The sequence below is a fragment of the Aptenodytes patagonicus genome, chromosome 1 (genome assembly GCF_965638725.1).
Source record: "Aptenodytes patagonicus chromosome 1, bAptPat1.pri.cur, whole genome shotgun sequence".
NCBI classification, from domain to species: Eukaryota; Metazoa; Chordata; class Aves; order Sphenisciformes; family Spheniscidae; genus Aptenodytes; species Aptenodytes patagonicus.
In genome coordinates, this window is record NC_134949.1 from 58191386 (window position 1) to 58462623 (window position 271238).

Sequence of the window (271238 nt, forward strand, 5' to 3'; positions counted from 1 at the left end):
TTCAAAATAGGACTCATCATGGAGAGGCTGAGACATCTCAGCTGTTCAGACTGAGTCTTGCTTTCCATTGTAAGCCCTGTTTTTCTTCCTGCTGTTTCACAATTCTGTCCCCCCTCTAAAAAAAAGTAAAAACAAACAAAAAAAAGAAGATATCACCCCTCACATCGTGCCTCTGTGGATGGTGGCTAGTAGATAATTTTTTCCACTGACATGAGATGAGGGGAGAGCAGCCCTGCAGCAAGGAACTGCCTATTGTCCTCGGACACGTGTTGCCCTCCTCGCTAGTGGTAAGAAAATAACCGAGGAGATGAGTTCAGCTGTTCGCAGGTTAGAAAGCTGTAGTGGTGGTGAAAGTGTTTTAATAAGAAGCCCTGCTACAGGCTCTTATGAAATCTCTGTTTTTGTTGTGGTTTGTCTGCGGGGCCATTGCCAGCTAACACAGTTGCAACCGGACCTTGTCAAGTCGTGATGCTCTAACAGGACATTTTTACGGTCCAGCCGCTTCATGTAGCCTCAAAATATCTTCCCACCATATACAATGGTGGTTTCAAACTCTTGTCCTGTGACATCTGGACACCGATAACCCCGCAGGCCTCCACACCCACCCCACAGGCCAGGTGAGGGGAAGATAGAGTCGTCCCCATTAGATTTAGGGGTTCATGGGATAAATGACAAGCTAATTTCACAAAAGCAAGAGAATCAAAGGAGCACCCGCCTGGCTCAAGGCACAGCAGTTTTAAGTGCACGCGCCCCTGTTGAACTCAACACCAATGAGACTGGCCCAGCCTTTAGGGAGTCTAAAGACGTCACTAAAGAAAAATCTGTCCCTGTCTTAAAAGCAGAAAGAGTAAGGAAAAGCAACTGAAGGCTGAGCAGCTTGAATATCATTTTGCTCTATTTCCAGGCAGGGTCATAGGTAGATGATTAGTCAAATTCCAAACATCCTCTTCCTTGCCGTCTGGAGGTTCAACAGGGATTAGCTTTTTGTTTCTGATGTCGAGCTTCTAAAAACTACCCAGCATCAACCACATGAAAATAAATAACTCTATTTCTATCCCAGCTCGCATGTAATGTAGCCGGATATTAAAAAAAAAAAAACCACCCCACACATAGCCCCCCCAAAACCAGGCCCTGCAGCAGCTCTTGTTGCTACTGAGCAAGAAATTTGCAGCAGTACCTGCTAGCTTACTGCTGAGTCCTTCTCCGCTCCGGCGGTGATATCTCTCCCTGCTGAGGAGTTTAATCAACCCTCCCACACACAGGCTGTTCTGTCCCGGCCAGGCAGCCACTACGGCGTGGGGGACCCCCTACATAGCTTGAACAAGGTGGCGTGAAGGTGGTGAAGCCATGACAGGTTATTCGAGGGCAGAGATCCTCAAAGGGCACCTGAGCCTCCATTTACCCCTTATGAACTTTAAACACATAATGGGGTCATGGACATTCGGGACCTAGCTGCCCTCAGCTCCCTCTACACAGATAGAAGGACTTCCAGAAGCTGGTTTAGCCATCCTAAATCCTCGGCTTTCCCCCCACTGACCGCCAAGGAGCCCAGGGCTATGGCATTCCTTTGGCCGGTGCCATCTGGAGTGAGGTGAGATGGACCCAGGCCCTTTTAAAACCTTTTTTTGGAGCCTCCTACAGATTTCAGAATGAGTTTCAGTGCCCAGGTAGACATTAGGGTAGTAGCTCCACCCTGCCAGGGGGTTGCAGCCAAATTGTCATCATGTGAAATGACTGGTACGCTGCTGGCGGGCCAGGATGGAGAATGAGGGGAATTCTAAGAGCGTCCTGAGGAATTTGGGGTGGGACAGGGCTAGCATGGCTGGAGCATCTAAGGTAAAAAGTCCTGTTAAGGTCTCTGGCAGTGGAAGCAGGCGAAGGTATGTATTGCATTTCCACTTCCTCCCACTTGAGCTCCAAAACTGGGACCAAGCCACTTCAGACTTGGTTTGAGGGACTCCCAGGACACTCCTTATCTCTGCACTCATGCACCTCAGGTGGCCCAGGCTTTGGAGCTGGCATGGTTCTGACGAACTCTCCACCTGTGGGGAAATCTGCCCCCTCTTCTTTTGGGTCGGGGTGAAGCGCAGTGATCCCTTGCGACCCAAGAGCATTTGACACACTGCCCTACCATAGGACCTTTCATTTTGTGTTTGAGCTACCTGTCTCTGTGATGGGAGGAGCAGAGGAGCTATGCTATTTTAAGAAAGCTATGGAGGACCCCCAGTCCTCCCTGTGTCCCTGTGCTTCCTGACTAACATCCACATCCGTGAGACCAAGGTCAGGGTCGGGGGTGTAGTTAGCCAAGCTGGGAGGTGTTGTCAGATGCCTACTACAGAGGAGCATTTGGTGGGCTGCCTGCTGCTCACTTCTGGTAGCTGCACCTCGTACCCGGATGCTTTGGATGGTGCATACGTGAGTGCTGGTGCGAGACCGTGTGTTTTAGAGAGGGTTGGCTGCATAAGACTCGCAGGCACCTAGATAGTCTAAGGGAGCATGTGTGATGCTGTGAGATGAGGCCACTGGTATGCCTGTGGGTGTATGTATGTGAGAAAGGAAGAGAGAGGGGGAGAGTGAAGGAGAACACATGGATGCCCAGGGACGTGTGAATGAGACAAAATTTGCACGTAGCTGTGCATGTGAGCAGCTCAAATAGAAGTGTGTGCGTAGCATAGAAAAAGCAGGGAAGATGCTTGGGATTCAGAGCGAACGCCTGCCGAGTGCCTGCGGTGCATGACGGTGCAGGAATGTATCGGTGGATACGAGCCTGCACAAAGATGGTGCAGAAACCCCTCCTGGTCGTGCCTGGAGTGTGCTTCGCGAGTGTGCAACTCTGCACTGGGAGATCGCTCGTACGTACATGAGAGGGCGTGCGTACGGGTGTTTTTTCAATAGGATATGACTCTTTCTTGAAGTCACCTGTTAGCAGCCTTCCCCTCCCCCTGCCTCCCCCCCCGCAAATATCTGCTTGCTTAATTTCCCTTCAGATGTTTATTACATCGTGGAGATAATCATGCAGCAAAATACCTCCCGATGCCACGAGCAACACCAGATTGTCTTGTAGCAATGTTTAAATTTCTCTGGCTTTTTTTTTTTCCTGCACACAAAGAGATGTAAGATATTAAAGCTGCCTCTCTCCCTGGACCTAGTGGTGTAGCAGGGCAGGGAAGAAGGCGAGTGGAGCTTGGAGAAATGAGCTCCAGACTGCAACAGCGAGAACCCGGGGCCAAAATAATAACAAACTACCGTGCCGGGAGCTCCTTCTCTTATCTCTTGCTGAGGAGGAAGGAATTTCTGTCCCCATTCCACACATGATATTAAAGCCACATTATACGGGTTATTACAGCATTAGTCATTTTTAATTAATTTATCATTTAAATTAACACACTTTTTATTTTGTCAGCAATGGACTGCTACTCCCTCACTAGATTTTTCGCCTTGATACCCAGCCAAGAGGAGGATGGCAAGTTATGCTCCACCCATCTCCTCTCCTTTATAAAAGGAGCAGCCCCGAGTGCCAGTTTAGTCTCTCTTGCAGCTCGCAGACTGAAATAAAGACCCATCGTCTTGCTCGCCTCCCCTTCAATTTTACCTTTTCTGTGTTTTTTTTTCTTTTTTCTTTCTTGTTGCAACAGAGAGCGGGAGGCAGTAGTGGCTCTGCTCTGAGGCTTGTCAAGGCTCAGCGCACGCACGCACGCACACACACGCAACCCAGAGCGAAAACATTTGCTCTCACCTGTCTCCAAACCCAAAGCAAACCTCACCTCCAAGCAAACCGCCAACACTTTGAACGAGAAGGCGCCCAAGCCAGAATCTAATGTAAGGGGAAGAAATTCAATGTGCAGTAGCAACTTTTTGCTAAAAAGCAAGCAGGCGTAAAGAAGAAAAGGAGTATTTTAAGAAAATGACACCTTAAGGAAGAAGACTGTGTTTTTGGATTTCATACCAAACTTTGGAAAAGTTTTTTTTTTAATTATTATTTTGTGCATCTTTTTCTAAGAACATTGAGTCGTTGTTATCTGTACGTAAAATCTTTTACATATATATATTTTAAAAAGGAAGAAAATCAAGAGGAAAATAGCATGTGGACCACCTAGCAGAAGGCAATACTGAAACATCCCTTGTGGCGAGGGGGACGCAGACCCTGGATGCGTATAATTTCGAGGGACTGCATTTTTTTTCCACTGGGCTTATGAGATAGCACAGAGGCAGGCGAGTCACCGAGAATTACTTTTGCCTCCCCTCACCACCACCACCATCACCACCACCTCCTCTTCCAAGGGCTCCTGCAACTCTCTCACCAGTAGCCCGGCTCGGAGGGGAAATGGGAACGCGCGGCGCCCTCGATGCCTGAGGCCGGGCGGCCGCGGGGCTCTCTGCGGGAAGCGCTTCCCTCCCGGGGCTCGCCGTCCATGTGCCCGCAGCCGGCGGGGCCTGAAGTCGGGATGAATTTCGGCGTGGTCTTCGCGTTCATCCTCTCCCTGCCCCTGGCCCGCCTGGAGGTGAGTTTCCGTCGCCGGCAGCGGGCGGTGCTGCCGAGCTGCGAGCCCCGGAGGCGGGGGGAGACCGCCGGCGGCGGCGGCGCCTCCCGCCCCGCAGGTGCGGCGGGGTGAAGCCCGGGGGTGGCTGGGGGGGGAGTGGAGCTGCACGGCGGGAGCGAGGAGCACGGGGCGGGCGGCGGCTTTCCTGCCCCTTTCTGAGGGAAGGGCTCCGCAGGGGCGCGGGCGCGCTAATGGCGGGCAGAGCCAGCCGCCCCCGGCCCTGAGGGGGAGCGACCGTTGCGGCCGGTTTCCCGCCTCGCGGCGGGGGCTGCCCCCCCTCAGGAGGGGTCGCCTCCCCTCAGGACGGGCCCCGCCGGGGAGGCTTCGCGTGGAAATAAACCACCCCCCCCCCCCGTTTATGTCCCAGGCTGGAGTCAGTGCCAGGCTGGAGGGGAAGGGGAGACCAGGCTGAAGCGGTCCCTGGTTGATGCAGGAGCAGGGGTGCTGCTGGGGAGCCCCAGGGAGCCCACAGCCTCCTGCCCTGGCCCAGCGGCTGTCACCCCGGGGCGCGGTGCCAGCCGGTGGTTCCGCCAAGCCTCTCACCCCCTCGGGTTATTTTGGCATTGTGGAGGCGTGTGTGAGGCAGGGACCGAGGCCTGGTTGCCACCTCCAGAATAATGCACAGCATGAAACCCAACCTGGCATCGCCAAGGGGCCGATGGAGAAAGGGGGGGGGGGGGGGGGCTTTGAAAGGGGCAAGGAAGGGGACAGCGTGGCTAGAGACACTGACACGGAGGTGGCACGGTTATTCAGTAAGGTGTGTGTCTAGCTGGGGCCGTGGGAAGAGGCAGGAGATGAATGTCTCTGCTGTGCTTGCATGGTCACACAAGCATCTTCTCCTGCAGCCTTCCTGCACGCTCTGCTCAGGAGCAAGCCAGGGTGGGGGCCAGGTGGTAGATTTGAACATAGAACATACACCAGCCCTCTGGTATCCCCACACGGAAATCAAAGCCTCTTTTACCGCTGAGCCATGATTGAGGAAGAGGAGCCCCTGGCCCCCAAATCCTTTGACCTCTGCGGCCATGTTTCATCATCTGATCACGTGCAGATTGAGGGGGTCAGAAAGCCCCTAACATTTACCCACAGCGCTCGGTTTCCAGTTCAGCTCTATCCAAAATGACTCTACCCATGAGTTGTGTCTGCAGCTTGGGGGTTGTCAGGGGCAGGAAATATCCTTCCACCAAAACTTTCCTCCCTTTGCATCATTTCTTTCTCTTCCTTCCTCCTTTTTAGGCAGCTCCTCTTGTGGGTGGCAGGGAAGGGGTTGCGTGCAAAGCATCGCATCACCTTCTTATGGGCCCATTTTGCCCTTGCCCGAGCCACAAAGGGAAGCAGTTAGAGCTGTGGGCTGCCCAGTGGTTATGGTTGTTTTGGGCAGAGGATGGTATTTCCTCTGTGGGTGGCTCAGATCTCTTTCTCCCATGCAACGTGAAACATCAGCTATGGTTGGTGCTGGGGAAGGATGAAGATGGAAGTGTCTGATCGCAGGGGGGTGTTATTCTGTGCTGTAATCACATTAAAAGACTGCACAGCTCTATGACACCCTAGTAGGGTTAGATCTTGGGAATTCTGGGTCTAGGTTTCTTGGGAGGAATCATGACATTCATCATTTTATGAGAATATGAGAAACCAAGAAGGTTTCTGCTTGGGTAGATGCTTCTGCCTGCAGCCAGTCCCCACATCTACTTTGAGGGCAGGTGTTGCACCTCTGCACCAGGCGCATACAACATGACTCCTACCAGGCTGCTGAACCATAGTCATTCTCTGAATGGGGCTTGCACCTCCTCCCCAGCCCTGCTGGAGAAAGTGCACGGGGAACAGTAGCTCCCTCTGATCAACAGAGGCCTGAGCCGGGACATGGAGCCTCCTAAGTCCCTCTCCCTCTTCTGTCACACCCATCTGGAGCTGGAGGGGCCCTGGAGCTCTTCCAGGAGGGAGTACGAGCCTCAGCGGGAAGGTATTTGCCAGTTGGGAAGCGAGGATGCTAAACCGATTTGCATTTGCCCCGCGGGCTGTAATAGTTGCCTTGCAACATTTACAGAGATGGGCTGAGCCTGGCGTGGTTGTGCTGGGGTGAAGCCCCACTGGCAGGGCTTTCTGGAATTCCTGAGGAATGGGGTGCGGCTGGGCGCTTGCTTATAACCTCGGCCCAGGTCCCCATTGCATCTTCCTGGTGCAAGGCTCTGGGGCTCTTCCCGAGTCTTCCTAGCATGAGGCTGTGACAAGGACAAAGCAGTGGAAGCCGAGGTGGATGACATGTCTGGGGTGAGCTTGTGGAAGAAGCCAGGCGAGTCGTCCCTGCCTCCCTCTCACCATCAGCTGATGCGCAGCAGCAGGAGAGAATGACAGTGGTTCCTGCGCTGTTTCCAGTGCTGCCGGTACACAACCGGCCCCGGGGGTGGAAATGCCTCCAGCCCTCGCAGGGGAGGTGTGGGGGGAGCGTGGAGGAGCAGGGTGGAGCAGTGGAGTCCCCCTTGAAATTGGAAAAGGGTGGGTAGGTCTGGCTGTATTTTAGGAACGTGGGCTAGATCAAACGTTAAGTTTGATTCTTTTAGGTTGTGCCTGCTGTGGGGAGAGGGAAACGTGGTCCTCCCGCAGGCGGATGTCAGGGTCCGCCTGTAGCCAGGAGTGGTGCTGGAAGGGTGGAAGTCTTGTGCCAGGGGAGCAAGAGCCTCTGGGGTTCAGCGGGCTGGTGGCAGGTGCTGCCGGTCTTGCTCTCTGCCAGGGAGTGTGGTGGAGTCTCCCCTCGGGGTCCTCACGTCAGCTTCAGAGGGAATTAAAAAATGTTGTTTGTTTGGGTTTTTTTGCCTGGCTGATCAGTCGAGACCCTGCTGCCAAGATGCCCTGCTGCAGTCAATGTGGAGGTTCTCGGGAAAGTCCTCCTCTCCTGGGCAGAGGAGCAGATAGCTGGGTGCTTCCCTGCCCTGGGCTGGTGCTGCTGCTACCCTTCTGTCCATGTATAGTCACATGTGGGTGTGTAGACACACCACCTCAAAGAAGAGGACTGGAGGAGTAGTCACCTTGGGAGTATCTTTGGCTGGTTTGTTTGAGCCCTGAGGGTCTGCCTTCCCTGCCAGTTGCACAATCTTTGCTCCCTCCTCCTCTGTATCTGCTGCGCTACCAAGAGAGACACACCTTCGGGCAAGACTCTGAAACCCTTGCCTGTGAATAGCCGGAGGGAGGACTGGAGCACAGCCCTGCATATTCCCTGCGCCATCTCGGCAGCAGCTGATCGCAAGGGGACCTTTCAGCATCCCTTGTGCTTAAAAGCATATGTTGGCAGAAAGCTCCAGAGGCAGGGGGTGGTGGGGTTAGGGAGGAGGCTGATTTTGGGAGAGCGCGTGTGTGGAGAGCGGGGATGGGAGAATGTCCTGTTTGCAGGGCATTGCTGCACGTGCATCGGTTTGCAGTGGCCAAACAGTGCTGCTGACGTCTGGGAGGAGGGAGGCAAAGCTGACGCGCCGAGAGGCCCCGGCGTCACAGCCGCAGCGCAGAGCGGCTGCGAGGCAGGCAGTGCCCCTGCCCAGGTGCTCTGCTGCCTTGTGTCAGGTGTGCTGTGAGCCACAGCACCAGCAGCCGGGAGAAGGGGAGGGGACGTCCCTGCCAGGGGACTGGCAGAGTGGGGGGTGCCCCTGCGGTTCAGGGGAGAGCCAGGCACTGGGGGCAGAGGGAGGGAGGGAAGAACAAACTTACTTTCTTCTAGGAATTCAGGGCCTCGCAGGAATACGAAGCCAGGCCTTGGGGCACTTGACAGCCAGCCAAGGAGTCCATTGAGACAAAAGTCTTTTTTGATCTGCCGCACAGTTAAAAAAGGAGATTGTTAACCTGTGTTAGACAAATAACTCCAGAGGAGCTGCTAAGCAGGAAAAGCACCAGCTGCTTGGGCTGGTCTGTTGGGGATCCCACCTCCTGCAATGCTCCTCCACCTTCTGACCCCGTGGGATCAGGTGGAGGTGGCCGATGGACCTCTGTTTCCCTGTGTCCCATCCCCACCAAGTGCCCCAAGCCTGGGTGTGTGCAGTGCCCCAATCTCAGAGCCTCCCAGGCGTAGGGCTGGGATGGGGGGCCAGAGGCATGGCTGTTCCCAATCACAGACCCCAAAGGGAGCAAGGACAAGCTGTGCAGTGCAGGTCTGCATAGCTGCTCTTCGGTGAGCCTCAGACACGGTTCTGCGGCGCTAGAGGAAAGTAAGGAGCTTCACAGGCTTGTGGTTGTCACTGGCAGAGCTGCCCCACAAACTCCGGGGAGGAGGACAGGATTATGAGCCATGTGGGCTGGTGATACGCCGTGGCCACGCTGATAGTATCTGCAACAAGAAAAAATTGGCACCTAAAACTGCTGCTGTGAGCAGGGAGTGGAGCTTATTCCTACAGGCAGTCCCCAGCAATCTGGCTCCTGAGGGCCTGCATTTGCAATCCCTGATTCATATCTGTTCCCCCTGCTCAGTTAGAAAGGTGACACCTCCCAGCTCGCCTCCAAAGTCACCGAGTCTCGTAACACCTGCCCACACTCTCCCCCAGCGAGTGCCGGAGTTTAAAATAAAGTTCCATTTCCTACGTATATTAAGTGTCAGGAAGGACCAGGGGCATCCGTGCACAGCAGCATTCATACACAAATGCATTTGGCTGACAGGTGCAAACATTAAAAAGCCTGCAATTTCACTGCCCAGTGCTGAGCTCTGGCTGCAAGTACTGGGAATTGCAAATGATCCCTTTTCCAGTAAACGTGTGTGGCGCAAAGCAGGGAAGTGCTGCAGAGCCTCTCCAGCACTGGGCTGTTGGTCCCACTCTTCCTCACACAGCAGGAGTTGTCAGAAGGCATCTTCATTTCGCAGCTATTCAGTGATCCCTGAATTATACAAGTCTCTCTCTCGCTGTGCATTCATCACTGATGCCGCTTCCCTCTCCCTTAGAGACTGAGGAAGTAATGCCTGGGGATGCAAAATCTGCTTTTCGCTGCAGGCGGACAGCCAGATCTGTGGTGAGATGTGACGGTGACAGGGACGGAGCGGGGCAGAGAGGCTCCATCTGACTCGAGCTCTCTGGTGGATCTGGCTGCGGAGGTTTAAGATGCTAGTTTTGTCTGCTCTGCAGCTATCCCAGGAGGTTTCTGCCCCGTGACTTGGGCTGCAGCAGCCTACAAGCCACTGCATCCTAATTTAAGTTATAGTATTAGAGGATGGGCTAGCAGGGCTGAGGAGGGAGCACTCCTGTTGCCCTGTTAGCAGAGGCGAAGGGAGGGTGGCCAAGGGGCAGGCACATGTGGAAGGGTGCCAGGCTCAAGCAGCCATGCAAAAGTGGCTTGCAGGTTTGGGCTAAAGCCCTCAAGGTTTAAAAGCCAACGTTTAACCACCCGCATGGCGTTTTTCCTCGACTCCAAGTGGAAGGGAAATGTTCTGCACTGAACGCAGGCAGGGAAGGAATAGCTGTACACTGGAAGGACCACACACATGCCACCAACTGCCCATAAAAACCCACACGAAAATCCCTGCGTTTCACAAGCACATGAGCCAAGTTCTCCTCTCAGTTACAGGGGCATGTGTAGGGCTGTGGCTCAGACGGCATCCAGCATCTGGCCGAAAGAGCAGCTTTTCCGCATGAGTAGCCCTGAATGAAGAGAGCTAGGAGCTAAGCAAACACTTTGGCTAGTACTTTCCTCTGTCCCTTTTTCTAGTCTTTCGGAAGTATGTTTTAATCAGTGCTTGCTTTCCCACACCGCTCCTTTGTAGTCTTGTTAAGTGCTGTCACTGAGGCCCATTCAAGCCTGGTGCCAGAGTAAAATTCCCAAGAGATTGATGGCATTGCACCTGCCCACACAAACCCTGAATTTGGCCCATCGTCTGATGTCTATAAACGTGCTTACTTAAGGTTTTTTGGCACTGGCATGCAATGACATCCAAACTCCCATGTGTTTCTTCATCCAAATCAGCTCCTCAGCCCACTGCCTCGAACAGCCTTTCATGTCCTCCCTGCAGCGTTTGTGGTTTCACCACGGGCTTATGCTGGAGCAGCCTCAGCTGCGAAGGTCAATCTTCCTCTCCAACCCCCACCTTTTTTTTTTTTTAAACAGTATGCAAATGTTGTATATTATTGGGCCGCTGTGGTTTGAAAACACACGCGCACGCACACGCACATACACACGATATCTGACAAAGCCCATGAGGGAGTTTCATAACAGAGGGAAATATTGGGAAGGTTTTATCTGATAGCGTAAGGGAAGTCTGTTAAAACGCCTTTACTGCAGGCGGCAGGAATGAGAGGCCACCTGGAGAAGTCATACAGCACCGGAGAAGGAAGGCTTGCTGGCTGCTTGCATAGCGTTCGGGGCTCTGCTGCGCAGCCCGGGCATTTTTTTGGCTTTTTCAGTCTCCTGACTGCTTTGTGAGAGGCAGCAAGAGGGGCTCTCTCGCTTTTGCTCAGGTTTTAAGCTCATGCCATCATGTCTTTGCGTGTCACTGGTTCTGTTGTGCCTCCTCCGTGCTCCTTCGACTCCCCCCACTCCTGCTCTGTGATGCAGTCTATTTGCAGATCACCTCTCTAACGCTTGTTTCTCCCCTTCTTTTCTTTTTGTCATCTGGCAGGGGGACCCCATACCCGAAGACATTTATGAGATTTTGGGTGGCAGCTCAGTGCGCTCCATCAGCGACCTCCAGCGTGCCCTGCGGATAGACTCCGTAGGTAAATCTCCTCTTCACCAAACACTCCTCTACTTTTTCTTAACTCTTTGTGGGGGAGGGAGGGGATATTCTGTTTTCCAGCAGGCACACTGTCAACAGACCTCGCTATAAATATAGGAACCGTTCAGGAGCCAGGACCTGGCTATTTACACACCTAGCCCCCCTGAAACCTGTGGGAGTTAGGCAACTAGATGCCTTTTTATATCTCCTAACTGCCTGGTCTATCGAGGGACACTGGCTTCCAAAAATGATAGGAGATGGGCAAGGTGAGTGCAAGGAACTGAGGTCAGCACTTTTCGCCCTGGGGGATGCACAGGCAGCAGGGCTTGATTTGGCCAAGGATCAGTTTAGGAGGTGGAGAAATGGGAGGTGGAAATAGGGTGATAAAGCAGGAAAGGGCTGAGTGGGTTCTCAGGTTTAGCATCCACAAAAGGCCACGGGCTCCCAGAGGCTCTTAGGATGAGAGTGGCAGAGCACGTCTGTGGGTGAGACACAGGACAGGGGCTAAGTCAGGGTAGCATTGCTTCACCTCCTGCCTGTAGACAAGAGCTCTGGGGGCTGCAGTGCCTCAGGGTCACTTGGCCAGGGCTGAGTGCAGCGAGCGGCAGGAGTGGCGAAGCGTGGAGGGGTCGGCACGTGTGGGAATTGGAGCACGCGCCACGGCGGCTGGGCTGGCCCAGGAATTTATTTATAAACGGTCTCTTCTGAGCAAATTCCTTTCTATTCTAACCCTGCTCCCGCCCGTCGTCCCCCGGCCCCCCCAGCTCGCCTTCTCTCTCGTGTTTTGTCTGTTTGGAGCTTTGTAATCCTTGCCGAGACACTATCTACGGGGGAACAGAATTTCCTGCTTTTGTTTCCTATGCCAGTCCAACCACTGGCGCAGTCTCAAAAGCATTCCCGCTGCCTTTCAAAACGGCCCTGGAGGGGCAGGGGGGGGAAAGCGAGGGGGAGGGCACCAGCTGCGTTCAGCTATTGTTTGCCTTAGAAAGAGGCGACGAGGCTCCCCACCACCGCCACGGCTGCTCCCTGCCCTCACCAGTTCCCTCCTCCTCATCCACGAGCCACACAATGGGGCAACTTCCAAAATTAGCTGTACTGGATTGTCCCAGGCTGGTCCCCCCACCCCAACCATCTTCAGGGCTGACCCAGGGTGTAGGACAACCTAGGGGAGGGAGGGACCCAGTTTTCAATAGATTTGTTTCAAGTCAACAGTTGTTGCTATTTTTTTTCCCCCTCTCTCTCATCAACTCAACCTCTGCACAAAAGGCAGCCCCCACCCTCATTTGATAAAATGCCAGACGGTGCAGGATGGAGGGGTGGGGAAGGAGCGGCTGAGAAGATGCGTGCAGTCTGTCATGTCCCGGTGTCTAAGGAACAGATACATCTCTATCGCAGTTACTAACTGCCCTCACGATCAAGAAATAAAATGGGCTTCTCTTGTTGGCTTGAAAAGCCCAGGGGTATGGGAGAAGGCTGCAGAGCTTTGGGTCACTGGTTTCACTTCAGGTCCCAGATGGGAAAGGCTGGTCAGGGAAACAGAAAATGGTGCTGTGAAGCTGTCTCTTTGTTGCACCCTGTGGCTCTCATCTGCTCCCAGGTAGTGACCAAGGGGCATCACCATTTGCTTGCCCTGTGTGGAATTAGTGTATTAGCAAATAAGTGTATTAGCAAAATAATCCCAAAGCAGCTGGGGCTATTCCCTGTGCTGCCATGTATGTGTCACAGCTGCTGCCCTCCACTGACTGCACAGGGAGCCAGGATTAGGCAGCTCCAGGACACAGATGAGCTGAGATACTGCTCTCCTGACCTTAGATGCTACTGTAGACCTTAACTGCAGCTGCCCGCAAAGCAGGCATGACCATCTAAGCCAGTCATCCAGACACCCTTTGTAGCCCCCCGGAAACCTACATGCCCTTCTAGAGCATGATCCACCAAATCTCATTTTGGGTGTCTGCCTCAGAGCGAGATGAATGGTGTCCTAGAATTGATCACGCCTCTCCAGCTGCTTTACAGGGTGTCTGTCTGTCCACCTCACGGGTAGATGTTGACTGCTCAGGCACCATTCCTGCCTTGTGAATACAGCCTCTGTGCACCCATCCCAAATCCTTCAGCAATTGCTTCAGAGCTGAGTGGAGAGCAAAGTCCCTGCTCCCCCTTATAAGAGGGCTGCACTAGGGCAGGACTGAGGAAGAGGGACGGGACATGATAGGTATGGGAAGTCTGCTCCACCGCACATCTGATAAACAGAGATCTTCCACTGGCCCCAAATTCCCTTTAAGAAAATTGCTCCCTTGATGCTGACGTCCATTCAGCTTCCTTCAGCTGCTAAAGCAGGTCAGAGAAGGAAAGAGCTGTGGCTGGGTGGGAGCTATCTCCGAGCGCGGCCATTGTCCGGAGCTCAGGAGGGGCTGCGTGTTGGAGTGCTCCATGGGGATTATGGGCATTTCTCTATTCAGCGCTTCCTATGGGAAAAAGCAGTGGGGTGGGAGGGAACTGCTCAGGGCTGGCCTGAATGCTATCTGCCTTCCTCTCCCATCGCTGACTGAACTACCTCCAGATCCTGCAGCTTACCTTAGAGTAGTATAGGGCAAAAGTGATTTTAACTTTATTTTTCTGTTCTTCGGTCTTAAAACTGACTCTAACCTAGAGTGGCTGCGGTGGGTTGGGAGAGAGAAAGCAGGCACCCCACCTCCCACCCATCATCCCCTTCGCCTGCCTCCTCACACCCTGACTCTCTCAGTCCCAAGCCATCCCAGCAAGGCACCACAGTGTTATATACCAAACTTTCTGCTGGTCCCATCTGGTCTTTGATCCTCCTTGCCGTATCCTGGTCTCAGCCAGCTGGTCTGGATCCCTCTGCTACTCCTCTCTGATACCAGAAAGCCCTGCTGTAGGCCTTGTCCTTCTTGAGCTGGAGTTTTCCTCTCCCAGACCTGGCTGGGACCCCTCTTTAACAATAGGCTTGTTGCTTTGAACTGCCTAGCCTGAGCAAAGAGCAAACCTAGAGTCTCCGTGCCCCAGCACAGCCATGACCTTGCTGGTGGATTTACACCTAGTGTGACGTACTGGGGCCATGGCTTATCCCACATCTCTGCACTTTGCTTGGTGAGCAGAGCACAAGTGCCTGCCGTCTTCTCCTGCCTCTACCTGGTGCTATTAGGTCATGTCTTTCCCTTTGCAGAGGAGGATAGCTCGAGCCTGGACCTGAATACAACTCAGACTGGTCAAAACCCCATGGCCCTGTCTCGAGAGCGACGAAGCCTAGGTGAGTCGGGGGTGTTGCACCTTGTGATTGTTGGGGCACTCACCTGAGCAGCTATGGGTGGGTGCAGATGCATGTCTGAGATACACGTGTGGGGGTAGAGCTTATAGTGCACATGGATGTGTAGACAGATGAGAAGGAGGGTCTGGGCCTCACGTAGGAGCTGGGTGTTACACCCCAGGACGGCAGGAGAGGGAGTCTGGAGCTCTGCAAGCTGCTCTGCTTTAAATCCCGCTGGTGCTGATTTGCTCTAAAGAAGTGTCATCTTCCGCCTAGGACTGCTGCTGCAGTGAGAAGCATCATTTTACTGGGGCCTCCTCCACAGGCACGACTCTGTCCAGGGAGGGAGCTGGAGGGGTGGGAGAAGGAGAAAGAACACGTGTGTGTGCGTGAGAACCGTGTGGGGTCTTTCTCTTCTGGTAGAGGTGGCTGCAGCAGGTTGGTAACAGCTGCAAAGCCCATTTCATCCCCCCTTCTTCTCTTGGCCCTCTGTAGATGCTCTGGCAGCAGCAGAGCCAGCTGTCCTCGCAGAGTGCAAGACGCGGGCGGTGGTCTTTGAAATCTCCCGCAATATGGTGGACAGCACCAATGCCAACTTTGTGGTGTGGCCGCCCTGCGTGGAGGTGCAGCGCTGCTCCGGGTGTTGCAACAACCGCAACGTGCAGTGTCGCCCCACGCAGATTCGCGTCCGGCACGTCCAGGTAAGGGAGACGCCTCCCACTGCTCCCTCCTCCCACAGCCCACCTCCATCCCTACTCTCCAAAACCAAACCAAACCTGAGACAGCAGGTCTCAGGTACAAGGCTCACACAGCTGACTGTTTCCTCGCACCCCCTCTGCAGTCACATCTTCTGCATTAGCCACGCAGCGCTGCAGCCCCTGGCGTGGGGTGACGTCCGTGCCAGCTGCTGGGAGGGCTGGTGCTGTCCAGCAGCTGGGGACTGTCACCATAGCAGAGCTACAGGGCACTGTCCCCAGCTGCAGCTCCACGCCGTGGCTATTTCTGGGGCTCGAGGTGGCCTTGTCTGCTGTGTTAGAGCAGAAGAAACAGAACAGTTTCATTGCGGGAACTGGTTTTGATGCAAAAAGAGGAGGGCTTGCAGTGTCAGTCTCCATCCCCCCTGCTGCTCCTGCAGCTTCTTCCCAAGACACAGTTTCTCCTCTTTCTCAGCCCCATGGTTACCTCCTGACCCGCTCCAGCAGCAAGCAGACACCTGACGGCTAACCTCTTGCTCTGATCCTGCCCTCCTCACAGCTAACAGTGATCTCCTCACAGCTTCCTCCCAGACAGCTTGTTTAAAAATAATACTCATCCCATACTAATCCTCCGCCTGAGCCATAAGAGACTCCCCCAGGCAGGCGGCAGAGGTTGGCTGGGAGAGGTTGTATTCACACAGCCCTTTTCATCAGGAAATTCCTTTCTCAGAAAAGCCAGCCGGAATGAGGGAAAAATGGGGGGGGAGCAGGAGTTGTTTTTGTGGAAAAAACAAGTGAGAGGTCAAAAGCCAGCCTGAAAAAGTGACCTGGAAATGGTTTCTTTGAGGACAGAGGTCTCTCTATTGTTTGGCTGGAAGTGTTTGTCTAGCAAGCAGCGTGTGGTCTGAAGCGTGTGGAGTGGGCTTTCAAGGAAAGATAAACAGCCTGGCTGCTTCAGCGCTGGCTGAGGGATGCTGCTGGGGGCAGTGGGTTTAGAGGAATTCAATCCCAGACACGCGGCAGAGCAAGTATTTATAGCTTGCGGAGCACTTCAGGGACCGCGGTCTTGTTAGATAAGCTGAGTGGGGTCAGGCCCAGCCGCTCCTGGAGTGGGAGGACCCCCTAGAAAGCTCGTGCCCTGTGGTGGGATGTGGAACAGTGAGTCTTCCCTCTGAGTCAGCACTGGTGGAGAGTCCGAGGGAATTTCCAGAGTACCGCCTTTCCCGTGAAACACAGAGCTGAGGGCTTCTGCCCTGAGAGTTATTAAAGAGCTTGAGACAAATTCAGACAGGCCTCAGCAGAGCTGGTGAAGCTGTGTTTGCTTGCATCGGGTCAGAGTTTTTCTCCTTTTGCCCTTCCTGTAGGATCCTGTGGGAATTAATTCTGGTGGCACCCAGGTCTCTGCCATCACAGCTGTCAGAAACAGGCTAGCGTGTTCTGCACGTCCCATGTCTCTGTCTGTGATCAACCAGTCATCCTGCTTAAGCAGCGGCAATAGTTAGAAACGGGGGAAACAACCAGTCACATACAAACTTGCCTGGTCTAGGTCTGCTCTGCTGGTGTGTGCAGAATTAGCTCCCATACGCACCACCCCCGAATTTGAACCGTGCTCTATAAACTGCCTTCTGACCCTTTAGGAAGAAAGCCAGTACTGAAGCATACCGACACTGATTATTTTTACAGAGTGGGAGCTACAGCTGTATTCATCTTTTGCTTGCCTCCCTCTTCCAAATAGGTGAACAAGATCGAATTTGTCCAGAGGAAGCCAAAATTCAAAAAAGTCGTTGTGCCTTTGGAGGACCATGTGCAGTGTCGGTGTGAAGCAGTGACCCGTCAGCCCCCCAGGAACAGCCGGCCAGGGCCACGTGAACAGAGACGTAAGGATCTTGTCATTAGTAGAGCAGAGGGAGGCGTGAGAAGAGAGACTGGGGAGAGGAAAGAGCCCTCCGCTGGTTTCAATCTGCTTAGCTCCAGTGAATCCCATGGGCCTTTGCTGGTTTATACCAGCCGAGGGACCTTTCCCAGGATGTCTGCCTGCCAGCAAGGGGCTGGAACTAAGGGAAGTGAAGGAGGGGAAGGTGAGAGGTGAGGGGAAGGGCATCGTGGGGAAAGGGAGATAGCAGAGACTGTGGAGAACAGAGGAAGAGGGACAGAAGAACAGAAGAAGGAGGCCTTGTGGCCCTCCTGTTGCAGACCTCTTTGTTGATAGTGTGTGGGGAAACATATTTCAACATGACCCAGCTGCCCCTCGCTGTACAGACACTCTCCCCTCTGTTTTGGCAGGCTTGTCATCGTCGTTCACCACAGCCGCTGTCTCACAGAGGCAGCGAGTACGCCGGCCACCGGCGCAGAAGAGGAAACATAAGAAGTACAAGCATGTCAACGATAAGAAAGTGCTGAAAGAAATCCTCATAGCATAGAAGTGCTGGCAGGGGAGAGAGCGAGCACAAGGCAGGTAACAGCAACCTGCTTTTCCAGTCGAGAGAAATGCTCTCCCAGGACACGCTTCTGCCCGAGCACCTCGGACACTTCCCACAGCACCCGCCGCTCATTCAGCGTGGGGCTACTGCAGGGCCTGGGTGTGATAAAACCGGGGTTGAAGGAGGGGGAAGGACTAGGCTGGGACCCAATGCGTGCATCCTATTTATGGCTTTATGGCTCTTTGCAGAGGTGGAAGGATAATGGTGCAACCATGCTCGCTCTCGGGCCCTGCCCTCCCCTTTCTCTGCCTCCCTTACAGGCAGAGAGTGAGCCCGACTTCTCTCTACACCTAAATCCCCTCGGGGTCCATGTAATTCATCTCTTCTGTGGAGCAACTCTTGTTCTCCTTTCTTTATTGATTCTCCATTGCAAGCAGAGAATTAATGTTGCTCTGGGGATCCCTTTTCCTTTTATTTCATTAGTTGAGTTGGCAGAAAGACTGAAGAGAGCAACACTTTTGGTTCATCTCTCTCCTAGCGGGAAGCCTGTGTGCATAAGAAAGGTCATACCAGGGGAAAGGAGAACAGGAATCTCTGGCAAGAGATCTGGACTTTGTCAGCCCAGGGTCTGATTCTTCTCTCTCTGACTTGTGTAAACAGGAGTAATTCCCTCATCATCAGAAGAATTTCACTGGTACAAGGGAAAGGAGATAAGCCCTGGTTCCTCATGAGGGAGGGAAAGGTGCAGAAAAGAAAGAGTAGCCAGGGCGCAGACCTGGGGGCCTGAATTTAGAGAGAGGCGGCACTGCCTAACAGGGAAAGCCCTGGCCTGTGACTCAGCAGTTCCAGCTGTGCCGCGGCCCCTTGAACGAGCCTGGGCCGCTCACTTCACATTCACTTCCCCTCGCCTCGGGAGAGGGGGACGAAGGGCTTCCATCACGTGGTGTTTCAGGAGATGGGGACGATGGGCGCCAGGCGGTGTCTTGGGATTGGTATTCCCACGCTTAGCACTATGAGGGCTCTGATTATCCCTGGATCCTCCTGGCCAGCCCGAGGTTCCCAGGGTAGAAATGATGCAAACCCATGCAAATCTCAGCTCTGGCTCAAGCTGTCCAGGGCAAAAAATAGAGAAGGCCAAAAGCCCTCCTGGGCTTCTGATCTGGCACTTCGACACAAACATTTCCAGAGGAGAAAATGGGAGAGGAGGGGAGTTGCAGGGGCAGAGGGTTACATATTCTAATGCTGTGTCTGTTTTTGTTTCACTTCCAGGTTTATTTAATATATTTGCTGTATTGCCCCCATGGGGTCCTTGGAGTGATAACTTTTCCTCTTTGTCCATCTGCCTCGACGTCTGATTCAGACGGCAATTGGTGCTTCCCTTTCCATCAGTGGACCTTCTCCCACCAAAGCCTCTCCCTTCTTTCATTTATTAGCATAATTTTAAAGTTTTACACACACAAAAAAAGGACAAACATGACCTATATATATATATATGAGAAAAGAACAAAGTACAAATAAAACCATGAACCCTGACAGCCACAACATGCGATGAGGACAGGACAATGCCTTCCCTGCTCCAGAGGATAGGATGGAAAATGTGAAAAGGAAAGTGGGTCCAATTTCTTCCGAGAGGAGGAGAAAAACAAATGGACAGAGGGCGGAAGGGGAATATTCTCCCTTCCCCTCATGTTTCTGGTGAGGCTGGGGGGCCTGGCTGAGATCAACACTTGCACTGGACCTACGTTTTGAAAACAGGCATATCTCAGATTGCGAGCAGCGACCGACGGTGGAAAATGCACTAAGGACTTTTATCGCCCTAACTGGACAGATATATATTTTTAATGTGCGTGTGTATATTTTATTTTAAAAAAGAAAAACCAAAACCACTAAGATATACAACATCTCGGGGAACAGAACAAAAAAAAACCCACAAACAAAACAAAGAAGCCAAATGCATTCCCCCCCTCCCTCTCCCCTCCTGCTCCTGGTGCTGACTGGAAGGTGTTTGGATCCTGGGGAAGGAGCAGACAGCGGCAGAATCGTCTCCACGCCCCCGGCCCCTGCCAAGGGGAGCCATCTTTGCACATGCTGGTGGAGAATTCAACTTTCCAGGCTTGGACTCAGATTATTTTTAAAATTTGCTCTGTATGTGTGCGCGTGTATATGTGTGTGTATATATATATATATATACGTGTGCGTGCGTGTGTGTGTGTATGTGTATTTATACATACATATATAAATATATATATATATATGTTCTTAAATGGATTTCATTCCCCGGTGGCAGGAAGCTCAGAGCCACGTGCATGCCTCGGCTTCGTTGGGCTGGCAGAAAAGCACGCTGTTACTGCAACGTGCCTGCGAGGTCTGGGACGGGACAGGCAGAGACATCACCTGATCTCTCTCTGTCTTGTTGCCCTTTTCTCTCACTCTCCACCAACTCCCCAGCACAACTTCCTTGCAGGAGGCGAAGTGGCACCGCAACAAGACCAGCAACAGCCAAACTTAGAAGCATGACTTAATCTCAGTGAGCTGTCCTTGCCTGCTCTGTGGTCCTGAAAGAATCATGTCATTCCCCCGAGGTTTTTAACCCCTTCACAGGTGTCCTGCACACCATATCTTCACTGCTCTCTCCCTGCCAATGTCCCCGCATCTCCCATCGTTTTCCTCACATTTTCCCCTCTCAAATTCCTCCTGGATTTTTGCCCGTTAGATGTTCCCAGCTCACCTAGCTTGGAAGTTGGTCCAAGATGTGGGCAGCTCTGTGTAGGTATAGAGAAGAAATGAGGATGGTCTTTGCAGTTGTCAGCAGCCGTCTGAGACAGAAACGAGCTCTTCTGAGTGAGGAGGACTCGGAGAACAACTGGAGGGTCAGTCGTAGAGTCCCTCCCGGGCCACTGCCTGCTCCGGAGGGGGGAGGAGGACTCTGTGGACAAGGGCTATTTCTGCACACCCAATACTCAGTCACCGTTAGCAGAAATGTTACGTATGATGGGAATTTCCAGTGCCACCTCGGAGTCCCCTTCTTGGATCGTGCCGTGCTGGGTGCTGCAGAGTTACGCATGAGGAAAACGCCTGCCCAGAGCTAGCGCGGTAGACCCCCCCCTCGTGCCTATCCTGCCTCCAGCCGCTTCTCCCCTTGCACACACATGCACCCCTGTTGCAGGGCAAAGCCCCGGAGGGAGCTGGGGGAAGGAGGCGAAGCTGCAAGCTGAGAGCTGTTACAAGTTGTGGAGGGACACAGCCCTCGCCTCCTGCAAGCCCAGAGCACTTCTCGTACCACTGCCAAGGTGGCACGTTGCTCCCTCCCTCCATCCCCAAGCCCTCAAGTCTTAAGACGTTTTGTTTTCCCGTTCCAAAATCTGTTTCCTTTGGTTTGTAAAGATGGTGAGGTTTTATTTTATTTTAATTTTGGGGGGCTTTTTTTTTTTAAATGTAAGATTAATTTATACTCAGTACTGTATTTAAAGTTGTAAAAAAAAAAAAAAGAAAAAAAGGAAACTAAACCTCTCAAACAACATTTTCTCTTTCTTTTGTGGGCTGAATGAAATGCAGAGGCCGAACCAGCTCACTGCGGGGCAGAGCGGGATTCCCAGGGCCTCCAGTTTCGTTTTCAGAACACTCGTTCTGAGATTGCAGAGACAAGCGACCAAAGCTGGGAAAGTCCTGGGAGCCCACGCACAGCCTTGCCCACGGCCGGCGGTGCTGCGCTCCTCCTTCCCGCCTGTCGCCCGGCACTCGGGCTGGTTTGAAATGACTCAGGCGCTGGGGATTTTGTCTCGAAGAGGTCCCCTTCTCCTTAGCTGCTCTGTTCGGACACCCGGCCAGAATTTCCCTGCGCTTTCATCCGATCTCCGGATTCCTCTGCTTTGAAGGGCTTGAGACAGTCGGCACTGTTTACACTCCCCGAAGCTGTACAAACAGTCGGCCCCTTCCCTCCTTAGTCACATCGTCTAGACAACGGCGGTCCTTCCCTCGGTCGGAAAGGCCGTTGCGTTTCCCTTTCCTCCCAGCAAGGGACGTATCGCACATCTGGCACTTGGGCGCAAGGCCACGGGGAGCAAAGGCAGCTGCTGCCCCGTGCCTCAATTTCGGGGTCCCCCTGGCACGCGCACAGCACCCCCAGTCCATGGCTCAGCTCTGAGGAGCGTAGACCCAAGTGGGGACTTGTGCTGCAACGGTGAACACGGGGAGCTCAGTGTCTGGGAGTGCTCCAGGCTGTCCTTGGAGGACAAGCCTGGCGCTCCCTCCCAGGTGTGTGCTTCCCTCCAGCGTGGTTCATTTTGGGATGAGGACACGTTTTCCCTGATCCTCCAAAGGGAGCTGCAGTAGGGGTGAGCTCTATCCGCCCCCAAGGATGGAAAGCACAGGCAAAATCACGGCAAGGATAATAATCACATCCCTGCTCTGATTTCCTTAGGATAATCTGGTGAGAAGAAAGATTTCTGGCGTGAGACTCCTTTGGACTTGAGGGCCTGTCAGCAGGGAATTTGGGGAGCAATGAGCGCAAAGAGGGGTACAAGGCACAGGAAGCACGGGTGCATCATCCTGGACCCGGGGTGGGAGGAAGGGCTTGGCATCCCAGGGGGCCGGCACACCACCTGGCCACGGCGGCCCCAGGGGAGGCGTGCAACCCCATCCACAAGCGTGCGCCTCTGCTTTTAACAGCTCAAAATGAATAGGTGCTGAAAGAAGCCGCGGGCCCGGGGCGCCTGGAGCTAACACCTCTGAGCATCTGGCGTCCGCTCGCGGCAGCTGCTCGGGCGCTCGCTTGAACGCCGTTTGCTCGCAGCACCTTGGCACGCATTCAGCACAGGTCAGTGTGGGGTGCAGGAAGGCGGGCGCTTCTCAAGGCTGGAGCAGGTGGTTTACATCCACCCCGCAAAGCCGAGCTCGGGAAATAAATCCCGAAATAAGCCCCGGGAGGGCTGCAGCACGCCGCCGGAAAGCATCTCCTCCGCGTGGGGGTGCCAGCTTGGCTCACCCGGTGCTACAGGTGATCTCGGAGGAGCTGAGGAGCCTTGGCAACTCTCCCTGGTTTAATTGCTCAACTGCTGCTTTACCTAAAGGCTCAGCCTCGGGATATGTCATTCAATGGGAGGTTCAGCTTTTGCTGGAGGAAACGCATCCAGCCTTTGAGGCGGCAGAAAGGCTTCGGCAATGGGTCCTCCTGTGAGAACACGGCTCCCGAAAGCGGCAGGCAGACGGGAGAGCAAACTCGTGGGCTATTCAGGTGCAAAAAGCAAGGCAAGTTTTAAAGCCAGGCTTCAGGTTTTTTACCATTGAGGGTTTGCAACGCTAAAGGTGTCACATAGCTAAATGAAATGAAAAATCAGTTTGCAAGAGTTTCCTCGCCGGGCCCAAGAAAACCCTTGACTGTTTGCTTATTTTATTGGCGCTCAGGAATGCAAACAGCTGAAGCTTGCCCCCACGCCTCATTGTGGCTCGAAGGAAGAGCCTTCTTCAGCCCAGCCATGTGGCATGAAGCCCACACAGGCATTCCCCTCCCTGCGCTGGGCTCACACCTCCCTGGCATAAGCCGTGCCCCCCACGATGGCCACCCTGTCCTGCTGCCTGACCTGCCCACGCTCCGGACACGGCTGGGAGAGGGCTCGGTGGGAGCCGTTGCCATCTCGCGGAATCCTGTGGTGGGACGGGGATGTGTCGGAGGGTGACCCCGTCTCACTGTCCATGCACTAATGCCTGGTGGGCCCTGGGGGTGGAGAAGCCGGCTGTGCCAAGGGAAAAGCAGTGTACAAAGAGGGAGGAGAATATGAAGAATTAAAAGCTATTTAGGAAAAAGAAACAACAAAAAACCCTCGCCTGAGCGCAGCTGTTCCCCACTCGCCTTCATGCAGCCTGTGACCAAACGGTGCTGGCCCCACCCGAGCTGTGATCTGTCTGTGACCAAATGAACTCATTGCAGTCTTGGGAATTTCCCATCTTAAAAGACATTGCGAGGAAGCCAGGCAGCCTCGGCTGTTTTCAGCTTTCATCACAGGGTTAAAGGAACAACAGAGCCCCCCCCCAAAATGAGCAGAAAGAGGGTGGGAAGCAGAAGAAACCCCAAACGCCAGGGCCTCCCTGCAAGTGGTGCAGGCACTGGGTTAATGCGAGACCCCCAGCCACAGCAGTGGGTCTGTGGGGCTCTCGGCAGAGGAGCCAGGAGGGCGAAGAGGTCAAAATATAAAATTATGGCAGGGCTCACCCACCCTTTTTCCTCCCCCAGCCAGGCAGATACCAAACGGGACTCTCTGGCACGATGGACTGCCTTGGGTTCACAGCAAAGGCCGTGGTGAAGCCGGGAGGAAAGCAGCCTCGAGGGAAACAACTCCCTTGTAATTACTAATTCAATAAAAGAAGCTGTTTGCAAGCAATTAAGCCGCAACCCAAACACGGCGGGGACCCGGGCAGCAGGGAGGTTTGTGGCTTGACAGTCAATGCGCATTTCGAAATGTTTGCTGTGATTTTTTTTTTTCTTTTTTTCCCTGCACGTGCTGCAAAAACAAAGGATGGATGGCACAGAGGTGCCGGGCAAGCAGCTCCACTGCAGTTCTTGCCCCGGCAGCTTTGGAAACTCCCAAGTTCCCAAATGCCCTGACCTTCAGCCCTGGCCGCCCCTGGCCGATGCAGTCAGTGAAAGCAAGCTCTGCTCCCCAAACCCAGGCCCTGCTCAGGTGTTTTCTGCATGAAGAGAAACTACTTTTCAGTACGAATCTTGGCACAGACCTGGGGAAGAGCAGAGGAGAAGGTGTTAGCTACTGCTGGTCCCCACAGCGCAGAGCTGGCTGCAAGCGATGACGTCAGAGACAAATCAAATGAGGTCAGAGCAGGAAAAGCGGTGATTAATGAACCAAGGTGTGCTCCGGGAGAGAAGCCCTTACTGAGACACACATGCCCAGTAGCAGCCCAGGGCACCCAGGAGACGGCTGGCCAGAGGGCTCTGGATGCCCCATAGGTGATCTTCTCCCCTGGTGACGTCGGATGTTGCCCCATGAGGGTGTGGCGCACGGACAGCCTCGTATACACACATGGGGTCATGTGAACCACACCATGCACCTGCACGAGTGCTTTGGCTGCCTAAATTAGGCAGGCAGCTGTAAGGAGGCACTCTGCAGTGCGCATGGCAGGTGGGATGCTCTCTCTCTCCTCCAGCGGGCAGGGGCCGGGGTCCCCCAGAGCAGGCAGGGCTGCACAGGGGGCAGCGGAGCTCAGCCAGGTGTATGCAGCTGAGTGCGGAGGAGGTCCTGGGGACGGCCGCCTCCGTGGAGGGGATTTCACCGCTCCCCAGGCCTCAGCTGAGGATGCCGGCAGGCTTCATGGACATCAGCGGGTTGGTGGGGCACTCAGGAGAGCTGACATTTGGGCATGCCGGGGCGTTAGCAGGAGGGCAGGGAGGTTTGCCGTGACCCGGCACACGCTGGCTTGATGTCTGCAAGGAAAAGCCGTGGGCAGTGCCTGTGTGAGGTGCCCGCATTGCCCCAAGCCCTGGGCTGGCTGCATGTGTCCAGGTAAAGCAGGACGGGGAACAGCCACCACCATCCCGCGCCGGTGTGGCCCCAGGAGGGCATCTCTCGGGGCAGGGGGGCCTGTGCAAGGGGGCCTGCACCTTTAAAGCCTGCAGAGGTGTTATTTAGGTGGAAAAAGTGTTTCACCGTGAGGATGGAAATTGTTTGTATTTCACTAATTGGCCGAGAAGAGAGAAAGAGAGAGACAGACAGAAAAGACCTTCCTTCCCTCTGACAGGTTCAGGAATTTTTTCCGCTAATCAAGAAGAAAAACAAAATGCTTGTGCTGGGAGGGGGAGGGGAGGAAAAGGGGGGTCTCCCTGGTGTCCCATAAACCCGGTGGCCGTGGACAAAACACCACAATCGCAGCATAGCCTTGCCCTGGAAAGTTTGAGGCAGCGCTGGCCGGCAGAGTGAAGGGGGAGCGCACTTCCCGCTTGTGGGGACCCCGCTTCGGAGCACCCCAGGCTGGGCAAGAGGCAGCTCCCTCCCAGAAGGATGCGCAAATCCAGATGAGGCTCTCGGTCCTGAAGGGCAGGACCAGCACCCGCTGCAGCGAGGCGGACAGCCAGTGGTGCAGGTTTGTCCCTGGGGTGGGATGGGGGATGCTCTACTCATCAGAGCATGCCACCGGCTTCGTCAGGTGGTTGTAAAAGGGCTGAAATGGGCACGTTTTGCATTTGGGTTTGGCAGGGACGAGGCTCTCCTGGCTCCACTGAGGCTGGTGTGAACAGCCCAGTAATCGAATAAAGCATTTTCCCAGTGCAGCCGCCTTCAAGTGTGTTAAATGAAACAGAAAGGAGCAGCTGCACAGGATTTGCATTTTTTTCCCCATGATATGTATTTTCCCTTTTCCATGGATAGTCCCACCGGGTACGCTGCGACCTATTGTTGTACTTATTTATTTACTCAGGTTTTGTAGATGGTTTCAAAGCTCGTGGCCAGGAAGGAGCAACCAGATGCTGCTACTGTGCGGGACAGAAAACCTGCCCCAGTTCCCACTTTGAACACAGATGCGGAGCCAGGTGCAACCCCCAAACCCAGAGCTGAACCCCATTCCCTTCCCTCCCTGCTCTAACCCAGCCATTAGAAACCGGGATATTTGATTGCAAGTTCATCCTGTGGGTTTTTTTCCAAGCAAGAGGTTAGCTGGTTGGAGTGGTTTAGGTTAAGGAGCTGCTTCTCCTTTTGGAGAGGGGGCCGGGTTGGGTGGATGGGTGTAAGAGAAACCCTGGGAGCTTGGAGGGTTCCCACTGCCACGAGAAGAGCAGGGGCTGATACACCACCGGTCCCTGAGGAAGGCCAGCCAGCAAGAGGGGATTTTTGCCAGCTGGAAAACATGAATATTTATGAACCTGGATTAAAAAAACGCTCTAAGGAATCTGGGTGCATGTGAATACCCATCCAGGAAGCGGAGGCCCTCGGGCAGCAAACGGCAGGAGCTGGCACTGTGCTGCGGTGCCCACCGCGGTGCTTCGCCTGCGCTGTGGGTACAGCCGGGGAGGGACGTCATCGCTGCTGGCAGCATCCCGGGCATTTGGGGCGCCCATGGCCACAAAGCCAAAGTGTCACAAGCTTCTAGGCAGCCACCTTACACCTCCCAGCCCGGGGTCCCTTTCCTGGGTCACAACAGTTGAGTGTGGCAGAGACAGCCATTTTAGTTAGATAAGGCTCAAACCCCAGGGTCTGGAGGAGACCTCAAACGGCTGGGTTTTTCAGAAGCAGGAACATGTATGTGTAGGTGACTCTACCTGTACAACCAGGACCAGAAGCACCCAGCCGGGTCTACAGCATCCAGGAAACCCGCTCCACTGCAAGCTTCCCACCTGTGTTAAATGGGCTGTTGGGTCCCCTGCAGACCAGGAGATGACAACGTCCCTTCCAGGCCTCCCACCGAGCCGTGGGTAAGGCAGGTGGGCCCTGAACCTCAAATGTGATGAGTCCTTATTGACTTGGAGTGGAGGGAAATAAGAGCCTGATGAGACCTGAATGCCTACGCTCAGCTGGAGCTGGCACCATCTGGGACTCACTGCGGGCTAAGGTGGGGGTGGAAGCGATCACTGCGGTTCTTGAATTTGGGAGAGCAACAAACTCTGCGGCTCCCCAGGGCTGGTAGGACCTGACTTCCTGGGGTATGTATCACTGGATGGGAGAGGTCACAGTGCTGTGTTTGGGCAGTATCAGAGGTGCTCTGCGTATGAGCATCTGCATCTCAGGTCTCCATCACTCGTTGGCAATGGTTGCCATCCACAGGTTTGAAAATGGACCTGAGAAGTTTGTGAGGAGTTGCAAGAACCAGCTACTGAGAGACAGAGTGAACTTGTAAAGGAGTAGGAGGGTGAAGCTAAGCCCAAGAAAGGCAGGAGTTGCTTTTTGGGAGCTTTTTCTTTCACTCCTTTCCACCCCTCACCCAAAGACCCCTCCTGCTTGCCAGGAAGCTTGGTTGGGGCAAGCATTTTGCCACCTGGCTTATGCACGCACCAGTCAAGGAAACAATTCTGCAATTGAAAGAGGAAATCTCGGTCCCAGCTATTTCCAACCTCTATTGTTTGTTACTCAACTCATGCATTACACAGACCAGTAAGCAAAGCAGCAAGATTGCAACACTATGCATGTGCTTTCAGACATTTAATTTTAGCACTGCAAGAAGGATTTGTGGTATCGAGAAAGCCCAGTTCTAAGGAAAGAGGAAACCTGTGATTCTGACACTTGATTTTGACCATAAAAGGAAGCAGATCATTTGGGTGACCTAACAGGTTTAGTCATTTAGGCTGTAATCCTCTGGGAGTCTAGCGAATCCCTGCTGGGGTTTTCCCATTCCCAAGGACCTGGGTTGCTTGGGAGCCCTGGACATTGCTGAAGTCCTTGAGCGACTGGAGCTTTGTGCCTCGGATTAAGCTCCTGATCTTTGGACCTTTGCTCTGGGCAGCACAGGACTCACCCATGCCCCTTCCCAAGCAATCTCGGGCCGGGACGGGCTTTGCCAGCGAGTGTCAGACCTCGACACCGTTCCTCCTACGGGCCCTGGGTCATTACACGTGTTTATAAGGCACTTGTCAACATGTTGTCCAAAATCTTCCCACCTTTTCCCAATACCAGGGCTCTCCTCAGCTGCACATGTAAAAGGCTGTTTGAAAAGAAGTTCAATTTAAGGAATTTAGGAATAAATGGAGCTCTGCATGGAGCTCCTGCACAGAACTGGGGGCTGAGTTCAAAGTGCAGAAACCCCCTTTGCCTTGTCCTGCACCAAGCACGCTTCTGCAGTGTGGCTTAGTCCCCTTCCAGTGGGGGGTAAAAAGGCCCTTTGCGCTGGGAAGAAAATTGGGACCAATGCATGGCAGCTCTCCTCTGCAGAGACAGGCCCTGAGACTGCGAGGACCTGCCTCCACACTGAGCAAAGGCAGCTTATCTGGTGCTGACTGCAGTCCTGCGGATACCCTGACCCTGTGTCATGGGGGATTCCCCCACCAGAATTACACCAAAGAAATACACAAATCTACCAAAATCGCAGTGGCTTGGCGGTAAGTCGCCCCGCAAACAGACAAGCACCAAACAAACCCCAAACCTCACTAGCTCCTCATCCCACTGCTGCCAGGGCAAAGGCACCAGGCGCTGGGATGAGGCTGAGAGCCCTGCTGCACACCCAGTCGCGAGCTGAACCCATGCCCAGCGTGCCCCAATTTTCTCCCCAAGGGCTGCATGGAGGGCTATCACCAGGAGTCCCTCAAGAGCCTCCCACAAGCCTGCCCAGGCCTCAGGGGCATGGCTGCTCTGGCCGCTTCCTAAAATGCAGAAGCACCCTTGGGTTTTTTTTGAAATCTTGCAGATATAACGTGATTTCGATTCCTCAAAAACGAGGTTCTGCATGTGACCAGAGGCACCGTCCTCTTTCCTCCCCATCCCTTCCCCTTCCACCAACACATGTGTGTGCAGATGGTGATGGGAGCCAGGGAGTCGCCTTCTCCTTCTTTTTAGCCGTCCATGGGGCTATGACATGTGCCTGTTTCATTGAGAAAGTTACCAAGCCCCGGCAGGTTGTGAAAGGGGAGAGTGGGAAGCTGGAGAAGGCAGATCAGGGGTGTGTTTTAAAGAAAGAAAGAAATCTTTCTTTTCCCAAGTACCTGGTTATGCAAGACCCCAAGGATCTTGATTTGACCGTGAGACAAAACCGTTGTGACATAGCACTGGCCGAGGGCCAGTGTTGACCTTGTTTGGTTTGTCATGTCAATGAAAAAGGGGGGGGGGGGGCAAAAAAAGAAAGAAAAGAGCTCTTCTTGCTGCAGCACTTGAAATAGCTGGGTTGGAGATCCTGGCTCACCTCTGCAAGGGTGGAGAGGCTGGGAGCGGGTCCAGGTAGCTGGCTGAGGGGCACCCTTGTGCTCTGTGCTTTGTTCGGGGGTGAAGCAGGGCTGTGGGTGCGTTCCTGCACCCCCTGAGAGCTGAAGCGGTGCCGACAGAAGGAGGATGTCCCTCAGGCTCCTCCATCACCGTGCTGGTTCCCGATGGCAGCTTGGGAGCAGGGGAAGCGCAGAGCATCCTTCACTTCTCTGGACCCAGTGAGAAGCTCAGTCTGGCTGATGGGTCGGGGATTATGGAAAAGGAAGGGCAGCAAAAATGTGCTTACTGAGAGCTAAATTCAACTGCGCAGAGCAGGGTAACTTCTACTCCTGTATATCCCTGTCCTCCCCATGCACAACACCCCAGTGGGGAAGAGAGCGGGGCTCTCTCATCCAGTGAAACCCCAGACTACGAGACCTGAGCACAAAGTCCTTGCAGTTTGTTTTTGCCGGTTGGCCAGGTTGGCCAAGGGCAGGACACGGGGACTCAGCAAGGCCCTGCAGCCTTTCATCCTGCAGCAGGTGCCCCCGACCCCCCAGCGTGGGTTCGTGACGGTGTGCCCTGCTGCAGGGCCGGAGCATGGGGGCCATGCCGGAAAAGGTGCTCCCAGGACACAGCCAGGAAGGTCAAACCAAGGGACAGGTGCCGGAAAAGGGGCCAAGACTACCAGGGAAAGAGACACCGAGGGGGCCAGGCTGCTTCCATCTAGGGACCTAGTGGCCATGGAGGGGTGGCCCGGGCTGACCCCTCACCCCAATGCCACGGCTGGGTGCGCCGGGGAGGCAGCGATGGAGGCAAAGGGTGGGTACGCAGGTGGCCGGGGTGGCCACCCGTGGGTGCCCTGTCCCCCCCGCTGGGCTGTTTTGCAGTCGCTGGCCAAGACAGGAATGCCAGGAATGCGAAATCCCGGCACGCTGCCCCGTCGTGTGTCCCCCCCCCGGCTGCCCCCCGCTTCTCCGTCCCGTCGCAAGAACAGGATATTCACCCGAGCAACGTACACTCACACATGTCTTGTTATCAGGAAAAAACACTCAGTCAGCGTCTGGAATGGGCTCTGATTAACTGTGTGGCCACCGGGGCTTCCTTGTAGGGCTGCGGGGAAAGTGCCCGCTCGCGACGGGGTACGGGCAGGCGGGCAGCAGCGGGTCAGAGTCGCCAGGGCTGCCGGCATGGAGGAGGGCTGGAAGCGAGTGTCGAGCACCAGCACAGCCCTGCCATCGCCCAGTGGTCCCTTGCCCCCTGCTCTCCCTCCTGGCAGAGCCGCAGGGCGATCCTCTGCGGAGGGGAGCGTCTGGCCCCGTGATGGGGGTTCACCCCCTCCTCGCTGTGGTGAAGCCAGGACCCTCGGGCCAAGCGGTGCCCCCAGCCCCGTCTCCCTGCGTCGGCCTCCCTGAGTCATGTCAACACATCCCTGCTTCCAGCACGGGCTCTGCAAAGACGTCCTGTCTCAGGTAAACAGGATCTCGCCGCGCTGCGTGACCTTGTTTACCTCCCCGAAAGAATTTGGCTGGAATTTTTTTTTATTATTTTTTTTCTTCCTAAGGGCTGGTGAGTCACCCCACAGAAATGCGCACTGCTTTTCCACACTGACTCACACTGCTGCCCGCACTCCCACCTCTCCCTCCTGGCCCCCTGGCTCCGGGACAGGCGAGAAGCCCCCGCTAACCCAATGATGCAACCCGCACTCCGGTGCCGGTGGCCGTGGCGGTGGCATCTCTGCCGCAGGAAGCGCGGCCGAGCACTCGGGCAGCCCCTGTGCCAAAACACAGGAAGAGTGCTGAGAAATTACCCCGTGCATTGTCAACTCCAAAAACACCAAAGAAAACAAAACAAAAAACAACAAAAAAAAATGGCCTCACTAGAACAATTGCCCAGAAGAAAAGAAAAGAGAAAAAAAAAAAAAGAGGCCAATGGACCTGGCCTGGTGCCAGGACCCTTGTTTTCCTTTCCCAACACAATGCACATTAAATAATACTTCCTTCTTGCAACAAGGCCCTCCTGGGCCGGTTTTGTTTTTCTCCCCCGCTGTGCAGGGGTCGGTCAGCGTGGATGGCTCCTATCACGGCAGCATCGGCACTTCGGGTCTGCCGCTCGTCCCTGTCGCCGTGGATCGCCCGTTCCCAGCACCGCGCAGGAGCGAGGGCCCTGCGGTTGGGCTGCCCGCCACCCCCCGGCTTTCCTGTGGGGAGCAGGGGGCTCTTCAGCACTTCTCCCGACCTCTCCCACCCCCCGGCATGATCCAGACTTAGCCGCTTCGCAGGATAGTATCTCTTCAAGGTAAGCTAGGTAGCCATCCCAAGCCACCCCTGCGTAGCCATACCCAAGCTATGAAGCCATCCATACAAGATAATCACACCAGTCATATCATATACGTCAATTTACTGCAAGATTAAATAAAACAGAATAACAAAACAATATACATCAGAGGTGGGATGAATGGTTTCATGACATTTCTGGCCAGGCTTCCAGGCTGGGATGAGGGGAACCCCTGTTACTTGCACCTTGGCTCTTCAGTTCCCGTTTGGCTTGCACTCAGATTTCTTCGGGATTTCTCTTCCCAATGACAGTGTCACTAACACCCAACCGACTGTATTTAAATCTCTGTGTTGCGGAGGAATCCAAGTAAAACTGTTTTTGTTTATTCTAACTTCTTTCCTGAGAAATTTAGCATCTGAGACACCACGCCTCTCATTTGTTGGCAGCATCAATCAACAGTCTTCAAGGGACTGATCAGATCTATATCTCTTTGTCTGAGGATTATTGGGGTTTCTGATTAAATAGCAGGTGCAAGAAAGAAAGGAGCTGCCCTTTTTAAATCAAAATGGGGTCTTTGTACACAAAATGGCATTACTTCAGCTGTATACATGTCTCCCCAGATTCCTACTTTCTTACATGAGAACCCAGGCTGCTGGGCAAGATGGACCCAGCAGTTCTTGAGTGCTCACAGACACGGCACATCTCTGTTACCGACAAGGCTCAGCGCTGAGTCACTAGCACGCACAGCTGGCCAGCCTTGTCCTGGCACCAGAAAAGAGGCCCAGACTCTGCAGTGGAGGAGCAGATGGCAGGTCTAAGTAGGCTTTTGATGTACATGTCCACTGACGCCCTCAGTTGAGCAAACTCATTTGTTTCAAGGATTGACTTTGTGCACTGACATTCCTAAGGCAACCCAGAAAAAACAGATACAAGGTCCCACCTACCTGCATTGTCTGGGCTCAAACTTCAGGTCCTGGCCCTGGGTGATGGATCTGTGTTCTGGGTAATAATGAATGCATTGCGAAGGTGGCATCTTCTTGGCACTGTTTTGGTCCGTTCTTCTCCAACCCAGAAGATAAACCTGTCCCCTGCTACAGGGTGTATGTGGTCAGTCACAACAGCACTCAGGGTAACCTCTTGGTCAGTGAAAGCTGGTTCCTGAGCAAACGTTAGCCATGACAAAGACGTTTTGGAGATGGATTAGTGGGAGGTCATTAGGAAGGAAACTGGGGCAGAGCTGGGATGCAGCACGCAGCCCCACAGAAGGCTGCGTGTTTGTACTTCCCCTGTGCTTGCTGTGCCCTCCATGTGCACCCAAACCCGTTCATGTGTGGTGGTAACTCTGGTCGCTCACGGGGACGGAAGGCTCACCTTCTTGGCCAATGGTGGGATTCACCTCACAGCAGACATCTAAACATTGGCTCTGAAATCTCACCCAGCTGTCTCAGCTCCCTCGATAGTCAACAGAGTGAGTCGGGCACGTCCCGAAATCAACTCAGTTCCCTGGCTTAATTTTTTTAAGGTTGGGATGAATCACGTTGTGGCAGTGCTCAACGCTCTCCTTTGTCTACAGAAGGAGACAAGGGCTGCTAGTGTTTGACTGCTTCATTTTCAGTCAGCTCAATTTAAGGTGCTTAATTTTTAGCTGGCAAACACCAAGCACAGTAGATCCCACCTCAGGAGAACAATGTGGCAGTGTATGACAAGCAGCAGCAAGTCCAGGAACACAGCTCCCGTCTTGATTTATCTAATGACTACAGTTAGTGCTAAAATTTGATCATGGGAACCACTGCCTCAGCAAAATCTAGCTTGCTCAATGTGCAGAGCATGCCTCGTCCTCCAACAGCGTTGTCAAATAACATGTCCCTTGGGGACCTTGAAACACATAGGAAAGAGGAGCTAGGGCTAGCAACTTGCTTCTGGGTGGGGGGTTTTCCCTGGATGTGGCACGGCACATGTTTTTATCAGCTGCCAAACCTTTGGCAATTCACCTGCTCCTAATAACACAAGTTAAAACCTGGAATGGCCAAACTCAAACATTTAGCCCAAATTACCGTGTATATGTGTCCTCATGCCTGGTGGGAGCAACCAGCTTGACCAATTTGCCTCTATGTCCAGGTCAGCCCCTGTGGACAGTTCTCGGTGATGGAGAGCAGTGCTGCCGGCGGATCTCACTCCCACCGGTGAGAACTTGGTGGAAACTTTTATCCAGCAAAATGTTTGTTGCTTGGCCTCCTCTGCTAAGGGAGCAGGTGCTGGAGGTTGTTTGGCTAGCTGATTAAACAAATCCCAGCGTTTCCTGCCAGACCAGGTGAAGTCAAGCCTTTTCAGCTGCCTCGTCCCTACGAGCTCATCGAGCAGCATTCAGCAGCTCAGTTACAGCTGAATATTCAGCTTCGAGGCACAGAGTGTCGTTCTGGCCGTAGCCCTAATCACAGCCACAAGTTCAGCTTTGAAATGTCCCTAGGAAACACTGCGCAACTAGGATAAAGAAAGGGGAATATTCACGACAGGATAGTCCAGGTTGTCTCAATACTGCTGTGAATGTGCTCTTCGAACCATTTTTAATGGTCTTCACAACTCAAACTTGGAGGCCTATGTAGATAAGTGGTGGGCTTGGCTGGTCATGGGACACCTCACACACGAGCCAGTTGAAAGTTGTATCAGTGTCATGCCAACTCACCAGACAGAGATATTTTCATGGTGATCGTCAAAATGATCACTTCCCATAGCAACCTGCCACAGGGAGTATGTGCTATTTTGACTGGGAAAGTCCATCCGTAACTCCATTTGCTCCCCCACTTGCACCCCATTTGTGGCTGCTCTGCTCACTACAATGGCGAAGTCCAGCAAGATCCCATTTTGGTTACAGAGGCACGCATCTGGGATGTGCGATGAAAACCTGCCAAGCTGATCTGCATCACAGAAAGTGGGAAGCAACAGTGGTGACATCAGCCATGGCTGAGGGATGAAAAGTCATGTGAACACTTTTAAAAGGAGATGTAAGACACTACCCCATTTATTTGGTGTCTCCCAGCTCTCTCCACTCAGGTATAAACCTCCTGCAGATGATGCCAACCCTACATTGAATGAAAGATTGCTAGTTCAACGATCCACCAATGTATGACCCATTGCTGCTCTCACCTTCTGTGAACAGAGGTGTTACTGGAGGTGTATTTTTAAGTTCCTCATGCAGTATGCGGGCTTACTTACTGTTTCCATTACTATTTCTTTTGTACATCCCCCTTTAACAAACTACCCACTCCCAAAACCACTGGCCGTGGCCATGTGGAGCTGCAGCAGGCTGTTTTGGGATGAGGCACATCCACAGTGACAGCTTTACGGTGACACCTATAAAGCTGATTGTCTATTTTTCCTCATTTTTAAATTATTTACAAGTTTGTCCTACAAAATAGTCCTATTGATTGGCAGCTTTCTTTGCGTGAACTTCTAGGTGTGATGATGACTAGTGACTCTGTAGAGTCCTACATCTTTTAGGGGGGTTCAGTTACCCATTTGACCAAATCGGACCAAGAGCCATCTTTCTGCCAGATTTTTGCAAGTAGACGGTGCTGTATCTGTCAATCATTCAGGCTGAATGAACAGATTTCCTCAGCAACAAATCTAACTACACTGCAATTTCAGACTCTTCCTAAGAAAACTTTCTGAAATGCAGCCTAAGGCTGTATAATTTCAGATGGGAAGCGTAACTGCCTACTGAGAAAAATGAGAACATAGGCTCCATTTTAAGCCCATTACAGAAAGGAATTACTTAGAGAGTCACGCGGACGCAAAGCTAATATCATCCTCTAGATAGTAACTGCTGCATCTAGTACTGCTCAGCAATGTGCAGAAATAGAAGTGGACAGAAATCTACCCAGACAAAAGCCAAGATTTTCTTTCTGATGTCATTCGGGCACCCAGACGTGGCTCCTGAGCTGCGAACATCCCGTTGGCCTGACCGTGTCCCAGCGCTCCCTCCTCACCCCCGTTCTCCCAGACACCTGCAGTTTTCTTTGAAGCGGGAACATGGTGAGCGTTTCCCAGACACATGTCAGGACGCAGAGGGAAAAGCAGAGACATGGATTCTATCTGTCAACTTGCGATGAAATACAGTGACACCCCCCCAGCCCCAAAAGAAAGCTTAATTTTTTCTAGTTAAAAAAAGTGTTTGGCTCTATCCCTAGACCAGCTGCTTCCTACACAAATAAGAGGCATGCACGGTGTACAGAAAAGAATATTTGACATTCCTAATCAATTAGATAAGAGGAAAAAACAGTCCATTTTCCTGTTCAAAATAAAATTATCGTGGTTACTTCAGATTTCGAGGGCATTTATCTTTCAGCTTCAGACAGAGGGGCACTGAGTAGGCTGCAGGTTACTGACCCGGGCTGGAGAATGACTAAGCTGCCAGCTGGGATGGAGGAGCCCAGGCCTGGCTCTAGCGGGGCGCCGGAACGGGAATAGCCATGGCAGTTGCCAGCCAAGTCAGGTGTGCCTTGGTAGAGCCGGGCTTTTGCAGGGACTGCACCAGGCCAGGAATAACTGGCAGCGCAGGGGGAGGGAGTTAAAACACCTCGAACCGAATTGTTCAAGGGAAGCACTCCTGGATCTTGCCCGTGTGCTCCCTGGCTTTGAAAACTTGTATAAACATTTACCCAAGGAAATACCAAGGAAATCAAGGTGAGGAAGAAGGTGGCTGGGAGGGCTGTAAGAGAACACAGGCACCTTCCCTACACCAGCTCAGCTCAGGACGTTTCAGTGGAAGAGGCACAACCTGAGACGTGTTGGGTATCTTCTACTCAAAAGTGCAGGAGGCTCCAGGCCCCGGGGCAGGTGCCGGGCATCGCTGCGGGCCCTGCAGCAGAGGCAGAAGGCACAGGAGCAGTGGCATGGTGCCCTCTCCTTGAAAAGCACGTGTCGCCAGCAGCCTTTGGGGTCTCTCCGCAGGCCGTTGGAGAAAGGACGAGATCTTTGAGATCTGCTGTCTCCTGGTTCAGGGGAAAGCGGCAGCCCCACAGCACTGCCCTTTGCGCTGCCTTGGTGCAGCCAAGGCAGGCGGGTGGACTGCAAGTCCTTTGCACGGGTTTTACCCCAAGCAGCTCCAGGCCCCCCCGTGCAGTTCCTGGAGACTTCAGGCCCGCACGGCTGTATCGGAAGTCTTGATTGCTGCTGCTTTGCTTTTGCAATACCACTTCTGTGTTCTTCCAGGATTTGTCAGGACAGCATGTTTCCCCAGGAAAAAAATACGCAAATAGGGCAATGAAGCGTCTGAGTCTACAAACCCCCGCTCAGACCCAGAGGAGCCCTCTGGAGACTGCGCTCGCCCATGAAATCCTGGGCCTGTAGTGCCACCTAATGAACAAGCGCCGTTCAGAGTCCGCATGCATGCTCTTGTGAGCAGGGAAATCAGGCAAAAGTGGTTGCGAAGGCTTCCTTAGGGACTTGATTCCTCTCTAATGCCTTTCATCCCTCTCCCAGTGCTTTAGAAATTACTTACTCGATCCTTGCAACCCAGCCGTTAGGCAGCAGATACTACTAATCCTGTTCTGTGGACAAGTCACAGAGCAGCTTTTTGCAAAACCCAAATACACAAGACAAGTCAACAGTAGTTGAGTAACAAATTAGATTAACTCCTTTCTCTGCATCACTTCTGGAAATACTGCTTCCAAGGGACAGGGCAGAGAGGTGACATGGTGCAGAGTGTTGCAACCTGCACCCTCCTCCTGGGACTCGCCCGCTTGTTCCCCATGCACCACCAGGACCCTCCTGAGTGACAAGCCGTGAACTCCCATTTTTTAGGAGGCAGAAGCTGGGCTCCGTTTGATTGGCGAGGACAGTCGTCAGGCATGAGGATCGCGAATGACTCTACAGGGCCTAGAGGACATTCTCTCAGGAAGAAACCAGCTGGTGCTCGGTTTTTACACAGGAAATCGTCAACGAGAAGGAGAATGAATGCTCCCCACAAAGCGCAAGCTTGGTGCCAGTGGCAACCACTGCCTTCTCAGACACAGAGAGCAAGACACTGAGGTACTGAGGTGCCTCCCAGGACTGCATTCAGGTTTCTGGCCTCTGCTGATATAAGGAGGCACCCCAAAGGGCAAACCATCACCCAGGATGAGGAGCTGCCTGGAGGCAGAAGGCAGAAAAACGTGTGAGAGCTCAATCCCTCCCTGGAGCTTAGGAATTAGGGCTGTGCATTACTACTCCTCCTCCATTTCCCTCCTCTGTCGTGATCTCAGATCAGGCACCCACCAGAGCAGAATTGTCTTGTAAAGGTGCTGCCACAGAGCACAGCATGCCTGTAAATGGTAGCTGTCTGGTCAGAGCCCTCTCCCAGAAAGTGGGAGGTCTGAGCTAAGTGTTCTCCTCAGCCTGGAGGGACTGTAACGCACTCTTTCCACCAGTCTAGTCCGCTCTACTCTGCCTGGCCTGGCATGGCAGGGCAAGGTTTAATATGGTATGTCTGTAATATGGATGAAGAGCACCTCCTAGCTTCTGCGTCCCAAGGGCATAACCAAGACATGTCCTGCCTTGAAGGTTGGTTGCCTGCTTCTGGCACCAAAGCAGGAGATCTGAACACAAATGTCCATCACCTCATGGCCTGCACAGATGCTGAACCCTCAGCTAAGCGTGAAAGGCTCTCTGGCCCCATACCTCGCTTTTAAGTCTTTCAAAATTTTCGGGGTGCTTCAGGCATGAAGAAAGTGAGCACTGCAACTCTGTCCCCTTCACAGTGGAAGGAACAGGGGACATGCACTGTCCACATGAAATGGTCCTCTGTGAAAAGAAACATTTTTAGGACTGGATGCTCTACAGGCAGGAGGTGCCGCGAGAGGATCATATATGAGAGTGGGAGTCTTTGGAAGTTTTAAGCAATGAACAGCTGAAGAAGTTTCTGTAGAGCATGCGGGAGCCAAGGCTTTTCAAAGACATATCATATGTCCACAGATGGGCAGGCTTTCACTAAAACAACAAAACTCAATTTCATTGAAACCACAAAAATATTAAAAAAAAAAAAACAAACCACAAAAGCACGTATTTTCCCTTGCCCACCCACACTTCATGTCTAGGCTTCAGAGCACTGAAAATCCTACTACAGCTTCCCGTAGAGGAATTTATCTGAATTGGGTACTTTGTGTACCAAACCAGCGTACTTCACTCTTGCTGTGACACAGAAGTACGCAGCAGTCAAAGTGGCCCAGAGAGAAGGAAGACCGTTCTCTAGCTAAGTGTTTGACTTGGAAAGCGGAGATGGGCATTTCAGCACCTTCACTAGGACCCATTTAGGTATTTTGCATGAGTCGGGCACTGGATAACATGTACACGCAGTCAGGGGTCAGGATCGGGACACAGAACTCCTCTTGCCCAGGAAAATAACCATGAAGATGAGCTGTGTCACAGCTGTTCCCTGGCCCAGTGAACTCTGAATTTGTCTTGCGCCAAGCGAGATGGCTTCAGTGGCTGAATGTGTGCTCCCCTTGCTCCTGAGATAGATAATAATCTGGTGTTTGGGGCAGTCTCCCAGAAGATGGGATTTCACAGCCCCGAAGACAGAAGAGGGACTGGACCTTGATCGCCAGCACTGCTGGGTGTGTGCTATAACTGTTGAGCTTATTGTTTAACAGGTGAGAAAACAAGTCCCCTTCCACCGACATTTTCAAAGAAAAATGGTAGCTGCTACTTTCTGCACTGATCTCATTCTGGGGAGACTGGGAAGAAACACCTACCTGGTGGTTCGCAGTCACACCTGGGTGTGAGCCAAGGCGCAGAGGAAAACTGAGCTGCCCACCAAGTTGAGGTGACACTAAGGGACAAGTGCCAGCTGTGCGGTGTTTAGAGGATCACAATCTGGGACTCAGTGTTTGCCATCTCATTTAGATAGTACTCCAGGTGCCTCAGATCTGCGCCCAAGGCATGGCCACAATGAAAGAGAAATGCTGGGTGCTCTGATCTAAAGAGGATGAAAGGCTGAAGTAGACAACTGTCATGTATGCCTTGTAAGGGGCGGAGAAAGCACATGCTGGGCAAAAAGGGTCTAAGGGGGGAGAAGTGAAATGACATTGAACCCACAGGAGGTATTTGTCTTCATGGCAGACCCCAACCAGAGCTCTCAGAGTGACCTAAGCTTGGGCCAGATGATCTTACTTCTACCCCCCTAGGACTAGCTCCTTTGGCCAAGGCAAGGGGCCTTCCACGTTTGTTTTCCTTGTGTGTGCTGTGGAACCCCCGGAGGCAGAGCACTACTTTGCGCTGGGGCTGTGCCTCGCTGGCCATCCATCTACTGTTGGGAAATCCCTGTGCTGGGAGCGGATCAGAGCCAGGTGAGGAACGCACAGCAAAAGTGTGGCTTTAAACACGTTCGCTGGCTGCTGTCACAAGGGCTCCGGGTAAACCAAGGAGCTGCCAACTGGCAGCAGGAGGCAGGTGCATTTTTTCCATTCTTTTAGTTTTAAGAAACTAACATTAAAAGTACTAACTGATATGGGCTTACCAACTGGGTAGTTTTTCTGGTGCCCTTGGGCTTAACTGCACTGATACCCCGTGTGTCCTGCCTGTGCTTGCCATGCTTCCAGCCAGCTCAGGGCTCTGAGTGGGCTGCTCTCCTGGGCCAGGGCAGCGCTGACCGTGCCTGTTTGCTGTCCTTTATTTCTGTGATGTGTTATGAGGCTGCCTGCTGAAACCATGATCTGCGTATAAAATGGACCTGGACTTTCAGAGCAGCATGATGAGTGCCACCTACTGATAATTAAACATACAGCACCGCAGAGAGACAGAGAGGCCGGTTCACCCATCGAGTCAGTGATACATCGCAAATGGCATCGGCAGTACGGCTCTTCACGGCTGCCAGCTCCCGTGACATTACAGAGTCGTGGCAGCACCGTGCTCGTAGGCTGCCAAGGCTTGCTTCTGCTGCAAGGTCGTTTCTTGAAGCTTCATCAAGCAGCATTTCTTCAGGGATGTGCTGGGTTGTTTTGAAGCTACGCTGATCTTTGCTGCAGTCTTCTGGAAAAAAAAAAAAATCTTTGGCAGGATTAGGCTTGGTAGAATATAAATGACCATTAATAAATTTTTAGTGTTAATGTAAGTGCTTGCATCAACTGAAAGCTGAATCACTTAATCAGACTAGTAGCAATTAAAATGGTAATTTTTCTGTACTAGATTCTGCTTGCAATTTTTACTCAAGTAAAACTCTTTGAAGTTAATTGGAATTTTGATTAAAGGCTCCTGGATCTGAGTCTCCGAATTTGTACTAAGGAAGGTTCAATATTTGCTTTGGTTTTCTGCACATTGAGTTCATTGCTATATATTAGCGTGACTGTACAATTAGTCGTAACAAGAACAACTCCAATAAAGATTACTGTAATCTAGTTCTTGATATACTTTAGAAAAGGTCTTTTACCACAGAATGGCTTTTAAAGTACTGCTAAAACAGGCTGTAAGATCTGAAAAAGTTGATCGCTTAAATTGTTTGTCTTAATTATTGCTAGTCCCTATAAATGGCTTAATAACATTCACTTAATGGCAGTTCAGAACTTGGGATGGCGTGGGAGGAAGGGAGACGTTCTTGCTCTTCTGTTTTTGGTTGTCAATGCAAAAAAATCCTACTCAAAGTACATTATAACCACTAGTAGAATGAAAAGTAACTGTGGTGTTAACAGCTTTAAAAAGTAACATTTTTGTCCAAAATGTTGCAAAAAAACCCCAAACCAACCCTCTGCAAAAAAACTGACCAGGCTATTGTAAGACACTTGGTAGCATTTCCTGAAAAGTAAAATGAGCCACAAGCAGCGTGTTCTGAAGGCACCCGAAGAACCAGGGGACCATTGTCGTTGTCGCAGTCCTGACTCACACGGGTTCCACTGCAGTCAGTACAACCGCACATGAGAATAAAGCCCTCGTGAAGGAAGGAGGACTTGCATGGAAAAATCCCCCAGCAAACAAGGAACACATATTTTTGTTATGTCATGGGATTTGCCTGGAACTTTGCTGCATGCTGATGTCATCTTGTGTACAGATTTCATCAGTCATCCTTCCAGGCAAAGGAGTGCTCTTTTGAAAGCTGTGAGATAACTGATACAAATATTGCTTAAACTTCACCTGGGTCAGTTGCTGGTGTGAGAAAAGGGAAAAGCAGAAAGAAAGAAGGGAATAATCATGCAGAAATTATACTGATGGTATCAAGCATGTGGGTTCTTGTTGTATACCTCTGTTTATAAGAAGAGTATTATTGCTTGCAATCAAAATGCAGGTTGATTCGTTTTGAGAACACCTTTAGTTTTCATTAACAAAGTTTCTTTAATTTTGAAAAAAAAAAAAAAACTTATTGACCTTAAAAAGACACATATTAAATAACAAGTTGTAAATATCCTATACTAAGAAGTGCAACAGTTTATCAATGATGGATTCATCTGCAAGTTTGTTGTGACTGTGGGATTTATTTATTTATTTTATTTTATCCTAAGGTGGTCGTTGGAGCACAGGTTCTTCCATTTTCCAGTTTGGCACCACAGTAATTGGATGCAAGTGCAAGGAAAGGGATTAAAAACAGGTCATTGTAATTCAGAGAAACATTCTGATCTTCTTTGTCTCTAGTTTTTCTGAAGTTCTTAATTTTTAGTAAATTTTATCTTAAATACTTTCCTCTATACCCTCTAAAACATAGAAGCATAATACGAGAAAGGAAGGATTAAAAAGATAAAGATGATGATGATGATGATGATTATTACTATTATTTTGCAATACAGTACCAAAACCTTGAATATTCAATGGCTATGATGTTACAGAGCCAAAACTGTGTTATAAACTGCTAGGTCTATTTAATGGTTAGCCCAAAGATCACAATTCCTGACAATGAACTTTGAATTCTTAAATGGCTGCAGCAAGAATAAGCACCCTGCCAGTTACTGCATCCACACATATGGATCGGGTATGTTGTGTGAAAATGAATGCTTTCAAACTAAATGACTAACATTAACTTGCTCTCGTTGTAGACTTCCTTTTGTATGATATTTGCCATTTGTACAGTAAGGTTCATCCCATCTCAAACTTTGCATATGAAGAGCATCCAGTAACATGCAGTCACAGCGGAGGAGCAATTGAGCACAGTTGTGGTAGGAAAGGTAGCTACACATGTAGAAGTAAGCCCCTGCTCCGATGAAAAAACGTCCCAGGAGACTTTAAAAAAATAATCTGTTGTTTAACGCAGTGGTCGGGAAGCAAAAGCACATTTCTGCGTACCAGATCGGTGCACAGAGGAGCCTGGACACCTCCGTGCTGAATGCCTGCTCACTACGTTCCTATTTTCTCCTGCCTCACCCAAGCAAACCTTGGCCACCTTGAAGAGGCGGCCTTAGGTCCTGCCTCTTTCAAGTTGTCAAATACCATGTGTGCTATGCCCATAAATCCCTCAGCGCTTCATGAGGAGGCACCTGAAGCGGGTGCCTGGTCAAACGAGCCACACCGGATTTCTTCTGCGCCGGTCCGCGCCGCCTGCCTCTCCCGCCTCGACGCTTTGTCACCTGGTGGTTTCCCACCCGCCGCCGATGACACGCGATCGCTGAGGGCCGTTCCTGTGGAAAACACTCTTAAATACTACCGCTTTGCGGCGGCTAGAGATCGTGCCGCCGGCGGGCGGAGGTTCCTCACGGCGCCCCCCCCGCAAGCGCCGGGGTGTTGGAAACCGACGGCCCTTTCCGTGAGGAAAGCGGTGATGCCAGCGGGAGCCTGGCTCCCGGAGAGGGGAGGGGAGGGGAGGCGGGGTGCCGACCGCGGGGTGAAGGCGGAGCGGCGGCGGGAAGCGGGGGCTGAGAGGCGGGGAGGCGGCAGCGGCCCCTCAGGCGGTTCCCGCCCGCGCCGCGCCTCTCCGCCCCGCCTCTCCCCCCCCCGCCCCTTGCGCGCGCGCCGGGGAAAACGTTGCGCAGGTTCTAAAGCGGGGCGGGGGGAGGGGAGGGGGCGCGGCCGCGCGCGAGGGGGCGTGTGAGGGGGAGCGGCGGGTAACGGCCGCCAGCGGGCAACGGCCGCCGCCGGGCCAGCCTCGTCACCGCCGCTACCGCGGGAGGCAGCCCCCCACACACACACCCCGCCCGCCCGCCGTCCGCCTTGCGACAGCCGGCTCCCCGGTCGTGGGGCCGCCGGTGGCCGGCGCCAGCGCGCCGCTGTCCCGCCCGCTGCATGGAGCTGTCGGCCATCGGGGAGCAGGTGTTCGCGGTGGAGAGCATCCGCAAGAAACGCGTGCGGAAGGTGGGCTGCGGCGGGGCGGGGCGGGCCCCGCCGGGCGGGGAGGGGGCGCACCGGGACACCCCCCGCCCCACCCGCCTCGCACAAGCGCGGCGGGCGGGGGGCGTGGTGGGTGCGCGCGTAGCCGCCCTGCCTTCTCCCACCCCCCCCCCGCGCGGAGTAACGTGTGGCCTCGCGCTGCCGGCGGGGCGGGGGCGGAACCGGCACCTGCCTCTGCCTGGGGCCTGCAGGGCCCGCCGGCGGGCGAGGGACGCGCGTGTTGGCGGGAGTTGCTCGTGCGGTGGGTGGGGTTCTGGGGCAGCCCGGGGGGGGGCGGTGTGTGCGTGGTGTGTGTCATTGCTGGGGGGGGGGGGGGGGCCGGTTTCTGCAAAATCAGTGCTGGTGACAACAAACCGGACACCCCGAATCAAGAGCGGGTTTGGAAAGGTTTGGCGGCCAGCTTAGTGACTCAGTTTCCCCAGCTGTGAAAACGCTCTCCATCCCCACAGGGTGTTACAAGGATTAACCCATAAGCACGCAGCGTGTAGAGATCCTCTGGTGGAAAGTTCCCTACAGGGCAGTGTTTTCAAACATTGGGAAGCTGATGAGCCCCCCATGAGGAAAATGAAACTGGTTCTCTGTCTCGAGCACCCGAGCGCTTTGCTCGCTGTTCTGTCGTGTAAAGGTGTCTGCAGCTGCAATAGTGGCACTTCGAGGGGTGGTCATCCTGCACGCATGAAGGCCTCTGCCATGCTTTGGGAAGTGCTTAACAAGCCTCTCAGTATATTAAAGATTTTAATAGTTGTGCACACTCCTCAGGAGCCCTTGAACATGGTTTCCAATCACTGCTTTTTTTTTTTCTTTTTTATTGCTTTTTTTGCTTTTTAAATCTTCTACTTAGAGTGAACAAATAAATGGATAACTCTGAACTTCAGTTGTGAGCTGCTGTTTGCTTGGGTCAAAAGGTTGAGTGACTGTGATAGATGGACCAGTGTTTGAGTAAAACGTGGAGCAACTGGCAGGGAACATGCCAAAGAGATGCTTTATGGGTTCTGAAATATTGCATTTCTTCTCTCTGCTTAAAAAAAAATTCCTCTGACACTTGCTCCTGGCATACATCTCCCTCTCACGTTTATGCGTGCTGACTTCTTGTAGGATTGCCTGTAAATGCAGGAATGGTTGCAGTTTTGCTCTCCGGTTGGCCTTTGGGGTTCTGCCTGCTAGGCTTCTGCAAAGGTATGATCCCAAGCTGACAGTAGTTCAAGCAGGCTTAAATACCCCTGCGTGCCCATTTTCTGGGGAAAAAGGTATAGCAAGTGTAGTTGAATGAGGAAGTGGCTTTGTTTTGAAAACAAAGTGATGGGAAATGAACTTTTCAGTTGCGGAGTTTAGTCATGTTGATTGGTTGCATCTCTTACTGTAGCCCTTATTTGATTGCGGAGGTCACCTGTTTTCTTCTTCCTTTTTCTGCCCTTAGGGTAAAGTAGAATACCTGGTGAAGTGGAAAGGATGGCCCCCAAAGTAAGTTTTACTTGTCTTTTTTTCTTTAATATTCGGTAATAGCTTATACTGTATCTCTGCAACTGAGCATCTCATTCTTAATGGGTAACCTTTTGTGCCTCATTCCAACAACAATAAACAAAAACAAAGAGCCACAAACCAAAACGAAATCTATTTCTGGACTGGCAGCTGAGGGATACAAACTGTGTGCCAATCTATTCTGACTGGTTTTTGCTACCACTGAAATATTCTGTTGAGATGCTTTCTAGATACAAATGTTTTCAAATTCATTACGAGTTCAACAGGGAACCCTGATTCTTCTGAACTTGGAATGGCTCCTGCTTTTCTGAGTCAGCACCAAGAGGACCCTACTTTATTTTTAGTGCTACATGCAGTCTTTTAAAATAGAAAACAAGTTGATGGTCTTGTCTTGTTGTCCTACTGCTTCCCTTCTGCAATTCACACACGGAAAGGGGCCATGTTTCAGATTTATTGATTGTAGCCAAATGCAGGTGATCTTTGTCCCTTGAAAATTACCGCCATGCCTTCATTTCCTTGTCCGAAACCTTCTGTTCTTTTGAGTACCTTTTCTGCTTTTGCTTTGGTTGCTATGTTGCAAAAAGGAAAAAAAAAAATCTTTTTGCAGCATTGCTGTGCACCGTTTACAGACACTTCTCTTATTAAAATGCAGCTGCCTCTGAAGAATTGATTGTTCTGTGCCTAAACAGTCTGTAAAATGCTTTGAGATTAAAAGGATTAGGTATCTGGAGAATATTACTATGTTAGCTAGCAGTCTAGTAGAACAGCCTCCAGGCCAACCCATATGGGGCCCTGTCTTTGCTTTTCTGTTTGTAACTGTGTGTGTGTATATACACAATGCGTGGGTACAACTACATTACACATGCAGTTGCACTGCACATTGCTAAGCAAAGGGGGCTGCTTTTATGGGTTCGTCCTTGCAGTTGCAAAGCGGGGCCCGCTAGGATGGTCCTGACAGATTGTACCTGGTGTCCAAGAAGTTGAAATATGTTCCTGTGTGCCTGATCCTCATGCCTAATCCGTGTGCTTATAGGGCATGTGTGAATATAAGCAGCTTCCCCTCTCTGGTGGCGGTGGGAAAGGGTGACTTTGTTCTTGACTCTAAGTTCTGCTGTCAAAGTGTAACCTTGTGCACTTGTTGAGCACCAGTTGCCATATAGTGTGGGTCAGTTCTTGGACTGCTTCAGCCTTCTAAGTAGCCAAGCCTAATTTAATCGTTGGTAGAGGTTGGAAAATGTATTTGTAGTCTGTGAGGCGCCATCCCCTTTTGGCCAGAATACTGATGTTTATCCCATTCTCCTTTCAACAAACGCATTGAGGTCCTTCTCTTGTAAAGTCACTTGCCAAGAAGGTGGGCTGAGGCATGGCGTAATGTTTCCTTGGACAGAGCAGCCCTTATTCTTACTGCTGCCTTTCCTTGCCCTGTGCCTTGGAACTCTGGGGGAGCCAAAAACTCTCTTTTGGGAATGTAAAGCACAGCCTTCTGCCCAGGGAGCAAAGGGATGTCAGGGTTCCCTTCTTTTGATGCTGTGACATGTCCAAACACCTTCCCTCTTCCCCCAAACTCCAGTGTATTCCATTTTCTCATCCCATGTTGTATTTCTCTTCATTCCTCTCCCCAACTTTGTCACATTGCTCTTTGTAATCTCTGTACCAGTTATCCCATCATTCCCCATTGGAGGCTTCATAGAAGGGAATAAGGATAGGTCAGTAGTTTGCTGCTTTCCCATGTAATTGATATTTCACTTTTTTTTTTCTTTTTAATAAGAAATTCTTATTAATGCCCTGCACCTCAGATTTCTGGATTGTACTGCTGGAGTCAGGGAATGGAGGAGTTACAATCTGATTCTAGCTACAAGCTTGTTTACAACTTGTGTTGGAGTTGAGAGGGGAGGGGGAAGAGGAGGAGTAGAAGGAGGGGGAAGGAAGATCATATGATCTATGTTTTCCAGAGTGCCTGCTCTCTGCAGTTCTGCTGCAGCCCGGGCTGTGTGTACCCGTATATATAGCTCTGTGCGCGTGTGTGTGTGCGCGCGCGCGTGGCAAACTGAACCATGTTTTTTTTTATATGCAGTGTTTTGCCACTGCAGCGAAGCCAGAAACTGAGCTGCAGAGAAAAAGGCAACACCCACCAGGTTTTTTTTAAAAGCAAATCCCCTTTCTTCTCTTGCCCATGAAAAGCGATCCGATGTCTTTTTTCCCCCCTTGTGTTATTATTTTTCTTAAATTTGTAGAATGAGTGCCAGAATCCCTGCAGCTGGGAGGAAACCTTCCTCTGTTCAAACAGCATCTTGGCTTTGACAGCTCACAGTCAGGTTGCTGCAGGAGGCTTGAGCAAAGCAGGGAGGGAGGGATCAGCTGGTTATGAAGACATGTCTGTTTTTAACTCTCTGATGTACAGTGCACCTTGGGATATCTAAATTTCATATTTTTGTTTCTCCCTTTTGTAAAAGAATTGTACTTTCATGTCTAGAACCATTCTTCAGGAATGTTCCTATATTTCAGTACCTTTCTTCTGTCTAATGGAGAGATGAAAGGGAAAACCATTCCCAAACCACCTCCCCTGTGTACATATATGCATGTATCACGTGCCCTCATGTGCAGTTTGTACTTCATCCAGAAATGTAAACATCCTAAAATGCTTTCCCCCTGTTTAAAAGCACTGATACAAATGCACCCTTGCCCACCTGCATGTGGCTCCTCTCTGGCCCTCCTCCCCAGGGGCTGGGAGGGACTCTGCCTCCAGGCCCCGGACCTCACATTCCAGGAAAATTAATGTTCTGAGTCATTTGGCGTTTCAGACTTGCTTTCTTGCCTTTGAGTTTGTATGGTAGAGGCATGCTACCCACCTTTTCTGGGCAAACATGACCCCTTAGAAGCAAACACGCCATGAGGACCACCTTGTGATCCTTTCACCTTCCACAATGGGAGTTTTTGGCTGCTTCTCCCTGGTATTAAGTGCAGCTGTGCCCCTTGGGAACTGTTTTTGGCATGGCCTGCTGGGTGGTTTCAGTCCTTTCCTGAGCATCTGACTCTTGTCACAGCTGTCTGGCAATTGAGGAGGGAGATGGGGCACTGAGTGACACTGTTCACAGGCTACTTTCAGAGCATCAAGCTTATTTTGAGTAGTTTTGGTAGCCCTGACCACAATGCAGATGGGTTCCTCCTGCGCTGATACAGAAATACTGATGACCTCTGCTAGATAGAAATAACCTGCAGGGGGAGTTGAGCAAGAGGAGGAATAGTTGGAAAGTCGCCATCAACTTGCCTCAGGGCCCAGGTCTAAACATGTTTAGTCGAATGGCATCAGTGGAGAAAAATTAAACTCTTCTTAAATGAATACTTTCAGCTCCAGTGATTAGAGGTAATTAATAATGCAGGTGAGAAAGCATACTTACTCTTTGAGCACTCTAAATTAAGAGAGACCTATTTTTCAGAAAGCTGTATCAAATCACGTCTCATTGTTCCATGGGGTTTGTTGGATTTGAGGGAGTGCTGCAGATGAGACCTGTTTAGGCATTGACTTAAAATCAGTTTGCAAGTGCCTGCGCAGGCTTTGCAAACAGCGTGGAGGGGGCCCTGGGGAGGAAAGCCTTCCCTGTTCTACAAAGAGCTGCTTGACACTTGGCCCTGCCTGTTTTGGGAAGGAGAGGTGGTGTCTGCGGGAAGTTGGGGAGGGAATGGCTGGGATTCCTCAGAGCTCTCGCAATGTTGTGGCAGGCCCCACTGACACTTGTGAAGACAGTATCCAGGGCTGGAGCACACTGGTAGCAGGCCTGCAGAGGGAATGTTTCATTAAAGTATTGTTTACTTTATATTCCTTACGTTTTTCTTCAGATACAGCACATGGGAGCCAGAGGATCATATCTTGGACCCTCGCCTGGTAGTGGCTTATGAAGAAAAGTAAGGGCGCATGTTCTTTCTCTCCCCAGACACCGGAAAAGGAAATAGTGTCTTTATTTCGTAGTGTGCATAAAGTGCCCCTGTTGTCCCTACTTCAATCAAAGATGAGATGTATAGCAACGAATCCGGCTTGATCTCTGTATCCTGGTGTTGGCTGAGGCGGACAAGGCAGGGTTAAAGCAGCTCTGATTGGCACTGTTCAGGAAATGAGGCCAAGAACAAGCAGCATTGAGCCAAAGAGCAGTCAGTCTCAGGTTTTAATCAGGTCCAGGGCTGGACTGGAGTGATGCGAGGTGGTAAGTTCCTCTAACCCATCCTTGATCAGCTGAATCAGAGAAATTCCCTTATTGCAAGGCTTTCACTCCTACAAGAAGCAATTCTGGGATGTTTTCCAAGTCCACACTGGTCACCATTGGGTTTTAATGAAAGAAATGAGGGAGCTGTGCTGCGAAAGGTAGAAGTCCCGACTAAGCTTCATGCTGTGGTATTTAGTATTCAGTTTGATTTGTGTTCCTCTTTCACAGGGAAGAGAGAGACCGTGCATCGGGGTACAGGAAAAGAGGCCCCAAACCAAAGCGCCTCCTACTGCAGGTAGCCTCTTGCTCTTCTGTGTATTTCTAACTCATTAGCTGCTGTGCTGCTCCTCTGCTCACAGGGAGGTGGAAACTGTCCGTTTGCTGTTGCATGGACAAAATTGGAGGTAACAAGCTATCACAACAACATGAAATCAGTGGGTAGGCAGATAGTTGTAACCTGTTAGCTGAAGAGCTGGCTAACTTGTCTTTAAAAAAGCAAAACAAAAAAACCAAACCAACAACAGTTCTTGCTCTTTGAACTAGGATTTTATAAACTTTGGGCTTGGGTGGTTGCAGGTTACCTGGTTTGCGTGCTCTTTTAATTTCATGTTGGGCTTGGACTTTCCATCATGTTAAAGGTAGCCGCTGGTTGGAAGTGGAGTTCCAGCACGCTTTGACTGTTGCCAAGCAAAGCAGCCAATCCTAGGAAGCACATATTAGGAAGAGCTTAGATGGCAGTTGAAGAGGTGAGACAAACAGTGTTGTAGAAGCAGCACAACTTATCCTAGCTCATCTAGATGTTCAGGGACTGAACAAAGAATAGTTTCCTGGCTCCCAGGTGGGACCCCTGACTGTATTATCAGATTTCTGCTCTGACCTGTGCTGCGTTGATGTCTTGGCAGCGGCTGTATGGCATGGACTTGAGGAGTGCCCACAAGGGAAAGGAGAAGCTCTGTTTCTCTCTTGCACGGAGGTTTGGAGGAGGAGACAGTAGCCTGCCAGGGGCCAAGCCAGGGCAGGCAGAGTTCTCAGAGAAGACTGGGGGAGCGGTCCTGCCATTCTCTCTCCGGAAGCAACGCAAAAACCAGAAGTACCTGCGACTGTCAAGGAAGAAGTTCCCCCGCATGGCGAGCCTGGAGAGCCGAAACTGCAGGCGTGAGTTCTTCCTGAATGATGCAGTGGGCCTGGAGGCCAGGCAGGGCCCTGAGGACTGGGAGGCCATGGAGCACACCAGCAAAGAAGGTAAGGCCAGACACCCCTTGGCTGTGAAGTTCTGGGGCATGTGAAGGATGCTCTGCATGCTTCCTCCTTGCTTGCCTCATCCTGGGATTGTGGTTTAGGTCAGGTCCTCAGAGCAGCTCTTGCTGGCTCACATTGTGGCCCTTTTGTCTGCAAGTTACTTTCTTGTTTGGATGAACAGCACGTCATAATCTGCTTTTTTGGTGCTGTTGCCTCTCTGTAGTCTCATATCAGTGACGCCCCTCCCAGTGTTAGAAAACATGTGGAAGATACTGCAAGTTACTCCCCTCTTCTAGTTTTCTCCCAGCAGAGCTGACATGCAGGTGTGACAGTGATGAACTCTGCCTCTGTCCACATACCTGCATGTGTTCAGCCTGCTGCTCTGCTACAAGGAGCTCGGCTGGCAGTGGACAAGCTTGGACACCAGCACTCCTCTCATAGTGCTGCTCTGAGGAGCGTACAGGAATGCCACTAGGAACCCACAGCACGTTCCTCTGCCCCCTCCTTTCCTTTCCTCCCCACACCCCACGTTCTCTCTGAAGTCTTGCTATAGAGCTATGTGAGAGGGGGATGAGAGACATGAAGTGAGGATGGTAACTCCTTCCTGATCCCACTGAGTACGCAGCATGAGTGTAGGCACGGGAGACGTCCAAGCACTTTTGGCATTTTGAGGAGGGATACCAGCATCTTGTGCAGGAGGGCTGTGGGATGTGCGTGTCGCTCTGAGTTACCAGGGAAACTCTATCCCTGCATTATTACAGCTTCTGAAGGCATAGCTTTCCTGAGGAGTGGAAAACCAGGGCTTGTGCTGCTTGTAGTAGCTAAGGGAATCCTGTCACTCCTTGCTAGGAGTGGCTGTTAGCCAGTCTGGATTAGGCGGGATTTGGGGGAAGAGGGCTGTGTTCTGAGAATCAACGCTATCCCCTCCTTTCTGAGAGGGACTCAAACAGTGCCCAAAATCCAGAGGGGCAGCAACGAGGCTAGCACAGAGGAACCCAGTGTTGCATCCTGGCAATGGGCAAATGTGTGGGGCTGTTCCCGCCTAGAAGTGCTGGGCTCTAAAGCACTTGGGGATTGGAAGAGTGAACAGCCCTACAGAAATGTTTTCGTTCTCCCCTTGACACACGGGCTGCATGGAATTCCAGTTATTGTTAGGGGGGATTTGACTTTTCCTGGGGTGAAAGTAGGCACCCCAGATATTTGAGACAGAAGCTGGGAAATACACTCTTAAGGGGCCCTTGTTCCTTGCCCAGGTTGAGACAACAAGGTATATAGTACAGGTATAGTGACAGGGAGGCGGTATGTTTTCCTTCCTCTCTCTCTGTATTTTTGTGGCTGTCTCTAGGGGCTGGGGAGAAGTGAGGCTTTGGGTGATGGAGGGACTGATAATTATCCTTACAGTGAGAAAGTACAGGGATGCTTGCGTTTCTTGTATGGAGCTATCAGAGAGCAAAGGAAGGATATGAGAAAGGGGAAGCAGCCTCTCCATGAAGCAGTATTGATGGATTTTTGAGAGAATAGCACCCAGGCTGTGTTGCAGGTGCAGTACAAGGAAGACCCTCCATTTTGGAACCCTTTGACTCCCATAGGAGTATCTGAAGAGCATGTATAAGAGTTTGTGATTTTTTGACTTTTCAGCAGGGTAGGACATTTACAAGCAGATGAGCTCACACCTGGGTGAGTGAGCTTTGCTGACACAGAGCCAAATTAGGGGCTGAGATGGGGTGAGAGGTATCAGGGAATTGTGGATGGTTAGATGAGCTGGGTGGTGTTACAGGGTCTTTTGACCTCTGTGTAGGCTGCTCCGATGCTGGTGTGCATCTGGACACCTTTGCTACTCTTTCCTTTTCCCATTATATCCTGCAGTGATCCTCCATTTTCCCTTAGCCTCTGAGGGGAGGGCTTGCCCGTGCTCTTTCTTGCCTTGTATGTGCAGACCCAGTACAGGCTGATTTCACCCACCATTTGTCAGAAAGGAGGCCCCTTTTCCATTCTTCCCTTCCCTCTCTTCTTCCTCCTTCCTTCTCCCTCACCCTCTCTCTCTAACATGCTCTTATCCGCCTCTCCTTCTGCAGCAGATGTGGATGGCAGTCTCCCTTGGATTCCCACTGTGCCCCCCAGCGAAGTGACAGTGACGGACATCACGGCAAACTCCATTACCGTCACTTTCAGAGAAGCACAAGTGGCTGAGGGCTTCTTCCGAGACCGGAGTGCGCAGTTCTGAATCTCCGTTTTCAGTGCTCCCCAAAACCAGTGCTTTTAGGGTGGGGCTAGGGAAGGCTTATTTTATCCCTTCAGAAAAAAAAATCAAAAATGTCTCCTCTTAAAATGTTTACAGAGACCTTTTTTTTTTTTTCTTCTCCTTTTTCCCCTTTCAGATACGCAAAAAAGAGCAGTGTGGGGGGTGTGTGTTTGTCATTGCTTTGTCCATCTGAAAAACTGACAGCCCTTTCCCTGGCAAAGACTCCCCTCCTAGATGTGAAAGCAGCAAGCTGAACAATTCGCCTTTTATCCTGTTAAGTGGCGGCAGCTGCATTTGTGGGGAGAGGGCATGTGGAGGTGGAAAGAGAGCTGGATCTCTAGCTTGCCGCCTTGTTCTGCAATTGATATCCCTTGGATAAAGATACTTCTCTGTGCATTGCTCTTCCCACCTTCCTCCTCCCTCTCTTCCTGCAGCAGTGAGAGGCGATGGATCCTACCTGTGTGGATAACTCCAGCCTGTTAAGACTTTCTCTCCAGTGCTGTTTTCCCCTGTGGCCTGCTGTCAGGACTTCAGAACCGTATTTGCCTGTCTGTGGTAAGTCCGTCTTTGCAGCACAGGTCCGTATAGACAGCAGAGGTTTCTCCCTTTGATTGTTGATCATGCGGAAAGACTGAAATGCATCTCTGAAATCTAGATTGGCGATGTAAATTCAATTTGCCTTCATTAAAAGCTCAGAAACCCAGCACAGTCAAGACATACCATTCTGTATATGCTAAACAGGATTTCCAGGCTTAGCTCTGCTGTGTGAGGAATGCGTTATGGAAAGTGGGGTGTTCTTACCCTTTGCCAAATTCAGTATTAATAACAAATGCTGCCCTGAATCTGCGGTAATAAGTTGGTTGAAAACTGACTCCTCTCCCCTGGGAGGAGGGGCTAATAGGACAACCGAAGCATTGCCTGGCACTGCAAAGTTATCCAAGATACTGGCAGAGGCCCAGGACACAGGAATTGGACAGAACTGAGCTAGAAATGGACCTTGATTAGCAGCAAATTCTGTTCTTGGATCCCATTGAGAGATCCAAGGTAAAAAACGTGGGGAAGGCATGTATTAGATTTGAAGAGGGGAAAAAAATTCTTAATTCTTAGCAATGAGAATTCTTGGATTGTACTGCCTGAGTAATACTCCTCTGTGACTCCAGTCTCCTCACAGTATCTGTGATCCTGTACTACTTTACTGATGGGAACTTCCCCTTGGAAGGCTTAAAAATCTTTGCCAAGGAAAGCGGTCTGCATTTCAATAGACCCTGCCTGATCTTGCACTTAAAAATGCCTTGTGCTGGACTGCCTGTGACACTTCGAGGTTTTTGAAGAATTGCTGCATTTTGAGTTGGTAGTTTAGCATAGCATCTGTTCTTGCACATGCATGTTCTCTTCCATTTTTTTAAAGGCAAATTTTATTTAAATAACTTAAATTTTTAACTATAGACCTTTTCCTATGGAAAGCAAGAAAAGTAAGCTAGAGTCTAAGGTGAGAACTGCAGGACAGAGTGCTGCAGGGTAACATTGGCTACTGTCATGATTACTGTCCTTAAATCCTTTGTTTCCTCTCCCCACCCCACCTGAAGCATCTCTTATCTGCTGTATTTATTCTAAATGAAGGTACGAGCCTTCTGAGCTTTGAGGTGAGGACACCTGTGGAAATCCTCAATGTGTTCCTTTGAAGGGCTTGGCTGCTGGCCTGCAGAATTTGGGAGCTCTGGGGCTTCTGGTCCTCCAAACATCTACTTTTCCCAAAGTGCTTGGACTGCCCCTATGGTTTTTATTAAAAGCAGGTTTTTACCTCAGATAGGATATGGCAGCTCAGTGTAGACTTAGGATTTCTTCTCCCATCTCAGAGCTGTTTGAGCAGGACTGTCTTCCACTGTGTCACAGCAGTTTCAGGACCACTGGGAAGATCTTGAATTTCTGGACTAACCTTTTGTCTCTCAAAGAAGTGACATGGGAGTTTTATTATGGAGAAATCTGAGAGAGTGAGAAGTGGAAGCTTGGTGGGGGGATTATGTGGTGGGAGGAAGAGTGAGTGGGAAAGAAGCTTGCAATAGCTAGCAAGGGCAGACTGATGAGGTAAGCATACAGGCTCAGGATGTTTGTTGAACGTAGGTGTCCAGAGCGAGGCTTCTGTATCTGGAGTTGCACCCTCTTTTGCAGGATGTGGGGTCAGACAGTGTTGTCATTGTCACACACCCACACACCCCCTCTTCCCGACACCTGCCAAATGTGCTGAATACCTGCATCTCTCTTTTGTTGTGACCAGTGGACACACCACATAGCTGAGTCCGCTCTTGAGGGTTGTACAAGGTCAGGTAGTTATGGTTGCAGAAGCTTGAACTCCAGCTCATCCTGCTAAATCTTTATGGCATTTATAGGATCTGGTTTCTTTATTCTAATGCAGCTACTACTGCCTTTGTCCTGTCTTCATCTCAGTATACAAATACACCAAAAAAGCTTCCTATTTACTAAGGTTCCTGGCTTTGGCTGACATCAGAAGCAATACCAATCCTGCGGCAGGAAAGAGCTTGTCCTAATAAACTGGATTTCCATCCTCTGCTTTTCTCTCCACTCACCAGCTGAGACTTCTCAATGTTTTGTTTTGGCATTTCTCTTTAAACATCCTTTCTTCCTCTTGCAGTGGAGTTTTCAAAGACCTGTGGTGGTCTTTCAAAGAGGATCCACCCACAGCTTCATATCTTAATCATTTTTTGGATCAGGCTAGCTTGTTCTGCTGGTGACTAATCATCTCGCTACACGAAGTGTTGAACAAAGTACCTGGCTACCGTGCTGCTTTGTGTACAGGTCAACGAGGAGTTAACCCTTATCGGGTTAAGATGCAACAAGTTGCATGTGCGTGGGTTTGGTTTGTGTGTGTGAGGAGGAGTTTGTGGTGGGAAACTAAGCAGTTACTGTGTTGGGGTGGACTTTTTTTTGACATTTGTGAATTCTTGCTTGTCTTGAAGATCTTTTTGAGAAGATTTTTCTCTTGATCTTTTTAAAAGGTGGCTCTGTTCCATATTGTCTGGTGACATATTGTTGTAAACTTCCTTGGTAGAACTGGCCTTCAGGGACTTTAAAATTAGCTTTATTCCACTTCTGCAGGTGTGGAGATGTATGGGGGTTTTACTTGTGATGGCAAGAGAGGTTGTCTGGGTTTACTTGTCTCTTCTCCCCAATACTGTCCATCTGCCAGTTCAACCCAAAATCTGAAAATTGAATTGGGACCTCTTGGGCTAACATATCATGAAAATCAGATGCTGTGCTCGGAGCTTCGTTAAGCATTCTGTTTGATTAGAAGAGCCAGAATAGCATCCAGCTGAAGCTGAGTTTAATAATTCTATTTGGAGCACAAGCCGAGAATAGAAATGGGCTAACTCTCCCATACCTCGTTTGGCTCCATGGCTGTAAACAAGAAAAACAAACTTCAGCCAGTGGAAATTACTGAACTGTATGCAAGAAACAAACTTCTCGAAGAAGAACTGTTCTAATAGTCATTCTTAGAACTGTTTCCATGTGAGAATTTACCAGCCATGTTTGGGGGACAGAAGTGTTTATTTCATAGATCTTCTCACAGTGAACTCGCTGTATGTATGACAGAACTGAGGGGCTTCATGAGATTGGAAAACCTTTATTGTTAACACTGTGTTTAAAAAAAAAAAAAAAAAAAAAGTAAAGGACTGCCTCTGTTCCTGGATTGTTATAAACTAGATGTTATTGCTCTGATATATAAGTGATGCCTTGGAACAGCAAGTTTTAACACATAAATAGTGGCATTAAGTAGCCTCGTAGCTCCTGCATGCTCCTTGTTGTCTTGCATTTGCTTGGGGGCCCTTCTGCTTGTGAAGTCAGGCCAAGGTGGGTTTTGTTTGTTTGTTTTTTTCCTTTTTCAAGCAAGGCCAGGATATTATTGTGAGAACACCCAAAAGCAGTTCCGTTTGCCAAAATAAGCCCAAATTTGTTAGCGAATTGACCCTTGCTTATGTCAGAGCCTCAGACAGAAAGAAGCTTATGGAGAAATGAATGGCTTTTTTTTGTTGTTAGTGTTGTGAAACTGTCCAGAATTGTTCTTCTGGTGTTTTGTGGCTGAATGTATAAAATTGTTTGTTCACCTCACAGGGGGCCCTTGGCCCCAGTACTGTTTCCTGCTGTACGCCAGCTAGTGCTGTTTGATGGTTTCACTGGAATAGAGAAGGGAGGCCTCGCACAGGTCAAAAAATAGGCAGGGTAGCTCATGCAAGACCCTCGGTGGTAGCCACAACAGAGGCCAGAGTGCGGAAGACAGCAGTGAGTGCTCTCAGCCACATCCATGTATTTGAGCAAAGCTAAATCTACCACCACCCCTCCACCCCCTCCTTTCCTCTCAAGCTTTAAGTTTGTGCTTTCTGAAGTAGAGAAAGTGCAAAAACCTCCTTTTCTAAAGCTAATTGGTATCCACCCGTCCTCTGTTCCTCCCTTGCTTACCTGCAGCCTAGGAAGAAGAGGGCAAGTGGGCCTTTCTAGGAAAACAGTAGGGGCAGCTGCTTGTCAGGGAAGGAAAGGAGGGAGTTGCCTCAGTGTTGCTCTTGCTAGGTGGTTAAGGACAGGCCTTTGGGTGAGCTGGCAGTTGAGAGAGAAGGCATGTTAGAAGTGCAAAGAACTTGTAGTGAAGCTGATCCCTTGCAGCAGTGGGTGGACGCCCCTCAGAGTTCTGAGCGGGCCCTGTGGAGAGGAGATGGTCAGTGCTGCATTTATGTATCTGTCTTTTACCATTTGGGAAAGCAAGGGAGATGTGTATGTTAACACCTTGCGTAGGGTAACTTCTACATGGGAATGTATAGCATTAGCACATACAGGTAAAGGGAACATGTCGCTTTTGCCCTGCTTGTCATAAAACAGTTTTCCCCAAGGGCATGGTAAACTTGTTTTGAGACAATAGCTTATGATCAAGAGACCATACTGTCCTCTGCCTGCTGAACTTACCATCCGTGCAGAGAAAGCATGAACCTTCTGGGTGTCGAACCACCTGGATTCCACCCAAGCAGCTGGTCAAGATGGGAAGGCCTACAAAACAGTCCCAGGACAACTGGAAGGGAAGAGAAGCAATCACTTAAAATTGAATTCAGACCCTTCAAATCCTTTCCTGTAACAAGCACTTCCTGGAGTGATGACCCCTTTTTCTCTTCCACCTCTCTTTCCCTTGCACCCTTAATTTCTTAAAGTGCAGTGGCTTAGCAGGGAGCAGGTGGGAGATGATCCCTAGTTAACTGGGAATTGTAGAGAGGAGCAGAGCTCAGCGGGAGCACGTAATGGCTGATGGGGGGAGATGGATTGCCACCAAGTTGGGATGGGGCAGAAGCTTTCCTGCTGAGGTTGCTTCCATCTGCTGTGGGCTGCTCTGTAAAGATGCTAGGGGTTCTTGCCTGAGAGTGCCAGTCGGACGTTGAAAGGGAGAGCTCGCAAGACTCTTCGGAACCTCTATCACAGCTTATCTGTTACTGGGGTAGCAGAGTTTTGACCGGGAGGGGGATTTTGGAGGAGGCAGAAAGCCTTTTTTATTATTATTATTTTTTAACCAGAAAATGTAGTGTCAGCACAAAGAAGCTTTTTTGCAAATCTGTCAAAATGTTAAGCAGCTTTTTTTTGCTTTTAAATCTGAAGTACGTTTTGAAGCACTTTGGAAATGCAAAGCACTAGGAGTGCTAAGTACTCCTTATCGTCTGTATAAAAGTGGCATTTGAAAAGCAAAAGATGTATCTGTTTCAGGCCGCTGGCTGCTCCTTATCATTTTTCCAGAGCTGCCACCCAGCCCTTTGCCTCCCTCCCATGGCTGAAGGGGGAGTGTGCTCCACCGCGCCAAGTAAAGGAGGGCTCCCTAAGGGAGGAGAGGAGACCTGCGAAGTCCCTCGCTCACCTTCAGGGTGCAGGTTGGCTTCCTCCCTCCCCGCCTCCTTTGTCTGAGGAAAGGGAAAAATGAAGTTGAGTTTCAGTTTGAGTGGTCCTAGTCTGGAACTATGATCACTTCTTCCAGCTCTGGAGACATCTTTATAGAGTTTCCTGTCTGAAAAATTGCACCTTATTAGCTTAGTTGAGTAACGGGGAGACATCTGTCCTACAGGGAGTGGGGAGAGGAAGGGAGGGTGAACCAGGAGCTGTCTTCAGTAGCTGCTGGATTTTTCCAGAGGCCGTTTCCTCACCTCATCTCCAACAGAACGGCAACAAAAGAACTAAAATCATTTAGATGAAGCTTTCGTTCTGCATATCTTAAGAACCTTTTGAGCAGGCTAAGATGAGAGAATCATTTTTCCTCACCTAGCAAGCTCTACAGCTGGGGGAACCCCAGTTCTCTCACTGGGTTTTCAGCACCAACCTTTTTCCTCAGCGTACGCACATCGTTTGGACTCTTTTGCAGACTGACTCGTCTAATTTGGTATGCTTCCCTTCTGTTGGGGGGGGAGATGGGGGATGGGGTCAGTTAGAAGGGAGGGTCCCCAATTATTTTTGTTCTCGTCTCTTCAGTTGTTGCTGTTGTTCCTGTCGGCACGCTAGAGTATCTGAGTCTTTGCACACAGAAAGCTTCCTTTTGCACAGAATGAGCTTCTAGCTTTTGTACAGACTAATTGAATGTATTTGGGGAGGGGGGGAAATAGGGAGTAAACCAATTCCAAACAAACCAATCGGAGTATAATGCCTTTTCTGAGCGAGTATGTGCTGTAAAAGGAGATTGTAATAGCAAAGGGAGGGAAGGCTCAAATATAATTTGACACAAAGTGTGGTTTTATTTTTGTACTGATATGGATAAGAGACTGTACAGCATCTATTTATTTAGATGATTTATGTGGTAAATGTTGCAAACAAAATTATTAAAATATTAAATATGAGAACTGACATTTACCTATTGGTCTGTTTGTGTGGTCATTTACCTCGCCTAGCTTTATTCTACAGCTGAATTATTTTCCGCCAGTCACTTCTGTTGGTATAAACATGCAGTGTGGCTGGAAAAAGAATGGAAAACATGTGTGTGCGTGCATAATAAAGATCAGTAAAGAAGGATCAATGAAGAATGGAGCCTGCAAAAGGCTGTTTCTGACATTACTCATTACTTTGATTCGAGGAGGTTAGGTTTTTATTAATTTTTAACCCACTGGGTAAGCTAGAGCTGTACAGAGGTGACCTGGGACGGTTGATCTTTGATGGATTAGAATTTGAAGAGGAGAATGCTGATGGCAGGGTGACTGCTGCTCTGGGTTTAGGGAGTTCTTGACGTCCTTGCACAATGCCGCAGTGCCAGGACAGCTCTGCCGGCACCATCTGTAGGAGAGTGCTGGTGTGCCCCATATCCCGCGTCTCTTGTGGGAACGGAGAAAATCTGAGGCGAGGCCTGGGCTGCCGAACACGCTCCGCACTGGTTGCCAGCGGGGAAGCCTGCTCTCCTCCAAGCCAAAGCCTCCAGTGGGTTGGCCTGCAGGGCTTCCAAGGAGTTCCCCGGGAGCACAGCAGCTCCTGGGTCGAGTTCGTCCCCTGATTCACTGCAGGTAACGCAGGGCTTCGCCGAGGAGCCCAAATCCTGGGACTGCTGATACTCCGTGGAGAGAATCCCACAGTATCATTTAGGCCACTTTGGTTTCTGACTTGCTCCCTCAAGGTGGGTGCCCCTCCATCCTCTGTGGAGGGGATCGAGGCACCTCAGGAAGTGAATGGGGCTGTGTGAGGTGTCTTTAGTAGATGTAATGTGGGGGTGAGCCCTGCATCCGAACGCAGCTATGACGTCAATCACAAAAGCACGCGGAGCAAAAGCGGAGGGGGGTGGGGTGTGTTTCCTGAGTCGGTCGTGGCTCAAGGCAGCATGGTTATGTCTTGCCTGTGTTACCAAAGCGCAATCAGCCTGCTTGCCCTGAGCCAGGCAGGCTGGATTTGAGTGATGGCATCGGAGCAGGACTCCAGCCAGCCGCTAACGTTCTGGCAGCAGCTAGTGAGTGAGGTGAAGTTGTAAGAAACTGCAGTGCAGAGGTACGGGAAAACCTACTCCGGAGATTGTTTCTTCCTACCCCTGCCAATGCTGCAGAGGCTGGCTGGCACTAGAAACTCATAATGGCTTGTCCTTTCGCATGCATGTGTTGGTTGGATTAAAGGTTAATCTGGATAGCGCTTTTTTTTTAATAATCTGTTGCTATGCTGCCCCTCTGATCCGTGCAGTGCAGCCGGCTTGCCTTGCGCAGCTCTCCTGATAGGATGCCTGAGAACAAGGGCGCTCAGCTGTGCCTCAGGACGTGCCCCCGGGCCCCTGCTACAGTAGGCAGCACCCGAGAGGGGAAACCCCCGAAAGGGGAAACCGCACGGTTTGAGCAGCTCGGCACTCTCTGTTGAGAAGCATGGAGTGAAACGCAGTGTGCATGGCAAGTGCTGCCAGGAAACTGGCAGTCACCTCCTCTCTGTTCAGCGCCACTCGCCTTCCCTGCTCTTGGTCCTTCTCTTCCCAGCGTTTTGCTCACCAAGCAACTGCTTTTGAAGCAAGGATGCTAGAAACCGGGGTGGCTGGGCCTGCTTTGGGAACTCATGGGCAGGCTCCAAGGATATCGTAGTACCCCAGTGGTGTAGGCACTGTGTGAACCCCCACGGGCCTTCTCCTCTCTCTCCGCTACATCAAAAAGTTAGCGGGCTGGAGGGGTGGTTGTTCTGGCCGTTGCTTGGGCCACACTGAGCCACCCATAACTGCTGCACGAGGAGGTACATGGTCAGCTCCGCGGGGTCTGTCTTTGCTCTCGTGTGTTTCAGAGTTGCAGCTGGGAAATCTCACCACATTTTGACATGGATACCACAGCGCCAAGGGTTTGCTTAAAAACCGATGGAGCGTTTGCTTGAGGGGCTGGGCTGTGTGCAGCTGCACCAGCTCCCGGTGTAGGCGAGGGAATGACCATTTCTTTACAGAAATCTGCCGCTCCTGACAGCAACCTCCCTGGAGCAAACAGCAGTGGAGTTGGCTGATCAACCCTTGGAGTTGTTCTAACGGAGATAAGCGCTGTTACTCCTGCCAGGTCACGGGTCCACAAAAAATGAGCCTGGAGGCAGCTACCAGCTTTGAGCAGGTGAGTTTCCCGTTATCTAGTGCCATTTGAAAGATAAACAAAAATGTTCTTGCACCTGCTGCTCTCCCTCTATGCTCGTACACCCGCTTGCCAGTGATTCTGGTGAGAAAAGTCTCGTTGCTCCCCCAAAGCTTGTTGCTTCCCTGCACTGGCTTCTTGGTGCTAGCAAGAAGTGCTACGGTGTAGCCTATGGCACCAGGGTTTTGAGGGCAGCGAGGTGCCAAAAAAATACTTTATTTCAGTGCCCGTAGTGAACAATAGCTGTTCCGGGAGAGCCATCTTCCCAGGTTGGTTGTGGGTTTGTTTTTTTTTTTTTTAAGTGTTTTACTGGAAATGTGAATGAAACAAAGGAAATACCCAACAATGCTCTGAACAGCTGGATATTCTGCTGCTATTTTGCTCTGTGAGAGTAAAAGTTAGATGAAAGAGCCTGGGGTTGGGCAATACCCGTACAACGGCTGCTCACAGCGATTTGAGCAGTCGCTGTGGCTGGAAAGGTGGTCCTGCTGACAGGTGGAAGGAGAAAATAACTGGAAAGAGCACATGGAGCGCTCTCAAATGCTGCTGCCCCTTCTGGTCTATGGATCGGGAGTGCCCTGTGCTGCTGCCCTGAGGTGAGGTGTGATGCTCGTGACCCATACGTCTGTTTGGGGACAAGACAGTCACAGCTGCTGCATGTGTGTTTGTGTAGCTGTGTAAGGACTTCTCCCCCATTTGATTTAGGAGTGCAGCTTTTTAGGGTGGATGATATTGATGGTTGGAAGTTCAACTATTTGACGCTCAGCCACAAGTGTAAAAGCAGTTGTTTAAACAAAGTGAACAGTAACAAATATGCCAATTTAAATGTGGATGGTGTTAATGAACACTTAATGTGCAAAGTTAAAAGCAGTTAAAAAAGTGAAAAGCAAAACGCAACGGGTGTGATCGACTTGTTCTTTTGAAGTCACCTTCAAGCGTATAAAGAATTGAGTTTAAAAAAAAGTGGTGTCTAGAGAAATGGGGCAGTCCAGAAGGACTTGTCCCATTCTAGGTGAGAGTCTTGAGTGATCTGTCTGGAGTTTTGTTCTCGGTTGGTCTGTGATGGTCAATACCTGAGAAAGGGCCTCTTACAGCCTATTCTCGAAGCAAGTGATATGACCTAAATGCAGAATTATCAGTGCTGAAGTACACTGTGATTCAGTCCCTGACCACAGAAACACCTTGTTCTCTGAATTGTTCGCATCTCCTGAACCAGGGTCCACGTGACTATCCGTTTGCCGTCTCGTCTCTGTCAGCATTCAGCAACCTCTCCATCCACCCCCCTTCGAATGAGGACAAGGCGGTGGGGAACGCGTCCTCTCTTTAATCACTTTTCCTCTGGTCAGAGAGCTTGTGGTGGCTGCAACATTTCAGCTGCTAAGGTGAAAAAGAGCGAAACGCTGTAACAGATCTTGCCTGAATTGCAGGCAGTGATGAAATGGCTAGTTCTCCTACCTGCCCACCTTGATTTTAGGAAATCCAACCCTGCTGGTACTGATAAATATAGCTACTTCCAGAATATCCTCCTTCTGGGTGGAACTTCTGAGCCAGAGGTGGAAAGGGGAGGTGAATGCAAATGGAGAAGGGGCCACGGGGGCTGTGAGTGCTCCCTGTCAGGCTGGCTGAAAAGCGAGTAGCTGGTGACGTCGTGGTGGGTTGAGAAAGCAGCAAAAAAACAAGTTGGCCGTTACTTATGGCCCTCATCACAGCTCCCCCTTCTTCCAGAGGATATCATTCCAAAATGCACCCCCTCCTCACCCTAAAAACAGAGCTAAAGCAGAAGGCTGTGCTGTTCTGCTGTGGGCCAGGTGGTATCTCCAGGTAATGGAGGACCGTGAGCTCCACATGAAGACAGCTGCAGGGCCGTGAGCTTCCATTTTGAATCAGTGAATGATTTGTGACTGAGGTTTTTTCTTTCTATCTTTTTAGCACCTGCAAGAGAGTGTAAAGCACACTGCAAATTAAATAGGATTTTGCAGTAACGCTCTGGGCAGGGAATTCCTCTAAGTGACTTAACATTTTTCTATTTTTTTTTAAAGGTTTATGTAGCATGCTTGGCCCATTTACCTTGCAGTACCTTATATTGGCTCAAAAATGAGGGCACATAAAAGCGCGAGCCAAAAGGAAAAAAGAAAAAGGATTTAAGCGCCTTTATTGTTAGTTTTTTGCCTTGGTAGGTACTTTAAGACTGCCTGCTTCCCCACTTAACCCCCGGTGCCACCCCGCTGGCTAGAGGTGGGTGACGGTGCGGGGTGACGGCGCATCTGCGTGTGCAGAAGGAGGAGAAGAGGCTGCGCGGCCCCCGCTGCCGCCATTGTTTTAAGTAAAAGGAGGACCCGTTCCGGCGGGAAGGGGGCTGAGGCGGCGGAGGCGCAGCAGCACCGCTGCCGTGCCGAGGGTCTGCCCCGGGCGGACTTCCCTTCCCGCTCCCCCGGGAACCGCCCGTCACTGGCCCCTGGCCTCGAACGCCATCCCCCGGGGCAGGGGGCGCGGGTCCCCCCCCCTCACACGGGGCGACGGCAGAGCCCCCGCCCTCACACCACCCGCCGCGCGGCCCCTTTAACGGCCAGCGCCTGCGCGCGCCCCCCTTCCCTTAGCAACCGCCCCCCCCCCCACCACGGGGGGAAGGAGGGTCACGGCACGAGGAGGGCGGGGCGGGGGGCAGGGGGCGGGGCGGCGCGGGCGGGCGGGCGGGATTATTATGGGCTGTGGGCGCCGCCGCCGAGGAGCAAGATGGAGCTGTCTGCAGTGGGGGAGCGCGTCTTCGCCGCCGAGTCCATCATCAAGCGGCGCATCCGAAAGGTGAGGGGCCGCCCGGAGCGGGGGTGGGAGGGCGGCCGCGGGACTCCCCCGCTCCCTGCCGCCAGGCCCCGGCCGCGCCGCTCGCCGGCCCGCCGGGCCCCCGCCTCACACCCCCCCCCTTCCTCTCCCCCGTGTGTTGCAGGGGCGCATCGAGTACCTGGTGAAATGGAAAGGCTGGGCCATCAAGTGAGTGCATCCCGCCGGGGGGGCCCGCCGCCCGCCCCCGCCGCCCTGCGGGGGCCGCCCCCGGGGCTGCGGGGGTGGGGGGGACGGGACGGGATGGGGCGGGGGGGTGTCTCTGTGTACGGCTGTGGGGGTGTTTGGGCGCTAACCCCTTCGCTTGCCCCCCCCCGGCTGCTCGCGCCCCCGGCAGGTACAGCACCTGGGAACCCGAGGAGAACATCCTGGACTCCCGCCTCATCGCCGCCTTCGAGCAGAAGTGAGTGCTCATCCCCCACCCTGGGCTGGGGGGGCTGCAGCAGGTTTGGCTTTGGGTGGACGAGCGGGAAAGGGCGTCCGGGCTCCCTTCTTTTTTTCCTCTTTTTTTTTTTTTTTTTTTTTTTTAAAAAACTTGTATGCTTCTGTTTCTCCCTTTGGGAAAAGTTTTAACTTCTTGACAAATTTGACTCCCTAAAGGGAACGAGAGCGTGAGCTGTACGGGCCCAAGAAGAGAGGACCTAAGCCTAAAACTTTTCTCCTGAAGGTAACTCTTATTTAGATAACTTAGGCCTAGCCAAACGTCTCTCGAACCTCACCGGTTCATGTCCTTGGAAGGACTGGACTTTCAAGTGACTTGTGCCTGCTGCCGGGCTCTGGGAACGTGGGGACAACCCGACGGGAAGGTGGGGGGGGGGGGCAGGGACGCAGAAGCATGTGAGGGGAGAGCATGTGTGCGTGCGACGGGTGCCCCAGCAGGACGGTCGGTACACGCGGATGTGCACGGTGAGGCTGCAATCTCTTTTCCAATATCCTCTCCCTCTTTACGGCCTTCTGCTGCCGCAGTGGAGAGCTAGCCTGCCCCGCTCCCTCTTCCTTCAGCAGTGTATTCCATCCAGCCTGCGCCCTGCTACTTAACAGCATGCTGAGCAATCGGGCAGCTGTGGCGGGAGTCCTGTGGCCACTTTTGCTCCTCCAATTGCGTTTCAGGATGTAGGTGCTCCACGAGAGTTTCATGAAGGGTTCATGTTTTGATCTGTAAACTGCAGGCTTGTTTTGCTTTTGGGGGGGGGGGGATGGGGGGGAGGAGGAGGAGTGTTTCACCTCTGCGTAGGATAGCAGCTGAAGTTTCCAGTTCCCTCTGATAGACCCAGCATGTCTGCAAGAAGGTATTGTCGTAGCATCTCCGCTAGCTTGCGGTGATGAATGAGGAAGGTAGTCCCTAGTGCAGGCCCCCCCCAACCCCCCCCAAATTTTTTTACTTTCCTTTTTTTTAATTAAGAAGTCTGGTAGCTGCATGACTGCTATGTGAGCTCTGCGGATTTATTAATCTACAGACAGAACTCCTTGTTTTGCTCCCCTCTTACCCTGCTTCATCTCCAACTGTCTCAATCTCAGACTTCAAATGAATGTAGAAACACAACACACACTTGTACGATTAAGACAGATGAGTGAGTTCACAGCTTCCCTGGTTTTGATCCGGTATAAAGCCCTGGAACAGCCAGGGTGGACTCTGTGGTAAGGCATCACTATCACTAAGTCATCCTATGGCTTTGGGCAAGTCATTTAGCCTTTGTGCATGTTTCCCCATCTGTGAAACAGGTTAATACTTTCCTTTGCCTGACAGCGGTAGGAGCTTTACTCAAGTCAGCGCAGCACTTTAACTGTATGAGCACTGGAAAGAGCAGTGAGGGGTAGGGTGTCACCTCTCCTCTGCTTTAAGAGGACATAATGAAGCACATGAAAGAAATGCGGGAACAGGCGTATTCTGATGCTCCAAGTAAAACCCAGGGGACTGTGGTAATCCTCGGAAAGTCCTGCTGATGGAACTGTTCCTCTCCCTTGTTGCCTGTTTTTCTGCTAACAGTTTTCTGTATCTGCAGACTGAGAACTGCAAACATAACTGATACGTACCACCTCTTACTCTTTATTCAGGGAAACTAGACTAGTTGGTTTGTCTCTTTCTGGCAGTCATGCATTAAATGAAACCCTTGTGTTTAGGTTTCCAACAATGCAGAGGAACGTTCAAAGGGAAACCACCAGCTTAAAATAGTTCTCTGCTTGAATTAAAAAATACTGGTATTTGTAACACCTGACATTGTTCAGAGTGGTGGAGAAGCGTTTATGCTGTGCTTTTAACATTACTGTGTGTAATCAGTTTCTTTTCTTTTTGATTCTGAATGTGATACGGCAAAATCCACTGCCAATTTTTCAATCATTTTAAAAAAACAAAACCAACCCCCAAACTCAAAAATAAAACCCACTCATTCCTCCTCTTCTCCCCTTGCCCTTTAAAACCCCCCTAAACTTGGAACCTGAATTATTCAACATCATCCTTTGAATCACGTCCCTGACACGTTTCTGTGGCACATCCTTCTGCCAGCTTCTCAAACGCTACTGAAAACCTGTAGGTTTGCAGAGCTGGCTTGGTACTTTGTAGAAGATGGATCGCCATAGGGAGTGAGATGAGCTCTCCGGAAGGCTGGTGCCACGTTGTGGGAGAGGCTGGCAGGGCAGAGCGCTGCCACTGACGCTTGGTTTGCAGCTCTAGGAAACGGAGCTGGTGAAACTGTTAGCGCTCTGACTTGCCATTTTTCTGTGACTTCGGATCCTATCCTAAAAATAACATGCCAGGCCAGGCGGTATGAAGTAACCCTATCAGCTAGCCCTATCTGAGCTTGTTTGAGCTCTGTTCAGGCAAACCACTAACAATGCAACTGCGGCTAGAAACACAACTGAGATCAGTGTGATAGTTTGCGTCGTATGCATCTCTCGGTCAATTCTCCTGACCTGCTGAAGATGTGGGTTTGACCTCTGCTAGCCCTGCAGCACTGGTGCTGCTGCGGGAGGAGTGGGATTCGGTTCTGCCTCGTGCATAGCTAACGATGTTTTCGGTTCTTTCAGTTGCAGAATCTCTTGCCAGTGAGAACTTCGGAAGCAGGGGAAGAAATTTGATTCTTGCATCCCAGAGGGAGTCTTTGGAGTTGGCAGTTAGAACAATATTCTTTTTGATCTGTTAACTGAACAGATTAGGTCTGGATGCAATGATGTTTAAGCAGGAGTCTGGCCTAAGACTGCTTTGGTAGACTAGTCTGCCCGCGACTCAGTGGCTTGCTAGGATTTTTCATCTATATCAGTGCTTAAACTTAGGCTTCTGAGTCTCCAGTAAGGCACTGAAATAAGTGCCCTGTTATGCTGCTCAGTCTCCTGGCTCGTGTGGGTGTTTTAGTTTGCAGTTGGGGCTAGGTTTATCCTGGGATTAGTTCTCAAAAGCGGTAGATAGGCACCCAGGGGGATTTGCAGAAAGCATTCCAGCAGGTTAGTGGCCCACGCCTTTGGAAAAGCTTTGAAAAGCTGCATCTTCGGCCACCTGCTGCCTTTGTAAGCCAGGCTCCTGTTGCTGAGAGCTGTCTAACACTTGCCCTTTCGATCAGACTGCAAAGGGAAATCACAGTCCAGGCTTTGTAATATCGCTATCAAGATGGCCGGTGTTGAAAGTGACCCCTGCAAACTTCAACTGCAAAGTTTTGGGCAGGAAATGGGTCTTTATCCTCTGCATACTAGGGGCAAACTTTCCCACAGCCGAGATCAAGCTTGGCGGGAGGTTGTAATTCTTGGGAGGCTGCTGGTATGCTGCAGGCTTTGTGCTGACTGTATGGGAAGCAGAGTCCTTGATCTGAAATGGGCAGCACTGTACGCAAGGCTCTTACCTTACCACTTAGGTGTCTGGCAGAAGTCGTCCTTGAGGACAGGCCCTTCAGCTGCAGGTCAGAATGGAAGCTGGCGCGGGGTTAGAAAGAGACATAGTGCATGCTATAGTGATCTTAGTCTTTTCCCCTGCTCGGTTTGTTCTTTTTATTTTGCTTTTCCCTCGGCACGCCACTGTGTGGAATGCAAAACTCGCCAACTAATCTAATAAAGTTTAGCAAGTGCTGTTAAGAGACAGAGCCCGGTCTGCAAGCTCAGTGGGTGGCTAGCAAAGACTCCTAGTTGGGGTGGCTGTAAGTACTAAGGTGAAAAGACTGGGGAAGGTTAATGGGGAGAAAGAAGTAACCGAGAGCAGAGTAAGGGAGAGCCTTAGTGGGACGGGGGGAAGAAGGGGCCGAGCAGCGTGGTGTTCTGTCGCTTTGCCCTTCCTTGAACTCTAAAGTTGGAGTTGGGTTTCTTTTGATCTCCTCCCTGTTCGTAAATTATCCCTGAGCGGTTTGAAAACAGACCATTCCCCTTTGTAGCATTTTGTTCCCCATCCAGTAGGGAAACTTTAGTTTATGGCAGTGTTGCTTGGGAGAACTGTGCTATGAACTGGCTTGCTGTTGCCTTGTCACTTGGAAGACTGCAGAAGAAAGAGGGCGATAAAAAGGCAGAATGGCAGCCAAAAAGGGGAAAGAAGAGCCTTTGCGAATGCTGTTTGCAGCAAGGACTGTGGGAATGCAGGTGGAGAATAAAAGACAAAGCAGAACCAGTAATTTCCGAGAGAGTAGCGCTACTATGGTGCAGCAGCACTACTGGAAATGACTTGATTTTGAAATAATTAACTAGAAATCCGTTGCCTTACAAGGTCTTTTTTTTTTTCTTCCAAATTGCAGAGGTTTTGATACAAATCAGGTAAGAGAGACTTTTCTAAGCACGTGTCCATGTACGTGCTTGTGTGCCTCAGCGCGTTAAGGGAATGAATGAACAAATATGCTTGCTGGGCCTCAAGGGACGTTTATTCAGAAATAGTAGGGAACAGGGGAGATATACTAGTTCCCAGGGGCGATGAGGGAGAGCTGTACAAGCTAAATAAAGGTGATACATATCCCATAAAGGGAAGGGGGGGAAGGGAAGCAATCCTAGCAATTGCCTTGCTCTCATGACAGAGCACTGCAGCAAGCCTCCAGAAGCTGCATCCTGAGGTAGGCTGAGCTGTAAGGAGAGGGTGAATTACTTTGTATACATGCTGAATACCTCTTCAGCAGTGAGCAAATCCTGCAGGTGAAAACTGCAGAACCCAAAGAGGTAGTTTCCGTTTGGAAAACCTTCTCAGTTAAGTAACCAGCTGTGGTGACACAGCTGAAAGGATTGAACAAGTTTGTTTTTCAAAGACCTCATGCTCATACAGCTCGTGAGTGTGATAGAGTAACAGATCCATAGCAGGGAGCAGTGCATTTCCAGCAGATAAAACTGAATGCTGAGTCTTCTCCAAACCAGAGGTAGCAAGTTACTTAATGTAAAGTTGGAAGCAGGAGAAGGAGAGCCCAGAAAATGTGCTGTCCTCTGCAGGGAAGAGACTTGAGTTCCTATAGTTGATGCCTGAATAAACCTGATCCTGTGGTAAGAATACTGAGCTTTGCAAGTGAGAGGGCTCTGAGGGCTGGTCTTAGATAAAGCATCTGATACTGTTTTTCTTGAAACCTTACCTGGAAAAAAAAAGCTCAAGGTAAGCTGAATACTTGCATAGTGCTCTTTGGAACTCATGTTAAAGCTGGTCACTGGGGACAGCAATGTAGCACCTGGAGGGGACTGTTGTGTCCCAGCTTACCCTCTCTCTTAATAATCTAGCCAAAGAGGTTGATGGTGCATGTAGTCTACCTGGAGACTACTGAAACTGGAATTTAATAAATGCAGAGAGCTGAAACATGAGTTAGAAACAGCTTCAGCCTTGAGGAAGTGCCCCAGAAGTAACTGGAAACGCAGACGCATAGCAAGTAAAGGAGACCTAGTGGTTCTGGCACACTGGAGAAGTCCTAGCCATGGACCAGGGCTCTGTGCTAGCTGCTGTGTAGGCACAAAGCCGAGACAGGTGCCTCTGTCAAAACAGGACAGGAGCTGATCAGTGTGCACAGGCTGAGAAAGTAAATTCAGCAGGACTATGGAAGTGGCTGGGCAGTGACCATCCCAGTATTACCGCTTTTCATTTAACGTGGTTGATGGGAAGCTTTGCTGAAGAATTTTGGGGTGTATAAGGCAGCTGTGAGTGTTTGTGACTGCTTCCTCTAGACTCGGGGAAGATGTGGGGGAGGCCTGCTTCTTTCTCACGTGGGTGATAGAAGGCAGCGCTGTGGGCAGGTGGCAATTAGAGTCAACTCTGAGCAGAGGGACACAGAGGGAGCAGAATTCCTCACTCCAAGGTGTGATTACAGACTAGGGAATTAATCTAGAAGACATGCGGTGTTGGCAGCAGGAGAGGCCCTGAAGGATGTCTTTGTGTATCTGCTGAAGCTGTAGATCAAGGATTTTTACCAGCGCATCTGTCTGTACCCTCTGCCTGGCTTCCCTGTCCTGCGTTTTGGAATGGGGCATTGTGTTGCACTTTGCTCTCTGCTGAGCAGTGGTAAATTGGAGAGACTCTCAAAGCACAAGAGCAGCAATGCTGGAAGGGCTGGCTGTGATGGGGTAGGTGGGGGAAAGCAAGAATAAAATTGTTAATCCAGGCTGTGCTGGTATGTAATGTCAGAAAGCAAACTGTAGCTTGTCCTGGTGTCTGCCATCTGCTTCAGAGGGACCTGTGAAGACAGGGAGCAAGCGCAGCCCTAGACGTGCATCTGTCTGTGCCTGTGACCTCCTGATGGGATCTGCGGGGTTTCTAAGTTGTGGCTCATTGGGATGGGAGGGGGAGAGTTGATGCGTGGTGCAGGGAGTTCATCTGGTGCTGCTGCTGTGCTCCAGCCTGTAGAATGCCTGGGACAGGAACTGTGTCTAACTATTCATTTTCTGAACAGTTTGGGGCATGGAGTAATGCGTGAGGCTGAGCAAAGAGAAACTAGCTGGACACTGGGATGCTTCCTGCTACAGCAGGACGTGTTGGGGTTTGGGCTGGGGGTGCTTCCCTGTGGCTAGGTGAAACAGCCCTGTATAGCCCAGGGTTAACGTGGAAAGTGTCTGTGCCTGCCTTGGCAGTTGTGTTACTCATCCCTGTTTCTTTGTCAGTCGGCTAATACAAAGTCTATAGTCCCCGGTGCAGATGAGCCTTCAGTCTGCATTTTCACATACAGCCGGGGAAGGAGGCCTCATCTTTGCAGTCCTTTTAAAGCCAGGATATGAGTAGTACTGCAGGGCATGATCCAGCATTAGCCAGGGAGGAACAAAATGTCTTCAGTCTCCCTTCTCTGCTTGTTCAGGATCTTCTGTGGTTCCCATGGGGATCTTGGTGGGAGAAGAGGAGCACTGGGTGACAGCAGAGTTCTGGGGATGTAGGGCCAGGGCTTTGAGCTTATTGTGCAAGAGCTGGCCTGGGCCCCTCACTTAGATCTGTTAGATCCCTGCCTTTACACACACATTTTTTTCCCCAGCCGTTTCTCTGTTAGGAGGCACAGCCTGCAGGGTGACAAAGGAGATGGTGTTGGAGTGCTTAAGCTCTTAGCTGGCAAGAAGCCATCCCGATCTTGGCGTGTGCTAGGGGGCAATGGGATGGAAAAGTTGGGGAGGAAAAGCAGCTGTTGTCTTCTAGCACTGCAGTTCTTGTTGTGCCCACGAGATGGGGGAAGCTGCTCACTAGATGGGCAATCAGAGGGGCGCTCGCCTGTCCCCTCCAGGCGTGGGTGACTTCAGCCTATGACCACTGCTGAGAGGCAATAAGGAAGGGGGTTTGTTTGGGCAAGGAGCAGGGTGCAGGTGGGAGGCTGAGCTCTGCAAGCAGCTGTGCTCTGACAAGGGGTGATGTAAGAATATACTCAGGGTTTCCATGCCCACAGGGTCTGTAGGTCATACTGCCTCAACTTACCAATGAAACTGTTGTTCCTGCTGCCAGAAAATGTTCCTGTCTCTGGTGCGTGAACCAGGGCAGGTTTTGGCACTGTCTCCAAGCACCAGAAATGCTTAGAAGTCTTATTCCCCTGCCCTGGCTCTCGGGGAGGGCTGGCACCGAGCAGCTGAACCAGTGCTGTTCCTGCTCTGTTTCATTACTAGATTTCAAACAAGTGTGGTGTTCAAAAGGACAAGGCAATCTCTTCTTTGGAGATGCAGTTAAACTTGACTTGAGTTCCAGCTGGCCTGGTCTCTGGCTTTAAACACTGGACCTTGCTCCCACAGCAGAGTAAGGATATACAACTTGCTTGTGGTCTGTAGTTAAAATTAAGCTTCAGATCTCTGCATTTCTTGTGCTTAGCTAAGACAGCTCTGTCAGACCACCCTCACCCGCTTCCATCTGTGTTCCTCAAGACCCCCTTCTACCATGCTACCAGAGCAGATAAGTCTGGTTGTGGGACGGGAAGAGCAAACTGGATGCGTTACTCTTCCTCTCCCCCTTGTCTTGTGCTCATTTCCTAGAGGACCTGATACAGTCCCCTGTCTTGGGACTAGTATGTAATTTTGGATGCTAACTCAACACTAACAGCCCCAATGCCTAGGATGGTTGTTTGGCTGACAGTGGAGGGTTGTGCACGTTGGCTGATGATGACTGAGGAGGGCCTTGGAACCCATTAACTATAACCCTGAAACATGGCTGGAGGGTGGCAGTTTCCTCCTGGGGGAAGCACGTGTCAACAGGGGCACTGCCTAGGAAGTAATTAGCTGCCCAAAAAGGTTGTAGAAGTGCCCCATGCTTGTATGGGGGCTGTGCTGTGGCTCTTAGTAGTCCATAGGTGTGTATGTGTGCTTGTCATTAATGTGGGTATAAATGTGACACGGCATTCTTGTCCTGAGGTGAGCAATGCACGATTTGAGATTTGGCTGCATCTAGCCTGCCTCTCTGACCCTGTTTTTTTTCTCTCTCCCCACCACCGCAGGCTCGGGCCCAAGCGGAGGCCCTCCACATTGGGGATGTACACTTTTCTGTGAAGCCTGGTTCCAGCACCTCCTCTCCCAAGCTTCACTCCAGCGCTGCAGTGCACCGGCTCAAGAAAGATATCCGTCGATGCCACCGCATGTCCCGGCGCCCCCTGCCCCGTCCAGACCCCCAGAATGGTGGGAGCGTGGGTGGCGGGGCTGGCATCCGTCCTCCCGTCTCGCCCTTCTCGGAGACCGTCCGCATCATCAACCGTAAGGTGAAACCCCGCGAGCCCAAGCGCAGCCGCATCATCCTCAACCTCAAAGTCATTGACAAAGGTGGGAAGCCAGCCAACGGGACCGGGGGCCTGGCTCGGCCCAAGATCCCGTCCCGAAACCGTGTCATCGGCAAGAGCAAAAAGTTCAGTGAGAGCGTCCTCCGCACCCAGATCCGTCACATGAAGTTTGGCGCCTTTTCGCTCTACAATAAGCCGTCCGCTGCACCTGCCCCCTCTCTGGAGGGCAAAGGGGAGGCCGAAGGCTCCCAGGCAGCCTCCTGTGGGCTCATTATGGGCTCCACCCCCTATGATGCCCCCAGCTCCAGCTCCTCCGGCTGCCCGTCGCCCGCCCCCCACTCCTCCTCCGACCCAGATGATTCCCCTCCGAAGCTGCTCCCTGAGACCCTCAGCCCAGCCATCCCCGACTGGCGCGAGTCGGAGGTCCTCGACCTCTCGATCCCACCTGAGTCGGCTGCCACCAGCAAGCGTTCTCCCCCAGGAGGGTGCAGCGGGGGGCAGACACCCTCCTTGTCCCTCTCCTCTTCTGACCCGGAGCAGGAGGCCGGCGACTGGCGTCCCGAGATGTCCCCTTGCTCCAACGTGGTGGTCACGGATGTCACCAGCAACCTCCTCACCGTCACCATCAAGGAGTTCTGCAACGCGGAGGATTTTGAGAAGGTGGCGGCGGGCGGTGGTGGAGGAGGCAGCAAGTGAGCAGCCAGGTCCCCCTGCTCCAGGGGCGTGGGGGGAGCTCTACCTGCGAGAAGTCGTGGTGCGAATGGCTGTCCTTAGTTCTCTCCTTCTCCCCTTGGCTGTCCCTCTGCCCTCACTGCCACCCTTCCTCCTCCTTTCCCCCTGCCCACTCCCTCTTGCCTGGAGGCTGGAGTGTGTCAGTGGGGGGGAGCGGGGGCACCCACTGTTCCTGGGTGTTGCTGCTGCTGGGAGGAGGCAGGGAGGGTCGTGGTGGGGCTGGGGAGTGGTTGTTTGTCCTTGAATGTGGTGTTGTCCAACGGGCGGTGGAGCCTTTGGGGATGAGGGATGGGTGAGCGTGTGTCTGTGTGCCTGTGGGGGTGGTGGGGAAGGTGCTCTTCCTCCTCCTTCCCCTTCCATCTTTGACAAAAACTGAAGAGGAGCTCCAGACCCTTGAGGGGAGGATGTAAGAGGATTGGAGCCCTCACCTACGCCCCCCAAGCCTTCTCCCACAATGTGCATGCAGTCTCTTCCATTCCTATGTTTCCCCCTTGCCATGACCCTGATCCTGCCATCCTTCCCCTTCTTGGCCTGCGGCCTGGATCTGCCCTTTACTCTGCTGTCCTGATGGCAGTTGCTGATCCAGATGCCCCCAGAGTGAGGGGGAGAGGGGCAGGTGAAACGTCATGCCTGGAAGGTGCTTGAGACAAAGCTGGGGTGGTGGGGGGTGCCCCATGCAGCATACACCCCATATTGGCTTCCCCTTTCCTTTGACTATTGGTGCTACCTTGGCAGTTGTATGGGCTCTTTCAGGTGACCTGGTCCCTCTTCTCCTGCATCTTCCAACTTGCTCAGCTTTGCAGGGGGAAGGGAAGAAAAGGGAATCTGCTTCTGGCCCAGATCTTCCTCCTGGTGTTCATCACTTGCACTTGCTTGGGGGAGAGGGCATGAAATGCCCTTCCCCAGCCTTTCTGTGGTGGAAGTGGGAGTGGACCATGCATCCATCCTTCAGTTTGGGGGAAGATACGCCAACAATGTGATGCTGCCCCAGCCGGGTGAGGCTGGTCTCCCACCTTGCGCGTAGGCTTCCCCTGACCCTTTTTGCTTTCCCTGCTCCCTTGGAAGGAGGGAGGGATGGATGCTAAGGCGAGTCATTTGCTCTTCCTGCTTCCTTCTGTTTCTCCTGCTCTCCCTTCCCTGTAGTGGATGGCCTGGAAGAGGGTTGCCCTCTGTCTTTTCAGCATCTGAAATGGCCTTTACAACTGTCAACCAAAGGTGCTAATAAGAAATAACTGTCTCTCTCACATCATATGCGTGTGCGCTGGATCTCTTCCCCCAGAGCTCCTGTGAGCTGATCCAGAAATTCCTTCTCTTCACCCCAAGCAAGTAGGAGCGAGCAAGGCCACAGCTTGCTGTTCTTTACCCACAGCTCCCTCTTTCCCTGACCACCCTTGTTCACATCCAAAATAAGCTCTCTCTTTCACCTGCCATTTCTGGCTTGCTCCATTTCTGTATGGGTCCTAAGCTTCATGGTGAGATGCTGTTCCTTTGCTCTCCCTTCTCCCCTACTCACACAGGGCTCAGCCTGTAGAGGCAAGGAAAAGAGGTGCTGACCAATGGGAGAGCCTCACCCTCTCAGCGCTGTCCCCTGTATTTGGGATGGGGCAGAGGGGCGTCACTTCTACATAACATGCTGCAGAGGTGAAAAGGGTGGAAAAAATTCCCCGCACCGGGGCTCACCTACTTACAAACCTGCCCTGGGCGGGTGAACACAAATGGAATTGGCCCCTCTGGTGCTTCCACACGAGGATTCTCCGGAGCCGCCGGCTCCGAGGAGTGCTCTTGCGTGGAGTAGTGATTTTGTGGTTGCAGTGGTCTGAGGGTAGAAAGAAGGCAGTTTCTGGGAGAGAGGCAATATTTGTCTGCCCAAGGGGCGTTGTCGGGGCGGTAGAGGGATAGACCAGCTTCTGACCTTAATTAGGGCTTCTGTGCCCAGAGCTTGTCTTCTCCCCGCCTCCAGCGCCTGGGTTGGTGTAATAAAATCCTTGCTGCCCTCCCCACAAGCTTTGCCTCGCAGCAGGTGGAATTCAAAGCCGTGGGGCATAGTGAATTCACACCAGTTGTGGCTCAGTGTCTGTGCAGACAGTCCGAGGGGGATTCCAGGTGCTGTTAGCACCACCCTTTGCACACCTCTTTCTTTTTCTTTCCTTGGTTAAAGAGCTTAGTGGACTCTTTGGGGATGCGGTTGCATTCACAGCTGAAACTAGGGGCAGGGAGAAAGAGACTGCCCCAATCCATTCACCAAGCTAAGGCTTCCTATAACTTGTTGGACTTGTGTGTGTGTCAGTAGTAATACCTGCCTGTATTTTTCGTGTCTTTTTTTTTTTTTGCATCTTTCCTGTGTCTGGCACACCTGGGGATCCCTTATTTTAGCATAGCCTATCCATTTGACTGCAACTTCAAAGATGAGCAGTTTGTAGGCATAGGGAAAAGCTCTTTCTTAGGGAAACAGCGAGGAGATTCTTCTCTCTTTTTTTTTTTTTTTTTTTTTTTTTTTTTTTCCCCCCCCCTTCTCAACAAGAACTATTCTGTGGCTGCGAGATAAGAGGAGCTTATTTGTGGGGTGGATGCAAACTGGCCAGTCACTTTAGGTTGTTAAGTTACTGTTTGGTGTGTATGTGGTGATGTGTTTTGTTTCGTGGTATTGAGGTTCTGGAAAAAAAAATAAATTGAAGCGTTTAAGTGGGAGATAAAAGGGAACTTAAATAGGAAACTCTTGATGTGTTTTGGCCAAGATGTGTGTTCGCTTGGCAGAATTCTTTTCCCCAGTGTCTCTTGTATGGTGTTATTTGGGGGCAGGAATTGTTTAATTGAAGGGTTTTTGCCTTTCTCCAGAGTGACAAGCAAGGGGACTGTCTGTGAAGAGCAAAACAGTGGGTCATTGTAGGGATGCTCCGTGAGGACCTTCTTCCTGTGGTGAGGAGATGAGGGGACTTGTTGCGGCAGAGGAACTCGTGCAGTAGATCCTCTTTGTGGAGGAAGAAAGGAGTATGATCCGGCTTGCAGACACAGCTCGACTGCTTGTGTGACAGATCTCTCCCTGGGTGGGTCACCAGGTGGGAACCAAACCCTGAACCTCTGGATCTGAAATGAGGGTTCCGTGCTGTTTTGAGTTAGAAGTCTGCTAACTTGAACACAGCAGCAGCCTCAAGTTCCCTCAGGTGGACAAGCCACTTGAGGCTGACTAACCTACCTTTGTATTCATGTGGGTTACACTCCTTCTGGATTTTTGCCCTCACTCCTTAATGGAGATGGGAAGGAAGATCTATCCATGCTCTTTAAAAAGGGCGTGGGATTGAGGGAGGAGTTTATTTGAAAGTATCCCCTTCCCTTCCCCGTAACCCCTAGGGAAAAAAAAAAAAACAAAAAACAGGGAAATATTCTCTGTGTCTGTGCCATGTTTGTTCTCTTGTCGTCGTGTTTTTAGAGGAGATTTTATGATGGAGTGGAAAAAGTGAAATGATTAGTTTTGCATAAAAAAAGAAAAGTTTAAAAAAAATTTCTACAGGGAGAGAGCGAGAGAGAGAGAGAGTTTAAAAATTAATAAAAAATGCAGTGATTGCACAAACTGTAGTGGTATTAGATGGTCCTTAGAGAAAAGAGTATTTTGTAGTATCGAAGCATGTGTGTCTGGGATGGTGTTTGACTTGCTTGAACTGGAGGGAAAGGCATTCTGGGACTAAGCAGCGATGTCCGAGCTGAAAAGGCAAGTTGCATGTTGGAGGAACCCTGTCTACAAACCCTTCCCATCCTTGCCTCCCAAGTGTTGGAGTGAGTTCCCTTCCCTCCCATACCTCTCCTGTGAGCTAAGGTGGAGTCTCCAAGTGGTTTTCTGGCCGAGCAGCCCTCAGAAATGGCCGGTCGTGTTCTGCCAGAACATGGATCAGGCCACCAACATGGAAACAGTTGACTTACTTTGCATGCACAGCAAGCTGCTAAGATTTGGGGTTGGCATGTACCTTTCCTGCCAAGTCACTGTCTCTTCTCTTTTCCCTCTCCCGTATCCAAGCAGGATTAAACATGGTGGGCTTATCTCCCGGGAAGCAGATATACCTCCCCTCCGCAGGGTCTCTTAGCTTCTTCCAGCATCAGGTGGGGAATGGCATTTTTCCATATAGGATTCACCACATCAGGACAGAGAACCGAGTCCCATCTGTATGTAGTCCAGCATCCCATCTCTGACAGTAGTCGGATCTTCAGAGGCAGATGAGGGAGCTGCCTTGTGTGCTCTGAAGGTGTTGCTGAGTGAGGCATACCCTCTTCTTGAGGCCAGCAAATGCTGGAGGTTCTGGGATGGGGAGGGGAGAGGAGCACCCCGACGGGACTGTGCTTGAGTAGAGCTGCCGCCTTCTGCTCCGGCTTCCTGCGGCGTGGCGGGAAGAGTTGCCCAAACATTTCTTCAAAGTGAGGAGGCAGCTCTTGCGTGCTGGTTTCCCCATCCAAGATGTCTCTGCTGGGTGTTCATCTGGTGCATGGGAGTGACTGTAGGGAAGAGGGGAGCCACCAGATGTTGGTGTCTGAACAGAAGGTGGCAGGCAGGGGACGCTAGGACAGCTTTTCTTGTCTGGACTTCTCTGGTGCCCTTGGCTTTGCAGTGGCAGGTGACGGATGTCTCTGCCTCCCATAGCCTGGGCTGCTCTTGGGAACTTCTTCTCTCTCTGCCCATCGAGCTCTGTCAGTGCTTCCCACAGCCTTCAGCTTGGAGCGGCAGCCTCCTGTCTCGTGCTCTCTTTTCTCCTCGCTGAGCAGAGTGGGACTGGGGAGGCGTGAAGCTAATGAGATGCAAGCTCCTTTTGGGATGGAAAACAGAGAAATCGAGTGTGGCGAGCAGGCCCAGCTGTGATGAGCCACTGCTTGATTTCTGTTTTCAAAAGAGAAAGGGAGCATTTCTCTGCGTCTCCCCTTACTGAAGTTCCCAGGGAGATTTTATGAAATAAACAAAACAAAAAAAACCCAACCACAGTCCTGCTTTTTACCAAGTAGGAGCTGTCTCTGAGCTGAGTCTTCCTAGGGATTTCACTCCCTTTCCCAGCCCCTCTTTGTAGAGGAGGTTTTGACAGCTCCCAGCGTTTGGAGATGATCACCTTCCTGGGGACCTCCTGGCAGAAAGAGGTTGCCATGCTGAAGGATGGTGTCCTGTGAGTCCCCCACGCTCCTGCCCGCCCCAGGTCGTGGCATTAGTGGGGCTGCTCGGGAGCACGTCCTTCTTCCCAGGGAGGTGTAACAAACCTGGAGTGCGTGTCTGGCTAAGTGCTTATTTTTCCCCTCACCTCCTTCCCCACCTTCCGACAAGACCTTTTCCTCCTTGCCTGGCGCATCCTCTTACTCCAATGTTGCTTGCTTTTGCTGCATTTTTCAATCGCCCAATAATCGTGCAAGAGCTGGGATCTTATTTACTTTTTATATATAAATATATAAATATAAAAGAAACCCTCTCCCCTCCCCTCATTCCCCGCCCCGTCTCACCCACCACCCCGCACACAGCCTTCCTGATCTCTGCTCTGAAGGTGGTGTGCTGTAGAGGGTTGATTTGGCGCCGGGGGTTCGGTGCCTCCTGTGTTCTGTTCCTTCTTGGTTTGCCGTGGCCTTTCTGCCAGCTGTGTCACTGCCCTGTGCCTCCGTCTCCCTCATGCGAAGAGGGTGGTGGGTAGAGGGGACCATCCTGCTGAGGGTGCTGGCAGCCTGACTCCCGCGGCATTTGCACAGAGCCGGAGGAGTGCCGAGTATTGCTTCAGAAATCCCCCTCTCCCTGTCCGTGCTTCCTTCCCTAGGTAACTCCAGCAAGTATCTTCATTTCATCGATGCTTTGGGGTTGAGCAAATAAGTGGCTTTATTTTTTTCCTTAATTCTATTTTTTAGGTCCCTCCCCAGAGCACAATGTGTATGGTTTCTTTTTGGGGGTGTAGATGGGAGGAGACGTTGGAGTCTATCTCCGTCCTCACCTTTGCCCTTCCGTCCTCTACTTGTCTCCCCTTTCGATGTTGCCCTGTGTCAGACTGATGTGGCTAGTGGGGTTTGTGCCCTTGTCTGTGCAGGGTCAACAGCCTTGGCACCAGCAGCTTCGCATGTGTTCTGCGTGGTGCATCTGAGGTGCCCTGTGTCCCACCTGCCTCACCTGTAAGGATGTCGCAGGGCCCCAAGTTCTTCTCTCTCCCTTTCTTTAAATATCCCCTTCCAGGAATGAAGGGAGGTGTAGTCAGTTTGCCCTTCCCGTGCTGCCTCTGGCAGCTCTTCTGTCCCTTCCAGCTTCTCTGTGGTGGGAAATGAAATGTCCCCAGGACCATCCGAAAGCACGGTCCTTGGGGTGAGAGTCCCTCCACCTTGGGTGAGTGCTGTGCTTTGAGCCCTCTCCCTCCAGGCACCCATCCAAGAGTGCCGGCAGAGATGGCGCTGGGGGTGGAGGAGTGGGGGTGCTCTCTGCGCTCCCAGGCTGAGCGGAGCAGGGAAGCGGGCACGGTGCTGCAGCGTAGGGAAGAAGTAAGGTGACAGAAGAGCAGCGAGATGCAGTCAGGGTGATGGCAGCTTCAGCAGCAGCTCAGAAAATATATCTGGTGGGAAGGAAAGGGCACGGTCGGGACAAGCAGCTGAATTGTTAATTCCCATTGCACGGCCCCGGTTCTTGACTTTGTCCCTTGCTCAGCCGAGCACTTAGAGCTTGCACTAAACCGCGGGAGCACGGCTGGGTGCATCAAAGCACTTCGTGGGGCTTTGGGGCCTCGTAGGACTAGCAGGGCCCTTACATGCTCCTGAGCAGCCCCCTGGCTGCACCCTGCTCTCCGGGGGTGCCAAGGGTTTCCTTCTGGGCAGAGCAGCAGGTAGGTGCTCTTCTGCAGGTAGGTCGCTCTTTAGCTGTCCTGGAGGGAGCCTTCTGCTTCCAGCCACACGGCTGCAAAGGGGGACGCAGTCTTAGGTCAAGTTCTCAGACAGAACAACAAAAAAAACCTAATTGTGGTGACTTTTTTTAGAAAAAAGCTGTCGTGCCCGTGCCTCCCCCAAGCTAATCAACTTGGTATGCTGTCCTCCCCTCCTCTTCTTCTCTCCCTTGCCATTAAGCCTTGTACGCTCCTTAAGAATAGAGGACTCTCTCTCTGTTTTGGGATATTTTTTTCCCCTGTTTGTTTTCTTTTTGGATAGAAAGTTGTCCGGTGGTGGTGGAGGACAGGGGCCTGCCTCATCTGTTCCTTCCTTTCACCTTCCCCAGTGCCAAGCTTAGGCTCAAATCCTGCAGATTCCTGCAAATACTGAACTTAGAGCAGGCGAGTTACCCCACTGAGCTCTGTGGTACTTGGGTGCTTCAGATTCTGCCTGTGCTTGAGTTTTGGCAGCATCAGAGCCTTATCCTTTCTCTTAGAGAAGGTCAGACCTAACTCTTAGAGTGCTGATGGTTCTGGTGCAACCCATCTGTCTCTTTATTTCCCCTCACTTGGCATACAGAGTGAAGGTGGTAATTTTTTTTAATTTAAAATAAACCTGAATATGTATCTTGTAATTTTTTTTATTTTGAAAAAAAAAAAATGCATTTAAGGATTGTGCACGGATGAATTGTATATCTATATATTTTTTTTTTTTTGTCTTGCAATTTTCATTTTAAATATAGTGTTTGTTCAGTTTTGTTTTGTTTTTTTTCAATCCAGTTCCCAGCTGGCTAAACTCTGTCTAGAGCGGATGGGTGGGAGGCGTAGCCACTGGAGGGGCGATTGAATCACCCCTTCCCCTGGCGCTTCCCACAAGAAAATGGTTTGCTCCAGGTTTGGGGGTGGGGGTTGTGCTAATTACTCTTGTATTCTTGTACATTTTGTTCTTTCTGCTGCTCTTGAATATTGTATCAATGCCAGAAATGGGGAGTTAAAAAAAAAAAAATTAACCCCAATAAATTGTTACATTCCAAAACCTGTTGTCTTCTCTTCCTTGGGTGGGCTGTGACCTGCTCTGGGTGTAAGCGACCTGCGGAGCTGGTAGCGGGGATACCGAAACACCTGCCCTAAGCCAGCGTCAAATACAAATGCAGTCAAATACAAACACGCTCAGTACCTTCTCACATACTGTGGGTCAGTTCTGGTTTGGGTCTTTAGACCCTTCTTGGACACAGAGAAGCTCCAACAATGGACAAGTGAGACTTCTTCTGTAACGCTGAGGGAAGGGGGGGCACTTTGGGAAGGCCAAACTGTAGCAAATGGAACCTGAACACGCTCCTCCAGAGTGCTTTGGAGAACCTCCCATGGGTTTCCCGCATCCTTTTCTTTTAAAAATGAAGTTAGATCCGAGCACAGCCTCACACTTGGTGGCTGAAAAATGCTTTAGGCTTTTCCCAACTCCAAAACGTGTGTCTACGTGCACTTTACGACATGCTAATCTAAGAAATACAGTGAAAAATACTCTTAATGTGTGTAATCAAAGCCCCAAATTCACTGCATTCGTCTCTAGGCCGTAGATATAAAAAGGTTACAGCAAAATTTGAGGTGGGGAAGTGCTATTGGCATGAGATGTGATGGGGAAAGCGGATGGCTTTGGGGTGCCAGCTCTTCAGGGGAGAAGAGCAGGAAGTCAGTCCTTCTGGCTGTTAGGAAAGGATAGTGTCTGGGCACAGCTCCGGGATGTCGCTACCGAGCTGGCTCCAACCAAAACGCCCTCAGGGGTGCCCTTTTGCGTGGTGATCTGGGTCTCCCCCGGAGGGGGAAGAGATTGGGTTGAGCTGGGGTTTCCTGGGGGAGAGTCTCTGCTTCGTTAGCCAAGGCTGCAGGTGCCTTGAGACGCCTCTCCAGCATCAGAGGCTCAAAGTCACGGGAGAGCCCGCTCCAGCAGTGACACGTCTTGGCTGGCTGGGAGCAGGGAATGCTGCCCACCGAAGCAGAGAACAGCCAAGGTTTCATGCTGTTCACATCATGCCATCAGGCTCACCTTGCCTCCGCTGTGTGCCAAAATGCCCACGGGGCCAGCACTGTCTCCCTCACCCCTGTGCCCTGGTTTTGCTTAGAAGCAAGTGGGCTTTTTGCTGGACCTGAGTACAGCAAATGAAGCCACCTCTGACCCATGCTTTCTGGAGCTGGAGGAAGGCTGGAGAGGCAGACGCCAGTCTTGACCAAACACATCCAACGAGGTCCTGTGCGAGTGTGCTGGCACAGGCAGATCCTGTAACCGGGGTGAGGTGATGTGAGATGCATCTGTGGGGCCATGAGACCTGGAAATTAAAGAAGCCACGATTTCCACGCTATGTGGAGTCTGCAGATCCCCAAGTGAGATGGACTGAAGGCTCCTGGTCTAAGGAGAACGTGGAGCTGGGTCAGTGGAGTGGCAGCTGTGGAGGAGCCCTTTTGCTGCATTAGGGCGGCCCTTGGTGTGCCCCTGAGCGAGGCAATAGCCCTGGGGGGGGGGAATCCCCCACCCCAGAAACCCCAGGTTACCCTCCCCTGGGAAAAGGCTCTCCCCATTCCTCAACCCCACCACCCTGCTGGCCTGAGCATAACGAATGGACCAGGGCTTCCCCCAGCCGGCGAGGGGCTGCCTTGTTCCTGCAGGGAGGTTTGGACGGTGGGCAGTGCATCCGCTGGGCTCAGAGCAGGCTGATCTCCTTCCCCTGGTGCCAGCAGCCTGTCCCAAATGTCCCTCTCACCCGGGGGCCATGGTGGGGCAGCCCCTTGGCCCACCTTGCCCTGCCCGCGGCCGCCCCTTGGGGACAGCTGCCAGCCCGAGACACCGTTTGGGCATTAATTAGATGGAACAAAATCCCTTAATCGCTTGCTCCGTGTCCCTCTTGGGCTGAATCTGTGAGCTCTTGTTGAAACCAGCTTCTGTCGCCAATCCTGTTCAAAACCGGGTTCCCCAAAGCCCCCCCTTCACCTCCCCCCCTCCCATCGCCCACAGGAGGGCAGGGTTTTGGCATGACCGTGTCCTCACGGAGCCGGCTGCCCACCGAGCATCTTTGAATCGTTATTCACAGGACAGGGAGGCTGCTCTGGCTGCTCACCAGTCTGAGTCATCACCCCCTGCGAAAATCTATTTTTGCCACCTCTTTGTTTCCGGGAAGAAGTTGTGGTCCCTGCTGAGGGGGAGGTCGGGACCCCGGGAGCGGTGAGTCCTGCCCACTGCGGCACCCAACTCTTCCACCTCTCGCGGCCCCGGCATGGGTGAGTGGGTCGGGGCTGGTGTGGAGGGGCTCACCCATCCCACTCACTGCCACAGCAGCGTCAGCCAGAGCGATAAACATTGCCACTGCGATTCTGCAGCCTTTGGCAATAAAATCTGGACAGCACGCGAGGGATGCTCGGCCGGGCCAGTGCAAAGTCCCCAGCATGGCATCGCTTCCCCCAGCCTGGGACCCAAAAAGCCTCCTAGAGGCGTACGGCATTTTTTTTGCAGGATTGCAGGTAAAGGTGCCTTTCCCACCCTGATCTGCACGCTGCGGAGTGGGGTGGGCTGGCCCAGCACCTACATGGGTTCATTTCAAATGCACTCCTGCCTGACCGCTGGCAGGGGTGGGCAGGCTGGAGGCAGGGGGTGATGCAGGGAGGGTGCAATCTCCTGCCACCGCTAGGAAGGGGCAGGTTGGAGGCCAGTGGCCTCCCTTCGTGCCGTGGGGTGCAGGCTTCCATTTTCTTTGCATTCTGCACCAGCGCCCACTTGTCCCAACGCTCTGAGCACTTGTCTGCCCAGGGCACTCACCAGCCTCGTCGCCGGGGCTGGGTGCCTGTCACTGGGCTTTCTCCACATCCACCTTCTCGCCCCCCTCCATGCCCACCTCCACTTTACCTCCTCACGGTTGCCTTCATCTCTCCGTCTTCCTCAAACTGCCCCATCCGACTTCCTCCCCTCCTCCCCGTAGCCTCCCAGCACCATGAGCCGGACAGGCCTCTTGCTGGCTCCAGGATGAAGATTTGGGGGGGCTGAGGTGCAATGCGCTCTGTGGGGAGAGAGGATGACCGTGCCCCACCAGCAGCATCCCACTCCCTGCTTGCACAAAGCCGGATTTGAGGAGCCTTTGTAGCTCTGGCTCCCTTGCTGTCCACCCAAACATGCCTGGGGGGGGAGAAGATGTAATCTTTACCGGTGTTTCATATCCAGTGCTGGAGCTGCTTTAAACACACATGCTGCTGCTTCCCTGCTGGCTAGGAAGGATTTCCTGCCATTACAGAGCAGAGCTTAAAATCGATTTTGTTTGCTTTCCCTCCACTGCTCCTCTTGGCTCAGCCGGGCTTCGTAGCCAAGGCACCGGCATGCCTGGGGAGGGGAGAGGGCACGGCTTGTGTCGGATGGGCGAGTGCGCTGTCGGAGCAAGGAGAAAGCAGGTGCCTGAAGTATCTTTTTTACAGGCGGTTTAGGATAAAGTAATGGTAGGGAAAGATTAAATGTAGGTATTTATTTCCCAAATGGATGGCGTGGGCGTGCGGGGCAGGGGGTGAGGCATCCCGGCTGCTGTCTGCAACAGTCATGACTGGGGTGGGAGAGCAGGACAGCCGCCCCGCCGCCCTCCCGGAGGAGGCATTTTCCAAGAGCTGGAAGGTTGCTGGTTTAATTTTTAGGAGAAAAGCAAGGAGGGAAAGGCCCGCCAGCAGCCCCAAAGACTCACCCGGGGGGACGCCTGATCGCGAGGAGTTGACCCTCAGGGTAACGAGGGGCCCTTTACTTCCAGCCTAAGCGTCTCGCAGGGGAAAAATCGTCCCTTGGGCTGCCCCGGAGGAGCATCGCCTTGCTGTTGGCTCCCACCGGGCTGCTTTCAGCGAGCCCGAGCCTAGGCTGCCCCCGTCCCCGGGTGCCCCCGGGGTGCCCCCCCCTCCCCGCCCGCTCCTCCCCGTCTCCGGCGCCCCTTGCCGGCTCACCTCCCACCGCCCGGGCCCCTCGCACTTGCAGCCCGGGGAGTGATGCTCCCGGGTGGGAGGTGGGGGTCCCTAAGAGGGGCAGGGCCGGGCGGGGCTGCACGGCCGAGCCGGGGCCGGGGCGGGGGCGGGGGCGGTGCGGTGCGGTGCGGCGCCGCCCGGCAGATATAAGCGCGGCGCGCCGGGGGCCCCGGCGCCGGTGCCGTCCTTCCCCGTCGGCTCCCTCCGGGCCGTCCGTCCGTCCGTCCGTCCGTCCATCCATCCCTGCCCGCTCTGTTTTCTCGCCGTCCGCGGGCTCGGGCCCCCCACGCCGCTGCCACCCTGAAGTTTCTGGCAGTGCTGCTGGCGGCGGGCATGCTGGCTTTCCTGGGGGCCATCATCTGCATCATCGCCAGCGTCCACCCGGCCGGCACCGCCGCTCCCGCCCCCGCCGCCGACAATGACTCGGCCGCCGCCGCCCTCCTGCCCGCCGCCGACAAGGGGCTGGGAGCGCTGCACGGCCCCGCCGAGGCTCTGGCCAGCGCCGGGCCGCGCCTGCCGGGGGGGCCGCCGCCGCCGCTCTTCAGCCGCTTCGTCTGCACGCCGTTGAGCGCTGAGTGCCCGGCCACCGGCACCAGCACCGGCCCCGCCACCGGCCCCGGCCCCGAGGAGCTGCTGGCGCTGCGGAGCGCGGCGGCCCAGCTGCGCCGCACGGCGCTGGAGCAGAAGGAGCGGATCCGCATGGACCAGGAGACCATCCGGGAGCTCACCGGCAAGCTCAGCCGCTGCGAGGGCGGCCTGCGAACTCCCGCCGCCGCCGCCCCCGCCGCCGCCGCCGGGCTCCGCGCCGCCCCGCGCCCCGGCACCATGGGCCACCCCCCCGCCGAGCCGCCCGCCGTGCGGGAGCTGGAGGAGGCCGTCCACGCCCTCCAGGACCGCATCGACCGGATAGAGGTGCGAGGGATGCTCCCGGGGGTCTGGGAAGGATGCTCCCGGGGGAAGATGCTCCCAGGGATCTGGGGGGGGATGCTCTGCTCACACCATTCCCTAGGCCTGCTGCCACCCGCACCCCAAACCAGCTCATCCCCCTCACGAGGCTTCAGGAAGGTTGTCCTCGCCCCGCTCTTCCCTGAGGTCTCTGCCCAGGGGCAAGGGGCTTGCTCTCAGCCACCCTCTCTTCCCTCCACGCAGGGTGGTCCCAAGGGGCCAGGGCTGCCCTGCTTTCCCCCCAGCCTGCCCCCAGGTAGGGCACCTCGCTCGCCCTGTAGCCCCGCTGAGGCCTCCACCAGAGTGAGGGCAGCAGGGTGTCAGCTCAGGGCCAGATCCCGCCCTTTAGCAGAAAGGTAAATCCCATCTGATCCCATTGCAGTTATGGACGGGACGTCTCTCAAAGTAAAGCATGGTGCCACCTGCCACGAGTGCAGCACCCCTTCCCCATGTGGTTCGTGGGAGCTGTAGAGAGAAGTGGGCAGCTGGAGCCGCTCGCCGTGCCTATCACTGTGGCATCAGGCTCTTGGCACTTGGGACACGGATCCCTGGTCCCCACTCTGTAGTATCCATGCAGCGTGTGCCCAGCAGGCTCAGCCCTGGCCAGGCCACAAGACAGCAGCACCAAAGGCTCTATGGTGATGCTTGGGATGGGGCCCATCATAGGGCGCGCATGTGTGTCGATTTATTTAGGCTGATGTGGGCTCAGCAGTAGCATGGACCTTGGCAGACTTTGCAGGATACAGCCGGGGCAATAGTTTGGGCACATGAGAGCTGCCAGAGGGGAGTTGTCTGGTTTCCCTGGGGTGTTTGCTCCAGATGTCCCATCTTTTCTGGGGGTTGTGTTGTCCCCTGAGGTCTGCTGGGGGCCAGAGCCAACCTCCTGCGAGTCCTTAACCTCCTCATCTTCCCGTTTGGTTCCCTGTTGTCCTCTCCACTCCTCCCTGGAGTGCGGAGCTCTGGGTGGGGGGTCAGGCAGCACCCCATGGGTCCCTCTTCCCAGCTTTGCCCTTCTGGCCCCCTCACTACAGCCATGTGGGCGCAGTAGCAGCGAGCCACGGGTAGAAAATTCAGAGCCACTAAGGTCACAGGCTGAGAAATGAGACCGGGAGAGAGGGTTATTGTAATGAATGGAGATATGAGCAGGGATAGAAAGATGGGGAAAGGCAAGTAAGCACATGCACACACATAGGGAAAGAGCTGGAGACCGGAGGAAGCACCTGTGAGCTTCCAGGGTAATGCGCACACATGCACAAAAACAAACACAAGAGGCACGCCAGGCATGCGTGGGGAGAGGGGGACGCGCAGCCCAGCTGAGCACGGTGCCCAGAGCCCAGTGCAGCCAAAGGGAGGGACAGAGCCATCCCGAAACCCCCTTGCAGCCCCAAACAAACAGATTTCCACAAGTGGGATCACACAACTGGGCTAAGAAATGCATGTGCAGACAGCAGACATGCTCATCCAGAAATAAAGGGGGGGAAAAATAAGCCCCTGCATACTTGTGTGTGCATGAGGACCAGGCAATGCACGGTGGGACAGTGCCCAGCACATCAGTTTGAACCTTGGAGCATTGGGCCTTTGGCTGCTCTCCGGTCACACTCTTGCCCTTCCCCGAGGGGCTGCGTCACCTGTGAGCTGCTCTGGCCCCTCATCCGGGGTTTCTGGCAATCGTGGGAGGTTTGGGGTGGAGGAGGGTGAAGCTCACAAGGGCTGGAGCATGTGTGCCTAGGGAGCCTGAAGCGATGCTGGGTCAAGGCTCACACACACATATACTGATAAGGAAGACAAGCAGCACATCACCAAAAATGTTCCCTTTTGCACTGCTGGGATCCCAAGGGTACTCTGCAGGGCAGACACAGCAGGTCACACCTCGGACGTGCAGTGATGGTTGCCTGTGCCCCCCCCCCACCTCCGGCTTGCCTTTGCCCCCCACATACAAGCAGACACCTAAAACTTGATGGTGAAGTGCCTGCGCCTCTCCATCCCGCGTGGCTCCATCTGTTGGCCCTGGGAACCTTCCTGTGGTACCCCATGGCATGGGGGCCCCCAGCCCCGAAAGCTCTCCTAAAGGGAGGCGGTGATCACCCCAAAAGGTGACCTGGATGGGGACAGTCCCGGGGTGGCTGTCAGCGTGCCGGAGGCTCAGCGAAACCCAGCAGGAGGGAAGAAAGAAGAGGAAGCCCTGGTGAAGCCCAGGGTGGCTTAGTTTCAGGATAGGGATGACACAAAATGCCATGGGCCCCCTCGGGAAGGCTGCCTTCCAGGGCATCTTCCTGCAGGCAGCGGGTTTGCCGGCAGGGATTACTGCTGGAGGCTCCGGAGCCAGGATTGCGGGGAGGGAGCTGGCGGAAGATCGCTGATCTAATCCAGGCGCTCTTGGCCCTGGCTGTAAAGCATAACAAGATTTATTGATGCACCGAAAAAAGCTATTAAGTCATTTGATTCTTAATTGTAGCAGTGGCAGGGTTTCCTGGGGGGGGGGGGGGTGCAGGGAGGGCCCCCACAGGCTTGCTCTTTGCCCCCTGCCATTTCAGCAGGGACAGGCTGGCGTGGTGTTCACACAGGGACATCTTCCCTCACCTCCTCCTAACCCCCCACAAGGCATCGCTTGTCCTTTCCTCACGTGCAGCAGCCTGGCTGGGCTTTTTCCTTCTGGTTTTGAGGGGTCCCCCCCCCACTCTCTGCACGTGCTCACATCCTTATGCTTGGGCGCATCTTGGCACGCAGACCCGGGGGGCCCAGATGCTCCTTTTCCACGCTTTTAATTACTGCTGCAAGTGGAAACGGAGGGGTTTCAGAGGGGGGAGGGAATCACCTCGGCCCCCTGGGCTGTGCTGGGGTGCAGATGCCCTCCTTGTCCCCATCGTCACTCGGAGGGGAGCTGAGAGGGAGGGGGGACAGCCCAATGGGCCCTACGGGGGACCCGGCCTCAGCAGAGCCATAACAGCCTCTTTACTTCTCAGCTGGTGTGCGGCCATGCCGGCCTGGCTGTGCCACTGTGGCTGGCGACCTGGCTGCTGGCAGGAAACCCTCGGCTATGGGCATGGGAATGGGAGTGAGCCAGCTGCCTCCCTCCCGCCTTCATCTCCGGCAGAGCGGGGATGGAGAGCCCCAAATAGTGACGGACCCGGGCCCCAAGTGAGGTTTGAGGCGGACAGGAATCGGAAGCAAGCTCTTCTTGTGGGAGGAGGAGGAGGAGGAGGAGGGAAAGGCCAATGCACCCCTGCTTACCCCCCACCCCAGGCAGTCCCTCCTGGAGTTTAATGACCCCCAAGCTCCTGCCTGGGTCCAAAAGGGTCCGAAAAGGTGGCAGGGTCCGAAAAACCCCAGTGCGGCGGGTGTGCCACCCTGCGGCAGTGAGCATCCCACTGCGGCAGCCACGGAGGAGCTATGGGCAGGCTGGGAGGATTCGTGGGTCTGGGGAAGGGAATGGGGCTGCTGTGTGCACACACCCAGCTCAGCATCATGATCCCTGGGATGTGCCGGGGGCATCGACCTACGGGCATCGTCCTGTGGTCCTGCCCGCCCTGCCCCAGCAGCTAAGGTGGGCACTTGTGTGTCGGCGGCCGAGGGGGAGCGGCGGGGCCCAGATTTGCCAGTGCATTAGTAAATGAGGCTCTGATCTCCTTACATAAATCAAAGTGAATTTGCCGACCGAGGGCTACAGCCCGAGCGAGCGCACGCCGACGTGGCTGCCCCGGCCCCCCATCTCCCCCTCCCCGCCCCCCCACCAGCCGCTGACATTTAACGTGATTAATATTACCTGGCATCTTTCAATCTTTTTTGCCGGCTCCGGTGGCCAAAAAGCGTTGAGCGAGCCTCCCCCGCACCCGCTGCCCACTCCCCTGCTGCCTGTGCAGCAGCAGATGGGAAGCCGGGTGCCTGCTGAACAGCCGGGGAGAAGGCGCTTCCTCCCCCCCTCCCCTCCCCAAAGGTCACCAGTAGATAACAGCTGCACAGCTAGCATTAATAATTTTGCAAATAATTTGATTTGGGAGAAAGATGCTTGAGCGACAGCTCGGAGATGTGGAGGATGGTTAGAGGATGCAGCCCAGTTCGGCACTGGGGGGATCACCCGGCATGTCCCGGCTGCAGGGGGTGAGATGGGGAGGTCCAGTCTCCTATCCGGCTGTGGTCTGGCTGCAGGGGTGGGGATAGTGTCTGCTGGGATGATGGGGTGGTCCCCAAACTCGGCCGGATGAGGGTACCAGCTGCATCCCTTGCCACAAGGAATGTTGGGCTGTCTGTGGTTCGGCCGGTCATGTGGGTTCGGCTAACGCTGCCCTGGCTGCTGGGCTGGAGGGGCCGGGAAGAGCTGGAGAGATGGATGGAGGGGGAAAAACTCAGGAAAGGGGAAGGAATTGAGCAAAAGCGGAGAGACGGCATGTGTGTGCGTGGAGGGGACCATCAGAAGGAGATGCTCCGAAAATGAAAAAGCCATAGGGAGAAAAGTTATAGAGGGAAGAAAATAGCAGCAGGGAGAAAAGCAGGAGGAAGGGGGAGGAAAAAAAAGCACTCAGTCACTACTGAATAATGTAGGGCAGGCTATTGGAGGCTAGTGAGAGTGACAAAAGCTCCCAGCCTTTTCTTTTTTCGTCATTAACAGATGGAGCCGTGCATGAAACAGGGACGTAGGCTCCAAACCCGCAGCTCGAGCAATCAAAGCATGCGGCAGACAGGAGTGCGCCAGCCTCCGCCGCAGCCAGGCGGCCTGAAGGGATGAGAAAAGCTCTTGGAGCCCACGGCATGCGGACAAAGAGGCGAAGGCGACCCCCATCCCACCTGCGCTGCCCCTGCCGACACAGCCAGCTCTGCTTGGATATAAGCGCGGGCAGCCCCGGGTGGGAATTATGCCTGCCAGGAGGATGGGAATTAACCTTTCCACTCGCCTTTCCTTCCCGCCCGCCATCCCTCCCCTGCTTCTCAGCCGGCTGCACCGGCAGGGCCCCAAGAACCTCCCTCCAAAAAAGGGCTAAAGCCCCCTCCCCATCAGCTAATCCCTCCCTGGTTTACAGAGATCAAAGGCAGAATGACCTTTGCCTAGCGCTTTTCCCTTCCCAGAGAGGTTTTGCTCTCTGCGAGAGCATCCCCAGTGCCACCAGAGCAAGCCGGCAGTGAGAGCTGGCGTTTGGTCAGGGCTGGCAGATGTCCCCTGCACAACCTCTCTTTTCTTGCTTGATTTTAGTTCTCTGCATTGTTTTTTCTCGCAAAACCTATGGGTTTGTCCCAGCAGGCCCCGCTGGAGGCTTTACCAGACCCTGGGGCATCGCAGCCGCCCTCTCATTTGCATCCCGAGTGTGTACCTGCCCAGTGCGGGGCCGTTTGTGCTCATGCCAACATCATCTTCTCACTCTCTCTCTCCCTGCTACCTTCTCCCTGCTATTCCCATTCCCCAAGGTTGCATCCTGCCCGGCCAAACCCATCTTTCCTCCAGCCTTCCCCTCCCCTCTGTTGTTCATGATGGATAGCAAAGATTGGGGGTGACATCAGCGGGCATCCCTGCCTTCATCTTTGTGTGCATGATCATCAGGTCCTGTCTGTCCTGGAAAAGCGGGATATAGGGAAGAAAAAGCTGAAGCCACAACCATAGATGAGCGTGGTGACCCCCTCCAGGCCAGCTCCGAGACCGGGGGGGGCCGTCCAGATCAGCAGGGATGGCATCACCCCGTGTCCCACCAGCATAAGCCATGCGAATGTCCGGGGCTGAAGCAGCTGTGCAGACCCCTCTTGGTGCTGGAGACGTTCTGGCACCTTCAGGAAGGTCTGGCAGCATGGAGAAGGTGGTCACCATCTTTCCAAGCCCATGGCAGAGAGCCTAATGCCCCAAGGACATGGGGAAGGGAAAGGGCTGCTACTTACGGAGAAACCCCAGGAGCGTGGCAAAGGGCCACCTCCTCCCTTCCAGCCTGGTTTTCTTCCAGCCAGGATGGGGTCTCCCAGCAAGGTGGGATCTGGGGTCTTTGCAGGGTGCAGTAGCGGTTGGGAGCATCTTCACCAGGCACTGGGTTTTGGATCAGCCAAGGGAAGAGTTTTGGTCTGGGTTTTAACCCTGATGGGACAAGATGTCCTCAAGTGATGGGTCATGTCTTGAGGACTGGAGGACCTACCACTGGCCCCACTTCTCTGTGGCATCCCGATGGCCTGGGAGAGGCTGGCTTATGCTTACAGAGAGCTATCTGCCCGACCTGGCATGCGTGCACGCACCCCTAGGTGCTGGCTGAGCTGGGCTAAGAGGATTACAGCCCCGTTGTGTGATGTTAATGTTCTGGCTATGGTGAAGCAGCCTCACATGCGGTGGGGAAGGGGAGCTCCGAGCACCTTCCTGTGTTGTCCCCTCCTTGTGGGAGGCTGCCCGCGAGACCAGAGCCAAGGGATGTCCCGAGCGCCTGTGCGACCTGTCCTTGCTCTGTCTCTGAAGTGGCAGAAAGTCATTAAGAACAGCCAAGCTTCGTTTTGCAGTAACAAACTCAAGGGGGGCTCTGAGAGCTCTGAGGGGAGGTACAAAGTCATCTGGAGGCTCTTGGAGAAGACCCTGCTGCGGATGTGGTGTTGTGGTCCCAGCACTCCCCGCAGTGGTGCGGGCTGGGCATGTCCTTATTTAACCTCTTACGGTGACACCGCTCTGAGTTTTCTCTTTTCTCCCTCCTTTCCCCCCCATCGTGGCTGCTGCCGAGTGCAGCAGGAGCTGCCAGCCCGCACCAACGGCTCGGTGCCCACCACCCCAGCGCTCGCCCGTGATGCCCTCCACACCAAGATGGAGCAGCTGGAGGAGCAGCTCCTCTCCAAGATCCTAACCCTGCAGAAGGAGCGCCAGGCAGCCAGCACCGACCGCAGCCAGCAGCAGCACGACATCGAGAAGGAGCTGAACTCCCTCCAGAACCGGGTGATGGAGCTGGAGCACGGTGAGTCCTGCCCGATGGGGATGGAGGTGGCACGGGGGGGTCCTGGGACAAGCCACCCTCATCCCAGCGGTGGGTGCTAACCCTCCTCTCTCCTCCCCATCGTAGGACCGCCAGGCTACAGCCCTCCCGACGCCTTCAAGGTGACCATCCCAGTGCAGAACAACTACATGTATGCCCGCATGAAGAAGAGCCTGCCGGAGCTCTATGCCTTCACCATCTGCATGTGGCTGAAGTCCAAGGCCCTGGCGGGGCTCGGCACCCCCTTCTCCTACTCCGTCCCAAGCCAAGCCAACGAGATCGTGCTGCTGGAGTGGGGCACCAACCCCCTGGAACTGCTCATCAATGACAAGGTCGGTCCAGCCGGAGGGGGGACGGGAGGGAAGCCCCTGCCCTCATTTCCCTTTCTTCAACCCTCCTGGGAAATGATGCTCCTGGGGGTAGCGGGGTGGGGGAGCTGGGAGGAAGGGGCCCGGTTGAAGGGCCAGAGGGAGAGAGGGAGAAGCAGCGCATCCAGATGTCTGTAGAATTTGGGGTGCCGCCGCCGTGGGGGTGCACCATTTGCTCTGCGAGGGGCTGGGGGGACACCAGGGTCCTCTGGCAGTCGCACCGAGTGCCGGAATCTTGCTCTTCTCACAAAGGTCGCCCAGCTGCCGCTGAGCCTGAAGGACAAGGCCTGGCACCACGTCTGCGTGGCGTGGACCACCCGGGATGGCAAGTGGTCAGCGTACCAGGACGGCGAGCAGCGGGGCGCTGGCGAGAACCTGGCCTCCTGGCACGCCATCAAGCCCCAGGGTGTCATCATCCTTGGACAGGAGCAGGTATGTGCTGGCCCGCCGCTGAGGGCTGCTGGTTTGCATTGCTCTGGAGTGAAGCCGGCCGGGGGGGCAGCCCCCAAATGGGGCGAGGGTGGGGAGCGGTGTGGGCAGGGCATGTTGGCAGTGTGGGCGAGGGGCTCTCCTGCCTGCTCATCTGACCTCTGGGCAGGCATGTGTGCTCATCATCTTCTCTTCCCTCTCCCCATCACTCTGTCACCCATTCGCTTCCCGCCTTGTCTGCTTGCATCTCCCCCACACGTCCATCCCTTCCCCTCCATGCCTTCGGGCATCTCACTCTGCTTCTCCCCCTCTCCTCCACCCTGTTTGCCTGCCGGATGTGCGTCCCCTCTCCCGCCCCATCCCCATCCCTGTCCCATCACCTCTCCCGCTCTTTCCCAGGACACGCTGGGTGGCCGCTTTGATGCCACGCAGGCCTTCGTGGGAGAGCTGGCGCAGTTCAGCGTGTGGGACCACATGCTGGCGCCGGCGGAGATCCTGGGCTTGGCCAACTGCACCTCCCACCTCCAAGGCAATGTGATCCAGTGGGACGACCAGGCAGTGGAGGTCTTCGGGGGCGCCAGCAAGGGGGGCTTCACCGCCTGCGAGGAAGGGAGGAAGGCGTGAGTGGCCCCTCATCCCCTCCCCAGCGCCAAGGAGCCTGGCGGCAGCCCCGAAGGAGACAGTGGGGAGCCCCTTTCTCCCTTCCCGGACTGCCGAGCCTTGCCGCCGTACCGGAGCAATGCTCAAACCCCCCGCGCTGGCGTCCCGGGATGGAGGGTTGTGGCCCTAGCAGCCTCCCTCTTGCCCTCATGCCGGCAGTGCAGCTTGTCCCCCCTTCTGGCACACCTGCCCCTGGGTCTCACCTTGCCCCGCTTCTGTTTCAGGAGGACCTCGCTGTATCCACAGGTGTCTCTGGTACAGCGAGGGTCCCCGCCTTGTCAGCTCCAATGGGGAGTGGGAAGGAGAACTCTATCCACCCCAAGCACAGTCCGGCCTTGGTGGGATGCCAGCGTGTGGGCATCCCCCAAGCACATCCCCTTTCCTTATTTATTTCTAGCACCCCACTGTCTGGTTTTGTGAGCCCGTACTCCAAATGGCCGTGAGCATCTTCCCTGCTGGCCCCATCCCCTCTTCTGCCGCCCTGGTTTTTCAAGCGCAGCCCTGGGGAGGCCAAAGGAGGATGGCGGAGGGTCAGCGGGGCGGCACTCCCCTCCTGCACCCCTTCCCCTGCCTCTGCTGCCTGTTTGGGCAGGGCTGCCCGAGGGGAGTCAGGCTTTCGAGGCAGAGGGAAGCAGAGTGGCACACCCACCCCCCCCAGCTGGAGGGTTGGTCGGCCACCAAGGGAATGGGGAGAAAGGGGCAAAGCACCTCCCCCAGCCCTGGCCGAGGGGGAGGGAGCGCAGCGCTGCCATCGAAGGGAGCGAAAGCAAGAAAAAAACCCAAGGAGACGGAGGATGGTGGTGGCCGGAGGAGCCCTGCTGTCCATCCTCTGGCCTTTTGGGTGCTGGTTTGGGTTGCTGCCCTCGCCTCCGCCTGGGACCCCTGCTTTGAGCTGCTCCTGGCCAGGGACGGGGGCGCTGCCGGCTTTGGAACTGGGGGGGGTGACGGGGCGGGCGGGTATTTTCCCCTGGAGTGCCTGAGAATACAGTTTCCACGCTGTGTGGTCACCAATGTCTCGATACGTGAGTGTGTATGTGTGCGCGCGCGTGTGTGTCTGGGGGGGGGGTGGGAGGGTTATTTCGGGGTTCTCATGGTTGCTCAATGCGGTGTCCAGCTTCCAGTGCTCCTCCCCCACCCGAGTCCCACTTTCTGCTTTTGGTGACGGCTGCCCCCCAGCCCCGGGGAGGCGAAGCGGGCGGAGGGGACAGCCCCGCCACCCAGCATCACTCCCCCGCAGGGTCCCCACCGGTGGTGGGGTGGCTCAGCCCGCCGAGGGGGACGCGGCGGGGATGGGATGCAGCCCTCATGCCAAGTGGGAAACACTGTGACCTTCGTGCAACCCCGCCAAGCTGCCCCCTCTTCCTCGCTCGCTCACGCGCTTTCTCTAATGCACGTTCGTGAAAGGGGCCCTGACGTGCGCCCGTGTTGGGACATTTCTTTTGTAAAGTTGATCGTGGACAATAAACTTGATGTTTTCTGTTCGAGCCTCCCGTGGGGCATGAAGTCGCTGCGGGGACGGAGGGGACCGGCCAGCCCAAGCCGAGGTGTCCTTCCTCAGGATGCTCAGGGTGGCATCCCTTGAGGGAGATGGCCGGCTCGCAGCTGCGTAGCTGGCATTATAGAAATATCATCGTAAGAGTCTGAGTATCATTGCCCCGGGGGCGGGGTGGGTGTTGTCACAGTTTGGGCACCCCTCATCTATCCCATTGTGGAGCAGCATGGGGTACAGGCTGCTGTGGGGGGCTAGGGGGAAACACCTCTCTGTGGAAGAGGGACCCCTATCTCCACGACAGGGAAGCAGAAACCAGTGGGAAATCAAGGCCTCCAGATCAGACCGTGATGGCAAGGAGCTCATGTGGGGTATAAATCTAATTAAGTACTATAATGAGTTTCTGACCTAGCTAGGCATGAGCTGGTTCGCCCTTGGCATGGCTCTTGGAGCTGCCTATTCTAGAGCAACCCACGGCCGGGTCTACATGATGCTCTTGCCCCTCAGTGGGTCCTGTCCCTCCTAGGAAAGGCACAACCTCACCCATATTTGGGGAAACCAGAGCATAAAGGCAGAGGACCCAGTTTTCCCCAGGGCCCTGCCTTTGCTGGCGTGCCGGTGGGGTCTCCTCGCTGCCACGGCTCCCACTGCTCCTTCTGGAGGGTATTTAATGCCATAAAACAAGCTCTGGGGCTCTCACCTTCAGCACATCTCCTCAAAATTGAGGGGTTTTTTGAAGGAAAAAAATAACTCTGAGTACGTACTTCAGCTGGAGCATACGCTCAAGGGCTTTGCTGAGCTGGAGGCTCACCCCCACACCACTAACGGGAGAGGGTTCAACAGGTGACCTCTGCTTGTGCACCCAAATAACAGTAGCATAATTAGGAAGGACAGCACCTTTTGGAGGAGGAAATGTCCAAAACCATTGCTGGGGTCACAAACTTAGGAGGAGGTGAAGTAAGGGTGGACTGGTCCTGAAGACCCTCCTATTAAAACTGCAGGAGCCCCATGAGGGGGCTTTTGGGGCTGCCGGCCAAGGCAGAAGACCTGCAGAAGGATGAACAAGGATGGAAACAGCCTGGCTGCTGGTGTAGGGTATTGGCATAAAACCTGTTCCTCCGGAGCCCAGAAACCCAGCCCACGTCGAAATCTGTGTGAACCACCCCTCGGAAAAGCAGAAACAAAGGAACAGCAGGAGATGCTCGGGCAGGGATTGCCCTCCGCCCCCTCGCCAGACTATGCTGGCGCAATCCCAACCCCAGCCGTGTCCCCAGGACATGTGGATCTGTCACTTCTGGGACAGGAGAAAGGGGGGAGCCCGGCAGCACAGCTTCTGCAGGGTCACCTCCTCTCCCCCCCAGAGGGTCACAGCCAGTTGGGCAGACTGGGGGGACAGGAAGAATTGATATAATTTATCCAGAAATTTTAAAAGCTTACGGCAAATGCCTCTGTATAAGGCTCTTCAGGAACTGAAGGCATTACGGAGAGACTAGAAACCAGTTAGGAGACAGAAAATCAAGAGTAGGAATAAATATTTGATTTCCATCCTGCCCTGACTCTCTGCGGGAAGTGGCGGCTGCCTCTCACCCATCTGGAGAGGAGAGCAAGAAGGGACCATTTATTTTTGGTAAGCCAAGCCTTGCAAGAGCTGCAAACCTGCGACAGGGCTTAAAAGGTGGAGGAGACAACAAATCAATGGCGTTGCTGGCTGGAAGGAGTAATTACAATGACTTACACATATTGCTTGCTTCTAAATTAACCAGGAGCACTCAGGAGAAGACCCATGTCTCTCTAAGGGCGGCCAGTTGGAAAACAACGTGTTGTGCACAGAAGAGGCAAGGAACAAAGTCACGCTTGGGGGGGGTTAAAGAAGGAAGTTTTTAACAATGGTGCAGAGAAGGTTTTCAGGTTGGGGTAGGTGCACTCAGCTGGGATGCTGTGTTGTGTCTGGATAACTAAGATGGGGTGGGGGGGAAAGAGGGAAAGAGCTGAAGGCAACCCAAGATGTGGGCAGAGCAGAGGCAGGGGCACCATCAGGCTATGGTGGTTCAGTGGGGGCTGGCGGAAGAGGAGATGGTGGGGCAGACAGACAGATGTGATGGATACCGCCTGCGCACTCTCCTTGATCCCCCCCTCCAAGGGGCTGTTAACACGCTTCGAGGGGAGGAAGGGGACTGCCATTTCCCTTCCTAATCTGCAGGACTTGCTGCTGCAGGTCTTCCCATGGGCTGAGGGGACTCAAACGCCCCCCACCGAAAAGGGCTTCGTCCTGCAGTGAACAAGAAGACCAGGTCAAATATGGCAACGGAAAACCTTCAGGCCTGATGGCTGTCAATTATTGTGTTTGGGAAGAAAATGCTGCAATTCCTGAACCCCTCCAGCCCCTGCCCAGCTTTCCGGAGGGCACTGCCAGTGGTGCAGGCTCTGCCTCCCTGGGGACACGGGCAGCCCCTGGGACCCCTGCCTCAGGGTGGGCTTCGGAGAGCTCCTGTGCTCCCTGACACCTGCAGCCTCAGTTTTGGGCTCACAGGTCGTGGCTCCCTGTGGTGTGTCAACCTTCCAGTCCCCTCAAACCAGGTCAAGCCAGCCCGTACTCTGTCCCTGGGAGGTGACACTTCCGAAGCCCCCATTGCTCACACTGCCCTAGCACTGGGAGGCTGCCTTAATTGCCTTCCTGCGCCTCTCCGTCCTGCCGGGAGCCTCCTCCGCTCCCTCCCCAGGAAGGCTCATTAAGACTCATGCACAGCTCACACAGGGAAGTTGCCGTGCTTCCAGAGCATCTGGAATGGCCCCCGTGCAGCTGCTAGTGCTGCGGCAGCAGCCGTTACTAGAGGTAGTAGCTATGGGATGACGCGTGGGGCACTGCCTTGCCCAGCAGACCAGGGGATCCGGCTGTCCCAAAGTGGGTTGCTCCCTCCTCCAGAGCACGGGGCCAGGCTGCTTTCGGCTGCCACCCGTTCCCGCACACCAACATCCCCATCTCTGCCTTCCCTCAGCTCAACGCAACATGGTGAGGCTCTGATCCCAGTGAAATGTGGCTTCAGCATCCCCATGGGGCCTCCCGAGAGCTCCTCCTGCCTCCAGAGAGATGCGACCACCTTACCCACCCCGGGGCAGCTGCAGAGCAGACCTCGGTGTGTCCCAAGTCCCCAGCCTGGGCCCTCTGGTACTACCCAAGGCGGTGTGGAGCAGCGCCCAGCCCCTGGGCTGCGGCCGACAGGCAGGACAGCAATCTCTAGCCCTCTGCTTTATGGCAGAGAGGAGACTGGGCGCGGCAGGGCCTGTGCCCACAGGGACAATGGGGAGGTCCCAAAACCTGGCCAGAAGCAGCCAAGAAAAGAAAAAGTCTGTGGGTGCCCTCCACCTGATGAAGAGTCAGCCTGCCGTCCGGTCTCCTCCTACTGTCAACGATGGAGATGGCTAAAAGAAAGCAGGGGGCAGGATATATATTATATATACATATATTTTGCAGTCGGTGGTTACATTTCTGCTTCTCAGCTAAGGAGTACAACACAATCTAATGTTGGGCAGCAAACAGCACTTCTTTGTTTTAATGCATTTCGCTGTGGCTGCCAAAGGCAAAGGGCTGAAAGAGTTTCCATCTGTGATTAGTGGCGAATAAGAAAGGACCAGCCAGAGCAGAGCAACGATTACAGTTCCTTACAGATCCAGAGGGGCAAATCGGACCCTTGCTCTGGACCTGCCTTCACCTACAGACAGGCACCTGGTCACTCAGTATGGAAACTAAAGACCAGCTGATGTGAAGCCAGCCGTCTATGTGCCTTTTGCGCTAGCAACTAAGGGACCAGTACGGGTTAGCTGTGTTGGCCCAACGAGGCTTTGACTGGCTTGCGGTGCTGTAGAGAGGCAGCTCGCGGAAACCCTGCACTTGAGGGTCCAGAAACTAACTGCCCGCATTTTGCTAAGCCGCAGCAGATGGAGACAGGCCAGTGGGATGCTCTCCTTCCTCAGGGGGCATTTCTACCTTGCAGCCCCGCTGTATCACCCACCACAATCACAAAAAACATGGCGTTCCTATCTTTGGGCCCTCTGCAGTTTTGGGTTTGGCCATTTTTCCTTAGCTTTTCACCTATGAGCCGCTGATGAATAATCCTTACAACCAGTCCCAGCATTGCCCTGAGGCAAACACTCCCTGGGGACACATTGATCAAAAACAAAGAACATTTAATTGAACCCAGAATCACATACGCATGTGCGTGTCGTCCCCCCCCCCCAAACAGAGGCATAGGCACACAAACACACCAGCTCGCACTGACTTGCTGCTTAGTAGCAAAAGTGGGTGAACTGCATAGGGATTAAAGCATTAAAAAAAAACCACAGCAAGAATACGACGCTTGAAAGCGCCGTGTCCCTGGAGAGATTAGAGTAGCTGCCTGGAGATAAAGTAACGATGATGGAAAGATCTTCTTCCTCGCAGAGGTTCTGTTCCTAATTATCTCCCCTGCAAAAAAAAGGATGATCGCCCAGCTTTTATCTGTGTCTTGACAATTTTAGCATTGCGCCTGCCTCGTTGCAAGAGGCCGATGCTTGCTGAAAGGAGGAAGGAGAAGGAATCGGCGCAGGAGGTAGGAGATGTAGAATGAGGGGGACAGGAGGCAGCGCTTCATTTCTGTCACCACCGGCAGCGAAGGCAAAGGGAAAGACGAATGCTTACTGCAGCATTGTCTTTCCGTGCCCGGAGACGGCTCCGCTGCCTCCACCGCTGCTTTGTCAGGCAAACAACAACCAGGAGGTCTGATTCACTGTTACACCAGCAAGAGAGACAACAAGATGTCCTCCCTATGGTTATAGGGCAGAGGGGGCTTGGAGATTATGGTAAGGGAAGAGGACTTCTTCACAAGCTGGCAGGGGCAGGAGAGTGCCCAGCTTGTTCCTCCCCCACTCTTGTCCTTCTCAGACAGCTAGAAAGCAATTATTCTTTCAGCAGACAGCCTGCGATGAGGACGTTTCAAACATACACCAGCCAGAAGACGACACGGAAGATCTGGCCCACGAGCCACCCCGCAAGACAAGGATGGGCCCTGATGGAAACCCCGGCATCACACCCAGCAGCTGGGGCTTTGCACGGGAGAAGTCCTTCCCCTCGGTATTACCCTGGAGCCTGCTGCTTCTCCACCTGCATTAATTTCAGACTAATACAATCCTAGATCCCCAGGAAACTGTTTAAGCCCTGGTTTAGAGGCAATCAGTGTTTGGCTAGCAGGATGCAGAGACAACACAGGTTTCCTAGAGAGCTGAGAGGCAAGGAAAACCTCAAAGCAAACAGACATTACAAATATAAAGGCCATGGAGGGTGGGAGGGGGATGATGAGCTCAGTAGGGATGGGGGTTAGTGTTGTAGGAGCTGCTTGCAAACTCATGACCCATCCTCACCCTCACGGCATTGTTTTCTCCTTCTTTCCAGTTGCATCAACATGCAAACGTGAGCGGTTGCCTCTCCCATAGAAAGAAAACACATAAAACCCCTTAATTTCCCCAAACTGCTCCAATATTTATCCTTGCTGTTTAAATTGCTGGCGGATGAAGCTGCTAAGCCACTATCCATCGTATTTGAGAAGTCGTGGCAGTCCGGTGAAGTTCCCACTGACTGGAAAAGGGGAAACATAACCCCCATTTTGAAAAAGGGAAAAAAAGGAAGACCCAGGGAACTACAGGCCAGTCAGTCTCACCTCTGTGCCTGGGAAGATCATGGAACAGATCCTCCTGGAAGCTATGCTAAGGCACATGAAGGACAGGGAGGTGATTCAAGATGGCCAGCATGGCTTCACCAAGGGCAAGTCCTGCCTGACTAACCTAGGGGCCTTCTATGATGGAGTGACTACATCAGTGGACACGGGAAGGGCTATGGATGTCATCTATCTGGACCTCTGTAAGGCCTTTGACACGGTCCCCCACAACATCCTTCTCTCTACACTGGAGAGGTATGGATTTGATGGGTGGACTGTCCGCTGGGTGAGGAATTGGTTAGATGGTCACATCCAGAGGGTAGTGGTCAATGGCTCAATGTCCAGATGGAGATTGGTGACGAGTGGCGTCCTGCAGGGGTCCATATTGGGACGGGTACTGTTTAATATCTTCATCAATGACACAGACAGTGGGATCGAGTGCACCCTCAGCAAGTTTGCAGATGACACCAAGCTGAGTGGTGCAGTCGACACACCAGAGGGACCTGGACGCCATCCAGAGGGACCTGGACAAGCTCAAGAAGTGGGCCTGTGTGAACCTCATGAGGTTTAACAAGGCCAAGTGCAAGGTCCTGCACCTAGTCGGGGCAACCCCCAGTATCAATACAGGCTGGGGGATGAAGGGATTGAGAGCAGCCCTGCCGAGAAGGACTTGGGGGTACTGGTGGACGAAAAGCTGGACATGAGCCAGCAATGTGCGCTCACAGCCCAGAAGGCCAATCGTATCCTGGGCTGCATCAAAAGCAGTGCGGCCAGCAGGTCGAGGGAGGTGATTCTGCCCCTCTGCTCTGCTGAGACCCCACCTGGAGGACTGCGTCCAGCCCTGGAGCCCTCAGCATAAGAAAGACACGGGCCTGTTGGAGCGGGTCCAGAGGAGGGCCACGAAAATGATCAGGGGGATGGAACACCTCTCCTATGAAGAAAGGCTGAGAGAGTTGGGGTTGTTCAGCCTGGAGAAGAGAAGGCTCTGGGGAGACCTTATTGCCGCCTATCAGTACTTAAAGGGGGCTTATAAAAAAGATGGCGGCAGACTTTTTAGCAGGGCCTGATGTGACAGGGCAAGAGGGAATGGCTTTAAACTAAAGGGGGGTAGATACAGACTAGATATAAGGAAGAAATTTTTTATGCTGAGGGTGGTGAAGCACTGGAGCAGGTTGCCCAGGGAGGCGGTGGATGCCCCATCCCTGGAAACATTCCAGGTCAGGTTGGACGGGGCTCTGAGCAACCTGATCTAGTTGAAGATGTCCCTGCCCACAGCAGGGGGGTTGGACTAGATGACCTTTAGAGGTCCCTTCCAATCCAAACCATTCTGTGATTCTATGAAATCAAAAGGTAGAACTAGGCCCCAAAAGGGTTTTAAGTCAATATTTAGTCTCCAGATACAAGGTGGTTCGGCTCTGGGTGCAGCTCAGAGCCTGTCGCTGCAGCCTGCCCAGCCGAACCCCCCCCCCCGACACCTTCAGATGGAAAGGGCGGGAAGGCCGGGAGTCTCGTGGAAGCCCCTTTTCCAAGGCCAGGCCAGGGGAGACGCGGCTCCTCCTCGCTGCCGGGAGACAGCCTTCCCTCCCAGCAGCTCCTGACCCAGCCCGGGAGGCCTCCCAGGGAGGGGAAGCGCACAGGGCCGGGGCACAGCTGTGGCTCCTGCGGCCACGCAGGACCGGGGTCGCGGGTCTTTCCTGCTCGCGGCGGGGGTGTTTAACGAGGCCCCCCGCGGTGCTGGCGCTCCCTCCCCAGCCTCAGCCACTTCCCCCCCCTCCTGTCAGGGACACCGGGCCGCGGGCACTGCCACGCCCCGCGGGGGCACCGGGCCGGGGTTGGGGGCGGCGCAGGACAGGCGCCCCACGGACACCCCGCCGCCACCGCCGCCCCAAGCCCCCGGGCGGTAGCCGGCAAGGCGCGCTGCCAATCAGACGCGCCGGGCGGCGCGCTCACAGCCAATGGACAGCGAGGTAGGTGGGACTTCCTGGGCCGGTTGCTACGACAAGCACGGCTCTTCCCTAGCAACCGGCGCTGGGGCGGTGGCGCGGGCTGCGGCGGTGGCGGCGACGGAGGTGAGGCCGCGCCCGGAGCCCCCTTGTCCCCTTCCCCCTGCTGCGTCTGGGGCCGCTTGCTGAGCCCTTCCCTCTCCCGCGGGGCTGAGGGTGGCGGGCCGGTGTGAGGGGGCTGTTTCGGGTGTGCGGCCTGCCTGGACCGTGTTCCGCCGCCCCGGTGCTCGGTGGCTCTGATCTCGGCTGCTCCGCCTCCCGCCGTTGGGGCTGTGGCGTGCCGTTCCGGACTCACGGCTGGCGGGCTGCCCCCAAACCGCCTCCTCGCCCTATCTTTCAACCGGCGCAACTGCCTGTCGGCGGCTCCTCCCCGAGGAAACCGCCGCCGGCCCGTGGGGCAGCCCCCGGCGGCCTGCCTCCGTCTGTGGCCCCGGGCACGTCTCGGGGAGAAGCTGGATATTGAAGTGGCTCCGCTGCAGGAGGCTGGTGCCAGCCAGGCGGCGGCTCTGACCTGTGGAGGTTGTGGTGGGGACGTCTACAGGTCCCATGGTCCCTCGTGTGAGAGCCGGTAGTCTGTTAGACTTGGTGCTTTAGCCAGCAACTCTACACGCTTGGCATAAATGCTTGGTCTGTGTGGTGTTGCCTGACACCGTGTTCGTTTTGTTTTCCCTTTAATATGGGATCACCCTTGCTTCCCCTGGGTAGGAGAGGAAGGTGCTTTGTTCTGGATGGGAGAACCAGAGGGAAGACCACGGTGAAATGTTCTGAATCTGCCGGTCAGACAGTGCTGTGCCTCTGCGTTGTCTGAGAAGAGGCTGGCTGGTAATTAGGCCCAGAGGCATGGTCCAGTGTTTTCCCATATGGTCCTCCCCAGCTGACAAATGCTCGGGGATGTGAGGAGCAAGTGCACAAACCAGACCAAGATGTTCCCATTAAACGTTTCTATCCAGACATGTACACCGATCCTGTTCCTAAAATACTCTTACCCTTCACTTGTCATATGCAGTTTGAAACCCTGATGGATAATAGTGTCCTGGGAAAATCCTTCTGGAATTAATCAATAGACATAACGGCTGATGTATTGTTCTCTCCTCCCTTGTTGAAAGCTGTACCCTGACTCGGCTCTTCCCTCAAGCTCGATCGGTGCTTCTGGGAAGTGCTGTGCTCTTGAAGCCTCATTTATGGAAAATGATACCTTTTTTTTAAATTTGTTTGCATTAATGGTCTGTAAGATAACACTTTAAGTGCATGGTGTGTGAAGATGGTACTGAGAAACAGCAAGTAACCGAGATGGGACAATATTCTCGTAATAGTTTTATTTGCCTTCCATTTTAATTCAAAGCTTTCATTCTCTTTCTTGTGTTTGTTTTTCTTCAAGCAGTGTCCTCTGGGCCGAGAAGTTTCCCCTCCTGCTGAAGCTGCTCTGCCCGTGTTCACAGGGCCGCGTTCCTCTCATCTGTCTGCGCCGCAGCACCTTGCTGAGCTCCAGGCAGCCCCTCCGCCCCTTCCCGGGGTCACTGTGGAAGGACCATGGCAGACACCGGGGAGGGGAAAAAGGAGGAGGCTGATTATAAAAGACTTCACAGCTTTCCACTGATTAGGGTAAGAAGAGGGATGGATTACGCATTTACCAGTGTTACAGATAAGAAATTCTACCTTCATTCTTACCAACCTTCCAAATTAGAATTTCTCCCACTGAGTAGTTGCTGTGAGAACGTGTGTACTGATGGTCCTGTGGAGGGATCCCGGTCGTCACCGCTGCTTTCTCCCTGTCCTTGACCTCTGTCAGGGAAATTTATTAGCATCGTTTTCCTCCCCCTCCGTCAGCCAGGGGAAGCCTGGGGCAAAGTGATCCCTCTAATAGATTGAACATGCTGCCTTTGGAGCCCTCTCCTGTGTTCTGCATGCAGTTTGCTTTTTTCCCTAGAGGAGCTGGAGTAAAAGATCTTGCTAGCCAGCCAGATAGCAGAAGAGGAAGAAAAGGCCATGTAATTCAGACTTCTTTGTTATGCTTATAACAATAATTAAGGACTGTGGCTGGAGCAGTATTAGCATGCTTTCCCTTCATCTTATGACAGAAAAAACGACAAATGTATTTATCTCCTCCTTTAAGCTGTGCTTACTTAGCACTAGTCTTAATGTTAGGTAGAGGAGAATTCTGCATTGGCTGGGACAAAGGAACGAATGGATCACTTATAATGCAATAAGCCATTTTCATATTTACCATTCTCTGAAACAGTGGAAATTCTTGGTGTATGGACAAGCCCACGTTGCTGGTGATGCCCCCCACCTTGAAGCAAACATTAACAGTCACAGGGACTAGCTGCCTTTTGCCCATGCCCAGCAGTCTAGGCCCCTGCTATAGCCTGCGCAAAAGTAAGGGCTACTTACTGTTGTCTTGTGTCTAGCTCTTATTTTTCTGCTTAGTTCCTCTTGTTTGTTTGCTCTTTCTAGCACACAGACATGCCAGAGGAGATGCGTGTAGAGGCCATGGAGCTGTGTGTCACAGCGTGTGAGAAATACGCCACCAACAACGAGGTACTAGCCAAATCCCAAAATGGCCAGCCTTCAGTTGCTGCAGCTCAGGGAACCTGCAGGAGCAGGGCTAAGGGTGTAGGGCAGAGTGGAGTCAGATCCTGACATTCTATTACTCTCTTTCTGCACAGAGTAAGGGTAGAAGAAGACAAAGAGCTTGGCTGGATCTCAGATTCAGTTCCCTTTGTCAGCAAGATCCATAATAGCCCTTGGCTTTCCTGCAGGAAGCAGAGATTAGTAGCGATGCTGCCTCCCAAACCTTACCTCCTTCTAGATCCTGCCTTGCCTGTGATATGCTTCCACTCTGTTCGTAAAATGCCCTGCGTCCTGAGGGCTTGGTTCAGAACTGTGTGGAGACGGGCCCTTCCCGTCTGTTCTTCAGTGTTGAGCAAGGCTGTCCCCACCAGAGTGGGGAAGAGACTCTTTTTTTGGGGGTGAGCACATGAAAGTCTTTGAACCTTTAGCTACAGTCTGTTAAGTCTTCCCTCTCGGCTTTCAGCCTCTTGAGTGAAATTACTGAGACCATATAAATGGGGCATGATGCAGAAGTTACGGTTTTTGGAAAGGTTGCCCTTAACTTTGAGAGCCAAAGAGGAGAACACACCTTGCTCCATGGGCAGGGCGTAGACTGCTTGTTGCCAGAGCAGTTTTGTGTTGGAGCAAGGCAAAGCTACGAAGCCAGGGATTCCTTCTGTCCCATCCTGCCTGAGACACCACATGTCACTGCAAAATCTTCCTCTCCTTTTTTTAGATCAAGCAGGGTGTGATCTGGGAGAAGCGAGCCTTTTAAAAGTCAGCCTAGTTTCAGTGTTTTGGTAATTAGCTGGAGAAAAAAAAAATGGACTTCTGTAAAAATAGCCGCAGCTTAGTGACCTGAATCTCCTCTCATACTCACTGCACCCAGCATAACTCCATCAGCATCTAAACCAGAACTCTTGCTTCAGACTGTGTGAACGAGAGAAGTGATTGCTAGATGCAGTTCTTTAATTTCTCCTAGCTGCTGTGTCGGAGGCTGCTGAAAACACAGACCTGTTTTATCCCTGGGCGTAGCTCTGGGGGGCTCCCAGTTCCTGCAGTGCAGCTGCTACACCTGTTGCCCATGGCTTGAGTAGTCTATTAAAGGGAGAAGGTGACTAGGGGGATGTTTGCATAAAAACTCACTGCTTGCTCTGTCTCACCCTACACTCTCCTCCTTAACATTCTCCAGAGCGCTGCCAAGATGATCAAAGAGATGATGGACAAGAAATTTGGGTCCTCCTGGCATGTGGTGATTGGGGAAGGTTTTGGCTTTGAGATCACTCACGAGGTGAAGAATCTGCTGTACATGTTCTTTGGTGGCAGTCTGGCCGTGTGTGTCTGGAAGTGCTCCTGACATCTGGCTGGGTCCCAGACTCGCTGCATACAAGAGATTTCTTCTTTCTCTTGACAGGTTTTGTACAATCTGGAGGTGGGGCTTTATTTTTAATAGTTAAAAGTCAGGATTTTTTTTTTGTACTGACGTAACAGTTCCGTGGGATACATATAGCTGGTGCATGCGTATGTATAAACTTGCTAAGCTGTCCTGTCCTTGCTCGTGGGATTTCTCATCTGTCTGTGGCTCTTTCCTTGGTGTTTGAGCTGAAGCAGGACGGAGGTGGGGAATAGGTAATCTCACGACATGCTGCAGAGCCGTACAGCAGCACTAGGAGGGGGAAGTGAAAGAGAAAAGGTGCTATCTAGCCCTACGTTTCTTTTTTTTTTTTTTTTTTCCCTCCCACTTGTTCCACATCATGTCCTCTCTTCTCTGCCTTCCCCACTACTATGTGGTATGGCTCTGACCAGCATCTGCCTCTCCTCTCTCTGAATGCCGAGAATACTTTCTTCCGCCCTTCTAAGATGTCCATACAGAACTGGCTGTGCCAAGGGTCTCCCTTCCGGCTGCCCGTGAAGGTGTTAGCCACAGGGAAGCAGACTCGGCTTGCCCTTCCCCGCTTCTTTTGGGAGGGTACAACAGCTGAGCTGCCTGGGTGTAGGAGGTTGCTACGCAAACTGCCCCCTCCTTTCTCACCCACCACACACTGAGATAGCATGAAAACACAGGCGGCTGACGACGCCTGCGGAGTGGGTGAGAACTCTTCATAAGGCTCAAATGCCTCCCTGTCAGTTCTTGGGGGTGTTGCAAGTGCTGTGTACTTTCAGCATCTTGTTTGGAGGCTGATAGAGGAAGGAGGCTCCATGTGAGATATCACTTGGTCATCAGAAACCTAATGTCTTTTTGGACTTACGTTTTTTTTAGCCTGTTTCATTTTTTAAAGCTGTCAATGTTGGAGGATGGAATGAACATAGTTGTATGTTACATATATGGCTTATTTATATAAATCTGGGGGACTGTGTTTTTACAATAAAAAATTTAGTAAAATGTCCTTTTCTCTGTGTGTTCTAAAACGAAAATCACAAAGTGGAAGACGAAAAGGAAAAGTAGTTCAGGAAACATGGAAGTAAGTAAGCAATGGTGTAGCTCAGGTGGAGGACGGTGACAGGTGTCCATCCTGCCTGTTTCCTGGGTGACTCGTAGGTACCAGAGATGCGCTCTCATCCTCCCTGCTCAGTTCCTTTCACCAGTGCAAGCCACGATGCTGAGGGAGGTTGCCAGGTCTGCAGTGCTGCTGGCCAAAGTCCTCAGTCCACACAGCTGTCTTAAGTAGCAGCAAGGGAGTGTACTCGCGTCCTCTGCCCAGCCAGTGTGCCCCTGCTCTGACCTTCGGGGTCTCGCATTTGTGGCTTCCTTGATTTTCAGACTTTCCTCTCCGAACGTTGCCAGCAGTACCACTGGCACCTCGTGTTTTATGAGAGGCCACAGTCTAGTCCGTAGTTCAATTCCGAAGGACCTTTCTGCATTAGTGCCTGCGGTGGATCAAACTGGTGGAGGGTCTTACAATTCCTTTTGTTCCTTCTCTGAACCTCAGTGTGGTGCTAGAGATGTCCTTCCTCCATTTCATCGTGTCAGGAGCTCTTCCATAAGCCAGGAATTAGAGTAATGTGAAGACAACTAGAGATGATTTCAAATTTGGACCATCTGTGCTGTTTGGGCCCAATGTCCTCTCACAATTCCTTATTGATCAGGTGGAAGGGAACTGCAAAGTAGGGGGGACACATAACCGGTATCCTAAGGTAGTTGGTACCATGATACCTGCCCTGCGCGGTGGACCACAGTGCCAGGAGCATTGTATGGTGCAGAAGAGTCCAAATCCTTTGAGCTGTCTCTTGGTGTGGTTACTATGTCTCACTCCAGCTGGCTGCCTTTACACTGTCGACTGGCACTTTCTGCAGCTGGCAGGTGGAAAAGATGATTTTCTCTTCCATGACTCTATCTCCTCTATGTTTTATCCCCGTAGGTCCAGAGGAAAAGGTTAAAGCCAGTGTCTTTGGAATGCCCCGCGTTGGAGCGTGATGATACCCTCAGCCATACCATACTCTCTTTAATCGTGCTTCTTTCACACTAATGAATAATTAACTGCTGTGTGCATATGCACAGATGCCGGTCATAGGCGTCTCTGCAGGGTCGTGCTGACCTGCAGATGATTATAGGGAGCTGCTTACCTCAGCACACAATCTTTTGGCCTCGCTGCCGGTCTGTTATCTCTTTGGCCGCCAACTGACCAAAGCTAATGTCTCCATGACCTGCATTGGCAATAAGCGAACGTTGACCGCTCCCCAGCCTTCTCAAAGCATGAGCGTGCAAACTAGGTGTGAGATAGGTGTGAATTTGCAGCAAGTCAGCTCCCACGCTGTAAAGCCCCCAAGGTAAGTGCAAGGTGGCTCGCAGGAGAGCAGCAGGCTATTTTTGTTTCCAAGGGTAACAGCTTTCCTACAAGGAGTTACCACGAAGAAGCCAACCCATCTTAGCTGGTTTGCGTGCCCGTCATCAGTGCTGTGAGTGAAAGCACTAACCTCAGCTTCCCAAAATTCAGCTGTGCATGTCAGGCAAGTGTTCAGTAAGACAGATCAATTTTCCTGCCCGTTGCAAGTTGAGCCATGCTGCGCTGGTCCCTGTGTATTAGAAGAAAGAGGTTTTCGTCCTCCTTTTGCTGTGGAACTGGCACCCTTTTGAGCGTGCCTGTAATTTTCAGGGGAGTACGGTTCATGGATTGGAGACGGTCCCTTGTCCTGTGTTTTCCTGCAAGAGACCCCTCTGCGGCTGATGCTTTGGAGCCTCTAGGGCCTATTTGCTTTTGACTATAAAACTGCAGTCTCTTGCTGGAGGTTTTTACCTTACGAATTTTTAGCAGAAAGCTGGGGAAGTTGGCAACAGGTGGCTTGCTATTGTGTTCTCCTCTCCCTCTCGTTTCTTGCCTCCTGCATATTGCTGCCATTACCCATCAAAGCATCAGGCTGAGTCAGATGTGGAAAAGGAGATGAAAAACGCAGGGTGATGCATCGGTGCCAGCCAAAATGACCTTTCCTATCCGCCCGTCCCGGAAAGCTGCAGTAGCAGCTCAGAGGGCTGTGCTTCATGACTTAATCCCTCCCTGCTGAGGGGAGATGGGCAACATCATTATCGGCTGCCGGGGAGTCCCGACTTGGTGCCAGCAGTGGAAATGTCCTCGGATGTAGGGCTCCTCCTCCACCCCAAGGGTGACTCGAACCTGCTGGGAAGGGGGGAAGGCGCTGGGAAGATGGAGGAAGAGCTGGCGAGGGAGCCGGGGGGAGATGGGAAGAAAGAGGTGCAAACTCAACTGCTTCTCTGTGATGATGTCATGGCAACAAAGTACATCAACATGCTGTCAGGCAATCGGGGCAGGCTTTGAAGCTCTCCAGCTCTTCCCCGTTGCTGCGGGCTCGTGTCTGACTCGCTGAAAAATCTTTTGGTTAACATTTAAATGCCAGCATTGAAGCACTAAGGGTGGCAAGTGCCCCACCTAATCCCCCTGCCTCCACTTTCCAACGGGATGCTAAATCGGGGTGGAGGGTAGGATTGCAAGGTCCCCTAGCCTGGGGATGGGACTCCTGGTCAGTAGGGTGGCTTCAGCCTGTAGGGTCCCTGTCCTCGTCTGGCTCTAGGACGTGGGAGGGAGGTTTCTATCCCCCCCAGCCCAGTTTAGAGATGATTTGAGGCACTGGAAGGAGGGCGATCTCCCTCTCCCCTCAGTCTCCCAGGGCTGGCTCTAGAATAAAGAAATCTGTGGCCCCGCTCCGGGAGCCGAGCCCAGCTCCTTTGATGCAAGCGGTTAGCACATGTGTTTTGTTGGTGGGTTTTTTTTGCTTAGCAATGACCTAATGATCCCATGTTCCAGCTACAGCCCCTCCTAGGTGCCTTCTTTCCAAACCGTACGTCCGGACTGGATCCAGCAAACCTCCTGGAGCAAGACGCCGTGTTCCCTTCCCAGGGGAAGCCATCTGCTCCCCTCCGCCCGGCTCCTTCTGCAGGGCTTCGAGCTCGCCAGCCGGGCTGGAAAGCTCTCCTCCTCCCCGTTCGCCCCAGCTCCCATCGGCCATCTTGTTAGCGCAAGGCGCGGGGAAGGGAACGCGGGGCTGGCTGAATCTGGGGCGGCTGATGGTGTCAGCCGGAGGCGGTTTCCAGGCAACTGTCGTGCCGTGGGACACGGCGAGCCGAGAACACCGGGAACACCGCGTTCTCGCCGCACTGCCTGGGAAGGGGCCGAGCCCGGCACGGACAAAGCTGGCATAGGATGGTGTGGAGAGGGCAGCACAAGCGAGAGGGTAGTGCAGGGATGGCAGCAGAGGAGGGGGTCTCCAGCGTACCCCCTCCTGCCTGCCACTCATCATACCCTCCCTGGCTTGGAGCGAGGATGTCCAAGCTGGCTGCTGGTACATCACGCAGCGAGGAAGAAGGACCACATGATGCACAGGATTTCACATGCCCTCTGCATCCTTTGGGAAATCGAAAAGAGGAAAAACATCACTCCGGACTCTGTGCCCAAGCCCCCAGGCTTGTTGCGGGTGGTCCCGTGCTTCTCTGTCCCTTAACAAATCCAAAGCTCCCTCCCTACAAGTCACCAACCGTTTTTGCCCATGCAGCCCAGCCCTGTGTCCCTGGGTGTCACCGGAAAAGTGAATTTCTTGTAAAAATGGGCTGCCCTGCCCTTCCACAAGCTGCCAGTCCTCCCCAGCGCTCAGTGGGTCCTGCTGCCCCTCTGTGCTGATGCCCGAGGCAGCAGGCAGCATTCCTACTCCTGCCTTCTCACCTCCCCTGCCTGCTTCAGAGGCCCTGGGAGCATCCCTGCCCGTAAACCTCATCTGCCTGGCAGCCCTTCCTTACACTGCCAGCACAGCTTTTCCCCTCCCAGCGACACTGATACTCGCATCCCCTTCGTTTTACCTAATTTGAGTGGTTTTTGAAAGGGGGGGTTGAGCACAAGTGATTTTGAATAGATGGGGGAGGGTGATAAAATTGCTCTGGCTGAACAGCAGGAGAAAAACTCTCCTGGATTACAAGTGTGCAGATATGATGGACACAGGGAATGGGGCTGCGTAGTGCTGGGCAGGGCGGGTGCTGCAGAGGGGCAGAACTGCTTTAATGCCCTGTCTACCAAGAAATGTTCTGCAGCCCCGTGCGGGTGACAGCATGGAGGGATGGGACCGTGCAGGGGTTATCTGCAGCCATCGCTGTCCCTGAGCCAGCCCTGCGGCTATTGATTTGGAACTTGCCCCGTTCACGCTAACCTTGGCGGTGCCAGCTCGCCCCTTATCAGCGCTGATAAACCCCGCCACAACCTCCCGCCCCATCCCGCTGCCAGCCCGGCGGCATCACCCCGCGAGGTGCTGCGGTGACAGATCTTTCCTGCGACTCTGCCCTTGAACCGGTTGCTCTTTTGCTGCAATGCTCTAAATCCAGGACGCCTCACTCCTATTTTTGCACAGAGGCTGCGACCGCACCAACTCTCTTTTAGCCCCGGGTGGGTGCCCACCCCTTGCTGAGCGTCTCGGGCGAGGAAGGATGCGGCACCGTCTGCAAACGCTTTTCCAAAGGAAATTTAAAGTCAGCCTCCTCTTTCTCCTGCTCTTGGCCCTCCTGGTGCACCTGGCGATGGATTTGGCTCTCCCCACAGCCCACAGGCCCTGCGGCTGCAATGCGAAAGCACCAAAAGCCTCGCATGTCCCATCAGGCAGCCCCGTGCTGGCTGGCCCCAAAAAGCTGAGCCTGCGAATCCTTCAGGATTTCAGCGGCAGCAACGGCTCTTTGGAGAAAAGCTCCCAGCCGCAGGGAGCAGGGCCGAACACAAGGGCTGGAGAGCCAGGGGTCCGGCACCAGCGCGGAGAGGGGAATGTGGGGCGGACCGAGGGATCAAAGCTGGCGGCGCTCTTCGAGCATCCTCTTTACAACATCCCAATCCCGGAGGTGACAAAGAAAGACAAGCTGTTTGTCGTCAACCCCATGGAGAAGTTCAGCCTGCGCAGCAGCGGGAGTGATGAATGGTGAGGAGCGAGCCCAGCCCTGGCTTGCTTTTGGGGGATACGTGGGTTTGAGGGGACAAGCGGCAGGGATCAAACACGTTTCCCTGCATAGATCAGCATCCTACCCCGGAGGGGCCCCAATTGCCGAGTGCACTGTTCTTGTGCCTCAAATCCTCTCTTAGACCTGAATTTCTGGGCTGCTACCCGGGAGCCTGTAGCACATGGTGAAGCCAAAGGAGACTCTTGAATTATTCATAGTATTACGTAAGGTATCTTTTAGGTGATCTCCTCGTCTCCTTTCTTTCCCCCATGCAGACTAGCCTTTGGTCTCTATCTATATATATGAGGAAGTCCCCACTCCAGATTTCTAACCAGTTTTATCCCCCTCTCCCAACACGTTGGAGATGCAAAGCCTGCAATGTAGGTTACCTCTAACCATGAGACCATCCCCATCCTGCATTTCGCAGGACATCGCCTGACCTCTTTAGACTCGGCCGTATGGTGAGCTCACCACTGCCGGCTGCCTATTTTTACCACTGGACTACTAACCTCTAATTAGGAGGGAAGATATTAAAAGCTTTAACGTCGATAACACGTAGCAGCTTCCTTACGGAAAGCACACCTTCCAAACGTGGTGGCTGCTAAAATTGGGAGTGAATAAAAGCTGGTTTAAGAGCTGGTTTCCACAAATGGGCATTTGCCTTGTCTCTGAGCACCACCTCGCCTATGGATAACCATGGGAGATGGGTCTGGTTTGATGAAGTCGTGACACAGCCTGCATTTTCCTAGAGAGAGAGACATGGATTTGGGTTATAGATGCAGTGGGCCGGACTTTCCCATTGTAGTGCCAGTGGGTGCTGGTATGGTGGGGGGGAGGGGGGACCAGATACTCCCAGGACCCCCCCTTGAATGCCAGCAAAATTTGCAGGAGGCACAGAAACAGGGATAGTGCTAACCCAAACTCATCCCCCTGGGGAAACCAGGGGTGTGCGATAAACCCGTCCAAGGGAACTGGACGTTGAGGGTGGGAGTTCAGGCCGGTGCTGGCGATGGCTGGGAAGCCCCTGCTCCTCCACCCCTGTTTTACAGACATGTGTGTGTCCCCAGTGAGCTCGGGGCGGGGGGGGGGGGGGGGGGGTGTAGCCGGTTGTATTCCTGGGAACTAATCCCTTGGGGAAAACAACAAGACGAGCTGCTCCGGCAGGGAAATAAAGGCATGGATGAGAGGAGCCGGATCAGCCCAGGGATTTTCCGCGGGGCATGCGAGGGAAGACACCGAGTCCCATCCGGCCGTGCTGGTGTGTCTCCCCGGCCACGAGCCATGGGTAGCATCTGCCCAGGTGCCAGGAGCCCCAGGGAGGACGCATGGGGCAGGGGGTTTTGCCACCATCCAGAGCTTGTGCTGGGCCTTCCCTCTGCCTCACCCTCCATGCGCTGGCTCCCGGGAAGGGCCTGGGAACGCGGAACCCATCCCATCCCCAATTAAACACTGTTGTTGTTGTTGGGGTGGCGGTGGTTGTCGGGCTGCAGGGTCAGCAGCAGTAAAGCCGAGACGCTCCTCCTGACAGGGAAGACAGCCTATGACACCTACCCCGCCTGGCTGAAATTCCACGTCGGCATCAACCGCTACGAGCTGTACCCCCGCCGGGACCCCCTGATGCCCACCCTCCTCCGGGACTTGGCCATGCAGAGGATTGTCAGCTCGGGTACCACCCCCCTGCCTGCACCCCTGCCCGCACCCCTGCCCGCACCCCTGCCCTGCTGCCTGCTGCCCGCCTCCCTCATCCCCATGTGCCCCCTTTCAGTCCAGAAGTCCGGCGGGACCCAGCTCAAGCTCATCATGACGTTCCCGAATTACGGGCAGGCCCTCTTCAAGCCCATGAAGTGAGTAGAGCCGGGGACAACCCCATACCCCACCTGCATGGTCCCATTATGTGGCAAGGTGTGGCCGGAGGAGGCCACGGAGGGAGAAATGGAGAAATGCTTTGTGCACTGCCTCGCTTCAGCCCCCCCCCGCCCCAAATTGAGGCGAGTGGGATGATCCCCTTCCCCTCGCCTTCCCTGGTGGTGCTTGTGGCAGGCTGGGCGCAGCTTGTGATGGGGTAGTGACCTCCAGTGGTGGAAACAAGAAGATGGTCCATGAGGACCATCCAGGACCCTCCAGTTCATGAGGGCTTCCCAGCCCTTGCGTTGGGAGCAGGGGGGTGTGGGGGCCTGGCTGGGGGGTATGGGGTCGCACCACCCAGCAGGAAGCGACTGAAGGAGACCGGGTCTGGCTGTGTCTCCAGTGGCACCAGGGACACAAGGTGAGGGGTGGTTTGGAGCCAAGCCCACACTCGGGGTGACCCCATCCATGGCCATCGCCCCCACCCTCCCCTCTCCTCCCAGGCAGCCCCGGGACCAGGAGACACCCATTGACTTCTTCTACTTCTCGGACTTCGAGCGGCACAATGCGGAGATTGCAGCCTTCCACCTGGACAGGTGAGTGCAAGCTTTGCATCCAACTCTGCCCTTCCATGACAGCAAAGCAGCAAAGAAACTGCTCCTTCATCCCATCTCTTCCTCTCTGTCGCAAGGGATACCTGCGTCTCACAGCGGTTTTAATAACTCGCTGTGAAAACCAGCTGGGGTCAGCAAAAAATGGTTCCAAGTTCTGTTTCAGGATTCTGGATTTCCGGCGAATCCCCCCAGTTTCTGGCCGTTTGGTCAATATAACAAAGGAGATTCGTGACATCACCACAGACAAGAAACTGGCCAAGACTTTCTTCATCTCCCCAGGTGAGCTTTCATGCCGTCCTTCCTCTCCTGCAGCCACCCACATGGAGCTCACCTGGAGCCGGCTGCTCCTGCCCTGGCCCCAGGGCAAACTGTCCCTTTGGGGACTGCTCCAGCTCCTGCTGGGTCCCTTGCCGCGGGGCTCTGCTCCTCAAGGCCTTCCTTGCCATTGCTTTGCTGGTGGCACGTGGCCACAGTTCATGGAGCATCCTCACCCAGCCGCCTGCTGGACCACCCTGCATGGGGGTAGCAGGCTCGTTGCCTTCCTGCTCTTTGTCAGCCTTTGCTTTGTCCCCATGGCCAGCGGGCAACGTCTGCTTCTACGGGGAGTGCTCCTACTACTGCTCCACCGAGCACGCCCTCTGCGGCAAGCCGGACCGGTTGGAGGGCTCCATGGCCGCCTTGCTGCCCGACAAGACCTTGGCCAAGCGCCGCTCCTGGCGCAGCCCCTGGCGCCGCTCCTACCACAAAAGCAAGAAGGCTGAGTGAGCTGGGGCACGGGGGCATGGGGGGCATGGGGTGCATGGGGCAGCAGAGCTGTGGGATGGGAGGGGGCCACCCCACGGCCACTCTCACGGCCCCATCCCCCACCCTGGCCTCTGCCCGCAGGTGGGAGCTGAACCCCAACTACTGCGCTCGGGTGCGAGAGACACCACCCTACGACAGGGGCCATCGCCTCCTCGACCTCATTGACATGACGGTCCTCGATTTCCTTATGGGTGAGCCCCACTGTGCTGGCACTGGGGGTGGCGGGGGCCCCTCGGGACCGAGAGGCCCAAACAGCTCCATGTCCCGCAGTATCGTGCCCTGCAAGGTTTGTTGGCCAAACCACTGCTCAGGCTGCAGAGAGCTGTGCTCTTACCCAAAACGAGAGCAAAGGGCTGTGCCGTTAGGACACATCCCAGGCAGAAGCCAAAGGACGAGAGATGCCAGGGAGATCCCAGCTGAGCACCCCAGGCATGGGAAGCGCCTCCCAGCAAAGCTCCCATGTGCAGCCCCTGGGGAGCCGGGGCGGGCAGCGATGTTCCCCGGGGCTCATGCTGCCTCTCCTGTCCCCGAGGCCGCTCCTTCCTCCCCGCTCTGTCCCCCCACCATCATCTGACCTGGAGAGCTTCCTGTCTCCTCACCCCTGGCTGCCGCAGCCGTGCCTTTGCTGTTACTTCTGCTCCGTTTGCAACTGTTGTCCCTCCATGGGGCTGCCGGGATGAGAAGGGGCCTGGAGGCCCCAGGGGCTCTGCTCAGGTCCCCCCCATCCCCCCCCATGGCCACGGCCACCAGACGGGCAACTTAGAGGTGCCCCCAGCCCTTTTCCCCAGCCTCTGGGTTTCGGTCTCGCGCCAGGAGGGTGCTCCATGTCCCTGCTCCCGCCTCCCGGCCCACCACCCGATGGCAAATTTGTTGCCCTGCCGCAGGCAACATGGACCGGCACCACTATGAGACCTTCGAGAAATTTGGGAACGACACTTTCCTGCTCCACCTGGACAACGGTCGCGGGTAAAGCGGGATGGAGGGGAAACAATCTTGGCAAAGGGGTGGGGGGAAACCGCGGGTCTTGCCGAAACATGCGGTGTTGGGCTCTGAGCTGCGGGGCGATGCTGCCCTGACGCCGGCCGGCGGGCTTCTCCCCCCAGCTTTGGCACGCACTCACGCGACGAACTGTCCATCCTGGCCCCCCTCCAGCAATGCTGCAGGTAAGGGGCTCCCGCCACCCACCCCGGAGCTGCTGTCGGGGAGAGAGGCTCCCCGGGTTGAGACCTCTCCCTCCTCATCTTGGGCAGCATCAAGAAGTCGACCTACCTGCGGCTGCAGCTGCTGGCCACCCAGCCCTACCGCCTGAGTGACCTGCTGCGGGAGGCGCTGGCCGCTGACCCCCTGGCCCCCGTCCTGGCCGAGCCCCACCTGCGGGCGCTGGACCGTCGCCTGGGGAAGGTGCTGGCAGCGGTGGGACGCTGCCTGGCCAGGGCGGCCCGCCCGGGCCAGGTGCTGGTGGATGATGTGGGGTCACGGGTGTGATGGGGGGCTCGGTACCCCGCTGGGTTGGGGTGTTTTGGCGCGCTGCCGAAGGCGATACAGGGACCGGCGTGCAGCTCTGACTCCATGTAGTGTCGGCTTTCGGCGGCACTGGAGCCAGTGGTGCAATGCACCAGGAAAGCAGGCTGTAAGGATAGCCGGGACAGGGAGGGTATTTAAATAAAAAGCTTGGCCTAGTGGAGAAGTCACAAGCTGAGATCTCCCCCACCAGGGCTACTTTCCCAGCCCTGGCCTGTCCTTGCGTGCCTGGACGTGTCGTTTCAGCCCTCCAAAACCTTTTAGGAAAGGGGAGGGATTTTTCCTGCCTTTCCCCAGCAAGAGCTGTCAAACTCGAGCAGTTGGCAAGCTCCTTCTGCCCGCCCCCCTCCCCCAGCACAGCAATGCCCTGGTGACCCCCAAAAAGAGAGCTGAGGCTCCCCACTGCTGGTGTGGGGAAACTGAGGCACGAGTTGCCAGCCACTCTCCACTTATCCCTGCCCCGCTCTTCCCACACCCACCTGAAAACCCCCACGGCTCTGGCATCACCGCCTCCGTTGCAGCACCAGGGGTGCAGCAAGGGGGGGACAAGCCCCACTCTCGCCCCCAGCATCCCCCCAAATCCCCCGAGAACTGCCGCCGGCTCCCTCCCCGCCCGAAAAAGTGGCTCTTGGGAAGGGACGGATTGACCTGGGGCCGTGCACCCTATTTAGTGCCTGGTGGCTCAGCACCCAGCTTATCCACTGAGCCTCATGGGGGGGGTTAATCCACAGCAGGGTTACATCAGCGGGGGCAGGTGCCATCGCTACGGCCACTGCCAGTGTCCCCAGGACGGGGCACAGGGCTGGCATCAGCACGGCCAGAGATAAAGGTGCCACCGGGGAGAAGAGTTGTCCTCCGACCTGGCTGGTCACCTGCAGAGCGATGGGAAGCCACAGGAAAGGGTGAAAAGGGGTGGCTGGTGCAGCGGGAGACGCAGCTGCCCTGGAAAAGCCAGGCGGAGATTTAGGCCAGAATAAAAAATGGGCTCGAAAGGGAGGAAAAAAAAAAAGGGGGAGACAAAGAGGATCTGTCCGCGTTACACAACGGGGCCGGGGACTCTGAATCGGGGTTTGTTGTGGTGTGCCCCCCCCCCCCCCCAACGCTGGTGACAAGTCCTCCTGCTTCTGCCCTGGCTTGTGCACCAAACCCCAGCAAGGGGAGGAAAAGGTTTCAGGGCTGTTTTGCAACAGGTTACTCCCCTTCTGCCGGTTTCATGTTTTTAACCCTTTCTATAAATGCCTTTTTGCCGCCATACCCAAAGCCGGCGGGGCTGTTCCCGCCCCGTGCCCCATGGATGCGGCTCCACAACCGTGTCCAGACAAAGGCGGATGGTGGCCCCCCCCCTTCGCCAAGCCCCCCCGGGCAAATCTTTTTCCCAGGCGCCGTCGGATTTAGAAACCGGGGTGTGGGAGGGCGGCTGTTTTCTCAGCCCGGCGAGTTTGCACAAGGTCCCGGCTGCGCTGCCGCAGGTTCAAGGTCCCACGGGAGCAGCCGGGTTTGGCTCACACCCCCCTACCGAGCCGGCCCGGCCGCCCATGGGTGGAGAGGGATGGTAATGGGGTGTCTGAGGCCACGGGCCCGTGGAGCAGCAGAACCCGCCCGCCTGGTCGAGGCAGCGTGGGCACACGGGCGTCGAGCGGGGCTGCCCGTGCCGCGGGGACGGGTTCGGCCGTGCTGTCGTGCCGGGTGGTGCGTGGGGGTGCCGGGTATTTCCCACCCCACCGGGGCTGGCAAACCAGCCGCCCCAGCAAAACCCAAACGGGGCCGGGGTGCAGCCCTGCACCTGGGAGCCCCCATTTTGGGTCGGCATCAGCCATGGGACCTGCCCAGGGGCCTGCCCTTGCCTGGCAGCGTGGGCTGCCTGCCGCCCGTGGTGGGTATGGCGGGGGGTGGGGGTGGGGGGAAGCCCCCTGGGGCTGAGGCGTTTGGTGACCAGCTCCCCGTGGGCAGCCAGGGGGTGGGAACAGGCCCTCCCCATCGCCCCCCCCAAATGATGATGATAATAAAATAAAATAAAAGTATACTACTACTATGACAACAGCGATAACAATAACAACAGTAGTAGTAGTAGTAGTAATAATAATAATAATAATAAAGGGATATCGAAGAGGCCCCTAGAGGCCGGGGGGAGGCGGCGGCGGCGGCCCCCCCGCGGCGGCGGCCCCGGCGGGCGCGCGCGCGCGGTGCGGCGGGGCGGGGCGGCGGCGGCGGCAGTCGGGGGGGGCGGGGGCCGCCTTCGCCCGCAAAACAAAAGGGAGCGGAGCGGCGGCGGCAGCCGGGAGCGACGGTGTGGGCTCCCTTCCTGCTCTGCGCGCCTCGCCGGTGGGTTTGCGCGGGGCGGGGGCACGGCGGGTTTGGGGGAGGGGAGTTGCGGGGGGGCCGGCCGGCCCGTACCGGAACCGGGGGTAGATGAGCCGAGCCGGGGGGGGTGCAGAGGGGCCGGCGGGGCAGCGGCTCCGCGCGTGAGTGGGCGGCCCGTGGGAGGGGAAGGGAAGGGGGTTTATAACCCTAAAAGGGGAGGCGGCCGCGCTGGCGGCGGGGCGGGCGGCTCCCTCCGGCCCGGCCCCATCCCGGCTCTGGCCTCGGCGGCGGGGCCGGCCCGGGGCAGCAGGTGCCCCGCGGCGGGCTCGGAGCACCCCCAGCCGCACCGGGCACCCCACGGCCGCTTGCACGGGAGGGGGTTTCGGTATGCGCCGGGATCCCTGCTGCGGGGGTGGGGTCCCTCCAGGTGGGTTCCCTCCCACTGACGCTTTCCTTTCTCCCCGGCCCCCCAGGTGAACCGTGACACCCCCCCCGCCCCCCCCCCGTGCTGCCGCCATGTCCCGCCGCAGCCAGCGCCTCGTCACCACGCGCTATTACCCCGGGGACGACGATGCCACGACCAGCAGCAGCTCCGTGCTGGGGGCCCAGCAGCTCCCCTTCAAGGAGAGCACCGGCAGGTTAGTGGGGCGCAGGGGTCACCCCTCCCAGACGTGGCCAGGGCACTCTGTCCCACACCGCGGACCGGGCATCTTCCCAGGGTGGGGCATCAGGGTGGCTTGCAGAAGGGAGCATGACGGTGAGCTCACTGCGTTTCAGCATGGCCGCCGGCACTGGCTGTGCCCCCACTCCAGCAAAAGCCCTGTGCTCCCTGACCCTGCCTCCTCTGCGTCCCCCCCCCGCGCCCCGGCACAGGAGGCTGCCGTGGGCGGCTCAGGGCAGCTGCCTCCCTCCTCCCAGCCGTGGCCGCCTCCGGCTTGATGGCGGGAGGGAGGTGCGCTGCAAGTGCTGGGCCAGAAAACCGCAGCAGTGCGAGCGGAAGTGGTGCTGGCAGCTGCCTGGGGACAGGCGGGAGGGCCTTTCGCAAAGCAGCGGTTGCACCCTCCGAAACCTGCCATCCAGTACGGCGGGGGGGCAGAAGGAAGCGATGCCGGCCGAGGGATTGGGGTGAATTCCCCTTTTCTCCCCCATGGGTGCACTGTGACACACACCCCCCCCCTTTCACCCCATAACCACGCATGGCTGATGAGCCTGTTCTTGCCCCCAGCAGGATGATCAGGAGGAAATCGAGCAGCACGAAGCGCCTCTCTCCCGCCCCCAGCACCCAAACCTCCTACTACAGCGAGTCCCTGATGAGCGAGTCCTACCTGGGGGGCAGCCGGGGCCTTGCCGCCCTGGGCAGCTCCATGCTGGATGATGCTCTGGACAGCAGCATGTACTGGGGTGAGCCCTCCCTCCCTCCCTCCCGTGGCAGCTGGGGACCTCCCTGGGCACCAGGGGGGTGTTGGGGCAGCCCCCCACGCCGGCTGACTGGATTGCCCCCTTTGGGGATGGTGGTGGCTGGTTTTTCAGGGGGACTGTGTTTTGGGGGCAGGTGGGGAGCTCTCCACCAGGAGGAGAAGAGGCACAGGGGACACAGAGTCCAGTAAGATCAACGGGCTGCTGGAGAGCAAGACGTATGACACCTATGCCTCTTCGTCTGGGTACTCCTCAGAAGATGACTACGCCGGTAGGGATGCTGGGGAGATGTCCCCGGGGGACCAGTCCAGGGCCTGGCTGTGCCCAGGGTGCTGCCAGCCCCCTCTGCATGCCACCCCCTGTGCAAAGCCTTTGCCCTGGGTGACGCACAGGGATGCAGGCTCCGTTTGGTGACTTACTGCCTCGCTTCTTCCTTTCCAGGTCACTTTTACTCAGGCCAGAGTAGCTCCGGGTCAGGGCTGAGGACTGCAGCCTCCCGGGTGGGCTCCTTCCTCTGGCAAGTGCTCACTTCCCCGGGTGAGTGGAGGGCCGGTGGGGGCGTTGCTAGCAGCACCTTTCTTCCCTGCCAGCATCTCCTTTCCCTGTGTGCTGTGTGTGCTGTTCCCTGATCGGGTGGAGGGGTTTTAGCTCCCTGTGGGAGCATCCTAGGGGACGGAAGGGACATCTCTGCCAGGACCCTGCCTGAGGCTTGGTTTCTCTCCCGGCAGTTCGGTTCGTGGGCTGGGTGTTCTCTGGGCTGGCAGCTGCCTGGCACCGCCTCACCGGCATGGCTCCCCACCTGGGCGGCATCCCCTTTTCCAGGTGAGCATGGTGGTAGAACACCAGGATGTGGGAGGCACGGGGAAAATCCGCAGGACCCTGGAGAGGGGGTGCCCCGCAGAGCCCAGCACACGTGGGGTGGGTGTCTTGTGCCAAAGCCCGGCTGGGCTTTGCTTTCCCTCTGGCCCCCATCCAGAGGAGCGCTGCGGTGGAGGAAGGTGGCTGCAGCCTCCTGCAGGCACCTCTTTCTTCTCTGTGCTCCAGGCGCTACCCGCGGCTGAAGAGGTCCCTGCTTCTGCTGCTGCTCCTCCTCCTCCTCGCTGCTGCCGCCTACGGTGAGTTGGCCTGGCTTGATCTGTTGCCCTGAGATCTGGGGCAGTGCAGAGCATCCCACTGCCATACCCGGGGGATGGGATGGCACCAAGCTCAGTGCTTGTGGCTGCTGGTACCCTGGTGCATCTGCACCCCTGTGCTGGGACCTCCTGGTAACCCCTGGCGATGCTCATGGCTGAGCATGTCCACCCTGTCCCCCACTGTGGCACGTTACTGGCCTGGTGTTTTAACCGTCTCATCCCTCTGCATGTCCAGGAGCTTGGTACTTCTACCCATATGGGCTGTCGACACTCAGCCTCCCCGCCTTCCCGTGGTGGGGAGCTGGAAAGCTTTCCTCCTCTGAAGTACCTGGGACAGGGGATCTGACCACGCTGGACCCGGTAAGCCTTGGCAAAGGTGCGGCGGTGGCCCAGGTGGGGTGGGTGTCTTGCAGGGAGAGCCAGGACAGTGTGGTCCATGGCTGAAGGAGCCCTTCCAGGGGACGGGGAAGTGGTGGAGGATGGGGCAGATGGTGGCTCCATGCTGGTGGAGATGGCTCCCCCAGCTTGTGGCCATCTCACTCTCAGGGTGTCCCAGGGATGGAGCAGGGGGAACATCTGCCCGCTCCTGGGAAGCAGCAGATGAATAAGATGCCACTGACTCTGGGGACTGGGTGGCCTGGGTCCCCTTTCACAGGGGTTCCTGTGGAGCAAGCGGCCCCGCCAGGGGCCTGCACCTCCCTGGGGGGGGGCTGCATTGTGCCCTGCCTTTGCCGCTGCAGGGGCTGCGGGGGGAGCACCGTCTCCTGGCTCGCTTCCAGGCCCTGGAGAAGCGCTTCGAGGCGCTGGAGGCTGCGGTGACAAGGTGGGAGCTGCAGCGGGGGGCAGCAGCGGTGGCAGCAGGAGGAGAGCCACCCCCAGGGGATGTCCTAGCGCTGCTGGAGGGGCTGGTGAGCCGCCGGGATGCAGGGCTGAAGGAGCATCTCCGCACTGATGTGACCAGCCACCTCCAGGTGAGGGGCGTGGGGGGCATGTGGGGAGGTGGGGGCATACAGGGCCGGGCTCCGATGTTCCCCCTTGTTCCTCATCCTGCAGGGCGAGCTGGATGCCCTCCGAGCCCAGGTGCAGAGGGATTTAGATAGGCGTCTTGGGAAGATGGCACAAGCCTCTCAGGTAAGGGGATGAGCATGGCGGTGGTACCCGGGCAGGACATCCTCACCACCGGCATCATAGGTCTCACCCCTTCCCCTTCTCCTGACAGGAGATGGAGGCGCGCTTGCTGGAGCTGAACTTGGAGTGGCAGAGGTAACGTTGGCTGTCTGGGCAGAGCTGCCGCTCTGTTAGGGGCAGGCAGGTAGCAGGGTGAAATCCGCATAGCGAGGCTTAGGAGGGGTTTCCAGGTCTGGTTTGCTCAGGGCAAAGGAGAGGTTGAGAGGTACAATCTTGGGTGGGGAAAGGAGGGATGGGTATGTGGGTCTTTCAGCAAGAAAGTGCCCTGGCTGGCAGCAGGGCTCAAAGGGTGATTGCAGCAAATGGCCTTCACCACCGTCATTTTGCATCACCATGGGGAACGTGGCCCTTCAGCTGAGGGGTGAGCTGGGGATGCTTTCCCACAGGATGCAATAGAAGAGGTCATTGCCACAGGAATTAAAACCATTTGGGGCTGGAGATGGGGTTGAGCGTAGGTGATGGGGGATGAACCTCCTCCCCCACTTTGCAGAGGGGAGCTGGGACTGTCGGTGCATGATTTTGTTGCCTTTCTCTTGGCACAGCTCAGCACAGGAGGGCCTGCGAGGGAGCTTCCAGCAGGAGGTGGGCAAGCTGGAGCAGGAGGTGGCAGCGCTGAGGAGAGAGCTGGCCAGCCTCAAGTTGGACCAGGAGGTGATGGGGAAGCACGTGGAGGGGATGCTGGAGCAGCTGAAGGCGGTGCGGGCTGATGTGAGTCCCCAGTCCCCACCCTGTTTGGCAGAGGGAGGCGTGAGGGACCCTGCTCTGGGGCTGAGCTCTGTCCCCACCATTTCAGGTGGAAGCACAGTTCCCAGCGTGGGTCAGCCGGTTCCTGTCGCAGCCCCAGCAGGACGGCGCCACCAGCCTTGTCCTCCAGCGGGAAGATTTGCAAGCAGAGCTCCAGGCCCTGGAGCGCAAGATTCTGGCCAAAGTTCTGGAGGACCGGAGGCTGTCGGCACGGGATGCTCAGGCCGGCATTGGAGTGGCCCTGCGGCAAGGGGGGACCGCAGGGGTGACAGAGGAGGTGAGATCTGGCCTGAGCCCCAGGGGCATGGTGGTGGCCACAGGTATGGGGTTGGCGGCGGTGGGGGGGAGCTGGCACAAGTGCCTGGCAGATGGCTGAGCCATAGGGACAGCCCTTACAGGTGGGACATCGATCCTGAGCTCACATCCCACCTGACAAGAGCATCCCTGAAACTCCTCTATCCCTTCTCTGCCACCAGCCTCTACTGGGCTGTGCCTGTGCCCTGCCCTGGAAGGGGTTGTAGGTGGCAATATCCGCACGCCTGCGAGGCTCTTGCTGTCTTAAAATCCAAGTTTCTGCTTGTGCATCTTTCACCCAGAAGTGGGGCAGGTGCCGGCAAGGTGCCCATGGGTTGAGCATCTTGCTTACCTCCCTCCTTCAGCAGCACCGCAGAGTCATTTGCGGCAAACCATTTCAGCAGAATGACACCACGGGAAAAAATGATCCTGCTTGCTTTGGAAAGAGTTGTTGGCAATTCCCTGTGGAGGGGAGGGATCAAGTGGGGATTAGCAGTCCCTGCAGCCTGTGCAGGCTTCATGCACACTGTGAAGTTTAGACCCAGAGCGGTGCTGCAGGGTCCCAGCTCCTGGGGTTGGCCCCTGAGGGATGCTCTGGTTGGCTCCCACTGCGATGTCAGATTTTCCAGATGGGGATCCCGTGGGACCAGGTAGGGGGGACAAGGAGATGATGCTGGGGAGGACCAGGTGAGCTGTCGGGTTGTGTCTGGTACCCACTGGCAGATCTGGGGCCAGTCCGCCCTTTGGGATGGGGACAGGTGAGCCCAGCGTGCCTGGGTGCTGCCCCTTCATTGCACAGCGCTTCTTATCTGGGGTATTTTTAGCAACCTCGAACAAGGCTTCCCAGCCAAAGGCATGTCCTCTCACTTTTGCCATGGCGATTCATCCCCTGGCTGTTCTGTGGGAAGGTCCGTGTGCCCTCTTCATCCCCATGGGGTGGAGGCGGGTGGTGGGGTAGGATGCCTGCCCTGGCCCTTCAACCCTCTTGTGCCCTCTGCTCCCGCTGCAGCAAGTGCATCTCATCGTGGGTCAAGCCCTGAAGCGCTACAGTGAGGACCGCGTGGGGATGGTTGACTACGCTCTGGAGTCGGCAGGTAGGTGGTGGTGGGACCCTTGCCCTTCCTGGGACAAGCCAGCCATCCTGGGGAGGGGTGTCACAGAGCTTACCCTCTGCTGTCCCCTCTCCGCCCCAGGGGCCAGCGTCATCAACACCCGCTGCTCGGAGACCTACGAGACACGGACGGCGCTGCTGAGCTTGTTTGGCATCCCGCTGTGGTACCACTCGCAGTCCCCCCGTGTCATCCTGCAGGTGGGCACCCTTGGGGCGAGACCCCACTGAGGGGGAGGATGGGACGGGCCAGTTCTCGCGTGGGCTTGTTGGGTTCTCTTGGGCTCTCGCTGTTGCTCTAAGCAAGCAGCCAGGCTGATGTCAGGGGGAGGAAATGGCACTGATGGTGATAACCTTGCTGGTGTCTCGCTCCTGTGCTCGTAGCCAGACGTCAACCCCGGGAACTGCTGGGCGTTTTGCGGGTCCCAGGGCTTTGCCGTCATCCGCCTCTCTGGCACCATCCGCCCCACGGCTGTGACACTGGAGCACATCCCGAAAGCCCTCTCGCCCCAGGGGACCATCCCCAGTGCCCCCAAGGACTTCGCTGTCTATGTGAGTGCCCTTGGCCGGACCCAAGGGAGGAGCGGGGGGACATGGTGGGAGGATGCTATGGTGGAGGGCACAGGAGGGGAGGGCTGGCAAGCCCCGTACCTGGCTGTGGGGTGCTCTGGGGAGTGGGTGTTATCCTGAAGAGGAGGAGGAAGCAGTACTGGGGGGGGAGCACCAGGCTTTGGGAAGGGTTTTTGGGGACACTGGGAGAGAGGGGATTGAGTAGGTGTAACTCTCAGTCTTCCCCCCGCCCCCCTCCTTCCCCACTGGCCCCCGTCCCCACTTGTCTGTTTTGGCCTGGAAGAGCAGGAGTTGGGGGCCAAGCGTGCTTGTGTCTCCCTCTCCCTCTTCCCCCCTGGGTGTGCTCATCACCTCTGGTTCTCCCTCTCTGCTTCCCTGCCCCCCCATAGGGCTTGAAGGAGGAGCGAGAGGAGGAGGGCCTTCTCCTAGGGCAGTTTACCTACAACCATGACGGTGACCCCATCCAAACATTTTACTTGGAGGTAAGTGCTTTGCCCTCAGAGCACCCGACCCTGAGAGGAAAATGGGGTCCCTGGGGTCTCTGAGCCCTCAAGAGCTCTCAAGGGCTCAGGTTTTTCCTTCCTCCTCTCCCCAAGGGTGATGCTGTGGGCATGTACCAGCTGGTGGAGCTCCGGGTGCTGAGCAATTGGGGCCACCCTGAATATACCTGCATCTACCGCTTCCGTGTGCACGGGGAGCCGGCACACTGATCCCTGGCTCCCATGCAGGACGAGGATGCTGCCGGGCCGACAGCAGGAGGGGATTTGTCCGGTTTGCTGCTTCGCACGTAGAAATCCTGGGATGCGCCAGCAGCCGCCCTGGGAAGCTTCTCCCCTCTGGGGAGAAGAGCTGGTGTTTAAGGGGCAAGGCTTTCACTCTTCCAAGGACCGGGGTGGTGAGGCAAGAGCATCCCATGTGGGTCCTAGCGCAGCCTGGCTTGTTTTCAGTGCGTATTGGACATTTTAACTTTTTAAGCTAATTTTTAATCAGGTCTGCGCAGCCCCCTGTCCCCGTTGCCCCACTCCTCTCTGACAGCGTGCCTGGCATTGCCGGGGCTTGGGAAAGGGGTAGGTAGTTTTGCAATGTGCTTCACGCGGGCTTGGGCGCGATATGGCCTATGGGACTGTGGTGACTGGCTCGGTGCCGCTGGAGTAGGTGGGAGCCACCAGTCACGGCCACCGAGTCTCTCCCCTCCACGTGGGGTCACTTCTCCTGCCTTGGCGTTGGTTTAGGTAAAGATCTCCAGACCTCTGATGCTGGGCTGGCAGAGGGGAAATAAGACAGTATTTATGAAGTATTAACATAAAACTAATGGTTTGGGGCAGCAGGAGGGGAGAAATTTGGCATGTGTTGGTGGCAGAGCCCGCCCCCGTGCTGCCATCCGTCTGCTCGAGCCCTCCTGCCACCGGTGGCTGTGTTGGGTCTTGGCGATGCTGTTGGCCCCCCTGGCTGGCTGGCTCCCCGGTGTTAAGCTTGACAATGCTATTGAAAACTCCTGTTGCCCGCTTCCCCTTTTGGGTTTGTTCTCTGTTTTTTCTTTAGTTGTTTTGTTTTTAAGGGGGGCAGGGAGGGGGGGTATTTTCCAGTTGGGGTGTTGGCAAATTTTTTTTTTTGTAGTAACAAAGGAAAAATGACTTTTTCCATGCAATTTCTACTTAACCGGAGAACTCTATGTGGTGCCACTGGAGCGAGTGGCTTATATGCGGAGAGGGCTAGAGCTTTGTTCAGTAGGAGAATAGCGCGTGCAGTAGGATAAGCTAGAGTAAGATGAGCAGAGCTGTTTAAAATAAAGGTTGTCAGTGGCTTGGGAGCTGGACCTGGGAGACAAGGTCCTCTGTGGACTGCTGCTCGGTGGGGTGCTGGAGGCACTCCTGCCCTCCTTGCTCTGGAGATGTCCTCCGAGACCGCAATGCGTGGCTGTGGCCTCTCGCCAGTGGCTGTATCTGTATATAGGTGACTGTTCGCAGCGAGCGGGAGCTGCTGTCCCAGTTGCTCTGCACAACTCTCTCCGTGCCTCGGTGGTCTCTTGGGTGGGAGATGGGGCAATCCTCAGGGCTTGCAGGTGCCAGCATGCTTCTGCACCTTGGGGAGCAACAGGGCTTCCCCCCACCTGCAGTGCTCAGGGCTGCCTCTGTTGCCTCCTGGTCCCCGATGGCAGATGGCTGGTGCAGGCTGACCTCCTTTCTCTTGGAAGGGCTCCCTTTCCCTCCTGCCTCTTTCTCACTGGCATTGCTCAGTTCCCTGAGCCCTGGCTGCAGAGGACTGTGCTGGAGCAGGATGGGGAGTTCTGCCTGCAGCGGGCACATAAATCCTGCCTGTACCCATGGTATGATGGGGGGAGCCATGGCAGGGGACTGCAGGAAGGGTGCACGGGGACCTTCCCCAGGCTGAGGAGTGCCAAGTCCATCTGGCCACTCCACCTTCTGGCTGCCTGCATCACGCTTAGTTTGGCTTATGTTCTTGGATGGCACTTACAGCCTCCACATTTGTCTTGTGTTTCGTTGAAAGAAAAGCTAAAGGGCTCATTTTAGCATTTCAGCCCTGTATGATGCTGGCATCATCCTTCCCCTGGCACCGTGAGCACTAGGGGAGCACTGTGTATTGATTCCCACTCTGGTCTTCTCTGCTTGAAGCACTGTAGGGCGAGGGGCGTAGAGGAGGGGAAGGAACTGAAGAAATGTCTCCCTTCAGCATCCCCTGATCTGCACTGGGCAGAGGCGCTTGAGCCCTGACCTGCTCCATGCCAGCCAGAAGGGATGAGGATGATGGCAGCATGTCCCTTCTGGAGGGGTCTCCTCACTCCAAGCAAGGGAAGCGAGCATGAAGGGCGCAGCCCCATCTCCAACAGGTTAAAAATACCCTGTGGAGCCCCCCTGCAGAGCTGGGAGGCCCTGCTGCTGGGAGAAGGCAGACCTGCAGCCAGATCCAGTGACAATAAATTCTCTCCTATATTGAGCACAGTCTTAATTCTTGGCATCCACAGCCAAAGTTATTTTAAACTTGTCTACAGCTGCCTGCTTGCCTTGGAGTACATGGAGTTGTGCTTTTATGAATGCCTAGACCTGTCCTGGGCTTGGCAGAGCAGCTCCTCTATTTAATTGAATGATAGAGAGCAGAGATGAAGCTCTCCCCCTTCCCCAGGGGTTCTCTGGCTGCTGGAGCAAAAGCCATAACCATGAGGCTGGAAAACCCCTCTTCTTATGTCCCTTCTGGCTCCCTGGCCTCTGGGTTGGGCTGTCATTTACCAAAAAATGATTTTGTGGTAAATCAGGCATGCTGGTGAGAGGTGGGAACGGGGGACCTCTTTCCCCGAGGATGGAGTTGGAGTGGGGTCTCTGTTCCTTCCAAGGGGGTGTTAACCGCTGGCATTTGGCTTTACAGGGCAAGCTTGCCCTGTCCTTTGGAAGCGAGTCCCTGCTGTTCTGAGATAAAACCCCCTGGAGCCACCAGTGAGAGATCACCCTGGGGGTTTATGCTCTTCTCTAGGGGATAGCGCTGGTTTTAAAGGCCAACTGTGTGAGGATCCCCAGGAAGGTGTGCTGAAGCTATGTGTGCTTTTTCAGCCCCCGAATTCTGTATCAGTGCCAGGCTCCAGCCTGAGCACCTGAGCCCAGCCAGCTGCGGCTTGCAGGATTTCTGCAACACTTTCCAGAGCTGCAAAGGAAAAGAGGGCACATAAAACTGCTGCTTCAGGGGTATTTAATCTTAGTGCTGATGCAGATGATGAACCTGATGAGGCAGGAGAAATGTGAAACAGCTGTTGAGCACATTTCCCTTATTTACTCCATTTCCCTCCTCTATTCTCCCTCCTTCTTGGTTTGCCCTACAGGTGTTATAAATTAGCCCTGCAGAAACAGATGGTTACAGGCAGGAGACGAGTTTGTATTTGATGCTGTAGCCTGTTGCAAATGCTGCACTGTTTTGTTCATTTTATTTTTTAATCAACAGATTGTAATTTATGCCTATGCAAGAAAAAAAAAAGACCAAGACAAATAAATTATATCAAAACTGCTCTAAGTGTTTTGGGTGTCTTGCAGGTGAATTTGCTGGTGGGAATGATGCACAGCTAGTAAATAAAAGAGCTGCAAGAATAGCTTTGTCTATGTATTCTCATGGCAAATCCTTATTTTCCAGCCTGACATATTAACTCTAGGGTCAGCAGTTTTTACCTTGTCACTGAGCAGCCTCTGGAATGCAAAAACTGCTTGGAGCAATAATGAAAACAAGACTTACTTTTAAAAACTCAAAATTCCTTGGGACTTTGATGACTACTAGAAGTCTCAGTCTATGACAGACCATGGCTGTGTGCGCAGTCCATCCTCCAGTGACCTCCAAGCCATCTCTGGGCATCAGCAGAGCCTGGCTTGGCCCTGAGGAGTGGCAAATGAGGCTGGGGCAGCATGGAGGGCAAGGACAAAGCCTGACACAAACCACAATTAAGGGTAGCTGCAGGTTGCTCTCTTTTCCTTAATGTGGGCTGTAAATTACTCAGCAGGCAGCTAAGAGCAAGTAGAAAGGAAATACTTAGTTGTCCTCAGCATGAGGAAGTTAACCTAGAGCACAAAAAGGGAAATTGGACTGGCTGAACTTGAGGAGGGTCGCACTGGTGTCTGCTTAACCAGGATGGGCTGGAGGCAGGCTTGTGTTGAGGAGTGCCCATGCAGCTCCTTGCAGGCGGCCACCATAGGGAAGGGCTGGCCCTGGATCTGCCCTCACTGGTTTTCCCTGGGTGGAGGGATGCTGGGCACATCAGTGTCCCAGCTGGGGGAGGGACACAGAAAAATGGGGAGGGGGACAGACAGAAAAAACTGCTATGGACAACAAATGGGAAGGGATGGGGTATTGGGTGCTCAGGACCAAGGACATTAGCAGCAGGGTGGGCACACCTCCAGCAGCATCTCCACTCCCTGCAGGTGTCCATACTGCCTGATACATCGGGAGTAAAGAGGCTGGGTGGGCCTTCACTCCAGCTACCACCAGCTCCCAGCCCAACACTTACCTATGTTAGGAAAGGGCCATACAGGGCAGGAAAAGCCTTCATAAACCTCTGAGATCAACCGAGGAGGCATGAAAAGGCCCATTCCAAGCCCCGGAGAGTCCTGCTGTATTTACAGAAACAGGTGAGGTACAAATTGCTGCGACGGCCTGGGGAAGCACAAGCTTATGCAGGCAGTGGAAGTGCTGTGCTAAAACTGCATCCTCTAGCAAAGTGTCTCCAATAGAGTTGGACCCAAATGATTTGCTATAGCAGCTCTTCACACACACATACACATCTCACACAGCATAGCTCACACCATGCAAGCATTCTCATTTCAACACTCTGCCACCGAGAAGCACTAAATCTTAGGCACAGTAAAAGCTCAGGGCTGTGCAGAGGCTCAGCGGCAGCTCTCCTGCAGCATGGCATGCTCTCCCCTGCTGTCACTACGAACGCAGCAGCAACTGCTGGTTTTCCAGAGGGACAAAAAGCAACAAGACATACTTTAACTTGGAACAAACTTTTTTAAAATTTATTTTATAGATCACACCAGCCTGAGTGATCTTTGAATGCTGGTCACAAAAGAGAGATCACACCAACTCCTTTGCACAAACTGAAGTAAACCCTCTTCCAGTCTCGGCAGGCTCCTTCATTTGGAGCACAAGGAATGGAGAAAGAGAAAACCGCCTGGAGCTCCCTGCTCCCCTCGGAAGCAGAGGGCAGTGAAATCAGATGCAGTTTGATGCTGCTACAGGGCCAGAAGATAAACGAACCAGGCCCTCATGCCCTGCTTAGCCACACTTCACACCCCCTCACAATGCGGGTGCTATTAGTGTTGTAGCCGCCTATAGTTCCTCCCTCGCCAGGAGAGTGCTGGTATTTAGGCACATAGCTTGGAAAGGACCGTCTGACCCCCCTCCTTCCACCCACACTCAGGCCACTGCAGTCTCTAAGGCAAAGTACCCTCGTCTCCAAACCACGTTCCTCACTTCTCCCATGCCGCTTAATCCTCTTGGAGTGCTGGTGCTGGCACCGGGAGAAGTGCTCTCTCCCCTCCCCCCCTCCCCCCCCCCGAGCCTGCTGTCCTCAGTCGGCTTGAAAGCCTACCTCGAATCACAAGGTGAACTGGAATAAACTCCACACAGGTGCCACAGAGTGAGAACCAGGAACAACCCACTAAGGAGGGACAGAAACTTTTCAGTCTCCCTCTAATTAAAATAAAAGTCCTTCATTGGAGGAGGAAGCCCTCAAAGAAACAGAGGCTGACCGCACCTGCTGGGGAGAGCAATGATTTGATGAGGATGCCACCTCCTCCCTCAAAATGCTACCATGCTCCCACAGCTCACCAGAAGTCGGCAGAGGATAACTCCTGGCCTCACGGGAGCCAAGAGGCGAGGCAGGGTTAGAAGAAGAGAGATCAGAATAAGCAGGGAATTGATCACTTGCACAACCCAGGGTTAAAAAACATGATAACAATAAAGTTAATTCATAGACCGTCCTTGCAGGGCCTTCCTGGAAAAGCCAGAATGTGTCATTAAAAAAAAATACAATCTTAAGAAAAAATAAATGAAAGTCAGAAAAATTACCACGTACTTCCAAACCTGAAAGCACTTCTATAAGTTTGGTACCAATTCATCATTGCCCTCTTTGGCCAAGAGGTGAGAAGACAAATCCTACCTCTGCCATGGCAAAGTTTGGCCAGTGAGCTCCAGAAAAGATTTGGGAAATCTTGGAGTAAACAAAATCAAGGGGGGGGTCATGTTTGCCTGGTGTCTCTGTTCCAAAGGTGTATTACCACCTGTGACCTCTGTCCGTCGAGGTGAGAAGGCATTCTCTGGCTCAAGGACGGACTGAGTGTTCCTGCACTATATTCTTAATACTGTCAGTTGAGCTGCCGCAGCCTTGAGAGGCAGGCTAGATTTGCTCCAACGTGCACTGAACAAACAATAGGAAAAGCAGCATGATGGGAAGGGGAACAGGATGGGCAAATGACTGCCCATTTAATTCTGTCTCTAATTAAAATCTTAAGTGCTATCAACATATTTGACAAGGATATTTAGTATAGGATTCCTCAACTTAACATCAAGAACTGCTTTCCAATTTGTTTCCCTCTTAGATCTCCAACTAATGAACTTTCTTACCATCTCCTTCAAACTTCAGTCACTACAACATTAAATTAAACCCACTCAGAAATAGTTTAAGATGGAGGGAATCCAGAAACATATTTGGCACGGGGCCACAGTGGTGAGGAAACAATGCCCTATGGAGCCATCCTAAGCAATGTGTTTTAACCTTTGCAAGTCTGAAATTTCAGGCGTTTGATAACCCCTGGATCTGAGACAGCAAATAGGAGGAGAGCAGCAAGTCCTGTGGACAGAATTGGGTGAGGGAGGAGGGAGGCAGCTAACTGGCTCTTCGCAGTTCTATCCAGACTCTCCTCTCATCTTCATGCACACAAAATATAATAAAAACTAATAAGAATAAAAACTAAGCCCATGATGTACAAAAATGTGTCGATAAGGGGAGGAGGAAGGTGTCAGTTACTCAGTTCTGTGTGTCTTACCACCTTCATTAGCTTATAAATTATGCTCCTCTCCATCGCTTCCTTCAGGGAGGAGGGACGATTTTTCTGCAGCCAATCAGCTGGTATGGGTTTTGGTTTAAGCTGCTCTGGATCTTTTGGATAAGAAATGAAGGGAAGGGGAGGAATTCCTCAGAGGGAGGAGGAGTAAGACATTCAGCAGCCACTGGCAGGAGTCACACAGGCTCCCTGAGACTTCACTTTATGGCGCTGACCTCCACGTCGCCGGCCTCCTCCTCCGACTTTTGACTGAGAAAACAAGAAGATAGACTTTAGTGCACAGCAACCTCCGAATCAGAGTATCAACACAGCAGGAGTTCAGATGGATTACACACACATTCAGGCAGCGGGAGGGCGGTTGTGACTGATCAGCTTCCTACCACTGCAGGAAGGAGATAAGGCAGACAGACACACCATGAAGGAAGGAGAAGAGACAGATAGATACACCATGAAGTTCAGCCCTTCAAGCTGGGGAGGACCCGATTTCCCAATTTTCTGAATGCTTCACTCCCTTGAGAGTCAGCAGATGCCATGGGGCTCGGCATCTGGGAAATCGAGGCCTCAGGCTCCCTTGGCTTTGTGCAGAATGGAAGGAGAGCTCCCCCACCCCCCTACCAGGGCTCTCTTGCTAACCTGACTCTGTTCCCAGCCTCAGGCCAGCAAGCCCACCGTTCTCTTTTAAAGCAGCCAAATACCTTATTGCCCTCACGGATGTGGGGCTCTTCATCCAGTGCAGGCTGAGGGGAAACAGCAAGGAGAGAGAGGCAGAGGTAAGCAAGAACAAAAGCAACACAAACTCTCAGGGGGAGGGATGAAACAAAGAGCAAGCTGGGAGCACTACTTACAACCACAGTGACACTACAAGACAAGGAGGAGATGGGCGATCAGTAAGAAGCCACAGGCGTATGCAAAGGGAGAGAACCCCTGCCAGAGGGCCCTCTTTCAGCAGCCAGCCTGGCTCAAGAGGGCAAGATTTGACCAATGACAACTAAGACAGGTAAAATTAAGAGAGAGAACACTGACAGAGTCAGTTCCTGAACCTTTTACTTACTAGATAAGTACACTAAAAGGAGAAGTCCCATGTAATAAAGCTGATAAGTAGCTCCCAAAGCCTGCAGTTAGAATTCAGTTTCCATTCCTTTCAGCCCAGAAAGGCTAGGTAACCTTCTTGGACAAGCTGAGCTGAGAAGTCCTAACCAACAAAACAACCTGGATAAATTTCTCTCAAAAGAGATAAGCCTTTCCTCCTCCTTGGACATCCTTCCTCCTTGACAGGGCAGACAACCTGTGTCTGATACTACTACTGAGGTTGTAATTTCTCTAGTGTAGGGATGTTCCACCTCTCATTCAGACAGCAGAGACCCATTCTGTGACTGGTTGTTACATGCTTCACTAGTTCAGCTACTGGCTATATGGAGACGCTTCTTCACTGTGAGCACAGTCAAGTAGTGAAACAGGTTGCCAAGGGAGGTTATGCAGTCTTCCTCCTTGGAGGTTTTCAAGACATGACTGGATAAAACCCTGAGCAACCTGTCTGACCTCACAGCTAATCCTACTTAGAGCAGGAGGTTAGACTAGACACTTCCTGAAGTCCAACCCAAATTGTTCCAGGATCCTAAACTGCTAGCGGCTGAAAGCTCAGCCACGAGGAGTCATCCAGTCATCAGAGAATTCTGATTTCTGCTGTGAAACTACTTATATTTCTATTTGTTTCTGTTGCACATTGAGTCCCAAGGTGAGTTCAAGGGTGTGAGGGGATAATGCTTGTGCTTTACAGTGCCCTTCCTCCAACAGATGAAACCAGGATGCAAAGAGCTAGGACAGACATGATGTTTTCCTCACTTACCAATGGTTGCAGGGCAGTAGGTGTAAGTGGCGCTGCGGCTGTTGAGGGGGTCTCATCCCCAGCTGGTGCGCCTCCAGTTGCTGTCCCAGCTGGGGGAACACCATCCTCTCGTTTCGTAACGGCTCCCTTCTTGGTTGACTGCATCTTGATCTGCTGTGGTTTGGAGTTCATTGGTGAGTTATTGGTGGTCTGGAGTAACTGTAAATTACAAAGGGAGATGCCAAAATCAGCATGAAAATAGCTAGGCCAATATGGCAAGGTTCAATGCTGCTTTTTAACAAAAAGCTTTGAGAGAATTGATACCAATAGCCATCGGGAGAAGAATGCAGAAGCAGCTGTTCAAAGAAATCTAGGCCCCTGAGCTGTCCTCAAGAACCCTTACAGGGTGGAAAGGGCCACTCGGCTGAGGTGACACTCAGCCCTCCACAACATGACTCAAAGGAACCAGCTACAAGCTGTCAGAAAGAGACCAAGCCGTAAGAACCAGAGGCATCTGGCTCACCCCCCGCCTTCGCATTCCCTCATTCACACCAGCTAAGACCCACCACATGACAAAGCACATTGATCATCTGCAACCCATGTCAGGGCTGATATTTGTGATCGAAGGACAACCTCTTCCCTCAATTTTCCAGAGCTATCCAGATTCTCCTGCTGGCTTCTCAGCACCAAAAGTAGCTAATGGGCAAAAAAAAGTCGGACTCTTCAGCCTTTACCTTAGTGATGGTACCCACAGCTTTGGTGCGGCCTTCACGGAAGACCAGACGCTGGTCTATATGCAAATATTCTGGGGTTTTGATGAAGCGAAAGTGCACTGTGGCTTTGTCCCCTGTCCGCAGGCAGTCCTTGTCCATGCTGAGAATCGTGGCCGTCTGACGGATGCTGCCACAATGCACTGTGAATGTAATGCACAAAGGCTTTCAACAGCCAGTGCCATTAGTGGAATAAGCTTCAGACAGACATCTAAGGCAGCTCTTGCTACCCTACAGCTAACAGCGCTGAGTTTGGAATGTAAAAATTTACTGTGTACCAAAGACTATACGGGTCACATGGCTGCCTTTGTTCAGTTCTCAAAAAGATAACACTTATAATCTAGAACAGTTGCCTTCAAACAGATACTTTCCTGAAGCATCCTCAACAGAATCCTACACGCCAAGCAGCCAGGCTAGAGGGCAGGACCTAAAATGAGTCCCTCAGTCAGCGTTTGAAGCTGAAGAATCTGCACGATGGAGATCTGGCTCAGGCAGGCTGCAAGTACGCTTGGGAGTCACACATCTCCTTTTTACCTATAGCCTTCGGCACTCTCCTCTGTCAGCTCCCTCCCCTCTCTCTAATGCATTGCTGGGAAAGGTCAAACTAGGAACTATGGCTTATATTCAGGCTGACAGAGCCATCAGGAGGAAAAATTATCTCAGGCTAGAGCTGATATAAACTCTTACCACTGGGAAACAAAGATGAGACAACACTGAGACACATACCCATGGCCTGGTATCGTGGGCTGATGGTGGTGGGGTGATGGAGCACCAGAATCTCTGCCTCAAACTCCCACGATGCTTGTGGATTCAGGCGGGGTGACACCATTACCATGCCTTTCCGGATGGAAGAACGCTTGATCTGAAAAGCAGAGACACAAAAAACCTTAGTGTGATTCTCCGGTGAAGAAATTTGCTTCTCTGGCTGACTGCATCCAGAAGGATCCTAAGGGATTTCACAGATATTAACTTGTGCTCACCAAAAGGCAAAGCCAGAGCTGTTTAGCAGTATGTAACGATGTTATGCAAAGGTTGCAAAAATAAAGTTCAGCTGAAGTTTCTAAGGGAGCTTTAGTTAGAGTGCTGGGAGTGCTGGACACTGACACAGAAGTTTTAACTCACTGATCCTTTAAAAGCAAAACATATATCCTGGTTGCACGTTACCCAAGCAGATGTTCTCTCCAAAAGTATGATGTCTGTTAACACAAAATGGTAAGACTGAACACATGAAGTTTGGTATAGCTTAAACTATATCCCCTTAAAAGCAGCGCAGCTTCTATTGACAGAAACCTTTCACCAGAGGAATTGCATCAAATTTTGCTAATTTTTAAACCCCAAATCATGAAGTTCATCCTACAAGTTGAGAGGAATAGTGTAAATGCCCTGCCTAGGCCACTAAGGCAGTTGCAGCACAAGAGGAGACTTTTCTTGCAATGCCTCCGCTTTGTTACACATCTCCAACACTATTCCTCATTACCTTGGGTCCCACTGCTATCACCTGGCAGCTGTCAGGTGGAGCAACCGGGACATAGGACCCACAGAGGTTCTATGGGATTTTAATGCGCTGTGAAATGAGGCAGCTGGGGTTTGCAGAAGCAGTCTGGTTGCAGCTGAACTCCAAGAGCACTCTAAAATTAGGAGGGTGGTTCCTGTTCTGGGAGTCTAGAGCAGATCACCTCACCTTTTTCAAAGCAAAGGAGGCAGTCTGGCCTCCCCGCACTTCTTTGACGGGCATTCTCTTGCGGTGGATGGACTTGACAGCAATAGGTAGGAAGTTGCCAAGGGGATCTGGCCCCAGCAGCAGGGTGTCATTTAGCTTGATTAGGCCTCTCAGTGTCGTCCCAGACACAACTGTTCCTACGCCCTATGCCAAAAAAGAAAAAACAGTAATTGGGGTTACTCGACCACGCTAGCAGAAGAGCTCTAGAACTCCCCTCTCTAGGGAAGATGCCTTCTTCAGCCTGAAAGAGGGAGCAGAAAATTCTTCCAAATACCAGGCCCCTTACCGGGACAGAGTAAGTATCATCTATCTGGAATTCTGCTGGCTCTTCTTCCCTGTAACTGGTCCGTGGAGACAAGAGATTAAGAAACATCTTCAGCAAATCTAGGTTCTCCCCGGTGACATTTGAAATCTGGAAAATCGGGCACATCCTGTAAAGGAAAATTGATGAAAATGGAGTTAGTTCACCTCCCTGCCTGGAATTCCACATGTAGGGAGGCATCCAAAATCTTGGGACTGAATTCAATACACAGTGCTAGGAAGGGAGAGCCTGGCAAGCAGTCAGATGCACAACACCCCATGTTTGAAAACCTGCAACATTGCCTCTGCCTTCTAATGACATTCAGGAATAGGTGTAAGGTTCCAGGACTGAAGGAAGCCGAATACCCTGCCATCTTCTGCAGACTGCCCAGAAGCAGCCTCATTTCTGGCTCGGAGAGGGGAACACAGGCAGGTCAATCTCAGAATCAACACATTCTTATGGAATCAACACACCACATGGCAGATGCAACCTTCACACATCTAGACAATGGGACTCTCCTTCTGAATCTTCTCACCCAGTCTCCAAATAGGATCGAAAGAGAAATTACTCTCCTCTACTGCCGTTACCTCTCTGAGCTGAAGTTGGAGGCTGTTACAATGACATCATCCTTGCTCTGAACCAGCACGGGAATCTTCCTGCACCCTGGGGACTTCAGCAGTCGCTGTAACAGCTTCAGGGTTTCTTAAAGGGTGAAATGAATATTGTTAGGGCAGCATCTCCCGTCTTTACAAATCGCTTTTGTGGGGTCTCTCCCCAAAGGGAGACTGGTGCTCTTGCCACAAATAGACAGGAGAAGATGGCTAAAGGTGCGTGAGTGAGACTGAGTTTGCTGCAGCCCAGGTGGGACTTAGGAGCCATTCCATCTTCCATTTCATGCCAGCTAGCCTGCTGCCAAGCGACACCATACAGGAACAGACATACATGTTTGCACCTGCAAGTGCAATGCTGTGAAGTAGACGTTTTATAGCTGTCTATTAAGTAGCTTCAAGCAGTTAAAAGGTATTTCCTCTTCCTATAAAGGATTTTTCATATTGAATTCAATGAAAACCAGCAGCACACAGGAATTGAAATATTTGAGAATATGTGAATTAGAAATCAATTTTGACCAAACAAACCTCAACACACTTTCTCTGGCAATCAACCTGCCCTAGAAGGTTAGAGAAGCATGAAAGAGGTAAAGATCACCATCACAGACAAGGACAGTGTAGGTGGACCAGATCCAGAAATAAGTAATTTTGGACAAATCTCATGGCTCCCAACTTTGACCTTTTGCCTCTTGTTAATTTATTTTCTAAGCCTCGTATCTATCAGCCAGCAGGGGCATTACCTGATACACTAGCATCAGCCTCCTGCAAAGTGCCTTACAATAAATGAGGAAAAAAAAAAGGCTAGTAAGGGCTTAAAAAGAGCAAATCATTTATATTCTACAATTGTCATCCAATTAGATGTTTTTTGTGAACAAATTATTGCCTATGGGAAAGTAATGTTTTGGATACAGAAACACAAACATCTAATCATGCCATCTGCTCTTCACAGATACACTTGAGCCAAATCTTGTGTCTATTTAATTTAAACAGAACATGACACAGGAGTGGCTTCTCCCAAGAGCAGCTCTTCTCTTCTCTCCTCACTCCGAGCCAAACGTTCGCCTTCCTTCCCAGTTATTATCTTATGGTCAGGCCTTACATTTATTTGCCAAACATCTATTACAGAGACCTTTAGATTATCTTCTGATCACATGCGTCTGTTTACCTGAAACATATTTAGGATTTTTACAATAATGAACTAACCACAGACAGTACCGGGAGCATTAACTTTCCTCATTCTTAGGACTGATTATCAAAAAAACCATTGCTCCAATTAACCACGGCATGTTCCTGAAGGTATGAGAAACGCATCAAGAGAATTTTAAGGGTGAGAGTTAGTCACACCCTGAAAAAAAGTCAAGCACAGGTTAAAAGGACACTGCTGGGGTTAGAGGTGCTGCTTTAACTGCTGCTGAGCAGAAAAAGCGCTAGCCCCTGCTGCTCACTGCCATCCCCACTTGTGCCTAGTCCAGTCCTCCTACCATAGCCCACATATGCAGCTGCTTTGAACCATGATTTATTAAATGTTGGTTGGTTGTTCAGACAGAGGAAGGAGCTGCTGTAGTTATGCCAGCATATCTGACAAGTGCCCAGGTGAGCAGGATGTAACAAGCAGCTGCCCCTTCACCTAACAGCTGCTGGAGAACAAGTTTGATCACAGCTTAAGATCACACTCAAACTGTGGACAAGGAGGAAAGCAGCTTTCAAAAGAATTTCCAGACTTTCCCTCCAGGTTTAAATACCCAGAGAGAAAGCAAAGTCACAACCCCAACTGTATGCTTCTCCCCTTAGAGCTCAGTTAAGCAAAATCCTGTAGCAAACACTTTCGGGTTGCCCAGCTGAGTCCCCCAACTCAGGTAATTTTGAAATGGTGACTACGAGTGAACTGCCTGCAAAATGGGCAAAGGAAAAGGATAGATTTCTGGAAGGTGTTTAAGATGCAGTCACAAAATCAGATAAAGCAGCTTTCCTCCAGCAGTAATTCCTCAACCCAAGCAGAGGACAACAGCACATACAGAGGTAAGAAACAGCCCTGGAGAGAGCTTGTAGGACTCACCTTGAAGGATGTTGGCAGGGCACATGTCGATCTTGGTCACCACAACAAAGACAGGAACGTTAAGTGCAAGCGCCAGGCCCAAGTGCTCCTTTGTCATTCCAACAATCCCAGCGTTACTGCCAACCTACACCAGGGATACAAGATACGGTGATGTAAACGTTCCTCCTGCAGTGAGCTGGGTTACAGAGAATGTTTTGTGTCAGACGTGCAGTAGGCTGTGATTGGGTTGTAGACGCGTCATTGGGACTGTATGAGCAGCCCCAGCCCATTTCAAATGCTGTTGGACACTGGCTAAGGACTCGTTGCTCCTCAATTTTAGCAAGGTGTTCTGGAGTTTAGAAATCTTTCAGTTCTCAAGAACCACACATCTTGGGCCTGTCTGAGACTGACAGTCCTGGGGCACTTGCCTCAGAGCCCTGGCTAGATATCCAGAGTGACTGCTGCTCTCCACCTCTGGGAGATGCCGCCTTCCCTCCACAACCCCACAGGGACTTCTCAATAGGAAAGAAGTTGAGGCTGTTAAAGCTGTGAACAGCCCCGCTCCTGCTGGTACCGTACATCTTTCTTGCTACCTACCATAAGCATGCAGAAGTCAGGTAAATGGCCGGTCATGCCAAAGACGGTGGTTTTCAGGTACTTCTCGTGACCAGCCAGGTCAATGAAAGTAATGACCTTGGTGGATTTCTCACAGATCTTTGTCCATTCCAAGCTGCCACCGTGGCTGTCCGGCTTGTTCACCACGTTGCCCTCACTGTCGAAGCCCAGAATGTCATTGCCCACACTGCTGGTGCGGCCTGACTCAATCTCATGCTTGTGGCGGAAGAGCTTTTGCCGAGCAAAGCCTCGGCCATTGTCTAGCTCGCCATGTGTCAAGACACCTAGCAACGTGCTCTTTCCTGCATCCACATTGCCAACCACTGCTACCCTGGAGGGGAAAGGAAAAAGGAACCTGGTAAAATCTGATACCTGAAGAAACAAACAAGCAATCAAAAAAAACCCCAAACACCACTGCTCCTGCAAATAACTAGCTTTTTCTCCCTGACCTTCAAACAGAGATTCAAAAATGTTAGACCTTCACAAGCAGAGCAGAGATTCTTTCACAGTTACTAGTTAACAGCGGAGATCCCAGACTCTGTGGACTAGGATGTGGAAGACTGTGGAAACATGTCACTGGTGTCCAGAACACAGTCAGCTGAACCCAACATTGCTTGATGCCATACAGAGTATCTTTCTTCCAACCTCTAGTCTCTGCAATCCAACGTATACACTGTGGCAATTCAAAAGAAAGACTAAATCCCAACTTAGTCTAGAATACCTCTGCTTTTCTCATCATTCCTCACGTTGCAATAGCACCAGGTGCTAGGGAGAGCACAGAAATTTAAATTGCTGTTCCCTGAAAAGGAAAAGCTCAAACAACAATGAAACGTTTTAGGGGAAAACCCTCTTCTACAGCAATCTCCTTCCTTGTCTCTGATAAAGATGGCTATTATGGCTGTTGGCAAATGTTGGAAATCCATTCCATCCAGATCTGGGCAGACTCTCAAGTCATGTTACACAAGCTATTATATGTCCATTAAAAAGTGACTTGGATCATCACAGTCTTGGAATAGAATTGAACCCTTAGTCAAAATTATTGTATTCCAGCAGTGTGTGTATATGCACACGCATACAGATACACGTGTACATGTGACTCCCTACTGGGATTCCAGCCCACAAAAAGATCCCCAAGCTGCGAAGCTGTCACCCAGACAGCAACAGCCCTCAGCTCAACACAGGCAAATCTCCACAAACAGTTTGTTCACAAAAGAGACAGCAACAACAACAAAAAGGCGATTTCATCAGCAAGGAGTGGTCAAGCTCAATTCCTTTTGTTGGGCAGCTACAACACCCAGACTCGAATCAGCGTTGCTGGCTCAGCATCACGGACTGCTCACACGGTAAAAATGCAGCTGGGCTGCTGACTAACCCTGACTCCACCCGGCTCCTCACCTGACCTCCAGGAAGTCGTTGTCACCCACACGTTTCCGAACGAGGTAGTCGCGCACCTTGCCCCCTGCCTCCTGGTGCTCCCGCAGGAGGATCACGTCTGCCTCGATCTGCTCTGCCATGCTCTTCAATGTGGCATAGGATGCTTCCATGTCTGCCTCGCTCAGACCGTATTCAGTCCCATCTAGAATGACGTTGAGGAGACAAAGGACAGTCAGTGAGCACCACCTTGCAACAGCCAGCAGCAATGTCATTCTGCCTGGACTTTCACACCGATTGGGATTTATATGTGGACTGGAGATGTCAGACATGTAAACAGAATAAGCACCCTTTGCCCAAAATAAAAAAGGATGGTCTTCACTCTAAGTCTTAAAAGATACTGGAAAAGCACCATCTTTCATCTAGAGGAGTTTTCTTCACAATTTCTACAAGCAAATACTTAGGGATTGGCAAGAAAGACATATTTCTGTCTAATTCCCTTACTTCACATGCTGAAGGTACTTTGCGTGCAATTCCCTTCAGTCAGATAAAACATCTCCTCTCGCACTGCAATAAAGGGAAAAGCATTAACAAAAGGAAAGCTCTGACTGAAATATCACCACAATTAACCAGTGAATGTGGGACCAATTTAAACAATCAGCTTATTTTATAAAACCACATCCCAAGTGCACATTTTCTGCAAGTCTGGCCTGCACAGCAATTTCTTTAGTCCCCACGTACTCCAGTTAAAACAATGTTTTTGGCATGTCTCACTGCCTTCGTCCTGGCACTTGAAAGAAATGCTGACAGCACACGAGGCCAGAAAAAACCAAGGAGGCACTGCTGCCTCTGAACAGCCCACCCAACCAAAGAGCTGACAGTCAGAGCAAGCCAGTGGCAAGTATCTAGAGTTTCAAGGCTACCACAGCTCTCAGCTTCTCTCCTAACCCAGGCGCTGAGAAGCTGCACAGATTTTAGGCCAGAATCTCCTCTGTGGGTAAAAAAAAAAACAACGAACAAAGGTGGAGAGCCACATTGCACCTGGATGACCAAAGCTATTGCTGGGTGCGCATTCATATGCATGGCTGACTCATCAGCTGGTAAGCAGTAACTGCAGTCTGCATGAGCTAATCATCATTTTAACTACTGCACAGCTCTACAACAAGTAGAGCTGCCGGGTGATTTCCAACCTAGCTCATAAGCTGGCTGAGAAGCTGTTGAGACAGTGGGGAAAACAGGAAGCACCACAGCTGGGGTCTTGGGTCGTAGAAGGGGAATGAGATGTAGGGGACAGGAGAGGGTAAGAGCCAAGGGAGAAAGGGAAGGGTCACTACTGATGAAGCAGTGAGCCACCTGGCAGTCTTCACTCGCTCTCAGTCATCTGAGTTGGGTATCCATGATGATCAAAATCATAGACACTCAAAGTGAATGAGAAGGAGGGACGGTGGCAGGGATATCGAGATTTATTTTCAGTTGGCTATTGTTTCCAATTTACAGAAAAGATCCCCATCTTCCTCGACTATGCAGCAATCTGAAATGAAGTCAGAAGTTTTAGCTCATATTTTAAGAAACAAATGCCTACTTCTAAGTACATCATTGCAACAACCACCTGTTAACACCCTCACAAGGCATCCTAGAAGAGAAAGCAGTTACTAGCCCGACTAGCTAGATCTCCCCTGCAGATGTGGTTATACCAAACACCGAGGATTCAGACTACACGTGGGAAGCTCGCTTGGACACAAGAGCAGTATCCCTGTGATACTGGCTGCATGACAAGTGGTCATCTAATCCTGGCTTCTCTTCTATGTTGGCTGCTTCACAAGATACGAAGAAAACCCAAAAAGCACACAGTTCTGAGGTAACACAACCCTCTCCCTCCATAATCTCAGCCAACCCTGGCACTGATGACATGGGTTTTGTATTCTTTTTCAAACGCAGTAACTAGTAGAATGTCTGATCATAACAACTTGATATCCAGCAGATATCTAACATATTTGAAACGTGCCTTTAGCCTTATGATAGCCATAGACAATTTTTTTGTATTCAGAAAAGAAATTCAAATTTCAAAGCAAGGCCATGCTCAAAATTATTTTACCAGCAACAGATGCAACTACTCAAATTGTGAAAAAGAACAAAAAGGTAACCCATGCTAACTGCTAAAATCTGCAACGGCAAATGACTGCAGTCACACCCGAGTTAACACACCGAGAAAAGGAAAACCTTTCTCTCCATAACACAGACACACACTAACAAAGAAAGTCAGCAGCATATATTTTAGCTATCTCAAGTATCTCCAATACATTCCTGTGGGGTAAAAACAGACAGAACAAGACCTCCATCAGACATTGAGGACATCTGCACTAAAACTGTTATTATAATTTCAGATCTTTCATCTTTTCCTGGTGTGCCCAGACAACTTATGCCTTATTTCCAAAAAAGAACTTGTATGATTTTATACAAAAAATATGTTTAGCTCCACTACATAAGACAGTTGCTGGCAGGAATAAAATAAAACAATCTGTCCCACATGTTCTGCTATACTTTATAGAGGTTTCCAAGTTATTCTGGAGAAGTAAGTACTACCTTCAGCAGCAGTCCAGTTAGATGAACTAGGTTTTTCTTATAATTTTAATGTTTTTTGTTGTTTTCCTGAGGAAGCTATACTCACCTGATCCTTGACCAATGACATAGATGGTCTCACCACATCCCTCATCAATTCTCTCTGACATCTGCCGGAGCAAACTGTCATACTGCTCTGAAGTTGGACTCACCATCACCAGCTGGAAAAAAGATTAAATATCCATTTGCAGATGTCAAGCAAACAATTTCAAAACCAGCTTCAGTTATAAGGACAATCAATCCGTGATTGAAAGAGAAGGGCTCTTTTTCAAGGACCGCTTTCTGGTGGTCTGTTTTTGGTTGGTTGGTTGTTTTTTTTTTAACCAGCTTTGCTGACAGCTATTTCCTTGTGACACCGCACAAGGTTATTCGTCTGAGCTCAGAGTTCATTTATGTTAGAAGATATACTTCAAAGCAAGTAAGAATACCAAGCATCTCATTTTGAAGTAACTAATGTTTAAAAGCCACATTTAAGTGAACATCCCACTTCTACTTCTCTGTAATACATGTTTCCATGCAAGGAAAACAGAAAGGGGAGGAGATATTTCCTCCAAAGGAATTCTTTAGCTGGGTACTCCACAGTCTCTGCTGCACAGAGTGCTACTGCTCCCCCAAAGCATGATGGGACAGCCAAAGGAAGCCAGCCAGACCTCACTGCTGGGCACACCTAGGCACCAAAACCTAGAGCATCTCCTAAGTCTTTCACATACTTGATCTCCCCTTTTGTTTTCTGAGGGGGCAGAGGGGAAGGAGAGAACATGAATAAGCATTATTGTCAAACTCCTAACAAAACTTTAGGTACTTTACACTACAATGCTGAGAGGCAGACATACAAAGCAGTTTGTACGAGCATATTTGGACATTTCACCAGTGGAGAGCTGCAGTTTTGCAAGCCAGCAGCTGTGTTACCAACAAGCTTTGACTGCAGTTATTGCAACAACCACAACTTCCTTTGCCCTTCCCTGCAGAGGCATCAAGAGAAGGAAAAAGTGGACAAGAAACAAAGGGGAAAATGAGGACAACAAGACAGTGCTTCAGGAAGGATTTTTCTTAGAACAGAATGGTGTAGCACCATTTCTGGCAAAAACCTGTGTCACTCATACAGTACAGCTGAAGACACTCGCACAGAGTGGCCGCAATGGTTGCATGGCAGACCAAGGAGACCTTCATCACCCATTCAGGACCGATTGGCTACCTGCTCTCTGGCTGCCTCCATGGTTACAAATCTGTTGGTGGCCGAGCATCCTGGTACAGTGGCTCAATAGCTGTTGCGATTGAGATATGAATTTCTGTTAAAAAGGTACTTTTAGTAACAGTTATAAAGGCGTATCACCTACCGATAGCCCTATGGGTAGGCACGCCTGTGCCACACTCAATGACATCCATACTTCTACTAGCTGTCCTTACATACGCGTTCCAAAATCATGCCCAGAAAGATGTACTTCCCTTCACTATGCACTAAGGCCAGACTGAAATCTGTGCTAGATTTGCCTAGAACATATGGTTTACAACAGTTCACAATGATTACATCTTCAAGCCTGCCCAGCATTTTCTACTAACACAGCCTGACTGTGTTAGCATAGCTAATACGTTGTGTACTCAAGGAGGAACTACCTTTACCACCTACTACTACTACTACTACTACACAGTTGATGAGGACCTTTATTAGAAATCTAGAGTGTAAGGGAACCCAAAACCCCACAAATAACGCTTAAGCGGCTTTCAAAACTATAGCAATGCATGCATCTGGACAACTAAAGCACAGACAGCAAGTGCTGGTTAGAAGGTTTAAGGCACCCAAAGCAACGCTTTCCTCAAATGTTAAGGGTCACACAGAGCATGTATGTGTCTGCAAGGGCCAGACAGCTACGAGAGAGACAATCACCTTCATGTGCCTACTTTAGATGCATGCCCTACCTAAGGCTTTGAACTACTTGGCATAGTCTGCAAAGGGTAGCAAAGCACTCTGATCTGGAAGGCCACATAGTCTTTCTATTTCACGCTACAAAGGACTGAGTTTTGCCTTTATTAGTTGTTCTTTTGGTTTTGTTTTCTTCTTAAAGGAGACCACTGGATGTAAATATATTGAGAGGGAAATCAGCAACTGTTCAGAGGCTTGATCAGGACAGGAATGGAAGGCTGCATGTTGATGTGTAGGGCTTGTTTTGCCCAGCAAGCACTTTCAGGAATTCCTGGAAGCACAGCAGACAGGCTCACTGTTTATGCTAGTGCACCAGCACAGGTCAGGGACTCAGGAAGGTCTCTTAAACACACTGTTATACTCAAAGATCAATAAAATAACAGGGGCCACGAGTGTAGAGGCACGCTAACTTCAGTTTCTTCAAGTCTCATCGCCACCTTCATTTTTCTGTGAGTTCAAATGCTTCAGCAGTGTGAGTGGGCAGGGTGTTGTCTAAAGTACCAGGGGACATTTCAGCTGAGCAGCTCGCTGCAGCCTTTCTTCATAGTGCCAGGCAGGAGGGCTGGGGGCTCAAAACAGCATGGTACCCACACACATCAGCTCAAAACACTGTTCCCCCACCCTGCTGCTTTCACTGCCATGCAAAGGTGCTGCTGAAGGGTGTTAGCAGTGGTAGACTGCCTCCAAAGCCTACCCTGGGGCCGACGAAGCTTACAGCTGATATGATATAGCGGGACATCAAGAGAAGGATGTGTAGAACAAATAGCAGCTTTCATGGATCACACCTTCCAATGCCGTTCAGTATTTCTAACGGCTGCTTCAGCAGCCCGCAGCCCCCAGCCAGTTCTGCAGTTTCCTAGGTCACTGCAAGACTTTACTTGCTGTTTTGAAGATCTCTTTAGCTAGCTTCCTGGACAGAGGGAGCCTGTTCTTTGCCATCTCCTTGGTGGGAAAGAGGCCCTCCATCTTGGCCTTTCTGCTTTTTTTGCTTTTCACCTTTGAGCAATCCCCTCCATGCTTGCACTACGTATTCTTGTTTTTCAGAGGTTTTCACAAAGTCAAAAATTTTCACTTTTGTTCTTTCCACTTTGCCAGGCATTGAGCAGTTAACAGTAGGAGCCATGTGGGTCTAGCAACCTCAGATTTCCTACAGGGCAAAAAAGTAACAACCAGTTATTGTTTTATTCTCATGACAGCAGAAGGAAATATATCTCACAAGTTTGAGATGCCATCTCTAAAGTCCCTTCCCAATCTCTGGGGAAAGGTGGCTTTTCCCACCTTTCCTCTGACCAGTTTTGGGATTAACATACACCAGAGGCGGGTAATAGCTACAGCTGTCTGAGCTTACTCCAGGGGGACAAGTTGGACTGTGTCATTCTGCACCGCCCAACAGCAAGCAAGAGGCCATAGTATTAATTAACAGCAATTTCAAGACACCAGTGAGATTGAGCTAAGGTTATATCAGCACTACTACAGGCAGTCCTTACAAAAGAAGCATCCCATATCCATGAGGCAGACAAACTATAAAGATTAAGGGCAAACCAAATACTGTGTGGTATGTAGTGCTGCTCTTTATTGGAATAACACAGCCTGACATTTTGCATGGCTGGAAGGCCACCACCAGCCATTGGGAAGTCAGGGGAAAGGCACCTTCTGTAATGTCATATTTTGCTTTCTATTTCCTGTGGACATATATAGTTCAAGTGCTATTAATGCTCTGTTGTCAATGTAGATCTAATGTAAGTATCAGCTTCACTAATAGCCTTGTATGATATGGGTTTGACCTGAAAGATGATTACTACTGCAGTGTGTTAGTACTGAAGGGAAAACAAACACCCATTAAGATCGACACGATAATGAATTTGTGCTGATGAATGGAACTGTTTGCTTGACCAGCTGACAAGGTGCTCTTGATAACTGAATCCCAAAGTGTTCCTCTCTAAAAAGAGCACACCTTAAAATGAACGCACTGGGGGAAGACTGCGAGAAAAGTATGTAACACAGCGAGGGGGTGGGTCAGACCAGGACAGAAGTAGCAACTAGCAAACAAATTGACTGCAGTGGGAATCACCATTTTAAGCAGGAATTGGAGGGCAGCAATTCAACGGGGAAGACAAAAAAGATGGGGGAATTGGGGATGGGGGGGCAGGTTAGCTACTGCATTCTCACCATAGGAGATTGCTGTTTTGATCACATAGCGGGAGACTAACTTGGAGAGATGGGGCAGAGCTCATAGTCTTAGCTCTCATCCAAGATGGGGATGAATGAAAGGTCTAGGGAAAAGATAGCAGCTGTACACTGCTGTATGGAAAAGTAACTTGTAATAAAAGCAAAAAAAATGCTTACCTATCGCCTCCATAGTGCCTGCAGATTTCTAGGAACGGAAGACAGGCTGACAACACAAATGGAAGTTGTGGGAGAAAAGCATTCCTCTCTCTTCATCAGAGTTTTGGTCAGGTTCCTGGCTGTCAAGAATCAGTGATGCAGCCCTCAGCGTCCTCCTGGGCCCTCTTCCACATCAGCCACATCCAAGACAAAGCACAGATCGATACTGGCATCCTGTATCAAAATCTTGTCCAGCTCATTAAGGCACGAACAGGTGGCTCAATAGACACTGCAGGTTTGATTTCTGTTCTTTACTATCTTATACGACATCTTCACAACATTCATTTTAACACAGTACCACATTGTAAAATATCCAGTCATCCCCTCAAAAACAGACATTTCCACATCCACACACCACAATTCCTCTCTCTCCACTTCTCCACAGAGGGCAAGAAAATCCAGGACTTAGGAACAACTCCAGCTGGAAGCATGAAGAGGAGGGATGGCAGAAAAACAGGAGGAAACACCAGCTATACTAATTTCTGGATCACATCACTACAAGTGGACCGAACCAAGTTTTCAGGAGACTTTAGAGTGGGAGACAGCATCACAATACATCAAACCCTTGGCAGCAAAAAGTATACAGATAAAGAGATCGGCCAATTGGGAAAAAATAGAAGATGGTGTGGAAAGGCAGCTAATGTAGTCTGTAGCGGGCTCTGGCATGCATGTATTACTACAACGTACCTTCCTGCAAGACGGAAGTGAGAATGGATTCTGACAGAAATAAGACCACCACACAGTTTTGTCACTTGATTCCTAGAAAGGAACTGCACAAGCTGAACAAACCTTTTTGTGTTGACTTAACCTGGTTTGCAAGAGCAAGTCACTTGTCATTGAGCCCTTGTGCTCAAAAGTTACGAGCTCTGACCTGCTTTTAAGATTGTGAAGAAAGCCCCAGGAACTAGTACGACTGGCAGCGGAGATAACTACAGAGAACCAGCGCAGAGGAAAAACGTTAGCGAGACACGAAAGCAGCTGTCAGCTTCAAACCCTGCGCTTGCTGAGAGGATGCAACACCCGCTGCAGGCGCTTCCCCGGGGAGCCGAGGAGGGGAAGGAGCAGAGCGGACAAGCCTGCCAGCACCCTCCCTTCCCGGCCAGGGCACAGCTCTCTCTCAGCTCTTCGTAGCTCAACTTTACTGCGCTTCTCCCGGCCGCCTCCCCGCGGCACGACGGGCTCTGCCGCCCGGCCCTCCGCGCCCGGCCGGGTGATGTTGGGGCGAGGGGGAACCCCCGGGACCCAATTCCAGCCCGCAGGGAAGCCCCGGGGTGACATCCCCACCCCGGAGGAGGCAGCCCCTCACTCTCCTGAGATGAGGGGAGCGGCGAGGAGAGGGGCTGGCCCCAGCTGTCGGGCCGGCCCCGGCTGCCGGGCCGCCCCGCCCCGCTCCGGTCGGGCCGGGGGGCAGCCCCATGGGCAAGGAGGCCGCCAAGGAGAGGGTAGCGCGGAGCCCAGCGGGGTGATGGCGCTCGCCGCCGCCCGCCCCCCCGCCGGGCCTACCTTACTGGTGAGGTCGATCTCGGGCTCGCCGTTGAGCGCTTCACCGTCCTCGGCGTCGAAGGCGGCGCGGAGGGGACAGGCGGCCGCTGCTACGCGAGGTCCCCCGCCCGGGGAGCCGGGCTCCGGGGCGAACATACAGGCCGGCACCGGGGAGCCCCCCATCGGGGATCGGCTCCGCTCCGCCGCCGCCATCTTCCCTGCCCCGGCCCTCCTCCCCCACCCCCTCCCCTCCCCGCGCCCGCCCCTCCGCCCCGGGAGGCGCGGCGGCCCCGCCCCCGTCCCGCCAAGGCGGTGCCAGCCAATCACCGGCGGAGGAACGGGGCGATTAGCCTGTAGCCATGACGACGGCGGGCGGGGTAGTTGTTATTCATGAGGGAGGGCCACGCCCCCGCGAAGCGCGCGAAGCCAATGGGAGAACCACTGCCAGCTCGACTTGTTTTCTATATATACACACACAACAGAGCCCGCTCGACGTGTCCGGTGCTTTCTACCCAATAGGAGAGCTGGCCCTCATGACAAACAACACTAAAGACCAATCGAATAAGAAGACTCGAGCGACTGGGAGGGACTAAGCCCCTGCCACAAGATGGACAGGGCCCGCCCTGGTGGGTGGGTACTCTTTCGGGCTAGCCAGTGAGAAAGAGGAAATTTTTCACGGACAGTTGTGTAACCCAATGGAACGGGGAAGGAGCGCACCGGGTGTCCCTTCAAGCCGCGGGCCCGGCCGTCCCGGTCGGGCGCTCCGCTGAGGTGACGGGCATCGCCGAGCAGCCCGGGCGCCGGGGGCCCGGCGTGCCGGCAGCTCTCACGCCTTGCTCAGGAAGCCGCCAGCTCCCGGGGTCGGTTGGGGGTCGGCAAAGGGGGCCGCCGCTCGCGGTACGAACGGGAACGGCCGCGCCGCCCCCTCGGGCCCTGGGCTCCTGACAGAAAGCCCCTCCTGCGCCGCCCCCCCCGCTCGCCGTGCGAGCCCACGGTGTTCGGACCGTGAGGGGCTGGCCCGCGGGGGCCGCCGGCAGGACGCCAGCGCCAAGGGGAAAATCCCTCCCGCTGAGGGGTTCTGCGGGCTGGCGGGTGGCCCCGAAGCAGCGGGCAGGCCGGCGGGGAAGCTGTCCGTCCTGTTCCTCCGCCGGGTCACGCACCCGCTCCTCCACCGCCACGAGCTCCAGCTTGGCACAAAACTAAGTCGGGGAGGGTTCATGTTTATTCACCAGGCGGTGAACCATCTCAGTTGTCCTGGCTTATTTATCACAGCGTGAGACTCGACGCTCTCGTTAATTAAGCAGGCGAGAAGAGAAGGGAAACTGAAGCTCAGAGAAATTAACTCGCCTGAGGTTACGCAGCAAATCAACCGCAGGGCCGGGAACGAACCCTGCCTGCCGTAAGCTGCACGCCGGGGCATTCCCCCGCCAAGCCCTGCCCGCGCCCCGGCAGCAAACCCAGCCGGCCGCCTGCCCCTCTCCCGGCACGAAGCCCGCAGGCCACGCCGCGGCCCGCGTCCGCGCCGCGCTTCTGGCTCCCGCGACGTTTCGGGGGCGAACCGAAAAGCCGGCCGCGGTTCCCAGGCGGGCGCCGGTTCCGCTGCAGCCCCGGGGCGCGGCAGAGCCCCTCCGGCCGCCGCGCCGGGGCCCCTCGCACCTCTCCCCTCGGGCCGCCCCGCGCCGGCCGCTGACGTCAGGGGGCGGGCGCGCGCGGGCGCGCGCGACGTCGGCGCGTGCGGGGCGGGCCGCGGGGCACGCGCGCCGCGGGGGGAGGGGGTCACGGGGCGGGGGGGGGGGAGGTGTGTGTAAGAGCGGAGCGAGCGGGGTCCGGCGCGCATGCGCGGGCGGCTGTCGGTGTGGGGCGGCCGGGGCCGAGGAGCGGGTGAGGCGGCGGCGGGGCCCAGCGGCTCCCCTCGCGTCCCTCCTGAGGGGGAGGGCGGGCGCCTCCGCCCGGCAGCGAGCCCCGAGGGGCGGGGAGGCTGCCAGGCGGGGGTTGGGGGGAGGGGGGTAGGCGGGGGCCTCTTCTCAGCGCGGGGGGGGACGACGGGACGGGGCTGCCGGAGGGGCTGTGGGGCTGGGCCTCGGCTGTGGGAAGCGGCTGCCGCCCGGGTTGTTGTTGTTGTTGTTGTTGTCGTCGTCGTTGGTGTGGTGGTGGTTGTGGTTGTTGTGCGAGCGCGGGGTGGGGAGGCGCGGGGTGGGAAGGTGCGAGGCAGGCCTTGGGGCTGGTCCCGCCTGCTGCCTGCCCTCCCCTCGCTCCCACGGGCTTTGTGCTGCCTCTTCTCATTGCTAATGGAAACTTCCCTTTGTCGGAGTGCAGGGTGACTTGCGAGGAATTGCCTTCCCCGGAGCCTGGACCTGGGTTTTTTGTGGCCTAGCAAGAAGCGGTTTCCTTTCCCGAGCTGTTGGCATCTTCTTGCCTGGATTCAGTCATTCCCAAAGGAATGGAGGAATGCAGCTGATAAGTCTTTAACCACCCTGTGCTCCCATAGGCAGCACCAGAAGCTGGCTTCATCTTCTCTACTTTGGCACTTTGGGGGTGGGCCTCTCTTTGTTACCTGCTCTGGGTACCTTTTTAGTGGCACTATAGACCAAAGGAGATGGAAGAAAAGGAGCGGTGTGATAAATTCCAGCTGGTACCTTGAGACTAAGGGCATTCATATCTTTTGACTTTCTTTTTTTTCCTGTGGGGTGTGGGGGGAGGGAAGTATTACATTTTATGGGGTATGGGAGGAGGGAGGAAAAATATGTTGCAGATCTTTATGTGGTTTTTAAAACCAGCCATCAGAGGCAATTACTGAACAAACTGAAGCACAAGAGGAGGGTTTGTGAGCTGGAAGCAGCGCTAGCCTGCAAAAGAAAGGGGCAGTGGGCTGCTGTTGTGACTGTGGAGGAAGAAACTTCAGCCTTCTTTGTTTCTCACCACCTACTCTCCATCCACCCTACGCGAAAATGAGTTGCGTGCCATGGAAAGGTGACAAGACCAAATCGGAATCACTGGAGCCACCCCAGCTACCGCCACTGCATATTTACCATGAGAAGCAGCGTAGGGAGCTGTGTGCCCTCCATGCCCTCAACAATGTCTTCCAGGACAGCAACGCCTTCACTAGGGAAACCCTGCAGGAGATTTTTCAGAGGTAGGATACTCTCCGCACTGGCGTTAGCTTCCCCTTCTCTGTTGCTCGGAGGAATTTTCAAGTCTTATTTGGGGGGAAAAATAGAGCAAAGGAGGGGTTCAGAGTATGCTACTGCTTTGAACTGAACGTAGCTTCTTTTTTAAACCCCCCCCCCCTTTTTTTTCCCCCCTCCCTCCATGCAGAAATTCTCTCTCCTTTTACTTCTTTCTTAAAAGATTCTGGCTGATGATTTCGGGTCCAACGGCTTTATTGCAGATGCTGTCATGTGGTTGGACTGCTGTCTTCTCCCCCACCCACCTCAATGCATCTTCTACCTATCTTCCGTATTTTCACCCCTGCCTTGTGTAGATATGTTATCTTGATGTTAATAATGGATTTTGGGATTGCCTTGGGAGAGTGAAGGAATGGGCAGGAATGACAAGTGGGTCATCGTAAACACTTCTTGATTTAGTACCTCAACATTTGTATGTTTTTTGGAAATTAGGAGCTTTGCCAAACGAGTAACTACTTATTCAAGCGGTTAAGTGAAGTTCTTCAAATATTATGTGGGGTTTTTTCCGTGCATCAAGACCCTGTGTGCTCTGTCAAACTGGATTTAATTTCAGTAGCTAGATCCCCGTTTTCTGTGGCATTGCTAAATGTTTCCCAGCAGCTTCAGATAATAAAAGCGTTTTTGAGTTTTACTGGGATAAATATGAATTATTAATGTGGCCTGTACAATAGCTTATATTTTGCTCAATGTTTATTTTATGCTGTTTCGATGCTTTGTGGAAATTCTCCTGTGTGTGCCTTTGAAAATCCTGGTGACCTTTCATTGATGAAGCTAAGTAATCAAATAGGAAAAGGGGTCTCCTCTGATACTCAATCTGCAGATGTTGTAGACGTCGCCTAAGTTACGCTTGAATACCCGTTACCAGCAGTCGACAGCATCTTGTGTTTGTGACAGGTAGGGAATCGCGCTTCATGGCGGTGGTTATGCAGGTACTGTTGGACAAGGCAGTCGCGGTACCCCGTGCCGATGAGCAGGGAGCTGTGCGCCTGTTGCTGCTGTCCTGAAAATCAGCAGATTTATGGAACTGGTGCTCGACTCATCAAACGCGTGCCTGTCTTTGGCAAAAGAAGTGTGGTGATGGGCAACAGCAAATACCAGATTTAAATGCTATTTACAATAGCATTGTAAATAAAATTCCTGTTGGTGAAGTGGAGCTGGTCCACAGTAGGCTCAAGGCACTCGTTGTCCAGTATAAAGATGCTACGGTTTTGTTCCAGAGCAGCAATTGTCAGAATCTTAATTGCAGATGGATTGCTATTGGCCTGAAGCAAACAAAGGCAGTTCATGTGGTAGAAGGAGTGTGATGATCTAATTAGTTGGCTTTCATTGGGTTTGGTGAGAGAGAATTAGTGTGCAGAATGAAACCTCTCAGAAAGAGCTGCGATGTTAATATCGTCAAACCTCTTGCCCTAGAAGGGAGAATTTGTCTTTGTTTCCAACCTGGTATTGTTCCATCCTAATATTCGGATCAAGATGCACAGATTGATTTGGCCTCGTGGAAGTATGGAAATATACGTGGAAATTCCTCTCAGAAACGGATGAGCTATAAGCTATGCATAAGAACTGCCACTACCTTTGCACGTCTGTTGGGTTACTACTCATGTCTAGCTCTTCGACTTGCCTTTAAGAAGTGTGGATTTAGTTGTCCTTTATGCATCACTTTTCTGTATGTCTTTCCTGTGTCTGGTCATATTCTGTGTGTTGATGACTCTGATAAAAGACTGATGAATATTTTTAATAAGCTACAAAAATGTTGCGAGGGGTGATTTTTAAACCTGGTGTTGACAAGGTAATGAAATCACAGGTAAGTTTAAGCTTTCTGTAGCTTTTACCACATCCCTTGAAGAATGATTGAACCACATTACTTAATTGTTAGTCTCCCTTTTGCTGCATCCTATTGCATAAGGCCAGTGTAGTCTGATGATTATCATCTCAAGTGTATGCGAAAACTTGGTCCAAGCTCCCCTCTGATTTTTTTAGTCCTTCCTCTCTTCTTTCCTCTAGCACAAGAAGTACCTTTTTGATGTTCCTCTGGCTTTTGCTGCAGGAAGTAAGATTGCATGTTCCAAATGTTGCATGGAGATACAAACAAAATCTCTTCGCTTCACTGGAGTCTGTGTATTGAGACCTGATTAGGAAAGACAACTGCGTACAGGAATCTTGGAGCCCATTGTGTTAAGACAACATGTTGATGAAAGTTTCTCACTTAGAAAGCTCAGGAGGATTATTACCTGGATTTCTGTCCAACTTTGTCAGTCTTCCTCAGCTTAGTGTCTAGATAAAAAAAAATTAACTTTGGGGAGGCAACTTAATTCCTTGTCTAATCAGAATCCTTCAGCTGATGATTGTGGACCCTGTTTAGGTGCATGCGAGTAGAGATGTTGAGGCAATTCTTGGTGAAAGTTTGCTCACGGGTACCAGTTCTTTGAGTGTGTCACCTCTGCTCATCTCTCCATCTCATTTCTGGGGCTCTGAAAGTTACGGGAGGGAGCAAAGATAAACGTATTCTTTCAGCTCTCAAATAAGCTTGTCTCTGGAAGACGGTGCCACCAGAGGGTGCTTGTGCAACCCAAAGGGCTCTGTTAATTGGAAGGCTTTCCTAGCTCGCTGGCACTCATGAGAGTTAATAGGTTGAAGCAATGATCTTGAGGAATTAGTTGTAGCCAAGTGATCTTGCTTCACGGAGATGCTGGAAGGGCTGTGACAAGCTACAGTAGCATCTCTGTGATTAGTAAAATACAGCAGAGCTTTGGAGACTGGAAACCATGATTCTCTGAAAATGTCACTGCCTCGCTGGGAAATGCCCAGTGGTGGGTATTAATAGCTTTTCCTATTAGCATGTTGTTTCAGACTCTTCTCCCTTCTGTAGTTAAATCAGTTCCCAGGCTGTTCTGCTGCAGTCTGCTCCACTGCAAGAAAACTCACAGCTGATGTGAAAAGCTACCTGTCTGTAGCCTCTCTAGCCTTGGTTGGTCTGAAACTCCCTACTCAATTCACTGCTTTCTTCTTCTTGTCAGATGCCTTATGTTGTCAGGGGGGAATGCAGAAGGGCTGAGGGATTTTCACTGGACAAAATATGCCTGCAGAACTTGCACTGTGCTAAAGGCTGAGCAAAAAATGTGCAGGAACATCAGGAGTTCTGGGTGATGGAGTTGACATGAGAGAGAGGCAGGTGAAACATGGGTATTTGGATGATATAAAACATCTGAACCTTGTGGCAGCAGAGCTAATGGAGTCCTTACCAATCAAAAGAGCAACTCGTCACAACAGAATTTATTTCAGGCCTGGCTTTCTTTGGTTTGGCATGAGAACCTTGCTGTTCTCTGCTCCCAGTTTCCCCCTGTGCTTGCTCTTCCAGCTGTTAAAGCCCGTCTGTCACCTTGATAATAATTCACTGCCTTGTTGTTTCCCCTCCTTACAAAATTTCTTGGGGGGAAAAAAACATGAGACTTTATTGTGTGAGTAGAGATGTTGAGATGATTCTTGGTGAAAGTTTGCTCAGGGGTACCAGTTCTTTGGGTGTGTCACCTCTGCTGGTCTCTAACTGGTTTTTGTTTGGGTTTTTTTTTTCTTGCCACGTGTCTCCATGTTTTGTGTGTTGCATCCATTATCTGCATTTGTGCAAAGGCTGTCATATTTTTGCGTGTAATGTGATGGACTGTGATTCTGGATTTTCAGATGTTATGGTAATGCAAGTGATGTCTAGGCAAGCTTATGAATTAAAGCTGAAGAGATTTGTTTGCTACAAGGTTAGCTGTTTAGTTATTTATGGCAACAGATATATATATTTTTTTTTATCGTATAGCAACGGCAATGCTTTAGAAAGCTCCCAAACCCGAATATCTTCACAGCTTTGTGTCTGAATACTTCTTTCATTTACCAGTGGAGGGTGGGGGAGAACAACCTTTTCTGCAGCCAACCCACCTTGCCTCTTGTTATCTCATCCAGTCTTCAAGACTGGTGTTGACTGTTGAACTCTTGAAATTGTGATAGCCGTTGTTCTAAATGGCAAACTGGCATTTACTCCAAGCATGAACTGAGGAAAAAATAATTGAAGCATCCTTCAGAAGTACCCATTCAAGGAGGAAGAAAAAAGCGCTTCCTGCTTTGCGGTCTCTTTCGTATCAAAGCTAAGATCTTTGGAGGCTTTGTATGTCAGAGTTACTCTTAATGCATTATTTAGCCCTCTCAGCCCCTTTGTTGAGTGATAAGGGAGAATGCCATAGAATCATAGAATAGTTTGGGTTGGAAGGGACCTTTTGTTTTTAAGCACAAAAATGCTGAAAACGGGCTTCAAGTTATACAGCAAGTAGCCCCTTCCAACGGTGGAATATAGGTTCCGCAAATGCCCGCTAGAGCAGCCTCCTGTTCTGTTTGCAGGCTGTCTCCCAACACCATGGTGACGCCCCACAAGAAGAGCATGCTGGGAAACGGAAACTATGATGTGAACGTGATCATGGCAGCGCTTCAGACCAAAGGCTATGAGGCGGTTTGGTGGGACAAGCGCAGGTACTGAGAAGTCATGTAATTCTGGAGACGGCTGCTGTTTGTAAAAATGAGATGAGGTTAAAGTACCGGAATATAATCTTATCACTGTCTTGTTTTCTGTGCTCTTTCAGGGATGTTAACGTCATTGCCCTGTCTAACGTGATGGGCTTCATCATGAATCTGCCCTCCAGCCTTTGCTGGGGCCCCTTGAAGCTCCCCCTCAAGCGACAGCACTGGATCTGCGTCCGGGAGGTGGGAGGCACCTACTACAACCTCGACTCCAAACTCAAGATGCCCGAGTGGATTGGAGGTGAAAGTGAGCTCAGGTAGGATTTTTTTGTATCCTGTTCCTCCTCAAATCCGTCCCTGTTGGACGTGGGGAATCTGTCCTTAAACAGTTAGTGGTTGAAACATACATGGTTGAACTTCAATAGCAAAGATTTGAGAGTAATAAAGTTCTTGTGCCTCCACTTAGATTTATACCCTGCTTGCGCGAAGCTAGGAAAAGGCTTTTGCCAGTGGTGATCTCTGCAAGCTCAGGAGAGCCCGACTTTGTCTCTTACGTGGCTGGCTCTGTCACTAGTGACGAAGGTAGAGGCCAAGTCTGGTATTAGTGGGTGACACCTGCAACGAGATGTGCTGTGCCTCACCCTCTCCTCAAATGTGAGAGTATCGGTGTTCCTTTGCCTCTTTAGTCGCCATCTGCGTGCATGTTCCCAAAAAAAAGGCTTTCCAGAAGTGCAGCCTTATTCCTGACAGCAGCGAAAGTTGCTTGCTAGGAGTCACCTGCCTACGTAAGCATACGCTGCGCTTCTGGCTTGACTCCCCTCTTCAATCTTAACACGAGATGGTTGGTGTAATTACTTTGTAAAGTCTTACGTGCTCTTAGTTGCCGTTCAGCTTCTGCTCCATCCTGTTCTAAAGCCTACCAGCAGCTTTGCTGCCTCAGCTAGACTTGTTCTGAGGTAGGGATTGCACATGAGCAGTATTTGCAGAGCCTACCATGCCATTGAAGTCTTGGTAAAGTGAATGTCAGCCTCTTGTGAACTTCTGGGATAAAGTAACGCAGTTCTGGAACTACTGTGCAGAGCTTCTGGTGGATTTTATCCTGGGTGTGCTGTTCTTCAGCAATAAATAAGGGCTTCCTGTATAGGGAGTTTTGGAAATCTGGGCCGAAAGATAGTAGAGAAAACATGGATTTGACTTTCACGGTTATTGGATAATCCAAGTTTGGTATTAGAAGAAGCTTATGGGCAGAAAGGGGCTGCGGAACCATGTCAAATGACCAGGCGGTACGCTGCTCCGACAGTGCAGTACCAGGCGGTACATTGCAATAAGGACATCTAAATGATGGGGGGTGTTTTTCCACAAGTATTCCAGATTTGTTGGCATTATTTTAAAATACAGTGGGATTCTTGATCTCGGGGACCTGAACAAACTGAACTTGGTTTTAATTCTATTTTTGCCAGCTTGGAAAATTGGAAAGTGATATCTGTATAGACCCCTCTGCTGAGGTTAAGATCGTGCTTATCTGATTCTGCAATAACTTGCTGGGTTAGAGGTGTGTTGAATCGTGTGGGGCAAGTTTAATACTTGAGCTTTTTTTTTTTGTCAGAAAATAACTAAAGACAGTGCGTGTGGGTTTCCCAGCCATTTCTTGGTCATGTTTGCAGAGTTAGTTGCGCTTAGTTGTTGTAGCAGATGATGAAGTTCTACATTCAGTAGTGCTTATTTCTGTTTCCCTTTATGATAGGAAATTTTTGAAACACCAGCTGAGAGGAAAGAACTGTGAACTCCTGCTGGTGGTGCCAGAGGAGGTGGAAGCACATCAGAGCTGGAGAGCTGACGTGTGACCCGACCAACTCTGTCCTCCCACCACTACAGCTCTTCCCCTTTACTGAACTCCCGATGTCCTGAAACCTGGATAACGGGTGCCCCGACCCTTCTTGTCTGGAACTTCCTTTGTTAGGCTCTTCTCTTCCTTCCTTGGTGCAATAGGGCAATGGTGTAGGACACTGGGGGGGGGGGGGGGGGGAAGAATTGAGGGCAGAGTGGAGGAAACTGGAAGCCAATCGCTTTAATTGCAAAGGCGGATGAGCTGCGTGCCCTTCAGCTAGCTAGAAGGCATTGCGCTCTTTAAAACTGGGCTTTGGGGCTAGGGTGTCCGGAAGCCTCTGGCCTCCCTTTCCTCACATTGTTCAAGGCCGCGTGTGGTGGGACACTGCTCCCTCTGGGGCTTGCCGGGGAGGAGCGGGGGGCCGAGCACGCTGCCGCCTCTTCACAAGTCTCTCCCTCCAAAACAAGTCGTTGTGAAGACATTTGCAATTCCTAAGGGTCTCTCAGGACACTCTCGAACACTAGGAATGGTACGGTGCTCAGCACGACCCTCTGCTTCTTAGGGATGGTTTGTGCCAGGAATGAGAAAACAACGATAAAAACAGTGTCATCTTTCAAGAAACTCTTTGGGTAGCTAGTGGATTCTTCCCCAGTGTCTCCAGGGATTTATGTATGTGGTGAGCGGTTATTCAGCAGCATGTGGCTGGCTAAGGCGACGTGGAGACAGCAAGCACAGGCTAATTGAGGAGTATCGAGTTTCTGGACTGGAGAGAGGCCGTAGTCTGCTTGGGTTTCTTTGTGCTATGTTGGGTTTTTTTTTCTTTTTTAATATCTATTTTGGTTTTCTGCGTGGTCACCCAGTAGTTTAGGGGCTGTTCGGAGAGAGGAAGAAAACTGAAGGGGTTTTGAGAGGAATTCATTCCCTTTTATTTTCCTCTTTCCAGAAGTCTAGCCCACAGTCGCTAATGTCATGTGAAATGTCCCAGAAAGATGAAGTTACAAAGCAAAAATCGGCTGAGGAGGGAAGCCTTTGTAATAGTCAGTTTTTGCCCTTTTTATAGTTACTAGCTGATAATGTGGGAGATGCAGAGGGACCGCCAGAGCCTTCGGGCGTTAGAGAGACCCTGGCCTGGTAGCTGAACCGACCTCTCTCTTGGTGTTGGCCAACAAACATTCCGTTAACGGACGAATCGCTTTTTCCTCCCCTCCCTTCCGTGGGGAAGAGTGACTAGACATGGAGGCGCTAAGAGGAATCTCCACTGGCTGTTTCTGGGTCACCTGGGCGAGCTGTAGCTCGGTCATGCCTTCCACAGCAGGAGGAGGAAATGCTGAATTTGGAACAGACTTTGTTGTGTTTAGCTCTTCCTGGCCGAGCTACCATTTGCTTCCCTCCTTTATGCGTGGGATGTCTCGGTTAAACAGCAATCTCTGGGACGTGACGGAGCTTGAAGGATCCCGCTCCATCGTGCAGGAAAGTCTCATTACTGGCGTTTGAGCTTGCGAGGGAGAGGGGTTGTAACTACCTTTTCTCAGTTATTTTTCTCTCGAGAGCTCTGCAAAGCGTGAGCGGGTGTTTGAAGCTGAGAGACCGCCATACTTGCACCTTCCTAAAAAGAGAACGGAGGCCGCGTGACGACGGGACGATGGTGTTCACCGACCCCCGGACATCTGGCAAGCACCATTTTGCAGTCTTCTGAGCACAGCCTCCCGCAGCCAAGGGCGAACGGCTCGTACATTTTAAAGACCCAACGTTTCTATAAAAAGTCCTATTTCGTAACACATTCCACTGACCAATACCAGCTGGCAGTTTTTAAACACTTTCCAGGCAGGGTGCGCAGCCTGCAGGCATTCTGCTTGTGACTTGAAGCCATTTCTTCAAGAGGGGGAAAAAATAAATCTCGGCAGCAACGTTTTCTACGCTGATGAAAGGCGCACTTTGGAGAAACCCCGTTTGCATGGAAACTGCAAGCCAACAGATCAGTGCACAATATGCAAAGATGTTTTAAAATATTTTGGGGCTACTTTCCTTGTATGTCAGCACCTTTCCCGTGGGGGGGGGGGGGGGGGAGGGAACAGTGTGATCCAGCCGCTCAGGTAAAGGGAAAGTGTACGATCACACCCCTGCGGGAGGCGAGGCTGCTGCGCCCGAGAGGGTGGGCGAGCCGGTCCGGTCCCACCGCTCGGGAGCGGGGAAGCCCCTGTTTGTTTCCTTGCTCGTTTGGTTTTGTTAGAGCCTTGTCTTGGGTTTGTTTACAGAGATGTATTTTGTTTAACCAAATATTAAAAATGGAAAAAAAAAAACATTTCCATATAGATGTCCTATCACTTCTGTATGTTCAGCGGAATTGTTCTGTAACAAAGTATGTAAAGGAAAAATAAAATTTTTTTTTTCTTTGGTTATAAAACTGCCACCTTTCTGAGAGTTGAGGCCCTCGAAAGTCAGTCACTGGTGCCGAGGTAGAGCCACCCCTCCGAGAACTCCCTTGAGCCACGCAAAGCTTTCTCAGCCACCTGAAGGTGACAAAGCTGTGCCCGTCCCTTCCCCCGGGGCCAGGCCCTGCATGAAATGGAAGGGTCTCTACCCGCAAGGCCACCGCCAGCTCTGACAGAACTGAGCCTCCCTCGAGGACGTCTATTAAAACCACGCTGCTCAGATTGGATTTATTTAATATTCAATACAAAAAAATACGTAGCTGATGTCTGAAGTTCTACTTTATGAGGCAGAGAGGACCAGCGCAGATGTGATAGTCTCGAACCTGGCCCGCTGCTCCCTCGGTCCCCGCGCACGCACGTGAAGTTGCAGCGCAAGTATTTTTGCATGCGTGTCTCCCTGGAGAGCGTTTTCCACAGGGCACAGCCACCTGCACCTCTCCTTCCTTTGCTTCGCCTGCTGGGAAGGCCGCTCCTCCTCCTGTCACCGGTGGCCTTCGGCTCAGAGTCAGCCAGGAAAGGATTCGTTTTGTGTAGCTGCTGCCTCTTGAAGCCTGACTTGTGCCCCGGGGTGGTGGGGGCGGGAAGGGGGCGGGGGCAAGGAGCCTGGAAGAGGAACTCCCCCGGTTCGAGTCTGTAACTGGTTATGGCATACCGACTGAATAAAAGGAGAGACTCGCGACTTCTACGGGGGGGGGAGGATGCAGACAGGAGCCGTCATCAGGTCCAGAGAGGGGGCTTCCCCCCCCTCGTTACAAACAGGTCAATGTCCCAAAGGAGAACCAAGAATAAAAACAAACAAACAAACGAAAAAAAAATGCCCTGACCCGACAAATCAACAGTTCAATATATCATAATCTCAAGGTCTTCCCACATGATACGAATCCAACGCAGCTTCCACAAATTAGATTTTTCCAGACAGCGGAGGCAGGGCCCCTGGCATTCCCCCCGAGAGCCCCGTGTTGGGTCCGAGGAGGATCTGGAAGGAAAACGGTCAGTTGAGGGGCTGCGAGGACACGGGATGGCCGCCGCGCGCTGCCCTCCCCTCCCGCAGCGACTCGGCAGGACGCCGACGGTACCAGCAGCGTTTCGCAATACCGGTTCCTCCCCTGCTGTGAGAACCGAGTTTAACGCTCGACCACGCCAAATGCAGACGGGGCGGGTCTGGACGTTGCTGCCTTAGGCCCGCGTGCAGCCCTCGCCGCGTACGTCGGCCCAGCGAAAGCCGGGTTGTGTTTGCCGGAGTTTGCCGCCAGCCGGCGACTGCAGATCGGCGAGGCTGTCCCACTGGAACACCCAACCAGAGCGCCCGGTGGGATGAGCGAGGCCACAGCGTAGGACAAACTGCACCCTGTTCCCGAAACCCCTTCAACAGCTGGAGACTGGGAGGAGGTGCAGGCACCCCGAGCCGACGCCGAAGGGCCAGCAGAGAGGGCCGGGGTGTTCCCGCCTCACCTGTCGCTGCTGCAGCTGCTGCTGTTGCTCCATTTGCAGTTTTTCGGTTTCAAAGACGACAGGAAGAACCAGAATCATGAAGGAGGTGGTCCCAATCCACAGAGCTGCCCTGGAGAACCTAGGGCGGAGAAAGCGCGTTAGGAACAAGAATCGCTTCCTTAGCTGCTTCTTGCAGGCACCAGGCTTCTCCCACGTTTCCCGTCCGTGCCTCAGACATAAAGCCTTCCCCTGGTTCCGCCCCCGAGCTGGCCCATCCACAGCGCCTTCCCCCCGCCCTCCCCACACGGCTTTGCCCACGCCGCCGAGAAACGAAGGCCGCGGCCCTGCCGCTCCCCACCCGCGCCCGCACCGCGCTACCAGCGGCCTGAGCCGCAGCGGGAGCCGCCGGAGCCGCCCCGCGCCACCGGGCTGCCCGCAGGACCCGCTCCCGAGGGACTCCCGCCCGGCCCGGCCCGGCCCGCCGCTCCCTCACCTGTACATCTTCTGCGCTACCGTCAGCGACAGGTCGAAGGTGGCTCCGGCCGCCGAGCGGACGCTCTCGGGGAACATCTCCGTCAGCCCCCACAGCCGCTCCGCCAGCGTCTCGTCCAGCTGCGGGCGGCACGCACCGCGTCAGGCCCGCCCCGGCCCTGCGCGCCCGTCGGGGTCACCCCGCCTGCCTGCCCGCCCGCCCGCCCGGCCGGCCCGGCCCGGCCCGGCCCACCCCGCCGCCAGCCGCCCCGCTACCTCCTCGTCGTCCTCCTCCTCCTCCAGCTCGTCCTCCAGCTCCTCGGCCTTGCCCGAGCCGCCCTTGGGCAGCAGCTCCTCCGGGGACAGGGACGCAGCGGCAGCCATCGCCACCAGCCAGGGACGGAGGGGGCGGCGAGCCAGCGGAAGGGCGGGCGGAGCGCCGCCGGAAGCGGGGCGGTGCTCCCGCCGCCCGGGCTGGCGAAGAGGCAGCGGCCCCTGGCGGCCGGGAGGAGCGCCGGCCGCCTCCCTCCGCCAGGCGCCCCCGGGCTGCCCGCCGGTCCCGATCCCGGTCCTCCACCCGGTGTCCCCCCCGCCCCAACCTCGCAGCACGGCCCTTTACATAACAAACACCCGTAGAATCCGGTTTTAAACGCAAATTTTTATATAAAGTATGCAAAACCCTTGAGAAGAAGCGACTCCAGCACCCTGCTCGCCAAAGGCAAGCGGCGAAGCTTGTGCAGGCCCCCAGGCTCCCCCGAGGGGACAGACGCGGGGGGGGGGGGGGTGTCTCCCTGCGGTTTTAAGCGCAGAAGGCAGGGAGAGGCCCGCCTGGAGACGGATCTTCTCCGCCGCCTGTCGTCAGGCTGCCTTAGGAAAGAGGGCACCTACCGCTGGGCTGCGGCGAGGAAACGCCGCAAGGTAAAGCGCTCTGGGAAGAACGGTTGAGTCTTAATTAACAGCGTCGCGGCGTGACTTGCCGGGGTGCCGAACCAGCCGTCGCGCGGGACCTACGGCACCACACAATACCGGAGGCACCTTGTTACTCGCGGCCCGGTGGAACGAAGTACCTACACACAGTACCAACACGGTTAGGAGGCCCAAGCCCGCCCCGGCATCCCACGCACAGGGACAGCCGAGACTCGGAGCCGGCCTCCTCGCTCCCCCGTCCCCTGGCCACCTCTTCTTCTTCACTTCCTCCTCCGGCTGTGGTTCTTCAGTTCCTCCAGCTCCTTCTCCATCAGGTGGGACTCGGCTGTGGTCTCGGAGAGCTGCAACGCACAGCGAACAACGACAAGAGTGAGCTAGGACTCCTCCAACCTCCACCTCGAGCTACGGCTGCAGGGCTAACAGCGATCGGGGACCTCGCAGCCCGTCGCATACCTCGGACACGCGTGGCAGGACACGAAAGCCCCTTAGAGGGATCGGAGATCGCTCTCCCTCTGGAAAAGCACCTTGTGTTGCAGCAGCGCACACACGCGTGCAACGAGACATTTGTGCCTCGGGAGCTTTCCCGATTTCACGGCACAACTTTTCCAGAGACGTCGCCGAGATTTACAGCCACGGGCCAGCACCCGCGCAAGGGAATTTGTTCCCGCTTGAGCGAGAGGGAAGCTGAGGTTTCACGCTTCACCGAGATGGCCTGGAAAACCTGGAGAGCGGCTGGGGCTTCTGCTAAGTGCTCCGGCCACAAAAGCCGCTTGCCAGTTTTAAAACACGGGAAGAGCGTAAGGAAGGAAAATGATGAGGGGAGCGTGTGTTTGTTTGGACTGACGCAAAGGCTAAATCACTTAATGGACTGAGAATGCACATGTATTCTACTTCACTGAAAACGTCTCCCGATTTTAAGCATGAGAGCTGTGATCTCTGGGTAAGGCTGAGTTTCGGTTTCTTTAGGGCTTGGGAATTCTTCCACCCATAGGTTCACACATAGGATAGACGTCACACCACTTGTCACAGCAGACGGAAGCTGTGACCGGCAAGGGTGGCTGTAACTCGGTTTCACAGCTAGGGAAGAGGCCAGAGGGGCAAGAAAATGGCGTGCTCCATGCAGAAAGGGAAGGAGGAGACACGGCACTTGCAGGGGCTCCTCTCTAATCAGTCACGGTGTTCACGGAAGTCAAGCTCTGCTGCGGGGGGAACCTTCCCCTCTTCTCGCAGAGGAGATCAGACTTTACTCCCAGAGTCACGGTGCCGTTAAAAGTCGTCTTGCATAGCAGGGTAAAAGCAGAAAGAGCGGGGCACGGCGAGAACGGCCTCCTTTGGCGGTCCCAACACCCTTCGCCCAGGCATTTCCGCTGCGACGGGCAGGTGACAGTTCAGCAAGGACTCACCATGTCCAGCAGAATGTCCACTTTCAGCCGAAGGAGGTTGTTTTCTTCCTCTAGCTGCTGGTTTCGTTTGCGCAAGCGCTGCATTTCCCTGCGATCCCCCGTGAAGCTTCCTGATTCTGGAAGGAAAGAAAGAGGTCAAAATATGGACTGTCAGCCAACCGTGGCGACTTCGGATGGAAGCAAGCTCAGCTGCACTCTACCTGCCACCCACTGGCCATTTTCAAACTTGAGGCTCTGTCCAGCGAGGTTCATGGTGGGGATGCCGTACTCCAGGCCCAGCTCAATCTCACGGGTCGATCTATCCAGCTGCAGGGAGAAGATCACGCTCAGCGTCTTACAGAAATCCAAGGCCAGCCTCTGCTCTCCTGTTTCCTAGCGACTGGCATTCCAATGGAAGCTGCCGGTCCGACTGGTGACTGGCCCCGGAGCCTGAAACCCTACTTTTAGTCACGTAGTGCTGCAGTAGAGGACCGGCTCCTCTCACTGCTGCGCCTGCACTTTCTCCCGCCCAAACACAGACTCATCTCCCCGGGCTTAGAGACCACCGGTGAGAAGCTTTAGGTGAAACAGTTCTGGGCAGCGGGTGGGGTGATGATGATCCTGCCCTCAGCTATTCCACTTCTGCCTTCGTACCTGGTCACCGGTGATCAGAAACGGTGCCGTGCCGCACCGCAGGAGGAAAAGAGGCACAGCTGGGAGCTCTTGTAAAGGGTTATGGCGCTCACAGCAGGAGCCACCCACCCCTTGCCACCGAACAAGCATTCCTGCAGGCAAGCCACAGGCGCCGACACTCACCAAGTGCAGGTTGGAGAGAGAGGCGCATTTCCTGGGGGGGGTCTTCTTCGGGCTGAAGGTGTTCCCGAAGAGCGGCATCGCACGCTGCTGGCTGGGCGTACGGGGCGCTCCCGACGGCCTCGCGCTGCTCCTCGAGCAGGGGGGATACGGCCGCTCTGAGGCCGTAGGCCAGCAGCAGCAGCGAGACGACAAGACAGCCGCGTCGGCGGGGACGGGGTTTCCTCCGGTGGCCCCTTTTCCGGCAGTTCCACTGACGTTACCCGCTTTCCACCTAAACCCAGACCCGTTCTCCTCTCGCTGTGCACCCCCGCCCTTCAGAAAGGGTTAAACGCCGGGGGGGCGGAGAGACGGCGGGGGGCCTGGCCCACCCGCCGCCTCCCTGACAGGACCGCGCCCCTCCCCGCCGGCACGCGGCTCCCCTCGCACCTCCGCCGCCATGTGACCGAACCGGGGCGGGGGCGAACGGCGCGAGGCCGTCCCTGACGTCACCGTCACCCCCACCCCCAGCACCACCGTAAGCGCGAAGCGAAGCCCCCCCCGCCCGCACCCGCGACGGGCGCCACCGCCCCCTCCTCTCGCCCCACCGCCCCCCGCGCAGGCGCACTCGGCAGCTACCCCCAGCGCCACGCGGCCCGGCACCGGGGGGGGGGGGGGGTGTGTGCACAGGCCGTACCACCCAGCGGGAGCGCTGAGGAGAAGGGAGCGGAGAAGCAGAGGGCGTTATTCCCGGCATGGGCCGCCACCGGGATGGCCCCTCGTCCTGTTTTCCCTCCCGGCATCTCACTGGCGAAACCAGCGGGCTCGGCCAGGGCCGAGCAGATGAGAAACACCCCTCCACACCCCCCGCCCCAGAGTGGTAGGGTCAGCCTCGCGGTGCGGGGGCGACTAGGCCAGGCTGTTCCATCGGGGTTCGCCTTAATTACGGGGGGGGGGGGGGGGGGGGAAGAGCACCTCTCCGGCGAGCCGCGCCTGCTCCCGGCGTTCCCTGTCCGTCACCGCGCCGGTGGGCTCAGCCGCCGCTGCCGCGTGCCCCGGGAGCGGTTTGCGGCCGTTGCGTTGCCATAGCGACGGCGGGGCTTCGCCGCTCCTCCCCGCTGCCGCAGCGGCGTCTGGAGGCGGCGGCCCTCGGGCCTGGGTGGCGGGACGGGGCTCACGGCGGTGCCTGGCCGGCAGCTGCCGTGAGGAGGATGGCCGCGGGGGATGCTCCGGGGCTGCCGCCTCGGGAGGCCGCGACGGAGGGCCTGGCTGACGGGCCTTCGGGTATTCTCGGCGGCCTCTTGCCGTCCCGGCTCGGCGTCCCGCTCCGGCCCCCGAGCCTCCCCCTCGGACCCGCGGGCTGTGGCGGGGAGGGGGGAGCGCGGAGGAGCCGGTGCTGTGGAGATTGGGCTCTTCAAGCTTGTGATGTTTTGCCCGCTGATTCCTTACGTGTTCCCTAAAACGCTTGAAATGGTTGGAAGGCTTTTTTTAAATTGCTTTTGCAGATGAACAATGAAACGCCATTAGGCAGAGAATCCCTCCTTATTTGGAAACGTGGGAGAAGAAGTGGAGAAGGTCTGAGGCCCTGGACTCCCCGAGTTCAGGGAATGATGGGTTAGAAGTTAGAGAGAGAAGAGCAGGCAGTTCTTTAATAAGCTGCCCTCTGAAGCAGTCCCAGTGTCCTGATTTTCTGTGCGTGTTACAACCTCCTCCCTTCTCAGCACTTGATGGGATAAATTTAGTTTCATTGTGTAACTTGCTGGCTTGTATTCCATGGGAGGTGGCTTTGGTAGTTGGTTTGGATAATATTTTGAATGAACGGCAGGGGTATGTAGCACATACCACCAATATTTTTTATATTGCAGAGGCAAAATACCACTCCTTTTCTAAAATTTAAAATAATTCTCCAACCTGTTAGAGCTTAGTGATCTGAAATTACTTGCTTCATTGTTAGAAAAGCTTCTGTTGAGGACATTGCGAGGCCTTCCTGAAAATTTTAGATTAATGAGATATTAGGATGCTGACTTTAGTTAAAGGGGAACAATAAAGAAAAGGAGGAAAAAAAAAAAGGGGGGGGGGGAGATAAATAGAAGTGCCAGGAAAGAGAGGAGAAAATAAGAGAATTGCCAACCTTTTAATTTGGTTTGTACGTGTATTAATACTCCACAAAAAAGTTCTTTAACAGTCTTTCATTCAAGAGTGCTTAATTGGCACTCTGCCTGAAGTGAACCAGAAAATGGCTCACTTGGAACGATAATTGGAAAGATACCACAGTACCAACCCGGTGACTATAGACATGAAAAACCTCTGGTGCTGCAGTATCTTCTGGTAGTCCAGTTAAGCAATATCTGATTCTTCCAGGACGCATGCTATAAAAACAGTGGCCTTCTGACCCCGTGTACTAGAGTCTGTGCACTGGAAATTAGTGATTTTTTTAATAAGAGAAGGGATTACTGGGGGAGTGAGGGGGGCAACACCCTTAAAAGTAGAGCAAAAACTTGCAGTTATGAACAAGGGCTTTGTGAAGTAGTTGTGGCTCCTATCAGCATTTAACATCCATATGTGTGTGTCCGCATATATTAGATAAGAAGGATGAAAAGAAGAAAGGCCAGAAGTGAAATGAGGGCAAGAACCTTGGAAGAAAAACTGCGAGAATGTAGAATTACAATTTTGAACTGAAAAAAACCTGTAGCTAACCCAGGTGCTTATAACAGTCAAAGACCATACAGAATAATGAGGAACTGAGCTCTTAACACTCGCTTTCTTTTTTTTTTGTTGTTAAACGCACTGAAAAATTTTGAGTTTCCAAACAAATACTCAGACCTGAAGAGCTGCAGGTGAGAGAAGCATCTCCCTGAGATGCTCAAAGACAAAGGCACATATGTTTCCTTTATAAATACTTCAGGGGTTTGTTATTGAGGGGGGAAAAAAACAGATGTTAAGAAGCTCTGGTCAGGACGTGCCCTGCCAGTAAGACGGGGGTAGTAGCGTTCACCTTCCTAGAAGAAACCTGTATGTTTCAGCACAGTTGTGTGCTTGAGTTCTCCTTGCACTAAGCAGGATGAGTGTTGTAGTAATACATTATTGTAAAACTAAACTATCCAGGGTCTCACAGTGATTCTCTGAGAGAGAGAGAATCTCTGACAGGCTCTTTCTCCGAGGCAGAGACTCGGAAAAAGCCAGGCAGCCCATCCCTTCCACCTTGGCATGTGAGGTGAACGCGTACTTCTGTGTGCCTGACTGCTGTGTGCACAGATGCTAATATGTATGTGAGTAGTTTCACAGTTCGTAGGGCTTGTGAATGAGAGTTCAGAAAGCTTCTCCAGAATTTTGAGAGCAAGAGAAAGAGGTTGGTGTCTGATTTTCGGTGTGATTTGCTTCAGGAATCTTTCTTCCTTTGCATGGTTTTACTAAATTTCATTTCTTCCCAGACTCCATTTCCTCAAAAAATGCTGTGGAATTTCCTCACTGCACCAACCTCCCAGGCTCTTCTGGCAGTAGCTTTTGGTGGTTATTTCTCCACTTACATCAGGTAGATACTGAGACAAGAGTCAACCATTGCTGTTTCTAGGATTGCCTCTCCATATGTTGCATTGTTCTCCTGCCAGCGGGTAGTCTGACATATGATTTAAAAGCGATGTTAAAAGCATTATGGTGTAGTGCTGTGCATCCTTCTGTGCCTGCCACTTTGTGGGGAAGCGACCACCTAGCGCACGCTCTCTTTCCCAGTGCAATAACTAGAGATATCAGTTAGGACCTGCAAAAGCTCATTAAACAGTGAAGAACCTGCGTATCGCAGTCATCATGTAAGGAAACTGCGTATCTTTTTATGAAGACATCTTTGGGAACACTGGTGGAAGGTGAGAGAGTGACAGGACAAAGATAGGGCTGTAGCACATGACAATGTGGAAATTTTGGAATAGACCCAAGCTGTTCTTGGTAGCCTAATTTGGAGCATCTTCTTCAGCTTCTTCGGTTCACAAGCGATACAGAATCTATAACTTGGATGGTCTCAGAGCCGCTTTTAACTCCATAGTGTTTCTCTTGCCTTTTTTCGTACACATTGCGGGATCATTATTGTTCTCTGTTATATCAATAATTACAGGGAAACCCCACTGACTGGTGAAATCAGTAGGCTTACTCTAGGCTTACTCTGATGTCAAAGGGAATATTTATTGTAATTACTGCTGCTTGAAACTTGCTACATTGACTGTTGGGCTAAATGAGACTGAGTTTAAAACCTATAAAAAAACCTTTTTTTGGCATATTGAAATTAATTCCATGCCCAATTAATTTCTTCAGCAGTGAGATAATGTCTGTTGCCTCAGTGCTCTGCAGTTAATGATGTCCCTTCTTTTACTATCCTAGATATTAAATATCTCACTGATATTTTATTGGCAAAGCAAACGCCTCTTCTTCTCTCTTTGTTTCTTCTTTTCATTATAGCCAATTCAAGAGATAGAAGAACAGCTGTTTCACCACTTTGCAAAGAATTCTGCTTTCCTCCTGCTTGACTGTCGCAGATTCCACCACCAGGAGGCCCTCATTAAAGTGCTTATAGCGAGGCAAAGAAAACACAAGGACAGTGAAATGAGATGGAGAAACCTGTCCCCACAGGAGTAATCTGAAACTAATACTTATCCTATAAATAGAGATTTTCAGAGTGCTGTGCAGGCATCTATTAATTGATTCTTGCAGGAATCCTAATATCCAACCATCAGTTGTACTGTAACTTTTGAGGATACTGGGGTGTCATGGGTGGTATCCCTGCATTGAATCACCAAGTGATAGCCAGGAAAGTTCATGCTTTGTCTTCTGGACAGGAAAGCTCTTAATAACGTAAGTAAAACGATAAAATGAGGCAACGCATGGTTTTGCTTTCTAGTCACTCACGTCTGCCCTCTAGCTTTCACCCAAGGAACGTGCCTTCACCTAATTCACCTCTGCCTTCTCTCTTATTTACTCATTCCCGGGTTCTTAATTTTCTTTCACTTTTCACAGCAAGCTTTTATTGTCTCCTAAAAGTTCTAAATATCTGGAATAACAGTCTGTCTGATTGTTCTCTTTTGCTAACATGACCTTTAAAGAAAGGGGGAAGGAGGAATGTTTTCATCCTTTGTTTCGCCAAATCGTGCACTTCTTTCCTTAATTACTGGCTCTTCAGAGCTGCCGTCATTCCTTTGGCTGAAATGTAGACTTTGTTATTCAAAAGAACAGTGTGTCTGTGATATCTTAACTAAAAAGTATATACAGTTGTCATTTTTTTTTCCTTAAGCCCCAGTTTTTGCTCTTCACTGCTGAGTCAAGCCTTGTATATCTGCTCCTGTTCCGCTTTCCCAAGATCATGTTTCGGTAGTGATGAGTCTGAGACACAGCTTTGCAATGCAGTTTCAGAATGGATGATAGGTGAGAGTGGCTTTGCTCTCTCATTGGAAACGCGGCTTGTGCAAGCTGTAGGCTGCAAATTGAGTTACCCGTTGTCTTTCAAACTCAGTTTCTGCCCTCCTTCCCTGAATTCACACATATACATTCCACACATTTACATTTGTTTACTCGGGCCTTTCTTATGCGTACTAATGTGTAAAACGTATCCTCTGCTCTAAGAAGCGGAAAAAGCGTATATGAAGCCATGATGTTGTATACAAAGTTCCCAGGCCTCTGAAGAGGTTTTCCATTGTTCACCATTTTGGCCACACTGTTCACCTTAAAGAGTTTAAGCAAATACACAGGTAGTTCTGCCACTCACATGCTCTGGGTAGAGTCCATCGCTTCCTGATGGAGTTTGCCACAAGGCTGTCCTTGGTGACCGGGAGACCGAAGGTTCAGAGGACACATGCAGTCCACACAGCAGTGAAAGCGTCTGTTAAGCTCCATTTCATTCTGTTCCTATTACCTGGCTACTCCTTGCTTGCTTCCATGTCTGTCTTTTCATTCTTCTCTTGGTCTCTTACTTCCACAGCCATCTGTTTCTGTGGGTCACTTAAGATGTCCTTTCCAGGAAATGATGAAATATTAAACCTCTAGTCTGTAGATTCCCGACTAGCGGATGCAGGGAGGCTGTACCAGGGAAAGGATCTCTCGGTATGGGTCAGTTTCTTATGCTCTGTTGTAACTCTCCACAACTGGCAGCTGCTAGAGACAAGATGTTAGGCCTTTGGGCTGAGTTGCTGTGTTGTTTATAAGGGAGAGCAAACAGGGCCTTAGATTAATATGTCCGTACAAACAAGTGATACTGCATCATGAGAAAATGTGAAGCTTAGTGTGTATAGCACACTACGAAGATGGGAGAAAGGTGCTAAGTATTCTTTTCTCTTCCGTGTTCTTTCACCGTTCCTTCTTTCTCTCCGCTTAGGCACACTACCAACCCCAAGAAGCTACACTAACTGGGACTATTCCCAGTTGGAACCAGAGAAATTCAAGATGAACAATCTCTGTCACCGAAGGGAGAGCAGAATAGTAAGAACACTGATGTAAGCAGTTCTCCCTAGTCCCTGCTAATCTAAATAAGAGTTTGTATCCAAACCGGGTGGTCATTTTTCTCCCCAGGATGCCTTGATCTATAGGTCTTACTCTATACTGATAATCTTTGTGTTAGAAAGGTATGCCTGTGGATGGCCTTTTATCAAAGGCAAAAATTGGAAATAACGTGGGCTTTAGATGATGTGGTGTCTGCAGTAGCATGAGAATGGACTGTGTGGCCCAAAAAGTCCTTTCCAGTCCTGGGTACCTGCTGCAAGCTCACATGCAGATAAGGGAGCTTTTCAGGCTTTTGAGGAATGCAGATGACTGCTCACCGACGGCCTGAACTAGCCTGGGGTAAAAGCTATTCAGGGACACTCAGGAAATTTAGAATCCATTCCTATGAGACCTGTGAAGGCCAGGTACTGTAGTGCAGTAAATGGGGGATCCAATTGTTTTGTTTTCCTGTCTTAATTTTGCCTTGTTCGCTGGGTTAGCAAGGGATGGAAATATGAGACCTACTAGGACCAGGTAGAAGGTGGTCTTGAGAGCTCAACAGTTGTCATATAAATAGCTGGATGGTGTCAGTGTGTTCAACAGCAGTAAAGCAGGATCTTCATTGGTTCACAAGGGAAAGAGAACCCTGAAAACACAAATTTTGAATTTGCATTGAATGCCCAAGCAAAATGAGCCTTATGGAGGGTGCTCTCGCTGCATAAGCTTGGTTCTAAGTCTTGGGTTCAAAACTTGTGAACTGTGTTTTTCATTCTGCCTCCCTTCCCTGGATTCCTTCAAGATGACAAGCAGTCCAGAGAAGACTGGTAAGCACTCTGTACAAGAATGTAAGATAAAAATATGTTCACAAAGATGTGCAGCCAGCAAGTGGATGTGTCACAGCAGCTAAGGCTTTCATTAAAAGTATCTGTTGCTGACCTCTTCATCTTGTTCCTATTACTGACAAGTTCGTTGGTTTGGGGTTTTTTTTTTTATCAGTTTGTCAGATGACATGAAAAAGGAGTTTTTCCTTAACTGTTCAGAAAGAATTCCTTGAAGTCATCAGCAGTCTTCTCATTTTCTAAGTTTGATCTTACTAATTTCAATCACATGTCCCACAAGCATTACACTTCCCTTGTTGTTCAGGGATTCTCGCTCATTGCAGGTCATCATTCCACAGGCAACACCCGTTGTCTATATTGTACTCTCCAGCCAAGATACAGCAGACATTTCCTTTAGAAAAGAAGTAAGCGAAGAATGTGGCACAGGGAAAATGATACTTAACTTTGACTTAGGCACCAAGTGCTTAAACATTGTGAAGAATCTTGTATTTTTAACATTACTAGGAAGGAAGGGGTATCATATTTAGAAACTAGTTCCCAGCTCACACATCTATGTAATTTGAGACATTTTGAAATAAAAGCAGATGAAAATCTGAGTCTCTGGAGATTTAAATCTTGTCAGTCCAAAAGAAAGCTAAATTGTTTTCATGGGTCAGCAGACAGGCTGTTCTCACCATTCATTCCTTCATTTACTGCTGAAGTAATGTGCTACTTCAGTTCCAAGATAAAACAACTGGTGGTGATAACTTGTTGTCAGGGTTCGTGCCAGTATGTCAAGCCTTGTGTAGAACACGGGAAAACTTGTAATCGAAGTTGAGATAGGTGAGCCAGTGTTCAACAGGCTGCAAATACAGATAAACAAATCCGTCAAAAAATGGGGATTGCAGTTTCCAAAACAAATGTCCTAATCTGATATTTAGTCACCTCGACAAGTAGTGACACTTTCCAAAATGCTCCATAATAAGCATTTATTTTGCAGTCAATGGGAACTGCAGGTGCCTGGCACTTAAGCTTTTGCTGTTTAATTATGAGCCTCTGATTTAATTCCTGTTTTGAAATCTTGGGACCTGAATGACCTGGATGATGGACTAATGCAAGAGCATCACCACTGTACTTGGATACAGAGTAGCAGATTACTTTGAAATGCCTAATAGAAATTCATTGGGTTTTTAGACATATCTTTTGTTAGTGGTTTAGGAGAAAGGAAAAGATGGTTATTTGTCACACAAAGAAGGGAAAAGTTCTCAGCACGGAGAGCAAAGGAAGTAAGGCAGAAGGAAAAAAGCAAGAGAAGGATATTTGGGCAAAGTAGCGTGGAAAAAAGTATGACCGGTGGAAGGAATGGTAGTGGTAAATGTACACAGAGGCTGCATTGAATAGGAGGCTGGGAACGCTGGACCTGGTACAGAAGCCAGTGAGAATATTCAAAGTCCGTACTGATGGAGTCGGTCATTTATTTCTCTACAAATGCTCTGGAAATAAATTGAATTATGTTGTTCTTAAATTGAAGTTAAGAACAACGTGTGTATTGTTATACACTTTGTGATTTTTTTCCTGTATTGTACGTTGAAGAGGAGGAAAAGAAATAGGTGATCAGTCATAAGGTCTGCCCATTCTGTTAAAATCTAGAGCCCTGGAAAACAAGCTGGCAGGGAGAGCAAGTTATTCTCCTTAAAATCTGAAATTAGGTATGCCAAGCATTTTATTTTATATTTACTCATATTGTAGAGGACTTCTCTCGGCATAACACACAATTTACTCAGCTTGCATCTTGCTGATTTCTATGTATTTTTGTAATGAAAGTTTGTGCTGTCACATGTCTGTCAGCAAGCAGAAGCAACAACTTCTGTTTCTCTTGACCAAGCTAAATCGAGTTTGGTGTATTTTTTCTTTCAGTATACATGGCTAGAGCAATCCTGCCAGGCTCCAGATCACTTTCATTCCTTGGAATCTCTGCCTTTGCTTATATTTACGTATCATCAAAGTGAAACTGCAATGCTGCCAGCATACCATTTTCTCTCACCACAGCCAGGGTCTTGCCATTACAGAGTGTTAGAAAAAGCCCCCTTACCAGTGCTGCTTTGTCACTGTGGGGTGGCAAGGGGGAAACATATTTCGCTGAGTAATTATGCAGGGAGTGGATATTTGGGAGAGATCAATTTGCTTATAAAACTGGCTTAGAGAAATACAGTAACCATGTGATGTTAGTGCCATTTTTTACCCAGATCTGCACATTGAAACACACGAGTGTGTTGTGCTTTATTAATTTCGTTAAAGCAATTTATGGAGTCAATAAATCTTGAGGGAAGAAATCTTGCAAACTTGCTTCTGTTAGAGACAGCTGACTTGGCTGAGTGTTTTATGGAATAGTTCCATCAGTTACTTTTTACTAGATAAGGACATTACCCTGGTGTCGTAGCTATTTTGCAAGCCTGTAGTGGCCTTCTATGACCCTGAAATTTCTCCTGCCGTTTCAGCAGGAGAGGATGTTTTTGTTCCATTTCCCAAGACTGCAATGTGGTGCTGCTAGCACTAGCGGCTGCTGTATTTTGCCCTAGGAACAGCTATGTTTCACTTGTGGATGGACTAGACTTTTTAAAGAGAATACGTGAGAATTAAGGCATTAATCCTACCAGCATGGTAAATTACTCGAAGTTTTTCTGCCTTTCATTCTTCTTGAAGGAACTGAGACATGGACAAGCTTCTGGCAAGTACCAACCTCATCAAACAAGCAAAGTCTTCCAAGTCCAAACAGGTAAAACATAAAACGGTGACTTTTCCAGGTATAGAATGGGGAAGAAAAGGTAAAATATTATTTATTTTACTAAGACTTTGCAGGCTTGTTGTTCTGAAGGCCTTTGCTATGCTATAATATGTGCTCCCCATACGAGAAGCAGGAGAATGTGTGTACATATATGTGTATATGTTTGTCAATCCTAGACAGCTGGAACCCATCAAAGCTGCTTGTGTGTGTATCCTCTTGTGTATGCCTAATTAGTGCAAATACTTCCTTAGGTATTGGATTCACTGACATGTGCTAGGCGAGGAGAATCTGGACTGCTAATATTTAATATTTCAGACCTCCAGACCCAAGATGCAAAGCTTGAAAAGGATAAGAAGGAAAGTGTTTGGAAGCAGTCTCAACATATGCTTAAAACTAGAAGGCTGAAAATAAGTACCTCATCCTGAAGAGGTGATGCAGTGTTTGGAGAGGGATGGAAGATGATGTGATAGATTGAGCGAATTTTTCTCTCTCCTGCTGACACAGCTGATCTTGTTGGCATCCACATATGCCCTGCAATACAGAAAAGATTCTGAAGGGCAGTTGCTCCTGTAAAGGGAGTGTGGAAGTGGGATTGCTTTGCCTTCTTAGTTTTGCTTTTTTTGTCAGTTTTTCTCCACAGATTCTGTCCCTAAGCCAGTAAGGTCCCTTCCCCTGTTAAAACCTTTAGCCTTCCTGAGAAGAATGGGTGAGAGGACTTTACTCCTTTCTCCGGAAGCAGGTCCTCTAAAAGAGTTGAAACAACTTCCGTTGTGTTGAATTATTGACAAGTACCGCTTCCAAACCTTAGTGCTTTGTATATATTTTTAGTCTCATGATGCTGACAGTTCTGAAGTCTGTAGCATTGTGTGCTTCTCAACAGGCTTCCTTTAACAGTTGCTCTTTAGGAACTGTAATATAGTGTTGCTGACAAACTATATGCTGCATACTTACTCTAGTCGTGTCTGGAATTTCCTTCCCTGCCTTTTTTTTTTCCTTCCTATCAAATATACTTGAATTCTTCCTGAAGCAACACCCAGAACAGTCCCCCACCCCGATAGTTCAGACTCCTGAGCTGATTCGCAGATGCTTTTACTTTAGAGAGAGTTCCTTCAAGGCCACTCAGTCATTCCTTACAAATGCCTGGGATGAAAAGATGGTTGTTATTCTCATCAGCTCCTTATCTCCAATTTGCTTTTGCTGCATTAGCACTGTGATAGCCAACGGTGGGGAACAGTGGCTGGTCAGTCAGGAACACCTCATGGCTGCAGTTCAATACTGAATACTATTTTGAAATCAAAGACTTGAGTGTCATGTGATTTCCTACTTGTCTCATGCTCGTTGCCCTAAGAACAGAGGTCATGTGTGAAATTTGGTTTCAGAAACTCTGACCTATTCCTCAGTCTTGGATTGCCTGGCCATTAAAGCAGGAAGTGCTGCCTTAATAATCCAGTGGGAAAATGACAGTGGGGACAGACAAAACAGGAAGAAAGACTGCAGTAGGAAGTACTTGGGTATATTGAACCAAGTGGGAGTTGTGGGAGTTGTGTACCTGCACTGAGTTTCAGAGACACCTATATGTCATTTATCACCAATTCAGCAAAAACATGAGGAAGAGAGATTAAAAGCTTTCTTCAGATTTGGATAGAGGAAATGTTTAACAAGTAGACACACTTCCAGTAAGGCTGGTAAAGAAACCACGATAATCCAAGGAAAGGGGAACAAGGGATAAAACAAGAATAATCAGGCTAATGAATCTCTGAAGTTTAAAGGCGGAAGATTGAAGAAAATTATTAGCTGGACCGTTATTGAAAATTAAGCCTCTGTGTGTAGCAAAATCAAGGAAACACAGTATTTTAAAGCTAATTACAACTCCTGAGAGCTCTAAATATTATTCTAAGCTAAAAATAACTGTGTGATGATGCAGTCGATGCCTATCCAAGTTTTAGGGTTTGAAAAACAAACTGCTTATGATCTCTTCTGGCCACTAGCCTGGCAAACATATGGAATACAAATGGAGCAAGATTGGGGTTTTTTCTGTGGTTTACATACAAACTCACTTGCAGAAGCAGCAGGCAAAGCCAAGAGTAGAAAACTGGCCAAAAGAAGAGCATGTTCAGTTCTGCAGCATGGCTGGTTTAAAAGAAAAGCTGCTACCAACCGAGAGGCTGAGCTAGAAAGCTCATCAGGTATGTGGAAACACTGTGAAAATTATTAGTTTTTCAAGTAGAGGCTCTTCAAAGTTTGGGTTTTTTTCTAAATGAAGAAATGTCTCGAATACCAGTGCTGAACCTCTTCCAAGTGTGAATTTAAAAATGTTTTTCTTGTAAAATGCCATTCTTTCTTTGATGTGACCAGTGAATTCCGCTGTGACCTGGAAATTAAAATTTTTCTATTAGCTGCACTTTAAATACATTCTTCTCTCTGAAGCATGCCAATGAAAATGCTGTCCTGAGTACAAAACAGAGCAGTGTACTCAAAGTCATTATTCAACCTACTTGACAACAGAAGCACTCAGCTTCTGTGAGCTGGAATGTATTAGAGGGGGGAAAAAAATCCATGAATTATGCTCTTTTTAGCTGTAACACTGAAAACTCTGCTCTCCTATGTTCTGTGGATAAAGCTGCTTTGCTTTGTGTCTTTTTCAGATTAATTTTCAATGCTGGTGTGTGAATAAGTCAGAGAAGCATTGACTCTTTGGGCCATAACAGTTAAGACAATATTTGCAGTACTTCCAGCTCGTTTGTGTTAGGAGTCAGAATTTCTTTGCTGTGAAGAATACACACACAGTCCTGTGTTCTGCAGCATGGCAGATGCATCCGTGAGCAGTTTTCTTGTTTTAACTCCCTGCCTGATGAGTTATGGCGGTTAAATCAAGTTTTCTGCCTCATCTTCCTCCTAAAGCAGTAATCCCTGTTGCTTCTCTCTCTTTTCCTGTTTCATGCACCAATGTCTACAGCTGCCGCCAGGCAAATTCTACCTCCTATATTCGCATTCGGTCCCAGAGAAGTCCCTCTGTCTACAGCAACGGCGAGTCTTCACCAAATGGCAAAACTGATCCAACACCTTGCTGAGGCAGTCTTTCCCTGTCTCTCTTCCCCACCCCCCAGCTGCCTGATCCCATCTTTCCTTTTTTACTGTTCAGATGAGCACCGGGGTGAATACAAATAGGAGACATGCAAAGCCATTTAGATAAGGGAGAGCATAATGCCCCGCGGGCTCAAGCCAAAGCTCTGGCTAACTCTGAGAGCTGCAACAGGAGACGTTAGTTAGGGGGAGCGTGCGAGCCTGGCCATGATCTGCAGTCTGCTCCCGCCGAGCCCTAGTGCCCGACTGGCTGTATTATGTACTTCATTCCCTTGGGTGATGGCCTCCCATTTCATCTGCGAGCAGAGGAATATTTTGTTAATTCTTCTGGTTTACCTAGTGAAATGAAGATAATTCACCCATGGACTTTAACCGGGCCTGTGACTGAGCTTTAATTCAAATGCAAGCTTGTCAGTGGCATTGTCACCGACTTTAAAGACTGATAACAGCTTCATAGCAAATAAATTTTACTATTGCTTTCTTCATCCTACTTTTATCTGACCTTGGAGGTCAATTCAAATGAACAAAGATATATGTAACTGCAATTACTACTCCCACTTAGCTACATATGTGGCCAGCCTTATTTCATAATTAGTCTGTTATTCCTGTTTATCATGAAGTTGATTAAGCTAAAGTAGAACAAGGTACACTTATTCCAGAACAAAAATCTATGTATGTGGAGTTAGTCAAGAGCAGTTATTTTGGAATTCGCAAAAGCCATTTAGAAAGCTCTCCCCGTTTAAAAAAGACCTGTATCTCCCAAAGTATACATGTAACATGTTAGTTACTATTTTTTTGTTCTCTTTGTTACCCCTAAAACTGGTTTCATCCAGCTCCAGGTCAGCATTTCTTTGACTGATAACTGGTGAGTTGTTTATAGCCATCAGGTCTCCAGTGCCAAGCCTGTGCCTTGCCTGTCATCTTCGCATGCCTGTACTCCTCTGCACATCTTGTGTCCCCACTTCTCAAGGCCTCTGCTAGTGCACCAGGCCTGTATTTCTCTACACTGCATCCTTGTGCTAGTCGTAAATGTCTCATTCTACGTAGAATAACTGTTTGTTACTGCTATTCATATGAAGTGATGGCTGTACCACACACGGATAAACAGAAGTAAAACAAATGAGCCATAGACCTGGTCAATTATGGAAACTGCTGTCACAGCTAACCAGGTAAAACAAAGGTACAGAAGGGTTGAGAGAAGTTCAAACAAAGCAAGCCTGACAAGCCTCAGTCCTGAGGCCTTGCAAATTCAGTGCAAGGTTATGGCAAATTACTGAGAATGGCAATAGGGTATTATAGGGCTACATGGTTACAATTTTTTAGCCCCAAAAGCTGTCAGCAGGTAAGAGCAAAGCTGTACACACTACCAGATAATCCATCGGGTTTGAGCAATTTTTTTAGAACTGGATATGCTGGCATTTTTTCTCTTTTGGGGTAGAAAACACAAGAATGCAAGAATTAGAGTCCCAGTTATCCGACCTTTTAAAACTATAAGTTAGCTCAAAGTATATTGCATATGTTTACAAACAAAATTGTATTACATAGTGAATGGTAGAGAACAAGTAATGGCAAGGATAGTCAAGGCCTGAAATTCTCTGGTTCTTTCTCAAAAAAAAACTCTGATAAAAGAAAATCCACAGCCTCCCCAGGCAAACAAAACATCTGCCAAGTTTAGCTGATTCTGCTTTGAGCTATATAATCTCTTGATGTCCCTTTCAGTCCTGTTGTTCTCTATTACTAGTTTGCTTTTCTTACGTTAAGTAAAAAACTCCTTGTGCATTCTCAAAAGGAAATGCTTTTCTTACTTCCTTTGTCTTTTTGATAGACTCTGCATGTGATATACTGATGCGTGTCTCCAGGAAGCCTCTATATTTTTTTTATTATATATAAAGAATTACTTATTTCACAATCACCTATTAAAATGATCACAAAAAAAATGAAGCTTATGGTGCTTGGACTGCTATCACTTACGGTATTTGCATAGTTGACATACTTACAGATTATTTCTTTTTCATTTAGAAAAATACCCATGCCTGAATTCTCTAGTCTGTGTTTTGATATTAATAAGTTATCTTTGGCATCTTTTCTTCTCCAGTAACATCCAACCTGTTGTGGTCCTGACTTGACCAGGCACCTCTTTAGTATCAATGGGCACAGCCCTCTAATTCATCATTTCCTCCAGAGCTGCAATGCTGAACCGTGGTCTGGACAGGACATCTTGATACGCAGAAGGGAGCTCTCTAATCCTATACCATATCCTTAATGACTAACTCAAGGTAAATGAGAGGTTGCAAAATCTGTGTCTTTTTAATGCAGGATCACTCCCAACAGTGTAATATTGAGTATTTTGTCAAGGCTTTGCCTAAGGATCTCAAGACTGGGGCCGAGACATCACTCAAGTCTCACAGTACCATCTCTATTTCTTCCAGTAATTCCATTTTAACAATGGAGCCCTCTTGTTACTCCAGTCTGAACGAAGACGCTTGGCTGGTCTGGTATTTTGCCAGGCCTATCCTGAGACCCATTGTATGCGTACAGCTTTTGCAGTTCATCTTAGTTCTGACCAAAGAGAAGGAAAACATAGGCAAGGTTGTTTCCTTTATGTAAAACTTAGAGTCTACCCCAACATATGCAGACAGAGTTTCAGGCATATTCACAAGATGGACACGGCATTCAGAGAAGTGTACCAGAGACACTGCAGATAAATGAGGGATTTGGACTAGAAGGGGCAGAAAGATAAGCAAGAATTCCTTAAGTACAAACAAATTGTGTGGATCTGTCCTACTGTGTTCTAATAACCTGAATTCGGTTCTGCTACTCTTTTCTTTTGCTAGAGGTATAACCCATTAGCTAACAGTGGTTTTCAGAAGAGCTTTCAGGTGCGGAGAAAAGAGGAGCGAGCTGTGATGTCTGCAGTTAGTATAAATTCCATGGGGCACATTAAAGCAGCATGGCTTTTCTCTGAGACTGACTGAGGTGGAATCTGTTTGCCTGGCACTTCCTTGCAGAAAGGTTTTTGTCAGATTTTCTTTTGGAAGCAGTGATCATTAATTCTGCTGTGAGTAGCTACAGTGAGACGACAATGCAAAGCTATCATGATTTGTGGATTTGGGGATGTAATAGCTACATTAACTTCCACAGTGGTGCTGAACTCTCACTCTGTTTATTCCTTTGCTCTAGGAGACAGAGGAAAGTTTTTACCTCGTTAATACTTGGATTGTCTTTGAAATATTCAGTATTCTTTCTCTCTCTTCCTCTCTCCCCCCAACATGTATTTTCAACTTTACAGGGAAAAACCCCAAACAATTGCTGCTGGAGAAGGGAGAGCTGAAGAATATGAAGAAATTGCTGCATCTTTGCCCAGAAGCATTCTGCAATTCTGGGAAGATTTCAGGTGTGTCACAGTTTTAGTCTGGGACCAACTGTAAGTGAAATGCATTCCTATGGAAATCAGAAGGCACAGTTCTTCCAAAACATTTGACATAAATGTACACTCATATCCCAGGCTGAATCTTCATGGGTTATATTCTGGAAGGCCAAATTATCAGATTATTCTGTCCTGGTTTAGAACAGGCAAACTGCCAACTTGAAAGTTCAGAGAAGGCATTGGCTTTTATGTTTGACTCTAGTCCATTTGATCCACATAAACCTGAATCAAAACCAACCAACCAAAAAAACCCCATGTGACTTCCCTGCTGCAACCACGGATTAAAATGGTTTGTGAGGATGAAAAAATCAGCTGGATACTTAGTATTTTTATGGCAGTGGTTTGACTTGGCTCTTGTCCGAATTGGTGTAAGATCTCAAGTGAGAAGAAACGCACATTACAGTGGTGTGTCTTACTGCCAGTGCCTGACCTGCAGCTGGAGGTGCACTGGTCAGCAGCAGAGCCTGTAAGAGGGAAGGAGCGGACTCTAGGGTGCCTCGACTCACGTGGCTGGTGTGTAATGTGATGGGGTATGTGGGGTTATTGCACAAAGCCAGCTGGAAGCTGAATGAGCAGTTAATGATCACACAACATTTTGAAGATGTAGAATGTAATTTATTGCCCAAAGTAGCACTTTGGGGTGGGAAATGATCTTCAGATTCTGTGTATTCATTGAGACCTCTGAGAACAATTTTACGAACTAGAAGGATGATGGAGGGAAGGTTGTTTACAGAGGCGTTAGCTGCTGCAGAGCTGTTCAGCAGCACCAGAAGGATCGATCACTCTCTGCATGTGCATTCTGTTCTGGAATAAAAGCATACTTTGTGAAGGAATTCGTCTTTAAAGGACTGTCTGCCTAAGTGCTCTTCTGGAATCGCTCTTGCGGAATAATATAGTTTTCAAAAGCAGTGCCAGCCAGTTCCTCTGTATAGACAAAGCCTTGGGCACCCAGAGTTAAGACTTTAGGTACTTGCATAAATTGCTTAATGTCTCGAATGGGGACGCTGTGAGCAATCCTGCAGTGTACTGATGATGGTTAGGTGGTTAGGGGCTGTGGGTTTTGTTGGTCGGTTTTCTGACTTGGCTAGCACTGACAGCCGTGTGCACTCTTAACCTCCCACCGGTGGAGCATGGGGAAGTTTTCAACAAGCACTCTGGAACAGGCTGAGATGCTGCTCCTATCCCTTCTGCCATTTGAAACCTCCCACCCACCAGGGCAGCGGCCCCGAGGGGCAGCCAGCAACTCCTCCTGCTCACAGGAGTACACCCACGTCTCCTTTACATGCAGTCCTGTACCGACTGTGCTACCAGAGGCGAGCTAAAATGGGTGATCGCTTTCCAAATACCGTCTCCAAGAAGACTGCAGACTTGTGTAAGTGTTCATATCCTAAAAAGCACCTTTTCCATAGTTTTAAAATGGCAGATTAAGTCATGCGTGTGACTCAGCCTCATTTTCTTGTCCTGTGACTTCAGGCAAGTCACTTCTCTTCCAGCTTTTGGAAACAGATGCTCTCTGACAGGTTTTGGTCATCCAATCCAAAAATGCCGTGTGCCTTGTTTAGGAAGACGTGCATGTAGCACCCCAATAAAATAAAGCTGAGCTGTGTTGAAGTGAATGCCCTCCAAACCAACGCCACTCCATGTTTTTAATTAAGTCTGTCTTTGCCAGCTATAAAATAAGTGTAATCAAATATTCCTTAGAGATGGCAAATATAGCAGTTGATAAATTTTAGAAGATAAGTAATTGAAGACAGTAACTCAACTGTATTTCAGCGCGGGAAGGTAAGGAAAGGGGCAGTCCCCATTCCTGTCAGGAGCCTGCGCGCCTCCCTCACGGCGGTCTGGCGGCGGCGGGGACTCCAGCGCGAGCGGGCAGGCACCTAACGGCCGCCTCGTTTTGGCGGGAGGGCAGCTCCCACCCCCCGCCCCCGCTGCGGCGGGAAAAGCGCCGGGTCTGTTCCCTCAGGCGGAGGAAGGCGGGCGGGCAGGTACTGCAAGCTGGGTTGGTTTAGGGGGTTCAGATCCCTACGCGCTGGGGTGCTGTAACCACTCGCAGCCCCGCGCTCCCGAAGGTGCCCGGGGATGTGCTATGTTTTAATAATTTTTGTAATTTTGACGAGGAATTTTGGTGCTCCACGGGGGAGGGAAATTCTACTGTGCCTCACCCTTTGGGAACAGAAATTTACATCCCCGGAAAAGGCAGCTGGCAGGGAAAAGCCAAATAAATCCGTGTGTTGGTATATGATTAATCATTTATTTTTCTCCGAGTTCATAGATGTGAAATTTCACCAGGGTGCCCCTCGGGGCAGGTGAGGTTGCCTCCTGCCCCTAGCATAGGGGCCCAAACTCCGCTCCAGTCAAGTCAGCTGCGATGTTTCTGTCAGTTCAAACCCAGCTCATTAAACCCAACACTATGTGCTGGGGCCGGGTCCCTGTCACACCGACAGTCTGTATCTGTTGAAAGGAGTGCAGCGCACAGGTCTTGCTCATGTATCCTAATGAATAGCTCCCAGGGCGGTAACAGCAGGGTTCGGGGCACCTGAGGTGCCACAAAAGTGTTTCCGCACAAAGATCCTCATTTCTTCATGGATTTGCTGTGTTGTCTCAGACTTACACTCTTTTATCTGGTTCATTGCAGGCAGCGGTGGCTGAAATCCTCCGAGTCTTCGGTGAGCCAACGCAGCAGCAACAAGAGGACTCTCCACTAAACAGGAGGATTTTGTTCATCCCTAAAGCTTTTAGTAGGGTGTGGTATAATTTCTCCATTTTCCCTCATAGCCTGCAGGAAGGCACAGGTCTGGGTCTGCCTCGTTTTTCCGCTGTGAGATGCCAATTGCCTAAGGATGGGGAGTAGGAGAACGATCCCATGACCTGTTCAGCTGTGCTTGGAGTGCAGGATTATGTGCGTTTCAGGAGGATATTTTTAAGGGAGAAGGGGATTGTAATGCCTTTTGCATTACTTGTTTTTCTTCCTTCAGTTTTTGAAGCTAAGGGGTTTTTAAAATCTCTTCAAGTATTTTTTAATTAATGATTTACTCTAATTATTTTTCTGATTGATATAAAGCATGATGTGAAGGCATGATTTCTCATTCCATAATTGTCAGGGTTCTGAAATAGAAATGAAATATATCCTGACACTATCAGAAACAACTGATTTTATAGGAATATTTCCATTAAATACTAACAGAAGTTACTCCATTGTATTTTCACTCCAAAACCAAATAAGATCATTCTAAAATTATAATATTTTCTTTCTCACTTCTCCCATCCTCTGTATACACAAGATTCTTGCAAGCAAATTAGGCAGACCTTAAGTATCCATTTAGAAGCTGAAAAAAACTATTTGCAGATATTTAGTCTAAATTATCCCGTCCTTTGTTAGACATCGCCCATCTTGTAGTTTCATAATAAACCCGTCTTACCTTTCATGGATTTTATTAACAAGGATGAGCAAGCAAACATGTATACACATCTGGATGAGGTAGTTTACAAAGCTTTTGATCAGCCATAGCTAGAACAGTGAAGGCAAGCTCACAATTGAGACAGAAGCAACCTATCCATTTACAAAATCACAAAACTGATACAGCAGCTTGTAAGATCATATTTCTAAGGAACTACTTTGTATCAATTTTTCTTTCATTCATAAAATTTAAAGAGATAATATTTTGCTTTTTATTTGACCATACTATCGGTAAGTGCCTATTCTGGCTTTAGACCTTGCTTATAGGAAGACAGATAAAGAGGGCAGTGAAGCTGTAGTGGAGTACAGACATGGGAAGTTAACCATGAAAACCCGTGAAATAAGTTCTCTGTGTATATTTTTGCATAAAAAAAGCCTCAGATTTTTATTACCCTTTTTTTATTCTCTTCATGCAAACATACTTCTTACAGGCACTACTTGCACATCTTCAGCATTTATTAGGTATTCTGAACTCCAGCAAGAACTTGAAAACAAATACAGCTTTATAGTCTACTCTCAAGATACATGACTAAGGAGTTGTAGCCTTCTCAACAGCACTGTTTTGTGGGCTTTCTGTCACATAAAGATGGGGAAGCTGAGATGTTGCATAGCCTTTCCACTACCCATTCTGTCTGCAACTCTGCTGACTTTTGTTGTAAAAATACACTGCCTTTAACTTTCTTACCAGAATAAATTCCACTAATGAGAAATCATTGAAAATGTTCCCACCTCCAAACTCACACTCTGACCCAAGATTCTCACAAGGGAATGAGATCTCTTTTCCTAATACCTGTTAAACCCTTTCTAGCCAAACTGGTTCATCTGAGAGTAATGCAGCAGATTTTCTCCTTTTGGTCTGGTAGGTCAGATAACGAAGAGTTGGAAGGAGAATCCGAGTTTAAATCCATATGTGATGGCATTCTGAGAAGGTTCTGTAGTTCAAGGACTTCTTAAAAGTCCTTTTACAGTCATTTACTCATTTATTGCCACCCCAATACTATCTTTGTTTGCATTTCCCAGTAGTGATCAATACTTTATTGCCTGTTCTTTCACAATGAAAGCCATGGAGGATCAAGTAGTCCAAGAAGAACCAGGATACCAGGATGATGAGGTAAATTTATGGTTTATTGAAAAATATGTGCAGCAAATTTTGTTTGAAGGTATTTTGATAGTGTTATGAAATCCACGGAGAGACAGGAGGTCCCCAAAGACCATCAGGGAGTCCAATGCATTTAAAATTTTGTTCCAGTCTAATACCAAGAAGATCTCACTCTCCTAGTCCCTGTACAGCCTTGCTCTTCAAGTGCTCGTCATTAACCTTTCAAAAGCTATGCACAGTTTTTAATGGGATTATCATTGTTTCTTTATATTTTACACTTCTATATTAAATGCAAGGGGACTATCAGGTAATTTTATGCTTCCAAGGAATGGTCATCAGCCTGAAAAAGCTGAGGAACTGTGGCAGAAAAAATCAAGATGATGATGATCATAATGCAAATTTTATTAGCACAGCAGAGGATTGCTGGCCTGCAAAGATACACTTTATGAAGAAGGTGATAGGAAATGTGTAGGCCTTCTTGGCTCACTATGGCTTTGCTTATTTGGGTAGTCCAACAAGTTACGTGTTATTAGGGAAAATCATCTAAATGTTTACAAATTTGAAACAGACACATAATGAGATAGATGTAATTACAAGAAAAAGCAAAATCTATTTCTTTCTGCTGTTTTTTTTTTTAGGAATCCTTTTTTCAGGATATTGACCTGCTACAGAAGCATGGAATTGTAAGTATTAGCAATGACTTTATGACACAGAATTGCCCACATAAAGCTATTGTAAGGTCATTTCTCCAAAAGTGTATACACATTGATACAAGTAACTGAAATTCCTCCTTGCAATAAATTCTAAATCAGTTATGTGAAGACAAATTTTGCCTTTGGTGATAAGACAGGTTTTCAGAAAATCTCATTCCCATCAGATTCCTAAATAAAGTGACAAGTTATTGAAAGTATTTAGCACCCAGCACTCTTGAAAAACCAACTACTTGCTAATTTATTTGAAAACTGTGTGATAGATTACTTCCTGTTCCTGCCAATCTTTGTAATTACTCCTGCATTTTTGATGCCTGTGAAATTACACTGCGACAATTGTTCCTATACTATTTCCAGCATGCTGGTGAAGGGGTAGAGTGGGAGTGAAGAAATATTGGTAGCTAGAGAAATAAGTGGTTAGTTTTCTTCATCAGCATGAATTCCTATAATCGTTATCATCATCATCATTATTATCACATAAACATCACCTATTTATTTGAATTACTATTATTATATGTTTATCTAGGAGACTGGCTCATGGATCAGAACCCGATTATATTCAGTGTTATAGAAGCAGAATAAAAAGTTGGGTTTGCCTGAAGTAACGTAAGATTTAACTCTAATATAAATGACTACAGAAAGCTACAGATGGGGAGGACACAGACACAATGAGACAGCATTAGTCAGCACTATAGTTGCTGGGCTCAGCATGTCAGCAGCATAATTGTTGTCAACTTTTTTTATTGGCAATTCACTGACAGTTTTAAAGAGAGTTCTGAAGGAGGATCATGAGGTTGGGAGCTCTAACTATGGGACGACACAGGAAAAATACACAAATTCTTGTGTTAAAAATTTAACAAGTTGACCAAAGAGGCTGACCTCCTGAGCTGGAAGGGAGCTGTACTAGCCTGTCAATATTAAATGAGGAATAGTATGCAGAGAATGATACTAAAGTATGAAAGATCTTGAAAATAAAGAATAATGACTTAGGCTGGTCTTCTGGCTTAATACGGGTTTCCCACTCCTTTTTCTTATTCTTCCTTCCAAGTGGTTATTCCCACATCTTCCCCAGGGGAAGTTTTTGTTCTTGGCTGTGCCAGTTAAAATCTTGTGTGAACATATGATGGCCCTTACCTGTTAAATTCATTTGCTTAAAGAAATAGTTTTTGTGGGTTTAGAATTTTTTTCCTAGGAGTAGAGACAGAAATATTTACTAGATCTGACAGTGCGGCCGCAAAGGGAGTCAGATTAGCACAATCTAGGCTGTGGTTTGATGTTCAAAAGTGTTTGGTAGGAATTAAGGTGCTGTGACCCCACAGCCTTGGCTGAGCGTTCCTGCCCCTGGAGTATGCTATCCCTTCTTCTGGCACATCTGCTTTTGTAGTCACCCTGTGAACTGGATTTGTGAATCAATTAGTCCAAAAATTATCACAACAAAAAATGTGGTTTGGTTTTTTTATTTGTAAATTGTCAGTCTGCTCCCTTTTCCACCTCAGAGGCATACAACATAAGGTAGAGGATCAGGACAAGCAGCTGGTATAAGGGGGCAGGTGTGTCAGTACGTTAAGCCAGGAGTACTGCTGAATACTTCATAGTATTGAACTGTAGTCTAAGAAGGAGTATGTCCTAGGGCCTTGGTTGGTACATGAGCTGTTGGTGAAAGGTGTATCTGCGAGGGAGAGAACAAGAACTTCTATAACCAGGTCTACCACACAGAGACTTGTAATGCAGAACAGCCTTAAGGTTGATGTGACCAGAAAGACAGAGCCACTGAGGAAATGCAGAAGCAGGGTAATGCATTTAAAGTTTTGGTCTAGAAAAAAGACCTTTGCAGCAGTAGTCTGTTGTCTTAATAGAAAAACACAATAAAACGGTTCAATCCTTTTTATATTGCTGGTTATTATATTCTTTTGGGTGGACGAGTCATTTTCATTCGTGACCGATTTTACCTCATCCATCTCTATTAATGTAATAATCAAAAAACACATCACAGGATGAGAAGTAAGCTTCCCAATGAACATGACTAATTTCTAACATAGCCCCTCTCCATTCTTATGTCCTATGCACCCACACACTCTAGATAAATAGATGATACATCCAGTTCATAGTTTTTTTCAAGGAAAAAACTTGGCTGGAAATGGCAAATTGAAGTATTATCCCAAACCTTTCACATGGTATGTTTTCTTGTGAGTAATCTGTTGCTTGCCTTTAAGTTTCCAGTGATGTCAGAATCATAAAATGAGGTGAGAGGAGGCAAAATGTGTCAGCAGGGTGCTGACTGAAGTCATGCTGTACCCAATTTATGAAAACCTAGTAAGTTCATTCCAGCCCAAAGTGTTGGTCGGATCTGGAGGATCTGGACGTACTGTGAACATGCAGAAACAGCACAGCAGTTAGAGTCAGCTTCCAACGATCCTTGCAACTCAGCTCCCAATTATCCATGATCAGATTATCTGGTTTACAGATTATCTGTGCTAAGGGACCAAGGACAGATTGAGTGTTACAGGGTTTACTAGGTTGGGCTCCACACTGTTTGAAATAATCCGTACTGTTTCTTCATTACCAGCTTGGATCTAGAAAGACTGCCACCAAACAGGGACAAGTAAATACAACTGGACCCGAGACATCTTTCTCTCAAAAGCGCCAGGATATCTCTGCACCATGATCCCTCACACCAATATTACTCAAAGTTTTCTGTTGTTGGTGTCATAACAAAGAGTACTGTAAATCTATTTCTTTCTTGGTGAAAATACAAACACATATGAACATATAATAAAATGTGTTTCGAAGATTTACTTCGCCTTCTAGTTGTTAACTGTCACGAGTACTCACAGAAGGGAACTTTCTTCACAGAACGTAGCAGATATTAAAAAACTGAAGTCAGTTGGGATCTGCACAATCAAAGGAATCCAGATGACCACAAGACGGGCACTGTGCAATGTAAAAGGGCTTTCAGAGGCCAAAGTGGACAAGATTAAAGAAGCCGCAAACAAGCTTATTGTAAGTCAATCACTTTCGCAATGGTTTAAACTTTTGCTGGCCTCTCCAAAATGCTGTGCAACATTTCTCTTAACAGATTTTTTCACCACATCATCAAGATAATTTTGAAAATTATTCTGCTCGTTACTCTAAAGGAATAATACTTTATACTCTACAACAACCAGACAAATGCTGTGGTGCTTTTCATACCCAACCTGTGTAAATGAGGCTAGGGTGGAGAGAAGATATTTATGTGGGATGTTGCACTTTACCTTCAGGTTAGAGCTAGAATAAACCTCTCGTGTTCTCTTCGGTCTTCCCTAGGAACCAGGCTTCCTGACCGCCTTCGAGTACAGTGAAAAACGGAGGATGGTATTTCATATTACTACTGGCAGCCAGGAATTTGAGTAAGCTGATCTCTACTTAAATCCTTCCTTAGTCCAAGTTGTTCCAATAATCGTATTTATTGCCTTTAATGAGACACAAAAATACAAAGCAACAAATGTCCAGCTAGGACACGTAGGTTACCTTGCATTTGGAGCTAGTGCTGGCTCAAAGATGCCTGCGTTGGTAAGCAACAAAACCAACTCCTTTTCTGAGGGGAGACTGGACTTTGTACTCTCATTGTAAATAAACAGAGTTTGCATCCAGAAATCCTGAACGTATCATTGTTTTTTCACCTAGTCAAAACAACCTGCAGGTCTCAGGTCAAAATTATAAGTCTTCAAAACCTCCCTTGAGATATTTTTATGGAATGTTATCTTTTCAAAGGTATTTTCTCTTTTCTTTCTTTCCAGTAATAATTTCTACAGATCTTTCTCTTGCACACAGAAAGGAAGGTTGAGACAGAGTTAGTTCTTTATGAATCAGTGATCATTTAGTGCCCTGCACTTAATGCATCAAGTGAGGGGCTTTAGGGCAGAAATAACTTTTCTTAAAGTAGCAAAAATTTCTCTTTTCTACTTTTCTCTTGTGATTTTGTGGGTTTAACTATATCATAATCCTCTCCCTTTCTCCAGTAAACTTCTGGGTGGTGGGATCGAAAGCATGGCAATCACTGAGGCCTTTGGAGGTGAGAAAACCACATTAAATGAGCATTACTGAACAAAGAATTGCAACTGAGTTTAAATTTTAAATCAAGCTGGATTATTACTTCTATCAAACTTATCACATTGTAGTCATAAAGATGAGTACCTGCATGAGGGTAAGAAGAAAGAATTCTCTTCTTTTACAGTTCTCCCATTTTTCCTCTTCATTTGCTTGCAGGCTAAGTTTGAGCTGAGTAATCATTAGACTTGGGGCATGCTGATTCAGTACAACATAGCATTATTAATACTATTACTAACGTGTCATATAGGAAAGATTTCCCTGATGCAATCTGTGTTCCTTTCCAGTAACAAAACTGCCACAAAAGGTATTTCATTTATGCACACTTAGGATACACTGCATTTCATATAAGATTTTGAAATCACAATTAAGCTACTATTATAGTAAATTTGATCAGTTAGTGGTTTACACTTCAACAATAAGAGTTCATAAAACACAGTACTCTTCCCTTTAGAAAAGGTAAACTGCAGACTGACATGATTTGATATAATGAGATTAATAAACTCATAAGCTTCTCCTTGATCATTTTACTGAAAATGAAACTTGGCCAGGTCAGTGGAATTAACCATTTCCTCCCCCCCAATTAATGCTTTTCCACAGGTGCCACATGGTTTTAACTTCTACACAGAAAAGAATAAATGACCTTAGCAGTCAAGCATGATCAAATGAAAGCATTTCAGATTTTGCTTTTCATGTAACACATTTCTGCTGCACAGAATATGATTTATAAATTGGGGTTAAATGATTTAAAAAGGTAGAGATAGAGGTGAATTTTGTAAGTAAGAGTGTTTCTAACTGCAATAACTCCTGAACCTGGGAAACTCAGAAAAAGAAACCCTGACCTTTTTTTTTTTTCTTTTTCTTTATTTAACAGAGTTCCGGACAGGCAAAACCCAGCTATCTCACACCCTTTGTGGTAGGTGTACTACCTTAAAACAGACAGCTGTTTCTTCTCCATTCTTTACAACTATATCAGAATTCAACACATAGAGACAAGTCAGAATCTTTTATCTCTAGAAATACAGTGAAACAGACTTTGGCGACTCTTGCCTCCATTAATTGTCTTTGAGTAGAGAACTCATAAATGATTACTTTTTAATACTGCTCACATCAATGTAAGTTTTGCCATACGGAGAGAGAAGACAATAGACTGTCTTAGAGAAACCAGTGAAACACAGCATCTGGAAAAGCAGAGCACAAATACGGGTTACAGGCGGACAGGGGCATTGCTCAGAAAAGGGCAAAGGCAAGATTCTTTCTCAGCAACTCTTTTAATTTCCTGGTTTCAAGAGGTTTTGCTGAATATGACATTCTGAAAGGGCACTGAAAGGATACCACTGGCTGACAGTAACTGGATAAACAAAGACTTTGGCAGTCACCATATTTGGGCAGTGCCAAATACAGCAGGACCCTGATTTCCCAGAGATATCTCTCAACGTGTAAATAGTAGTAAATAATAACCAATGTAACTATTAATGCTGCTGGAATATAGTTACCAGACACTGGATAGGCAGACATTCCCTTAAATGAACTCCTGTATTATAAAGGGAATTATGGCACCTTCTGGAAAAATAAGGCCTCTTCCATTTAGTACAGTCTAATGGTCAGCAGATTCATACCCTTTTGCATGAATGATTGCAACTGAACGAATTGAGTATTTTAGCTTATTCACTCCAAAGAGACTAAACCCACAATCAGTAACTATTCACATATCAGTTAATACTCGTATCCAAAGAATTTTTGATCATATGAGTTAGAGCTGGGAAAAAACCCTACTAAATCAATACCATTAATTTGGGCAGAGGATTAAGAGGATGCTTTGTGAGTAAGAACTTATTAATAATATCCTTACCTATTTTCAATATAAAATATACAGATTTAGTGCTGGTACTGAGTAAAACACAATTTTGACACCATTAAATCTCATCTGATCTCCAGTCGAGAAGAGTGGCTTGGGTTTCATCTCAAGCTGGCAGTAAGACTTGAGATACTCATGATTTCCACATTGATTAAAACTGGTGGTTCTTTGTGATATGGATAAGCAGTCGTATTTTATTAAAATATAACAATAGAGGGAGTAAGAAAATATTTTTCCCGCTTTTTCATTTTGATCGTCTATGATTCACTGTAGTGACAGCTCAGCTTCCAGGACCAAATGGCTACACGGGTGGAAAGATTATCTTCATCGATACTGAAAACACTTTGTATCTTTTGGACTGTTGAAAGCTACAGGTACGATGAACTGGAAGGACAGTTCATTATGTTGTAAGCAAGTAGGAGGCTCCAGATGATAGCTTCATACATGTAAAATATTATGACTGACACAGAAAGCCTGGAGAGCACAGTGTGTAGTGGCCCACAAGGCAGTGACTTTTTTCTCTGTCATTTGATGTAATCCAAGCTGGAAAAATTAGAGTTGGGATACAGATTTTATTTTAACTGGCTTTTTTTGAGATTTAATATGCCTTCTTGATAATGATACAAGTGATAGAAGCTTTTCTCTTTACTTCAAGAGAAGTTCATCTAAGCACTAAACACTATTTTTAACACTTCGTATCTGTGGTAGACTGTGTATAAATAGGTTTTGCTCACAGCTAAATTCCTAGAGCACAGATATCCATATGTCAACCCCCCCCCCGCCTCAAATCCTAAACACAAAAGAATTATCATCGTGAGCCCTAAGCTATCTTTAGGGTATGTAGGGCAGTCTGAAGAGAAAAAGTCAGTCTTCTCTAGGATCAAAATAAATATTCTTCTTTGTTTTCCATAGTTCTATTTTGGAATGGAGTTTTATTATTTTCAGAGCATGGTTTGTACAAAGAGAAATCCTTAACTTTGACTAACGTCAGCCGACCAGACCGTCTTCGTGACATTGCTGATCGCTTCAGTGTCGACCACGATGCAGTACTTGACAACGTGCTGTATGCACGTGCATATACTAGTAAGACCATTATTGCAACTGGCATGATATGTATGTTTTTTCTCTAAGGCTCCCGTTTTAATAGTTCTCAGTTTATTAACTGAGATTGCCCACTGAGGATCATAAAGAATGTTTTGTTGCTAACAAAAGAAGTTATGAGCTTGCTTCCATTTTCTGTTTCTGGTGTTGTACTTGCTCAGCCTAAGTATTCTAGCTCAGCTGCACTACGTAAACAATAAAGTTTTGCAGTTTGCCGCAACATTAAGTGAACTCTGCCATGTATATGACGAGTGTCAGCGTAGCATCTTAGCAAGGAAAGCACCAATTAATGTAACCACGATTGCCTGAATGTAAGCTAATTCTATAAATGCTGTTGAGAAATTCTCTATGATCTTGTGAATGGAACTTTATAGGGACAGCTCCAACACGCTCTGTCACATGACATTGTGTTAAAACTTCAAGGAAGTGAAAATATAAACAGTGCAGATGTTTAAAGTGGAATTTTAAAATTCAGGCTTTTGTTCCTTCAGCGCTCTTTCTGGTCCTAATTTCACTTGGCAACTGTACTTCCCACCAGGTGAACATCAGATGGAATTGCTTGACTATGTAGCAGCCAAGTTCCATGAGGAAGCTGGTATCTTCAAGCTATTGGTACAAGACTAATTTTTTTGTATGCTTACTGCTTTCAGAATAAGTTTTCCTTTTTTCTTTCACTATATTTACTTATCTAGCATAATTACAATGCAGATCATTGACTCCATAATGGCACTTTTCCGTGTGGATTTCAGTGGTCGTGGAGAGTTGGCTGAACGACAACAGAAACTCGCTCAGATGCTGTCAAGGCTCCAAAAAATATCAGAAGGTAAGGGAAACATTGCAAAATTTGGAAAACATGGACTGGAGTTACTGAAGCAGTAGCTGTTGGTAGCACGACCACCTCGTAGTCCGAGTGTATTATCAACCAGGCATTGGCCCAGGAATCTTTCCTCACTTTACACCTCTGTCAGTTACCAAAAAGATCAAACTGATAATATATTATTTCAAGATGACAGATTAAGGAATCTTTAGAACTATTCAACATTCAGAGTTTTCCTAGAAATACTGTTAAGAGAAGTCCTAAATGAGAGAATAGGTTTTAGAACTGGACAAATATCCAGTAAGAGAAATTCTCTTCCCCAAATTTTGATGGACTAAATACACAAGAAACACTAAGAACAGAAAAAAGGATGAAGGCAGAGATAGATAAAAAAGCTGTGCCCATTGCCATGTTCCCAGTACTTTACAATACTCTGAGGGATGATGACAGGATGAATAGGGTTCTTCCTCATTGGAATGTCTCAGAAATGTTGATGAGGAATGAGTAAATGTTTTTTTCATGCAGTAAATTAAAAAAAGAAAAAAGGCAAACAGACAAAGAGGGTAGAGGGGGCTGAGGGCAGGGACCCAACAGAGAGGATGGGAACTGAGAAAGACTTGTTCAGTGGAATTCTGAAAAGTGCTCATTTTTGGCTGAAGTCACACAGGAGCAAATTGAGGCTGTCTCCTGATTAACTCCAGCCATCAGGCATAAAGAATATTTGCTTCTCTTTCATTTGAAATCTGAAGTGCTTCAGCAGCAGCCTTGCTTTTAGCATGGATGGGAGAATATTTTGGAATTCTAACTGCATACAGTCCACCTTTGCATTGTTTTCTATTGCAGAATATAATGTGGCCGTGTTTGTGACCAACCAGATGACTGCTGATCCAGGAGCAACTATGACGTAAGATACTTTTTCTCTCTCCTTTTTTTAAAATGTCTTCTCTTTTGTACTACATATGTAACGGAGATGAGAACTGAGATCGTATGGAGCAAGAGGCACTGAAATGAAGGCTCAGATTGGTCATTGGTCCCTCTGGTACGATCAATCGTTCATGGATGACACCTATAGGTTTCTCTCAGTTTTCGTAATGAGTTTTTTCATGTTTATCTGCTGCCTGGCACGATGGCTTCTTTCACTGTGACTTGAAGGAAGAGAACAAGCCATAGAAAGTATTGAAAAAGCACCCCATTTTGTTTTGGAGCAGCTTATATATGAAGTTTAAGGTGTGTATTTCTTGAGCCTCTTGAATTTAATGAGAGGAAAATTATGCCAGCATCGAGCATTTGAACATCCTCTCTCGAGGCAAGCGTGTTAACGTCCTTTTTTGATATATTTACCTATTTATTATTCATTACTGAGTTCAATATGCCTCATCTGACAGTTAATCACGGTATTAACCTATGGAATTTGCACAGTGAATCATCACAATTTTCTTGCTAATTTAGCTTTCAGGCGGACCCAAAAAAGCCCATTGGGGGCCACATCCTTGCTCATGCTTCGACTACCAGGATTAGTTTGAGGAAAGGGAGAGGGGAGCTGCGTATTGCAAAGATATATGACAGGTAAATCACTTTTCCTTCACAGGAAGGAAGCTGTGTTATGAGCAACCGTAAGGTGACAGAAGTTCATGGTACTGAAATTTAATAATTTGACAACTGATTCATGGTTTTAAACTAACTGCGTTTCTGGATGCTAAGTTGAGAGAAAATCTGAAAGGACAAACCAATTAACAGACTTAAAGTTGTCTTGCATATTGCATACATTAAATTATGTAATCTTCCATCATAAATCCTCCTAGATGCTCATCTCTTAAAGAAGACCATCAAATAGTTTGGCAAGAGTGGTGGTCCCTTGGCAGGAAAATTCTAGAGCTGTTAAATTACTAAGTTTTGCTGGCACAATTAGTATCACTTTACCTGGTAAGCTGTGGCAGATGCAAGTCACTAAAAATCGTACTAGTGGAACTGCACGGGGAGACCACTGTTTCTGGTCAGGGACTAAGAAATTGAAATGAGAGTTTGCACAGACAGAATCTTTCCCTTTCCTGCACCTTCTCCATTCCCCTCACTTGTGTTCGTCATCTTCCAAGAGGTGGATTTCACATTTTCTGATCTTGATAATATCGATCCCGTTCTACAGTTTGCATGTCAGTATGAAGATGTTGAAGTATTCCAGGCTGCTTACACCTACAACATTTCGGGGACTCTTTCACAACTGCATTTAACGTGGGGAAACCCACAAGTGCCTTGTTCTTTTCTTTTTTTTTCCCCTCCAGCCCTGAGATGCCTGAAAACGAAGCCACATTTGCAATAACTGCTGGAGGGATTGGGGATGCCAAAGAATAGGCAGAAAACCCATGTAAATGTACAGCTGAAAACCACCCGGGCAGTTGGGATGAAGATTTGTGCCTGGCTGCATTTTTACCTTTTGGGAACCATTTGAGATATTTTGGGTGAACATTGGGATGAACTCTACATGTACAGTTCAGCTTTATTGATCTTAGTAGAATTTGGTTCATTTAGGGTCTTCATTTTTCAATTGAACTTTCAGCAGACCAAGATTTAAGAAATAAGCTTGTGAATTGTTCAAAGAATCCTTTTCCTACATTTTGTGAAAATCAAAGCTGTCCTTTCACATGAGATTAATATACTCTTTTTTAGTTTCTTTCAAAGAGAGTGTCTATGTGGTAGAATTTTATAGTGCAAAATGGAACGGAATTGGAATAAACTCAGTTATAAAATTGACATAAATAGATGGAAAAGGCAGTGGCAGGAGGAACAGCCCAAGGACTTGATGGACTCTCATGTACCATAGATGAAGAAGTTACTTCAAAAATGTTTTTAGGCATTTTTATCTTGACTAGGTAATTTTTGTATTTTTATTTAGCGTTTTCTACTTTTTGGAGAGAATGTTTTCTTATTAAAAATAAAGATTACGAATTAGAACAGCACTCTGCTTATGTTTGGGTGCTTTGAATCAAACCCTGCTCTCAATAATCTCACTGATCTTTCATGAGAGGAATGAACTGGATGCAACCCAACATTTGAAAACCTTTTGTCTAGTTCTCTAAAGAAACACACTTTAATTGCCTTGTCAGTCTCCTAATATAAGTAAGAATATTAAAATTATTAAATATTATTATTAAAAAGCAGAAGAAAACAAAAACAGTGGCTAGATAGGGGAGAGAGGCTGACACCGGTACCTACGCCGAGGGAAAGGCACTTATGACTCGGCTGGAGAGAGCGTGCCCACAGGCCAGCCAGCACAGGCATAGCTCCAACCTCGCCAGAGATGCACGTCACGGCAGGCAAACGAAGGAGCCGGGAGTGAAGAGAGAAATGGGGGGTCAGGGGAGAAAATACCAATTCAGTTTGCATTACCTCCAGTGCTCATGGAATTGCTTGTTTTAAAATAAACTCAACAATTTATATATTCGATGCTTTAAGGGAAGGCCTTACTTTGTCCTCTTGCATAAAAATGCTAATTAGAATGGGTCTAACTTTGGTGTCTGGTTAGAGAGCTTGTCCTCACTGATACAAGAATTTTTTCATTTGGATTAACTAATGCATGTGAGATAACACGAAGTAAAAAGGCAGCGATGACCGGAAATTCATCCAAGAAAAGCCTGATGCTGTAGCCAGGGTTTACCTTGTGACAGAGCTAGAGTTTGCCTTCCTGGAGTGGTTTCTTAATGTATCTTTGATATTTTTCCTGAGGTAAAGCACTGTTTTTCATAGTGGAAAGGAGAGACAAAGGCAGGGAGGTTGGCTGATCTGGGAGAGCCGGGAATGGATCAGCCGTTGTTGTTTCATGTAGCTTCTTGTCCTTTGCATGTGCCAGTCTGTCCCACAGCAGGCATTCACTTCTAATGGCCAAGTACCGAGTATCAGTGAGAGCTTACAGTGTCACTTGACTCCCTCCCACCCACTTAGAAAGGCCCAGGTTTCTTCCAATACTTCATTTTAAGCACCAAGATTGCTTTTTGCTTTCCCTCATAAGCCATACATACATATGTAAAGTAAAACTAAAATGGTGAACAATTTGTGTCTCGTTCCGGGCTATTACTTGTTTCAAGGGTCTGAAAGTAAAGGGGGACTCACTTTCTCTTCTGCCAGCGTAACTGATTTTTGATAATCTGATAGCCCGGAAAACACTGCTGATGATAGCACGACTGTGGTTTGGGCCAAGGCTTGGTTTGTCTGGTGTACACAGATCACCCACCAGACACGGCTTCTTGTGCCAGGACAGACGGACTGGCTACTTGTTGGTAGGTGCTAGAAGCATAAGCACAGCACAAGAGAACTTACAGCCTATGCCACGCAATTGCCTTATGGCTTGTTTCATCTTTTAGCTAGGAGTTTCGGGTTGATTTGGGGAGTTGAATGCTAGCAGGCTATAAACATGGTGTCTATGCTGTGCCCGGTGTCCTTTGAGTACTTCAAAACATTCCATCGATTGCAGGCAGTACCACCACAGTGGACGAAGGGGTGAATTAGTTACCAGTTTACTTTCTGGAGAGGTTGCCATGAACCTCCTGCAGCTACGGAGGGGGGGTGTGACCGGGGGTTGCCGGCACGACCCGCGTTGGGGCCCGTTATGCCATTTTCTCCCGGCCTCCTGGTACTCAGGCGAACGCAAACATCATGGCTGCTGTCACTCCCGCTCCTGCCCCAGCGCCGCGCCAAGATCCTCCTAGTGATCTGCCGGGGAAAAAAGCGGAGGAACAACCCAAACCCGCCAGACCCGTGCGGCATCGCCGGCGCCGCCGCGGTGGCCCGAGGGGCCGCTCCCCCCGCCGTGCCGTGCCCCCGCTGCCGCCCCGCGCTCCCGTTATTGTCTCCTCAGCCCCGCTGCCACCCTCCAGGGGACCAGCGGGCGCGTAGGCGAAAGGCCGTATTCTCCAAACCCGACTACGCTGCAAAATTAACGTAATCCTCCGACCCTCCGCCAATCCTGCCTGCACAACACGCGGAAGAATTTTACGCAAAACGCACGGGCTCTTCCTGCCCTACGCCAGTCTGAATTACGCAACCTGCGTACGCCGTGTACTTACGTAACGAACGCCCCGGCCGAGGTTTTCCCTATCACCTAGAAGGGGTTACGCCGTTGACTCCTTGCGTAACAGACTTTGAGGAATAGGGAGAGCGTTACTCTCCTCCCTCCGTTCCTCAGGCGGGGACCCGGCTCGAGTAAAGAACGCTACGCACCTTTCGTATCCTGCCTGCCGCGCGGAGCACTGTTCCGCCAAGCGAGTTTAGGGCGTAGTTGGCTTCCGGGAATAGGCGTAGGTATTTTCGAGGGCCGCAGTTTGCGCAGCGCCCGGCCGCCCGTAACGTAACTGAAGCGGGTTGGGGCGGCGGCAGCCATTTTGTGCCGGGAGCCCGGAGGAAGAAGACGCTGGTGTCTCCACACTTCACGGGCCCTGGAGCCGACCGAGAGCCCCGCCGTTCCCTCCGCCGACGTCCAGCGGGTCTCTGACCCACTGACCACCTCTTCTCCTTTTGTATCCCACCAAAGAAGCGAGGTGGCGCAAAGCGATTCCTCCGAGACACAGCCGCCCCTGGCTGGACCGTCTCCCCGTACCCCCAGTCCCTCGCCGTCCCCACGGCCGGCGTTCCGCTGCCTTTCTCCCACCCCTCCGGGTGCGATGAGGGGCTTCGGGGACCGGGGCCGCGACCGAGACCGCGGCGGGTAAGGGGGGGGGGGGGGCAGGCCGGGCCGGGCTTGGGGGGGGGGAGGGGGGTGGCGCGGCGCGGGTCGACACAGCATGGGGGCGGTGGAGGGAGCTGTATCCCCCGCTTTAGGGGCCTGGTGGGAGGAAGGCCGGGGAGGAGTCGTGGGGACGAGGGGGGCGCGTTCTGTTTGCGGTATTGGGGGGAGCTTTTTCCCAGAAAATTCTCATGTGGGGGTGGGGGGGGAGCTGGAGACTTCATTAGTATGGTTCTGGCAGTAAGGGGTGGCGGTGGGTTGGTGTTTTTTTTATTTAGCTTTTCCATCGTTGATGTGTAACCGTGTGTGCCTTGCTTTCAATTTTAAGGCCTGCCTTTTCCCCCCCTACCCTTAATTTATTTTCTGCTAGCCCTCTTTACCCTACTCCTCCCCTCCGTTGTCCGTCCTCCCCCCCCCGCAAGCCACGAAGGTCTTGGTGGCCCTGGCAAGGGTGGTTGGACGATCTGCCCTTCTGGTTGTCATTGCTCCTTCTGGACTTACTAGAAAGATGGCAGTTGGTGAAAGATCTTTATCAGTTGCACTCCTAGGCTTATCGTGAGAGGAAATGAGATTGAAAACTGCTGCCATGCAGGGGACTAGCATATTCGGGAGGGTGATCTCAGTAAACATGGCCCTGGACCACACTTAACGAGCATGACCAAGCTTACGTAGCAGTCAAACAGGAGTTGTCTGTGTGGCACTGCAGAGGCCTAGTGCTTGATACTATTGATTCTGCTATTTAAAGGAAGCGTGGCTTGAGAAAGGTTTTTGCAGGTTTGATATTTTTTTTTTTTTCCTTCGGAGGATGGCAGCAGTAAATACAATGGCATTATAGTATATAACTAGTTTGAGACTTGAGGTTTTTTTGAGGGGTTGAAAGTAATAAGACGTTCAGCCCAGGCCTTTTTAAAGAGAAAGTTAGAACTAATTTAAGAGAGTGGCATTTTCTGTCCTTTAGATCACAAGTAGTTAGGCCTCCTTTCTCAAGGATTAACAATAAACATATCGTGGGTTCTGTTAATATGGCAGACTAGATCTCAGTTAATGAGTCTTCTCTATTCCCCCCCCCCCCCCCCCCCCCCCCCGTTTTCCCTCCCTGCTGGGAGATTCAGGAATATTTTGTTTATATGTTGCAATGCATTTTAACATTTAGTTTCTTGTCATCTGTGGAGAGAGATAGTTGTATCCTTGCTTTATCTTACATCCACATTTCACGCTCTGAAATTAAAAGATACTTTCATTTTTTTCACAGAGAGGAGGGTTCTGGTGTTCTTCCACTATGAGATTTCCAGCTCAGTTTAACACAAGGACACTGGAGTAAACGCTTTGGCAAGTCTGAGATAGTTCAGACCCCAGCTGTTTTTGGAGTTTAGTGAGTGAGTTTGAGTATGCAGATGTATATACAGTTTCTTAAAAGAACACCCTCCAAAGCACTGTCACAACACTTGGCGTGCCTTAAAATTTGTGTAATCTCATTTTACGTAAAGACTTTGATTATAGGTCGATGCTTCTCTTTTTAGATCAGGGGTTTTGCCTAGTAGGAGTACCTACATGGTACTTGTAGGTACTTTAGACATTTGCATGGAAAATCGTTTTCTTGGCATATTATCCTGGAAGCTTTAATGCATTGGGATTCAGTTTGTTAAATGTGTCTATTTAAGGTGTGAAAATATTTGTAACCACTAACAACCATCATACTTCATAAATAACCTCTATAAAATTTTGGGCCACCCAGCATGCTGGATAGGCACCATTTGAAAGTTTATCACCACCTCAGTGCCGATTCTTTCGTAGGCTAAACTAAATACAGGCTAAATACAGGCTTTCTGTTCTCCTCCTGTCAGGAACGAGTTGTAGGTGACTTCTTAGAATGGAAAGTTGTACTTTTCTGCTCTGGAATGTAAGAAATTCACTCGGTTCTGTCTCAGAAATGATGGCACCAGTAATATTAGAGAAGACTGTTTTGAGTCAGTCTGAATTTACACTTGAAAAGAGAACTGATGGCAAATCAGTTCAATAATACTACATTTAAATCAGTTTAACTGGAGTTGGAATCTTGTTTCACTTGTGATTGGAATGTAAAGTGCCAGTTTAGCAGATAAACTTCAGCAGAGGCAGTGTTCAAGGACTGCTGCAGGGCTCCCTTCTTTCAGGTCAGCATACAGCCATATTGTGTATAAGAATGGAGAACTGAAACTATGTGACTTCTATGTAAAATATATTGATTCTTCCCTCTGGATAGCTGTGGAGCAAATATTCATAGTACCCAGCTGTTTCAGTGTCCAGTCTTGCAATCAGTTCTTCCATATGTTTCCTTTCATAAGGAAACTCATTGACCCTTTGAACTGCCAGTTGACTTCAGTGAGCTATGGGTTTTGTTAGAACTCCTTGGATACAGAAATAGTTGTCATTTTGACCTCAAGTTAGCATGATCAGTAGCAGACATCTTTAATAAAGGTGAATGTTACTGTGAATGAAAATCTATACTTTTTTTTTTTTTACTTTGTCATGAAAGAAAATACAATGCTTAAATGAGTTTTTGAAGTTGTGTTTCACAGTCTTTTCATATGACAAAAATTGCTGATTATGCAGGCTGTCAGCGGGATCTGATAGACATACTGATGAGAAAATAAGAGATATTTATAGGAGAGGGAAGAGACTTAATGAAACAGTTGCAACAAAGCAAACATTTTAAAACTTACTTAGCAGGTTTTAAGTTAAATTATGTCTCCCATACTTAGCTTTTCCAACAATGTAACCTCTTCTTCCTGTTAATATGTTGATTTGAGTTCTGGTTTTTTTGTCTCTTAATCACTATAATTTGTAGTTTCCTTTGGGAATTGATTTAAAGAACAAATGTAGTTAATGTCTGAACAGATAGTCTTGTACTTCAGATAATTCAGAAATTTATTTCAGATCTTTTTTACTTTTTAGCAACTTCTGGGATTTTTGTTGCTTTTGGTTTGTTTCATTAACAGCTTTTTATTTACTAGCACACTGCCTGGGTAAGGTGCAGACACTTTGGATTTGCTATGTAAATAAAAGTTTTGTTTTAAATGGGCATTTCTCATGAATTCATTTTTTGCAAAAAGCTGTAGCTTTATTAACCAGAATTTGAATTAGGACAAAATTTGACCTGATAGCATTTGGAAAAGTACCTTCTGCTGTGTTTGTATGATACTAATGAAAGAGCTATAACTTTTTTTGTAGAATTTTAAAATACATAATTTATAATATTTACAGTAAATAATCTATTTTATGCCACTCAGTTTTCAGTTACTCTTAGAGATTATTGCCAGAAGCTCGTGTTTTGTCTAATGCATCAATTAGTCATTACAGTTAGTTCTGGAAAAAACTTAGGAAAGAGCAGTAATTTCTGAGTAGTTCTGCTAGTTAGGAATTTTTTAGCAGAATAAACATTAGCTTCTTACTCTCTTGAGTCTTCATCAAAAGCATTTGAGAGAGGATATGATTTTTCCCAGGTACTTTCTCCCTCCTTCCCCACCTTTTTTCCCCCTGTTAGACTCTGGTTTAAAAAGATTTTTTTTTTTGTTGTTGTTAAATTTCTTTGGTTCCAGAATTACAGATGGACTTGCAGGCTTGGCTGGACTTGTTTACTTCCTGTTCTTCACTCTTTCGGTTTTTATTTGAGGTATACTGCTTGATAAGAAAGGAGAGAAGACATAGAGGGGGAGACAATGAAGTAGCTATTTTTGTGTAAAACTAACCTTGGGAGAGATACAAGGAACTTACAACTAGAGATTTTTCTCATCCCTTTCATCTAACCATGTTTTAAGTGTACTGTCAGTTTCAAGAAAAGTGCTATAGCTGTACCCACAGCTTTGTCCCGAGGGAGGGAATCTTGAGGTAGAAACATAGAGACAGGAGCTTTAAGGCAGTGACTTACAGATGGCTGTACTGGAAGGAAACTTTAAGATGGTTCTGGGTTTAGAACTGACTTAGGGCAGGTTTATGTTACTTCAAGAAGTTGTATGCCATCATAGTGATTGGGGGAGGGAGAAGAGGAGTGACTTTTGCTAGAATATCGTGCTCATGTGTGAACTTGGGGAGGAAAAAGAGTGGAAAATGCTTAAGAAACCTGCAAATTCCAGAGTAATTAAATTCTCTTGCTTATAACTAACATTGACATTCCCAGGTTTGGAGCAAGTCGTGGAGGGCCTCTTCCTCCAAAGAAATTTGGTAATCCGGGGGAACGTTTACGTAAGAAAAAATGGGATTTAAATGAACTGCCCAAGTTTGAGAAGAATTTTTACGTGGAACATCCGGAAGTGGCCAGGCTTACTCCAGTAAGTTTTCAGATCCTGTCTGTTCCATTTTGCCTACAACAGAAAATGTCACAAGTGGAAAAACTTGTCCTAGGAAGTCTGGGACAGCGTGTAATAGAACTGTCTTTTCATTAAGCTTGTTTGGTATGTGTGTACTCTGCAGGATACTGGTTCTAGTTGCCTTCAGTATTTAACATTAGCAGAGGTGATGCTTCTGCTCTTAGCTGTTTTTATATGAGATATTTTACATTTGGTCATTTGTAATTCATCATCGTAATGCTTGTCTGGCCTAGCTATTTGTCAGTGTAGGTAAGACTTGGAGGGCTTGAGAGTTGCAGTACTGGGGAGGCCCTGAAAGAAGCTAAAATAATGAACCGAGTGGCAGAAATATATGAGAAACATTTGAAAGAATATTTTATCATCATCATTCAGGCAGAAAGAGGCCATGGGAGATGTCTAGTTTAATTCTCTGCTCAGAGCAGGGCTAAATACAAAACTAGAGCAGATTGCTTAGCGCCTTGTCTTTTTGAGTTTGAATATCCCAAGGGATGGGGAGAGTTAATATCATCTCTGGGTGGCTGTCCCAGGGCTTAATGTTTCTCGTGGTATCCCCCCCAATAATTATTTGCAACATCTTCTCTATAGTGACCCATTGGGTAGTTGAAAGTAGCAGTTAAATTCCCCTGTTAGTCCTCTCTTTCCCAAGCTAAACAAATTCAGCGCTTCCAGTCTTTCTTTGTACTGCCTGTACTCCAGCCTCTAGCTTCCCCCCCGTAATTGGACATGCCCTGTTAAAACAATGTCCTTCTTACACTGGGGGCTCAAAACTGGATGCAATACTTTGTATTTACTCAGTAGATACAGTAATCTCCCCTTCCTACCCCACTTGAGTCTAGAGTATTTTTTTCCTTCTTGAATGTCTTTATATTTAGAAATTAAGAGATTTCATTCTTAACACGAGGAAACAAAACAAAATGTTCTTAACAATTACATAGACTTACAAATCTTCATGTGAAATATTCATGAGATATTTATATGGCATAAAGGAATTGAAGGAGGCATTGGCTTTTTAAAGAGACAACAACTTGAACTACTGAACCACAGTTGGCGTTAGCTGCTGTAGCTGTCTTTGCCTTAGCCAACTAAAAGGATTTTCACGTTTTTCACAGAAGTTTTCTTTTTTTACCTTTTCATTCAAGCTCAAGAGATTCTCACAAATAGTAAATTTAAGTGCATGTTTGGTATTGATATGTATCTTTCTATTGATTTTTAATGAGCATTAGAATGAGGTTATGAATTGTGGAAGCATGTTGCAAAGTGCACTTGGACTTGCATGATAACCTAGGCAAAGACAAACATTTTTTCTAATCCTAAAATTATGCTTATGTAGATACACATTTCAGAAATATTTTAAGTTAATTAAGAAGTTCCATTATTAAAAAAAAAGTGAGGTCTTAGGGTATCATTATGACATTGCCAGCCTTTCATGGAGAGCAAAAGTGCTGGTTCCAAGAAGATTCCAGACAACGTTTCTGAGTTGCAAGTTGTCCAGCAAGAGCTCTGTATTTAACCACCTCTGGAATTTGTTAATTGAAGGAGGGGGATTGCCCTGCCTTCTGCTTGTTCGTAGTGTATTAGGGCCTATTTATTTTCTTTAGTTCTTAGCACTGTCACATAAAACATGTTTCTTATCTGATCCTCTGTTTCTAATCACTTTTGAAGCTGTTGGTCATTTCTGGCCTCTGGAAGAAGAGTATAATTCTTAAAAATACTATATCAATACGCTTTTCATTAAAAAGGGCTGGTTGGAAGAAGAGAGACATTAGTCCTTCTAGACTACATAGAGAGTTCATACCTTTGAATATTGGAGAAGCTATGTGATAGCTCAATCTCAAGATAAAATCTTTAAGAAAGCAGTCCTTTTTAGGCCTCCATTTCAATTCAGTTCTCTAACAAAGCTGTTATCCAGAGGTGTGAAGTGAGCTAATAGTTAGAAACATGCACTTTAAGTCCCTGCTGACATTCAGCGTTTGTCTTTGCTTTCTTTTTTCCACATAATTAGTATGAAGTTGAAGAATTGCGAAGAAAGAAAGAGATAACAATTCGAGGAATGGAGGGCTGCCCCAAGCCTGTGTTTGCCTTCCACCAGTGTAGCTTTCCGCGTAAGTATTTTGCCATTCTTTAAGATGAGGATTACTCAAAAACAGTAACTGTTTAGGCCTGTTCTCTTCTCTGAAAGGTCTTCGGAAGCCTCAGTTATCCTTTAAGAAATTTTTTCTTTTCTTAAATTCTTAAGAGTATGTGATGGATGCCTTGATGGACCAGAACTTCACAGAACCCACTCCAATTCAGTGCCAAGGCTTTCCACTAGCCCTCAGTGGTCGTGATATGGTGGGCATTGCGCAGACTGGCTCTGGGAAGACACTAGCAGTATGTATTCTTCCCTTTTATTTATTTATTTAGTTTTCCTAGTCGCTTTGCAGAAATTACCCTTGCCTACTTGTTAGTAGTTTTTGGGCTTGTCAGTAGTACAAGCATAAAGGGAGATGATTACATGTTTTTAAAGCTTGCTTTATTGCATCGTGGGTGAGACTTAAGTCTCAACTCAACTAGCCTGTCTTATTCACAGGCAAGTATTTTGTGTGTGTCTGTCTTTGGATGCTTAGTCACTTCTTTTTGGTCTATGCTTACATTGTGGTTTAAAAAACAGTATGTGCTCTTTAGCATATTTGTTTTATTAACTGTGCAAGTTAAAGAATGGTTGAGTCTTCAAGGTATACATTAATTTTATCTGCAGTGGTTAAGAAGGTATTTTATCCTTTATGAAAAGCATTGGTTAGAGCCAAGATTGCTCAATTCTGCGAACTTAAGATTTCACATTTAAATGAGCCTTCCTTTCAGAGGTGCTGAGCAGCTATATTTTGTGCTGTTGTCAAAGCAGGTATGACTGGTCAGCAGCTCTGAAAATCTTCTGTTCTGTTGGATAAATGCAAGTATCTAGTTTTGCAGAATCCTGATTTTTAGATAGCCAAGGTTTCTTGCTGTCTCTCAAATCAGGTGTTGGCTTCTTGAAGGGATGTTAGGCTAAGTGGACTCTTGTCGTGATCCACTTGTCATGGCAGGTGATCGTGGGCATTGAATACTGAAGTCCTGTGTCTTGACTTGAAGTTCTTCTGTTTTAGTACTTGCTGCCTGCAATTGTTCACATCAACCACCAGCCGTATTTGGAGAGAGGGGATGGCCCAATTGTAAGTGCTTGTCAATTCTCTTCCTTTTTGTGTGTATGGCATGGCATCGTTAATGAGATGTGTACTTTATTTAATTGGTATATCAGAATAGTAAGTAGAGAAATGTTTACTATCACAATGTGAACATCCCACTCAGTTGAAATTCTGTGCAATTACTGTCCTAGTCTAAAGACATTTAAATGTTTTAGCTAATAAAGAGCAGATGGTCCAACTTTGCTTATGGTATCTGCAGAGCCCTTAAGTTAGGGATGTGTGTGCAGTTTGGCTATCCTGAATCGATTCCTTTTGCAGTGCCTGGTTCTAGCACCTACTAGAGAGTTGGCCCAGCAAGTGCAGCAGGTGGCTGATGATTATGGCAAATGTTCAAGACTGAAGAGTACTTGCATATATGGAGGAGCACCCAAAGGTCCCCAAATCAGAGATCTAGAAAGAGGTAATTGTAAAATGGGTGTTTGCAGTTTCTGGAGGAGGTGGTATTGTAAAATGTCTGTAAAAATAAAATGATCTTCTTAAAACCTGTTTGGAGGGGGGTGTGCGTGGATGAGCGGCTATCTCTTTCTCCAGTTACAATGATAGTGCATGTAACAGTTCTCTTCTTTGTTGTATAGTGACTTACTTGGATATTAGATTTCTTTTCCATTTTCTCTTTAAACTTTCCACTTGCGAAGATCATCAGGACGCAGAAAGGGGGAAAGGAAACTTGCCAGAAAAACAGGTTATTTTGAGGAAATGCAGTAGCAGCAAGTTTAAGGAATGTTTTTTTTTTTTCTTAAGCCAGATTGCAAATTTTCTGCCCAGACTTGTTCAAATAATCAAACTTAATTTACTACTTTAGACAGTGGATTTTGTTTTGTTTAATTTTTCTTAGGCATTCGGCTCTATTTCTGTTCATGTACCCCATAACATTCTGTAACTGTCTTTCAATACATAGCAAGGGGCTGGAGTTGGGAATGATGAGGAATCATGGTTCTAGAGCAACCACTGTAACACAGTAGTGCTCTGGTGACCTAACCTTCATATCAAGGGCTAGTTACATATAATTTCAAATGCAGGAATGTGCTGATGGCTTTCATCTTCACTAGATAAAAAAATTAGTAGAATTATGTGAAAACATCTAAGAAGTATTATCAAGGTAAGCTTATATATACAGATCTACTCAAGAAATCAGAAAATTTGACTTACTGCAGTTTGCAGAGTCATTATTGAAAACTGCAGTAATGGGATAAAGGCACGCATGGTGGAAGGCTGTGGGATAGCTCTGTTCAGGAAAGTGGTAGTGCATTCCAATTCAAAAGTAGCATCTTCAATGGAAGAGTCAAAGGTCACATGAAGAGACCTTGGGAGGATCAGCTTGGTGGGTTTTTGCACGCCTTTCTGGAGTGCTATAAAATAGGTGTTCTGCTTATGAAGAAAACCCTTCGGTTAGAGGATGTGGGCAGGTGCAGTGCTTTCAGTCCTTTCAGGTGTTACTGTCTTTGGATGATTGCTTACTATTTCCTGCAGCAAATATTGTTGAATAGATAGAGTCCAGAAAACTTTTTTCTTTTTTTTTTCTCAGTTGTGATCTTTGGGGTATTTAGTCAATTTCCTTCAGAGGAGTACATCATTGACAACAGATTGCAGTTTATTCAGTCTCCCTGGCAGACCAATGGCTCTATTATGAAGCTCATGCAAGAATTAGATTTCTAGAAACTAGAAGTATGCCCAGCTTTGTCAGCTCTGAGGAGTCCAGGTTGACACAGACAAAAAGATCTGGTTGCCACAAAATACTGCACTTACAGATGCAGAGTATCAAGGAAGCTGTTGGGGTTTTCATCTTTTTCACCCCCCTGCTTCGCTAAACTTACTTTCTGTGGACATTTCCATGACACTGAAGGACTCACCTGTAAGATTTGGGAATCGGTGGAAACCAGTCCCTCCTTTTAGGGAATGTATAAATTGCCATACCTGATATTAGTTTATGAATATTTGAATTTCATTTTTATGCTAACAAATACGGGCAGGATGGTTGTCTGTCACTATTGGTGCATAATTACTCGGTATTAAAGCCCATGCTTTGGCTTTATATATTAACAAAAAAAAAAAAGTGGAAGTGGCGGTAATTTGACCCGTATAGCAAGAGGAGCACTTCATGTTTGATTAACATGGGGAGTTTAGCTGGAGTTCGCTTTTATTTTTCTAGAGAGCTCTCTAGACTGCATAATTCTGGATAAAGGTGGGTCAGGCTTGAGTAGAAGCTTATTTTACTTCTGATTTTTGGACAGCTCTTCACTGGTGTTTTCTGACAGTAAGCTTCTAGCTTCTATACTGCATTTATTATTCCAGTGGCACTGTAACAGTAATTTCAGAATGGAAAAAAAAATTAAAAGAAACTAGGGCTTCTCTGAAATGACTCAATCTTGGGTACGAATGCGGGTGATGGTTTGTTTTTTTTTTAAACAGTTTTGCTTTGGAAGGTGATTCATTCTGACTAAAAATAACAATTGACATTCAAATGAAGAGCCTTACTCTTTTTCCTCGTTCTCTTTTGAAGGTGTGGAGATCTGCATTGCTACACCAGGTCGCTTGATTGACTTCCTTGAGGCAGGAAAAACCAACCTTCGTCGGTGTACGTACCTGGTGCTGGATGAAGCAGACAGGATGTTGGACATGGGATTTGAACCCCAAATTCGTAAAATTGTTGACCAGATAAGGGTGTGTGAACTTTGTAAAAGGACAGCCTCCTTTGGTCTCCCATTCAAAGTCCAGCACCTTAAATAAATCCGTTTTCCCTTTTCCTTAGCCTGACAGACAGACTCTGATGTGGAGTGCCACCTGGCCAAAAGAAGTACGCCAGCTTGCTGAGGACTTCCTGCAGGACTACGTTCAAATCAATGTGGGAAACTTGGAGCTGAGTGCCAACCACAATATCCTGCAGATAGTGGATGTATGCATGGAAAGCGAGAAGGACCATAAGTAAGCTGATTTTTTTCCTACCATTTCACTTTTTTTGGTTGTACTTAAAAATCTACATTGCTTTGTAAGCCAAATATGAATTCCAAATAGTGAAGTTACTTGTGGTATTATTTAACCTTTGAGTGTTACAAAATAAGTAAGTCCTGTAATTAATCTATTGCGTACATTCTAACCATACCATTGTACAACAGCCCTAAATTCTGTGTAAGTGATACTGCCTTACTTACGTGGATGCGTGTTGTATATGTTCTCAATGTAAGCTGAGAGAGTGCTCCTATATTCTTGTATATGTGGATATACATCTTAGCGCTCATGTCTATTTTAGACTGATACAACTGATGGAAGAAATCATGGCAGAGAAGGAAAACAAGACTATCATCTTTGTGGAGACAAAGAGGCGATGTGATGATCTCACTCGAAGGATGCGCAGAGATGGGTGATTAGCTTCCCCCCTCCCTCCCCTTGTTTCTAGTGGGAAACAGAAATTGTAATCAAAAGCAGTAAGGTTTAAATGTTCATGATGCTATTGTTGGGAACAACTTGTCCATTCTTTTCTTGGCTGAATTCAGTCTTGGTTTCCTAGAAGGTTCCAGTCCATCAAAGCATTAGTGCAAGAGGGATTGTTTGTAAGCTGGGCAGCTTTTAGTGTATCGGAGTACTGATACGCTGATTGGGACTGTATCAATACAGCAAATGTGATTTGGCTTAGATGGTTGTTTAGGTAGTGGGTTTGACATGCAAGAAACAAACAGGTATACATGCTAGGTAGATACAGGCCAGAGGAGGACAGGGAATAAAATATTTCTCAAGTCTTTTATTTTTTGTCTTTTTACTGAAATGCCAATAAAGCTTCCTGTTGCCTTTAATGTATGTACTTTCTGTCTATACTAATGTGCATCTCTATTTGGCAGTTGGCCAGCTATGTGTATCCATGGAGACAAGAGTCAGCCAGAAAGAGATTGGGTGCTTAATGGTGAGTCCATCACTGAGGGGAGAATAACTTGGGCTGCTGTACGTAATTTACTGAGATGTGCTTTTCTCTGGTCGTCTTTTTTTTTTTTTTTGTCTCTATACCCAATAGATGCACTTCAGAAGAACTTCCTTTGCCTTTGTACTGTTAATTTCAGTACTTGTATTTGCCCTCTTTTTTTTTCTTCTCTTTTTTTTTTTTTTTTGACAAAAACACAATGGGAAAATTGCTTAACCCAGAGAGCTGGATTTTGAAAAATAGTTGACATGTTATATCCTGACTTGCTGGGGTTTCTGAAATTGACCCATCTTACCTAGATTCTGGAAAATGAGCATGTAGTGTAAATCAAGTTCAGGTAACTTTATTTTTGAAAAATCTTACTTCATAGCATGCTTTGTTTTACAGAGTTTCGTTCTGGAAAGGCTCCTATCCTCATTGCTACCGACGTTGCATCTCGTGGGCTAGGTTTGTACACATAGACCACTCTTGCCTACTGCTGCATATTTTTCTTCTTTGGACTGAAATATGTTTTCTTTTTAAAAAAAAAAAAAATTCAAAGCGTGATTTTCCCCCACATGTGAAATACGTTTTTTAACATTAATCTTTTTTTTTTCTTTCATATTCAAAGTCTCTTCCTGCTCCTAATGAACAGGCTTTGGTCTGCAGCAAGGCCTAGGCATGACCAATCGATCGCCAAGAGGGAGAAGAGACGTCCAATTATGCAACCCAACCCTTCCACCACACTCACTTCTTCCCCAAATCCAGCTTTTGTTGCTGGGTGATAGGGATGGATTGCTCTCAGTTCAGAGCGTGTCAGATAAAGTTCAAGTAGGAAGTTGTGGGAGAGCATTTCAACAGCAAATAGCTAATATTCTCCCTGTATGACACACCACAGATTTGAACATACCAACCCCAGTGTACATGCATGTTTACCCCACAGATGTATCCACATCTGAGAAAGCACTGCTCCAGATCTTTGGTCTTGACATGTAACCTTCCCTCCTCTGTGTTCCTTCTAGGCAGGACCACTGAGATTACATATGGCCTTTAACATCATGTTACCCAAATGTGTAATTGAATCAAAATTGCACAGCTCTATTCTGGTAGTATGAAAATGATCTGTCTGGATGCATCAGTTGTGCCCCCTTTTTTAATAAGCATATTTGTATTGTGAAACACTGTGTGCGCTAAGCACAGTCCTTACACATCTGCCCACTCTAGAAGAGGAGGATGACTTCTGAAGTGCTCTGAGTTTAATAATGGACATTGAATATTGCCCCCTCCCTGAGTTTGGTGGAAGATAAAACTACTTGGGGGTCGATGTCTCATTGTAGTAAACTTCAGACAAAATTATTGCAAGTCATTGCAAATAAGCTCCGAAAAATCTCTGGCTGTTAAAAATCTCAGTTATCTGAGCTCTCTTTTTTTTTCATATGCTGAAAGGGTGGCTGTGCTGTGCATCATATGGTCACTTTAATACAGGCAGACCATTACTAGACTTGGCAGCCTTTGTTCACACAACCTTCACCCCTCCTTCCCCTCCCCCCTCAAAAAATGTCCAACACTTCCTCAGAGAGGTGATTATATGGACTTCAGTCTCTGCCCTCTAGGGTCATGTCTGGACCTGTGCAGTTAGAACTTGGGCCTGTTGGGAGAAGGGACTGAGGCCTGAAACCAGTTTGTATGAAAGAGAGCTGCTTTCCCTAGCAGCATTTTTTAAACAGGCTTGCTATGTGCTGGTAGCTTCTTTGTGCATCTTGCCTAGACATTTAAAACGGCCTCACCCCCCTCAAAAAAAACCACTCCCCGCAAAACTACTCAATTGGATAACACTTCAGAAAACAGTCTCCCCACTTCCCATCCTCCACTTCACCTGAGCTAAGGGGGAAAGGTACCAGAGTCTGTTTCTTGTTACTGAACAACATCTCTGCTTATTTTGGGGCCCTGAGTTTGCTGCTTCTTAAAATTAGTCACTTAACTGGCAAACTTCTGGACGACTTCCTCCAAGATCCTGGAAAGTGAAGGCTTCTACCTAAATAACATAAAACAGGGGCGCGCGCCTTTTGGCTGAGTCACCAGGGCTTTCCCTCTTCCTAATGGAACATTGGTTTCAAAAAAGCTTCTTCCAGGTAAGTTCTGAGTCCCGTAATGACTTCTTTGTGATAATTCCCTGGAGTGAGGTCCTCTCTCTGCACTGATTTTTTTTTTTCTTTATTTTTTTTGTTCAGTCTATTAAACTAAAAACATTGAATTTGTTTTGTTTTGTTTTCTTTAACAGAAGCTTTGATATCAGCTGCAGATCATTCTCAGTGCAGGGGTGGGGGCACATCTACATTGACGGTCTAAACAGCTCTCTAGACTAGCATGTTTGCTAGTTTCTCTCTCTCTCCTGATTAATAATCAGAGACTGTCTGTGCCATAGGGTATTCTGATGGTCTGACAAAGGGAATGTTCCCAGGTAGCTGTCAAAAATGATTTACAGTTTCAATTCTTGATCCTGCTACATTATCTTCTAAAAGCGCAGGAAGATTGCGAGTGTGCGAAAACACTTTGGAGCATGCTAGACTGGAGAAGCCGAGTCTTGTACTTGCTCTGGTCTTTCTTCAGCGAGCTGCGTGCTCTACCAGGACCGCTTTCTAGTCTGGAAAACACCCTTGCATTTTCCTCTTCCTGCCTTCCCATTCTTCCCGCTCCTCCCCAGTCAAGTCAGTTCCGTCTACATTGGTAGCTGCAATTCCCTGTGCTTTCTGCCGGGAAAGCACGTCCTTGTAACCTCTGTGGTAATTCAAGTTGCTTTGCTACTGATGGATGTGCAAAACGGGACTGTCTGAGGATCATGTAGCCTGCAGCTTGTCAGACTAGTTACACCCTGGCTGTGAAGATGCAATCTGTCATACGTACTCCTCTCTTTACTTCACTTTCCCCTTTTTAAAAAAACTGTTGCATCAAGGACCCTAGCTGGAGACTCGCGCAGCCCCCTGTGAAACCTGCCTTCTCACTCCCTTTTTTTGGTGTGATTCAGGACTTTGGAGTCAGCAAAGACTGAGGAGCCCCCCCTTTGCTGTAATAAGAAACAGACATAAAGTCCCCCTCTTGTCACTACAACCCTCTTGTTTTTATTTTTCCTACAACCCCTTTGAAATTGATGCAGTCTGGGCAATAGATGCAGTCTGACCCTTTGGATGTAATTTTTGTATCTTCATTTTTTTGACAATTGCCCCTAAGAACCCCGAATAGGGGATAAAAAGCGTTGGAGGACCTGAAACTTTTACCTGAACCCAGGTTCTCCGGCGCTTCACAACCAAATGGGGCTACAGAGAAGCATCTAAGCCAGTTCACAGAGCGAGCGTGTGTGGGGACTTCTCGCTGCCATGGACCCTTGATGCATGCTCCCCGCGCTCCAGTGGTCCCGTGTCAGAGGGCGGAGTTTTCGAAAGGAGGCCGCCAAAAATAAAAGGCAAAGAGACGGGATCGGCTGCAGCGGTTTCCCACAGGAGGAGGGAGTGTGCATCGGTCTGGTAACAAACAGAGAATGTTTCTCTCTTTAAAACAAACAAACAAAAAAAAACAAAAAGAAAGGAAATCACAAAAATCTGTGTTTTATCTTGGATATTTTCAGAATATTCTTCTTAAAATGCAGATTTTTAATTTTTTTTTTTATGAGCTGTTAGGGCACTTACTGTAATACCATGCTTTTTGAAGTATTGTATACTATAGCAAATAGGTGCTTTTGGTACTTGAGGTGCTTTCACTGAAGTGTTACACTAACATTTACTTAGTTTCTGTCCCATAAGTTTACAAAGTCTGACTTTCCAAAAGGTTTGCAGTTCTGATCTTCTAAATTTTAATATTATTTTGTATACAAAGCAATTTTGGTCATTTCATTTCCTGCTTCCAGCTGACACTGGAAGTAGGGAATTGCTAATGGAATTCAGGATTGTCCAAATTACAAAAGCTTGCCAGAACTGGACGGAACAGCGCAGTGAAATGTTAGTGCAATGCATTCTGGTGATAACTACAAAGCTGAGTTAAGATATTCTAAGTCTGGGTAATTTTTAATGAGTTGGCTGAATAATACTAATGTAATTGGAGTGTCTTAAGCTTTAGGCTAGGGAAAGTAGTTCACTATTTTATTAGGACTGTAAAAGTAAATATTTTTAAGATTGCCTTTTATTTCATGTTACCAAGTGGAAGGTAAGTGATCTCATTACCGTTATTATTTGTTAGACTTCTCCCAACAGAGTAAAAGCTTTACCATGGCAGTTCTGCCCTTCCTCCACCCCAGTTTGCTCTGTCTGATGGTGGCATTTTCACTTTCCAGATTGTGGTTTTTGTGTTTAAAAAAAAAAAGTATGAAATTCAGTTAGCTCATTCACAAACATCAGTGTCTTTGACACATGAAGACAGAGAAATGCATTCCGGGGAGGATGAATTTGAGTGCAGGGCAAAACTGCTTTAAAATTACCACTATTTTTTCAGGACACTGATCTTTGTTCCTGATGATCTTAAATTTGAGTCTTCTACTCTTTTGGGATGAGTCTGTCTTGTATTTATTCCATGCAATTACTAACTTTGTATTTTTTTTTCTTATTACTGTCACCTGCATTCGTGCTCCCCACCTTTCGTTGGCACGTCCTTTCTTCTTCTCCCCTTTCCTCAACCCCACCCCTTCACTGTGCTTCGCACCTGGGCACTTCACAAGACGTGGAAGATGTTAAATTTGTGATAAACTACGACTATCCGAACAGCTCTGAAGATTATGTGCACCGTATTGGCCGTACCGCACGTAGTACCAACAAAGGTACTGCCTACACCTTCTTCACACCAGGAAACCTGAAACAAGCCAGGGAGCTTATCAAAGTGTTGGAAGAAGCCAATCAAGCCATCAATCCAAAACTGATGCAGCTTGTGGACCACAGAGGAGGAGGAGGTGGTGGTGGAGGTAAAGGCACATGGGAAAAGGGCTACACAGGGAATAGGTTCCCCATTTTGAGGGAGGGAAGATTAAAGGAGGGTAGGGAAGTAGTAAGTGCAAGTCTAAGATAACAGATTAGTAATAAAGCTGTTTTGTACCCGAGGTCTCAACACATTATGTAGATGTAGTACTTCTGTCCAACGGAGAGGTAGTCCACTGTTTTACCTTAGCGATAGAATTTTTTTTCCCCCCGATAAGGTCCACACAGAGTTAATTTTGCTTGACTTAATTCCTTGCAGCTCCTACCTAAGCACAGGCAACAGGATGTGTGTGCATGCATGTGCAAAATTGAAATCAGTAAAGGGATACGCTGACTTTGCCTTCAGAGACTGAGACTATTTGTCCTCCCGTTCCCTGAAGGAATAGTAAGTTTCCCTATATTTCTAAGTTAGTCCTGAATTTCTTCTGTTTTTGTCTCCAAGCACATGCATTAAGAACCCTTTTTGAACTTCACATTTACACCTTGAACAAAACGAAGAGGCGTATGCACAGCGGTGCAGGGAAGTTATAGTCAGTCAAAAGAACTTGCTCCTTGTGGGCAAAATTGTGGATATAGAAGGGGGAGAAAGGGTGGCATAATTGTACCAGAGTTCATTGTTTAAGACTTGTTCACGGTACTAAATCTTAATGTATCCATCGCCAGGAGGTCGTTCTCGTTACCGAACGAGCAGTTCAGTAAACAACCCTAACCTGATGTACCAGGAAGAGTGTGACAGGAGGCTCCGGGGAGTGAAAGAGGGCCGGAGAGACTCAGGTGGCTTCAGAGACCGTGAGCGTGGTGACAGTTATGCCAACGGAGCCAACAAGACCTATGGCAGTGCCTACGGGAGCCCAAATTCTGCTTTTGGGGCAGCACAGAGCCAGTATGGTTACACTCAAGGGAGCTATGGAGCAGCTGCCTATGGCACGAGTGGCTATGGCACTGCAGAGTACAGTGCTAGTGGCTATGGTGCCAGCACCACAGCTGCCACCGCTGGGAGAACCTCACAGAGCACTACCCAACAGCAGTATGCAGGGATGGTGGGGCGCTCGGGCCAGCAGCCACAGCCGCTCATGTCACAACAGTTTCCGCAGCCCCCTGCCACTAACGTGATGGGCTATATGGGACAGACTGCCACCTACCAGTATCCGCCCCCTCCCCCGCCCCCTCCCCCCTCACGCAAATGAGACCACTCACCAGTGTAGACCTCTTGCATTTAAAGGAACCTTTTCTTTCTCTTCTTTCCCATTGTGATGTCTCTCTCATGCAGGTTAGACTTAGAATTCACCATTCAAATCCCTGAGCCCATTAAAAATGGCCCCCAGTCCACATTACTGACCCTGTCCTCTTTTTTTTTTTTTCTTTTTGTTTTTTTTTGTTTTGTTTTTAAGAGAGATATATAGTTGACTGGAAAATTTATTATTTTTTGTCTTGCATGTTGAGGAAATTGGAAATTTTATTTTCTCTAAAAGAAATGGGTATAAGGCAGATAGGTCCCAGTTCGATCGTCTTGGTGTCTAAGGTTTGTGTGAAAATTTGCTTTTGAGGGGAGGAAGTTTCTATTCTGTAACATGTTAACTTAATTTCAGGAAGTATCAAGAGAGGTGGGAAACTTTGGGGAGCCAAAAAGCACTTCATTTAAAATGATAAATGCAAGGGAGCAATGCTCACTTCTACTAATCTTTTTTTTTTTTTTTTTTTTTAATAGCTCACTATTATTGCTTGTAATCTATCGTAGGTGACTTTTCTATAGGAAAACTCTGCTCATTTGTCTGAGCTGGGCGGCGTTCAGAGTAATGCCCCAGGTACATTGTTGGCGTTTTCTGCAGCTCTGGAAGCAGCAGCCCCATCTTCTGGTACCTGTAGCAGCCTGCAGTAGGGAAGTTGGGAATAAAACCCCGTTGTCAGAGACCAAACCTGTCTTGGATTCGATACCTGAAAACCAGATAGTCACTGTAGGTACCACTGCTGTAATGTTTAGCCAAGTAAGTTCTTTCCCTACAATTGTTAAATTGCAGCATCGCAAACGTGTGGAGCCTGGTTATCCTTAAATTAGTTTCTGCTCTCAAATTCCCGTTGTCAGGTTTATTGAGAGAAGTCTTATTTGAGAGCCCAGAAACTAAGCAGAACTGAGATGATAAACAGCGTTATCTTGTTTGTCTGTCCTTCGCGAACAAACTACCTTTTGCCATGGGGAATGTTCTGGATGCTGCTACGCTGAATAAAATGTGACAGAGTTTTCCACACTTAAATTTAAGAGGTTTGAATAGGGTGGGCTGGGGGGGAGGGCAGGGGGAGGAAGGGAGGAGGAGGAGATTGCCTGGAATCTCCTTTTCATGAGGTAAGCGGTGAGCTGGTTAGTGCATCTTGATTCTGAAGCTTTATTTCTTTTGTACTTCGCTCTGACTATTGCTTTTCCTGGCTTTTGAGTGCATTTCCCTGCTCCATTGGTCCCTTTGAGCTGAGCTCTCGCAGGTAGGTAGCATTTTAGAAAATGTTAGAGAAGAGTGAAATTTTAGTAAATACGTAAATAAAACTTGTTTATTTTACAGGCTAAGGTGGGTGTGAGGGGGTTTCCCCTTTAGTAAAGCATGTTGTTGACTTGTTATTTCTAATACCTGACGGTTCAGAGACAGTAGATGATAACAGGAGTTGGCTGCTCTTGATCTGAAAATATGACAAAAGAATGGATACATCTCCTGGTTTGTGAGGCATAATCTTTGCATTATGAGAGTGCAGGGTTTTGGGTTTTTTTTTCTGTTGGCGTTCTTGCATATGGATGAACAAGGCAGCCCACTCCTTCTGTAGCAGAGTGGAACTTCTTATAGCCCAGGAAAAGAGCTTGCTTATACAGAAATGATTTCTTTTTTAATTTAATTTCTTCCCAGAGTAAAATTTTGGGGGATGAATGTGCGTTTTGGGTTTTTTTTTGTTTTTTGTTTTTTTTTGGTGCAGTACACAGGTAGGTTGCTGACACAGAGGGAAAAGGGAGAGATCTTCCAGAACCTTGGTTCCTTCATCCCATCTTCTAATTCCAGTGCTTGGGCAGGAAGTTCCTTTGCTTGTGTTAAGTGAAAGCCAGAAACGTGTCGTTTATCCAGGCACTGGCTGATTGTCTTTGGCCTCCCTCGCAAGCAAATGTAGAGCTGCTTTTTTTTTTTTTTTTTTTTTTTTTAATTTGCGAGTTCAATGCAGAAATGTGTTTGAGGGGTGTAGGAGTAGGACATCTCACTGACTGGCTTTAAAAAGGGTCTCTGGACCGCCAAAGCTGCCTTATAGTCTGCTATAGCTTTCACTTCTTTTGGGGGGGACTTGTGCACATGTAAATGTCTATGCCAAGTCTTGCAGTGCTTTATTGCCATCGAGGTCAGCTGAAGTCCAGGGTCTCGGTTCAGTTCAGAGTGTTAACCAGACTGCTGAATGCATAAATGCACCGTGGCATGTGCTGCCCCTGTCCCACCTGGTGCTCACTGCTCTGTTCCATATACCAGCTGGAGGGCCCTTGTTGATAAAGCATTAGCGTCTAGTATTGTTTGCCTTGTTTTCAATCTGTAAAAGTTTGTGGGAGTGTCAAATGAGTTGGGTGTCTCCTCCCCTCCCACTTCCTGAAGCAATTTACTGTTTGGACTTCTCTGAACAATGGAAGGGTTAGTGGCTTTGTGTGGGATCAGCCTCTTGTTTCACACACCTGCTGGTCTCTGAACACATTCCTGTTGTATTAATGAAGACTTGAATTGAGAGATTCATAGATCTGTGGTGTTCAGACACAGGATACTAAGAGCTATGTTACTATTCTTAGTTTGTAAATTGTCCTTTTGATACCATCTTGTTTTCTTTTGTAGGTATAAATAAAAACACTGTTGTCAATAAGTTGTGAACTTTGTCTTTATTTTTGGAGTGTAAAACTGTCTTTGCCCCTGTTCTTCCCAGTTCTTAAAAAAAGTCAAATTCAAGGAGTTGGAAACACCTGTTGGCAACCTACTGAATTTTAATCAAAACAATCCCCGTTTGTAGAATACAAGGAACTGTCGCTGAAAGTGAGTGAGTGGGGAGGATGTTTGAATACCTGTGGAATTGGAAGATTCATTTCTTTCAAAGGGAATGTATTTTTCCTGAACGTTATGGGACTTGACTGGAATGGGTGTCGGGCAGAGTTAACGTTCAGGAGGATGTTAGTTCATACAGAGTTGAAGTAACAGTTTGTAGCATCTGCTGTGTCAGATGTGGTCACGTGTGAAACGGGTCAGTGGCGTTGTATATGTTATCAGACTTAATAGTACCACGTTCCCTTTACCATAGGCACTCGTTAAAGGGCTGAAGGACTAAAGGTAGTGACGATTCCCCTTACACTCCTTGTGCTGCCTCAGGGTCAAGGTAGAGGCGTGTTTTGGAGGTAGATGCTGGGAAGAGCCGGGAGAGAGTAATTTGCACTACTTCAGTATTGGCCAGCACTACTTACTAGCACCAAGTTCAAGTAAGAAGAAATTAAAAAAAAAAAAATTGGGGGAAAGTCTCATGGATGAAAAGGGTATCAGCTTTCCAGGCCTCATTGTCTTGCTGGCACTGGAGTGAAACTCGGCTGAGCCATCGTTAGTCAAAAAGGACCAGGAAAGGAAAGCTGTGATCTTAAGAGCTTCGTCTTCGGAATTTCTTGCATTGTCTGTGGAAATGTCTTCAAACAGGCATGGGAAGACTCAGCTTCTTTCCTTTTAGGACTGTGCAAAGAGAAAGAGGAGGTAATGAAGGAACTTAGGAGAATTAAACTTTTCATTGTTTCAACAATTTTTTTTTTTTGAACTTGCTATTTAGAGCGCCAGATAGCGGGTTGCCAGGTTTGCAAATGGCAATGAAATTATGGCCATCGAATGGACCTTCTCGGGCATCCTCCCTGTGCTCCTGTAGGCAGGTAGGGATAGAGCCGTGCTGTCTTCAGGTAACACGACTGCTTGTCCTCCGTTACGACTATGCTAACAGCTCTGAAGAATCCTGTTCGTTGTTGAATGAACATCTAGGAGAACTTGGTGAGAAGGGTAAAATTAAGGAATCCAGAGAAAAGGGAAGAATTTATGTGATCCTTTCTGGGAGACAACCACTACAAAATTGCTTCTAAGGGGGGAAAACCCCAAAACTTACTTACGCTCCTTTTTGCTAAAGGAAAAGGTTTTTGTTTCCGCTTCCATAGTTACTCTTGTTCTTGCGTGGATCCTCTTAGAGACTTTTAATTTCCCCACTTTTTTTTGTCTTGATGATGTAGTATGGAGTCTGCTGTTCTTTCCCCAGTGCTTCCCCCGCCCCACCCTGCCCCCTTTAAATAGAGAACATGACCTGAATAAATGGTCTGTGGCCAGACCCCCCTGAGCCTGCCCCATCCCATCTGATCTGGAAGCTGGGATGGGAGGCCTCTGGGAAATACCAGGGGCCCATAGGCTCAGATGAGGTGGATGGAGAATTGGCTGCTCTGGCCGCGTGATGGTCAGCGGCATGGAGTCCGGCTGGTGGCCTGGTACTGGTGGTGTACCCCAGGGATGGGTACTGGGGCCAGTACTGCTCAAGGTCTTTATTTGGTGCCAGAGGGAAGGGCAGAGTACGCCCTCAGTGATTTGCTGATGATGCGCAACGGAGGGGAGTGGCTGATAGACCAGATGGGGTCAGGGGGATGGTGCCAGGCTGGAAAAATGGGCTGGCGGGGACCTCATGAAGGTCAGCAAAGTGAAATGCCACGTCCTGCCCCTGGGGTGGAACAACCCCATGCACCAGTATGGGCTGGGGGCTGCCCAGCTGGACAGTGGCTGGGCAGAAGAGGCCCTGGGTGTGCTGGTGGATACGAAGTTGGAACACAAGCCACCGCTGTGCCCTCATGGCAAAGAATGCAAACAGCCTCCTGAGCTGCATTGCCGGCAGGTCCAGGGAGGTGGTCCTTCCTCTCTGCTCAGCCCTGGTGAGGCCACAGCTGGAGCAATGGGTCCAGCTCTGGGCTCCCAGTACAAGAGGCAGGGACATACTGGAGCAAGTCCAGAAAGACCACGAGGATGGTTAAGGGACTAGAGCATCCGACATCAGAGTGCAGGCTGAGAGCTGAGGCTGCTTAGCGTGGAGAAGGCTGAGGGGGATCTTACCCATGTGTATAAATGCCTGATGGGGGGAGTAAAGGAGACAGAGCCAGACTCTGCTCGGTGGTGCCCAGTGACAGGGCAAGGGGCAATGGGAAATTCCACTTAAACGTAAGAAAAAGGTTTTTTACTGTGAGGGTGGTCAGATACCGGCACAGGTTGCTCAGAGAGGCTGTGGTGCCTCTGTCCTGGAGGTACTCAAAACCTGACTGGACAAGACCTTGAACAACCTGCTCTAGGTGACCCTGCTGTGAGCAGGGGGGTGGATTAGATGATTCCCCCCCACGCCCCCGAGTTGCCCCCAACCACAGCCGTTCTGTGAAATACAAGCTTTTGGGAGCTGAAAGCTTCCTCGGAATATCTTTCAGGTCCTTGTGTTAAACAGAAAGGAGCTCATCTAGTTTTGAAAACAAGATAAAGAGAAGTCGCTTTCTATAAAAATCCCTTTACAATGCTTTGGTATGGGCTCTGAAGTCTTATTAAATACATTTCTTTATGTAACATCTTGGCTTTTTTTGCAGCATTGCTGCCCTTTTGTCTGAGTTCTTCTGTGTTAGAAATGTTTTGAAAAGTTTTTTTTTTTTTTGCAAGAGCGTAAGAGAGATGCAACTTTCTATAATATTGCTGGTTTTCATAAATGACTGCAAAGCATTTGCATATCTTCAGTCATCTTTTCTCTCCTATGATCCAGAACATTTGTGTAAAAAAAAAAAAAAAAAAAAAAAAAAAAGGCAATTATCTTCCTGCTGTGATGTCCCAGGGACAAATGTTTTTAATTCTGCCTCCTGTATCATCTAAATTTTGCAGTTTTATCACTAGCGATGCGAGACTGAAAGCCAGCAGTTGTTTTTTCCCCCCTTTTGTTCCACCATCGCAACTACAAAGGGTATGGATTTCTCATAAAATACAGAAGGACATAGGACACATGAATTGAGTGAAGCTAAAATGGGAATTAGTTTTTTTAAAAAAAAAAAAAAAAAAAAAGGGAATTGACGTGGAGCACCTTGATGGCAGTTTTACAAAGTACCTTTCTGGCTACAAAAATGTTTTAATGACAGAAGGAAGCCTTAATCCGCCAAGGCCAGCCACCTGCCCAGTGCTCCTGTCACCTCTCTATCAGCAGGTACGTTGCATGAAGCTACCAAAGATCCATCCCTCCTCGAAACATCAAATGCGGGCCATCACTACTGCTTTTGGCAGACTAGTTCGGGAATGTGAAGAAGGAAGAAAATACTTGTTTGCTCAGCTAGATTTCATCAAATTCCATCCTCCTCAACAGAGGAGTGTTTTAGAGTGTACTTCAGCCTCAGCAAACCATAGCGTGTTCTACCAAATTTTATGCCCTTGATGCACTCGTTAGCTCTGGTACGTGGCCATTTACCAAAGCACGGCGCTGAAGTGGAAGGGGCATCTGATCTTGGGTGTCTTGTCTGTGCCGATGCCTGTCTTCGTACAGAATCAGTTCTTGGGAATGTTACATCTTTTCCATCAGAAGAAAAAGTAGGCTTAATAGTATCTCCGTATGTCTGCAGTTGCTTTCTCAGGTACATTGTCTGCCTGCAGCTATTTTTTTTTTTCCCCCCTCAAAGTTTTTTTTGCATGATTCATAATCTTTCAAAATGTACATAGAATTGAATATACCTCAATTGTTAACTTCCCAAGGTGGGGTTAAATGAGGCTTAGCTCTGGTTTAACTTCTGCTTTGTTTCACATGCACATCTAGAGCCTTCTGAGCAGAGATGCCCACTTGCGTTCAACAGATAAGTTTTTTAAACTGGATTTTAGGTGAACAATGTGCATCACAAATACAGCAAAGAATAAAGTCACATACGGATTAACACACAGCAAGCTGCAGCTCCACTGTATGTTGCAAGAGTGCCAAATGAATGTTTCAGATTTATACCAACCCCTTTACCTACCTTTGGTAATGTAGAGATAGAAGAAGTCACAGTAGAAGATGGTTTGTACGACCCCGGAAACTACAGCGATCTGGTCATAGAAATTCTCCGTGTAGTAGCGCCAGACCCAGTTGGCAATGTAGAGAGCGCGGTAGAGGCCCAGGAAGAAAAGGTAGTGTGTCGTGATGGTTTCTGCTTCCCCCGTCTTGCTGATCATGAAGAGCTGAGGAAGGATAGCCACGGACTCCAGGTAGATGGAGAAGGTCCAGAGTATCTGTGAGATGCAAAATGAAGGCAGTGGCGAGTCTTGGTGCTGGTTAATACGCGTTAAGAGCCAAAGCTTTCATTTGGCAGAGCACCGATGTGCGAGCGGGATGAGCAGTGCTGCTAGAGCTGGGGAAAATGAGCCTGCTGTGCTGGGACTGAGAGGAGGCAGCACTGAGCTGCTCTATAGATGGTATGGTCTTCAAGGCCTGCCAATTTTGCCTTTCCTGCCTGCTTTTGCTGTTAAAAATCTCAACTATTCAACATGCTGCTCACTCTGCTGTATGGTGTCAGGCTGCTGCTTCCCCTCCCCTTTCCTGCCTCAGGTTCTCCTTACCTCCAAGGGGGTGAAGCTGTGGTTCTCCAGAAATGATAGGCCTGTGACAGGGACCAGCAGGAACTCAAGGCGAAAGGAGTCATTCTCACTGTCGAATGTTTTCCGGAATTTCACGTAGATCATGTACACGGTGATGTAGGCACATATCAAAAAAATGACCTGGGGAAGGGAAGGGAGATGGCAAGATCTTACCTGCGATTACACCTTCTGTGCTTGAAGAGAGGACGGCTTTGCCAAAGTCAAGATCTTTTAACCTGGTTCTGGTGGGGCTGTGCCAGGGTGATATAGTGGTGAATGCTTTTTCTGCACTGGCTCGTGGATTGACTTCTGCTGGAGATACTCCAGCAGTCAACTAAAGATTGCCCTACCATGAGGATCACACTTGCTTGAGCCCTCTAGGGCTCTGTGTGAAGAGGTTGGCTTGGTTGCAGCCGTCTGTTAATGCTCCGGCTGTGCAAGGACACCCAGGCTTGATTCATGGCGTTTGGTGGTACTAAATGTGGCGGGCTCAGGTCGCTCACTGACTGTGGTGAGGGGGTTTTTTGGTCAATGGAGGGCCAATGACACCAAAGGAAGCATCTTTATCCACCCTTCCTATGTATAACCCCCCGTAGCGTTGATGACAAGTGAAGAAGACGGAATCGCTCCTTCTTCCCTCTGACTGAAAAACTTTGTGAATGCATACTCTCGCCTCCCTGAGAAACCACGGCGAGCTGAGGGGAACCTCTGCTTCCGTGCTGCCCTCTCCTTACCTTCATCACGGTGTTATAGACAGAGATGAAGGTGGTGAACAGGTCCAGATAGCGGGTTGTGAAGACGAGGGCAAAAAGAATCTGACTCTTCCCAGAGATACCTGCGTGGCAGGGAGAAGGAAGGAAGGTAAGGCAGATGAGAGGAAGGACCCTTAGGATGGTGGTTTCCCCTTATGCCTTCTTTGGAAGTGATTGTATGTATGCGTTTTGCTTTGTGAGCCTGGTCAGGCGTGTAGGTGCGGTGGTAGCTCTAGACCTACCCCAGGACTGGCCGGACTCTCCCAAGTAACAGGGCAGGCTCCTGCTGACGCCCCCTGAGCCCTGCCTCGGGTTGTAGGGACCAGCACCCGGTGGGCACGTTCACCGCTTTGGCCAATTCAGTCCTTACTGTCACCAAAATGCCTTTCTCTTCCCTCCCTCACCCCCTTCGCTGGCCCACCTCGCCGGGGGGTTGTGTGATGTGACGTCTGCTGCACCAGGGAAGAGCTGTGGGATCAGGGACCAGCCTAGGGATGCTGATGGACCTTAGTCACCACTGGTGGAGAGAGGCAGACCGACCCACCCGTTTCTCTACCTGTGATAATGGCCATGGTGCTGCAGCCAAGCCCCAAAATCTCTTGGGGAGGAAACCATGAACTCAGCAAAACCCTCCTGCAGGAAGCTGCTGCCCTGATTTCCCCGCCCAGCGACGGGGCAGCCTCTGGTACCCGCCCGCCTGCTGGCAGGACCTCTGACCTAAAGCAGCTTTCTCTCGAGGTCGTCGGTTTTGGTGCCACCACAACTTTTTGCACTCATTTTCCACCTCCCTCCAGCCTTGCTGCCCTCCCCTTCGCTTCACCACCCGACACCAACACCTGCCCGAGGCCGAGCGCCTTGCCACATCACATCCTTCCAATGCAGCCCTCTCCTCCTGGCCGGGAGACCTCCCAGAGGAGGATGACTTCCCTCAAAGAGCCCACTGGGGAGGGCTGCCAGCTTGCATGGGCTATTGCTAGCCTTTTTGGCACCCGTTTCGCTCGCACCCCTTGCTGAGCCGCCCTCCGAGAAGGGTCCCCCTCCTTCCCCAGGGTGTGGGAGCACTCACCGGCGCAGGACTTGGACTTCTGGATCTTCAGCAGGAGGATGATGATGGCCAGCAAGTGGGAGACGTCCCCCAGGATGCGGAAGATGTTCATGGCGCCGGGGGGGCTCCTCTGGGGCAAAGGGAGCGGGACACTTTCTGCGGGTAGGGAGGGTGAGGGCAGGGAGTTTTTCCCCCCCTGAGCCTTGACTGAGCGAATGCTCTCCTCCGGCCCAACCTTCCTTTTTTCCCTGGTACGGAGCCCTCTCTTCTGGCAGAGGAAAGTTCAGGCTCCCCTCTCCCCTGGTCGCAAAGCGCCTTTCCACTGCCAGGCACTCAAGCTGGACGTCTCCCTTGCTTACTTTTCCCTCAAGGTGGATTTTCTCTCCCCACCCCTCCAGGGCCTTCCTCTCCCTGCTCCAGGCCGAAAGTTGGGGTTTGTTCCCTGGAGAGCCCCAGGCTGAGCCTGCTGAGCAGCCCCGAAACCAGCGCTGGGTGACGGTGACGTGGCTCCTGGCTGGCCAGGGAGGAGAGGGAGGAGGAGGCGGAGGCGGGAATAACTGCGCTATTTTTCCCTTTTTCTTTTTTTTCCCTTCCCCTTTTTTCTTCCCCAACTTGTCTCAAGTTACACGCGGAAGTGTCGTTAAAGGGGAAAAGGCAGAGGGAAAGGGATCCCCATCCTCTGGCCTTGGGGATGCACCCTCCGGCGAGGGACGGGCTTTCCAGGGACGTTCCCCATGGGCGCGTTAACCTCTGTCCTGCTCCCAGCTGGCAGCCTCCTGCCCTCTGCCCTTCCCGGCCCCGTCCCACCTCCAGCACCTTCTCCCTGGAGTAAACAAAGAAGCAGGGAGAGATCTGAATTATCGGGCCGCTGCGACTGTATGTCACATTCCACCCGGACCCCCTCCCTCCCGTGGCAGATCAGGCACAGCTGTTCCCCTGTGGCCCCCCGCCAGCCACCCCCACTTTCGGGCGTCCTGTCTGGAGTGATGCAGATCCCAGAGCCCAGCCCTGGAGGAAAAAAAAAAGATACTTCCAAGGGGTGGTTTGAAAGAAACTTGGCTGAAAATATTAATTCTGGATTCCTGCAAGTGGATTACAAACAACGTAATATATGTGTTGCGTGAAAGAAGCACATAGGTACTGCCATTTTTATAGATTTAAGAGAAATGAGCTTAGTAGTGATAGTTACAAAGTTTTAATATATTCAGAAACAGCCCTGGGTGACCAGCCTGTTTGGGATAAATCCTGTCCTTGCAGCTGCGGTTATGCAGGGAGGTCTCATGGCAGTGCGAGGGGACCTCCGCATCGAGACGGGGCCATTAGATATTCATTATCTAATCACTAGTATAAAGCTGCTTTAATACAACCAAATGGATGTTTTAATTTGTCACCTCGTCCCCAAGCAGATTGCATCCGGCTGTGGGTCTAATTTGGTTACTCAAGGGTTGCGTGACCCTGCCTGCTCTTGCCCCAGGACCAGCTCTGGCTGCCGCCCTCCCTGTCCCCAGCCGTCACCTGCGGCCATCTCCTCCATGTCTCCCTCCATCGGCACATCCTTATGGGCTCGCTTGGAGTAAAATCCTTAATGATTAAAGTGTAAAAATATTATTCCCGGTGCTTACGGAGAGGACTAACAAGTCTATTAGCATCACCAGATTCCTTTCTGAATACATTTGCATACATTTCCTCTCTGCCCATTAGGCTGGCTGCCGTGTTTTCCCTCTCTGCCGCTCCAGCACCTGCCGCACCGGGCTTTTCCAGCCGCGTTCCCAGGCCGGGCTGGAAAACACCCGCTTGGCCCCGTGAAACCGGGGAGGGCCCTGCCTGCCCCTGCCAGGGCATCGAGGCAGAGGTTGGGGCAGTGGGAGAAGAGCAGGTTAGGCCAAAGGAGAGCGTCAGCAAAGGAGCAACGGGGTAGGGACTGGCTGAAATTGGGTTTCCAGCCATCAGAGCGGAGCTGCCTGGGGTTTCAGCAGGGCTCTGCAAGGTCATGCAGGTGCTGGCGAAAGCCAAGCCCCAGCCCCGGTGGCCCAGCAGGTCCCTGGTGTCCCAGGTCCTTTCGCAGGCAGGCAGAGAGGGGTTTGAGCTGTGGAGCGGGGATGGGAGGTTTTGGGGGAACAGATTTAGGGTCCTCTATGCTGACAGATCCCCTTCCAAGCCCCTGCGGCTCAATGTCTGAGAGCCCTCGTCATCTTCTGGTCCCTCCGCTCCTCTTCACAGCTTCTTGTCCCACCCAGGGGATGAAACCTCCTGCGGAGGGGTAAGACTGTTGTGGCTGGCAAAGGTTTATTCTCTTCATCTTGCGCCTTCCCAAGAAGAGCTGATCGGCCCCAAGCCACAGCGTTATCTCCTGCTGTAGCACCAGGAACCACCACGTGAGGTGACCGTCAGAGGGACTTCACGGGAGCAGCCCAGCCGAGCACACCCAGCTGGGACACAGTGGTGGGGCTGGGGTCTCCCCATGGAACATCCCCATGCGGCATGAGGGAGAGCCGTGGAAAGGCTGCCAGGAGGGCGAGGGGCACATGGACGCTTAGAGAAGGAAAAACTGGCACATGAAGTGGGAGCAGGTAAAAATAAACCTTCCCTCCTTGCCACAACACGAAGCGCCTTGCACTGGGTGTCTCCCTGCCTCCCGAAATAATGCCGGGCGCTGCCACCGCCCTGCACGGTGATGCTCTCTCCATGCCTCCCGTTTCCATGGTGACCGCAAGGAATGTCGCCAGGGTGACAGGGAGGCGAGCGAGCTGGGATTTGGCATTAAAAACGGGAATTTGGGGTTGTTGGGTTTCTTTTTCTTTTTTTTTTTCCCTTTAGTTCTATTTTTGGGTTTCCCTCTCTGCCTTTGCTGATCTGGGAGGCTCCTTCTCCTGCAGAGCCCCTGGGCCAGGCGGCAGCAGCTCCGTCAAGGGCCCTTCCCCACCTCTGCCTGTTCTGCGAGGCAATGGCAATCGCACAAGAAGATGGGAGAAGGGTGTTTCCTTCTCACTGAAGCATTAGTTTCCTGCCACCAGGAAGGCTTCTGTGCTTTTGCCCCCAGAGGTGCTTGGCCAGGAGTCGCCCTCCATTTCTGCTGCAGGCTGTGGCTCAGGCCGCATCCAGACCCCCTGGGAGGGCAGGCAGCCCCCAGGGTTCATCCCAGAGTGGGCCCAGAGAGGGAAGTGATTCGGCATTCCCAGAGGGGCTGGGGAACATGGTGGGGTTGAGCACCATGGGCCACCTCCATCTCTCACCACCTCTGCCCCTGTGAGCAGGACAGCTCGGCTGGGGCAGTCCTGGAGCACTGCGGACAGAGATGGGACAGTTGGAGGAGGATGGCAGAGGGAGCCTGGCAGGTGCTAAGGAGTCCAAAGCTGTGTTGTCTGGTTTCAACACTCAAAGTCAGACCTGCCCAGGGCAGAGAGGGCTCGAGGGCTCATGCTGGCTTAGCTGGTGTTGCAGGAAAGTGGGACCATATGTGCCCAAGCAGGGGCTGCTGGCATGGGGGTTGCGCTTGTCTTCATCCCCAGGCAGGAGAGGGGTCAGGCAGCGCTTGCTCACCTTCCCAGGAGCTCTTGCTTCCCCCTCCATCCATCCCTCCATCCCTCTCCATCCATCCCTCCATCCACCCCTCTACCCTTCCATCCATCCCTCCAAACATTCCTCCATCCATCCCTCCATTCCTCCATCCCTCTTTCCCTCCTTTCCTCCATCCCTCCATCCATACCCCCAGCCTTCCATCCCTCCATCCCTCCGTCCCTCTGCCTCCCCTATCCCCACAGCAGCATCGGGAAAGGTTGGCGGAGTGGGGCTATTTTTGGGAGCGTCTCCCTGGCAACGGCTGCCAACACCGTCTGTGGTGGCTTTTCCATAGGTGCTAAAATATTCCACGCTTCTTATTAAAGACGGTGCCGGTGGAGACGGGCGGGGGTGGCGAGTGTGAGCCACCCCGCTGCCGGGGCTGGCGGGCCTGGGGCGGCCGGGGCATGGCACCCTGGGGGCACAAGGACAGTGAGGGGCTGGTGGCATCCTGGATGCAACGTCCCCATGTCCCTCCCAATGGCCCCGGCCATGCCGGCTGCCTCTTGGCTGTGCCAGGGTGCCGTGCCGTGCACAAGGTGCAGCTATTCATCCTCTCGCTGCCCAGGCGGAGGGAAACGCAGCAAGGTCTCAGGGGGAGCCAGCAATGAGGAGCGAAAGGCAGAGAGGGTGAAACCCAACCTGAAGCCGAGGGGGCTGCAGGGGTGCACGGGTGCCTGGCGGCTTCGCCCGCCCGGGGAAGGAGCAAGATGTCTCAGCAGCATCTTCATCCCTTGTACAGAGGGGAAAGGCCTGTTGTGCCTGTTGTGGTGCCAGAGGGCCGGTACACTTTCCGGCGGGGCACCCATGCAGCTCCCAGACAGTAGCTCTTGGGATGCAGCCCCACAGGCCCTGGAGATGGGTGTTTTGGGAAAGCAAGTGCCCCCCTGAACCTGAACAGGTCCCTGTAGCGATGGCTGCAGAGGGGATGAAGGGAGCAGGCTGGCCCTGCTCCATCCGGGCGCCGCAGCTCCCCGGAACCCCTGGTTCAAGCCGCGGGGAGCAGCTGCAGTTGGGCCAGGGTGAGCTGGCCAGTGCAGGAGGCTGCCATGCTCCCTGTTTGCAGCTGCTCATCTGTGCGGATAGCTGCTAAAAATACCCTCTGCTTCCCCTGGGGTGGCTTTGCCGGGTGAGAGTGTCGGTGCTCACTGATGCTGGCGTGGGACGGCAGTCCCTGCAGCATGTTGTGCAAGAGGGCATCCCTGTGCCAGGGGATCTTGGGATGATTTTGTGAGGGAGGGTCACGGTTGCTGCAGGATTGGGACCCAGAGGGCACTCAAAAAGTGTTTTCTTGATCTTTTTTTACTTTCTGTCAGAGGCCTTAATGTTGGAGATGGCAAATAAGACACTGAGATGGAAACCATGCCCATGGACCCCTCTGGCCTGGTGCAGGGCTGTCCATGGGAGCCTGTGCCTACAGCTGCTGCCTGTGGGTTCAGGGCTCTCTTCAGCCTCCAGCTTCCCTCCTGCACGAAAGGGGCAGCTTCAGTGCCACAGGGTCCCCCGGACCCTCGCCTTGCCACCTAGAAGTGACCTTTTCAAAGCTCCTGAGATGCTGCCGGCCATGGAGACCCAGGGGAGGTTTCCGGGTCAGGTTACCCAGTGGGGTGGCCGTGCACCATCCTGGAGCCCCGAGGGCTGGTCCCTCCTTGCCGGTGCTCCCGTCCCCAGCATCGCCCGTCCTGACAGGATGGCCCCAGCACTGCAGGGTGGGGAGGCCGAGCTGTGGATGCAGTGAGGCGATGCCCCGCGGCAAATGCTCTGCACGAGCCGGGAGAGCCTGGTCTTTCCTCAAGGCGAGGTGTCAGCCCAGCACCCCAAATCCAGGTGGGAAAAAACCCCCGACGGTGGATATTTCAGCCCCTTGCGCCAGCCCAGCGGGAGGATTCGCCTCCCCGGGGGCATCCGGCAGCCCCGCCGGCCCCTTCCCGCTGATGATGGTTGCGCTCTTGTCTCCCCCATGGCGGCTCCGCAGCGGTGCCTCCGCGGCTCTGAGCTCACACGCGAGGATGGGCTAAAGTAGCGGAAAGCTGTTGGATCCTACCACAGAGTTACTGACTTCTCAGCTACAGACTGCATAGCAATCAGCGAGGGGGAGAGGCAGCCAGGGAAAGGGAGCAGAGCGCAAAGGGAGGAAGAGTGGAAGGGAGAGGGGGGATTTGGGGATCAGAACAGGGGGACAGTGAAGGGCATGGGTGAATAATGCCAGGGAAGGAGGGAGCCAGGCAGGAGGGGGAGACCTGAACTCGTCGCCGAGCCGCGAAGGCACATCAGCGCTCTGTGGGATGGACGCTCCCGGGAGCGAAAAATGCTGAGGAGAGGCAGAGGCAGGAGGAGAGCGCTGGCGTGGGCAGGGCAGAGTTAGGAGAGGAGCAGGTCGCGGTGGAGAAGTAGCTCCTCGGGGGGCAGGGGGGAAGACCCCAAGCCAGAGGCGAGCAAGGGCTGCAGAGAGACCTCCCTGATTCCTCCGGTCCGGCTGAGACGTTTCATGGTGAGATGGAGAAACCGTCCGCTTTCCGCTTCCTCTGATGTTGGCTCGGCACGGCTGGAGCAGGCGGCAGCCCTCGGCAGGACCCGGGTAAGAGGCGGTGCCGGGGCGCGCTGCTCCCCTCACCGGCATGAGACCGGGAAGGTTTTTTTTTTTTTCTCAGGAAAAAAATGTATTGTTTCATCTGTGCTCGCTCTGAGGAACAGCTATAAATATAACTTCGGGAGAGATGCGTGGCTTCATGTGAGCATGCCAGTGAATAATAAAGTTGCCTGTGTGCACGGCATATACACATACAGCTACCGGGGCGGCCACGGGCCGAGGGGCAGGGGTGGGGTACCTGCCTGTAAGCCTCCCCAACTTCCCTCCCCTCCCCTCGCTGCCCTGACTTCGGTTGCTTTGCAGGTAACTTCTTCATTTTTTCGGCTCCCTGTGTTTCCTTAGCACCTTCTTGCCCGCGGCTGGGTCTTGCTTGCCATTCGTTTCTCCTGCCCCACACGGGCAATGGTGCCGGCCGGTTCCCTGAGGCAGCCTGGAGAAGAATGGAGCTGGAGACCCGTTCTCCAAGCACTCGGGTGCGACCGGGGCCGAAGCAGCCGCATTGGCTCTCCTGCTGCCTGTGGAGCATTTCGGGCTCCAGACCTGCCCCCCTCTCCCTCGCCTTCAAGCTCTTCTAGTCCCAGCATGGCTGATCCTGCTGGTGGTGGGCCGACATCCCCCAGATAGGCAGGGTGCAAAGGGTCTTCTGGATACTGGGTTTGGATGAAGGAGCTCAGGAGACACTCTGCCCTTGCTCCCCATTGGCAAGGCCAGTGTCCCTGCCAGGGCGGGAGCTGGCAGGCAGGTTTGCATGGCACGGGCAGGTCACCTCCGACATTCCTGGTGCCATCTTCAGCCCCCGATGCCCTCCCTCCTGGGCAATTCGCCTGGAGACAACCAAATCCTTCTGCCAAGAGCCTGGAGTCTCCCGTCCCCACCGCCCAGCCCCGGCTCCATCTGTGGCAAAGCGAATGGCGGCTCCCGGGCCATTCTCTTCTCCCCTTCCTCCCTTCACCCCTGCTGAGGGGTGTGCTGCGAAGGGAAGAGGGTGACAGCACATGTGGGGGACGTGTGGCAGAGGTGACATGGCTCCAAGACTACCCTCAACCGCCGCTCCGTGCCCTCCTCAGCTTCTCGGGAGGAGGCGTCTGCGGGAGGTGGGAGGTGTGGAGAGGGACCTGGTGCTTGGGGTCACCCGGAGCCCGGGAGGGGATGGGGGGTTGCGCAGGGAACACGTCTCGCCAAAGATGTGGGGACGTGCCCCCTCTCCATTCGCCATCGGAAGTGGCACCCACAGATGCCTGAGTCACCCCGGCATGTGGCCACCCCTGTTTGTAGCCGCTGACAATAATAATAAGTAGAGGGGGAATATGTGCCTTAGGAGGGAAACGTGAGCCTGGTGGGGACAGGGGATGGCAAGGAAGAGGAGGGATGGTGAGTATGGCAACAGACAGGATGACCTGGAGAGGGCCGATCTGGAGGGAAGTGGGGCTCACTCTCCTCCACCTTTCTCCTCTTCCACCTCTCCCCCTCCTTGGGTGCCAAGACCGGGCGCCACGACGTGCCGCGCTGGCAGGGGGGTTGGCAGTGGTCCTTGTCCCTCGCAGTCCCCCGCCATGGTTTGCAAGGAAAGCTGGGAAGTGAGGAGGTGGCCGGGGAAGGACGGAGTTAGCTGTCAGGATGGGTCCCTGCTGGCCCCTCCGTCCGCTCGGCCACCCCGAGCTCGGCTGCCGGCCACCACCCTGGGAGCAGCTGTGTTCCTGGGGTGGTATTGCCGGTGGGAAGGTGCCAACAAGGGGGAGGAGGACACAGTGATGGATACCTGTGCTCGCCATGTGCTGACATCAGTGCAGACGCAGAGCGGAGCGGTTAATGGCAGTCTGCCCTCAGCAAGTTCCCACTGTCCTGTCTCGTTATTGCGCTGGGTTGGCTTAACCCGACAGCGTGGCTGGGGATCAATAGATGGATGCTCGCGTCTTAGTGATCGACCCCTCACTCACACACGCGCGGCTTCCCAGCCTCCCGCTGGCGCTCCTTTTTCTGTGAATGGTAAGGACCGAGTGAAGCCGTCTGCGCTTGCCTCGCAGCGCTGCGAAACTGCGCCGGGCTGAATTCGTGTTCCTTGACGGCACTGCTCCTGTGCCCCTTCCCAGGGTGGAGGGGCCTCACATTGAGCCCCTGGAGGCACCGGCACTGGTTTTCCTCCCCAAACAAGGTGGCTTTACTGGGGATGGTCAGTCTTGAAGCCCCTTCTCAGGAGAGATGCTGGTCCTCCGGCAGTGGGGGGCTCGGGGTGGGCAGGGCCCGCCTTTGAGCTGGTTCTCACCCTCAGACCTCTCAGGCTTGTTCTCCAGCAAAGGTGGTGCCGTGGCCCAGGCAGACGAGGGACGGGAGCCGGCTGCAGCGCTACCCTGTCCCGACTGCCCCAGAGACCCATGCACCTCCATGCCCATCCTCTCGGGAGCCTGGTGGCAGGCAGCTTGCCTGCAGGGGCGGTTTCACTATTCACCCACCCGTGCATTTGGGGAGGAGATGCCACCTGGGGCTGGCACTGGCCATGCTGGCACAGCAGCACCACTGCTGCTCTCACCGGAGATGAGGGAGCAGAGGATGGAGGACAAGATATCCTCCGGCGCTGCCCCACACCGCCGGCTGGGGACTCCTGCCGCCACTCTGCCTGCGCCTGCGCCAGCCCCTGCCACCATGGCGGTGGGCCTGCCCCTTGCAATCTGGACGGCTGGTTTATTTCTATGGCAACATTTCTCCCGAAACACTTCAGAGGGAGCCTGGTGCTGTGCAAAAATGAGGGAGGCAGCGTCCCCCACTATGTCCCCTGTGAAAGGCTCGGAGAAAAGACCCCGACACCTCTCCTGCCTCCCCCCTCACCTCCTTCCCTCCCTCCCTCCCTGGTAAGTGGCACCAGCACCGGTGCAATGAGCTGCCAGCCTCGTCCCGGCTACCTCTTTGCTGCCTGTTCTCCCTTCCCCTGCCTTCATCTTTTCTCTCCCCTCTCCTCTCACCTGCTCCCTTTCTGTGCCAGGCCATGGCATTTGCTGGCAGCCTGCTTAGGCACCCACGCAGAGGGGCCAGCCGAAAAGAGACTTGTAGAAAGAGGATGTCAAAAGTCACTCCGCTATAGAGGAGGATAAAACAGCCCTATAGCCCCATGAGAGCTGTATAGATTGCCCCTGCCAGCAGCATGGTGAGCATGGGGGCTGAAGGGCACTGGGGATCCCAGAGGCTGGACTGGTAGGCGCTTCATCCCTCCAAAAAGCTCGATGGCATTAGGAAGAGGCAGTGCCTGCCACAGGACTAGACCCAGCGGCCCCAGAAGTCCTCTCCTCTCCTGTTCCCATCGCTCCCACCACCAAGGAAGAGCCTCGTGTCTGGGTGGAGGCGACCAGGCAGAAGCTGCGGGCAGCACCGAGTGCCAGCAGGCGAGAGGCAGGTGAGCAGGCAGGGCGTCAGCGGGACTGAGCATCTTAGCCTGGAGGAGCAGGGGTACGACAGTAACCCGTAACGATGGTGGGGGGGGGATATCGCAGGTGTAGCAGTGTGCAAACGTGGCTGCCATGTCCCGCTTTGCACCGCTCTTCCCCTGCGCCTGAGCCCGTCCGTGCTGGCAGCCCCTGCCATGTTGGGGAGCCGGGGGGGCAAGGGAAGGAGGGGGGGACGGTCCTCCGTACCACACGCATCGGGCAGCACTTAGGCTTGACGTCTTTCAGGTGCATTTATTTAACCAGACGGAGCAAGCTGCAGCAATACAAGTCAGCAGACTTGTAGTGAAGTAGTCGACCTGCTCTCTGCGGGAGTGCAGTTTTGCAGCTTACCTGGGATGCTCCCTCAGCTCTGTTTCTGGTGTCTAGCAGGCATGGCTGATGGAGGAGAAGCTGGGACCCCCTCAGGAGGCTGGTGGCTCCGCTGGGCTCCTTGTTAGAGTAGCGACAAGGGTTTTGGGGGGAATTTTTTTTTTTTCCCTATCGCTGATGGGTTAGCACTGAGTAGCCAGGCCAGGCTGGGAACTCAGCCCTTGTGCAGCAGCCGGGTGTGGAGCAGCGGCTGCAGCCTCTCTTGGTTGGGGGCTCGGTGCAGAGCAGGCTTCGCCCTGGCTATTGCTCACCCTTTTCTGCTGTCGCTGTTGTTATCCCATTTGCAGGCGCCTGCCTTGCTGGGCGCTTTGCAGAGGCACCGGCAGACCGTCCCTGCCCTGTCAGGAGTGCAATCGCAGTGGGCAGGCAGATCACGTTGGCCACCCTTACCCCCCTTTTCCTGCGCACCGATAATGATCCTCATTCCCGACTAGCCAAAAGCCATCGAGAGGCGGCGTGTGGGCAGCCCTCCTGGCCAAGCCGGCACGGGGTCAGGAGGGGCTCTGTTCTGGAGAGACGCTGAAGCACAGGGGCAGTGCTGGGAATGGCCTTTCGGCAAAGCTCCCGCAGGGCAGGATGCTCAGCGAAGGGAGCTCCTGCGGTGGGGGGTTAGGGGAGGTGCCTTTTTTGCTGGTGCAGTCGTGCTGGGAAGCTGGAGGAGGCGACCTGAGTGCATTGCAGCCAGCCGGGACGTGGGGACCTGGGCAACACCGCAGTGCTTTTGGTTTTTCAGCTTTTGTGGGTTTTGCACCAACCCTTTGGGTCCAGTCCACAGTTTTGGCAAGACGGCTCCCGGCATGGACATCAGCCCCAGTGCTTCCTGGGGAGCAGATGGGACATGGTCTGTGCCCTGGCTGCCACAAAGCCCAGCTCCTATTTGGCCAAGAACACCACCCAGGGAAGGCCGGGGCCTTCTGAGCATTTAATTTTCCCTGTGATGCCAGCCACGAAGAATAACACTCACCTACCTCACTCGACAAGAAAAAGTGGGGACTTCTCCCTGGCTGCTGCCCCAGCAGCATCCTCTCCTTACACTCCTGCTCGGCCGCCCCACAGCCCCTGCCTCTTGTCCCCCCAGCCCCATTTTGGCCAGAGGAGAGCAGATGAGCACCCGTGCCAGTCCCACCAGCCCTGCCGTGGGGTAGCCCCCCTCTTGGCCGGGATCCCAGAGAGCGGGTGGCCGCTCTTGCAGTGCCATTAGCCGGACGGTGCGGCCGGAGCAGGGATCGCCGGGGTGGTGTGGGAGCAGGCAGGAGGTGATGCTGTCACCTTTCCGTGCCTCTTCCTGACTTTGTAATCCCGGGGACCTTTGTGTGGATCCCATTTTTATCTGTGTTTTCTCCCTTTCTGTCTTTCTCTCCTTCTCTCTCGCTTTCTTCTCTCCCCCTCCCGTCAGTATGTGGGCTGATCACTGCTCAAACTTTTAATTCAGATGGTAATTGGAATAATAATATGGGCAGAATCCTTCTGGCTCCGTTGCTGCAGCTGGCTTCAGGGAGCTATGAATAGCTCTGAGTCACACACTGAGATGGTTTAACTTCAAATCATTTTGTTTTGTTTTCATATTACCCATCCCCAGGCTCTAGGGCTTCACAAGGGGAGAAAAAAATCCCCCCCTCTCACTCCACCCCAAAATATAAACCGGGCAGAGGCACGTTAATAAAATCCTCTTTTGGAGAGAGAAACTGGTCAGCAGATCGTGCCTTGCGGGGCAGATGGGGACTGTTGGCACTTACTTGATCTATTTATAATTATTGAACGAAAAGGCAGAAGTGTGTATATAAAAATGGTATAGAGTTGATTACAGCTTCCTCCCCTCACCTTCCATATGTCACTTGCCTTTTTAATATGGTAAAACTCTCCCGCACGGTGACTGTGCCTTCGCGTGTGCTCGTACAGCGCCTAGCACCCAGCCCTGCCGGCACGGAGGAGCGAGAGCTCAGCCGCTGCCTCTTGTGGCAAGACAGCCCCACGGCATCGAGCTGCCCTACGAGCCCCGGCATGAACCTCGGGAATATTTGTGAGGAAGAGGAGAAGAGATGGAATTACAAAGAGGATGGAGAGCACAAACCGAATGCCGCGAGTCTGCGAGGCTCTGCAAAAAGCCAAAGGGGTCTCCTCTCTGCTGCGGGTGTTGCCACCCTGACTCCCCAAGAGGCGAGAAGACGTCTGCCGTGTTGTCACCGTGCCCGAGCCGGCAGGATGGGTCTGTGGATGCTGATCTCAAAACCAGACCATGCTACACAGCCGGTAAAAGGAATAAAGGCACGAAGCGCAGCACAACCAGCGGCTGCGGTATTGACCACAGACAGGAGGGAAGCATTTGCCAGACGACTCCAGATAAAGCAAAGACTAAGAGTGTAAAAATACCCTGGGATTTTTCCATCGTTGTCGTTCACGGTGTACGTCCCAGAGCACCAGATACGGTTGTTATAAAAAGAGAAGTGGGGGAGTGCTTCAGCGTGGACTTTTCTGTTCTGTTTCATGAGACTCTTCCACCACAAATATAAGGAAGAATTGACAAATATGATCTGCTCTGGCAGGGGCTGGAGAAAGCCTGGGATGTGCGAGGTGATGCACCGTGGACTGGGATGGAGCAATGGAGGCATTGCATCAGCACCACACGCCCTGATGTTATTATTAGCCTGCAGATCCCTTGGAAAGCGATGGCAGCAGCCTGGCCCCACGCGTCTGCTCAGGGTCAGAGCAGCGCCGGGGTGGCAGCGTGGGCTGGTACAATGGCTTGTGCCACTGGAGCGTGGTGTCACCCGGGAAGGTGGGGATGACTGCAGCACGGCGGCAGTGTCCCTGGCATCACTCAATCTAGGGCGCAGGAGGGAGAAAGTGGTTGGGAAGGAGGGAAAGGCAGCCCAGGCTGCAGGGCTGGAGGGGGCTATTGGCCCCTGGGGACCCACCTGGCTGACAGCTTCAACACTGCAAGACAGGGGCTGCGATGCCCACGCTGCAGCGGCTTCCTAAAGCACTGGGGGGCTTCCTCAGGCCATGAAATACGTGGGTGTTCATGTATGCTGGGGACAGGAGGGATGAAGAGGCATCTTTCAGGACTGCAGTCTCCTGCCTAGCATCTCCCAGGGTGCCCCATGCTGCACCCACTGGTGGGGTTTCATCCCACTCCCTAGGAGTCACCGCTGACTCCCCAGCTTCCTCGGTGCACATGTGGATCCCAGGAGGCAGAGCAAACTCTAAGAAAGGTCCTTGGGCACACTCTGGGATTTGCACCTCTGTCCTTGGCCAGGCTTTCCTCCCCCTGGTCTGTGCAATAGTCAGCTGCCTGTTCAGGATGGGAATGGCATCCCCTTTTGCTGGAGGCATCTCTGAGCCTTCCCTCTTCATCCCATTTGTGTTTCAGGTTTCCAAGGAGCAACAGGACCCTTTCACAGCCATTTGAATGGAGGTTGCACAGGGTTCGGGCTCCTGGTATGGCCCCTGGCCTTGCCGAGCTCGCAGCACCCATTTTGCAGGCAGGGATGTCAGCCGTGGCCCTGGGCCACCAGCTGCTGAGGAGGGAGGGTGGCTACATCACCTCCCGGCATGGCATCTCCGGGGGGCTAATGTGAACACCAGCCCAATGTGATGGCAGTCCCCAGCCCAGGGCTTCTCGCCTGCCTGTCTGTCTTTCCCATGGCGGCACCGCGCACTGTGGGGGTGTGTTGGGGTGGAAGTGGTAAGTGGGTTTATTTTCGTTCGTCTCCTGGCTCATGCTGCTCCGAGTTTGTGGCACCCGGTATTACTAACGCTTCCCTGCGCCAGCTGGCAGCCGGGGATGAATCAGATCGGCAGCACCATGGTGTGGACCCCTTGCCGGCTTGGGGCGATGCCTCTGGCCAAAGCGCTGGTGATGTCTCCTGCCTCTGCCCGGGGTGAGCCTTGGCACCAAAACGCCAGTGGCTTGATCTCGCTGCCAGAGATCTCTTGGTCTCATCTCACCCTCCTGCAGCTAACCTGCGGTAGCCTGCGGGGCAGGGTTGTCCCCTCTGCCCCATGCTGCCTGCCTGGGGCTGGCCGGTCCCTGTCCCTAATGCACGTCACAGGTCTCAGGTGGCTTCATGAGCTCCTCTCTGCCCACTGGCAGCATCTCTGAGCTGGGGTTGGCTCTGTGGCCATGGGGACCCTGCTCATCCTCCTGCTGCCAAAAAAGCACTTTTGCAGTTGATCAGTTCCTCTCCCTTCTGGGCATGACCTCACAGCAGGCAGTGAAGTCACACGATGACATCACAGACCTTGGTGATTCCTGTTCTCCCCATAGCAAAGACACAGAGATGCCTGGTCCTCCCCTCCACTCCCCCCTGAACACCCTAGTGATCTAAATGGAGGGATTTCGGTGACTGCCTCTTCCCCCACAAGCGTCGCTGAGACTGCAGAAGTTGGCACACTGCTTGTCAGTGTCACCTGCCCGCGTGACCCAGGCTCCAGGAGGATAATTTGGATCCTCCTGCTTGCTGCAGCCCAAAGCATCCTGAAAAATGTCATGGCTGCTTGGCATCTCTGGGACAATGGAGAGGGTCTGCCCAGAATCTCAAGGCTTGGAAGATGATGATGATGATGATGACAACGATGACGAATTCAGCTACCCCTGCCACTCCGCATGTACTCCACCCCAGTGCAAGAGCCATGACAGCTCGGGTGACAGTCAGGTGGAGGATCTGGGGGAACCCATCCCATTTTCCCTAAATCCCAGGCACTCTTACACGGTGAAAGCCGAAGGAGTGAAAAATAGAATATATGCCAAGACGTTGGCCAAGCATGCACTGGAGCTTGAGGAGGAAGCTCAGGAGTTTCAGGAACCATTTTACAAAGATGCAGAAATGCGTGGCAGTTTGTCTGAAGATGAGGACCACAGCTGGACCAGGACCTATCACCTTCCTGTGCATCAAAGGTTGCATGTGTCCCGAGCTGCCAGTACAGCACCGTGCAGCCCCTATGACTCTTTCCAGTCTAGCGTGGGCAAGCACTTGGGGATGGATGCGTTTGCCCCATGGGTCCACACCAGTGACCCTTATCTGGGATACCCAGAGTGCACCAGGGGAGCAGAGCCCCACATGCTGCACGAGGAGGCCACAGGGGACAGGGAGTTCCCATCCCTGCAGCTGCCCTACGACGTGCTCAGGGAGGAGAACGCCATGCTCAGGAGGGTGGTCAGGAGCATGCAGAGCTCCTGGGAGAGCCAGGCATGCACCGTGCGGAGGCTGGAGAGGCAGCTGAAGGCCAGCCTGGCCAAAGAGAAGAGGGAAGCCCAAGAGCTACAGTCCTTTGTCCAGCGGACTGAGTGGAGTCTCCAGCTAATGACCCAGCGGGCTCTGGAGGCAGAAAGCAATGTGGAGAAGCTGAAGCAGGAGATCTTTATTCTCCAGGGAGAGCTGGAGAGCTCCAAGATGGAGAACGAAAACCTGAAAGCAGGCCAAACAACTGACCTGGGGGCAGTGAAGCACAACATAGACTTTGCCTTGCAGAACCTCCACAAGGTAATAACGAGCGCAAACTGGTCCATCAGACAGCTTGCCTCTGGAGCGGAGTCGCTGCATTTTGTTGCTGAGGTCCTTAAATCTACCGGCAAAATTTCCGAAGTTGAAGCAGAAAAAGAGCTATGAACTCAATTCTGTGTGGGTCCTACGGATAAGTGTATGAATTGAGACCACGGGTCTCCCACTACAGCCTATACTAAAACCATTTGCTCTCACATGCTCAAATGTGTGTGTTCAGATTTGTAGCCTTTATTCTTCATGGAAATACTTTTCTTGTGATTAAGTACAAATTGCAGGTAGTGATGTAGTTTTAGCTGCTGATGCTCTGTTCTGGCACTGCAGAGCCAGCAGCAAATGTTTCCCAGGCTCTGAGCTCCAAGGTCCAGCCGTGGTGGGCTCTGTGCAAGAGGTCATGCCACAGCTCCGGCTGACTTGAGCTCCTATGTGGGAGTCAGGGAGGAAGCACAGCAGCACGGGATGCAGTGTTCTTAAACAGTGTGCCCATCCCTTCCCATAGCTGTACCAGCCAGAACCGGAGATGAGCACAGCCCGCGCAGGTACCTGCATTTCATCTCCTTCCTTTGCCCATTCTCGGTGAGGTGGGGAAGGTTAGGAGCAGAGATCCAGGTGCTGCTGCACATAATTTCAGTGGGCAGAAGCTCTTTAGGTCCTCCTTCCTCTTATTTTGGAGGTGGCCACCACCTGGGCCAGAAATCCAAAGTCTGGAAATTGTGCACCTACTCCTGCAGCTGGGGAAAGGGGTGGTAGTGGTGGTCAGAAACCTTTAGGAAGTTGGGAAGTATCCATACATGAGCTGTGGCGGTGCCTTTCCTCCGTTATCAGTGTCGGTGCTGGCTAAGGGTGAGCGTGGCTTATCCGGGATGGCTAAGGAAGGCGCTGGTTGGAGAAGATGCCCTTCCTCTCCTGGCTGGAGCTGGCATAGAGGGGTATACCTAAATTGCCCACTTTTGTCACCTTCTCAAGACCTGTGGGACCCTGCAGTGCAAACTCACCATGTAATCACTGAAGATACATCTTAGTTTTATCCTAGTGGGACCATCTGTAGGCATGAAGTGACCTTTCTTTGTCACCTGGTCATCCCTCAACATTTCTGATTCATTTAGGTTACCAACCCCAGTTTCTACTGTAGGTTTACCCAGCTGCACAACAAAATTTCCCGTATCTGGCCAAACCGACCCTCCTTAAAGACTTGGATGCTGTAGGGCAATGGGGGGGGTGGGTGCTGGCAGAGTTCAGTGCCAAAGTGCTTTTTCCTGATGGGAATTTTTAGGCAGCTGTTCACTTTTACCTCTATACGGTGAGTTGTGGTCTACAAGGTTGCTGTCTTCTCCTGGTCCCGTAATATCCCTGGTCTGAACAACCATGTTTGTGTTGCCACAGGGATTAAATTGCCTCAGTAACCTTGATCTCTGGAGGAGAGACTGCTGGTTAATCTTCATCCCAGACATGGCAACGGCAGTGCTTGCACATCAGAGGTGATGTCTGGAGCTCCTTACTTGCTGCTTTCTCGTCTGTGCTCCTAACTGGGGAAAGCTGCTGGTCACCCTTAGCCACATGAAGCCCCGTTCTGCAACACTGATGATGAAACAAGGGTGGTTCTCACCAGTTTTTCTGTCCCTGACAACGTCACTTGCTGTTCCTCTCTCCATGTCCATGCATGACCACTTGCAAGCAGCTCTAAACCTTGGATTTGATGCAGAAATCCTTGTATTTGTCCCAGATATGGCAACCACTGGTTGCTCGTTGGTGAGGCTGGGAGAAAGTGAGCTATCTGGCTGTGTCTGCGTCCTGCGCTCTGCACTGGCTGCTGTAATCCACAGGTTACAGTGCAGGATTAGCATGGGTGTACAAAGCTCTTCCTAATCTGTGAGTCATTACCACCTCACTGCATTTCACTTCCCAGCAGCTCTGGGCAGGTGGGACAGGTTAGCTCTTGAGTCTTCAGTTTCCCTGTTCTTCAGTTTGTGGAGGACCGGGTTGGGACGTAACATCTGCTGGACATCCTCCCCAGGGCTCTGCCGCTGAGCTGCTCCTTGGATGCTGCATGCAGGGCATGTCACAAGGTCTGTTTGCTCTAACCGGCTGTGCTGGTTTTGGCTGGGATAGTTAATTTTCTTCATAGTAGCTAGTATGGGGCTATGTTTTGGATTTGTGCTGGAAACAGTGTTGATACCACAGGGGTGTTTTCGTTATTGCTGAGCAGTGCTTACACAGAGTCAAGGCCTTTTCTGCTCCTCACACCACCCCACCAGTGTGTGGGCTGGGGGTGCACAAGAAGCTGGGAGGGAACGCAGCTGGGACAGCTGACCCCAGCTGACCAAAGGGATATCCCATACCATAAGACGTCATGCTCAGCATATAAAGCTGGGGGAAGAAGAAGGAAGGGGGGGACGTTCAGAGTTATGGCATTTGTCTTTCCAAGTAACCATTACGCATGATGGAGCCCTGCTTTCCTGGAGATGGCTGAACACCTGCCTGATGACGGGAAGTAGTGAATGAATTCCTTGTTTTGCTTTGCTTGCGTGCACCGCTTTTGCTTTACTTATTAAACTGTCTTTATCTCAACCCACGAGTTTTCTCACTTTTACTCTTCTGATTCTCTCCTCCATCCCACCAGGGGGGAGTGAGCGAGTGGCTTAGTTGCTGGCTGGGGTTAAACCACGACACCGGCTTCTCCTTGCCTACTCCTAAGCTCTTCCTTTCCATCAGTTCTCCCTTTTGGCTCTACCCATTGCTCTTCTTCTCCTCTTCGAAATGCGGGGGGATGTTCCGCACGCCCTGGAAATAAATCTCCTCTGGGTCAGGCTGGGCTGATGGGGACCCCTGAGGGCTGCCGTGCATGTCCGTGCTTCGTTAGTCCTTGTGTGCGAGGTATTTAGCCTGGCTGAGCTCTCGTCCTAGTATAAGCTGATATTAATATAATGGCTCAGGGCAAGGGCCCTGCAAGCTGCTCAGTCGTTGTGCCCTTGATCTGGAGAGCTGTGACTGGCTGGCCCTGCACCTCTCCTGGTGGTAGATTCTGGGGAACGTGGGGGCTGTGGGCCGTGCAATCCAGTCTGCATCCATCAGCTCCTCACCTGCCCGAGCCAGGCTGTGGCACAGTGCCCTGTGGACACCTCCAGACCCCTCCTGAGAAAAAGGCTGGGAGCCCTGCACCACCTCCTCTGGGACTGGGACGGGTGCCATCAGGGGAGGCTCTGACTGGGTTTTGCTTCGTCCTTCTCTGCAAGGCGCGTGCCCAGGAGCAATCCCAATGGCAGCACGGGTCCCAGCTCACCAGAGGTGAAACCTGGAGCAGCCCAGTCCCATGTGAGTGCTGCTGCATGAGATCCCGTGCCCTCCCAGCTCCTGCGGCCCCCTGACACCTGATGATACAGCGAGCCATGGGCAGCGTCCGAGTCAACCGGTGAGTAACCCCCTTCTCAAGGACTGCTGCTGCCCAGGGTGGCCTAGTCCTCCTCATCTGGTCCATCAGGCCATACCTTCAGCCTGTCTTTCAGTATATTCTTCTCAAATTATCTGCCAGGGGCTTTCCTGCTCCAAAGTATGGCTCCTCTCTCCTTCTCCAATCCAAGACACACCATACATGGGGGCAGTGCTCAGAGGGGGAGTGCTACAGAGGAGAAGCAAAGTGCTGCATGGTGCTGGACCAGAAATTACAGATTCCAGCAGTGCTGCAGAAGCCCCCTGTCCCCAGGGGTCACAACTCCAGCCATGTGTGCTTCCTTGCTCCCTTTTCCCACGAGAGGAGGACGAGGGTCATGGTGCCCATGTTGGAGGGCTCCAGCTGACATGTCAACACTACGGGGTGGGAGGGAGGCACTGGCAGCCCAACAGGTCCTGGGAAGCCAGGGCTCGATGGTCACAAGGGCAGAGTGGTCTTGGTGGGTCTGTGCACTCCCTTAATTTCCTCAGTGGTCAGAGCATCTTCTGCCATCACATCTTTAAGGAGTATCTGCAACCGTAGACCCAGCAGCACACAAGGGGCAGTGGCGGTGCCGCCTGCGAGGGAGGGGAGTTGGAGGGGCAAATGTCTCCCAGAAAGTGTGTGGGGAGCTTCTCACAGGGAAATCTGCCAGCACTTTGGCTGTTGATCTCCAAATTACACCTTTGGCTTCGGATGTGGGATGCTGGGAGCCACACATGTTGCTGTGGCAACAGAATTGTCCTGAGCACAGGAAGTGTATAAACATTGTCACCGACGCACCATGAAATCAGTGAGGAGAGCAGAGGAGAAAATAGAAACTCCCGGCCTTATATAATGTCAGGGCCAAAATGTGGCCAGACCACGGGCGCTTGCTCCCAGGCTTCCCAACTGTCCCAGCCGCCATCAGGTTTCAAAGCCTTGGGTCCCTCCTCACCACAAAGGCTGGAAGGAAGCACAGCGCTACAAGCTTCTCCTGCTTTGCTGCCCTGTCAGGACTTCGCTAGATACAACCTCCTGGCAGCAAGACTCGGCAAATACGGCAGCTGAGCTCCACCAGTTTGGTCAATGTGGCACCACAGTGCAATAACCAGGGAAACAAGCTGTTGTGAACTTCAACGCCACGCTGACATAGCCCTGTGAGCCACCCACGTCTCCCACCCTCGCTGTCTTTGTGGTGGTTGTTGTTCTTCACGTATTCTTGCTGGAAATGCCTGTTTCTTCTCTTTCAGGTACAGCATCGTCTCGACCGAAGAGGATGGACACAAGGTCTCCACGCTGGGCAGCATGAACGGGCACAGCCGGAATGGGAAGGGCCATGCCCCCCGGCGGAAGCACCGCAACCGCTTTGTGAAGAAGAACGGCCAGTGCAATGTCTACTTTGCCAACCTGAGCAACAAGTCTCAGCGCTACATGGCCGACATCTTCACCACCTGTGTGGACACGCGCTGGCGGTATATGCTTATGATCTTCTCTGCCGCCTTCTTGGTCTCCTGGCTCTTCTTCGGCTTCCTCTTCTGGTGCATTGCTTTCTTCCATGGCGACCTCAATGCACCGGCAGTGGGAGGCAGTCCCTCTCTCCTCAAGCCCTGCATCATGCATGTGAACAGCTTCCTAGGGGCTTTTCTTTTCTCAGTGGAGACACAGACAACCATTGGGTATGGCTTCCGCTGTGTGACTGAGGAATGCCCGCTGGCCATCATGGCAGTTGTGGTCCAGTCCATTGTGGGCTGCGTTATTGACTCCTTCATGATTGGCACCATCATGGCCAAGATGGCGAGGCCCAAGAAGCGGGCCCAGACCCTCCTCTTCAGTCACCATGCAGTCATCTCTGTGCGGGATGGCAAACTGTGCCTCATGTGGCGGGTGGGCAACCTGAGGAGGAGCCACATTGTGGAGGCCCACGTCCGAGCCCAGCTCATCAAACCCTACATGACAGAGGAAGGGGAATATCTCCCCCTGGACCAGCGGGACCTCAATGTGGGCTATGACGTGGGCCTCGATCGTATATTTTTGGTCTCACCCATTATTATCGTTCATGAGATTGACGAGGAGAGCCCGCTCTATGGGATTGGCAAGGAGGAGCTGGAGACGGAGAACTTTGAGATTGTTGTTATCCTGGAGGGGATGGTGGAAGCCACAGCCATGACCACACAGGCACGAAGCTCTTACCTCGCTAGTGAAATCCTTTGGGGTCACCGTTTTGAACCAGTTGTGTTTGAGGAGAAGAACCACTACAAAGTGGATTATTCACGCTTTCACAAGACCTATGAGGTAGCTGGCACGCCTTGCTGCTCAGCTCGGGAGCTGCAAGAAAGCAAGATGACTATCCTACCTTCTCCCCCACCTCCCAGTGCCTTCTGCTATGAGAACGAGCTGGCTCTTGTCAGTCAAGATGAAGATGAAGATGATGACGAAGTGGGTGTGGTGTTAGGGGGCAGCACTAAAGAAGAGGGAGGCGTCATCCAGATGATGGATTTTGGAAGCCACCTGGACCTGGAGCGGCTCCAGGCAACTCTGCCCCTAGATACAATCTCATACCGCAGGGAGTCAGCCATCTAACTCCTCCAGCCTCCCCATTCCACACCTGTCACCCACCGTCTCCTCCTCCATTTTGCACCCATACATAGCTGGATAAGTCCCTTGCCCACCAAAAAATGCCTCCCGTGACTGCCTCTCAGCCCCTGAGTACATCAAGGCCTGGAGCTGCTCTGATATATTCCCTTTCCCATGAAGTTATACTGTCTGGAAGAGGAGTGAGGATACACTACTCTTCCAGTGTGTGCAGCTTGTGCTAGGATTCCTTTCCTGCCCAGAGACAGGAGAGCAGCACGCCTGGTTTCTCATCTCTGGAGAGGCGACAGGAGTCCGTCCCCTCAATGGACAGACCGGGACCCGCAGCAAGTGTTTCTGCTGCTGAGGCAGCAGCAAACTTTCTGTTCCCTCTCGACGTGGGTAGGCCCCATGGCTGTCAAGAGTCATGACCGTCACTAGGAGAGGAGCGAAACCCAAGCACTGACCAGATGAGGATGGACAGGAGAGTTCAGGACTCCTGGCGGGAGTAGGGAAGGATGTCAAGGGAGGGTTTTACTTGCATGTTTATTGCTTGTTGCACATGACTCTTTCTCTGTATATAAAACAGATCGAGAACCGAAATCCATATTCTTCCACTGCAAATGCCAAGCTAGGAGACAAGGACGCTCTGCGTAGCCTACTCTGCACTCTCCTTGGCTTTTGGTATCTGTCACCTCCAGAAGCAGCTCGGCTCCACGGACTCAGACCCAGTTCTCCCAGTCCTCTTGAAAAACCCGTCCTGCTCCTCTCCCGAGATGCCTGGCAGAGGAGGCAGGGCGCTGTGCTTGCACACTCAAACTGCTCCCTGGCACAGCGTGGCCAGGATGACAGACAAGTGACCTGACTGGACAGCAGACCCTCAACTTGCTCCTTTCACCTCTTCCGTACTTCTCCCTGCTGCCATCAGCTGTAAAACTGAATTTGTAACTATTTATTTTTAATAAAGTCTAATATCCCAGGGGGAGATCTGGAAGCAAAGGAGAGACCCCAAGGCTGCAGCCTGGTATAGAGGCTGATGAGTGTTATTAGTGCTAATGTTTGCTGTTGGTATGGTGGTGTTGCCTGGAAGCTCCACCATGAGAGGTCCCTTGTTCTGGGCCTCCTTGGTGAAGACCTACAATAAGAGGCTCAGAGAATTTGCTCGGGGAGAAGATCATACAAAATGTACGTATGGAGGGAAGCACTTGCATTAAAATTACCAGTAGGATGGGTCAAACAATTCTGCTTGCTTTGGAGATAACGAGAGTTTTGCCCAGGGAAGGGTTATAGATGTGTTTGATGAAGAGGCAGAGACGTGCAAGACACTGCTCTAAATGTAAGGCTCAAAAAAGCCCCCAAAAACCCCAAACCTCTTTTTTTGCTAGAGGTAAGTAAGAACTAGGGGAAATGAGGGAGGGCATCAGCCAGAGCTAGACCTGTAACATCACTTTGCTGTCATTTCACAAAAGACGTGAAAATCTGGTGATCCTTTTCCTTTAGGAGCAGCAGAATCACTCCTTCAAAACTGTAGACGATATGGGGACAGAAAGACAAACAGGTAGCTAAGGAAGCTGCTCTGGGCACCCAACAGTTGTGCTATGGGGGGAATGGCTGAAGAAATGATGTCCCACCCAACCCCTGATCTACAAAGCAGGAAAACAGCATCTTGATATCAATTTGGAATTGGTTCAAGAAGCAAGAGGAAGGGGGGAAGAAGCAGAAGGGGAAGGAAGGAAATAGCAGGAGTGAGAGGAAGAAGCAGGCACAGCAGGCAGATGGAGGAGGAGGAAGGGAAAAAGAAGAGAAAGTGAGGTAATATGGGAACGCATTTGAGAAAGAGTGGGGACAGACTAAGAAGAGGGGTCTAGACCCAGACGTGGCTATTTCTTGTCCTGGCGTGCAGGTTCTGCAGGGGGACAGCTGCCCTGCACGGGTTTGCTCTGCACCCAGGCAGTGATCTGACACTTTTGGCAAGCCTTGCCAAGAAGGGAAGAGGAGCTGGTGGTAGGATGAGAGAAGAGCAGACAGGTGACAACCAAAGATCAGAGCATCAGGAGAGGGGGGGGAAAGGAAAGGCATCACTCCTGATGCCTCTGTCTCCCCCCGTTGGGCACAGAGTTTGGACAGGAGCTCATGGATCCTGGTGCCTCCTGGCTTTTCCCATGTATGACTTTATAAGCTGCCTCATTTTTCCACATGGGTCCCTGTCCCACCTCTCCTTCCCATTGCTAATTAATGAAGTCCCTCCCTCCCTCCTTTTATTATTTATTTATTTTCCCCAGAGGGAATAAGCAGGGGCTGGTATTGACCCGGCTTTTAATACAGCTTTCAGAGCCGGGTGCCTGCCACTGGCCATGGCAGTGGAAACAAACTAATGGACCGAGAGAGAAGGACTCTGTGTGTGAGGACACGGGCATCCAGGACACAGACTGAGGTAGTGGCCTCCAGGAGAGGGGGAATCTGCATGGCTGGGCACCCCCCCACTGGTGTACAGCATCCTGAAGTGGATGGCAGCACTTGGTGCGGATGAAGTGCCCATGGCCTGTTAGCTCTTGGGAGGCTCATCTCCAAGGAGCGAGCTCCCAGGGAGCCCAGGCAAGGATGGGGCAGCTGAGGTGCACCGGGGCCATGGGCATGCACAGCTGGGGCAGTGGAGGCGGCACACGGGCCAGTGCTGCCACCCCTCACTTCAGATGGCAGGACTCTTGGGGGAAAAATGGGAAAAGCTTGCAATAAGGCTAAGGGAACAAGTATCATGCAGCCACGCTGGGATCCTAGACCCTCTGTACGTTTGAACCTGCTGGCCCTTTTCATGTCATGTTTGGCATCATGGTGGAGAAGACACCAAGGTGTTGAGGAAAACCCAACTGAACCCCTGCCGTTCACAATAAAATTGGGAGAAAGCTGGCAATGCTGCCACATCGTTAGAGAGGGGAGAGAGCTGAGGAGGACCCAAGGGAGAGAAGGGGGCTGAGGGGAGGGGGCAGAGGGAAGGAGAGGAACAGCCACAGTGCGGGAGAAGAGAGGTGATGGGTGAACCTCTGCCCATCAGGCGCTCCTCCCACAGCTGTGCTTATGTTGCCAAAATGGCACATTCCTTGGGCACACATAGCCCATCCGATGGCACGGTGCAGTCACTCTTCTCAGTCAAAAGTGCTCTTCTGCCTCTGCAAGCTGCACACATGCCCACAGGCTTTGCTGATACACAGCGGTACGTACATCCTTCTGCACAGGTACTTTTGTACCTGCATGCTCGAATCACAGAGTACTCGTGCCCAAGTACACACTGCACATACCTACATGCGTATGCCACACATGCGGGCATAACCCATCCTATACCACAACTTCATCCCATAAACACCCAACGACATACACACAAATGCCATGCGACAGCAGCATCCATCTCAACAAGCACCTCTCTGGGTGTAGGCTGGGGACTCTTTTATGCAGCCCATGAAAGGCCACCAGGAGAATCCACCTCAGAAGGCTGTTTGCTACAAAGAAGACTGGACATTTTTAAGGAGTCTGCAAATCAGCTCTCCAAGCCATTCACAACAATAAACACACCTGGTATTTTGACTTCTGCATATGATATGTGGAGCAACACCTTTCAGGTAGGTGACACTTTCTTGTCCTGTGCTCTCCAGGGAAGACACCTCTATTGCCCGCCAGGGCACAACATCCCCGGGGTCTCTCCCTCCTCCAGGATCTGATGGAGGGACTGCTTGCCCAAGACCTGCCCCTAATCCTGAGGAGCTGGAAGCTTGCTTTTCAGGAGGAAGACACTGCTGCTTTGTTTATCTGCCCACCACCTATATTTTTTTCCTGTCTTACTTCTGAACGATTTCCTTGGCTCGTTATTGAAAGCTATTCAAACAACAGAAAGATAATGGGGAGAGGAGGGACTTTTTCCCTATGAATAAGATCCAGGCACTGGTTCAGATCCTCTACCCCATGACAACTAACTACGCTGCTGTTACTCTTCCCAGCTTTCAGATGAATGTTGTTGTTGTTTTAAATGACACTTGAGAAACTTGTTTCATGTTTTATTTTTGGTGACACTTTTGGACAACCCTTTTGAAAAGAAACCATCATTGGCACCTTTCAACTCACCCAAAACTTGCTCAGCAAAACATTTTGATACACACTGCAACTAAAAATAATTTCAAGAAACACAACAATAATCTCAAACGAGAAGAAAATGGGTTTGGATTTCCGTGATCAGGAAATGGTGTTGAAAATGTCTGTGCTGCTGAACAAATGCATTCCTTTTCAACCCAGCCCGGTTTTGTCCAGGTTTTGCCCAGGAACAGAGAGGGGCATGCCACTGCCCTGGTGGCTGGATGCAGGCTCGTGACCTCTGCGTGGCAAAATGCCTCTTCTGCTCACTTCAAGCTTTAGCAGCCCTTCTTTGCCTTTGCAGGAAGGCCTGAGGAGTCTCCCAGCTTTTGGACAGGCAATATGAAGTGGCCATGGTTTTAAATGTCACCAAAAAAAAAAAAGAGGCAGAAAAAAGCATCTTACCTTCCCAGGCCGTTAAGGGCTTGCTCTTGCCCCGTGAGGTCAGTGGGACTTTTGCCATTGCCTCTGGTAAAGGCAGAGCTGGGCCCTAATGGAGCGCCACTATTGGAAAACCCCGCAGGCGCCAGCCCTGTGCTAAATCCGCAAAGCCAGGACAGACTATTGCCGGCTGCGCAGGAGGGGGAGAGGAGGGAAGGCAGCCTGCTGGGATGCTGAAAGCATGGGGCAGCGTAGGGCCAGCTGGGGCAGACCCGCTGGGGCAGGTAAAGAGGGACAGCAGAGGGATGGGGAGGGAGGAAGGGGAGGCAGTCTGTTGATGCAGCCGCCCGTGGCACGGTATCCCACGGCTGCGGAATGCCACAGCAGGAGGAGCTGAGACGGTAGCAGGTTCTTGGAGGGGCTACACAGGGTTCTCCTCCTGCCATGGTCAGCAGGGTGGGGGTCCTGCCCTCCCCAGCCCCGGTACGTTCCCGCCGGCAGGACGCAGCGCAGGGAGGCTGAGTGGCATGGCACAAACCGGGGAGCCCGGCCGTTGCCCGGCCTCAGAGCACCATCTAGAGATGAAAGAAAGGCTGGCATCCCCGCAGGTCCCGGCATTCCCGCGGGTCCCGGCGACCCTGCAGGTCCCGGCTCCCCGGGCTGGCCCAGGGCTGCCGCCGGCCCCGGCGCCGGCGTGACACCGCAGGGCTGGGCTGGGGCTGGGGCTGGCTCCGCGGGCAGTGCCGTGGGTCAGAGGTGGGGGTCGGGGGTGGGAACGTTTGATCCTGAGGGAAGGCAGGCTCTGAGAGGACCGGCACCCACCGCCAACGCTGCACCCATAACCTGCAGTAAAGGTCAGCCTGCCTGACAGCCAGGCCATGGCTTTCACAGAACGGCCACTGACTCTGGAAGCAGTTCAGATATCCACTACCACTTTGATTTCTTCTTGGGGAGAAGCCTGCAAAGCCGCTCCAGCCCTGGGAAGTTAGGCAGAGACGATGAGGGTTCAGAGTCAGGTCCTTCTGCTTGCTGCTTTGCTGCCTGCCCGCCCGCCCTTCAGTCAACGCCTCACAGCCCTGCCTGGTTGCATGCGCTCAACGTATGAGATTTGCTCCCCCTTTCTTATTATTTGGTCCCTCGACGTGGCACACACAACTTACGGCTGTAGCAGGGTGCTGCTGCCTGTCCCCCACCACACGCGGCTGGCCAGCACTCTCCCCTGGCGGGAGAGGGGCAGTGAAACCACATGGAAGTGGAGAAATGACCCACTCAAATGTGTCCTCGCCAGCATGAGGGCTGTCAGGTAAAGGGTTTGCAATGCCCCAAGGCCTCTTTTGGCAACCAACCTTTTCATACCCCCTTGGGACATTAGATAATAACAGCCTGGCTTGCAAACTGTATGGAGCCTCGGCTCCTAGGCTTCTTGCAGTCCCCAGGGAAAGCAACACCAGCAGAGCAGTCAGTGGGCCATTAGTGTATTATTTGCTTACCTTTGAAGACGTCCCCTCCAGGAGGAAGCATCTAGTGGGGGCAATGCCTCTGCTCCCTGGGCAGCCTGGGCACACAGACCCCAAGCGATTGGCTATCAAAGTCAGGTCAGCGTGGAAAGAGGAAGCACGTGTTGCTAAGAGGAGCCATGTGATTTCACTGCCCTGAAGCCTGCAAAGAAATTCAGGATGGACACAAACACCATCCTGAAATAGTCTGTGAGACACTGGATATTTGAGCTTTAAAAGTTTTTTTGGCATCTGAAATTAGCAGGATTATTTTGGTGCTGGCCCCAGATTTGAAATAGCACGTCTTGAAACCTGGGACCTGGTAATATTCGGGTCCCTTGGCTGTAGTGCATTGATAGAGTTGTTTGAATGTCCCAGCACTACGGTCACTGAAAGAGTCAGCTGAAGGCCTGTCTGATACAAAGCCTTGTTACAGATGCCGTGCGACCGAGAGAATAAGGAGCTTGAAATTGCTCCTGACAGGTGATTAGATGCTCACCCAGAAACAGACGCTGCATGTCCATCAGGGACCTGACACAGGCCTGCGCACCACTCCTGGGGTATCGAACAGAGGAGGACGAGCTGATGCAGAAACTCCGGAGAAGACTTTGAAGATATCTGTAACATGACCTGCAGCCTGCACATGCTTCTCTCAGGTATAAAATAATGAATCAGTTGGAGAGTGGGTGCGAGCACATGACAGGCGATGCAGACCTATAGCAGAACACTTGGTACAACACAGAAGGAGCAGATTAAATGTAAGCAGAGCAGAGCCATCGTATAGCTCCAGGCTGCTGGGTTACACGCCTTTTGCTCTCCAGGACACAGTGGTGTGCTCACTAACAACCAGGCTGCCTTGACCAGAGAAACTTATTGACCCATCCAGCGCCGCACGAGGCTGTGGGGGAAGCCAGGGGTAGCTGTGATGAAAAACAGTTCTGGAGTGGAGAGCTGCAGACACGGGGTGACTGGCTGCACCCGGGATGCCAGGGTTAAGTAATTGGGAGCCCTGGAGTGCCCAAGGAGCCAGCAGTGCTCAGTGAGCTCATAGGGACCAGTGGGACAGAGCAATCTGAAGTCAGTGGAGGAGGGAAGTCAGGGCGAGAGCAGCCGGCAGTGGTTGCTGCAGAGGAGGTACAAGGTGCGTTGGTGGAGTTGTACTGGCTGGATGAAGCTGCATGCTCCCTGCTGCTCTGTTTGAGACACATCTCTCATGCAGCAGTCAGATGGTCTCACGAGCTTGAAATGCACTGTCAGCTGTTAAAATGCAAGAGCAATTTGTGAAAAACATGGGATTTTCTGAGTTATTGTAATTATTTGATAGTTTGTCCCTTGGAGAAGCTTCCAGAGCCCTCAGGTCTTCAATGTCCCCGTTGTGCTTGCTGCTGCAGTCACAAGAGAAGGGCCAGCTCCTGTTCTCAGCCACAAAGAGAAGGGGGACGGAAGCGGCTGACAGCAAGGCAAAGTGACTTGCCCAAGATCATGAAGCAGTCAGTAGCAGAAGGAGGAATTTAATCTGCCACTGAGGGTTTAACCTGTCACCTCTCTGCACAGCTCGGGACTTTGCGAGCAATAAATGAACCGGGAGTGGTTCCCAGAATAGCGCTCTGCCCATCCTGCTTCCGCAGCTGCAGTGAAGCTGTGGCCAGGACGTTGCACCTCCCTAGGTATGTACACAACGCCCACCACCTTCGTACCACTGCCTACAACTCCAAGTGCAGTGCATATTCCCAACTCAGATACCTCCGGCCTCCAGACATCCAGATGTGTGGGAACTGGGAGCCGTCGGGCCACAGTGCTTCCCCCAAAATAGCCTACATGGGGCCTTACAGATACAAATGAGCACTTTGCAATCACACCCAGAAGTGAACAGGAGGCCATGGCAGGCTCAAACAAGCATGTCCTGAGGTCCCTGGTGAGCAACAGCATGATGCAAAGCAGAAACGAAAATCCACAACCTCAGTCCTTGCAGGGAATGAGTCCCCAGCTGCCTCTCGCCTTTCCCTGCGTGGGACGGGTGGTGAGATGGCCTTTTGTTAATCAGTGCCCTGTGCCTGGCATTCAGCTGGCGAGGACAGGCTGTCCCTTCCAGAGAAACCCCTTGCATAAGAATTAAAGAGGAGCTGGGCTGAGATGCTGAACTAATCCACCAGGGCATGCCGGGAAGCTACATTTTAAGCCATTCTCCCTGCCCTCCCATCTCTCTGCGCGTTGTTTATCTCTCCTGTCCCTCCCACAGCAGTACGTGAATTATCCTGACTGGGCAAGCTGGTTTCATAACCGCCTGCGCTACGTCCCGTCCCCCCACCCTCCGAGTCCACATGGGAGATGCTCGTACATGGGAAGCTTTTTAGCTACCGCCGGTTTGCACCGCTGTGAATAACAAGCCCACACAAACGCTGCTCTCCCCACCCCACGCACGCAGTATCTGCACGCTGCACACGCATTTCGCTACTATGGCCACGTGTTCGCTCCCCTGGCGCACGCACACACACTCCCACCGCACACTTACATCGCAAGCTCCTTGCAAGCGCGCTTCACATGTGTGTGGTGCTCGGCGAGCTCACCGGTATGTGCAACTGGCACACTTGTCACACGCGTTCAGAGCTACTGCCCCAGCTGCTCCCCTGCCACGGCGTGCTCCTCACCCATCACCCATTGTGTGTGTGTGGTACCTCGTCCTCCTCCAGCTGCACCCTTCACACAGGACTCGTGCCACAGGCTTGCAGCTCACCCTTGCCACGGACACGTGTGGCACATACATACCTGGCACATGCCAAACACAGGCGATACACAAATGGGGCACTGCGCATCATAGGATCGTAGGATAATTCGGGTTGAAAGAGACCTCGGGACAGCTGTAGTCCAGCCGCCTGCTCAAAGCAGGGTCAGCAAAGAGGTTAAACGAGGTCGCTCAGAGCTTTATCCGGTCTTGTAAACCTCTAAGGATTGGAGACTGCACAGCCTCTCCGGGCAACTTTCCCCCATGCTTGACTGTCTTTGGAGACAGAAAGATTTTCCTTGTATCCAAGCTGGACCTCTCTTGTTTCAACTTACGCTTGTCGTCCCTCATCCTCCCACCACACACCACTGTGAAGAGCTTGGCTCTGTCTTTTACCAAGACTCCCAGGTCCTTTCCCACAGAGCAGTTCTCCATCTGTCAGGTCCCCAGCCTGTATCGTGGCCAGGGCATCTTCCTTCCCAGGTGCAAGGCTTTGCATTTGCCCTTGCTGAACTCACAATGTTCCTGCAGGCCCATCTTTCCAGCCTGCTTATGTCCCTCTGATGGCAGCCCTGCCCTCAGGCATCTTGACTGGTTGTTCCTGCAGGCCCATCCCTCTAGCCTGCTTATGTCCCTCTGATGGCAGCCCTGCCCTTGGGCACTTGACTGGTTCTTGCTCCAACCAGGTGTCATCTGCAAGCTTGATGGGAGTGCACCCCATCACCTCCTCCGGGTCATCAATAACCATGTTAAACAGGACAGGTCCCAGGACAGCCCCCTGAGGCACCCCACTTGGTACCAGCCCTAGGCCAAGTACAACCCATTAACCACTACCCCCCTGAGCCTGACCAGCCAACCAGTTTTTTACCCATCTGCTTGTTCACCTATTGAGACCGCTACACCTGTACTTGGATACTTGCATTGTGGGAGATGGTGTTGAAAGCCTGGGTGAATTTGAGATAAACAACTTTGACTACTCTCCCCTCACCCACAAATCCAGTCATTTTATCGTAGAAGGCAGGTTGTTCAGGCATGATTTACCCTTGCTAAATCCACACTGAGTTGCCGGTCACCTTTTTCTCCTTTATGTGCCCAGAAATGTGTTCCGAGAGGACCTGCTCCAGGGACCAAACGAGTCTGACCAGCCTGTAGTTCCCAGGATCAACCTTTTGGCCTTTTATGAAGAAGAATGCAGTATTTGCCTTTCTCCAGTCATGGGGGACCTCCTCTGGTCTGTAGTTCTGTATCCAGCCTCTCCTCCAACCAGCCTCCCAAACACAAGTCATTTCACAGCTGAATTGCTTCCCATCTGACCAGCCCTATACTTCATTTGGTCTGACCTGCAAATCTTCCTGCAGGGGCAAATGTGGCTTCTCAGTTCTCCGTTGCTTTGCTCCCACTGTTCCTAAGAGAGACAAAGAGAGGGCTGTGTCTCTGAGCCCCAGGGTTGTTTTCTTTCTCCTTGGGCTGCACATCCTCTCACTAGAGGCTTTGAGAAGTTCACACTGCTACCAAAAGCCATCCCCAGTGCCATGCAGAAAGGGAGAGGGGAGCAGAGCAGCCTGATCCCACCCCTGCAGGAAGATGAGATGGGGCTGTCCCAGTTGTTGGCTCTGCCGCAGGGTGCAGCCATGGAGCAAAAGCTCAAACAGTGAGAGGGACCAGTTCAGCTCCTTTTCTCCAAAAAATAAGAGGCCTGGAGTTTCTTAGAGGGAGACGTGCTGCTTTCAAGGTGAGGAGGAATCCACGAGATTTGGCAAGGCAGAAGTGGTGCCTCCCCTGCATCCCTGCATCTTGCTCAGGATGCTGGGCCAGGTTCTTTGACCACCCCCAGGCGCTCAGATGCCTTGGTGCCCGGGGAGCACTCAGCATGCAGGTGGGGAGGACGAGGTTACATGTCTTCAAGCAAGATCCTGCCGATTCAGCCCTGAGTCCAGCTCCTCCCAAGGAACCTTGGCCCTATCCTATAGTCCTCTGCTACGTGTGCCCTGGCCTGACACAGCTCTGAGGGTGCACCTGAATATTCCTGTTTGTTTGTTTTTTTCTCCATTAGGTCTTTTTTTTTTTTTTTAACCAAAGCAAGCCAGCGTGGGTGTAATGAAGAGAGTCAGTTGCAAACTGACAGAAGCTGGGAACACCATGAGGAAAAAAAAGGCAGGGCATATGGAAAAAAGCAATAAAGGCCCTTAATTACAGGTGTGGCCAGGAGCAGCTCCTATTATTAAGGTTGCCGACACTTCCCATTTTAAGACCCTGTTTTCACTTGCTTATAACTTTGTCAAAGCTTCACCACTGGAGCAGAAATTTTCCATAGAAAGTGATTGCCTCAGCTTAAATTTGGCACATTTATTTAGTTCTTTCTGAAAATGTTGGCCCACCACTAGGTTTCCCAGGCTGGAGGAAGTACGTATGTGGCCCCAGGGATGAAAGCTGCAGATCTTCTGGGCTTTCAAGCAAGGGCTTGGCCTTGGGCAGGACGTCAGTTTTTGTGTCATGGAGGCTGTGTTTTGCCAACTCCATGAAACACCGCTGCTCTCCCCCACCAGTGTGGACAAATTACATGGCTTTGCTAAATGTGGGAGGAAGACTTGTCACAGCTTCACAGCTACAAAGATTTCAGCCTCTGCTAACCTGCCCAACCCTCCCTGAGGCTGGCGTGGCGGTGTATGGGCTTTTCCACAGAGGAGCAGGGCTGAAGGAAACCGTGAGGGCTTTCCCTTCTAGGGCCGCATCCTGCTGCTCTGCATCAGGCACCGGGATGAATCTCTCGATGCCTCCCTCTGCCCTGCACTCCCGGCCACCTCTCTTTTGGCTTCTGGGAAGCCCAGTGGAGGAAAGCCCCTGATTTGAATAGGGAAGGGATGAAACTCAAAGGGAAAGGACCAAAAATCTGGGAAAAAGCTAATGAGACTGGGAGACAGATGAGACGGGGAGCTGAAGGGAGGTGCCAGGGCTGGCTGGGCAAGGGGTTATTGCCTGGGAGCTGCTGGAGTGACTTGGGATGGCTGAGCAGGGGAATTGGGAGCAGAAAGCAGGGCTGGCCGGGGCAGTGAGATGGGGAATGGGAAGAGCAGAGGAGGGGTGATCAGATATGGGGAATGGGAGGAGCAGAGGAGGGATGATTGGCAGCAGGGTGGGACAGGAGAGAGGCAGGCAGTGCTCAAACAATTTGCCTGGGGAGTGGGGGATTCTGGTGACAGATGGAGACCGGGGATGGAGGGGAGCTGCCACCGACTGACTGCCCAGGAAGGCTTGGACTGGTGACAGGGAGCAGCTCATGTGGAGGGGGACAGCATGTGGCAGGAAGGCTGTGACTGACTGGCCAAGGACACACACCTGAGCCAGACTGGTACTGTCTAGGCAGGAGACTGGGCCTAGTGGTGCGGTAGGGAAGAGACAGGGAAGGGCAGGTGAGGTGGACCTGGGAGGGGGCAATGGCTGAGCCTGGAGCCCAGGACTTTGTGACAAGCCTGAAGAAGGGCAGCCAAAAGTGGGAAAGCTTGGAGAGGACAAGGGGAGCAGGGAGGACAACCGTATCAGCTTGTGTTTCTGGGACCACAGGTTTCTCCAGTGCCCCAACCAAGAGTCTTCTCCCAAGTCTTCTTCCCAAGTCTTACTGCTCCTGTGCTGTTACCCCAAATGCCACCTGACAGCACGTCTCACCTCTCACCAGCTCTGCTCCTCGCTGAGGACAACAGGCCACTATTGCTATCTGTTATATCAGAATACACATTTCTCATCACTGAGAAATGGCAGCACCAAGGCTGGCTGTACAACTGCCCTTCAATGTCCTCATGTATATGAATTACGTTTGAGTCTTTAATTATGTGGCCACAGATTTATTTTCCACAGGACACCTGCAGCACACAGGTTAGATGGTGCTCCGGATGAGTCTGGGCTGTGTCATGAAGAAGGCTCTTTGCAGGGACTCAGCATCATCTCCCCCCCCCCCCCAAAAGCATGAAGAAAAAGGAGTGACTCATTGGTGAGACAGTTGTGTGTTGGCCTGGATCCCTGCCCCTGCCGCGGATTTCCTACCTGATGCTGAGCGAGTCAGTCACAGCAACCTTTTCAGAGGTAGCTATTAGCTATGTTTTATTTATTTTGGCATTTTGCATTGTTTTTAGCCTTGTGCTATCCTGGGATCCTGATGTCTCATTTGCAGGAGTATTTATTGCTCCCTGCTGCATGTGAATGGGGACTTGCACTCAACTGTAGAAAAGGCTTTAAAATGCTGAGCGCTCTGGCAAAGCGCTCAGGTCAGCATCCCCACCTTGCAGGCTGCATTTGACCTTCCCTCCAGGAATGCTGGGTCTTCTCTAAAACGCTACTCCCTTGCTTGGTATGAATATTGAAAAGGCAAATCCATTATTATTTGGGAAATACTGAGAAACTAGAGTGTGTCCCCCATAAAAAAGACCCTGTGAACATTAATAATTGTTTTTTGAGTGGGGGCTGCCTGTTCTGAATAAACTGTGAGTTAATGCTTTGAACAGCTCTGTTCTGCTCTGTTGGATGTGTCAAGCCACAGGTACCTGCCTCCTTGGGAACCTCTGCTCTTGAACTGCAGGTGGAAATGCATTTGTTCTCACTTCTCATCTTCTCTTGCTTTCGCTGGCCTTGCAGAAGTAGAACGTCAGCACAGAGTCAAAGTTTTCTCTGCTGTTTCCCTGATTCCTCACACTTTCCTAGCATGGGCAAGTCTCTCTGTGAAGAAGCGGCTTTGGTCTTCAAAGCAGCATGTCCCTCTCCGGATAGTGGGCGAAACGGGATTTGGCTAACTGTGGATCAGGCAGAGCTGCCAAATGCGACATGGCATTTCTCTGAGGTCTGCTAGGTCACTGGAGCTCAGCTTTCCCACCAGTTTTACTAGGTGCTATGGATATCATATACAGTGACATTGGAAGGCCATCCAGCAGTGACACTGTGAATAAACAGGGCAGTTCTAGCCCTTCTTCTCCTTTCCTACCCAAGGAATGATGTGGTGGGCAGTGGTGATGCTGGCTGCATGCCCAGTGAGGTATATTCCCCTTGGATACACCAGCCTGCAAGACTCAGCCTAAGACACATCACTATGGGTTCCCTCTACAGCACTGCAGTGTAAGCACTGGGGACTGCCCGAGGACCTTCCCATGAGAACAGGACGGCAGCCAAAGGGCCTGCAAGCAGAGCCACCCCGTGTAGCCCATCTTCTGCCTGCTTGCCTTCAGCAGCAGCACTCCCTGGATCATCTAGGGATGCTTTGGCCATGTCTGAACCCCGTGAAAGGTAGACATGAGGTGTCCCAGGTGCAGGTCCCCCTGTTGCTAAGCTAAGGGGCTTGGCTGGAGCCTCGACTCCCTTCCATGTGCTACCCAAAGATCCTTCCCAGGCAAACCAGGGAAAAGGGGTGAGGTGAGGCCTCCTGGGGTCTCATCTTGGCATGGAGTTGAGAGTGTGGCTGTGGCTCACTGCTGGGTGTGGGAGGTTAGACAGCCTTCCAGGTGCTGTTGTTTAAACAAGGTCTTAATGTGCCTTTGTTGTTGTATTCTGGTGCCTAATACAAGGCTAGATCTGAGGGGATGTTCATTTTTTGGAGAGGTGCACAGAGAGGAAAAGATGCTTGTGGCTATCGCTGCACACCAGTTTGGTAACTGGAGAGGAATGGAGATGACCCAGCACAGATTGTGAGCATGGCTTCTGCCTGTCCCTCAAACTTCTTCCCTTTCCAACCCAGCCCCAACCTCTCTCTAGTCAGAGTCCTGCTGCTTGTGTTATATGTAACACCGACCTTTTTTAGACACTGGGGCAGGAGTTACCTGTTGTACCACTGGAGCACTGACAGTCCTGATGGAGACCAGGGTCCCTGCAGTACTGGCTGCTACACACATAGACAAAACCAGCAGCCCCTGGCCCAGGCTCCTTAATATAAATCACTCATAAGAAGAGGTGTAACTAGGCAATGCTTGGAGAGAAGAAGGTGGGTGTTATTAGATCACATGGTTATCCAGGCTAACAGCACTAAAAGCTTGATTACAATTCAATTAAGGGAATGTTTCTAATTAAAGACTTCTTATTTTAAGCCCTAAATGATTAAAATAAAGGTAGCTGAAGTGCCCGTACACACATTCCGATTTCATCCCCAAGGGCTGTGTCTACGTTCGGGATTTCTTCAAATTCCCTCCCGCCACCTCAACCAGCAACAGGGGGAGAGCTGGCGTGGCCACCGTCCCCCCAGACCCTACACCCGCCTGCCAGGCAGCATCACCCCAAACTCTGCTCCCACCGGCCACGCCGAGAGCCGACTCTCCTGGGATCCGATTCGGATCCATCCTTCCAGGAGCCCTCTCTGGCAAAGCCTGCCTCGCTCAGTGCCTGTACGGGCCTGCCACTTGCAGCAAAGTCATGAGCGGTGTTGGCCTCCAGCAAATTCCCTCTCAGCTGATGTGCACCCACCCAGGTTAGGAGGGCAAGCCCTCGGCTGGATTCGGCAGCAGCTGAGTACTTTATTAGCTACCTTCCCATCTGTTCGCTGTTACGTAAGCTGTGAAACTACAGAGGTTCAATGGAGCATGTGTAAGGAAATGTCATTACTATGAAAAACTCAATTAAATTTTAACTTCTCAGAATGGAGACAAAGTTCTGTGATAAAACTGGCCCGGCTGTGACAGAGGGAAATGGCACTGGTTTCCAAAGGGTTGCATAAAACAGAAACTATTCCCAGGTCTCAATGGTCCGTCAAGCATAAACCAGAAACTATTCCCAGGCCTCAATGGTCTGTCAACTCGGCACGGGCACTGACTGGCAGTGGGATTCAGAGCGTTGCGGCCCACCATCTTGGTATGACTTGAAGCAATGACTGCTTTCTGCACCACATAGTGCCGGCAGGGCTGCAGCTGGGGCCTCCTGGTGCCAACAGCCCATGCTTACGTTGTGTATTTGGAACTTGACATGGGGGTCCTGGCCTAGATGCATCTATGGGCTGGCCCAGTATGGGGGCTCTTGAGTTCTCCCCCATCACGCTTATGTCCTCCACCCTTAGCCCAACTGCAGGAACTGCAGTTCTTGACTTTGCGATGACTGTGCTGAAGCAGCTCCTCCCTAACAAGGCATCCTGGTGCCTGCGAAGCTTGGCAGCGTCTGGCTCTTGATCCACAGGACCTACTGCTGTTCCCTTCCCTCTCACCCTATGCTGGCCTCCAGCCTCCCCCCACACTCCTGCTCCCAGAGATCACAACAGCACCTCACTCCTCCTTTGCCCATCCAGCCCCAACCTCCCACCTCCCAGGAGCCCCCAAACACTTCCCCAGACTGGGCTCCGCTCCTATACCCCCATGCAGGTCTGATACACCCTGGCTGCCTCCCCCCTGACTCAGCTGGCTCTTTCTGAACTGCTCCAGGTCTTGCTGCAGCGCACAGTGGCCACCTGGCCCCCAAACACCCAGGGGTCTGGGGGGTACCCCTGGCTTTGCACCTATCTGCTGCTGGGTGCCCCGTGGACCTCTGCCCATCTGTGTTAGGGTTTATGTGTGCATGCCAACATTTGTGTGGATTTGCAGGTGCTTCACCCCAAGGGGTGCCCCCCGCTCCCGAGGGGCACTGGCCAAGGAGCCCTGACCCTCTCTGTGGGGTTGGGGTGGCTCTGATGCCCCATGGACCTTCCTGCTGGACCCCTACTTGGCATCCACCACCATCGTGATGGGACCCCGTGCCCTTGTGTGAGAATCCCCAAGCAGGGCTGAGGGCTGATGACCCTGCTGTGGCGGCAATGGCACCATACTGGGGCTGCCCCACTGCCCCCCACCGCAGTGGGGTGCCACGAGTGGGCTGTTGCCCCACTCCCCCCGCAGTGCCCCGCTGAAGAGAAACCTTCAGTGGGGAGCCCGGCAGCAGCTGAGGGGAAACGTCCCCCAAAACCCACCCCGGGTGTGTTGGGGGTAGGCCTCCCCCGGCTGGGGCTG

General features: G+C 51.2%; 16 protein-coding genes across 36 annotated transcripts in view; 12 read left to right on the forward strand and 4 right to left on the reverse strand.

Annotated features, from left to right (window-relative positions):
• The window catches only part of PDGFB (platelet derived growth factor subunit B), a 21475-nt gene extending 1627 nt beyond the window's left edge, over positions 1-19848 (forward strand). The window contains exons 2-8 of one of the 3 annotated variants that reach the window (XM_076337564.1): positions 3636-4502; positions 11122-11218; positions 14399-14482; positions 14975-15180; positions 16910-17051; positions 17458-17629; positions 18864-19848. In XM_076337564.1, coding sequence (XP_076193679.1) covers positions 4347-4502; positions 11122-11218; positions 14399-14482; positions 14975-15180; positions 16910-17051; positions 17458-17594 — 822 coding nt within the window. In that variant the 5' untranslated portion in view covers positions 3636-4346 and the 3' untranslated portion in view covers positions 17595-17629; positions 18864-19848. Of the gene's footprint in view, positions 1-3546; positions 4503-11121; positions 11219-14398; positions 14483-14974; positions 15181-16909; positions 17052-17457; positions 17630-18863 lie in introns of those variants that run through there. The other 2 variants (XM_076337557.1, XM_076337569.1) reach the window with 2 other exon arrangements.
• Positions 19849-43742: 23894 nt separating this feature from the next.
• Positions 43743-60016, forward strand: CBX7 (chromobox 7). Of its 4 annotated transcripts, none has more exons than XM_076337586.1 (7): positions 43743-43939; positions 45393-45436; positions 49292-49357; positions 49882-49948; positions 50556-50895; positions 52971-53102; positions 53569-60016. In XM_076337586.1, the coding sequence occupies exons 1-7, from the start codon at positions 43871-43873 to the stop codon at positions 53601-53603; spliced, it is 753 nt and encodes a 250-aa protein (XP_076193701.1). In that variant the 5' UTR covers positions 43743-43870; the 3' UTR covers positions 53604-60016. The 4 variants fall into 4 exon arrangements, with proteins under 4 accessions (XP_076193701.1, XP_076193694.1, XP_076193713.1 ...); XM_076337579.1 differs by having other exon boundaries at positions 43744-43939; positions 52968-53102; XM_076337598.1 differs by lacking the exon at positions 52971-53102 and having other exon boundaries at positions 43745-43939.
• A 4929-nt stretch (positions 60017-64945) lies between these two features.
• On the forward strand, positions 64946-82787 carry CBX6 (chromobox 6). Of its 2 annotated transcripts, none has more exons than XM_076337607.1 (5): positions 64946-65028; positions 65171-65214; positions 65402-65467; positions 65665-65731; positions 73890-82787. In XM_076337607.1, exons 1-5 carry the CDS (start codon positions 64960-64962, stop codon positions 74859-74861), a joined length of 1218 nt encoding a protein of 405 aa, XP_076193722.1. In that variant the 5' UTR covers positions 64946-64959; the 3' UTR covers positions 74862-82787. The 2 variants fall into 2 exon arrangements, with proteins under 2 accessions (XP_076193722.1, XP_076193728.1); XM_076337613.1 differs by having other exon boundaries at positions 73944-82787.
• Positions 82788-86896: 4109 nt separating this feature from the next.
• Positions 86897-97534, forward strand: NPTXR (neuronal pentraxin receptor). Its single transcript, XM_076337622.1, has 5 exons — positions 86897-87640; positions 94353-94575; positions 94681-94925; positions 95214-95393; positions 95790-97534. The coding sequence occupies exons 1-5, from the start codon at positions 87062-87064 to the stop codon at positions 96012-96014; spliced, it is 1452 nt and encodes a 483-aa protein (XP_076193737.1). The 5' UTR covers positions 86897-87061; the 3' UTR covers positions 96015-97534.
• Positions 97535-105247: 7713 nt separating this feature from the next.
• DNAL4 (dynein axonemal light chain 4) lies at positions 105248-110164 on the forward strand. Of its 2 annotated transcripts, none has more exons than XM_076328708.1 (4): positions 105248-105295; positions 106611-106831; positions 107684-107767; positions 108972-110164. In XM_076328708.1, the coding sequence occupies exons 2-4, from the start codon at positions 106760-106762 to the stop codon at positions 109134-109136; spliced, it is 321 nt and encodes a 106-aa protein (XP_076184823.1). In that variant the 5' UTR covers positions 105248-105295; positions 106611-106759; the 3' UTR covers positions 109137-110164. The 2 variants fall into 2 exon arrangements, with proteins under 2 accessions (XP_076184823.1, XP_076184824.1); XM_076328709.1 differs by having other exon boundaries at positions 105267-105295; positions 106608-106831.
• Positions 110165-114701: 4537 nt separating this feature from the next.
• LOC143155747 (extracellular serine/threonine protein kinase FAM20C-like) lies at positions 114702-119947 on the forward strand. The gene is made up of 10 exons (XM_076328711.1): positions 114702-115180; positions 116690-116865; positions 116965-117043; positions 117548-117640; positions 117822-117937; positions 118239-118419; positions 118544-118653; positions 119347-119428; positions 119566-119625; positions 119713-119947. Exons 1-10 carry the CDS (start codon positions 114702-114704, stop codon positions 119945-119947), a joined length of 1611 nt encoding a protein of 536 aa, XP_076184826.1.
• A 2286-nt stretch (positions 119948-122233) lies between these two features.
• SUN2 (Sad1 and UNC84 domain containing 2) lies at positions 122234-132749 on the forward strand. Of its 3 annotated transcripts, none has more exons than XM_076337632.1 (18): positions 122234-122305; positions 122758-122922; positions 123510-123685; positions 123837-123971; positions 124142-124237; positions 124429-124522; positions 124745-124815; positions 125069-125193; positions 125574-125804; positions 125887-125964; positions 126053-126096; positions 126564-126729; positions 126815-127042; positions 128069-128153; positions 128253-128368; positions 128552-128719; positions 129127-129219; positions 129334-132749. In XM_076337632.1, exons 2-18 carry the CDS (start codon positions 122801-122803, stop codon positions 129445-129447), a joined length of 2142 nt encoding a protein of 713 aa, XP_076193747.1. In that variant the 5' UTR covers positions 122234-122305; positions 122758-122800; the 3' UTR covers positions 129448-132749. The 3 variants fall into 3 exon arrangements, with proteins under 3 accessions (XP_076193747.1, XP_076193761.1, XP_076193756.1); XM_076337646.1 differs by having other exon boundaries at positions 123513-123685; XM_076337641.1 differs by lacking the exon at positions 122234-122305 and adding an exon at positions 122645-122669.
• Positions 132750-134791: 2042 nt separating this feature from the next.
• GTPBP1 (GTP binding protein 1) lies at positions 134792-154161 on the reverse strand. Of its 5 annotated transcripts, none has more exons than XM_076337655.1 (13): positions 153970-154161; positions 148210-148321; positions 145566-145746; positions 144153-144501; positions 143577-143700; positions 141500-141614; positions 140898-141042; positions 140573-140755; positions 139618-139753; positions 138856-139034; positions 138143-138340; positions 136992-137033; positions 134792-136545 (listed from the first exon to the last, which is right to left on the reverse strand). In XM_076337655.1, exons 1-13 carry the CDS (start codon positions 154159-154161, stop codon positions 136453-136455), a joined length of 2049 nt encoding a protein of 682 aa, XP_076193770.1. In that variant the 3' UTR covers positions 134792-136452. The 5 variants fall into 5 exon arrangements, with proteins under 5 accessions (XP_076193770.1, XP_076193795.1, XP_076193787.1 ...); XM_076337680.1 differs by lacking the exon at positions 153970-154161 and adding an exon at positions 152428-152473; XM_076337672.1 differs by lacking the exon at positions 153970-154161 and adding an exon at positions 151078-151096.
• Positions 154162-155782: 1621 nt separating this feature from the next.
• Positions 155783-163650, forward strand: JOSD1 (Josephin domain containing 1). Of its 2 annotated transcripts, none has more exons than XM_076337690.1 (5): positions 155783-155829; positions 156265-157081; positions 161514-161642; positions 161753-161947; positions 163375-163650. In XM_076337690.1, exons 2-5 carry the CDS (start codon positions 156897-156899, stop codon positions 163472-163474), a joined length of 609 nt encoding a protein of 202 aa, XP_076193805.1. In that variant the 5' UTR covers positions 155783-155829; positions 156265-156896; the 3' UTR covers positions 163475-163650. The 2 variants fall into 2 exon arrangements, with proteins under 2 accessions (XP_076193805.1, XP_076193811.1); XM_076337696.1 differs by lacking the exon at positions 155783-155829 and adding an exon at positions 156017-156056.
• A 2454-nt stretch (positions 163651-166104) lies between these two features.
• On the reverse strand, positions 166105-168196 carry TOMM22 (translocase of outer mitochondrial membrane 22). Its single transcript, XM_076337704.1, has 4 exons — positions 168069-168196; positions 167815-167933; positions 167343-167460; positions 166105-166866 (listed from the first exon to the last, which is right to left on the reverse strand). The coding sequence occupies exons 1-4, from the start codon at positions 168174-168176 to the stop codon at positions 166792-166794; spliced, it is 420 nt and encodes a 139-aa protein (XP_076193819.1). The 5' UTR covers positions 168177-168196; the 3' UTR covers positions 166105-166791.
• Positions 168197-168432: 236 nt separating this feature from the next.
• Positions 168433-171962, reverse strand: CBY1 (chibby 1, beta catenin antagonist). Of its 3 annotated transcripts, none has more exons than XM_076328714.1 (6): positions 171869-171962; positions 170918-171188; positions 170323-170428; positions 170123-170238; positions 168970-169060; positions 168433-168799 (listed from the first exon to the last, which is right to left on the reverse strand). In XM_076328714.1, exons 2-5 carry the CDS (start codon positions 170993-170995, stop codon positions 168980-168982), a joined length of 381 nt encoding a protein of 126 aa, XP_076184829.1. In that variant the 5' UTR covers positions 170996-171188; positions 171869-171962; the 3' UTR covers positions 168433-168799; positions 168970-168979. The 3 variants fall into 3 exon arrangements, with proteins under 3 accessions (XP_076184829.1, XP_076184827.1, XP_076184828.1); XM_076328712.1 differs by having other exon boundaries at positions 168433-168859; XM_076328713.1 differs by lacking the exon at positions 171869-171962 and having other exon boundaries at positions 168433-168859; positions 170918-171262.
• Positions 171963-180716: 8754 nt separating this feature from the next.
• On the forward strand, positions 180717-203593 carry DMC1 (DNA meiotic recombinase 1). 3 transcript variants are annotated; one of them, XM_076328716.1, is made up of 17 exons: positions 180717-180943; positions 186132-186312; positions 187326-187430; positions 190102-190209; positions 191947-192034; positions 192661-192705; positions 195586-195732; positions 196036-196118; positions 196731-196783; positions 197693-197734; positions 198950-199022; positions 199668-199759; positions 200316-200389; positions 200486-200600; positions 201438-201498; positions 202044-202160; positions 202874-203593. In XM_076328716.1, the coding sequence occupies exons 5-17, from the start codon at positions 191978-191980 to the stop codon at positions 202941-202943; spliced, it is 1029 nt and encodes a 342-aa protein (XP_076184831.1). In that variant the 5' UTR covers positions 180717-180943; positions 186132-186312; positions 187326-187430; positions 190102-190209; positions 191947-191977; the 3' UTR covers positions 202944-203593. The 3 variants fall into 3 exon arrangements, with proteins under 3 accessions (XP_076184831.1, XP_076184830.1, XP_076184832.1); XM_076328715.1 differs by lacking the exon at positions 180717-180943 and adding an exon at positions 183682-183770; XM_076328717.1 differs by lacking the exons at positions 180717-180943; positions 202044-202160 and adding an exon at positions 183682-183770.
• Positions 203594-205949: 2356 nt separating this feature from the next.
• DDX17 (DEAD-box helicase 17) lies at positions 205950-226591 on the forward strand. Its single transcript, XM_076337714.1, has 13 exons — positions 205950-206289; positions 210464-210614; positions 212656-212755; positions 212890-213023; positions 213776-213841; positions 214133-214274; positions 216375-216535; positions 216624-216796; positions 217122-217232; positions 217708-217769; positions 218172-218231; positions 222469-222708; positions 223385-226591. The coding sequence occupies exons 1-13, from the start codon at positions 206246-206248 to the stop codon at positions 223906-223908; spliced, it is 1968 nt and encodes a 655-aa protein (XP_076193829.1). The 5' UTR covers positions 205950-206245; the 3' UTR covers positions 223909-226591.
• A 1-nt stretch (position 226592) lies between these two features.
• KDELR3 (KDEL endoplasmic reticulum protein retention receptor 3) lies at positions 226593-233624 on the reverse strand. 2 transcript variants are annotated; one of them, XM_076337736.1, is made up of 6 exons: positions 233505-233624; positions 233167-233301; positions 232083-232183; positions 231331-231489; positions 230751-231003; positions 226593-227436 (listed from the first exon to the last, which is right to left on the reverse strand). In XM_076337736.1, exons 2-6 carry the CDS (start codon positions 233255-233257, stop codon positions 227396-227398), a joined length of 645 nt encoding a protein of 214 aa, XP_076193851.1. In that variant the 5' UTR covers positions 233258-233301; positions 233505-233624; the 3' UTR covers positions 226593-227395. The 2 variants fall into 2 exon arrangements, with proteins under 2 accessions (XP_076193851.1, XP_076193841.1); XM_076337726.1 differs by having other exon boundaries at positions 233167-233624.
• A 5278-nt stretch (positions 233625-238902) lies between these two features.
• Positions 238903-255565, forward strand: KCNJ4 (potassium inwardly rectifying channel subfamily J member 4). 2 transcript variants are annotated; one of them, XM_076337760.1, is made up of 3 exons: positions 238903-239281; positions 251834-252009; positions 253260-255565. In XM_076337760.1, the coding sequence occupies exons 2-3, from the start codon at positions 251972-251974 to the stop codon at positions 254587-254589; spliced, it is 1368 nt and encodes a 455-aa protein (XP_076193875.1). In that variant the 5' UTR covers positions 238903-239281; positions 251834-251971; the 3' UTR covers positions 254590-255565. The 2 variants fall into 2 exon arrangements, with proteins under 2 accessions (XP_076193875.1, XP_076193866.1); XM_076337751.1 differs by lacking the exon at positions 251834-252009.
• On the forward strand, positions 247584-248708 carry LOC143155750 (endosome-associated-trafficking regulator 1-like). The gene has a single exon (XM_076328718.1). It carries the CDS (start codon positions 247584-247586, stop codon positions 248706-248708), a length of 1125 nt encoding a protein of 374 aa, XP_076184833.1.
• Positions 255566-271238: the final 15673 nt, after the last annotated feature.

Bases quoted from the DNA above. Each gene is read 5' to 3' on its own strand.
- CBX7 (XM_076337579.1), top strand. From the start codon at position 43,871: ATGGAGCTGTCGGCCATCGGGGAGCAGGTGTTCGCGGTGGAGAGCATC. The intron at 43,940-45,392 runs GTGGGCTGCGGC...TTCTGCCCTTAG, and splicing joins GCAAGAAACGCGTGCGGAAG to GGTAAAGTAGAATACCTGGT. The intron at 45,437-49,291 runs GTAAGTTTTACT...GTTTTTCTTCAG, and splicing joins TGGAAAGGATGGCCCCCAAA to ATACAGCACATGGGAGCCAG.
- CBX6 (XM_076337607.1), top strand. From the start codon at position 64,960: ATGGAGCTGTCTGCAGTGGGGGAGCGCGTCTTCGCCGCCGAGTCCATC. The intron at 65,215-65,401 runs GTGAGTGCATCC...CGCCCCCGGCAG, and splicing joins TGGAAAGGCTGGGCCATCAA to GTACAGCACCTGGGAACCCG. The intron at 65,468-65,664 runs GTGAGTGCTCAT...GACTCCCTAAAG, and splicing joins ATCGCCGCCTTCGAGCAGAA to GGAACGAGAGCGTGAGCTGT.
- NPTXR (XM_076337622.1), top strand. From the start codon at position 87,062: ATGCTGGCTTTCCTGGGGGCCATCATCTGCATCATCGCCAGCGTCCAC. The intron at 87,641-94,352 runs GTGCGAGGGATG...TGCCGAGTGCAG, and splicing joins ACCGCATCGACCGGATAGAG to CAGGAGCTGCCAGCCCGCAC. The intron at 94,576-94,680 runs GTGAGTCCTGCC...TCCCCATCGTAG, and splicing joins GGTGATGGAGCTGGAGCACG to GACCGCCAGGCTACAGCCCT.
- DNAL4 (XM_076328708.1), top strand. From the start codon at position 106,760: ATGGCAGACACCGGGGAGGGGAAAAAGGAGGAGGCTGATTATAAAAGA. The intron at 106,832-107,683 runs GTAAGAAGAGGG...TGCTCTTTCTAG, and splicing joins ACAGCTTTCCACTGATTAGG to CACACAGACATGCCAGAGGA. The intron at 107,768-108,971 runs GTACTAGCCAAA...AACATTCTCCAG, and splicing joins AATACGCCACCAACAACGAG to AGCGCTGCCAAGATGATCAA.
- LOC143155747 (XM_076328711.1), top strand. From the start codon at position 114,702: ATGCGGCACCGTCTGCAAACGCTTTTCCAAAGGAAATTTAAAGTCAGC. The intron at 117,044-117,547 runs GTGAGTAGAGCC...CTCTCCTCCCAG, and splicing joins GCCCTCTTCAAGCCCATGAA to GCAGCCCCGGGACCAGGAGA. The intron at 118,654-119,346 runs GTGAGCCCCACT...GCCCTGCCGCAG, and splicing joins GGTCCTCGATTTCCTTATGG to GCAACATGGACCGGCACCAC.
- SUN2 (XM_076337632.1), top strand. From the start codon at position 122,801: ATGTCCCGCCGCAGCCAGCGCCTCGTCACCACGCGCTATTACCCCGGG. The intron at 123,972-124,141 runs GTAGGGATGCTG...CTTCCTTTCCAG, and splicing joins CTCAGAAGATGACTACGCCG to GTCACTTTTACTCAGGCCAG. The intron at 125,805-125,886 runs GTGAGGGGCGTG...CTCATCCTGCAG, and splicing joins ATGTGACCAGCCACCTCCAG to GGCGAGCTGGATGCCCTCCG.
- GTPBP1 (XM_076337655.1), bottom strand. From the start codon at position 154,161: ATGGCGGCGGCGGAGCGGAGCCGATCCCCGATGGGGGGCTCCCCGGTG. The intron at 144,502-145,565 runs GTGAGGAGCCGG...TTTCCCCTCCAG, and splicing joins AACGACTTCCTGGAGGTCAG to GGTAGCAGTGGTTGGCAATG. The intron at 140,756-140,897 runs GTAAGGGGCCTG...TTTTTGGCATAG, and splicing joins ATGATACTTACTCTGTCCCG to GGCGTAGGAACAGTTGTGTC.
- JOSD1 (XM_076337690.1), top strand. From the start codon at position 156,897: ATGAGTTGCGTGCCATGGAAAGGTGACAAGACCAAATCGGAATCACTG. The intron at 157,082-161,513 runs GTAGGATACTCT...TTCTGTTTGCAG, and splicing joins CTGCAGGAGATTTTTCAGAG to GCTGTCTCCCAACACCATGG. The intron at 161,948-163,374 runs GTAGGATTTTTT...CCTTTATGATAG, and splicing joins GGAGGTGAAAGTGAGCTCAG to GAAATTTTTGAAACACCAGC.
- TOMM22 (XM_076337704.1), bottom strand. From the start codon at position 168,176: ATGGCTGCCGCTGCGTCCCTGTCCCCGGAGGAGCTGCTGCCCAAGGGC. The intron at 167,461-167,814 runs GTGAGGGAGCGG...TCTCCGCCCTAG, and splicing joins GTAGCGCAGAAGATGTACAG to GTTCTCCAGGGCAGCTCTGT. The intron at 166,867-167,342 runs GTGAGGCGGGAA...TTTTCCTTCCAG, and splicing joins AGCAGCTGCAGCAGCGACAG to ATCCTCCTCGGACCCAACAC.
- CBY1 (XM_076328714.1), bottom strand. From the start codon at position 170,995: ATGCCGCTCTTCGGGAACACCTTCAGCCCGAAGAAGACCCCCCCCAGG. The intron at 170,239-170,322 runs GTAGAGTGCAGC...CTTTCCTTCCAG, and splicing joins AAATGGCCAGTGGGTGGCAG to AATCAGGAAGCTTCACGGGG. The intron at 169,061-170,122 runs GTGAGTCCTTGC...TGTGCGTTGCAG, and splicing joins TGGACATTCTGCTGGACATG to CTCTCCGAGACCACAGCCGA.
- DMC1 (XM_076328716.1), top strand. From the start codon at position 191,978: ATGAAAGCCATGGAGGATCAAGTAGTCCAAGAAGAACCAGGATACCAG. The intron at 197,735-198,949 runs GTAGGTGTACTA...GATTCACTGTAG, and splicing joins GCTATCTCACACCCTTTGTG to TGACAGCTCAGCTTCCAGGA. The intron at 202,161-202,873 runs GTAAATCACTTT...TTTCCCCTCCAG, and splicing joins ATTGCAAAGATATATGACAG to CCCTGAGATGCCTGAAAACG.
- DDX17 (XM_076337714.1), top strand. From the start codon at position 206,246: ATGAGGGGCTTCGGGGACCGGGGCCGCGACCGAGACCGCGGCGG. The intron at 213,024-213,775 runs GTATGTATTCTT...CTTCTGTTTTAG, and splicing joins GCTCTGGGAAGACACTAGCA to TACTTGCTGCCTGCAATTGT. The intron at 217,233-217,707 runs GTGATTAGCTTC...TCTATTTGGCAG, and splicing joins CGAAGGATGCGCAGAGATGG to TTGGCCAGCTATGTGTATCC.
- KDELR3 (XM_076337736.1), bottom strand. From the start codon at position 233,257: ATGAACATCTTCCGCATCCTGGGGGACGTCTCCCACTTGCTGGCCATC. The intron at 232,184-233,166 runs GTGAGTGCTCCC...CCTGCCACGCAG, and splicing joins GAAGTCCAAGTCCTGCGCCG to GTATCTCTGGGAAGAGTCAG. The intron at 227,437-230,750 runs GTAGGTAAAGGG...CTCTTTGCACAG, and splicing joins CTATCTCTACATTACCAAAG to TCCTAAAAGGAAAGAAGCTG.
- KCNJ4 (XM_076337751.1), top strand. From the start codon at position 239,232: ATGTTGGCTCGGCACGGCTGGAGCAGGCGGCAGCCCTCGGCAGGACCC. The intron at 239,282-253,259 runs GTAAGAGGCGGT...CTTCTCTTTCAG, and splicing joins CAGCCCTCGGCAGGACCCGG to GTACAGCATCGTCTCGACCG.
- LOC143155750 (XM_076328718.1), top strand. From the start codon at position 247,584: ATGTCATGGCTGCTTGGCATCTCTGGGACAATGGAGAGGGTCTGCCCA.